Source organism: Pristiophorus japonicus, chromosome 10 (genome assembly GCF_044704955.1).
Source record: "Pristiophorus japonicus isolate sPriJap1 chromosome 10, sPriJap1.hap1, whole genome shotgun sequence".
NCBI classification, from domain to species: Eukaryota; Metazoa; Chordata; class Chondrichthyes; family Pristiophoridae; genus Pristiophorus; species Pristiophorus japonicus.
In genome coordinates, this window is record NC_091986.1 from 143,594,992 (window position 1) to 143,883,349 (window position 288,358).

The 288,358-nt window shown below is 44.2% G+C and overlaps 1 protein-coding gene across 3 annotated transcripts; it reads right to left on the reverse strand.

Moving 5' to 3' along the window:
- Positions 1-8,806: 8,806 nt before the first annotated feature.
- pdgfd (platelet derived growth factor d) lies at positions 8,807-237,303 on the reverse strand. 3 transcript variants are annotated; one of them, XM_070892156.1, is made up of 7 exons: positions 236,647-237,303; positions 126,402-126,588; positions 113,615-113,801; positions 94,921-94,980; positions 83,029-83,230; positions 59,755-59,969; positions 8,807-11,093 (listed from the first exon to the last, which is right to left on the reverse strand). In XM_070892156.1, the coding sequence occupies exons 1-7, from the start codon at positions 236,756-236,758 to the stop codon at positions 10,962-10,964; spliced, it is 1,095 nt and encodes a 364-aa protein (XP_070748257.1). In that variant the 5' UTR covers positions 236,759-237,303; the 3' UTR covers positions 8,807-10,961. The 3 variants fall into 3 exon arrangements, with proteins under 3 accessions (XP_070748257.1, XP_070748256.1, XP_070748258.1); XM_070892155.1 differs by having other exon boundaries at positions 126,402-126,606; positions 236,647-237,301; XM_070892157.1 differs by lacking the exon at positions 94,921-94,980 and having other exon boundaries at positions 126,402-126,606; positions 236,647-237,301.
- Positions 237,304-288,358: the final 51,055 nt, after the last annotated feature.

The window sequence follows — 288,358 nt, forward strand, 5'->3', positions numbered from 1 at the left end:
GGTGTAAAAGGGACTTTTGAAAAATGTTAAAAACAGCAAGTTTTAGTAACGACTTTGAAACTGGAGCATTTTGAGATAACGAAAAGCAGCCCTCAAACCCTCAAAGCTGGACTCCATTCCAGTTATGGAGAAAAGAAAAAGATAAAGACGCCACTTTGAAAGTAAACAAATGATTTTAAATTAACAACTTTATGGAGTTATGAGCCTCCGTGTAAAATACAAAACTTAATTTGAAGAAAGAAAAAAAAATGTGTGGTCTCGTTTTAATCAATTTAAAAAAAAAGAGATTTCTTTGGCAAGTACTTGTATTAGAAGTTAAGAAAACATTGGTGTTTACTCTAAAGTGCTGTCTTCCCTGATGAGAAGATTTTTATTATTTATGCTGTTTAACGGATTCCTAATTTCTAAGCAAGTTTTGAAGGCACAAAGACTTTTTTTTTCAGCTGATTACGTGAAGTCACGTAATGACATCAGGTCTTCTTACAAACCTGGAAAGGAGTTAACCCTTTCCATTGACAGCCGTTTTATACTGAATATTATTAATTTTGATTTCTTAATAGAAAAAAAACACTCACCTAACAGAGGAAACAAAAATAAAAACAGAACTAGCTTATGTAATAATACTTGCCTGATACAATAAAGAAATAGATACTCAAATAAAACAAATTGAAGAGTTAAAAGCTAAGATAAACAGGCTAGAAGAGATGTTTAAAAAAAAACGGGACTAGATGGATAGTGCAGTGCGCAGCCATAGCACCATCACCTATGGCAATAGAGCTAATGTACCCCACGGTGGGTAGGTGTAGTCCACAAACCCAATCTAACGGTAAAGCAGACAACGATGTTTGGAGGAATAATGGTGGCATTGGTGTTGATTGGAGTTTGGATAATATTTAGATGGGTCATCGTGCAGGCTCGAGGACAGCAGGCTCAAACGCAAAACCGACGGCAGCCCAGACAGGGACATGAAGTGATAGAGATGGTACGACTATAAAGAATATGGTTAACCTAATCCTTACCTCCGATTCCACAGAGTGACAGCGACACAAGTAGACCAGAACCTAACACCTGGTGACGACCAGGCTATCTGTTTAAAATTTTCAGATAAAACACTCACCAAGATGGGACCGCAGTGGTGACTTCGACTCTGGGGACTCATGATACTGGGAACCTCAAGACCCACGCAAACACTGGATGATACCAACGGATTGCAGCGCACTCAGGAAATAAACAACTACATGAACTATGGAGTCTTGTTTAATTTAACGGATGGAATGTGCATCCCAGCAGCCAAGGACTGGAGCAAGGACAGAACTTATTTTAATGCATGGTTACAAGTGAATCCTAATAAGAGCCGGGTATGTGTACAGTGCTCCATGGGTATAAGGAGCAGCTGCATTAAACGGAGGGATGTCAAAGGGCCCGATGAATGTACTTTTGGCATAATTTGCGCACCTCCGGGACAGTCCCAGCAATCAGTCATCTGCAAAAAGGGAGTGGGGCTGTGTGGGTACTACGAGGAGGTGGGGGCGGCTGCAATATCATTGTATGTATGCTTCTCACCCCCTCCGACACCGCACCCCATAAGAACCACTACATTGCCCGAGGAACTGCCTTGTCCCATAACTACTAAGGGACCAAAAAAATGGGATTGTAATGTACAACGAAGGGGAATTATTGTATGATAATGTTAAACATGAAATTGTGTCTGTCCTGATCAATATTTCAGGCATCCAGATGCCGGAATACTGTACAGAACAGTCAAGGAAAATGTACAATGTATTAAGTAAAGTTGTAATGCAGCAGGCTGCTGATGCAATGGGTGCCAGTAGATTCCGAGGACAGGGGTCAGCCCCCAGGATAGAGAGGGTAATATTTAATGATGTTGCTACCGATTTCAATACAGGGACCTCCGTAGTAAACTCGATAGACATACAAGGGTTAAATGAGAGGGTGGAACAGCTTAGAGGGGTGATGAAGGGATTATTAGAGAGGGTGGAGCAAAACCAGGAAGACCAAGCCAACCTAGGAAAGGAGGGTTCCGAAATCCAGTTGGATGGCATTTCAGTCCTGGAAGCTCACGCCAAAACCATCAATCACCTCATTGATAGAGAAAAAGAAGATACAGGAAAGCAAAGGCAGGGGCAACTCTGTCACGCTTATGGTCTGTGGATGGTGGGACAGATTCGCCACAATCTCGACCAGATCCAACGCGGGGAAGTACCCGATTGGATAGACAGTTCACAGTATGCCCTCACCCGGTAGGCCGAGGTGAGCTAGACGAGTGCGGGTTTAACCGAAACGACGGGTGTGTACTAGAAATAGTGCCCGCACACAGGCACTTCGCGAGGTCAGGCTACGGAGGGAAGGGAAGATACTGCGTCTCTACCACAGAGCGTTCATACCAGTATAATGACCTGCAGTGCCCTACACCACAGCCAAACTTTTGCTTTACGCCACTACGACCTGTCACGATCGGGCAAGCACATATCACCCAGGTTAGGCGCCAGAAGCCCGAAGCTATTGATGTAACCGATCAGCTCCATGATCATTTGCAGGATTATGACGAGCCAGATCAGGTCCCTATCCCACATCTAACCAAAGTATTAGAGAATTGAGGCTCAGGGTGGGTCAATCCGTAAAGCTCTACCACCAACTGCAAACTAAAATCAAAGTACTGGAAGAAGATATCGAAATAGAATTACAAAGTCAGAGTTGGTGGAGAAAGGTCTGGGACTGGGGAATAAATGTGAACATCCATCCTTGGATTCGAATAATTTCACACATACTGGTCGGGATACAATTGATCTTAGCAATAACATGGGGCCCATGACCGGTCCCCAAATACTAAACAAGCCTATCTAATAAAGGGGAAGGAGGATTTGACCTTTGTCAATTTGATCTAAGCAACCGGGACTCCTGAAACCGCGTGACTGGCCAGCACGTTGAGGCAGGGAGTACCGGGCCGTGCACAAAAAGTAGGGCGGTCGGTTAAAGGGGGACTAGGACTAGTCCCCTTACCGAAAGGAGGGAATTGTTGTAGGCATTAGGCACCCTAGGGCAACGGCACCTGTAGGATAAGGTTAGAACTACACCTGTAGTATAAGGTTAGAATTAAATATGTAACTTGTACCATAAAATGGCTACCAGTGAAGCCTCAAGGGATTTCTGTTAGCTGAAATAGACCGCATTCCTGGAGACTGATACTTGTTTCCCACACACACAGGACTAACAAGCAAACTCTGCAGGTGTCTCTAATCAGCCAGGCCTCAGGACTAAATATTCTGTTGAAAGTAAGGACAATACGGCTCTGTAGCAAGATTGAGATAAGGAGGCTACCCAAAGACAGCACCCAAGGACAGTAAGATAAGGGGGGCCTGGACCATGTTACAAGATACATGCGTCATTCCTAGCAACACACCCCTTAGCAACACACCCCTTAGCAACACATCTCTTAGCAACACATCTCTTAGCAACACATCTCTTGGCAACACATGAGCCACTTTACGTTTAGAGACTAACTCTATCTATTGGTCTAATGTAACTGTAGTAAACTGTTGTATGTAACTGTAGTAAACTGTTGTAAAACATATAAAAATCCATGAAACCCTTTGTTCGGCGGAGAGAAGTGCCTGGATCCAGTCCTGTGGCTTCCTCCCCGCTAGTGTAAATAAAGGCCGCATTGGCGTTGGAACCGACTCTGAGTGTTGAGTGATTCTTCTGATAAAACACTAACAGTGACTATGGAGCATTATCCCTCCTTGTACATGCTGCAACTTTTGACAGAGGACCAGACCATCCTCCATTAATACCTTTCTTCTATTATCCAGCTCGGGGAGAACTATCATCACTTGGGTCCACACTTTGCTATCCAATTGTAGCCAGAGCATCTGCACCAATGGTTCCTCTTCTGGCTACCATACCATTACCTCCGGAGTTTCCCCAAGGATATATCCTTGGCCTCATCTACATACTACCCCTTTGTGGCGTCATCTGCAAACATGGGGCAGCTGCTACCTGTACGCTGACACCTAGGTCTACTTCTCCACCACTTCCGTCAACCCCTCCATTGTGTATGTATTGTCACACTGCTTGTGCAACATTCAGTCTTGGATGAGCCACAATTTCCTCCATTTAAAGATTAGGAAGCTCAAAGCCATTTTCTGTGGTTCCAGCCACAAATTCTGTACTTTTTTTCCCGATTACTTTCACCCTCACCGGCCACTATCTGTGTTTGAACCAGACCCTTCACTGTGTCCTTTTTGAATCTGAGCTGAGTTTCCAACACCACATCCTCACCAACACGAAGACCACCTATTTCCATCAATGTAACATTGCCCAACTCGGTTCTTGCCTTGGCTCATTTTCTGCTGAAACCCTCATCCAAGCCTTTGTCACGTCCAGACTTAACAATTCTAATGCTCTCCTGGCTGGCCTCCCATCCTCCATAAATTTCAACTCATCCAAAATTCCACTGCTCATGTCCTATCCTGCACCAAGGCCCACTTATCTATCATCGCTGACCTTGCTGACTTACATTGACTTCCGGTCTCTGAACACCTCATTTTTTAAATTCCCATCTTTGTAGCTAAATCCTTCCATGCCTCACCCCTCATTACCCCTGTAACCTCCTCTAGCCCTACATCCCCACTCCATTTCCCCACATTGACTGCAGTGTCTTTAGTTGCCTAGGACCTACAATCTGGAATTAGGTGTCTAAACTCTGTTAGTGCTCTGCTTGTTTTTTCTCTTAAGAACCTCCTTAAAAGCCAACTCTTTAACCAAGCTTTCCTCACATCTCCTAAAATCTTCATTTATTTCTGATTACCCTCTGAAGTACCAGGGAACATGGTGTATATGGTTAATAGTGCAAAGCTGAAATACTGAGCACTTTCATGAAATGTAAGCACTTTGCAACTATGATCCTTGGAGACATCTGTTGCTCTGACCCAAACTCCTTCTTCTGCCTAACCTCTTGCAGTTGTAGTTCAATAGCTTCATCACTGAATCACGGGCTCTCTGCCATTCTTGAAATCTTGCAAATCACACAGACAACTGCACAAGTTTTTAATCTATTACGTGAACAATTGTGGATATTGGGTTAAAAATTGGTATACGTTACACCCGTTTTTCAGGTGTAAAATAAGTGTAAAGCATGCTGACTCAGCAGTGGGATGGCCTGTGCCTACTCCGCACAGGCAATGGTTCCGCTGCTGCATTTGAGGTGTCCTTTTTCTTTCGGCGGTGTTGAATGAAGCTGGTGTCGGGCATCCCCTGCTCAGTTGGCCAACAAAAGGTAACTTACATTTCCTTTGTTAAAAAACCCATTGTGGGGAGTTGCAGTAACCCCCCTAGCCGAATCCCGCTCCAATTGTCCCACCCAGGAATTACCTGCATGCCGATGCTGGTGAGGCAGGTCGACTCACACTGATGTCTTCACTTGGGCAAGCCGCCTATGGAAGCACGATCCGCACTGGGAGCTCATGCTACCAGCTGATGAGGTCCAAGAAGCAATTTTCATCGATCCTTGGGCTACTGGTTGCACAGTGCTGAGACTAGGCCCAAAAATGGGACCATATGAATTTCTAAGTTGTGATGTCCCCTTGAAGCTGCTGCAAGCCTTTAAATCCTGCTGCAGCACATTGCCCCCTCCTCAAATGGTAAACCCCCAATTGAGGCCAACCTGATTACAAGCTGCCTGAATAAAATACACACCTGCATTTGGTCTTTGAAGAATGGTCTGTTCTTGTTCTGGTGTGAAATGTAGAGTTCAACATGATTGATCATTCTAATACTTATAGATAAAAAGCTGTGCTATCCAGACTAATTAGAAAAGTTTAAAGCCTCACCTTTGAGCTGTTCTAAGATGAACACAGCATTTATATCAAAAATTTATGTCTTCATAACTGATTAATCTGATTATGGAGTGAACGTCATCAAGGCAATGTGACTTAAAGCATGTTTTGACTGATGAGAATTCGGATAAAATATGGGAAAGTATAATGGGCAGCACACTCACCTCTGAGTCAGAAAGTTGTGGGTTTAAGTCCCATTCCAGGAACTTGAGGACATAAATCTAGGCTGACATTCCAGTGCAGTGCTGAGGGAGTGCCATCTTTCGGATGAGACGTTAAACTGGTGGATGTAAAAGATCCCATGGCAATATTTCGAAGAAGAGCAGGGGAGTTATCCCCGGTATCCTGGCCAATATTTATTCCTCAATCAACATAGCAAAAACAGATTATCTGGTCGTTATCACATTGCTGTTGGTGGGAATTTGCTGTGCACATTGGTTGTAAAGCGCTTTGAGATGTTTGGTCGTCGTGACAGGTGCTATAAATGCAAGTCTTTCTTCTTTACATATTCTTCATCTACTGCTGCCATAAAGGAAACTTTACCAAATGGGGTTTGACTGGTTCAAATACGATTATACTTACACTTGCTGGAAATTAAATGGACAATGGCTGTCCCTTTTCTTGAATGTTTTGGGACTTTGCAAAGAAAATATTATTATCGATTGTCCATTTGTAGGAATTTGTGCATTAATGATTTTGCCTATTCTTGTTAATACTTCAGTTACTGCTAGAGTATAACCTGAGAACTCAGTAACGTTGGACTGAAATGCTGATGGTCAAGCAGAAAGACACAGAGGCCCTGAATTTCAGTGGGTGGGGAAGGGTGTTCTCCTCATTTCCCTCCCTAACTTTGGCTGAACTCTCATAGAAATGGTGTAAATGGTCACTTACAGCTGAGTATGTCTTTTCTGCGGGGCTTCTGCCAATCTCCCACCACAATTACAGAAGATCAGGATTAACCCCGCAGAGTTTCCAGGCTAGAGTGTGGAGCTCCTTGGCAGGGATGATGTGTGAAATAAAAATCTGATATATTCAGTTACGGTAGTACAGGAAACTTTAATAAAGTACATTACCCTATAAATAGATCTAGATATAAAATAATCCCTCCTGAGTGAAAGGAAGCAACAGTCAGCTACAACTACTGCTTCTCAGGACTATATATTGAATTATGTTATCGATGTTGTAAGACTGTTTCTCAAAATCAGTTGTTTATGGTAACATAACTAGTTGTTTTGTATGGACTTTTTCCAAATCAGTACTAAAGTATGTACTTTAACCTTTCAGCTTCTTCTAGTCTCCTAAGATCCACCATAGCAAATGCCAACTCAACCAAAATTCTGTCACCCACATACTGGCCAACACATCCATCATCCCTTCATTGAATTTTATTGGCTCCCTGTCCCCATCAAAGTCAAAATCTTTATTCTCATTTATAAATCCCTCCACGGTCTCACCTAGTTTTAAATGAGCAATTTTGGGCACAAGGTGGGCACTGTAGAACTCAATATGGGGTGTGGCATGTATCTGCTCAGTCTGCGCCAGAAGTGCACTGCACGCCATATTGGTTAGGATGTCCTATAGTTGTCGAAGAGCCTAATGCCTGTTTCAGGCCCCAATGTAAAATTTGTTGCCGATTGATCAAAATGTGCACTGTGTATGCTGTGGTTAGTTTTCTGAGTCAAACTAGCAGTCCTGCAGGCTGCTAGCCAAAAGGTAAGTATGGGGCTGAAATTGGTGAAGGCTCTTGCCCGTCCAAGTGCCGCCCAAAGGACCGCCGATGACCGCCGAGGTACCTGACGGTACTTTGGGCAGGGTTTTCGTCAAAAAGGTCTTTAAAAGGGCGGCGGGCGGCAAATGATGGACTTACGCCGCCAATCTGGGTGGCAGCCGGCGGAAGCTCCCAATCTCGGCAGCAAAGACGTTTGCCGCCCAAGTGCCGCCGAGGATGGAGTTGGGCCTATGGAGGGTCAAAGACCTGAAAAGGAAAATCATCAAAAAAAACCCATTGGAGCACCTTCAGGGGCTACATCCAGGTAAGTCGCTGTGAAGAAAAAAAAATTTAAAATGTTTACTAACCTTTTTTTTCAGCTCTTTATACTCACCGTCGGGGTAGAACAGCTTCCAAACCAGCAGTCCTTCCCCGTTTTGGTGCCGACTCCCACCTGCACCAATATGGCATCTCGGCAAACAAGAGGTCAGTTGCGCCATTTGACCGTCCGCTGACGTCAGCGGGCGGTTCCTGCCAGTTCTCACTTCCCGTCCGCTCCACACCAAATGGAAAGTGGCACTGGGCGCAATTTCAAGAGGAATGTCGGCGGCAGTGGGTGATAAGGCCATCAATTTCAAGCCCAAAGTCTTTTACTTGCCTGAATGTACAGCCAGGAAGAGCAGGAGGGCTCCTACCAGCTCCACATTATAAACGCAGGCACTGACAGCCACCACTAACCTCCCCTTCCCCTGCCCCGGACTCACCTGGGGATCTTAGCCATCGTCTCAGATGGCCGATTTCGGTTCCTGGTGCCCGCAGCTTGCTGGTACTAACCTAATGAGGCTGACGGACCAATTTTCTGTGGCCCTGCTGTCAGCCTCATTCGGCATTTGTGGCACCAGTATTTTACCCCGATTGGGCCGAGATCCAACTTCCAGGCCAATGTGTTTTGTCACAGGAAGGTTAGATACCTTCCAGTATCAGTTTCACAGAAAGCAAATTCTTTGTGCTGATTACAAAGCAATTCACAGCCTAATATATCCTGCACTGTTAATTGTGGGAAGCAGTACAGTGGCGGGAAACCAAAATGAAGACTTAATGAGGACAAAGCAGACAGAAAAAGTAAGCTCCTTCTAAAAATGCATGTCATATGCAAACCTTTTATTTATCTGGATTAACAGTCCTGCATGTCCTCTGATAATTATGGGCATTTTGTGAATTGGCCAGGAAGCAACATAGCGAATAAAGTTGAGAATTTTAGTTTATTTTATAACAAAAAATAATCCTCTACAATACCCTTTCTCAAGCAATCTTTACATTCCATCAAAACAGAGAGCACATAATAATTCTAATCATAATAATACATACAAAAAACAAAAGAAGCTGTTTGAAATGCTATATATATATTTAAAAATAAGTTGTGTTAAAATACAAGAATTGCACTTTTGGAAATTGTGTTCTTATTACACAAGAACAAAAACGGTATCCCCAGGACCCTGCAGAATTGTTCTAAAGGCCATTAACCCTTGCAGTACTGAAAGTGTACTAATATTATAGCACAGCGTATTACTATACAACATATAGGAAACTGAAAAATATATATTCTTAAAATAAAACGAAACACTTTCTGAAGAAAATCACCCTTTTGTGGATGTTGCTTATTTAGTAACTTGTAAATGTGATGGATGACACTGGAAAAAAACAAAGAAAGGTGCCTTGGGATATGAATTTTAAAGATAATATTGCATTAATTTATAAGGTTCAGAGAGCTTTATACCTACATGATCCTAAGCTGGCAGCACTATTTTAAGATGCATGTGAACCTCCTCATGTGAAATCCATTCCATTAACCAATTGATTTGTATTTACATCATTCAAAATTCAACAGAATTCTTTACCATTAATTCTAAAAGATTATGAAATTGCCTTATGTGATTCTAAAAGGGTCAGTAAAAATTCCATAGGCTTTAAAGTTTGTCATATTGGTGTTGTTCCAAAATCTTAGAATCCTATAGGATTTTCAAATATGATAGTCTATTTAATAAAGTCATTACTAAAATATATTACCTTTTTCTACTTTGCTTAGCTTCTCTAGAAAGTATGATTCAAAGGTAATTGTCATTGACAATGGTAAGTGACCTTTGTTGAGAGCACACAATGGCATAATTGCTCTCTATTGTACACTGTATCCATTAAAATGAATGCAAGTACTGGCCATATACTTAGAAAGTGGCTGAAGTAATCGTTCTTGTGCTCAGATTAAGATCTGAATTGAACAGATGAGGTATAACAGGCCTGGTGCCTTTATGGACAATCATATTTATTTGGATGTGAATTAGTTGAGGACCTGGAGTAATTATCAGGGTAGAAAATGTTAGGTCATTTGTATGTTCACTTACAATAGAATGAAGCTGAATGACTTCAATTTAAAACTCTGCTTTGAGGATTATTTCATCAGTTATTAGTTAAATTAGAGTCTATTTCATTGATCCTAGAGGCATTCACCTTTTCTACTGATTGACATTTTTCATATTAAAAATCTGGAAGATCAGATCAAAACAAGTTTTACGATCAAGCCTGATTGAAACAAGGTACATTGCCAGTCCTTTAGTTCAATCATACTCATTTAAAAAAAACAGATTTTGCCTTTTAAGAGGAGGATAGTTGAGGTTAATCATCATGCGTTGCACAAGATATTATAAAATAAAATATGTAACAGACAGAAACAAAGAGTCAACGTCCTTGGTCAACAATATTTAAAAACTTGCATTATATTTCAGTAGACTTGCAATTGACTTGAAGAAAAGCATTTAAATATCATTTACATGTTCAGTGATAAAAGTAGTTGAAAGAAATCCAAGCATTAACAAAACATTGCCTGAGAAACACTTTAACCCCAAATAGTCTCACAAAAGCGCTTTGCATAAAGCAGTTTCACATTTTATCTGACTTAAACGTCGTTACAATGTGAAACTTTCAAGGTGCATCTGGTAATAGGAAAGCCAGTATCTGTGGATTAACTTCCTGCTTCAACATTCAATAATTACTCTCTCCTTAAACCTTGCCTCACAATTGACAAGGTCTCAGACTTAAACCCAGTAAACTGATTGAGATGATATTCTGAACATTAAGAAAAAAAGCTGAAGATTGTCCTGCATTAAAGCTGGTCGCATTAATAAAACTCAGTCTTATAATGTTCTGACTACAATAAGCAAGGCATTATTATGAAAGTTTGGCTGCCACAATGCTAGTTAAAGAATATAGTCAAGCATAGCAGTTAATTACTTTCGGTAATGTTGGAAAACATTAGCTCTGCTGACAGCAATCATCTGTACACAAATGCAATCCTGTTAAGAATAAGGTCCTTAAAAGCCTCTATCAGCAATCCAATTCTGAATTTATCGGGGTGGCTTGGAACTGCAGATGCAGTCACATCGTTCATGATGCTCCAACTGGATGTCGACGAGGCCCATGTTCTTGTTTCTGTTCCTCCTGCCTGGCTGACCTGGCTCAGGAGTAAATCTCAACACCTGAAATGAAACCAATTGTACCTTCAGAAAATAGGATGTTTCATTGCCTTAACATACTCATTTTAAATTGTGATCCTTGCACTCATAAAGATCACAAAATTAAGTACAAGTGATGAAAGCCTTTCAGCTAATACATAGAAATTACAACGTGGAAACCAGCCATTTGGCCCAACAAGTCGACGTTGGTGTTCACTCTTTAAGTGAGCAAATAGTCCAAAGCACATTTACCCACCTTTTAATGTATCTCATCTTTCCATGGAATCCCCTATCGCACTATTTAACTATCGATTAAATGACTTGAGAACTTTTGCCTCCATTACTCTACTTGCAAAATCTTTCTAAGTATTAATTAGTCTTTATGTGGAGAAGAGTTTCCTATTATCAGTCTTGAAGTTGCCCTTTACCAGTTTGTGCATACGTCCCCTTGTCAAGAAGTCATGGTTTAACTTGAAATAATGTTCAGGATTAACATTTCTATTCTATGTAGTATTTTATATACTTCTATAAGATGCACTTTCAAACAAAAATGAGGGCGGAGAAATTCTGCTGCTTTGCATCTCCCATTAGTGCCTGCGGGGGTGGTAACAGGGCGCTGAGGGATTACCGACTGGGCTCGGCAAATTCACCGAGGCCCGCGAACTTCCCTGGCAATTTTGTGCCAGTGCTAAGACACACCACCTTGCTCTCTTGCACCCTGTAGATCATGGTATCATCAGGTGCATAGCCCCCGTCTCTGCCCCAGATGTGAAATTCGGTCCCACCCCCTGCTACATCGACAAACATCAACAACGGCAGCAACTGGAGGCTTTGTCACCTCAGCTGGCCACTTGGGGAGTGATATTTAAAGATGGGGTGGTCAGATAGGGCAACCTTTATTCCTTGCACCAGTCTGGTGCCTTCTGATTGCTTTTGAGCCCTGATTTCTGCGCGATTCCTCAGCCCTCCACTCTCTTAGAATACTTGAAGCTGTAATGCACGTCGTGCAGGTCCCGTGGCCCCATAGAGATAGCATTAAGAATGATTCAACCCACCACTGGCCTTTCCCTTTAAGCGAGGGATGGTTCCCTCTAAAGACAACAGCACTGCACTGAACATTGTGCAACGCTCTGCCGCTACCTCCCCTCTCACACACTTTAGTGCTCTAAGGGAAGTGGTAGCGCTTGATTTAGTGCTCTACTTCCCTCTTGGAGCGCAAAAGCTGAAGATCCTGGGAGTAGCAAATCATTTTCGTTTGGCGATACTTTTGCGATTATTCAAAAGTTATTGCCCCAAATGGGACGCTGTGCAATTTCCAGCTTAAGTTTTTCTAAGCTTTCTTCATAACTCAATCCTTGAATATTAGCCATCAGTGCTGTGACCCTTCTCTGCATCACTTTGAGGGATTGAATATTTCCTTTCGCCTTTGTGACTAGAATTGAATACGGTATTCAAGGTGCACCCAGACTAGAACACTGAACAGCTTTAACATGATAGCCTCAGACATAAACTCTACTTCAGTATTCTGTTTGCTTTGTTAATTGCTGTTTTGCAATGACCATTTGGTCAGAGTTGAGTCTGCTATATCACCTTGAGCTCTAGCTAGTGTGGCACTACTCAGTTACAAATATTGTCTAGATCCTTTCTCATTTTTCCATTTGCTTTGCTAGATTCTACTGAATCCCTAGTTTAGTATAATTTGCAAATTTGACCAACTTTGCATTTCAGAAACCAAGTCAATGTAGAGTGAAAATAGTAAAGGCCACCGCATCAATTATTTGGGTACTCCATTCAATATATCTCCACAGCCTGACATCACTTCTCTAACTAGTACTGGCTTCGTCCTCTCTCTCAGCCAATTCCTTAAGCATCTCCAGCTTTTAACTAAAATATCCATTGCCTTAAGATTGTGCAGCAGCCTTTCATATAGAACTTGATCAAAGGATTTCTGGAGCAATTCTGTGTTCCCAGTGGGGAGAATTGCTTTAAGGAATATGAGTCTGAGAATTGGGGCTACAAGTAGCCTGTCTACAAACCACATTCACCATTGATAGTGTGGGATAATTGGAACCGTCCATGTTATCCTAGGGATTCCAATGTCCACTTGGAATATCACTTCCTCACAATTAATTGGATCTGCTTATTCTATTGCCATATTGGCTACACTTACAGAACTACTTTAATAAATGATTAATTCCATTATTTTCCCAATATCACAAGATATTAAAGAGGACAAAGGCCATTCTGCACATCTTAATTAATTCATCCAGATGCCCTCAACAGTCCATCCATTGCAGCATCAAATTATTTCTTAAATGTTCCAATAATTTATCTGAGAGTTCCGTGTGAAGAAAAATCTGCTAATATCAGTCATAAATTTGTTTTTAGTAGTTTGAACCTGTGTCCCTTGACCTAATCACACAAATATTTCAGATTTATCTATCTCATATTCTTAACTATCTTGTATACCTCTGTAAGATCAGTAGACCAGAAGCAGACTTAAATCCCCAGTTGCAAGATTATTGAATCTTCCCAAATGGTTATATGATAATTGAGCTTCAGCTACAAAATCTGCAAAAAGGGTCAATTTGGGAAACAGATACAAATTTATTGAGATGATTTAGAATCGAGCCAATGTGGTTAGGATCAACAATTATAGTACTTCTTTATTGTTCATGTGTTCTCTCACAATGAAATATAGTTCATGTCACTGAAATTTTGTGACTGAGCTTCGTCCTAGATCTCTCTAACATAGAAACATAGAAACATAGAAACATAGAAACATAGAAACATAGAAAATATGTGCAGGAGTAGGCCATTCGCCCCTTCGAGCCTGCACCACTATTCAATATGATCATGGCTGATCATGCAACTTTAGTACCCCATTCCTGCTTTCTCTCCATACCCCTTGATCCCTTTAGCCGTAAGGGTCACATCTAACTCCCTTTTGAATATATCTAACGAACTGGCCTCAACAGCTTTCTGTGATAGAGAATTTCACAGGTTCACCACTCTCTGGGTGAAGAAGTTTCTCCTCATCTCGGTCCTAAATGGCTTACCCCTTATCCTTAGACTGTGACCCCTGGTTCTGGACTTCCCCAACATTGGGAACATTCTTCCTGCATCTAACCTGTCTAAACCGTTAGAATTTTAAACGTTTTTAGGAGATCCCCTCTCATTCTTCTGAACTCCAGTGAATATAAGCCCAGTTGATCCACTCTTTCTTGATATGTCAGTCCCGCCATCCCGGGAATCAGTCTAGTGAACCTTCGCTGCTCTCCCTCAATAGCAAGAATGTCCTTCCTCAAGTTAGGAGACCAAAACTGTACACAATACTCCAGGTGTGGCCTCACGAAGGCCCTGTACAACTGTATTAATACCTCCCTGTTCCTGTACTCAAATCCCCTCGCTATGAAGGCCAACATGCCATTTGCTTTCTTAACCGCCTGCTGTACTTGCATGCCAACCTTCAATGACTGATGTACCATGACACTCAGGTCTCGTTACACCTCCCCTTTTCCTAATCTGTCACCATTCAGATAATAGTCTGTCTCTCTGTTTTTACCACCAAAGTGGATAACCTCACATTTATCCACATTATACTGCATCTGCCATGCATTTGCCCACTCACCTAACCTATCCAAGTCAATCTGCAGCCTCATAGCATCCTCCTCGCAGCTCACACTGCCACCCAACTTAGTGTCATCTGCAAATTTGGAGATACTACATTTAATCCCCTCGTCTAAATCATTAATGTACAGTGTAAACAGCTGGGGCCCCAGCACAGAACCTTGCGGTACCGCACTAGTCACTGCCTGTCATTCTGAAAAGTACTCATTTATTTCTACTCTTTGCTTCCTGTCTGCCAACCAGTTCTCAATCCATGTCAGCACACTACCCCCAATCCCATGTGCTTTAACTTTGCACATTAATCTCTTGTGTGGGACCTTGTCGAAAGCCTTCTGAAGGTCCAAATACACATCAACTGGTTCTCCCTTGTCCACTCTACTGGAAACATCCTTAAAAAATTCCAGAAGATTTGTCAAGCATGATTTCCCTTTCACAAATCCATGCTGACTTGGACCTATCATGTCACCTCTTTCCAAATGTGCTGCTATGACATCCTTAATAATTGATTCCATCATTTTACCCACTACCGATGTCAGGCTGACAGGTCTATAATTCCCTGTTTTTTCTTTCCCTCCTTTTTTAAAAAGTGGGGTTACATTGGCTACCCTCCACTCCATATGAACTGATCCAGAGTCTATGGAATGTTGGAAAATCACTGTCAATGCATCCGCTATTTCCAAGGCCACCTCCTTAAGTACTCTGGGATGCAGACCATCAGGCCCTGGGGATTTATCGGCCTTCAATCCCATCAATTTCCCCAACACAATTTCCCGACTAATAAGGATTTCCCTCAGTTCCTCCTTCTTACTAGACCCTCTGACCCCTTTTATATCCGGAAGGTTGTTTGTGTCCTCCTTAGTGAATACTGAACCAAAGTACTTGTTCAATTGGTCTGCCATTTCTTTGTTCCCCGTTGTGACTTCCGCTGATTCTGACTGGGTCCTAAATGGCTTACCCCTTATGCTTAGACTGTGACCCCTGGTTCTGGACTTCCTTAACATCGGGAACATTCTTTCTGCATCTAACCTGTCCAATCCCGTAAGAATTTTATATGTTTCTATGAGATCCCCTCTCATTCTTCTCAATTCCAGTGAATATAAGCCTAGTCGATCCAGTCTTTCTTCATATGTCAGTCCGGCCATCCCAGGAATCAGTCTGGTGAACCTTCGCTGCATTCCCTCAATAGCAAGAATGTCCTTCCTCAGATTAGGAGATCAAAACTGTACACAATATTCAAGGTGTGGCCTCACCAAAGCCCTGCACAACTGCAGTAAGACCTCTCTGCTCCTGTACTCAAATCCTCGTGCTACGAAGGCCAACATGCCATTTGTCTTCTTCACCGCCTGCATGCCAACTTTCAATGACTGATGTACCATGACACCCAGGACTTGGTGCACCTCTCCTTTTCCTAATTTGTCACCATTCAGATAATATACTGTCTCCGTGTTTTTGCCACCAAAGTGGACAACCTCACATTTATCTACATTATACTGTATCTACCATGCATTTGCCCACTCACCTAACCTGTCCAAGTCACCCTGCAGCCTCTTAGCATCCTCCTCACAGCTCACACTGCCACCCAGCTTAGTGTCATCTGCAAACTTGGAGATATTACATTCAATTCCTTCGTCTAAATCATTAATGTATATTGTAAATAGCTGGGGTCCCAGCACTGAACCTTGCGGTACCCCACTAGTCACTGCCTCCCATTCTGAAAAGGACCCATTTATTCCTTCTGTTTGCTTCCTGTCTGCCAACCATTTCTCTATCCACGTCAATACATTACCCCCAATACCATGTGCTTTAATTTTGTACACTAACCTCTTGTGTGGGACTTTGTCAAAAGCCTTTTCAAAGTCCAAATACACCACATCCACTGGTTCTCCCTTGTCCACTCTACTAGTTACAGCCTCAAAAAATTCTAGAAGATTTGTCAAGCATGATTTCCCTTTCATAAATCCATGCTGACTTGGATTGATCCTGTCACTGCTTTCCAAATGCGCTGCTATTACATCTTTAATAACTGGTTTCAACCTTTTCCCCACTCCCGATGTCAGGCTCACCGGTCTCAAATTCCCTGTTTTCTCTCTCCCTCCTTTTTTAAAAATTGGGGTTACATTAGCTACCCTCGAATCCATAGGAACTGATCCAGAGTTTATAGAATGTTGGAAAATGACCACCAATGCATCCACTATTTCTAGGGCCACTTTCTTAAGTACTCTGGGATTTATCAGCCTTCAATCCCATCAATTTCCCTAACACAATTTGCTAACTAATAAGGATTTCCTTTACTTCCTCCTTCTCGCTAGACCCTCGGTCCCCTATTATTTTCGGGAGGTTATTTGTGTCTTCCTTAGTGAAGACAGAACCAAATTATTTGTTCAACTGGTCTGCCATATCTTTGTTCCCCATTATGAATTCACCTGATTCTGACTACAAGGGACCTACATTAGTCTTCACCAATCTTTTTCTCTTCACATATCTATAGAAGCTTTCGCCGTCAGTTTTTATGTTCCCTGCAAGCTTACTCTCGTAATCTATTTTCCTCCTCCTAATTAAACCCTTTGTCCTCCTCTACTGGATTCTAAATTTCACCCAGTCCTCAGGTTTGCTGCTTTTTCTGGCCAATTTATATGCCTCTTCCTTGGATTTAACACTATCCCTAATTTCCCTTGTTAGCCACGGTTGAGTCACCTTCCCCTTTTTATTTTTACGCCAGACAGGGATGTACAATTGTTGCAGTTCATCCATGTGATCTTTGAATGTCTGCCATTGCCTATCCACCGTCAGCCCTTTAAGTATCATTTGCCAGTCTATCCTAGCCAATTCATGTCTCATACCATCAAAGTTACCTTTCTTTAAGTTCAGGACCCAAGTCTCTGAATTAACTTTGTCACTTTCCATCTTAATGAAGAATTCTACAATATTATGGTCACTCTTCCCCAAGGAGCCTCGCACAACCAGATTGCTAATTAATCCTCTCTCATTACACAAGACCCAGTCTAGGATGGCCTGCTCTCTAGTTGGTTCCTCGACATATTGGTCTAGAAAACCATCCCTTATAAACTCCAGGAAATCATCCTTCACAGTACTGCTACCAGTTTGGTTAGCCCAATCTATATGTAGATTAAAGTTACCCATGATAACTGCTGTATCCTTATTGCAGCATCCCTAATTTCCTGTTTGATGCCATCCCCAACCTCCTTGCTACTGTTTGGTGGTCTGTTCACAACTCCCACTAACATTTTCTGCCCTTTGGTATTTTGCAGCTCTACCCATATCGATTCTACATCATCTAAGCTGATGTCCTTCCTTACTATTGCGTTACTCTCCTCTTTAACCAGTAACGCTACCCCACCTCCTTTTCTTTCCTGTCTATCCTTCCTGAATATTGAATACCCCTGGATTTTGAGTTCCCAGCCTTGGTTAAACTGGAGCCATGTCTCTGTAATCCCAATTACAGCATATCTGTTAACAGCTATCTGCGCAGTTAATTCATCCACCTTATTACGAATGCTCCTCGCATTGAGACTCAGAACCTTCAGGCTTGTTTTTTTAACACTCTTTGTCCTTTTAGAATTATGTTGTAATGTGGCACTTTTTGATTTTTGCCCTTGATTTCTCTGCCCTCCGCTCTTGTTTTTCTCCTTCCTACCTTTTGCTTCTGCTCCCTTTTTACTTCCCTCTGTCTCCCTGCATAGATTCCCATCCCCCTGCCATATTAGTTTAAACCCTCCCCAACAGCACTAGCAAACACTCCGCCTAGGACATCGGTTTTGGTCCTGCCTAGGTGCAGACTGTCCGGTTTGTACTGGTCCCACCTCCCTCAGAACCGGTTCCAATGTCCCAGGAATTTGAATCCCTCCCCCTTGCACCATTCCTCAAGCCATGTATTCATCTGAACTATCCTGCTATTCCTACTCTGACTAGCACGTGGCACTAGTAGCAATCATGAGATTACTACCTTTGAGATGCTACTTTTTAATTTAACTCCTGGCTCCCTAAGTTCAGTTTGTAGGACCTCATCCCGCTTTTTACTTATATCATTGATACCTATATGCACCATGACAGCTGGCTGTTCACCCTCCCCCTCCAGAATGCCCTGCAGAAGCTCTGAGTCATCCTTGACCCTTGCACCAGGGAGGCAACATACCATCCTTGAGTCTTGTTTGCAGCTGCAGAAACGTCCATCTATTCCCCTTACAATAGAATCCCCTATCACTAAGACATGAATACAAGTTTATTCACATGCAGCTTGTTGCCCTTGTACTGACATTGTGCTCTAAGGCCTTGGATGCTTTACACCATCTACTAACCCAGAGGTAGAATCTCCACATAGGTTTCCCAATCTCCTCCTGTAATTTTGGCAGAAGATCTGTGGAAACCCTGGAGATATGGTGTAAACTCCATTTCTCTGGAGTTTTTGCCACCTTCACCAAATTTACGGCAGGAGATCCAGAGAGCCCTATGGAAATTAATGGCACAAGGGGCCTAATTAGATGCTGCTTTGTGTTGTTGTAATGTAGTACATATATCCTGCTCACAAGAAGATGATAAGCAGTCACATCTGAACATTTTATTTCAGAAGGACCTGCATTTATATAGCGTTTTTCACAACCAGTGGATGCCCCAAAGCGCTTTACAGCCAATGCAGTACTTTTTGAAGTGAAGTCACTGTTGTAATGTTGTATTCGCATCCTAATGAAACCTCGAGGGAAGCTCAGTCACAAAATCTCAGACAAGCTTCAACTGCTCAAGCTCCGCGTTTTGGAACTGGAGCAGTGGGTGGAATCAATACGGTGCATCCGCGAGGCTGAGAGCTGTGTGGATAGCACGTTTCAGGTGGTGGTCACCCTGCAGCTTTAAGGTGTGCAGGTAGAGGAGAAGTGGGTGATTACCAGACGTAGTAAGTGTACTAGGCAGGTAACGCAGGAGTTCCCGGGTTAGTCAATCCTGCTTTCAAACTGATATTCACTTCTGAGTATCGGTAAGGACGATGGTGCCTCTGGGGAGTGCAGCCAGAGCCAATTCCAAGGCACCACGGGTGGCTCAGCTGCACAGGGGGGAGGGACAAAGAACAAAAGAGCCCTAAGGTTAGGGAATTCCATAGTTAGGGGAACAGACAGGCATTTCTACGGCCGCAGTTATGACTCCCGAATGGTTTTGTGCCTCGCTGATGCCAGGTTCAAGGATGTCACAGAGTGGACGCAGGGCATCCTGGGGGGGGGGGAGGGTAAACAGCTAGAGGTCGTGGTCCATATCGGGACCAATGACATAGGTAAAATGAGGGATGAGGATCTACAGGAAGAATTCGGGGAGCTCGGAAGAAAATTAAACGGTAGGACCTCAAAGGTAGTAATCTCTGTGTTACTACCGGTGCCATGTGCTCATGAGTATAAGAATAGAAGGGTGGAGAGGATGAACACATGGCTGGAAAGTTGGTGTAGGAGGGAGGGCTTTAAATTCTTGAGGCATTGGGACCGCTTCTGGGGGAGATGGGATCTGTACAAACTGGACGGGTTGCACCTCAACAGCGCCAGGTCCAATATCCTTGTGGGGAGTTTTGCTAATGCTGTTGGGGAGAGTTTAAACTGGCTTGGAAGGGGGATGGGAACCTGAGAACGAATTCAAAAGAGAAGGAAGTAAAGCAGAAATTGTTTAGCAAGAATCTAGAAAGCGAATCTGTAAGACAGAGGAAACAGGGCTTAGTAAGTAGTAAGCAAGGAAGTCTTCCTGTGCCGAATGGTATATACTTTAATGCAAGGAGTATAGCGAATAAGGCGGATGAGCTAAGAGTACAGGTAGACACTTGGGATTATGACATTATAGCTATTACAGAAACATGGCTGAAAGAGGGGCAGGTTTGGCAGATCAATATTCCTGGCTACAAGATTTTTAGACAAGATAGAGAGGGGAGTAAAAAGAGGCGGGGGGGGGAGGTTGCGGTACTGATTAAAGAAACTATTACAGCGGTGAGGAGGGATGATATGTTAGAGGGATCATCAAATGAGGCCATATGGGTCGAATTGAAAAATAAAAAAGGGGCGATCACACTGCTGGGCATGTATTATAGACTCCCAAATAGTAGGAGGGAAATAGAGGAGCAAATATGTAGGCACATTGCTGTGAAGTCCAAATACCATAGGGTAGTAATAGTAGGGGATTTTAACTATCCAAATATTGATTGTTACAAATTTAGTGTGAAGGATATAGAGGGTGCGGAATTCTTGAAATGCATTCAAGAAAACTTTTTTACTCAATATGTAGCCAGCCCAACACAAGAGGGGGCGGTCTTGGATTTAGTTTTGGGGAATGAAGCTGGGCAGGTTGAAGGGGTATTAGTGGGAGAACACTTGGGTGCCAGTGACCATAATTCAGTCAGATTCAAGTTGGTTATGGATAAGGACAAGAGTAGGCCTGGAATAAAAGTTCCGAATTGGGGAAAAGCTAATTTTGCTAAGTTAAGGAGTGATTTGGTCATAGTGGACTAAAAACAACTAATTGTGGGTAAATCAGTGTCGGAACAGTGGGAGGCGTTCAAGGAGAAGATCCGGAAGGCTCAGGCCAAACATGTGCCCTTAAAGAAAAAGGCTGGGAAAAATAATTCTGGAGCCCCCTGGATGTCTAGGTACTTACAGGGGAGGATTAAGAAAAAAAGGGAAGCTTATGTCATATACCAACGGCTAAATGCTTTAGAATCTTTAGAGGAATATAGAAAGTTAAGTGGCAAAATTAAAAAGGATATTAGGAATGCTAAGAGAGAGCATGAGAAATTCTTGGACTGCAAAATTAAGAAAAACCCTAAGATGTTCTATAAATATATTAAGAGTAAGAGGGTAACTAAAGAAAGGGTAGAGCCTATTAGAGACCATGAGGGTAATCTTTGTGTGGATACGGAAGCTGTTGGTAGGGTTCTTAACAAATACTTTGCATCTGTTTTCACAAAGGGAAGGGGTAATTCAGATACTGCTATCGAGGAGGAGTGTAATATTCTGGATGAAATAAATATCGTGAGGGAGGAAGTATTAAGGAGTTTAGCAGCTTTGAATGTAGATAAGTCCCCAGGCCCGGATGAAATGCATCCCAGGCTGTTGAGCGAAGTAAAAGAGGAAATAACAGAGGCCTTGGCCATCATTTTCCAGTCCTCTTTGGATCTGGGCATGGTGCCGGAGGATTGGAGGACTGCTCATGTAATACTCTTGTTTAAGAAGGGAAAAAGGGATAGGCAGAGTAATTACATGCCTCTCAGCCTAACCTCAGTGGTGGGAAAATTATTGGAAAAAATCCTGAAAGACAGGATAAATCTGCATTTGGAAAGGCAAGGATTAATTAGGGACAGTCAGCACAGATTTGTTAAGGGACGATTGTGTTTGACTAACCTGATTGAATTTTTTGAGGAGGTAACCAAGAGGGTCGATGAGGGTAGTGCGTACGATGTAGTATATATAGACTTTAGCGAGGCTTTTGATAAGGTCCCACATGGCAAACTGGTCATGAAGGTTAAAGCCCATGGGATATCGGGCAAAGTGGCAAGTTGGATTCAAAATTGGCTTAGAGGTATGAAGCAAAGGGTAATGATTGATGGATGTTTTTGTGACTGGAAGGATGTTTCCAGTGGGGGTTCCGCAGGGCTCAGTACTGGATCCCTTGCTTTTTGTGGTATATTTCAATTATTTAGATTTGAATATAGGGAGTATGATTAAGAAGTTTGCAGGTGACAGTAAAATTGGCTGTGTGGTTGATAATGAAGACGAAAGTCATGGGCTTCAGGAGGATATCAATCTACAGGTTAGGTGGGCAGAGCAGTACAAATGGAATTTAATTCAAAAAAGTGTGAGGTGATGCACTTGGGGAGGGCTAATAAGGAAAGGGTATACACATTAAGCGGTAGGCCACTTAATAGTGTAGATGAACAAAGGGACCTTGGAGTGCTTGTCCACAGATCCCTGAAATTAGCAGGCCAGGTGGATAAGGTAGTTAAGAAGGCATATGGAATGCTTGCCTTTATTGGCTGAGGCATAGAATATAAGAGCAGGGAGGTTATGCTTAAATTGTATAGTACTTTGGTTAGGTCACAGCTGGAGTATTGTGTGCAATTCTGGTCGCCGTATTATAGGAAGGATATGATTGCACTAGAGAGGGTGCAGAGGAGATTTACTAGGATGCTGCCTGGAATGGAGAAACTTAGTTATGAGGATAGATTGGATCGGCTGGGTTTGTTCTCATTGGAACAGAGGAGGTTGAGAGGAGACCTCATTGAGGTGTACAAAATATTGAGGGGCCTGGACATAGTGGATAGTAAGGGTCTATTTCCATTGGTAGAGGGATCTATTACAAGGGGACATCGTGTTAAGGTGGTTGGTGGAAGGTTTAGAGGGGATTTGAAGGGGGGCTTCTTTACGCAGAGGGTGTGGGGATCTGGAACTCACTGCCTGGAACAGTGATGGATGCAGAAACCCTCACCACTTTTGTGGTTGGATGGGCACTTGAAGTGCAGTAACCTGCAGGGTTACAGACCTAGAGCTGGTAATTGGGATTAGACTGGATGACCTTTTGTTGGACGGAGCAGATATAATAGTAAGTACTGAGGGAATAAAATATGGCCAGGGTGATCTCCTGGACTCGTTTCAATTGCCTGGATGGGTCGAAGAGGAATTTTCCCAGATTTATCCTTCCTAAATTGGCTGGGTTTTTATCTGGTTTTTGCCTCTCCCAGGAGATCACATGTCTCCGGTTGGGGAGGAGTGTAGCATGTTTCAGTATAAGGGGTGTCACAGTTGTGTGAGGTGGACTGGTTGGGTTGGGTGCTCTTTGCCTTTCCGTCATTGTTCATAGATTTACATGTAACTTTTAGGGCAGCTGACCGAGGGCTGTGTGGCTCTTTGTTAGCTGGCGCGGACACGATGGGTCGGAATGGCCTCCTTCTGCGCTGTAAATTACTATGTTTCTATGAACTATATTTCATTGTTAAGAGAACACATGAATAATAACGAAGTACTATGACCATGTATTGATCCCAACCACATAGTTGGTTCAATTCTAAATCATCTCAGTAAAGTTGTATCTGTTTCCCAGCTACTAAATTGCCCCTGTTTGCAGATTATGATATTGTAACAGCTACCATGTCAATAAAATGATCATATAACTATCTGGGAACATTCAATAATCTTGTAAATTAAGTCTCCATTAAGAAAAGGTCACTTAAAGACACTGCTCCCCAGAAACCATGGGGGAGAAATTGCATAACGGCCCGTTTGGGGCAATAACTTTTGCGGGAGCGCATAAGTATCGCCGGGAGCTACCCAATTCCAGCAAATGCAAACTTCCGGTTTAGCGCTCAAGGAGGGAAGTGGAGTGCTAAAACAAGCACTACTACTTTGCTTGGAGCGCTAACCCACACTGGAGGGCCGTTAGTGTGGCAGCGCTGCACCGCCAACTGGCCGGCCTCTCTAACAACACCTCCTGCAGCTGCCGGTGTTGATCCAGGGCGCTACTGGGGTGCTGCGCAGCCAGATGACATAGGATATTCGGGAAATAGAAGATCGTGGTGCTAGGGTGTACCGCTGGCGCAAACCTCCATGGCAAGTTTGCGGGTATCGGTTCTCCCACCGCGCCCGGTTGCAAAGCCAATAGCCCCCCTGGAAGTGCTAACGGGGACACAAAGGAGGCTAACCTCTAGCCCCATGTCACTGCAGCGCTGATGTATGAGGTTTCAGCAGTTTGACATATTATAAAGGATGAATACAGTGGACCATTCATAGCTCAGGATTATCACTGTCCTACATGACACCTCTGAGTCTGTCATTTTGTGTTTCTAGATTCTATGAATTGTGCATTTTTTAAAACAATACTGCTTTATTTACTTAATATAAAATGTTAACATATATATTTATAAAGGGCTTAATTAGGGAAAGACATTGAGGATATAACGAGCATGGTGGATAGAGGTGTACCGATGGATGTGGTGTATTTAGATTTCCAAAAGGCATTCGATAAGGTGCCACACAAAAGGTTACTGCAGAAGATAAAGGTACACGGAGTCAGAGGAAATCTATTAGCATGGATCGAGAATTGGCTGGCTAACAGAAAGCAGAGAGTCGGGATAAATGGGTCCTTTTCGGGTTGGAAATCGGTGGTTAGTGGTGTGCCACAGGGATCGGTGCTGGGACCACAACTGTTTACAATATACATAGATGACCTGGAAGAGGGGACAGAGTGTAGTGTAACAAAATTTGCAGATGACACAAAGATTAGTGGGAAAGCGGGTTGTGTAGAGGACACGGAGAGGCTGCAAAGAGATTTAGATAGGTTAAGCGAATGGGCTAAGGTTTGGCAGATGGAATACAATATCGGAAAATGTGAGGTCATCCACCTTGGAAAAAAAAAACAGTAAAAGGGAATATTATTTGAATGGGGAGAAATTACAACATGCTGTGGTGCAGAGGGTCTTGGGGGTCCTTGTGCATGAATCCCAAAAAGTTAGTTTGCAGGTGCAGCAGATAATCACGAAGGCGAATGGAATGTTGGCTTTCATTGCGAGAGGGATGTAGTACAAAAGCAGGGAGGTCCTGCTGCAACTGTACAGGGTATTGGTGAGGCCGCACCTGGAGTACTGCGTGCAGTTTTGGTCACCTTACTTAAGGAAGGATATATTAGCCTTGGAGTGGGTACAGAGACGATTCACTAGGCTGATTCCGGAGATGAGGGGGTTACCTTATGTTGATAGATTGAGTAGACTGGGTCTTTACTCGTTGGAGTTCAGAAGGATGAGGGGTGATCTTATAGAAACATTTAAAATCATGAAAGGGATAGACAAGATAGAGGCGGAGAGGTTGTTTCCACTGGTAGGGGAGACTAGAACTAGGGGGCACAGCCTCAAAATACGGGGGAGCCAATTTAAAACCGAGTTGAGAAGGAATTTCTTCTCCCAGAGGGTTGTGAATCTGTGGAATTCTCTGCCCAAGGAAGCAGTTAAGGCTAGCTCATTGAATGTATTCAAATCACAGATAGATAGATTTTTAACCAATAAGGGAATTAAGGGTTATGGGGAGCGGGCGGGTAAGTGGAGCTGAGTCCACGGCCAGATCAGCCATGATCTTGTTGAATGGCGGAGCAGGCTCGAGGGGCTAGATGGCCTACTCCTGTTCCTAATTCTTATGTTCTTATATTCTTATGTTCTTAAAACATTCCTGGTGAAATAAACTTAATCAACAAAACAATATCATTCATGCAGTTTAGGAAATGTTCAAATCAGAACATGAAGTGCTTATAAATACACTTCTTCTGCCAGGAGTCTCCCCCCTGCACAGCTGATCCTTTCTCCCATTTTCAGAATTTTTGCTCTACCTGGATCCCTCCCTCTAGCCTCTTGCCCGTTCTAGACCTCTTCATTGCAAACTGCAGACGGGACATCGACCGTCTCAATTTCTCTGCTCCCCTCACTCTCTCCAACTTACCTCCCTCTGAACTTGCAGCACTCCGCTCACTCAGATCCAACCCTAACCTTGTCATCAAACCTGCTGACAAGGGCAGCGCTGTTGTTGTTTGGTGAACCGATCTCTACCTTGCAGAGGCTGATCGGCAACTCTCTAACGCCTCCTCCTACCTACCCCTGGATGATGACCCCACTACTGAACATCAAGCCATAATTTCCCAGACCTTCACTGATCTCATCTCCTCTGGAGATCTTCCCTCCACAGCCACCAAACTCACAGTTCCCCCCTTAACTCCGCACAGCCCGCTTCTACCTCCTTCCTAAGATTCACAAACAGGACTGTCCCGGTAGACCCATCATTTCAGCCTGTTCTTGCCCCACAGAACTTATTTCTTCCTATCTCGACTCTATTTTTTCTCCCCTTGTCCACTCTCTTCCCACCTACATCGGTGACTCCTCCGATGCCCTCCGTCACTTTAACAGTTTCCAGTTTCCCGGCAGCAACTGTCTACTTTTCACCATGGACGTCCAATCGCTCTACACTTCCATCCCCCACCAGGATGGCCTGAGGACGCTCCGCTTCTTCCTCGAGCAGAGGCCCAACCGGTCCCCATCCCCCACCACCCTCCCCCGCCTGGCTGAACTTGTTCTCACATTGAACAACTTCTCCTTTAACTCCACTCACTTCCTCCAAATTAAAGGTGTTGCTATGGGAACCCACATGGGTCCTAGCTATGCCTGCCCTTTCATGGGATATGTGGAACATTCTTTATTCCAGTCCTACTTGGGTCCCCTCCCTCATCTCTTTTTCCGGTACATTGATGACTGTATCGGTGCCGTTTCCTGCTCTTGCCCTGAACTTGAAAATTTCATTCACTTTGCATCCAATTTCCACCCTTCCCTCACCTTCACATGGTCCATCTCCGACTCTTCCCTTCCCTTTCTCGACTTCTCCATCTCCATCTCTGGGGATAGGCTTTCGACCAGTATCCACTATAAGCCCACTGACTCCCACAGCTACCTGGACTACACTTCCTCCCACTCCGCATCCTGTAAGGACTCCATTCCATTCTCCCAGTTTCTCTGTCTCTATCGCATCTGCTCTAACGAGGCCACCTTTCACACTAGTGTCTCTGACATGTCTTCCTTTTTGCTCAACAGAGGATTCCCCTCCGCCGTGGTTAACAAGGCCCTTGACCGTGTTCATTCTATTTCCTGCATCTCTGCTCTCACCCCTTCCCCTTCCTCTCAGAACCACGACAGCTTTCATGTTCAATGGATCATCCTCCGCCATTTCCGCCACCACCAGCGTGATCCCACCACCAATCACATCTCCCCCCCTCCCCCTCAGCATTCTGAAGGGAGCGCTCCCTCCGCAACACCCTGGTCCATTCCGCAGTCACCCCCAGCAGCCCCCTCCCCTTCCCACGGCACCTTCAAGTGCATGCGCAGGAGATGCAACACCTACCCTTTTTTCTCTTCGCTTCCCACTATCCAGGGCCCCACATACTCCTTCCAGGTGAAACAGCGATTTACTTGAACTTCTTTCAATTTAGTATACTGTATTCGCTGCTCATGATGTGGTCTCCTCTACATTGGGGAGACCAAGCGTAGATTGGGTGACCTCCGTTCAGTCCGTAAGTATGACCTTGAGCTTCCAGTTGCCTGTCACTTTAATTCTCCACTCCATTCCCACTCTGACCTCTTTGTCCTCAAGTCTCCTACACTGTTCCAACGAAGCTCAATGCAAGCTTGAGGAACAGCACCTCATCTTTCGTTTAGGCACTTTACAGCGTTCTGGACGCAACATCGAATTCAAAAATTTCAGAGCGTAGCTGCTGCCAATCTTTGGCTCCCTTCCCACCCCGCCCCCACCACCACCACCACTACCCCCCTCAGAGCCTTATTTTTTGTTTCTTTTTTTCTCCTTGTCTCTAATGGCAGTTGTTCATTATCCCACCAGTCACACCCGATCTTGACTAATGTTTTTCTAACTCCTGGCAGTACCATTTCAATTTGGGCCATCATCCCTTTGTCTTTCTAATCTCTCCTGTCTTCCAACCTATCTTCCAACCTGTCTTCCAAAAGGGAAAGACCTTCCCTTTTGTTCTTTCTTCCCCTCCCTATTTCAGTGCTTGTTAAGAATCTATTCTTTTCGAACACTCTCCAGTTCTGACGAAGGGTCATCGACCCGAAACGTTAACTCTGCTTCCCCTCCACAGATGCTGCCTGACCTGCTGAGATTTCCAGCATTTTCTGTTTTTATATCTTATAAATACAGTGTTCATTTATCCAGCTGGACAATTTGGAAAACATTTCACATTAAATATGTTACAGAAACATTTTAGGAACTTCAAACACATGTGAGCAGATGACTTTGTGGATACAAGTTGAGTTATAGCCAATATAAGTCAACAAACATGTTTACCAAATTTTATTGATGCTTCAAGTGTTATGATAGCTTAGGGACTTTCCCAAAGTGTTAGTTCCCAGACTTCTTTGTGGGTTGCTGACAGCCACAAAAATTAACATTGGCTGAGACAGTGTCAGACAAAATCGTCACTGCTGGAACAAATATGCTATGGTAATCAGATGGCATGTCGTGACTGAGTTCTGTCTTCACGAAGGAAGACACAAATAACCTTCTGGAAATATTAGGAGATCGAGGGTCTAGTGAGAAGGAGGAACTGAAGGAAATCCTTATTAGGTGGGAAATTGTGTCAGGGAAATTGATGGGATTGAAGGCCAATAAATCCCCGGGGCCTGATAGTCTGCATCTCAGAGTACTTAAGGAAGTGGCCCGAGAAATAGTGAATGGATTGGTGATCATTTTCCAACAGTCTATCGACTCTGGATCAGTTCCTATGGACTGGAGGGTAGCTAATGTAACACGACTTGTTAAGAAAGGAGGGAGAGAGAAAACGGGTAATTATAGACCGGTTAGCATGACATCAGTAGTGGGGAAAATGTTGGAATCAATTATTAAAGATGGAATAGCAGTGCATTTGGAAAGCAGTGACAGGATCGGTCCAAGTCAGCATGGATTTATGAAAGGGAAATTATGCTTGACAAATCTTCTAGAATTTTTTGAGGATGTAACTAGTAGAGTGGACAAGGAAGAACCAGTGGATGTAGTGTATTTGGACTTTGAAAAGGCTTTTGACAAGGTCCCACACAAGAGATTGGTGTGCAAAATTAAAGCACATGGTATTGGGGGTAATGTACTGACGTGGATAGAGAACTGGTTGGCAGACAGGAAGCAGAGTCGGGATAAACGAGTCCTTTTCAGAATAGCAGGCAGTGACTAGTGGGGTGCCGCAGGGCTCAGTGCTGGGACCCCAGCTCTTTACAATATACATTAATGATTTAGATGAAGGAATTGAGTGTAATATCTCCAAGTTTGCAGATGACACTAAGCTGGGGGGGGGGGGGGGTGCGGTGTGAGCTGTGAGGAGGATGCTAAGAGGCTGCAGGGTGACTTGAACAGGTTAGGTGAGTGGGCAAATGCATGGCAGATGCAGTATAATGTGGATAAGTATGAAGTTATCCACTTTGGTGGCAAAAACACAAAGGCAGAATATTATCTGAATGGCGGCAGATTAGGAAAAGGGGAGGTGCAACGAGGCTAACCACTTCTCTAAGGGCGCTAACTTGTATGAGGGGGTGATAGCGGCAGAGCGCTGATAAATGTGCAGTTCAGTGCTGCTGGCATGAGAGACTCTTTCCCTCGTGTCATGTATTTAACTGTCATTGTAACCCATGTATAAGCTGACCTAAGTTGTACACCTTGAGAACACTGACCACAGGGGGCGAACTTGTGGGAGGCACCTGGACTTTCCGGTATAAAAGGGGAAGCTCCACCCACCGTCTGCCTCTTGAGGTCTTGGTAATAAAGATAACAGGTCACAGAGTGATCTTCTCTCAAGTATGGGCCTCGTGTGCATTTATACTGTAAAGTAAGGACATATTATTGGTGACGAGAAACTGGGATTTAAACCATGTGAGCATGGCCACTAGCAGCACAGAAGAGAGGTACTATGTTGGTGATGATTGGGTCGACTTTATTGAGAGACTACAGCAAAGTTTTGTCACTAAGGAAAGGTTGGGACAGGATTCAGCCGACAAACGCAGGGCTCATCTCCTGAGTGTTTGTGGATCCAGAACGTACTCTCTGATGAAGGATCTTCTAGCGCCAGAGAAGCCGGCGGACAAGACTTTTGAAGAGCTCAGTAAGTTGATCGGGGAACACTTTAAACCGGCGAGCAGCATGCACATGGCGAGACACCGGTTTTACATGCACCGGCGGCGAAAGGTCAAAGCGTTCCAGACTTCGTGGCAGACTTCCGGCGACTGGCAAGCCTATGTAAGTTCCCAGATGCATGCAGAGCGGAGATGCTGCGAGACTTTTTTATTGAGGGCATTGGGCACGCTGGGGTTTTCAGGAAACTGATTGAGACCAAAGACTTGACGTTGGAAGTGGCGGCTCTGATAGCCCAGACAATTATCTCAGGGGAGGAAGAGGCCAGAATGATTTATGGCAAAAATCTTGGCTCAAATGTGGTAGAAGACAGGGGGTGTCAACATTGTTAACATGGCACACAGTGCTCTAGGCAGACAAGGGCAATCGGACATGCCCGAGCATGCAGTCAAACCCAAAGGGAGAATTTAACAGAGACAATGGCTAGCTGAACGGCGATTCATGCCATCGCAATGGACAATGCGGCCAGTAATGGGGCCATCAACACCTGTTAATGGTGCGCTTAAGGACAGTTACAGAGACAGTCAGAGACGATCGACTGGTAATGGACCTTTTGTTTCCAACAATGGGGCTTCTAGCTCATGCTGGAGGTGTGGAGGCAAACACCCAGCCAGAGCTTGCAGGTATCAGCAATATACCTGCAGAAACTGCAACGTCAGTGGTCACTTGGCGCGTATGTGCAGGAAGCCTGCAGCCAGGTTGATGTACGAGGAGGATGGGACCGATGTGAGCCCTATGAGGCCAAATGAATACTGGGGGAAATCGCTGGAGGCTGAAGTTTAGCGAGTTCATGTGGAGCACATATACAGTTCATATACCAGGACGCCACCGATAATGATGAAAGTGCTCCTCAATAGCATCCCAGTATTAATGGAGCTGGACACGGGGGTCAGCCAGTCCATGATGAATATAAAACAGTTCGAAAGGTTGTGGGTGTCCAAGACCAGGAGGCCAAAATTAATGCCGATTGACGCACTGTTACGGACATATACAAAGGAGATCATTCCGGTGCTAGACAGCGCCACGGTAGTCGTGACCCACAAAGATTCAGATAACAGGTTCCACTCTGGATTGTCCCAGGGGACGGTCCCGCACTGCTGGGGAGGAGTTGGCTTGCTGTCATGAACTGGAAATGGGGCGATGTCAAAGCAATTTCTTCTGTGGAGCGAGTATCATGCTCACAGGTCCTGGACAAATTTGACACATTATTTCAACCCGGCATCGGCACTTTCATGGGGACCAAGGTAGTGATTCACATAAACCCGGACGCCAGGCCAGTACACCACAAGGTCAGAGCGGTGCCGTACGTGATGCGGGAAAAGATAGAATGCGAATTGGACCGCCTGCTGAGGGAAGGCATCATCTTGCCAGTCGAATTCAGTGACTGGGTGAGCCCGATCGTGTCGTTGTTCAAGGCGGATAGGTCGGTCAGGATATTTGGCGATTACAAGGCCACTATCAATCGGGTGTCACTCCAAGACCAGCACCCGCTACCGAGAGCGGAGGACCTCTTTGCGACGCTATCCGGTGGCAAACTTTTTTCAAAATTGGACCTGACCTCAGCTTACATGACCCAGGCGAGTGAGTCGAAGAAGCTGACCTCATGACACAAAAGGGGTTGTTTGAGTATAACAGATGTCCGTTCGTGATTCGTTCGGTCGCCGCGATCTTTCAGCGAAATATGGAAAGCCTCGTCAAGTCGATTCCAAGGACGGTAGATGTTCAAGACGACATTCTCATCACAGGTCGTGATACTGAAGAACACCTCCACAACCTGGAGGAGGTGCTGCGCAGACTGGACTGGGTAGAGCTGCGACTGAAAAAGGCGAAGTGCGTCTTCTTAGCTCCAGAGGTAAAATTCCTGGGGAAGAGGATAGCAGCAGACGGGATCAGACCTACTGCGTCCAAAACGGAAGCGATCCAGAGAGCACCCAGACCCTGTAACACGATGGAGCTGCGTTCATTCCTGGGGCTCCTGAACTATTTTGGCAACTTTCTTCCCAAATTGAGACGCTGTTAGAGCCACTACACATGCTCCTAGGCAAAGGTCGCGATTGTTCTGGGGAGCCAGCCAGGAAAGGGCTTTTGATAGAGCGCGCAATTTGTTATGTTCCAACAAACTGTTAACATTATATGACCCGTGTAATAAACTAGTTTTAACGTGTGATGCATCATCCTATGAGGTCGGGTGTGTGTTGCAGCATGTGAATGCCAATGGTCAGTTACAGCCGGTAGCTTATGCCTCCAGAAGTCTGTGCTGGTCAGAAAGGGGCTACGGGATGGTAGAAAAGGAAGCGCTAGCATGTGTATATGCAGTAAAAAAAATGCACCAGTACCTGTTTGGCAGGAAATTTGAGCTGGAGACAGATCATAAACCCCTAACATCCCTTTTGGCCGACAACAAGGCCATAAACGCGAATGCATCGGCCCGCATACAGAGGTGGGCACTTACGTTAGCCGCCTATGACTACACAATTCCGCACAGACCGGGCACTGAAAACTGTGCCAATGCACTCAGTAGGCTCTCACTAGCCACCACTGAGGGGGCAGCTGAGCATGCTGCTGAAATGGTCATGGCTGTTGAAGCTTTTGAAAGCGAAGGCTCACCTGTGACAGCCCGTCAGATTAAAGTCTGGACAAATAAAGACCCGCTACTGTCTTTAGTTAAGAAATGTGTCCTGAATGGGGACTGGGCAGCCACATATGGGGCATGCCCTGCAGAGTTTAAACCGTTTCATAGGCGCAAGGATGAACTCTCGATTCAGGCCTACTGTGGGGAAACTGAGTAGTCATGCCCCAGAAGAGCAGAGAGGTGTTTATCAGAAAACTTCACAATGAGCACCCGAGCATTGTCATGATGAAGGCAATTGCCAGGTCATATGTTTGGTGGCTAGGGATAGATGCAGACCTGGAACTTTGTGTTCGCAGGTGCAACACGTGTGCTCAGCTGGGCAACGCACCCAGGGAAGCCCCCCTTAGCCCCTGGTCCTGGCCCGCCAAGCCATGGTCACGCATCCATGTGGACTACGCAGGTGCTTTCATGGGAAAAACGCCTACTCCAAATGGATTAAGTGTGCCATTTTAAATTCAAGCACATCCTCTGCCACGGTAGAAAGTCTACGGGCAATGTTTACCACCTATGGTCTACTGGACATCTTGGTCAGCGACAATGGCCCGTGCTTCACAAGCACTGAATTCCAGGACTTCATGGCAGGCAATGGAATCAACCATGTCAGAACGGCACCGTTCAAGCTGGCCTCAAACGGCCAGGCGGAACGAGCAGTGCAGATAATCAAACAGGGGATGTTCAGAATTTAAGGGGGTTCCCTACAAAGCCGCTTATCACGCCTATGTTGGCCAATAGATCCCGACCACACTCGCTCACAGGGGTTCCACCTGCAGAGCTGCTAATGAAAAGGACGCTCAAAACCAGGTTATCCCTTATACACCCTACTATGAAAGAAATTGTTGAGAGCAGGCGTCAGTCATAATGTGACTACCATGACAGGAATGCGAGGGCGTGATATATTGATGTCAATGACCCTGTTTTTGTCCTTAATTACGCTGCAGGGCCCAAATGGCTCGCAGGCACTGTGATTGCCAAAGAGGGGAATAGGGTTTTGGTAGTTAAACTTACCAATGGACAAATCTGCCGCAAACACGTGGATCAAACTAAAAGGAGATTCAGCAACCCCATAGAAGAAGCAGAGAAAGAACACGACATAGAGTTTACTCCACCACAGGTGACCGAACACCGGAACCGAGTGGAGGAGAGCCCAGTCACTGTGGGCAGTCCGGACAGGCCTGAGGCACCGCAAACAGCAGACACTCAGGCCAGCGCCCAAAAACTGGAGCCCCAACTCAGGTGCTCTACAAGGGAGCGTAAACCACCAGAGAGACTTAAACTGTGATCCCAATAAGACTTTGGGAGAGGGAGGTGATGTCATGTATTCAACTGTCATTGTAACCCATGTATAAGCTGACCTAAGTTGTACACCTTGAGAACACTTGCGGGAGACACTCCTAAGCTGGACTTTCCGGTATAAAAGGGGAAGCTCCACCCATCGTCTGCCTCTTGAGGTCTTGGTAATAAAGGTAACAGGTCACAGAGTGATCTTCTCTCAAGTATGGCCTCGTGTGCAGTTATACTGTATAGTAAGGACGTATTACCTCGCTTAAAGCGAAGGGCCAATGATGGTTTACAATATTCTTGTAGCCAGTTCTGTGTGACCAGAGGACCTGTGCGACTGCCATTACAGCCCCAATCACTCTCAGAGAGTGGAGGGCTTGAACATCGCGCAGCAGTGAGGCTTCAAAAACTTTCAGCAGGCACCAGACTGGTGGGAGGAATAAAGTTTGGTCTACCTGAACACCATTGCCTTTAATTATCGCTGCCCAAGCAACCAGTCGAGGTGACAATGCCTCCTCTTGCTGCTGTTGTTGACGCCCAGCGATGCAGCAGGGGACGGGATCGAATTCCATATCCGGGGCGGTAACGGGTTTCTGCGCACTTGACGACGTCATGATCCAAGGGGCGCTAGGGACCGAGACGTTAAGTATTAGCGCTAGCGCAAACCCGGAAGTGAAGTTCGCGGGCATCCTGTTACCGCCCCCTGCAGGCGCTAACGGGTGGCACAAAACAGCTGAATTTCTCCCCCATCACCACACCCCCCCCCCCGGTTTTTAATTCATTTCAGCTTGTCAGCATTTTATATGAAAATTGTCAAGAAAAGGTTTATCGTCTTGTAGTCAAAATAAAAAACCATTACAGGGTGCAATAATTTTTAAAAAATGTGAAAGGGCATGATTTGCTGTAAAGGACTGAATTTGGAGCTCATGATTGATTCCCTCTAAGCTGGGGTTTGCCATCTATTATGCTCTTGTTGATTCTTAGAGCTGAATTTTCCTGTTGTAAAATCTTACATATGGAGATCTTAGTGTCAATCTTTTACATTAAGTAAAATGTATCATCATTTCATCTTCCATTTCCAAATCCTGGTAATTCTGCAAGTACAGTGGCATAAATGACCAAATAAACTGAGATGGAACACCCTCCTCGGGGCTGAAATTCACCATCGCCGAAGGGACGGTTACCGCAGAGTTTGGGCGGGCCACCGATAAAATCGATCGACTGCCGCGGGCGGTTGATTTTCCCTCCCGGAGCCATATTCAGCTCGGGGGGGATTTGAGCGGTGTGCACTTCTGCCGGAAACGGCGTGATGAAGGCAGAGTAAAGGAGAAGTTTTGTGCGGTGAGGGAAGCAGTGGCCGGGCCGCTGGAAAACGAACACCACCTGTATTTTTGGCTGTAAAAAGGTGGGAGTTCTTCAGGCAGCGCCCCCGCCAGGTATTCGAGTCGGTGCTCGAACGCAACACCGCTGGAGTGTTGCTGGGATCGGGGCCCTTCGGCAGGAAAATATTTTAAGTTTTGAGTTGAATTTAAAGTGTAATACATTGTAGTGATTGTTTTTGCTTCATTAAACCTGCTGACTATTTAGTGGAGGCTGGTAGGCCTCATTGTGGGCAGCAGAGACCTGCTTGGCAGGACTCACCCTGAGGATGAGCTCAGTGTTGGGAGGACGACACCTTGTATACCTGGCCAGACACAGGGTAGCATGCAGGACCGTGCAGGGAGACAATGCACAAGGGAGGTAGAAGCCATGGCTGCACAACAGAGAGAAGGGCATGCAGACGTGCGCTGATCTGCAGCTGGAGAGAGTGGCAAGGAGGGAGATGGCATCAGGAGGAAGGTGAGGGATGCTGACCCCCTCTCTCCAAATACTGGGAGAGTTGCCTTTCCAGCAAGAGCCTCCACAGGAGTAGGAGAGTGAGGAGGACCAGGGAGATGGCCAGCAGGCAGCTGCCAGAGAAGGTGGCCAACGCAGACATGGGGGAAAGAGGCTATACCCTCAAAGGGTCTACAGTCCTCAGTTCTCCTTGCTCCAGCTCACTGAAGAGCAATGCCTGCGAAGGCTACGATTTCGGACGGAAGTACTGAGGGAGCTCTGCACTGTCCTGCAGCCTCAAACACGCCTCAGGACTGCCCTCACCGTGGAGACCAAGGTCACCATCACCTTGAATTTTTATGGGACGGGGTCTTTCTAGTCTGCCATTGCAGACATTGGCAACATCTCCCAATTCTGGGCACACGTGCATCCGGCAGGTCACAGATGCACTGTACAGGAGCAGGGTCCAGTACACCTCCTTCCCGATAAACAAGGAACAAACAGGTGGAGCGGCAGACCGGATTTGCCAGAATGGCAGGCTTCCCGAGGGTGCGGGGTGCCATTGACAGCACACACATTGGGCTAATGGCGCCACATCATCACCTCGAGATCTTTGTGAACTCACTGAATGTGTAGCTCGTGTGTGACCACCAGCGTCAGATCCTGGGAGTTAATGCAAGGTACCCAGGCAGCAGCCATGATTCATTCATTCTGCGACAGACCAGTGTGCCCGCTGTCTTCACCAGCCCGAATCAGGATTGCAGTTGGCTGCTTGGGGACAAGGGATATCCTCTGTCCACTTGGCTGCTTACTCCACTGCGGAAGCCCAGGACAGCGTCAGAGCATGCATACAATGGCGCTCATTGTGCCACCCAGGTGCATCATCGAGCAGTGCATAGACATCCTCAAGCAGAGGTTCCGGTGCCTGGACCACTCTGGTGGCACCTTGCAGTACTCTCAAAGGGTCTCCATAATCGTCGTGGTCTGCTGCATGCTGCACAACTAGGCCATCATGGGGAGATAGCCGCTGGAGGTCGAGCCAGCAGTACCACCTGAGGAGGAGGAGGCGCAGCAGGAGGAGGAAGAGGAGGAGGAGGAGAATCCCCGTAGCCTCAGAGCTAGGAGGCGGCGTCCCGATCGCAACCCTAGAAGGGAGATGCAGCTGCGTCTCATAGCTGCTCGCTTCAGAAAATCCTATCCACACATGACCCTTCAGCTCCCACTTTCAATGGCCATTGCAATAAGTGCCACAACACAGAATTGCCCACTCCCAGATGAAACACCTGGCCAGATATATATGCCAAAAATAAAGATTTATCCAATTATCCAAATCACTGCAAAAACAGACCATAAAGAACAATGTAATAATACTGTTATCATTTTTTAGCCCTGTGCATCTCACTATAACACCTGTTATGCATGAACACCCTAATACCACGCCTAACTGTCCTCCCTGTGGCAGCATCATGTGTCCGGGAAGGCTGCTGTAGTTGTTGTCTGGGACCTACAGCTGTCCTTCTAGGACGCCCACAGAACACCTCTGAGCCTGGAAGGGCCGGGTGCAGACTGGCCAGCACCCTCCTGGGAGGGTGCATCCTCACACATATGTAGTGCCTAACACCTCCCCCTGCAATCTCCCTCCATGCATTATGTACTGTCGGTCTGCCAGATCTCCCCACGTCAGGAAACAGTATTCTTCTTCTATCCTCCACACCGTCCATCAGAGTCTCCAACTCCATATCATTGAACCTGTTGGCTCTCCTTGCACCTCATACACCAGCCATCCTTCCAAATCCCTTCCCCCCTCAGGGCCCTGCTACAAACCCTGGCCATTAAAAAGGCCAGGGAGCATCTGCATCATTAGAAACCTTTACCTTCATGCTGAATTTCTCAGTGGTGATAACGCTCAAATTAAGACAGCCACACTGCTGAAAATTCCACTTTGGAAGGGTTCATTAGTGCTGCAACCCATTTGTTGACTTTAGGAGCTGAATATGGGGTGGCTCAGCCACGAAAAGATTTTGGCGCTAATGGCCACAAAAAGGTGGGGGGAGCACCAACTTTCCAGCGGTACTGAATTTTGGGGCCCTCATCTCAAAAGGGGTGAAATTGTCCCTTTCTCAGAGGCCTGTTAGCGCCTGCAGGGGTCGCAAACAGGGCACAAGACACTTTTCACCCGTGGGGGGGCGTTGGTGGGTGGGTAGTGCTACTGGCTCCTGGGAAATTGCCCGAGAGTTTGCGGAGGCACTGCCATGGCAGCACCGCGCTACCCGGGCAACCAGCGATGACATGATCGGCATGCGCAGGGGAAATTGTCCTGTGGCCCTCGAGGCTGGCACGAGCCCAGTCAATGCCAGCTTCGCGGGTCGGGTTGGCTCACTAACCTGTTTTGTCTCGTGGTCCAGGTCACCATCGTGCAGCTGAACAACTCGCCCCAGCATCGCCCCCGGGACCCACCCCTAAAGGAAGTGGAGCTCGCGAGATTGTGCTCCACGTCCTTTGTGGGCCAGTAAGCCCAATTCAGTGGCCGGGGCGCAGAAAGATTCGGCCCCAGCAGGTTACCGCCCTAATCGGGACGCAGGGCGATTTCGCTCCCACTAACCGGTTTTGAAGAAAATAAACTTTCACATGAGAAAACTAAAGGCCATGGTCCAAGTAAGTTTTTTTTTTGAAGCTGTATTTTATCAGCTTTCTTGTTAATATAATTTCTTCAGTTGAAGCTGAAGCCCATGGAATTAAGGGACAGTGGCTGCATGGATACAAAATTGGTTAAACGGCAGGAAACTTGGCTAGAAATTCAGTAACACCCCAAAAATAGAACAAAATAGCATCAGGCACTAATCATTCTGTCCTGCAGCGATATTCAATGTTAGCACTCCAAGAGGGAAGTGGAGCGCTAAATCACTTCTCTTATAACGCTAAGTCCAAGAGCGGGACGGTAGCGGCAGATGGCTAAACAATTTCGAGCGCATTGGTAAGGGCATGAGAGGCTGCTTCCCTCACTTAAAGGAACGAGCCAACGATGCTGTACAAGCTAGTTGTCGGCAGTTCTGTTTTGCAAGCCCACCTGCGTCACTGCCATTACAGCCCCAAATATTCTCACATCTTGCACCAGTGAAACATGAAAAACTTTGTGCAGGCACTAGATTGGTGCAAATTATAAAGGTTGCTCTAGCTGAAAACCATTTCCCTTTAATTACCGCTCCCCGAGCGGCGTGCCGAGTTCACAATGCCTCCTCTTGCTGCCATTACCGGCGCGCGGTGATAGAGCAGGGGCCGAGAGCCAATTTTACATCCGGGGTGATAACGGGGGCTTGTGCACTTTATGACATCACAACTTGCGAGGAGCTAGAAACCCAGGTGCTAACAGTTAATGGCAACACTAAACCAGCACTGAAATTCATGAGCATCACTGCATTCGCCGTGCCTGGTCGCTTACCCCTTAGCACCCTGTTAGTGCGCCCCCCCAGGTGTTAACGGGAGGCACTAACCTTCTAAATTTCTCCCCCAGAGAGTAGTGGTAAACGGTTGTTTATCGGACTGGAGGAAGGTGCACAGTGGTGTTCCCCAGGAATCGGTACTAGGACCACTGCTTTTCTTGATATATATTAATGACTTGGACTTGGGTGTGCAGGACACAATTTCAAAACTTGTAGATAGCACAAACCTTTGAAGTATAGTGAACAGTAAGGAGGATAGTAATAGATTTCAAGAAGACATAGACCGGCTGGTGGAATGGGTGGACACGTGGCAGATGAAATTTAACACAGAATAGTCCGAAGTGATATATATTGGTAGGAAGAATGAGGAGAGGCAATATAAACTAAAGGGTACAATTCTCAAGGGGGTGCATGAACAGAGAGACCTGGGGGTATATGTGCACAAATCGTGGAAGTTGACAGGACAGGTTGAGAAGGCGGTTAAAAAGCATACGGGATCCAGGGCTTTGTAAATAGAGGCAAAGAGTACAAAAGCAAGGAACTTATGATGAATATTTATAAAACACTGGTTCGGCCTCAACTGGAGTATTGTGTCCAATTCTGGGCACCGCACTTTAGGAAGGATGTGAAGGCAATAGAGAGGATGCAGAAAAGATTTACAAGCATAGCTCCAGGGATGAGGGACTTAAGTTAAGTGGCTAGACTGGAGAGGCTGGGGTTGTTCTCCTTAGAGCAGAGAAGGTTGCGAGGAGATTTGATCGAGGTGTTCAAAATCATGAGGGGCCTGTAGTCTGTACAGAGTAGATAGAGAGAAACTGTTCCCATTGCCGGAAGGGTTGAGAATCAGAGGACATAGATTTAAGGAGTTTGGCAGAAGAACCAAAGGCGAGATGAGGAAAAACTTTTTTATGCAGTGAGTGATTAGAATCTGGAATGCACTGCCTGAAAGGGTGGAGGAGGCAGGCTTAATCAAGGTTTTCAAAAGAGAGTTAGAAAACTGGAGGGCCATGGGCAAAGGGCGGGCAAGTGGGCCTAGCTGGCATGGGCTCCAAGGGCCGAATGGCCTCCTTCTGTGCTGTAACCATTCTATGATTCTATGATTCTTCAGGGATAAACTGTCAGAAACCAACAGCTTATCTGAAAAGATTTCTGCCTCATGTTCATGAGCAACTAACTGTGGGAGAAAATAACATCTTCTAACGATTTTCAGTGCCATCATTCAACCAATCTGATTGGTTGGTACAACTTCCAATCGTAGTGTAAAAAGCTGATTTTTCATTTAAAATGCTCATGCCAGCTAAAAAAGCTGATGGCTGGTATGTCTGGTTTTCCTATTCATAGAAACATAGAAACATAGAAAATAGGTGCAGGAGTAGGCCATTCGGCCCTTCTAGCCTGCACCGCCATTCAATGAGTTCATGGCTGAACATGCAACTTCAGTACCCCATTCCTGCTTTCTCGCCATACCCCTTGATCCCCCGAGTAGTAAAGACTTCATCTAACTCCTTTTTGAATATATTTAGTGAATTGGCCTCAACAACTTTCTGTGGTAGAGAATTCCACAGGTTCACCACTCTCTGGGTGAAGAAGTTTCTCCTCATCTCGGTCCTAAATGGCTTACCCCTTATCCTTAGACTGTGTCCCCTGGTTCTGGACTTCCCCAACATTGGGAACATTCTTCCTGCATCTAACCTGTCTAAACCCATCAGAATTTTAAATGTTTCTATGAGGTCCCCTCTCATTCTTCTGAACTCCAGTGAATACAAGCCCAGTTGATCCAGTCTTTCTTGATAGGTCAGTCCCGCCATCCTGGGAATCAGTCTGGTGAACCTTCTCTGCACTCCCTCAATAGCAAAAATGTCCTTCCTCAGGTTAGGAGACCAAAACTGTACACAATACTCCAGGTGTGGCCTCACCAAGGCCCTGTACAACTGTAGCAACACCTCCCTGCCCCTGTACTCAAATCCCCTCGCTATGAAGGCCAACATGCCATTTGCTTTCTTAACCGCCTGCTGTACCTGCATGCCAACCTTCAATGACTGATGTACCATGACACCCAGGTCTCGTTGCACCTCCCCTTTTCCTAATCTGTCACCATTCAGATAATAGTCTGTCTCTCTGTTTTTACCACCAAAGTGGATAACCTCACATTTATCCACATTATACTTCATCTGCCATGCATTTGCCCACTCACCTAACCTACCCAAGTTGCTCTGCAGCCTCATAGCATCCTCCTCGCAGCTCACACTGCCACCCAACTTAGTGTCATCCGCAAATTTGGAGATATTACATTTAATCCCCTCGTCTAAATCATTAATGTACAGTGTAAACAGCTGGGGCCCCAGCACAGAACCTTGCGGTACCCCACTAGTCACTGCCTGCCATTCTGAAAAGTCCCCATTTACTCCGACTCTTTGCTTCCTGTCTGACAACCAGTTCTCAATCCATGTCAGCACACTACCCCCAATCCCATGTGCTTTAACTTTGCACATTAATCTCTTGTGTGGGACCTTGTCGAAAGCCTTCTGAAAGTCCAAATATACCACATCAAGTGGTTCTCCCTTGTCCACTCTACTGGAAACATCTTCAAAAAATTCCAGAAGATTTGTCAAGCATGATTTCCCTTTCACAAATCCATGCTGACTTGGACCTATCATGTCACCTCTTTCCAAATGCACTGCTATGACATCCTTAATAATTGATTCCATCATTTTACCCACTACTGATGTCAGGCTGACCGGTCTATAATTCCCTGTTTTCTCTCTCCTTCCTTTTTTAAAACGTGGGGCTACATTGGCTACCCTCCACTCCATAGGAACTGATCCAGAGTCAATGGAATGTTGGAAAATGACTGTCAATTCATACTGACATAGAATGGGAACAGGGTGCTCTATAACTAAACTGTTGGTTACCATAGGAATAATGTAAATATGTGTCTTCCACTACCTGGAAATGCGTACTACAGTTCAAAGAAGACTAGAATATTTTCAATTTAATGACCTCAGAACGTCCCAAAGTGTTTTACAGCCAATTAAGTCACTGTTGTAATATAGCAAACAGCAATGATATAACGACCAGATGATCTGTATTGGTGATGTTGGTTGAAAAATAAATATTGGCCAGGATAGCGAGGAGAACACCATGTGCAGCAAACCGTTTTTGCTCCTGAGTAAAGGTTCGGTATCACCCCCTAAAGCTGCGCTGGGAGATGCCAGCAACAGCTTCAGGAAGCGCGTGTGTGGCGGCCGGCCACTCGCGGGGCGCTAGTTAAAAGGGAGGTCGCACGTGCGTCAATAAAAAATCGGCCAACTTACCTGTCGTGGCCCGTTGCCTCCTTGAATGCGGGGATCCGTGCTGCGATCTGGAAGCCTGGCACTCTGCTTGAATGCTGTATGATGGCATGGCACCCGCAGAGTCAGCAGCTTGGCCCTCCCCTTTAATGAAGGAGAGAACACATTCTATGTGGCAGCACATGCTACGCGGCCCAGTGTGTAGGGCTGTGCCCCGCTCCCTCTGCTTTTGCCCCTTAGTGCCCCAGGGAGGAAGTGGAGTGCATTTTTTTTGCACTCCACTTCCTCTTGGGGGTGATAACCCCGATTTCGAGAGCAGGGAGGGACTTCTGCGTCTGGTGCAGGAACTCACGCCTCGTGAATTTTACAGCCCCCAAGCGGGACACTACACAATTTCCCGGCCTAGAGTTTCGGAAGGAATTATTGCGCTATCGCTGCTGGGTAAGCTAGGATAATGGAGGGAGGTAGCTTTCTTCAGTCGTATTGTCCTCATCCAACCTACTCTTCTTTGGATTTCTGTTTCGGTGAAACTGGAGTTCAGCAGCATAACTAAAAGTGCCCATCTCCGCCCTTGCCTCAGCTCATCTGCTGCTGAAGCCCTCATGTCTTTGATACCTCTAGACTTGACTAATCCAACACACTCCTGCCGGCCTCTCACATTCTACCCTGCATAAACTAGAGGTAATCCAAAACTCGGCTGCCCATGTCCTAACTCGCACCAAGTCCCGCTCACCCATCACCCCTGTGCTCGCTGACCTACGCTGGCTTCCGGTTAAGCAATGCCTCGATTTCAAAATTCTCATCCTTATTTTCAAATCCCTCCATGGCCTCGCCCCTTCTATTTCTGTAATCTCCTGCAGCCCCCCCCACCCCCCCCCCCCCCCCCCGAGATATCTGCACTCCTCTAATTCTGCCCTCTTGAGCATCCCTGATTATAATCGCTCAACCATCGGTGGCCGAGCCTTCTGTTGCCTCAGGCCCAAGCTCTGGAACTTCCTGCCTAAACCTCTCCACCTCTCTACCTCACTTTCCTCCTTCGATACACTCCTTAAAACATACCCTGCGCTAATTTCTACTTATGCAGCTTGATGTCAAACTTTTATCGCATAATCCTCTTGTGATGAGCCTTGGGATGTTTCACTACATTAAAGGCGCTATATAAATACAAGTTGTTGTTGTTTCAGTGTGTTGTATTTAGGCTCTTGCTATTCGGGTCTGTAATCACTATCTGTGTTTTGGTCATCTGATAGATTTTTCTACACAGCTAATTCACATTCTACTTCATGATTCAGCAGTCCTTGAGAGCTATTTAGTGGGCATGAGATTCATTATTGCAATATTATCAACAAATTAAATCCACCAAGTACTATCTGATTTAGGGTATTCGTGTTAAATGAGATATTTGTTTTCATCTTCCAAATGACCCATAACTGATTGTTGGAAAACAAAGCTGGATGAGTCTCACTCCTAAGCATATCTTTGATGAGCAATTAAGTGAGTCAAAGGTTTCTGTTGCTAAACAGGCCATTAAGCCGAACCGATCGACAATAACAGCACATGGAGGCTAGATGTCATTGAGCAGCCGATAACTTCGAGTAACATGTCAACTTATAATGGGTTCAGTATTGACTACAAATTTGGAAAGTGATGATACTTTAGTCTTCACGCTAATAATAACTAATCCAAAAACTGTATTTTTTCACAATGCAAAATACAAAAGGTCACTGCTAACGTTGCTGTCAGTGTTATTCAGGTCAACTAATCTTTGATTACCTAAGATAATCTTCAGCAATGTTTGAATCATCACCCAACAATTACTTTTGTAGAAAAGGCTTGAGAAAGTAGAGGGTACATATTGCCCCCTGCTCGTTTCGGTGGTTTTTACGGCAGCTGTAGTTCGACTCTTTCACGAAATTGCGCTCTTTTTTAAATTGTTTTGACCCAGAAGTCGGTCATAATGGGGGTGGTGACTACACCTGAGGGCCAAAACCACGGTGGTGACAGCAACTGAGGGGCATAAGTTGGGGGCAGTGCAGAATCACCGCCGTGATGACGTCATCACAGCACCGTATCACCACGGCTCTCCCCTTCACTTAAAGGGGAGAGCTCCGTGCTTTTAAAACTTCGGTCGACTGGGCCATCAGGGAGGGTTTCAGTCGGGCCAGTGGCCTGGCACCCAAGTGGGGGCTGCCAGGCTGTATGTTGGCGGCCCGGCTGAACCCGGAGCATATTTGTTGGGCCGACCTGGCAGTTGGCCGACAAAAAAAAAAGGCAGCAGCGGCAGTAGGCCCTCCCCTTTAAGGGAAGCCACACTGCCGCTGTAAAAGGCCACAGCCTCACTGCACCACCAGGTGAAAGCTTGTTTTGGCACCGCCGGGCGGGCCGAAGATTTTCGTAGGGGAATGTCGGGGGGTTAGATTGGCCGTACACAAGGTGATGACGCGCATACCGCGGATCGGTAGCAGCGGAGCGGTAAGGGGGGGATCGGGGCACCGCCGGGAAAACTCGGGAGGGCAATTGGGCTAGCAGCAGCCATTTCACCAAAAGTCGGCGCCCACTCCACTCCGCAATATGGCGGCCGATTTGCGGTGGTAACAGGCCTTAAGGAAAGGGGCAATTTCAGCCCCTTGATATCCTCATGACACATCTTTCAAGAAGGTGAAGCAGTTGATGTGAACCGTATTGTGAAGGAAATCTTAGATCTAGTTCTTGAGCCTTTCTGTATCCTCAGAACACAAAGTAATATCCTCACTGCATATCAGGAATATCAAAAAGAGCGTTCAACTGAATCCTTTCCAAATTCATTATGCATAAAAAGCTTTCAGCTTAACGGTACAGAAAGAGCTTTGATTGATTTGGATTGCGGCTGAGGCAGTGAGTGCTGCCTGTCTAGATTTTAAAACTAATTGATCCTGTCTGAGCTGTTCCACAATTCAAGAATAATTGGCCTCATGAGTGACCTTATATCCTCAGATGTTAAAAGTCAGGCTTGAAAAGCTATAACTTCCATGTGAAGTGAAGCACAAAAGATAAGCAGCCTTTAGTTTGAATTTTTACTCTTCAACTTCACATTAGTTCATGAATATAAATCAGTTTCGAGGATTGCTGTGGTCATGACATGATTAAATCTGTGAGAACTATTTATGTCCAATTTTTGAAGGTCTCAGCATAATTATTCAAAGGATTTTTCCAGTTACTGGGATTGCAAGATACAGCACAGCCATTTAAGAACTGGAATTATCATTTCAAAACTTGTATCTAGCAAATGTTGTAATGCAGTGTCTTCATAATTTTTGATATCTGCCTGCAAGTCAAGTGATGCAAAGAACAACACCACCCATTTGTATATGTCTATATGAGTTTCAGTATCAAAGATTGATCTGTACGGAAGCATTCAAAGTTATGGCCTTAATGCCCCAGTCTTGGATGTTCCTTCTAGTAAACTCTCGGGATGTCAATAGCAGGAAATTGCCAAAGGAAAAGCAACTTTGGGATTTTTATAAAAGATGACAACACTGCAATTAATTGTGGTTGTGAGATCATATCCAACATATGTATCTCTCACATGTGCTTTGTTTTCTCCGTCTCAGCTCAGGTTGCACCATGCTCAGAGCATGTGAGTTACATAGAAACATAGAAAATAGGTGCAGGAGAAGGACATTCGGCCCGTTGAGCCTGCACCGCCATTCAATGTGATCATACCCCACCCCAGCCTTCTCTCCATACCCCCGATCCCTTTAGCCATAAGGGCCACATCTAAGTCCCTTTTGAATATGTCCAACGAACTGGACTCAACAACTTTCTGTGGCAGAGAATTCCACAGCTTCACAACTTTCTCCTCATCTCGGTCCTATATGGCTTACCCCTTATTCTTAGACGGTGTCCCCTGGTTCTGGACTTTCCCAACATCAGAAACATTCTTCCTGCATCTAACCTGTCCAGTACTGTCTAAATTTTATATGGTTCTGAGATCCCCTCTCAATCTTCTAAATTCCAATGAGTATAAGCCTTGCCGATCCAGTCTTTCCTCATATGTCATTCCTGCCATCCTGGGAATCAGTCTGGTGAACCTTCGCTGCACTCCCTCAATAACAGGAATGTCTTTCCTCAGATTAGGAGGCCAAAACTGCACACAATACTCAAGGTGTGATCTCACCAAGGCCCTGTACAACTGCAGTAAGACCTCCCTGCTCCTATACTCAAATCCCCTCGCTATGAATACCAGCACACCATTTGCTTTCTTTATTGCCCGCTGTACCTGCATGCCTACCTTCAATGACTGATGTACCATGACACCCAGGTCTCATTGCACCTCCCCTTTTACTAATCTGTCACTATTCAGATAATATGCTGCATTCCTGTTTTTGCCACCGAAGTGGATAACCTCACATATATCCACATTATACTGCATCTGCCATGCAGTTGCCCACTCACCTAACCTGTCCAAGTCACCCTGCAGCCTCTTAGCATCCTCCTCGCAGCTCGCACTGCCACCTAGCTTAGTGCCATCTGCAAACTTGGAGATATTACATTCAATTCCTTCATCCAAATCATTAATGTATATTGTAAATAGTTGGGGTCCCAGCACTGAACCTTGCGGTACCCCACTAGTCACTGCCTGCCATTCTGAAAAGGACCCGTTTATTCCCACTCTTTGTTTTCTGTCTGCCAACCATTTCTCTATCCACGTCAATACATTACCCCCAATACCATGTGCCTTAATTTTGCACACTAATCTCTTGTGTGGGACCTTGTTAAAAGCCTTTTGAAAGTCCAAATACACCACATCTACTGGTTCTCCCTTGTCCACTCTACTAGCTACATCCTCAAAAAACTCTAGATTTGTCAAGCATGATTTCCCTTTCATAAATCCATGCTGACATGGACCGATCCTGTCACTGCTTTCCAAATGTGCTGCTATTACATCTTTAATAATTGACTCCAGCATTTTCCCGACCACCGATGTCAGGCTAACCGGTCTATAATTCCCTGTATTCTCTCTCCCTCCTTTTTTAAAAAGTGGGGTTACATTAGCTACCCTCCAATCCATAGGAACTGATCCAGAGTGTATAGAATGTTGGAAAATGACCACCAATGAATCTATTATTTCTAGGGCCACTTCCTTAAGTACTCTGGGATGCAGACTATCAGGCCCTGGGGATTTATTGGCCTTCAGTCCCTTCAATTTCCCTAACACCATTTCCTGACTAATAAGGATTTCCCTCAGTTCCCCCTTCTTGCTAGACCCTCGGTCCCCTAGTATTTTCGAGAGGTTATTCAAGACAGAACCAAAGTATTTGTTCAATTGATCTGCCATTTCCTTGTTCCCCATTATGAATTCACCTGATTCTGACTGCAAGGGACCTACATTAGTCTTCATTAATCTTTTTCTCTTCACATATCTATAGAAGTTTTTGCAGTCAGTTTTTATGTTCCCTGCAAGCTTACGCTCATACTCTATTTTCCCCCTCCTAATTAAACCCTTAGTCCTCCTCTGCTGAATTCTAAATTCCTCCCAGTGCTCAGGTTTGCTGCTTTTACTGGACAATTTATATGCCTCTCCTTGGATTTAACACTTTCCCTAATTTCCCTTGTAAGCCACGGTTGAGCCACCTTCCCTTTTTTATTTTTACGCCACACAGGGATGTACAATTTTTGTAGTTCATCCATGTGATCTTTAAATGTCTGCCATTGCCTATCCACCGTCAATCCTTTAAGTATCATTCTCCAGTCTATTCTAGCCAATTCACGTCTCATACCGTCGAAGTTTCCTTTCTTTAAGTTCAGGATCCTAGTCTCTGAATTAACTGTGTCACTCTCCATCCTAATGAAGAATTCTACCATATTATGGTCACTCTTCCTCAAGGGGCCTCGCACGACCAGATTGCTAATTAATCCTCTCTCGTTACACAAGACCCAGTCTATGATGACCTGCTCTCTCGTTGGTTCCTCGACATATTGGTCTAGAAAACCATCCCTTATACACTCCAGGAACAACTCCTTCACAGTATTGCTGCCAGTTTGGTTAGCCCAATCAATATGTAGATTAAAGTCACCCATCATAACTCCTGTACCCTTATTGCACGCGTCCCTAATTTCCTGGATAAAGTGTTGATGTTGAGTGTATTGTGCTTGTATAGTTTCACTGCTGAATGAGAACATGAATTAGGTTAGTGCTGGATTATTATATCAAACGAATGTGCTTGTAAGACTCCTTAGTCTATGTTTCCACTTACAAATAAGGGGTGCTATTTTCAATTTCAGGTAAGCTCTTATTCTTGATCTTTAACACGACTGCATTTAACAGGCAAATGTATTTTACATTCAGCACATGAAATTTTGTACAATAAAAAATCTGCGTGCAAAAACAATCTTGATCTGTTTAAAAATAATAACAATTACAGCACAGTATTTTGCATTTAGGTCAAGGTCTTAAACTTGTGTTATAGCCTCGGCTCTAAAATATTGTGCACTGCAGTAATCTATTAATACATGGAGTTTCTGACCTCTTATGATAAGCATTTGATATTATAACGTAAAGATTGCTGCTGGTGTAAAGTGATGGTGGCCAGTGTTATTGGGAGTGCTGTACAATACTTAGTCACTGATGCTAAAAACAATCACCCTGAATTTGCAGTCAATACGACACTGTATTCTCAGAGTACGCCATCATACCGTCTTGGTAACTGACCGCATCTTCGGGATTTGATGCATGCATGTGTGGAAATCCTGAAGCTTCGGTCTGTCAATGACAGCTCAAAAACTGGTTGCGCTGAACCCTCCCTCTCCCTCTTCCCTCAAAATAGAGCCGGCAATCAGTGAAATCTCGTAAATTATTGAAACTGACAAACTTCAGCTCTTCCGCAGTAATTACGCTGTTAAATTCACCGCTAAGAGTTAGACCCAAAGGGATTAGGTGTAACTGGGGAATTGACAACGTATTGACTGCAAAACAAATGTTAAAGGGCTTGAAAACTAGTTTTAATTTTGTGCAGTATGAAATTGGTCCATTTTAATCAAAATAAAAATTAAGAAACTTTTCAAAAAATTAAAAAAACTTTTTTTTAAGTTTGTGCCTCTTTATTTCAGGTTTGTCTTTTCCCCAATGTGAGAACCCCAATCTTTGTTTTGCTCTCCCTAACTATTTAAAAAAGTTAGGGGGCGAAATTGCTCTTTTTTTATAGCCCCATTAGTGTCTCTGGAGGGCGCTAATGGGGCGCACCGATGTTGCCGTCTGGGGGAAGGGGTCGATAGCACCCCCGGGGAAATTACCCCGGAGGTTTTGGGGGGGGCGGTGTGCCATTAGCGCTGCACCCAGTGATTTGTGCCCCGGGCTGGCGTATGCACGGTGATGACGTCATCGATGTGCGCACTGACCCCTCACCGCCCTGCACCGATTATTTTGTGCCCCATGGGGGGAATTGTCCCGCAGGCGGAGAGCATGGCTCCTCTGGAAGTTCTCACATTTGCCTTCATTTTAAGGCAAACACCTATATCAACCTTATATGAAATAAATGGTGGCAGGATAGCTTCAGAGAAAATAAGGCCACCTATGCAGCCATAGCAAATGACATGCCTCTGCTAACCATATACAGAAGTGTAGTGCAAGTGCAGTGATGCTTGTACCACAACTAGCATTATTGGCAAATGTATTATTGGTATCTTAATTGGAGGAAGCCTTTTGGCACATCCTCATTCTCCCAGGGTTTCAGAATAATTATTGTCTGCTGCGTGCTTCATAACTTAACCCTAAGTTTAAAATGTGTGATACATGAAGGAGGTTTATTGGCTGGCTGCAGGGTTCCACTGACATTGTGGTGGCTCTAGACTGTCTTCCGTTGTACCTTGCGAGGGCCATGCATGCAAATCAGCAATGTGCAGGACTGTGGTAGCTGACACATGCTGCTTTCAACAGTCTCCTGCTCTGTCAATTTCTGGGGATTACATCCATAAAGAGGTACCAAGCACTTTTTCATGGATATAATTGTGTGTCTCCTCTCTTTGGGTCATTGCAGTTGGTCTTGCACTGTCTGGCCTGTAAAACTGGCTTTGCTTACTATGTAATGCCCAATTCAGCAGTAATTTTGCTGAGTAAATATCTAACTTTGCTTTCCAGTGCTTAACTGCCTCCGACTTGCAGTTTACAGTTGAGCAAGGTGATCGGTACTTGTCCCTTTCCATTAACTGGCCTGCTGTATGGAAACTGTAATGTATGTATGCCTGGGTTTACCTGCCACCGGGGGTGGTGACCGTCGGAGGTCATTGGGCCACAGACACACACGTGCAGCCCTTGTATATTAAGAAAGCCTCCATGTTTAATCCTTACTTTGAGAGCTAATAAAGTAGAGTCAAGTCGCACCTGATTGAGTTCATGGTACTAAACCTATTGGGTTATTTCATATGCAACATTTGCCGACAAGGCACAATACGAATTTTCATGCACAAAAATAAAATGAGCAAAGTTGGAATCCTGGAACGATTTGTGGAGGGAGAAGACTGGGAGGATTTTACAGATCACCTCGACCAGTACTTTGTGGCCAACAAGATGGATGAAGATGCTGATGCAGTTAGGCGCAGGGCGGTTTTCCTCACGGTTTGTGGTCCAAAAATGTATGGCCTCATAAAGAATCTGCTCTCACCTGCACGTCCAACGGCAAAGACCAATGAGGAATTGTGTGCTCTGACTCAGGACCATCTCAAACCTAAAGAAGGCATCATTATCTCGAGATATAGCTTTTACAAGCATGTTTGTTCTGAGGGCCAGGATGTGGCGGAATTTGTTGCCAACCTGAGATGTCTCGCTGGGCCTTGTAAGTTTGGAACTGAGCTGGGAGACATGCTGCATGATGTCTTTGTAATAGGCATAAACCACGAGGTGATTCGGCGGAAGCTGCTGGCTGCGAAGACACTGGATCTGAGCAAGGCCATCACGATCGCCTCGGCTTGCCTGACCACGGTCGATAGTACAAAGCAGATATCCTCGCAGAGTCAGAACTACTGTGCACCAGATTGTGTCGTCGGTTGGCAGAGCTGCACCTGGCAGGGTCTACCCGACTGTGTTTGCGAAACCTGTAGCTGCTCAAAGTCTGCCATTGGGCACGAATCCGATTTCACCCTGTTGGCGTTGTGGGGGCAATCATCAGCCTCATCAGTGCTGTTTCAGGCAGTATATTTGTAGAGGCTGTGCGAAAATGGGGTACCTTCAGCGGATGTGTCCGCAGCTCAGCAAGTGTGCTGCGACACACCACGTGGATGATGATGACCGATCCGGAGCGGATCCGGCAATGTAACCCGAGATACCCGAGGAGGAAGTGTATAGTGTATATTCTTTCCTGACAAAGAGCCAACCGATAATGATTGAAGGAAAATTGATTGGCGTGCCTGTATCTATGGAATTAGACACGGTGCGAGTCAGGCAATTATGAGCCAGAGGACTTTCGAAAAGCTGTGGGACACCAAGGCCGTGAAACCCAAGCTGAGTCCAATAAATGCAAAATTGCGTACCTACACCAAAGAGCTCATACCAGTGATTGGCAGTGCAGCAGTCAAGGTGTCGTACGATGGGGTAGTTCATGATCTATCATTGTGGATCGTTCCAGGCAATGGTCCAACGCTGTTCGGCAGGAGTTGGCTCGAAAAAATAAAGTGGAACTGGAACGATATTAAAGCTTTGTCGTCCGTGGATGATGCTTCATGTGCTCAAGTGCTGAGCAAATTTCCCTCACTGTTTGAACCGGGCATCGGCAACTTCACGGGAGCCAAGGTACAGATCCACCTGGACTCGGATGTAAGACCCGTCCATCACAAAGCCCGGGTGGTCCCGTACATTATGAGGGGGAAGGTCGAAATCAAACTGGACAGACTCCAACATGAAGGAGTCATTTCACCGATTGAATTTAATGAATGGGCTAGTCCCATTGTTCCTGTGCTGAAGAGTGATGGCACTGTCAGGATTTGTGGAGACTACAAGGTTACGATCAACCGAGTTTTGAAACAGGATCAGTACCCGTTACCAAAGGCTGATGATGTCATGTATCTTACATTATTATATATAACTGTATCCCAATATGCGATACATGACTGTAATAAGATATGACCTGTAAACACCAGCATACCTTACCACCAGGGGTGCACTTGCAAGAGACAGGTATATAAGGACAGGTCTCAGGCAAGTGCAGCATTCCAGAGCTGTGAAATAAAGGTGCAGGTCCAGAGTGACCTTGACTTCACTACATGCCTCGTGTGAATCTGTACTGAGGGGACAGGACTTTACAGTGGCGACGAGTTACGGGATTACAGAATCCACAGAATGGCGAACAACGGATCAGATGAAAAGTACAATGCGGGAGACAATTGGGAGGACTTTATAGAAAGGCTCCAACAAAGCTTTGTAACCAAAGACTGGTTAGGCGACGATACGGCAGACAAGAGAAGAGCCCATCTCTTGACCAGCTGTGGCTCGAAAACATACGCTTTAATGAAGGATCTGTTGGCATCTGAGAAACCAGCAAGCAAGTCGTTTGAAGAATTGAGCACGCTGGTAAGAGACCACCTGAAGCCAGCGAGCAGCCTACACATGGCCAGACATAGATTCGACAACTACAGACGCTGCGTAGGCCAGAGCATACCCGACTTCGTGGCGGAACTTCGGAGGTTGGCGAGTTTATGTTAGTTCTCCGATGAACTGAGGAGAGAAATGCTGAGAGACTTTTTCATTGAAGGAATAGGCCACGTAGGCATATTCCGAAAGCTCATAGAGACCAAGAACCTGACCTTAGAGGCAGCAGCACTGGTTGCACAGACATTCTTGGTAGTGGAAGAAGAAACGAGGTTGATTTACAATACAGGTAAGACAACTAACGAAATATAGGAACAAGAAGTTCACAGTACTAAACAAGCTGCTACCCCCACACACAGACAAAACCGGGAGAACAGGCTCTCGACAGCAGGCAGAAGCCATCAAGAGCCACAGGAATGGCCGTTCACAGCTCATCAACCCACAATGCAAGCAATCAACTACAAACTGAGAGAAACTCAAAAGAGATCAGCCAGACGCAGCTCATTATTTGGGAACTCTTTGAACAATGGAACAGGTCTCTGCTGGAAGTGTGGGGGTGGGCACTCGTCAAGGGGATGTCGATTTCAGCAGGCTGTTTGCAGAAATTGTGAATATACAGGGCATTTGGCCCGCATGTGCAAAAAAACGGCAGCTCGGCTGGTATACGAATCGGATGGGTCGGAAAGCGAATCAGAAGATGGTGGGGACAGTACCCGGGACACCGGTGTACAGCGGGTCAACACGATCAATGGCCACTGCTCCTACAACAGGACACCTCCTATAATGATGAGGGTCCTACTCAACGGGATATCTGTCAACATGAAGCTGGATACAGGAGCGAGTCAATCTCTCATGGGCGCTCAACAATTTGAACAACTGTGGCCGCATAAAAGAGACAGACCAAAACTCACAAGGGTCGACACCAAACTAAGGACCTATATCAAAGAAATCGTACCAGTCCTCGGCAGTGCCATGCTCTCTGTCACACACAAAGGGACAGTGAATCGACTTCCCCTGTGGATTGTCCCCGGAGACCCCCCCAGCACTGCTGGGAGAAGCTGGCTGGCAAAACTAAACTGGAAATGGGATGATGTCCATGCCATGTCATTAGAGAAACGGACCTTCTGCTCAACTGTTATAAAGCGATTTGAACATCTCTTTCAGCCAGATGTGGGCACTTTCAAAGGGGCCAAAGTCAAAATCTACATCACACAGGATGCTAGACCAGTCCATCACAAGGCCAGAGCTGTACCCTATGTGATGAGGGAAAAGATTGAACACGAACTAGACAGGCTTCTGCGGGAAGACATTATATCACCTGTGGAATTTAGCGACTGGCCAAGTCCCATCGTCCCAGTCATGAAGCCTGATGGATCCGTACGAATCTGTGGGGACTACAAATCTACCATAAACAGAGTCTCCCTACAGGACCAGTACCCGCTGCCCAGAGCGGAGGACTTCTTTGCCACATTGGTTGGAGGTAAACTTTTATCAAAACTGGACCTCACATCTGCGTATATGACGCAAGAATTGACCAAGAAATCCAAGCTACTCATCACCATCAACACACATCGAGGCCTTTTCATGTACAATCGATGCTCATTTGGCATCAGGTCGGCAGCTGCCATATTCCAGCGCAACATGGAGAGTCTGCTCAAGTCCATCCCGGGGACGGTTGTATTTCAAGACGACATACTTATCGCGGGCAGGGACACCGACTCCCATCTCCGTAATTTGGAGGAAGTACTAAAGTGGTTGGATCGGGTCGGCCTGCGAGTCAAGAAATCCAAGTGCCTGTTTCTCGTACCCGAGGTTGAATTTTTGGGCAGAAGGATTGCCGCTGATGGAATCCGCCCAACAGAGTCCAAAACAGAAGCAATTCGTCTGGCATCCAGGCTCCAGAATGTCTCAGAATTGCGCGCCTTTCTCGGGCTACTCAATTACTTTGGGAACTTTATGCAGAACTTAAGCACGCTGCTAGAGCCTCTCCACGTGCTACTCAGGAAGGGGGTTTTGGGGGGACGCCCAGGAACGCGCCTTCAATAAGGCACGCAACCTTCTGTGTTCCAACAGTGTTTTGACTTTCTTTGACCCAGGTAAAAAGCTAGTTCTCACATGCGATGCGTCAGCGTATGGGGTCGGGTGCGTTTTGCAACATGTCAATAGCGCGGGCAAATTACAACCCATAGTTTATGCCTCCAGGTCACTTTTGCAGGCGGAGCGCAGGTATGGAATGGAAGAGAAGGAGGCGCTCGGGTGCGTGTACAGTGTCAAAAAGATGCACCAATACCTTTTCGGGGCCAAGTTCGCGTTAGAAACCAACCACAAGCCCCTCACGTCCCTCCTATCCGAGAGCAAGGCAATAAACGCCAACGCCTCAGTGCGAATTCAACGGTGGGCACTCATGCTGGCGTCCTACGACTATATCATAAGGCACAGACCAGGCACAGACAACTGTGCCGACGCGCTCAGCAGGCTACCCCTGGCGACCACGGAAGAGTCTGACGAACAGGACTATGAGATAGTCATGGCAATCAATGCCTTTGAGTCCACAGGTTCACCCATGACGGCTCGCCAAATCAGAGCCTGGACGGCCAGCGACCCCACGTTATCCTTAGTAAAAAGATGTGTCCTAACCGGTGATTGGGCAGAGGCTCGCGATGCCTGCCCCGAGGAATTAAAACCCTTTCACAGGCGCATGCATGAGCTATCACTACAAGCAAACTGCCTGATGTGGGGCAGCCGAGTAATCATGCCTCTGCGAGGCAGAGAGGCATTTGTCCGGGAGCTCCACCGTGAGCACCCGGGGGTCGTTCTTATGAAGGCCATAGCCAGATCCCACATCTGGTGGCCTGGTATTGACGCGGACTTGGAGCTCTGCGTCCGAAGGTGCACCATTTGTGCCCAACTCAGCAATGCCCCCAGGGAGGCTCCACTGATCCCCTGGCCCTGTCCTACCAAACCGTGGTCGCGGGTGCACGTAGACTATGCTGGCCCATTCATGGGCAATATGTTCCTCGAAGTTGTAGATGCATTTTCAAAGTGGATCGAATGCACCATTTTAAACTCGAGCACAACCTCCACCACTGTGGAGAGCCTCGCAACCATGTTTGCAACGCACGGAATCCCTGACATATTGGTCAGTGACAATGGTCCGTGCTTCACCAGCGCAGAATTCCAAGACTTTATAATTGACCACGGCATAAATCACGTCAAGACGGCACCGTTCAAGCCGGCCTCCAACGGCCAGGCGGAGAGAGCAGTGCAAATCATTAAACATGGCATGCTTAAAATCCAAGGTCCCACGCTGCTGGGTCGCCTGTCGCGACTGCTGTTGGCATACAGATCTCGTCCGCACTCACTGACTGGGATCCCCCCCCCCCCCGCGCAACTGTTGATGAAAAGGACTTTAAAAACAAGGCTCTCATTAATCCTCCCAGACATGCACGAAATCGTTGAGGCAAAGCGCCGTAAGCTGACTGAGTACCATGACAGAGATTCGAGGGGGAGATGGAATGAGATAGGGGACAAAGTGTTTGTATTAAACTATGGCAGGGTCCCAAATGGCTTGCAGGGACAGTAACGGGCAAGGAAGGAAACGGGCTACTGGTAGTACAAATGGACAAAGGCAAAACTTGCCGGAGGCATGTAGACCAAGTCAAAAACAGATTTACCAACAACACTGCGGAACCAGAGGCAGACTACAATGTGGAACTCGCACCACACCTGGTGGAAGACAGAGGGAACAACCTGAGGAAAGGGCAATCCCAACAGACAGCCCAGGCGAGTCAACAACAACCACGCCCAAAGAAAAACAAACACCAAGGCGAACAACTGAACCACAACTCAGACACTCCACGCGAGAGCGTAGACCACCTGAGAGACTGAACCTATAAAGACAATAAGACCTTGGGGGAGGATGATGTCATGTATCTTACATTATTATATGTAAGTGTATTCTAACATGCTCTTCATGACTGTAATAAGATATGACCTGTAACCACCAGCATACCTTATCAGCAGGGGTGCACTGGCAAGAGACAGGTATATAAGGACAGGTCTCAGGCAAGTGCAGCATTCCAGAGCTTGAAATAAAAGGTACAGGTCCAGAATGACCTTGACTTCACTACATGCCTCATGTGAATCTGTACTGAGGGGACAGGACTTTACAGATGACCTGTTTGCAACACTAGCCGGGGGCAAGTCATTCACCAAATTGGATCTGATGTCGGCCTATATGAAACAGGAGCATGTCGAATCGTCGAAGAAACTTACGTGCATCAATACGCATAAAGGGCTGTTCATTTACAACAGGTGTCCTTTCGGAATTCGCTCGGCTGCAGCCATATTTCAGAGAAATATGGAGAGTTTACTGAAGTCGTTCCCTAGAACCGTGGTGTTCCAAGACGACATTCTGGTCACAGGTTGTGACACTACCGAACACCTGCACAACCTGGAAGAGGTTCTACGTCGTCTGGACAAAGTGAGGTTCAGGCTGAAACATTCAAAGTACATCTTTATGGCACTGGAAGTCGAATTCCTGGGAAGGAAGATTGCTGCAGACGGCATCAGGCCTACCGACTCGAAAACAGAGGCCATCAAAAATGCATCCAGACCCCAGAATGTGACAGAGCTGCGTTCGTTCCTTGGTCTTCTCAACTACCTCGGTAATTGCTTTCCTAAATTTAGCACATACACAGGATCGTTAACAGAGATGTCGCGGGACATGGCAGTGCGATCATGATACCACTGCTGATGTTGACGTCTGTTTTCGACGTGATCGTTAAGATCAGGGTGGATAAGCGAGTGCCTGATGGAGCGGGCTGTCCAAACCATCAAGCAAAGCCTGAAACGCGTAACTCACGGTTCTTTGCAGACTCGCTTGTCATGCATACTGCTTAGTTACAGGACAAGACACCACATGCTTACCAGGGTCCCCCCTGCTGAACCGTTGATGAAGAGAGGTCTCAAGACCAGGCTCTCGCTTGTCCACCCTGATCTTAACGATCACATCGAAAACAGATGTCAACATCAGCAGTGGTATCATGTTCGCATTGCCGTGTCACGCGACATCTCTATTAATGATCCTATGTATGTGCTAAATTATGGTCAAGGCCCCAAGTGGGTCACTGGCACTGTTACGGCCAAGGAGGGTAACAGGGTGCTTATTGTCAGGCTCACTAATGGGCAAACATGCAGGAGCCACATTGATCAGACGAAATTGCGGCACACAGATGAACCGGAACAGCTTGAAGAAGACACCATCAATGACCAACCGATTCATTTTCAGCCATCAGAAGACCCTGCTGTTGCCAATGAATCTGGACCTTCAATCCCCAACATGGACACTACCACTCCCATTAGGTCGGCTACCCAGCCTCAAGTCATGAATGACTCGGAGAGCTCACCTAGATCTGGAATTGAACTGAGACGATTAACTCGGGAGTGGAAGCCCCGGATCGTCTCAATTTGTAAATAGGACTGATACCAAGATCTTGCGGCGGGGGGGAGGGGGGTGCGGGGGCAGTGGGGGTGGGGATGATATAATGTATATATGCCTGGGTTTACTTGCAGGAGGAGCAACCGTCGGAGGTCATTGGGCCACAGACACATACGTGCAGCCCTTGTATATAAAGAAAGCCTCCATGTTTAATCCCACTTTGAGAGCTAATAAAGTCAGATCGCACCTGATTGAGTTCACGGTTCTAAGCCTATTGAGTTATTGCAGACGCAACAGAAACTTTAGTCCCATTTTAGCCATGCATTGAAAACAGCAAAATCCTGAATAAACCAACTGCAGTAAATTCTCCCCAAAACTTGTACTGATCCTCAGTTAACTTGTGAATACACACAAACAGTATTGTTTATGTTTGTGCTCTGATGCCAGAATTTGCATGAGTATTTTCCTTTAATTTTGCAGTTTTCCTACACCCATTGTTCTGCTCTAGAAATAACTTGTTCATCTGGGTATTCTCAACTTCATGACATGATTATTTTATTAAGAAGGAATCGCCGGACCAAGTCATTGTAAACAGAAAGATTCATAGTCAATTAGTAATGCATTATGTTCTTCATTGGCTTTAATATTGCAAATGTATGAAACGTGCCCCAAACTAACACATACAGAAATGTTTTGAAGGCTTCCACAGTCAGCCATTACTCTATGTTTATGAACCAGGGTACGGACCGATATAATACTTCCAATTGGGGAAGTGGACGGGTTGCTAAAACGTATGCAAGGGATGCTGCACACTATTATTGCTGATGTGTGTCTGAAGAGATGAAATAAGAGTCTCCTGGAACCATCAGATTATATCAGTCTCAGATAAGTAAAATTTAACTACAAATACCTCGTGATATTTCAGAATGGTTTTGGCTGGCATGCAGTTGCAGGATCGCCAGTGTTCAGTTCCGCAGGCACAGTTTCCCCCACAACGTTGAACAAGGAGGCAGCGAGGGAAGAAGACTGCATTTGTCTGCTTCAGCTCTTCTCGAAGGTTAACCGAGTAGTTTCGTGGAGTGCAGCTGTAGCGTTTAACATCGTTATTCATTCTGTTCAAGTCAGCTATAAAAGAAGATTTCATGAAAATAAGCTCATCCTTGCTACTAAAAGTATCAATACTTGCTTTCTGTAATTGTTTCAGAAAGTGCTCATTGGTAACATTTGCAGGCATTTCAGATTTGTAAAAGAAAATAATTTCTTCTGACAAACTCATCACAATTTAACTTCATTACCTAAAGCTATTAGGCTAAGCTGTTGATTATATTACTTTATTTCTGATACTTTCTTTCATATGAAGCTGTGCTCTAATCATTTAAACATTATGGAACATATACTGTATACTATATTCAAAAGCTATTATCAGACCCAGTGAACATCCTATTAGTTTCACTGTTCTGCTGTAGGTAGTTATTCAGCTAATGACACAAGTTGCCTCGTACCTGGAACAAACTACCACAAGCCACATATTAATGTAATTCACTTAGCAGTTTCATTATATGTATAATGCAAGTTTAGATGTGTGCAATGTTTATACGGTATGTACAGTTGGGCAGATAATCCTGCTCTGAGGACTTTGTACATAGTGAAGTGGATTTCACAAAAAAACAATGATTTCAACTACTATATATGCAGCGTTGCACACAGATATAATATGGACTGGATTTTTGGTTCAGCTCATTTTGGGGCGGTAATGGTGGCAGGGCAGTAAAGTTTTGAGCTCAGGAACAGTTTGCGCCTCAGTCAGCAAAATGTGTGGGGTTGAGTGCTAAGGGAGGTGTTACCTCTCTTAAGGCGCTAGACCGGCTGAGCAAGTGAAAATTCCGAGCTAAACAGCCGGCCTCGGAGTGCTGTACGAGAGGCCTGGAGGGCAAAAAGAAACCTGAAAAAAAAACACCAAAAGCATCCCAATAAATAACGCACGCCACCTCAACATAAATCGCAAAAAAAAATAACAAACCCACTTACCCGAGGTCGACATTACTCACCTCACTGCAGCCGCTACAGCTCAGACCACCCACTTTCACAGGCGGTCCCAGCAAGGCACTCTACGGAGCGCTAAGGGTCGACGGCAGCAAAAAATCAAGCTGGTGTTGCAACCAGAGGCTCGCCTCTTCGGGATGGTAATGCCACGCGCCCCGCCGAAACCGGCACCGAAAGTCCCGGTGGGGCACTGGAAGCTGGCCACCCGCCCGGAAGTACTTACCGCTGCCATTGCCGCCCCTCCGGGGTGCTAACAAGGGCGGCAGAAGCCTGAAAATCCAGCTCCATAAGGTCCAATGTTAGCATTTCACTACAGTTGTGAAAAATATGTTATTTTATTACTGTGTTTGGCAGTAAACCATGGTTGAACTAGTAAGAATATGAGAATGCATGGAATGAGTAATGGCTATTCATGCAGTGGTATAGGAAATACATCCCATAGAAGGACTTGGCCCATTTTGTGAGATATCTTCAACGTTATGAAATGCTGCAAATAGTCTGACTTACCTATGCTATGGTCACAATTTACCTCGCCGCTGTGTCGAAAATAATAAAGTGGAGCCGGAAGCAAAATGATTAAAATGTGTATGATTCCACAGAGCAAAACAGCTCAAATACAACATACACAAACTGTGCCATAACATAAAAGCCACTATCGGGATTGTGCTAGTTCACTATAATTTCAGATTAACAGACCTCAGAGTTAGGGACACTCCAGTATAACAGTATAACATTTGTGTCATGTGTAAATTTCTAAAGTAATGTACACCACTGTATTTAATTGATGGCTGCAATGCACTGTATCTTGTTTAATTGATAAAGCTGTATATTTATATATCTAAAGCATTTTTAGATAAATAAATAAAATTGTTTCAAATTGTGCATATAAATACTGAATCAATGAAAAACAAACACATCAGACTTTTGGCCATTTCAGCATTGTACCTATTGGTGTCCATAACGCTTAGATTTGACTGAGCCATCATTAAATATAAAATTAGGTCCACAATATGTCGACCACTTTTTCCCTATGGAAAATGGTCCACGTTGTCCAAGACCGCGCTGTGGATTTTGATGACCCGGGGGCAGTGCTGTGTGGTAGGGTCAGGTTGGTGGAGGACCTTTGTCTTATGGATGTTTAATGTAAGGCCCATGCTTTCATACGCCTCAGTGAAGATGTTGACGATGGTTTGGAGTTCGACCTCTGAATGTGCGCAGACGCAAGCGTCATCCACGTACTGTCGCTCGATGACAGAGGGTGGGACGACCTTGGAACTAGCCTGGAGGTGACGAAGGTTGAACAGGTTCCCATTGGTTCTATAGTTTAGTTCCACTCCAGTGGGGAGCTTGTTGAAAGTGAGATGGAGCATTGCGGCAAGGAAGATCGAGAAGAGTATTGGCGCGATGACGCAGCCCTGCTTGACCCTGGTCCAGGCGTGGATTGGGTCTGTGGTGGATCACGGCTTGCATGTCGTCATGGAGCAGGTGAAGGATGGTGAAAAACTTCTGGGGACAGCCGAAATGGAGGAGGACACTCCATAGTCCCTCACGGTTGACAGTGTCAAAGAAGGTCAAAGAAGGCCATGTCAAAGAAGGTAAAGCAGGTTTGTGCTGTTCACTGCATTTCTCTTGCAGTTGTACCCCTTAGTGGACAGAATCCGCATTGTGACTCTGGGAAGAGCTCTTCGGCCACAGGGAGAAGATGATTGAGGAGGATTCTTGCGATTACTTTCCCAGTGGCTGACGGCACTGGTATTTCCATATCTCGGGAGCATACTTTCAGCAAGGGCAGACATCGATGACATGGTCCAACGCGATCTCCAGTGTGCCAGCACAGTCTTTGGTCGCCTGAGGAAGAGAGTGTTTGAAGACCAGGCACCAAGCTTATGGTCTACAGGGCAGTAGTGATACCCACTCTCCTATATGGCTCAGAGACGTGGACCATATACAGTAGACACCTCAAAGCGCTGGAGAAGTATTATCCGCGCTGCCTCCGCAAGATCCTGAAAATCCACTGGGAGGATAGAAGCATCACCATCAGTGTTCTCGCTCAGGACAACAGCCCCAGCATTTAAGCACTGACCACACTCGACCAGCTCTGTTGGGCAGGCCACATCGTCCGCATGCCCAACATGAGAATTCCAAAGAAAGCACTCTACTTGGAACTCCTACATGGCAAGTGTGACCCAGATGGCAGAGGAAATGTTTCAAGGACACCCTCAAAGCCTCCTTGATAAAGTGCAACATCCCCACCGGTACCTGGGAATACCTGGCCCAAGACCGCCCTAAGTGGAGGAAGAGCATCCGGGAGGGCGTTGAGCACCTCCAGTCTCATCGCCGAGAGACGCAGAAATCAAGCGCAGAAAGCGGAAGGAGCGTGCGGCAAACCAGACTCCCCACCCACCCTTTCCTTCAACCACTGTCTGTCCCACCTGTGACAGAGACTGTAATTCCCGTATTGGACTGTACAGTCACCAGAGAACTCAATTTTAGAGTAAAGAATGGGACGGTTGATGAGCAATGGCAGACAGTTAAGGAGATATTTCATATCTCGCAACAAAACTATATCCCAATGAGAAGGAAAGACTGGAAGAGAAGGGATAACCATCCGTGGCTAACTAAGGAAATAAGGGGGGTATCAAATTGAAAACAAGGGCATACAATGTGGCCAAGACTAGTAGGAGGCCAGAGGATTGGGAAACTTTTAAAAGCCAGCAGAGAACGACTAAAAGAATGATTAGGAGAGGGAAGATAGATTATGAAAGTAAACTAGCATGAAATATAAAAACAGATATTAAGAGTTTCTACAGGTACATAAAAAGGAAAAGAGTGGCTAAAGTAAATGTTGGTCCCCTGGAATTAATAATGGGGAACAGGGAAATGGCAGAGATGTTGAACAAATATTTTGTATCGGTTTTCACAGTAGAAGACACTAAGAACATCCCAATAATGGATAATCAAGGGGCTATAGGTAGGGAGGAAAATAATACAATCACTATCACCAATGAAGTTGTACTCGGTAAAATAATGGGACTAAAGGTGGACAAGTTCTTTGGACCTGATGGCTTACATAAAAACATAGAAACATAGAAAATAGGTGCAGGAGTAGGCCATTCGGCTCTTCGAGCCTGCACCACCATTCAATAAGATCATGGCAGATCAGTCACCTCAGTACCCTTTCCTGCTTTCTTTCCATGCCCCTTGATCCCTTTAGCGGTAAGGGCATATCTAACTCCCTCTTGAATATATCCAATGAACTGGCATCAACAACTCTCTGCAGTAGAGAAATCCACAGGTTAACAACTCTCTGAGTGAAGAAGTTTCTCCTCATCTCTGTCCTAAATGGCTTACCCCTTATCCTTAGACTGTGTCCCCTGGTTCTGGATTTCCCCAACATCGGGAACATTCTTTCTGCATTTAACCTGTCCAGTCCCATCAGAATTTTATATGTTTCTATGAGATCCCCTTCATCCTTCTAAACTCCAGTGAATACAGGCCAAGTCGATTCAGTCTATCCTCATATGTCAGTCCTGCCATCCCGAGAATCAGTCTGGTGAATCTTCGCTGCACTCCCTCAATAGCAAGAACATCCTTCCTCAGATTAGGAGACCAAAACTGAACACAATATTCCAGGTGAGGCCTCACCAAGACCCTATACAACTGCAGTAAGACCTCCCTGCTCCTATACTCAAATCCCCTAGCAATGAAGGCCAACATACCATTTGCCTTCTTCACCGCCTGCTGTACCTGCATGCCAACTTTCAATGACTGATGTACCATGACACTCAGGTCTCGTTGCACCTCCCCTTTTACTAATCTGCCGCCATTCAGATAATATACTGCCATCGTGTTTTTGCCAACAAAGTGGATAACCTCACATTTATCCACATTATACTGCATCTGCCATGCATTTGCCCACTCACCTTACCTGTCCAAGTCACCCTGCAGCCTCTTAGCATCCTCCTCACAGCTCACACTGCCCCCACAGCTTAGTGGTATCTGAAAACTTGGAGATATTACACTCAATTCCTTCATCTAAATCATTGATGTATATTGTAAATAGCTGAGGTCCCAGCACTGAACACTGAGCCCTGCGGCACCCCACTAGTCACTGCCTGCCATTTTGAAAAGAACCCGTTTATCCTGACTTTCTGCTTCCTGTCTGCCAGCCAGTTCTCTATCCACATCAGTACATTAGCCCCAATACCATGTGCTTTAATTTTGCACATCAATTTCTTGTGTGGGATCTTGTCAAAAGCCTTTTGAAAGTCCAAATACACCACATCCACTGGTTCTCCCTTGTCCACTCTACTAGTTACAGCCTCAAAAAATTCTAGAAGATTTGTCAAGCATGATTTCCCTTTCATAAATCCATGCTGACTTGAACCAATCCTGTCACTGCTTTCCGAATGCGCTGCTATTTCATCCTTAATAATTGATTCCAACATTTTCCCCACTACTGATGTCAGGCTAACCGGTCTATAAATACCCGTTTTCTCTCTCCCTCCTTTTTTAAAAAGTGGTGTTACATTAGCTACCCTCCAGTCCATTGGAATTGATCCTGAGTCGATAGACTGTTGGCAAATGATCACCAATGCATCTACTATTTCTAGGGCCACTTCCTTAAGTACGCTGGGATGCAGACTATCAGGCCCCAACGATTTATCGGCCTTCAATCCCATCAATTTCCCTAACACAATTTCCTGCCTAATAAGGATTTTCTTCAGTTCCTCCTTCTCTCTAGACCCTCGGTCCCCTAGTATTTCCGAAAGGTTATTTGTGTCTTCCTTCATGAAGACAGAACCAAACTATTTGTTGTATTGGTCTGCCATTTCTTTGTTCCCCATTATAAGTTCACCTGAATCTGACTGCAAGGGACCTACGTTTGTCTTCACTAATCTTTTTCTCTTCCCATATCTATAGAAGCTTTTGCAGTCAGTTTTTATGTTCCCAGCAAGCTTCCTCTCATACTCTATTTTCCCCCTCCTAATTAAACCCTTTGTCCTCCTCTGCTGAATTCTAAATTTCTCCCAGTCCTCAGGTTTGCTGCTTTTTCTGGACGATTTATATGCCTCTTCCTTGGATTTAACACTATTCTTAATTTCCCTTGTTAGCCACGGTTGAGCCACCTTCCCTGTTTTATTTTTACGCCAGACAGGGATGTACAATTGTTGAAGTTCATCTATGTGATCTTTAAATGTTTGCCGTTGCCTCTCCACTGTCAACCTTTTAAGTATCATTCGCCAGTCTATTCTAGCCAATTCACTTCTCATACCATCGAAGTTACCTTTCCTTACGTTCAGAACCCTAGTCTCTCAATTAAATGTGTCACTCTCCATCTTAATAAAGAATTCTACCATATTATGGTCACTCTTCCCCAAGGGGCCTCGCACAACAAGATTGCTAATTAGTCCTTTCTCATTACACATCACCCAGTCTAGGATGGCCAGCCCTCTTGTTGGTTCCTCGACATATTGGTTTAGAAAACCATCCTTAATACAATCCAGGAAATCCTCCTCCACCGTATTGCAACCAGTTTGGTTAGCCCAATCTATATGTAGATTAAAGTAGCCCATGATAACTGCTGTACCTTTATTGCACGCATCCTTAATTTCTTGTTTGCTGCTGTCCCCAACCTCATTACTACTGTTTGGTACACAACTCCCACTAGCGTTTTCTGCCCTTTGGTATTCTGCAGTTCTACCCATACAGATTCCACATCATCCAAGCTAATGTCCTTCCTTACTATTGTGTTAATTTCCTCTTTAACCAGCGACGCTACCCCACCTCCTTTTCCTTTCTGCCTATCCTTCTTGAATGTTGAATACCCCTTGATGTTGAGTTCCCAGCCTTGATCACCCTGGAGCCATGTCTCCGTGATGCCAATTATATCATATTCGTTAATTGCTACCCGCGCAGTTAATTCGTCCACCTTATTACGAGAGTACTCCTCGCATTGAGGCACAGAACCTTCAGGCTTGTGTTTTTAACACACTTTGCCCCTTTAGAATTTTGATGTAATGTGGCCCTTTTTGATTTTTGCCTTGGGTTTCTCTGCCCTCCACTTTTACTTTTCTTTTTTCTATCTTTTGCTTCTGCCCCCCCTTCTACTTCCCTCTGTCTCCCTGCGAAGGTTCCCATCCCTCTGCCATATTAGTTTACATCATGGGTTCTTAAGAGAAGTGGCTGCAGAGATAGTGGATGCATTGGTTTTAATCTACCAAAATTCCCTGGATTCTGGGACGGTTCCAGCGGATTGTAAAACGCAAGTGTAACACCTCTATTTAAAAAAGGAGGCAGACAAAAATCAGGAAACTATAGACCAGTTAGCCGAGCATCTTTAGGTGGGAAAATGCTGGAGTCCATTATTAAGGAAGCAGTAGCGGGACATTTGGAAAAGCACGCTTCAATCAAGCAGAGTCAGCATAGTTTTATGAAAGGGAAATCATGTTTGACAAATTTGCTGGAGTTCTTTGAGGATGTAATGTGCAGGGTGGATAAGGGGGAACCAGTGGATGTAGTGTATTTGGATTTCCAGAAGGCATTCGATCAGGTGCCACATAAGAGGTTACTGCACAAGATAAAAGCTCACGAGGTAGGGGGTTATATATTAGCATGGATAGAAGATTGGTTAATTAACAGAAAACAGAGAGTCAAGAAAAATGGATCATTTTCCGGTTGGCAAACAGTAACTAGTGGGGTGCCGCAAGATTCAGTGCTGGGTCCGCAACTATTTACAATCTATATTAATGACTTGGATGAAGGGACTGAGTGTAATGTAACTAAGTTTGTTGATGATACAAAGATGGGTGGGAAAGCAAATTCTGAGGGAGGACACCAAAAATCTGCAAAGGAATATAGTCAAGTTAAGTGAGTGGGCAGAAATTTGGCAGAGGGAGTATAATGTGGGAAAATGTGAGGTTATCCACTTTGGCTGAAATAATAGAAAAGCAAATTATAATTTAAATGGAGAAAAATTGCAAAGTGCTGCAGTACAGAGACACCTGGGGTCCTTGTGCATGAAACACAAAATCTTAGTATGCAAGTACAGCAAGTAATCAGGAAGGCAAATGGAATGTTGGCCTTTATTGCAAGGGGGATAGAGTATAAAAGCAGAGAAGTCCTGCTACAACTGTACAGGGTATTGGTGAGGCCACACCTGGAGTACTGCGTGCAGTTTTGGTCTCCGTATTTAAGGAAGGATATTCTTGCATTGAAGGCTGTTCAGAGAAGGTGCACTGGGTTGATTCTGGAGGTGAGTGGGTTGACTTATGAAGTTAGGTTGAATAGGTTGTGCTTATACTCATTGGAGTTCAGAAGAATGAGAGGTGATCTTATCGAAACATATAAGATAATGAGGGGGCTCGACAAGGTGGATGCAGAGAGGATATTTCCACTCATAGGGGAAACTAAAACTAGGGGATATAGTCTTAGAATAAAGGGCCGCCCATTTAAAACAGAGATGAGCAAGAATTTCTTCTCTCAGAGGGTTGTAAATCTATGGAATTCTCTGCCCCAGAGAGCTGTGGAGGCTGGGTCTTTGAATATATTTAAGACAGAGATAGACAGATTTTTGAGTGATAAGGAAGTAAAGCGTTATGGGGAGCAGGCAGGAAAGTGGAGCCGAGTCCATGATCAGATCAACCATGATCTTATTGACTGGCATAGCAGGCTCGAGGGGCCAAATGGCCTACTCCTGCTCCTATTTCTTATGTTCTTATGTAGAGTGGAAGCAAGTCTTCCTCGATTTCGAAGGACTGCCTATGATGATGATGATGACGTTTTCCTTATAATTACTACTATTGAATACTAGATATTTTTCACTTAATCTTTTTGAACATTGGAATAAGGTTGTACTTGCCTGAGGTATTAGTTGATTTTCAGATTTTTAACTTTAGATAAAATGTAGACAATTCAGAATTAATTCTGTCACTATAAAAGTGAGAATATTAGCCCATGCCTAGTGTTCCCTTTGGAAGATCTCAAGCAACGGTAAATTATTTGATTGTTTTGTTCTGGTTTTGTATGCACAGCAAAAAGCTCCATGTTAATGTTTGGATATTAAGGGAATGAAGGGATATGGGAATAGTGCAGGAAAGTGGAGTTGATGTCGATGATCAGCCATGAGCTTATTGAATGCTGGATCAGGCTCGAGGGGCCGAATGGCCTATTCCTGCTTCTATTTCTTATGTTCTTATGTAACTTATGAGAGTTAATTTTGCAAAATCACACTTCCGGATGGAATTTCATTTGCTGGAAGTACATAGAACAGAAGCGAATGGACGGGTGCACACAAATTCTCATCGTCGGGCAGGAGCAGGATTTTGCAAAATGAGCCCTGCACTGTTTGTCTTCAACTGCAGCTACTTCCTGCCACTGACGCAGGCTATTTACACATCACTGAAGCTACCAAGCGACTTACATAAATTACCATCTACCTAACAGACTACAAATCTGTTCCTTTACTTATAAGGTGCTTTTATTTTGTGTGGAATCAATGCTAGTGTCTCTGGGTTCTTGAACTGTGGGCCTCCTGCAGCCACCAAAACCACAAGGAACGCTGCTGGGACTCACTAAGACAGACTGCCAGGATAACCTATTTTTAGCAGCTGGGTACAAGTTATCACTGTCACTGAAAACTGGAACTACTGTCGAACCTGTGTTTGGATAAAACCTATCTGCATGTTAGATATTCATTTACTCACACAACAACTGGAATATATTGTGGCTACAGGGTACTTGGTTCACACTCTCTCTTGGGGTAATATTAACCTAACTCACTGGGAGGGAAACCCACAGGATTGAGTGAAATGTCCGTTTTGCACCCCGCTCAATATTACTCTCCATCGACTTTTATGAAGAGTAAAATTGGGCGGGGTGTAAAACCAATGTTGCACCCGGTCCTGACAGTTTCCTGATGGGTGGTTTAGGTTCAAATTGCCCTCTGTATAAACTCTTCAAACTTTCAACATATCTACATTTCTACTTTGCTTACAAGACATGCTGGCATATAAGAGGTGGTAAGAGGGCCCCAAAAGTTGGAAGCCATAAGTCCTTTGAAGAGGCCATGCAGGGGTTGGAGAACACTGAGTGGGTCAAGTTGAAGCCAGAACCCTCCCTGAAACGGAGGAATAGTATCATGCTTTCTCGGTAGATTTTTTTCACTCATTTGTTCCATCACACACAGGAACTCTACCGTTACACACACTGGTTATGTCAACACTATTGGAAGGGGACGTCTGTAGCCAGCAATCTGACATCTATTCCTCTTTTGCTTCTATAGCTGCCAGCAAGAGCCAGCCTAATCTTCCCTAAATATCCAGCATTACAGCACTTCAGAGCATCCTACATTAGACACTTAGCCTGTAGCATGCACCAGCACAGATACACCACCCTGGGGATTTCAATTGTCACTTTCAGGAGGGTGTACCAGGTGAATCAGAAAGAATTAATGAAGCAGGAACATGTGGTGGTAGCAGATGTGGAGCAGAAACCTACTGGCTGGAGAGCCATCTCATGTTCTTCCTCAGCTGCAGAGCCTGAAGAGTCAGACATCAGATAACCTGCATTTAAAAGAAGTATGCTATCCCAGGATCAATATTTTTAGATATTGTTAAAGAGTGTGCAAGGCAGAATGCAAGGATGCGCTGGCAACTTTGGAAGAGCCCATTGCCCAAAATTGTTCGGCTGTGCATGAATTGCAGTCCAGCATGGAGCATGTGACAACTTCAGGGACATCTTCAGTTAGAACCAGTCAAAGTGCGCAATGGGTGGAGATATGGTGAGAGCCATTTCCGAAAGATTTCCTACCCCTGCAGTGCTCATTCCATTCTTAGCAACTGGAAAATTTACATTATATATAGACACTATATATTAGAGATGTGCTAAACAGAAATGTTTCCTTACATACTGTGAGAGTTATAGAGCAGCAGTAGCAATGTCTTAGGAGCAGGATTGTCTGCCCATCTTCTTGGTCAAGGAATAATGCAAGATAGAGGGACACCCCAAAACCGGGAAAAGTAACTTTTAAAAGGGGCGTTTGCAATAAATAAATGTTATAAAGAGGTCTTGCATTAGTTTATATTTTATATGTTTTTACTTTTCCGATCCATTCTTCTTACTGTGCCTGACTGTTGACTCGGAGAACTGTGTCTCATCCTTCACAGCGAGGAAAGGATCATCTGATTGTAACTATCAATAACTCTTCATGATTGTTTAACCTGATCAAGATATGATTTTCCAGACCTATTTTATAATTTTGATAAGTCTGTAAAGATCCATTTTTACTTCAAGAAGTTCACATGCCCAGGAATAATAATGAAATTATTTATGTATAAAGATTACAAATGATTATTGTGCCACCTCAAAGCCATGTTAAAAATGCCAGCTCAGTCACAGTGCATTTCATTATCACAGAACAGTGCTCCTTCCTGTGTTATTACAGTTTGTGGGAGTGCTAAGCACATTTGAGCGGTTGCAATTGTGACTTTGTACTTGTGAAAAAACGCTGAAACATTAATACTATGAATAGTACTGTGGTATGAATGTGATGGTGTGTTGGCGAAAGCCAGGTTGCTGGAGTAAGGGATTAGCAGATCAAGGGATTGGCATCTATGCCAGTTGAATCATTCAGCCCAAAATATTATTAGGTGCCACAAAATGTTTTCTTTTTCCCTGACACGGTTTGATTGGCGTACCCTTAACACTGATTTACAAATAACTTACTAAAAATTTCAAGGGCTTGGTCTAATATCAACACATCACAAATCAAATGAGACAGGAAGGTGCTAATGATAATGGTAGGGATGAGGAAGTATGATCTCTATTCTTCAGATGCTCATTGCAGCCATTCCTCTCCCATCTCCCCAGTGTGCAATCAAAAATGGCAAACCAAATAGCGCAGGGCATGATACCAGCAACAGCAATAAAATTACAAGTTAATGCTAATGTTTAATTTGTTCAGGTTATGTTTTTCAACTCCTCTGATTATTTGAAGGACAGAATCATCATCCCAAATTTGAGGAGGACACCATTAGAACGATAGCTAAGGGCATGTATACAGCATGCGTCACACAAATGCAGAGACTGATGTAAAAATTGCTACAGGTATTGGTAAGCTACACCTGAGAAACTATCAGTTCTAACTTCAGCATGTTTTGGTGGACAGTACAAATGTTGAGCTACTGGATGGGTAAAAAAATAATCATTCCATCGGCTGCGCTGCAATGCAAATTACAACATTTACAAATGTTTCATAATCAAAGTTTATTGCAAATGAATAACTCTTGTTACATAATGTCACTAAACACTAAATGATGCATTTTAATTTACTAATTAGTTAGTTCTATACTGGTAATTTATAACTAACTAGTTGTCAGTGGTACGCCGCATGTTAATTGTTTACTCCAATATTAAGGGAGTGCTGTGAATTAACTGCTCATTTTTTCTTTTGGAATATTACTACTTAGCTGAACATTCTGAACCTGGAATTGCTTTTTTATTGAAAAATAGGTGAATGCTTGTTTTCCCCATAACTAATAACTATCTAATGAAATTACAAGAATGCAGCTTTGAAATGTGCATTGTGAAACTGCGATTGGGTTAGCAACTCATTCATTTTGGAGAAACACAGGCATTTTTCATTAAAGAGGGATTTTACCTCCTAATTAGGTCTAGTTTCTAGTGAACATATGAATTAAAATATGACCATTAAGTCATGTAAGAACAAAGAAAATTGGAAACTAAGATTAATTTTGAAATTAACATTAAAAAGCACGGATAGATTTTAACTTGAGTCACCCTACCTAAGCGAGGGGGTAACAGTGTTAAAGTAGCTGCAGCAATTACTGACCCATTTACAATGGCACTCTGGCCACCACCATCCTGAAAGGTTCTACTGTTGGGCTATTTCAGATGGTAGGCCCTTTTAATATGCAAATCTGGGTCAGAACGTAGGACTTCAATAGCTATTTTGGGAGATAGCTGGGTGTTGTGCACACTTTGCCCAATGTTACTTTGGCAGTGCAGCCAATGAGGGCCAAAATGGTAAGATTAAAATTATTATTGTGGAGCCGGAAGGAACAGGCGTGATCCTGTGGACTCCATAAGGTTAACATAGGCAGCTGCTGTCCCGGGCTCCCCCATCTCCAGTGATCAGAAACACTCTCCCCCAGGACTTGCCTTAGTACCAGCCAAGCAGCGTCTGAGCCACCTGATAGCGATAGCCTGAATCCAGTGAGCTACATCAGGATGCATGTTTGTGGCGGACAGCTCACCGGTCCTATTTAAATGAGGCTCGGGCCTCAAAATAGTTGCAGCCTCTTTGCTCCCAGCATAGTTGCATGGCCAGCACGCTCTGCTGGTGTCCTGCCCAAAAGTTAAAATTGACCTCACAGAATTATAGCCTAGAAATTACTCGAATATTATATGAAAGCATCAAATTCTTCTAATCACTACTTAAACTGCGACATTAATCTGCTTAAAAATAAATGCCTCTTCAAACAGCAGAGTAATTTGATATAAACCTGTGTGTACAGTAATAATGTGCAGTCATTTCTTGGCATATGTGTTTAAAACTTTGGTGCTGAATAACTGTGATAAATGTTGTTCCAAAGAGCTGTTTCTATCTGTATTTATTACTGAACTTTATGATCATTAATTTCCAGTGTTCAGGAATGGAATATATTTTTCATTATTTGCACCTATTACCAGCACTACATGCTCCCAGGTCAATGAACATTTGGACCAAATGTAAACTGAAGCTCTCACTGTGCCTATTATATCTTCAATATGTCTTCACCTCAACCTCAGAAGAACATCCTTTTCATACCAGTGTTATATTTCAATTTCTCTCTATAGCCAGTCATAGGCAATCTGGATAATGTTTTCGCTTTCGCACCATTTAGTGCCAAATTATAGGCCCAACTAGAAACGGATTGACACTGTCCAATCTTATTTCACTGAGGACTATCGCAGGGGTCAGAGAGAAGACGCTTGTCGCATAGATCTGGGCTAGTTTCATGTTCAAATCTCAGAATGATTCTAATCATTGCATCACTCATTGTCCTGAAGAACACACTTAATTTAGAATTAATTTTTCTGTAAATACTTATTATATTACAACCTCAATAAATCAACCACCTTTCCCATCTCATTGGCTTCACTTTGAAAATAATTAGAAAAATATCAAAAAGGTTAGGCTTATTTCTCAGGCAATTACATGAAAATGCTAATTGTCAAGGTTACCCAAGGGTCTTGCAGCTTCATCAGATTGTTAAATGCTCCGTAACAGAGACCAAGGAATACGTAAAAGTACCTCATCATTTTTGTTACTTAAAACTATTCCTTCTTTTCCTGAAAGTATTGACTCTTGTTGACATATAATTCCATGTGCACTGGCTCTCCTCTGGCACCCCAACTTGCCATTATTCAGCCTGTGAAGTTAAGTCTGGATGTTCCACTCAGGTGAAATCGCAAGAGTCAAATAGTAGAGTTTGCTCTCTCCACCCGATGAAGAGGAAGCATTAGAACTCCTGAGGATAGTGAAGTTGGGAAAGCTCCCCGCTGCAGGTTCATCAGGACATTCTGGTTCTCTTCTTTCACATTCCATTGTATTCCACATTATCTGTCAGCAAACACGATCAGATTCTTTCTACTGCAAGTAAGGTGAACTTCACTCCTCAGCAGCCCATTCTAATCTCTTCTTCTTTCCCTCCAAAGATTTGCTCAAGGGAGATGAAAAACCAGGCCCCTGTGCATCCAGACTGTCAGCAGCATTTGCTGGCTTTCATTCTTTCCCTCTCAAGAACCAACCCAGAAACATCCACTCTCAGGGATTAGAAAGTTCGGCATAGGGAACCGAACTGGGTAAAACACAGAACACGAGCAAGTAGGAGCAGCTGGGGGGGTGGAGCATGAGGAGGAAAACTTTGCTGACTAGAGAGTTGCCTCTTAGCTGAAGAGCCTAAGGTTCCAGATTTCACATATCCTGCTTTTAAAAGAAAGATGCTTGCAGACTATCTGATGAATTTGCAAGCATTAGGGACGGTCTTCAACACTGCACAATAGGTGGAGCTCACTACCCCAATATCAGTATTACTCAAATTGATAGTGTTGTGTATGGAGAAAGAGTCAGATTGAACACTTTGAGCTCAAAGTAAAGTGTGACCTTAGTCTTTTATTGCAGGTCTCCAGAGTGCCTCTCCAACCTGTGAAGACTCTTTAAATACATGTGCTCCCAAGGTATTATGGGATCCCTTGGGACTCCAGGGTATGAGCCCTCTAATGGCTGTACAGAGTAAATACAAGTCCAGATATATAACAACACTCCCCCCCAAAGTCAATAGTGTAACTATTTACAATGTGAGTCAATCTGGGGCCCTTGTTGCCCTGGTTGATCATCTCAGTGTGAAAGCTGGTGTTGTTGAATCATTTGTTGGGCCTCGCTGGGCTGCTGTGCAGCTGGCCTTGCTGGGTTGCCTGGTGTGTTGGACCCTGCAGGGCTGCTGTGGATGATGGGTTCTGCTTCGTGGTCAACTGTGGTGCTGGTTGCCACTGGTGTGTATGTTGGGGGATCAAAAAAGGTAGGGTCCAAAGTGGGTTGCTCAGGAGAGTCCGTGAATCTGAGTTTGATTTGGTCCAAGTGTTTCCGGTGAATGAGTCCATTTGAAAGTTTGACTCAAAACACTCTGCTCCCCTCTTTGGCCACGACAGTGCCGGGAAGCCACTTGAGACCATGTCCATAATTTAATACAAATTCAGGATCATTGATTTCAATCTTGCGTGACACATTTGCGTTATCATGTTGTGCACTTTGTTCAAGCCGTCTGCTCTCTACCTGTTCATGTAGATCTGGGTGAACTAATGAGAGCCTTGTCTGAAGTGCTCTTTTCATGAGCAGGTCAGCAGGTGGGATCCCAGTGAGTGAGTGCGGTCTCGTGCGGTAGCTAAGCAGGACTCGGGAAAGGTGAGTCTGCAATGAGCCTTCAGTTACCCTCTTCAAGCCTTGCTTGATGGTTTGCACTGCTCTCTCTGCCTGACCATTGGACACTGGTTCAAACGAGGCAGATGTGACATGTTTGATCCCGTTACGGGTCATGCATTCTTTGAACTCAGCACTGGTAAAACGTGGCCCGTTGTCGCTCACGAGGACATCGGGTAAGCCGTATGTAGAAAACATGGCTTGCAGGCTTTCAGTAGTGGAAGCGGACATGCAAGCTGACATTATCTCACATTCAATTCACATGGAGTACGCGTCTACAACCACAAGGAACATTTTACCAAAGAACGGGCCTGCATAGTCGTCGTGTACCCTAGACCATGGTTTGGAGGGCCAAGACTATAAACTTAGCGGCGCCTCCCTGGGTACATTGCTTAGCTGCGAGCATGTATTTCATCTGTGAACGCAGGACTCTAAGTCCGCATCGATACTGGGCCACCAGACGTGGGATCTGGCTATCGCTTTCATCATTACGATGCCTGGGTGGGTACTGTGGAGGTCATTGATGAAGGTGTCTCTGCCCTTTTTGGGGACCACTACTCAATTGCCCCACAGAAGGCAGTCTGCCTGGATAGACATTTCATCTTTGCACCGCTGGAACGGCTTTATCTCGTCCTGCATTTCCACTGGGACACTGGACCAGCTCCCGTGAAGCACACAACTTTTGACGAGAGATAATAAGGGGTCCTGGCTTGTCAAGGTTTTGATCTGCCGGGCAGTGACGGGTGATTGCTCACTCTCAAATGCTTCCATAACCATGGCTAGATCTGCGGGCTGCGGCATTTCCACCCCCGTGGTGGGCAATGGCAGCCTACTGAGAGCATCGGCGCAGTTTTCTGTGCTTGGCCTGTGGCGGATGGCGTAGTTGTATGCGGACAATGTGAGCACCATCTCTGGATGCGGGCCGATGCATTGGTATTTATCCCTTTACTCTCAGAAAACAGGGATATAAGTGGCTTATGGTCAGTTTCCAATTTGAATTTTAGCCCAAACAGGTATTGATGAATTCTCTTTACCCCAGAGACACATGCCAACGCTTCTTTTTCAATCATGCTGTAGGCTCTCTCAGCCTGAGACAGACTCCTGGATGCATAAGCAACAGGTTGCAGTTTCCCAAAATCATTAGCTTGTTGCAATAACCACCCGCGCCATATGACGACTCATCACATGCTAGTACCAAACACTTACATGGATCATACAACACAATCAATTTGTTTGAGCATAATAATTATCTCGCTTTTACAAAGGCATTTTCTTGGCTTTTGCCCCAAACCCATTCACCCCCTTTTCATAGTAAGTCATGTAGTGACTCTAGTAGTGTGCTGAGACCCGGTAAGAAGTTACCAAAGTAGTTCAAGAGTCCCAGAAACGACCGCAGCTCCGTTACGTTCTGTGGCCTCGGTGCGTTCTCGATTGCCTTCGTCTTCAAGTTGGTGGACCTGATGCTGTCCGCTGCAATTCTCCTTCCCAAGAACTCCACTTCAGGCACCAGGAATACGCACTTCGAGCATTTTAACCTGAGCACCACGCGGTTGAGTCGATTAAGAACCTCCTCCAGGTTCTGCAGGTGCTCGACTGTGTTCCGACCTGTGACCAAGATGTCATCCTGGAAGACCACGGTGTGCGGGACCGACTTCAATAAACTTTCCATGTTTCTCTGGAATATCGCTGCCGCTGATCGGATTCCAAATGGCCATCTGTTATAAACAAAGAGACCTTTGTGCATGTTGATGCAGGTGAGGGCCTTCGATGATTTCTCCAGTTCCTGCATCATGTAGGCTGAAGTCAGATTCAGCTTCATGAACGTCTTTCCTCCCGCCAGCGTTGCAAAGAGGTCGTCGGCTTTTGGTAGTGGGTATTGGTCCTGCAGGGAGAAACGATTGATAATTACTTTGTAATTGCCACAGATTCTGATGGTGCCATCTTCCTTGAGGACTTGGACAATAGGACTGGCCCATTGCTGTACTCGATCAGTGAAATGATGCCCTCTCGTTGCAGCCGGTCTAACTCGATCTCTACCATTTCTCTCATCATGTACGGTACGGCTCTCGCCTTGAGATGGACGGGTCGTGCCCCCGGAATTAGGTGGATCTGCACTTTTGCTCCTTGGAATTTCCCAATGCCTGGTTCAAACAGTGAAGGAAATTTATTTAAGACCTGGGCACACGAAGTGTCGTCAGCGGGTGATAGCGCTCGGACGTCGTCCCAGTTCCAGCATATCTTTCCCAGCCAGCTCCTGCCGAGCAGCATGGGACCATCGCCCGGTACCACCCAGAGTAGCTTGTGCACCGCTCCATCGTAGGAGACCTTTACGGTAGCACAGCCGATGACAGGAATCAGTTTTTTTGTGTAAGTTCTTAGTTTCGTGCGAACTGGAGTTAAGACTGGCGTTGAGGCCTTGTTGCACCACAATCTTTCGAAAGTCTTTTTGCCCATGCTGGACTGGCTCGCCCCTGTGTCCAGCTCCATTGACACCGGGAGTCCATTTAGTTCAACATTCAGCATTATCAGGGGACAATTTGGTGTGAATGTGTGCAACCCATGTACCTCTGCCTCCTTGGTCTGAGGCTCTGGTTCATCGTGATCCTCCATGGATCTGTCCTCCTCTGCAACATAGTGGTTTGCAGGTTTAACAGGCTTTGCAGCATGCCTGCACACTCGTTGGGCGTGTCCCATTGTTCCACAGCCCTTGCAAACGTATCCTTTGAATCAGCATGAATGGAAATGATGATCACCCCTGCAGCACCAACAAGGTATTAATGGCCTTGCATTCATCATCCTTGATGGTGGACTCTGAGTCATCTGCGGACGTGCAGCTGCAGATATGTGTGACCTGCCCTGTACGTTATGATTCGAAAACAACATCACTTTGTTCACAGTACTTGTAGCAGCACTTGTGTGCTGAGAAATTTCCTTCGTATTGTCACTGGTGGCAATGAACGCCTGGGCTATCGCTATGGCCTTACTCAAGGTTGGGGTCTCTACAGTCAACAGTTTGCAAAGTATGGTTTCGTGGCCAATGCCAAGTATGAAAAAGTCTCTGAGCATGTGCTCCAAATGTCCTTCAAATTCACAATGTCCTGCAAGGCGTCTTAGCTCGGCGACATAACTCACCACTTCCTGGCCTTCAGACCTTTTGTAGGTGTCGAACCAGTACCTCGCTTTCCTTCGGGTTCAAATGCTCTCAGACCAGTGTGCACAAATCGTCGTACGATTTCTCCATGGGTTTTGCTGGAGAGAGTAGATTCTTTATGAGGCCATATGTTGGTGCCCCACAGACGGTGAGGAGGATCGCCCTTCATTTAGCAGCACTCTCTTCCCCATCTAGCTCATTGGCCACGAAGTATTGGTCGAGTCGCTCCACAAAAGTTTCCCAATCATCTCCCTCCAAGAATTTATCCAGGATGCCCACTGTTCTCTGCATCTTTGGGTTCGCTATCTGTATCTCGTCGCCAGTTGTTGCGTATGGAGAAAGAGTCAGACTAAACACTGAGAGCTTAAAGTAAAGTGTGACCTTAGTCTTTTATTGTAGGTCTCCAGAGTGCCTCTCCAACCTGTGAAGCCTCCTTAAATACCTGTGCTCCCAAGGGATTATGGGATCCCTTGGGATTCCAGGGGATGAGCCCTCTGGTGGCTGTACAGAGTAAATACAAGTCCACATATATAACAGTTAGCTTCTCAGCACTGCAGTCCATCCTGGAGCATGTGGCAACTCCTTATAGAAATATAGGGCCTAATGCCTGTTTTGGACCCCGTTACAGAAATTGGATTGCGATGAGTAGAGCAGAAGTATCCCCACCTCCACGGTACGCGATTGGCTCCTCCTCCATTGCCACTCCACCCCTCCTGAGCTCGACATTTATCGATTAAAATAGGCACCGCCCTCTGTGGAGGCATGATAGGCATGAGCAGGTTGCTGGTTTGATCACACACCGATGGTTATACGGTCAAAAATGGATCATAACTGATTATTATTCCATTACGTGTGCAGACACTGTTCTTGCTAAGGTTTGAGATAGCTCTCATCAGTGTTATGAATGTGGGTGTTGATGTCTACAATGATGGCATTTTAGTGGTGCAGTGGCCAGATGTGGAAATCAAAGGAAAGTCTCCTATATCAGGGTGGCATGAATGTGCTTTGCAACCGGGAAAAAGTTGTCCTTCATAATCCCCTCAGGCTGCTGCTGCTGTTCTTGCTCCTGGGGCAATGTGGGTAAGAGTGCCTCGGCCCAATTTCTCATGTGGGAGGTTTCAGTGTGTGGGTTGTGATCCATCTCTAGTCCAGCCTTACCACCCTTCCAGCTGTTCCTTCTCCTTTTCTTCCGGGGAGCAAAGGACAAAGGGAATCTCCAATTCAAAACCCATTTTATGCCCGTGTCTGAACGTTTTTCTTAGCAGATTGGCAAATTTGACATATTTTACTTCATACTTCGCTGATAAATAACTCAAAAGATAAAAAATATTTTCAATTGTAGTTTATTGCTGAAAACACTTTTGAGTTAAAAAATAAACTTATTCCTGCCTCTTAACTGTACTGTTGCTCACTAGCACCATTGGTACTTCCTTTTTCTCTATATCATCACAGTCATCTTTCTCAAAGCAAACAAACAATAAAATATCATCCATACCCCTACTGCTTAGGCAGTTACTCAAAGATCTTTATCTCATCACTTTCTAAATCAGGCATTTCCTCTTTTTAACCATTATTTACTGTTTGTCTGCCTCAGCACATAGTCCTGATGTCCTGTGACATGTTACCATTATTGCTGTTACCAGTGGGGTTAAAAACAATTAAATTATATCCGACAGTGATTAAGAAGAGGTCACAATTGAATGCGTTACATTCATACACAGACTCTTTTAAAAGTTAAAGCACAAGCTTTAAACAGGCTGACAGTGCAGTGAGAATTATGGGATTTCAGTATAGATGCACTTTAGCAGAAGATGAATAAATGTGAAACCCCATTATTCTGTCACTTTTTCTTGTCCTTATGAAGAGAGCCACATTACTCTATCCTGATAGTTTATGATGCAGTTTTGCAATACGTTAGCAGATAATAGCTGGCAGACCTCCAGCATCTTCTCAAGTGGTCATTCTTCATGTGTGTTCAAACGGGGCGGGGTGCGGGGGTGGTTACAATAATTCCAGCTACATCTGATCCTGTCATTTTCTGACATTGGCACTTCTAGTAGAAATCTCACGATTGTGATTAGGAGTGGGAAGCAACATTCCTGCCAGGTCGCGCAGCGGTCTGGAGGTTCCACGCAGGCCGTTCACCAGCTTTTATACGTAAGAAATCACACATGCGTGAAAATTTTAATGTGTCGCATGGTCAGTTTAAGGGGCCGTGCACAAAAAAAAAGAGGGAACACTGAAGGGAAGCTTTGGCTGATTTTCCCTTTTCTAGCCAGAGCTCACTTGTCCTGCCCTACTGCTGCCCTGAGGCGATTAACTACTTCAGATCAGGGATTGAATTTGGATCTCGTATGATTCACTACCACATGAGTCACAAGGTTAACTCCCCAATCGATACTTTTTTGATTTCGTACAACATTGCACATGGGGAGTCATGTTTTTAGTTGGGATCATTGGAGCAAGGTGAGAGAGGGAGAAGGAGGCAATGGGAATAGGTAGATGGGAAGGGGAAAGGAAGGAGTAGGGGAGAAGTGTAAAAGGAGAGTTGAGAGGGGAGGAGAGGGGAGAGCAGAAGGATGGCAAAAAGTTGAAAGGAAGAGGGAGTAGGGAAAAGTGAGAGGGGGAACAGGAGGAAAGGAGAGAGAAGGATGGCAAATGGTTGATAGGAAAGGGGGAGTGGGGAAAAGGTGAGAGGGAAAAGGTGGGAAGAGGAAAGGAAAGATAAAAGAGACAGAGGAGGTGGATGGAGAAGAGACGGGAATGCAGGACTAGCGTGAGAGATAGAGGGGATGGTAGAGATGGGGAGGGGGATGTGGAGGGAGGCAGTGTTAAAAAACTATCTTGGGGGTGGGGTTTCTAGTAAACTCTCTCATATGTGGGGGCTGACAAAGCCAGCAAGCTCTCTCAACAGGCAGTGGGGGGGGAGGGGCCATCAGTCACAAGTTCTCCCACCATGGGCGGAGTGGGGGCTAGGGTTTGCAAATCCCCACAAACTCTAACAGGGGAGAGGGAGGGACATCAAAGACCCTGAGTGTTCCTCAGTGGGGGAGATATTGGTCGAGGGTGCTAAAGTGTTTCAGTTGGGTGGGGGGGTGCATGGATTGTGAAAAGTTATTTGACAAGCCTCTCAGTGTCTTTCGGTGGTGGTTGCGGGAGGGGGGGGGAGGTGAATTGTGCTCAGGTCCAAAAACTCTCTGGCAAAGTGATTTTACTATAGGAAGAGTGCTGAAGGCGGACATGCAATGGCCGAAGGTTGACAAGTAAAAGGAGAGTGCGGGAGAAGGTGCTATCCAGTGAGCAGTGGAAGGGACATGCTCAAAGTGGGAAAGAAGGTACAACAAAAGCTGGGAGAGTGGAGGGAGGGGTGGAGGGGGGAACGGGGGCAGAGGGCGCGGGAGCAAAGGTTCTGGGTGAGAGGGTGAGAAGTGGCAATGATCCAATGTCCCACTGGGCTCTGACAAGCCAGGATTAGGGATGTGGCATGTTAGGCCAAGATTTTTATCAGCAAGTTTTCTTTCCGATTCATGATTCTGAAAGAATGTGCATTCACTGAGGTTCATGGCTAGAATGATAATGTCACATGGATTACCTAGCTGTAAGTTAGGTTGGCAGGAATAGCATTTGAAAAACTTATTTTCCTTTTATTATCTTGCACAGATTTTCAACTAGTGATGCATTCAGTGAGAATGTAGAGACTGCTGCAGAGCCATCGGGTGGCCAGGACTGCACAAAGACTCATGACACCCAGAACACAGTATCTGCTGCTGCTTTTACTTCGAATGATTCATGACGTATTTAACACCGAAACTGCCTATCACAGCACCACCTACTGACGTAACAGAAACTGCAGGTAAATGTTGACATTTTTTTAATGGATTTTGTGATTGACAGATCCTGACATAGGAAATTTCAATGCAGTTTAAAATAGTTTCTTGCAGTCTACTCATTGATTTTAATATATAATAGATGTTTAATGATCATCACTTAATCATGAATTAACGTCTTACCTTTGGTCTTTCGTTCATGATGAAATGCTCTGCCACGAAACAGGGGAGTTGCTTGAAAAATATTACTCAGGTCTTCTTCCCAGAACTCTGGATCTAAATGCCTCAGTATCTCTTCTATTGTATCAAATCCAGCAATAGCCTCATCCAAAGTCTCCGCAGTCAGTGGTGAAGGAGTAGCTGCTGAGGAATGCCATAACGGCCCCTGCAGAGGACAGCATAACCAAATTATATTAAAGTATCCCAACATTATTATATTGTTACAAAACCAATATCAGTATTTGTATCTATAAAGTGCTCGATTGTGTCAAAATGTCTGTGTTTCACACAATGAATTACTCAGTGATTATAATGTAAGCAAACTGCAGCTCCATCACTCGATTTTTTAAGCCTATAAGCCAGTTACACAGGGCAGCAACAACATGTCTGTGTTCTGCTAATTAGTACCAATATGTTTATTGGTAAATTGAGCAATTGGTCAATTAATGGCATCATCAGTGTATGGGCTAATCCTCAGTAATGAACCAGCACTGTTATTAAAATTCGTATGAAAAGCACAGTGCACTCAAGTAATGTATGTTCAAAAATAAGATGCCAAGAAAATTGTTCCAATATTTTGAGAATAGATTGATTGTGCTTATAGTGCCATTGATTTAATATGGTGACTCTGACTTGGTCAGTGAATTTAGTAGCAGATGGAAAGTGTACATAATTAATTTGCAGAGTTTTTGGGAGGTGGTTGGATTTTTTGTCCCAGTAGAATGGTGTAGAAAAAATCTGTATGAATATACAGTATCAGTGACTGCAGCAATTTAACTGTCGATTGTTTCTTTCCCTTTAAAAAACAATCATCAGTGTAGCCTTATAACTTAGCCAGGACTTGCTGGCTGCATGATGGTATCACTCATGTCATTTTTTGGGAGGGATAGGGGAGGGCGTTCCAACCAAAGCAGCAGTTTGAATCCTGTAATGATCTGTATGAAACATTGAGCGAGTATATGTACATTACTTCAAAGTAGGATTATTAATGCACAACAGCCACCTGGTATGAGAGATTCCCAGACATTTTGGTCAGCTTCCACACTTGACCTCACTCAATACTGGAAAGATTTCAGAATGATAGATGTTCAAAATAGTCTGCAATCTATTTCTATTTTGCACATGCGTTGAACTGATAATGCTTCAGTGAATCATGTAGTAAAACTGTCTTGTAAAAATCTACTTTACAAAGTGGATGAGATGAACAGCACTGACTTTGTCACACATGTCACAACAATTCAGTGCACGAATGGTGAAATACAGAGTTAAGATCAATAGCGCTTCTGCAGCTACATATAGATTATAGTCTAAAGGAGCTATGCAGTCTTGGATTTATATCTTAACCTTTTGTAAAGACATATGCATTGATAGTATAGCAGAATTAGAGGCCAGCTAAATTGAAATTAAATCATTGGCTGAGCTGAAGAAAAGTATTCATTCAAATCAATGCAAGTTCTCTACCTTCTTATGCATAACCAGAATAGCTTAAACTTTAATTATTTTTCTAAGCATCAGTTAAAGATTTTTTTTTAATTAACTGAAAAATGCACAGGTTATTCAACGTGTTCTGAAGTGCAATGTTTCGTAGAATAATCCTGCCTAGCTTTTTTACTACATTTGGTGCAACGTCATTCCTCTGGTGCATTCTATATTGGATTGTGCCCTATAAACACCAAGGGCTGAAATTCTGCCAAGGTGCCAGGATGCATGCATCTGCCAACTCCATCACAGACCAAACCAAAGATCACAGAGTCAGAGGGTGGACGCTTGCTTTTCATGGAAACGACATGCGCTCTTACCACTATGGTCGCATCTTGGGTGCCACCTGCCCCATGAGGCTAGGAATTAAACTACAGCTGAGCCTCTTTAGGGGGTATGCAGCCACCCACTTCCCCCCAAACAAAAATTATGACTTTCATCAGCCTTTTTATAAGGGGGACAAAAGCAATACAAAAATGGTCGGACATATTTTGGGTCTGTGCTCTCCTCCAGGTGAAGTTACCCGAGCAACATTTGGCAGCTAATCCTGTGCTGTGTCCCTCTGAGGGACGGGCATGTGGGAACAGTTCTGGATGTAAAGTCCTTACACAATACCACAAATCCACACGAGGCACATTCTATGGACAAGGTCACTCTGTGACCTGCACCTTTATTCACAGGACCAAGAAGTGATGACCCTGCGTGGGACCTCCCTTTATATACCTGGATGACCAGGTGAGGAGTGTCTCCCACAAGTTCACCCCTGTGGTCAATGTGTGCATTTCTCAAGTTATAATATACAATATTGAATGTTGTTACATGAAGGTTACATACATGACATCACCTCCCCCCACATCTTATTGGGATCACAGGTTAAGTCTTTCGGGTGGTCTGCGCTCCCTCGTGGAGCGCTGCAGTTGGGGCTCTGGCTGTTGAGCCTTGGCCTGCGTGTCTGTCCTCTGTGGTGATTCCGGCCTGTCCGGGCTGACCGCAGGGACTGTGCATGCTGCTGATTGTTCTTGTTGCTCGTTCACTGGCGGTGGTGTGAATGCTATCTCATGATCTTCCTCAGGTTCCTCAGTGTCCATGCTGAACCTTTTTTTTACTTGGTCCTGATGCTTACGGCATATCTGCCCATTGTTAAGTTTAACCACGATGACCCTATTCCCCTCTTTATCTATTACAGTACCTTCAAGCCATTTGGGCCCCAAAGCGTGATTGAGAACAAATACGGGGTCACCAATTTCTATACCTCTCCCCCTTGAATTACGGTCATGATACTCATGTTGGAACTGGCGCTTGCCTTCAACAATGTCGGACAAGACAGGATGAATGATGGACAGCCGAGTTTTGAGTGTACATTTTCATAAGGAGCTCCGCAGGCGGGACCCCCGTGAGCGAGTGCGGTCGGGACCTATAGGCCAGCAGGAGGCACGATAGGCGGCAATGAAGGGAGGGACCTTGAATCCTGAGCATGCCTTGTTTTATGATTTGGACCGCACGTTCCGCCTGGCCATTGGAGGCCGGCTTGAATGGTGCTGTCCTGACATGGTTGATGCCATTACCTGACATGAACTCCCGGAATTCGTAGCTAGTGAAACATGGGCCATTATCGCTAACAAGGATGTCTGGCAAATCGTGGGTCGCAAAGACCGTACGTAGACTCTCCACAGTGGTGGATGTCGTGCATGAATTCAAAATGATGCACTCGATCCATTTCTAGTACGCATCAACTACGATAGGAAACATTTTCCCCATGAACGGGCCCGCGTAGTCCACGTGAATGCGTGACCATGACCAGGGCCACGGGCTGAGTGGGGCCTCCCTGGGGACATTACCCAGCTGGACACACGTCCAGGTCTGAATCAATTCCCGGCCACCAAACTTGTGACCAGGCAATGGCCTTCATCAGTACAATGCCTGGGTGCTCGCTGTGGAGTTCCCTGATGAATGCTTCCCTGCCCCTCTGGGGCATGACTACCCGGCTGCCCCATAGTAGGCAGTTGGCTTGGATGGAGAGCTCATCCAACTGCCTGTGAAATGGTCTGACCTCCTCAGGGCATGCTCCGTGTGCTGGCACCCAATCCCCAGTCAGGACACATTTCTTAATCAAAGATAGGAGGGGATCTCTGTTGGTCCAGATTTTGATCTGGCGGGCTGTGATGGAGGAGCCTGCGCTATCAAAGGCATCAACAGCCATGACTATCTCGGCGCTTTGCTCCGCTGCCCCCTCAGTGGTGGCCAGTGGAAGCCTGCTGAGCGTGTCAGCGCAATTTTCAGTGCCCAGCCGGTGCCGGATGGTGTAGTCATACGCAGCCAGCGTGAGAGCCCATCACTGTATGCGAGCTGACGCATTGGCATTGACAGCCTTGCTGTCTGACAACAGGGATGTTAACGGCCTGTGGTCCATTTCTAATTCGAACCTCCTGCCAAAAAGGTACTGGTGCATCTTTTTCAGCCCATAGACACATGCGAGTGTTTCCTTCTCAACCATCCCATATCCATGTTCTGCTTGAGAGAGCGACCTGGAGGCATAAGCCACAGGTTGGAGTTGCCCCTCAGCATTGTACTGCTGCAACACGCACCCAACCCCATAGGACGATGCATCACATGTCAAAACCAATTTCTTACAGGGGTTGTACAGGGTCAACAAATTATTTGAACAGAGGAGGTTACGCGCCCGATTGAAAGCTCGTTCTTGACAGTCCCACCAAAACCAATCGCAACCCTTATGCAGGAGCACATGAAGCAGCTCCAACAATGTGCTTAAGTTCGGCAGAAAGTTCCCGAAATAGTTCAAGAGTCCCAGAAATGAACGCAACTCCGATGTGTTGCAGGGTCTGGGCGCTCGTCGAATCACCTCTGTTTTGGATTCGGTAGGCCAAATCCTGTCTGCAGCAACCCTCCTGCCCAGAAACTTGACTTCAGGAGCCAAAAACACACATTTCGGCTTCTTGAGTCGCAGGCCTACCCGGTCCAGTCGGCGTAGCACCTCTTCCAGGTTGTGGAGGTGTTCCTCGGTGTCCCGACCCATGATGAGGATATCGTCCTGGAATACGATTGTTCCAGGAATGGATTTGAGCTGGCTTTCCATGTTTCTTTGAAAGATCGCGGCCGCTGATCAAATGCCAAACGGGCACCTGTTGTAAACAAACAGTCCCTTGTGCGTGGTGATTGTGGTCAGTAGTTTGGATTCGTCGGCCAGTTCTTGGGTCATGTAGGCTGAAGTGAGGTCCAACTTGGTGAACAGCTTGCCGCCTGCCAGCGTGGCAAAAAGATCCTCCGCTCGCGGAAGCAGGTATTGGTCTTGTAGGGACACCCGGTTGATAGTGGCCTTGTAGTTGTCACAGATCCTGACCGAGCCATCCGCTTTTAGGACAGGAACAATGGGGCTCGATCAGTCGCTGAATTCAACGGGTGAGATGATGCTCTCTCTCAGCAAACGGTCCAATTCGCATTCAATTTTCTCCCGCATCACATACGGCACAGTTCTGGCTTTGTGGTGCACTGGTCTGGCGTCCGGGGTGATGCGAATCACTACTTTGGTACCTTTGAACATCCCGACGCCAGGTTGGAATAGCGACTCAAATTGCTGTAGGACCTGTGAGCATGAACTTCGCTCCACAGATGACACTGCATGCACATCCCCCCATTTCCAGTTCATCTCAGCTAACCAGCTCCTCCCCAACAGTGCGGGACCATTACCCGGGACAATCCAGAGCGGCAGCCGGTTCACTGATCCATTGTGTGTGACAGCCAACATTGCACTGCCTAGCACTGGAATGATTTATTTGGTGTATGTCTGTAATTGAGTCTCAATGCGTTCTAGTTTGGGTCTGCTGGCTTTGAGTGACCATAGCTTTTCGAATTGTTAAACGCTCATGAGTGACTGGCTGGCCCCCGTGTCCAGCTCCATGCGTACTGGGATGCCATTTAATAGGACCTTCATCATCATAGGTGGCGTTTTGGTATATGAGCTGTGAATGTTTGCTACATAAACCCGCTGAACTTCAGCGTCCATTGATTTGCCCCACGCGTCATCCTGCCTCGCAGACCCTTCTTCTGGTCCATCCGCCTTGTAAATTAGACTGGTCGCAGGCTTCCTGCACATTCTAGCTAAATGGCTAGTGAGGTTGCAATTTCTGCAGGCGAACTGTTGAAACTGCAAGTCCTAGCAGCATGTCTGCCCCCACATCTCCAGCATGAACTGAGATTCCCATTGTTGTGAACAAAAGAGCTGTTACCAGGCATTCCTTGCTGATTGTCTCTTTGACTGCTCTTGAGCACCCTGTTAGTGGGTGTCAATGGCCCCATCCCAGAATGCATTGTCCACTGGGATGGCGTAAATGTCCGTTCAGCCTGCCATTGTCTGTGTTGAAAACCTGTTCTGGGGTCTATTGTTGCTTGGGGTGTGTCGAACTGCCCTTGCCTGTCTGCGGGACTCTGAGTCGCGTTTATGATATTGACCCCCTGATCCCTCGCCACATTGGAGTCAGAGTTGCGCGCGTATATTATCTTGGTTTCCTCCTCCCCCGCCATAAAAGTCTGAGCCAGCAACGCCGCCGCTTCCAAGGTCAAGTCCTTGGTCTCGATTAACTTTCTGAAAATCCCGGTATAACTGATGCCCTCAATAAAGAAATCCCTTAACATCTCCCCGCTGCAGGCGTCTGTGAACTTAGAAGCTGGCCAAGCGCCAGAGGTCCATAACGAAGTCCGGTATGCTCTGTCCTTCCCGACGTCAGTGGGTATAAAATCTGTGTCGGGCCATGTGTATGCTGCTTGTCGGTTTGAGGTGCTCACTGATTAGCTTGTTGAGCTCTTCAAAGGTTTTGTCTGCCGGCTTCTCGGCTGCTAGCAGGTCTTTCATGAGCTTGTGGGAGACACTCCTCACCTGGTCATCCAGGTATATAAAGGGAGGTCCCACGCAGGGTCATCACTTCTTGGTCCTGTGAATAAAGGTGCGGGACACAGAATGACCTTGTCCATACAATGTGCCTCGTTTGAATTTGTGGTATTGTGTAAGGACTTTATTTGTGGTATTGGGAATCAACGACCCCATCTTAGATTCACAGCTGGTCAGTAGATGAGTCCTTCGCTTGTTGGACGCTGCATCTCCCAGCCAATCCTTCGTGACAAAACTCTGCTGAAGCCTCTCAATGAAATCGTCCCAGTTCTCACCAACACAGCACTCTGTGCTACCGGTGGCCATTCTCGTGGGTCGTTGATTCCCGTTTCTCGTCGTCACTGTAAAGTCCTTACACATTACCACAAATTCACACGAGGCACATTCTATGGACAAGGTCACTCTGTGTCCCGCACCTTTATTCACAGGACCAAGAAGTGATGACCCTGTGTGGGACCTCCCTTTATATACCTGGATGACCAGGTGAGGAGTGTCTCCCACAAGTTCACCCCCTATGGTCAAGATGTGCATTTCTCAAATATATACAGTATGCAGTGTTGTTACATGAAGGTTACATACATGACAGTGGAGGTTCTCCACTCCACTTTCTCTTAATGTTCTATCTTGCAGGAGTTGAATAGATGCTCTGCACCTTACAAAGCCTGTGTATAAAAATCTCCACTGAAGTGCTGGGACTCGGGTCCCAGCTTAATATCTGGCATGGTCCCGCTGAAATTGTAATGATGGTGTGCTGAAAGGAATGCAGATATTTTCTCCTAACATATTTATCTTATATATAACATGGCAAAACTGCTGTAGATAGCTATGAGCCTGCTTACAAAAAAAGACAAGGGTGCAAAAACTTGCTTTTATGTAACATTTTTCACATTAAAAAAAGCCCAAGAGAATATAAATTCCTCTTGGGCAGGAGTGTCAAATGGATGATAGCAAATTGGCAGCTTGATTTACACTTCATCCGATTTTCTTTTCCGTTGACTTCAAAAATGTTGCGTTAGAAATTGCGATCAGAGGCTTCCCGTGAGTGGATGCTTCCGAGCTGCAAAAATTCTGCAAACTTACTTGGTAGTCCTGGAGGCTTGGAGATTTGTGGGTCCAAGACCTCTCCGGGTACCTGTGGGTAGAGGCCCACATATCCCAGAGGCACATGCGGTTCACAAGCGCCCCTGGGATCATATGGGCCGGCCCAACCAATGAAAGAAGGGGAATTGCCATTCATAATTATGGTGATTCTGTGTGTACAGAATCACCATAAGTATGAATGGGAATACACCCAAAAACACACATTCATTTAAAATCAATTTTTTTAAAAATTCATATATTTAAAATTAATCTAAATGGCATTTAATTAAATATTTAAAACAAAAATTAGATTTTTTCACAAATAAATTTACACATTTAAAAGGGTCTAAGCTTAAATAAAGGAGACTACGAAGGTATGAGGGCAGAGTTGGCTAAAGTGGACTGGGAAAATAGATTATAGGATGGTTGATGAACAGTGGCAGACATTTAAGGAGCTGTTGCATAACTCGCAACAAAAATATATCCCAATGAGAAGGAAAGACTGGAAGAGAAGGGATAACCATCTGTGGCTAACAAAGGAACTAAGGGATGGTATCAAATTGAAAACAAGGGCATACAATGTGGCCAAGACTAGTGGGAGGCCAGAGGATTGGGAAACTTTTAAAAGCAGCAGAGAACGACTAAAAAAATAATAGAGATGGAAGATAGATTATGAAAATATACTAGCACAAAATATAAAAACAGACAGTAAGAGTTTCAATAGGTACATAAAAAGGAAAACAGTGGCTAAAGTAAATGTTGGTCCCCTAGAGGATGAGACTGGGGAATTAATAATGGAGAACAGGGAAATGGCAGAGACATTGAACAAATATTTTGTATCGGTCTTCATAGTAGAAGACACTAAAAACATCCCAATAGTGGATAATCAAGGGACTAAAGGGAGGGAGGAATTTAATACAATCACTATCACTAATGAAGTAGTACTCGGTAAAATAATGGGACTAAAGGCGGAAAGGACCCCTGGACCTGATGATTTACATCGTAGGGTCTTAAAAGAAGTGGCTGTAGAGATAGTGGATGCATTGGTTGCAATGTACCAAAATTCACTGGATTTTGGGGAGGTCCCAGTGAATTGGAAAACTGCAAAGTTAACGTCCCTATTTAAAAAAGGAGGCAGACAAAAAGCAGGAAACCTAACATCTGTCATTGGGAAAATGCTGGAGTCCATTATTAAGGAAGCAGTAGCTTCATCATCATAGGAAGTCCCTCGAAACGAGGATGACTTGCTTCCACACCAAAAAAAAGATGAGTTCACAGATGTTTTGATGAAGTCCATTATTAAGGAAGCAATAGCGGGACATTTGGAAATGCATACTTCAATCAAGCAGAGTCAGCATGGTTTTATGAAAGGAAAATCATGTTTAACAAATTTGCTGGAGTTCTTTGAGGATGTAACGAGAAGGGTGGATAAGGGGAACCAGTGGATGTGGTGTATTTGGATTTCCAGAAGGCATTCAATAAAGTGCCACATAAAAGGTTACTACACAAGATTAAAGTTCATGGGGTTGGGGGTAATATATTAGCATGGACAGAGGATTGGCTAACTAACAGAAAACAGACAGTAGGGATAAATGGGTCATTTTACGGCTGGGATCAGTGCTGGGTCCTCAACTATTTGCAATCTATATTAATGACTTGGATGAAGGGACCGAGTGTAATGTCGCCACGTTCGCTGATGATACAAAGATGGATGGGAAAGCAAATTGTGAGGAGGACACAAACAATCTGCAAAGACATTTAGATAGGCTTCGTGAGTGGGCAAAAATTTGGCAGATGGAGTATAATGTGAGAAAATGTGAGGTTATCCACTTGGCAGAAATAATAGAAAAGCAAATTACAATTTAAATGGAGAAAAATCGCGCAGTGTTGCAGTACAGAGGGACCTGGAGATCCTTGTCCATGAAACACAAAAATTTAGTGTGCAGGTACAGCAAGTAATCAGGAAGGCAAATGGAATGTTGGCCTTTATTGCAAGGGGAATGCAGTATAAAAGCAGAGAAGTCCCGCTACAACTGTACAGGGTATTGGTAAGGCCAATACTGTGGAGTACTGTGTTCAGCTTTGGTCTCTGTATTTAAGGAAGGATATACTTGTATTGGAGGCTGTTCAGAGAAGGTTCACTGGGTTGATTCCAGAGGTGAGGAGGTTGACTTATGAAGTTAGGTTGAGTAGGTTGTGCCTATACTCATTGGAGTTCAGAAGAATGAGAGGTGATCTTATCGAAACATATAAGATAATGAGGGGGCTCGACAAGGTGGATGCAGAGAGGATATTTCCACTCATAGGGGAAACTGAAACTAGGGGACATAGTCTTAGAATAAGGGGCCGCCCACTTAAAACAGAGATGAGCAAGAATTTCTTCTCTCAGAGGGTTGTAAATCTATGGAATTCTCTGCCCCAGAGAGCTGTGGAGGCTGGGTCATTGAATATATTTAAGGCGGAGATAGACAGATTTTTGTGTGATGAGGGAGTAAAGGGTTATGGGGAGTGGGCAGGGAAGTGAAGCTGAGTCCATGATCAGATCAGCTATGATCTTATTGACTGGCGGAGCAGGCTCGATGGGCCAAATGACCTACCCCTGTTCCTATTTCTTATGTTCTAAGAATAAACTTACCTTATTTCACAGGTTTTTAAATGTATAAATTATAGAAAAAAAATCTGTTTTTCTGTCCTTTAAAACCCGGAATTTGTGTGGCCCCTATGGGTGCGTGCGCACCTTGTATGCACCCGTATGGCCGCAAATTACAGCCCGTTATTTTTTGTGGATTTCTATTGATTTTGACCAAACTTTGCCAATTTCTACCAGCAGTCACTTGTTCACAGTTTTTACATGGATGTTGTTTATTATCAGCTCCCTGTCATGATTTACATGCAAATGATCCAAACCTGTGCTGTGCCTGCTGGAAGTAACATTATTGCAGAGGAACCAAGGATCTCGCATGCAGTCAGAGTTACTGCAAAAAAGCACCTGGTATTACAAATAATTTTTATTGCAGGTTTATTAATCTTGGTGTTTCTTCAGGATAATGGAGAGAATGCATCAGCTTTCCCTCATCACAATCACTATCTCTGCCACTAAACTGCTATATGATATAAAGCTGAATGCATTTATTTGATACTTTTTCACAAAGTTATATTGTATATTGGAACCTAAACCAAAAATTAAAATAAACAGATTAGCATGTTTAAGAATTCTGCAATATGTTAAAGAGAGGAGATTTACATTTCATTAGCAGCATTTAAGGTGCTCTTATCAGGCTTATTTGTCATTGTTATTGTGTTAGCCCAACTGCTGACTCGAATAGCCGCAGCATTATTAGATATGTCACTGTCACTATTACACAAGGCATATTTAATTTCCGTTATTTCTAAAGCAAATGAATCTAACTGGCTAATCTGGTAGTGTATTGACATGCCCCACCACAGAATGGCAACATTCTTCTTGATGCTGATTCTTAGCATGGTGAGTTGCAATCACAAGACTGCAGTCTGTAGGTGGTAAACACAAAGGCACTTCTGTAAAGGGGATGGAGGACAATTAAAGGATAAATTAACCTAGGCCTCTCTTGTACTCCATACCAAAAGATAGAGCAGGTTATCTGCCTATATTTTCAGACTGGGAATAATGCCTGGTAATAGGGAAGAACTAAAGAGGGAAAACAATCCTTTTATGAGGAGAGAGCATGAAGCAAAAATGTAAAATAAGATTAAAGACCTCTTGTTTACCTTTTGTAAATAATGTGTACATATATATATATATGTATATGCGTGTGTATATATATATATATATATATATATGTAGATACAGGCACAACTTTCAAAATCCAGAATCTTCGGGACTAAGTCCGTGTCAGTTTTGAGGTTTTTCCACATTTCAGACAAGAATATCAATAGTCTGAAATTCGGAATCCTCGACCGAATCTGTGCCGGGTTTTGAGCAGCGAGGTCCGAAATCCGTCAAAACCCAAAATCCGGCACGGATTCAGTTGAGGATTCTGGATTTCAGACAAGAATATCAATGGTCTGAAATCCAGAATCCTCGACTGAATCTGTGCCTCCTTATTCCTCCTACTAAACTGAACCACCCCACTGTTGGCTGCCTCAAAAATGTCCGGTTTTCGGACAATAATGCCGGATTCCGGGCGACTCCATCAGCTATGCGCAAAATGTCCGGTTTTTGGACAATTCCGGTTTTCGGAGTTACGGATTCGGGTCGTTGCACCTGTATGTATCTATATATATGTATGTATGTATATGTATGTATATGTACGTATATTTCTAACTGATTGATGGCCCTTCAAGAAATGTTATGTAATTTCTAGATTGTTAATTTGTTAAATGCTTTGTCATGGAACAGAGCTAAAATTACTTACCGAGACAGAACTTGTGACTGCCTCCCAGTTTGGTTTTGAGGGTTGTGGCTGTAAATCGTCCTGAAACAGAATGAAATAAATGTCTAGACTATTGATCACCTTCCTTGTTCATGTTATTAATATATCCTTGGAATGTGAAGTGTTCAATGCCACTGATTGGGAGGCTAACTAATAATACTGAATGCTAGTATGAAATTAATTTTTTGATATAGTATCCCTCTAATGCAATGATTTGCTATAATAGTTGTGGCTTTCTGTAGCATAAAAGAAAATTGCATGATATTACTCAAGCATGCAATGAAATCAATTTGTAAAGAAAGGACATCTTTCTTCAACACTTTGAAACCTTTTTGAAATGTGATGCTTTCAATTTTCTGGTTGACAGTTGATTTTCTGCTTTTGCTGTGGGGCTCAATATATACATCATGTCAAAACTCTCCATATTAGCAGTCTAGAATGTTGTAAAATGAATGTTTTAAAGGCTTTTTATGAAGTGGGCTTTGAAAGGACTCATTGCCAATAAATGTCACAGTCTGTACACGTGTGGATCATTATGCCTAATTGAGACTGATAATAAATACAAAGTCTCAGCTTCATGGAAGGATTTCACAGTATTCACAGTATTCATTTGTATTGACAGTGATGTTGGTTAACTTTCAGGGGAAGAAACAGAATCGTATTTGGGCCTAGAATCTAGATTGAGTGAATATTGCAATTTCAAAACACACCTCCGAACGATTGGCGTCTCTCACACAACTTCTCCCCCACAGCTGGTCCTTTAATATCCAAACATTTCATGTTTTTTTTTCCTTTTAAATGCCTCGCTCCACACCGTAGCTTAAGTTAATATTCAGTGTATATAGCTTTGCAATGTCCAGACCCTTATTCAAAAGTGCAATTCCTGTACAACAAGATTTTCTCAGAACATGTCCAGGACTACACCAAGAAATGGCACACTATGCTGGAAGAAGCCACAGCAAATGGGTTTGTATTACTGATCGTCCATGTGCTCAACTATTCTACTCAGCTGCACCCAGTCACTCTGGGATGCTGTTGCACATCACCGAGTGGCTGGTTTTGAGTACCAATGATGAAAGACTAGGAGCAAGTTGCTGGGAGTAGTGTATGATGTTGAAGACCCAATGGGTGAAACGTGGAGATAATAACTTAAAATCAGTATTACCACTACAGAAGTGGAAAAGTGTCAGCAAACAGGATTTAATAGGACGTCGATCCGAAACGTTAACTCTGTTTTTCTCTCCACAAACGCTGCCTGACCCACTGAGATTTCCAGCATTCTCTGTTTTTATTTCAGATTCTAGCAGCCGCAGTATTTTGCTTTCGGATTTAATAGGATGTCTACTTATGAATGGGTGAGAGGAGCTTGATGGAAACCTTTTCTTCCCTAACTACAGTCAGTGTGGGAGGCTGCCCATTATTGCTTCTTTGAGGTACAGTCTGCCTTAGTAGTGAACAATCATAGGGCTAAAAATTGAATAGGTTAGCGCTACCCACGAGGGGCGTTAAAGGATTAGCGACGACGAGCAGCAATATTAGGGCCACTTGCCAACTTGATTGGGGTTTAGTGACGGTGCTAATGATTAGCGCCAGACAATGTTGAGCCAGTTTGTAATGCCCCGGTAGATCCACGGAAGCCAACTTCAATTTTTTCGCCAGCCTTAGCGCCCATTGCTAATCTCGCCAGTAAAAGCTGGCGTGCAGAGCTGTCCTGGGGCACTAATGGAAGGGATTAGTGAATCAGGTAAGTTTTAGTGATTTTACTTAATTTTATTTTGTATGATCTAACTTTATTTGGGGTGCTTGATGTTTGAAATATGTGATTTGTAATTTATTTCAATTTTTTTTCTTTTCCAGCGATGCTACTCTTAGAGTGCTATGTCGCTGGCTTTTTAGCACCAAAATTGAGTAGTACTACTGGCTTAGCACCCTAAGAGAAGTGTAGAATGCTTCCTTTAGTGCTCCACTCCATTCTTAGGGTACTCACAATCAATTTTTCTACCGCTGGTGCTAAAAAACCTCTGCTCTAAAATTAGCGTCCCACCGATATTAGCGCCTTAAGAGCTCATTTATTTAATTTTTTCCTCCAAGGTGTTTAAAATGATAAAGGGATTTGATAGGGCAGATACAGAGAAACTATTTCCTCTGGAAGGGAAATCCAGAACAAGAGGGTATAATCTTTAAAATTAGAGCTGGCCATTTAGGAGTGAAACCAGGGAGTCGGTTTTGCATACAACTTGTTGTGGAAATCTGGAGTTTGCTCCCCCAAAAGGCTGTGGATTCTGGGTCAATTGAGATTATCAAGATCTGAGATAAATAGCTTTTTGTTGGGTAAAGATATCAAGGGATATGGAACAAAAGCAGGTAAATGGAGTTGAGGTACAGTTCAGCCATGATCTACTTGAATGGTGGAATGGATTGAAGAGGCTGAATGGCTTACTCTAGTTGCTGTGTTCCTATGACTACACTCTCCAATCCTCCCAGAAGCTCAGATCTCCCTCCCTAGTACTCTCACATCCTGGCCCACCATTGTCTTATCATGGTTCCAGACCTCAACATCACAGTAGTCTCACACCTTACAATCTTCCTTCTATTTCTCCCAAATACTGAGTCACCACTCCCAGACATTGACACTCACTCTTATATCCCATGACCCCTGTCCAATATTTCCTAACCCCAAACTCCCCAATACTGCCAGACCTTGTGATGCCCATCTCAGTGGTCCTAGGCCCATCCAGCACTGCCACACCCCAGGAATCCCTCCTAGTATTCACCACTGTGACACTCCAACGACGTGCTTCAACTACTGCCACACCCCCACAATACCACGCCCAGTGCTCCAACAGCCATATTTGCTTCCACTAGTCCCGCACCCAGAAATGATCCTCCCCACTATGTCCCCTATCCAAATACTCCTCCACCCCAAGGCCACCCCTTCATTCCTTTTCAACTTCCCACACACCAATCCCAGCATTCAGGGAGCCAAGTATCTTCCTCCCAGTGCTCCCAAACATAAGGACCACTCCATTCTAACACTCCCAGAACCCAACACTCCTCCCACACCCCACTACTCTCCTCCTAGTACTCCCACATCCCAGATTGCACTCTCAATGCTACCAAACTATACAGACCCAGTGGAGTCAGGAGACAAGTAGCAGAATGGATGGAAAGCTGGCTATAATACAAAAAACAGAGTAGGGGTTAAGGGCAGTTAGTCAGACTGGCAAAAAATGGGAAGTGGTGTTCCACAAGGATCGGTGCTGGGACCGCTGTTGTTCATCATTTGCATAAACGATTTGTACTCAGGAATCGGAAGTACAATTTCAAAATTTGCAGACAACTCCAAATTTGGGGGTATAATTAATACTGTGGAGAACTGTGATAAAATATAATAAGGCATTATTAAACTTGTGTGTAGTTGGCAAACTAATTTCAATATAGATAAGTATGAGTGGTACATTTTGGTAGGAAGAGAAATGAGTCCACAAGATTAAATAGGGTAAAGGAGCTATGCAATCTAGGAGTACAGATATACAAATCACTAAAAATAGCGATACAGGTTAATAAGGCCATTAAAAAAGCAAATGTAAAGCACTGGAGTTTATTTCTAGAGAGATAGAATTGAAAAGCAGAGAAGTTATGTTAAATTTGTATAGAACCTTTGTTAGACCACACTTGGCATACTGTGCACAGTTCTGATCTCCATATTATCAAAAGGATATAGAGGAACTGAAGAAGGCACAAAGAAGATTTACAAGCATGATACCAGAACTGAGAGGTTGTACCTAACAGGAAAGATTGAACAAATTTGGGCTCTTTTCACTAGAAAAGAGAAGGCTGAAGGGTGACCTGATAGAAGTCTTTAAGGTTATGAAAGGGTTTGATAGGTTAGATTTAGAGAAAATATTTCCACTTCTTGACCTCGCCATGGTCACTAAATTGTCAGACTGCTTGTCCGAATCTAGTACTGGATAAGCAGAAATTTTCTCTAATTAAATATTGGGAAGATGTCTTTGGTCCCCGGCACAAACTGCATTCCCTGGCCACCGCCTCCATCCCTCTCCCTGGCATTTGTTTGAGGCTGAACTAGATTGTTTTCAACCCAGGTGTCATATTTGACCCTGAAGTGAGCTTTCAGCCACATATCCGCAGCATAACTAAAACTGCCTATTTCCACTTCCGTAATATTGTCCATCGCCACACCAGCCTCAGCTCATCTGCTGCTGAAACCCTCATCCATGCCTTTGTCATCCTCTAGACTCGACTACTCCAATGCACACCTGGCCGGCCTCCCACATTCTACTCTACGTAAACTTGGTCATCCAAAACTCGGCAGCCTGTGACCTAACTCACAGCAAGTCCTACTCACCCATCACCCCTGTGCTCACTGACCTACATTGGCTTCCAATTAAGCAACGCCTCGATTTCAAAATTTTCATCCTTGTTTACAAATCCCTCCATGGCCACACCCCTCCCTATCTCTGTAATCTCCTTCAGCCTCACAACCACCGCCGCTCCCCCCCCCGCCCCCGAGATATCTGCGCTCCTCAAATTCTGCCCACGTGAGCATCCCTGATTATAACTGTTCAACCATCAGTGGCCATGCCTTTAGCTGCCTGGGCCCTAAGCTCTAGAGCTCCCTCCATAAACCTCTCCGCCTCGCTACTGCTCTTTCCTCCTTTAAGACGCTTCTTATAACCTACCTCTTTGACCAAGCTTTTGGTCATCTGCTGTAATTTCTTCTTATGTGGCTTGGTGTCAGATTTATTTGTTTTGTCCTATAACACTCCTGTGAAGTGCCTTGGGACATTTTACTATGTTAATCATGATCATCATCATCATAGGCAGTCCTTTGGAATCGAGGAAGACTTGCTTCCACTCCTGAAGTGAGTTCTTAGATGGCTGAACAGTCCAATACGAGAGCCACAGACTCTGTCACAGGTGAGACAGATAGTCGTTGAGGGAAGAGATGGGTGGGACTGGTTTACCGCATGCTCTTTCCGCTGCCTGTGCTTGATTTCTGCATGCTCTCAGCATTGAGACTCAAAGTGCTCAACGCCCTCCCGGATGCACTTTCTCCACTTAGGGTGATCTTTGGCCAGAGACTCCCAGGTGTCAGTGGTGATGTCACACTTTATCAGGGAGGCTTTGAGGGTGTCCTTGTAACATTTCTGCTGCCCAAGGAGCTCCGCATAGAGTCTCTTTGGGAGTCTCATGTCTGGCATGCGAACTATGTGGCCTGCCCAGTGAAGCTGATCGAGTGTGGTCAGTGCTTCAATGCTGGGGGATGTTGGCCTGGACGAGGACACTGATGTTGGTGCGCATGTCCTCCCAGGGGATTTGCAGGATCTTGTGGAGACATCGTTGGTGATATATCTCCAGTGACTTGAGGTGTCTTCTGTATATTGTCCATGCCTCTGAGCCATATAGGAGGTCGGTTATTACTACAGCCCTGTAGACCATGAGCTTGGTGGTAGATTTGAGGGCTTGGTCTTCGAACACTCTTTTTCTCAGGCAGCCGAAGGCTGCACTGGCGCACTGGAGGCGATGTTGAATCTCCGCATCAATGTCTGCCTTTGTTGATAAGAGGCTCCCGAGGTATGGGAAATGGTTCACGTTGTCGAGGACCGCGCCGTGGATCGTTACAACTGAGGGCAGTGCTGTGCGGCGAAGACAGGTGGAGGAACTTTGTCTTACGGACGATTAGCGTAAAGCTTTCGTATGCCTCAATAAATACGCTGGAGTTCAGCCTCACAAGATGCGCAGAAGCACACGTCGTCCGCGTACTGTAGCTCGACGACAGAGGTTGGGGTGACCTGGCCTGGAGGCAGCATAGGTTAAACAGCTTTTGTAGTTTAGCTCCACTTCAGCAGGTAGCTTGTTGACTGCGAGGTGGAGCATGGCAGTGAGGAAGATTGAGAAGAGGGTTGGAGCGATGACGCAGCCCTGTTTGACCCAGGTCCGGATGTGGATTGGGTCTGTAATTGATTCGTTGGTAAGGATCACGGCTTGCAAGTCGTCGTGGAGCAGGCAAAGGATGTTGACAAACTTTTGGGGGCATCCGAAACGGAGGAGGATGCTCCATAGACCCTCGCGGTTGACAGTGTCAAAGGCCTTTGTAAGGTCAAAAAAGGCCATGTATAAGGGCTGGTGCTGCTCCCTGCATTTTTCCTGCAGCTGTCGTGCTGCAAAGATCATGTCCATTGTGCCCCATAGGGGACAAAATCCGAACTGTGACTCCGGGAGGAGCTTCTCGGCCACAGAGAGAAGAAGGTTGAGGAGAACTCTAGCGAAAACTTTCCCAGTGGTTGATAGCAGGGAGATTCCCTTGTAATTGCTGCAGTTGGACTTGTCCTCTTTTTTAAAGATGGTTGTAATATCTTCAAGAGAGCACACAGCACACAACCTGTAAGATGGCTGCAGGTTCCGGAATCTTCTGACCTGCTGGTCAGGTGACCTGCTCTTTATTAAACAGCACTAGCTGCAGTAACACAGGCATTCACAGTGTGGAGTTACAGACATTACACTTCTCCCTCCTTAATGAAGAGTTATTATAACAATCATCATGCATTACTTGTATGGTTATATATAACAAAGGATATGAACTTATTTTGCCATATTTATAACTCAAGCTTAACCACTTGTTTTCTATTTCGAAGAAGATACCTTCGCTCTCAATCAGAACATTCCAAACGTGGTGTTGAATTTAAACTCATTCGCGGCTCATCCTGAGGGAAGTTTTTCTCCAAGGGATGCCCTTGAATTCCATTGGAACTTTCACTAACTTCAGACTGTTTGTTTTTCTGACTCGGATTCAGACTTAAATTCTGACTTTCTCTTGGATTTGTTTCCAGTACACTGGATGTAGGATATGCTACTGGTGTATCAAAACTATCTGATGAGTCAGAAATAATTGAATCACTCCCACCTTCAACTACATCCATGTCTGTGGGTAAAATATGATCAATGTCAACAAACCTAACCTGTCCATTATCAAACATCTCGATCAAATATGTGCGAGGACCACATATCTTCACCACTCTTCCTAGTAACCACTTTAACCATTTATGGTGATGGTTCTTCACTCTCACCTTCTAATTTAATTTCACATTTCTCTCTTTTACTCTACCTCTATCATGATTCTCTTTCTGTCTTAATTGTGTCTCTTCTATGGACTGTGCCAAGTTTGGTTTTAACGAGTATCTGGTTCGTGGTTGTCGTTTGAGAAACAATTTTGCTGGTGTTCTACCAGTGGTTGTGTGAGGAGTATTACGATACGTTATTAGAAAATTAGCCAATTGGTGGTCCAAAGACTACTGTCATTTCTCTGGATTTGAATCCAACATTTGTTTGATGAGGGCATGTTTTACAAATTGTACAGTGCGCTCTGCTGCACCATTCGAAGCAGGGTGGTACAGTGGAACCTTGACATATTTCACACCATTTTTGCTCGTGAACTGTGCAAATTCTTCTGAACTAAATTGTGGTCCATTATCTGAAACAATTTCTTCTGGGAGGCCAAATGAAGAAAATAATCTTTTCAAAATGTCTAATGTTTTACTTCTTGTTATTTTCCACATTGGAAACATCTCGATCCACTTCAAATGGCTATCAATCACATTGAACAATTGATGTCCTTCTATCTCAGCAAAATCGATATGTAGCCTTTGCCACACCCTGGGAGGCTATTTCCATGGCTGTAATGGTACTGATGGTGGTTGCTTGCTTACCGATTGACATGTCATACACTAACTGACGATGTACTCTATATCTTTATCAAGACCTGGCCACCATAAGTATGCGTACAAAACTCTTGGTCAAGCACATTCCCAGGTGCTGGTCATGGAGGTCTCCTAATAATTTAGACCTGAATTTATTTGTTATACCCACTCTTGCACCCCACATGATACAATCTTTATCTACTGATAATTCATTCCTACGAATGAAGAATGGATGAATATCTTTGTCTGTTACCTGGTTTGGCCATCCATTTGTAATATAATCATACACCTTTGACATAACTGGGTCATGCTTGGTTGCCCTCCCAATCTCTTCAGCTGTGACTGGCAGTTCATCGATGTATGAAAAAGAGAACACCTCTTCCCTATCGGGTGTAACTTATGATGGGGAAGGCAATCTAGACATAGCATCAGCATTACTGTGATCAGTTGATCATCTGTATTCAATATCATATGTATATGCTGACAAAATCAAAGCTCATCTCTGCATTCGGGCTGCAGCTAATGTTGGAATTGGGAACTTTGGATGAAGGATTGCTATCAGGGACTTATGGTCCGTAATGAGAGTAAACTTCCGACTATACAAATATGGAACTTCTTGACCCCAAAAATTAATGCCAAAGCTTCCCTTTCGATTTGCGCATAATTACATTCACTGGCACTGGGATTGAGTGAAGCAAAAGCAATTGGTCTCTCCTCCTCGCTACGTAATACATGAGAGATTACTGCACCAACTCCATATGGAGAGGCATCACATGCTAGCTTGATTTCGTGAGATACATCATAGTGAACTAACATGGTGCTCTCTACCAAGTTGCTTTTACACTCCTTGAATGCTCTATTGTATTCTTTTGACCACTTCCAATGGACCTGTTTTTTCAATAGGTCATTCAGCAGATGTAATACTGCAGCCAAATTTGGTAGGAACTGCCCATAATAGTTCAAAAGACCCAAAAATTATTGAAGTTCAGTGACATTCTTGGGAGTGGGTGCATTTCTGATTGCATCCAGTTTTTCTTTGGTTGGATGTAAACCATCTTTGTCTACTCTGTACCCTAAATACTCCACTGAGTTTTTAAGTAACTCATACTTGTGAGCAGACCCTCATACTCTGTGCTTCTCTAGCCATTTGAGGACTTCATTCAATATGTTATTATGAATTTGCCTATTTGGTGCTGAAATTAGTATGTCATCTAAATAACATACTACCCCTTCAATACCTTGCAAAATCTGGTTCATTACCCCATGGAATATGGCAGGGATGGAAGACACTCCAAATGGTAGCCTATTAAATTGATATAGGCCTAGGTGGGTATTTATAGTCAAGCATGATTTGGACTCCTCATATAGCTCAAGCTGTAAGTAGGCATTCCTCAGATCCAACTTTGAGAAAATCTGACCACCTGTCAGTGTTGTGAATAAATCTTCTATATTTGGCCATGTATTGGGGACATTACCCTCTGGAACCTGGTTTACGGTTAGTTTATAATCACCACACAATCTTACCTTACCATCGGACTTAGGTACAACAACAATGGGTGTAGCCCAATTACATCGATCTATCTTACAAATAATGTTCTCAGTCTCTAGTCTTCTGAGTTCTTGCTCAACTTTCTCCTTGAGTGCATATGGTACGGGATGTGGCTTGCAGTAACCCGATCTAAAGTCCTCTGTACCCTGACACTCGCCTTGAAGCCTTGGATCGGACTGCCCATTTCGCAGAAAACCTTCAGATAATTCTTGATGACATCATCCTTTGACACAAATCTCGTTTCAACACGAAAAAAGTCACTCCAATCCAGCTTCAGTGATCCCAACCCATTTCTTCTTAGTAAGGCAGACTTGTCTCCTGCCACTACTATTAGAGGCAAGCTCTGAACTTGATCTTTGTATTTCACCGGTACAGTGATACGACCTACTACAGGAATGTTCTCTCCCAAGTAGCCTAGCAGCTCTATCTTGGCTTTGTCCAATGGGAAATCCCGCAATTTGTCGAGGTATAGCGACCTCGGTACTACACTCACAGATGCACCAGTGTCGATTTCCATGGGTATCTTGAATCCTGCAACATCTATGTGGATTATGATACTTTTTGAATCGCCGTACATTAACCTCGTGCTCCTGATGATGTTTAACTCTAACATCTCCTCGTCTTGTTGTTGTTAAATGGTGTAATGGTGAGCACTCTGGACTTTGAATCCAGCGATCCGAGTTCAAATCTGGGGTTTGATGAGGGCAGGGAAAATGGAGTACGAGAAGAAGCTTGCAAGGAACATTAAGACGGATTGCAAAAGTTTCTATAGATATGTAAAGAGGAAAAAGGTTAGTAAAGACAAACGTAGGTCCCCTGCAGTCAGAATCAGGGGAAGTCATAATGGGGAACAAAGAAATGGCAGACCAATTGAACAAGTACTTTGGTTCGGTATTCACTAAGGAGGACACAAACAACCTTCCGGATATAAAACGGGTCAGAGGGTCTAGTAAGGAGGAGGAACTGAGGGAAATCCTTATTAGTCGTGAAATTGTGTTGGGGAAATTGATGGGATTGAAGGCCGATAAATCCCCAGGGCCTGATGGACTGCATCCCAGAGTACTTAAGGAGGTGGCCTTGGAAATAGCGGATGCATTGACAGTCATTTTCCAACATTCCATTGACTCTGGATCAGTTCCTATCGAGTGGAGGGTAGCCAATGTAACCCCACTTTTTAAAAAAGGAGGGAGAGAGAAAACAGGGAATTATAGACCGGCCAGCCTGACCTCAGTAGTGGGTAAAATGATGGAATCAATTATTAAGGATGTCATAGCAGCACATTTGGAAAGAGATGACATGATAGGTCCAAGTCAGCATGGATTTGTGAAAGGGAAATCATGCTTGACAAATCTTCTGGAATTTTTTGAGGGTGTTTCCAGTAGAGTGGACAAGGGACAACCAGTTGATGTGGTATATTTGGACTTTCAGAAGGCTTTCGACAAAGTCCCACACAAGAGATTAATGTGCAAAGTTAAAGCACATGGGATTGGGGGGTACTGTGCTGACATGGATTGAGAACTGGTTGTCAGACAGGAAGCATAGAGTAGGAGTAAATGGGTACTTTTCAGAATGGCAGGCAGTGACTAGTGGGGTACCGCAAGGTTCTGTGCTGGGGCCCCAGCTGTTTACACTGTATATTAATGATTTAGACGAGGGGATTAAATGTAGTATCTCCAAATTTGCGGATGACACTAAGTTGGGTGGCAGTGTGAGCTGCGAGGAGGATGCTATGAGGCTGCAGAGTGACTTGGATAGGTTAGGTGAGTGGGCAAATGCATGGCAGATGAAGTATAATGTGGATAAATGTGAGGTTATCCACTTTGGTGGTAAAAACAGAGAGACAGACTATTATCTGAACGTTGACAGATTAGGAAAAGGGGAGGTGCAAAGAGACCTGGGTGTCATGGTACATCAGTCATTGAAGGTTGGCATGCAGGTACAGCAGGCGGTTAAGAAAGCAAATGGCATGTTGGCCTTCATAGCGAGGGGATTTGAGTACAGGGGCAGGGAGGTGTTGCTACAGTTGTACAGGGCCTTGGTGAGGCCACACCTGGAGTATTGTGTACAGTTTTGGTCTCCTAACTTGAGGAAGGACATTCTTGCTATTGAGGGAGTGCAGCGAAGGTTCACCAGACTGATTCCCGGGATGGCGGGACTGACATATCAAGAAAGACTGGATCAACTGGGCTTGTATTCACTGGAGTTCAGAAGAATGAGAGGGGACCTCATAGAAACGTTTAAAATTCTGATGGATTCAGACAGGTTAGATGCAGGAAGAATGTTCCCAATGTTGGGGAAGTCCAGAACCAGGGGTCACAGTCTAAGGATAAGGGGTAAGCCATTTAGGATTGAGATGAGGAGAAACTTCTTCACCCAGAGAGTGGTGAACCTGTGGAATTCTCTACCACAGAAAGTTGTTGAGGCCAATTCACTAAATATATTCAAAAAGGAGTTAGATGTAATCCTTACTACTAGGGGGATCAAGGAGTATGGCGAGAAAGCAGGAATGGGGTACTGAAGTTGCATGTTCAGCCATGAACTCATTGAATGGCGGTGCAGGCTCGAAGGGCCGAATGGCCTACTCCTGCACCTATTTTCTATGTTTCTATGTTTCTATGTTTCAATGTTCTTCCATGCTATGTAGTCTCTGGGGATTTCTACTCATAGCTTTGAAAACTGATTTACCCTTCAGTCGACATGCCTTCACAAGATGCCCAGTTTTCCTGCAGACAAAACACTCTGCCTTCACATATGGACAACTTGGAGCACCGATAGCAGGACGTCAATGCTCTGTTCCCATTTCCAGTTTCTGAGACTTTGGGACCCCACCGCCTTTTACTTTGAACCTGCAGGTGATTCACCTCGGTTGTCCGATGACTGAAATTCATATGACAATCTTGCGAATATTGGTCGGCCATGCTCATCGACCTAGTTGTCTGACAAGCTAAATCAAAAGTCAAGGTAGGCGACGTCAATAACTTTCTTCCGATCGCATCATTTTTCATCCCACAAACAAAGTGGTCTCGCAATGCTCGGTTCTGAAAGTCTCCAAAATTAGTGAATAGATAGCTTTTTTAATGTTACAATGTGCTCACTGATATATTCTTTAGCCTTCTGATTTCGTATTCCGAAATGATAACTTTCAGCAATTTCTAACGGAACGGGGCTGTAATGTTGTTCTAACTTAGTTAGAATCTGTTTCAGCATTACATCCTTTGGCTTGTCAGGCACAAGCAAATTTATCAGCGTTTCATACAACTCGGGCCCAGCCTCAGTTAAGAACATAGCTTGTTTTTGTTCCAACACCGCCCGGTTATTGTCTTCATTACCGGGAATTTCGATGATATTATTTGCAGTGAAAAACATTTCTAGCCGATCCACATACGCTCTGAAACTTTCACGGTTGCGTTGAAATGCCCCCAAATGCCCTGTAACTTGCATAGGGGCAGCCATTTTAACTCTGGCAGTTCAACCAAGTGTGCTTGTAAGTTACCTCGGATTTGTAGCTGTTTCCAAAAAAAGAGAAGCTCTCAAAGTCTCTATCGGCTGGCTGAATCTTTCACCAACAAAAATTTCAGCTTTGTATTATCCAATTACATCCCATTCTAGTCGCCAAATGTAATATCTTCAAGAGAGCACACAACACACAATCTGTAAGATGGTCGCGGGTTGCAGAATCTTCTGACCTGCTGATCAGGTGACCTGCTCTTTATTAAACAGCACTAGCTGAAGTAACACAGGCGTCCATAGTGTGTAGCTACAGGTATTACATTGGTCACGATCACTGCATCTCTCAGATCTCCCGGCATGCTCTCCTCCCTCCAGATGAGAGAGATGAGGTCATGTATCTGCGCCAACAGCGCCTCTCCACCATACTTTGGCGCCTCAGCAGGGATTCCATCCGCTCCCGTAGCCTTATTGTTCTTGAGCTGTTTTATGGCTTTTCCTACCTCATGCAATGTTGGGGTTTCACTGACGTAGTGGCAGGTCGCATGCTGCGGGATGGAGTTAAGAACACTCGAGTCAAAGGCAGAGTCTCGATTGAGGAGATCTTCGAAGTGCTCCTTCCAATGGGCCCTGACAGCCTCAGTGTCCTTGATGAGTGTTTCCCCATTCTTGGCCAGCAGTGGGATGGGGCCTTGGGAGTTTGGACCTTTAGGTGGCCTTGACTGCGATGAAAAATTCTCGCATATCATGGCTGTCGGCCAGTTGTATCTCCTGTGCTTTCTCCATCCACTACCTGTTCTTTAGGTCCTGGGTTTTTTGTAGGACCTCAGCCTTGAGCCATCTGTAATGTTGCTTTGCTGCTCCCGAGTTGGGTTGTTGCTTGAGGCTCAGAAATGCTCTGCGCTTATGATCTATTAGTTCTTGGATCTCCTAATCATTCTCATCAAACCAGTCCTGGTGTTTTCTGCTTGAGTGACCAAGTGTCTCTTCACAGGCACTGGTTATGGAGGCCTGAAGGCAGAACAAGCACTGTGGGCATCTGCATCTCAGGGTCATCAAGGCACGCCAGGTTAGCTGTGAGACGCTGGCTGTATAGGGCTCTCTTAGCTGGGTCTTTAAGTGCCCCGGCATTGACTTTTTTGCGGCACTGCTTCTGCTGTCCCCTCTGCTTTGGGGCTATGTTAATGTCGATGATGGATTGGATTAGGCGATGGTCCGTCCAGCAGTCGTCAGATCTTGTCATGGCGCGGCTGATGCGCACAACCTTGCGCATATAAATACAAGTTGCTATATAAATACAAGTTGTTGTTGTTGTTGCGGGGGAACACCAAAACTAGTGTCCATAAATATAAGACAGTCACCAATAAATCCAATAGGGAATTCAAGAGAAACTTCTTTACCAAAGTGTGGTTATAATGTGGAATTGCTACAAGAAGGAATAATTGGGACGAATAGATGCATTTACGGGAAAGCTGGATAAACACATGAGGGAGAAAGGAATAGAAGATTATGTTGATAGGGTTAGAGGAAGAGGGTTGGGAGGAGGCTTGTGTCAAGCATAAACACTGGCACAGAGCAGTGCTGTACATTCTATGTAATCTCAGCCCAGTACTATTACATACCTCCTATCTACCTGACACTCAGAACATCTACTTGTGTATACTGGGCTTGAAAATTGGCTAACAGATAAAATTAACTACAAAAATATAATAATCAAGAAAAATTATTTACAATTTATACACAAATATCAACATAATCATGTAATTTGAATCTGAAAATATCATTAAAACTCCCAAAATACTTTTTAGTAAGTTTAAATGCACGTAACTCAGTAGCCCTGATAGTTATGTTACATGGCATAAAACAGCACATTCTTCAAACAATGTTGAGTAATGTGAAAAGGAGATCCGCTAGTGCTTTCATTGAAATGGTATGATGTGTTTTCCCACGTCGTTTCTCATATGATGAGCTCCAGTCCAAGCTGGACCATCTGGAGCTGATACCAAGATTTCCCACAGGATGAAGGGAAAAACCAGAGCGTACGGTCAATCTTATGACTTACTCAGTGTTGTAATGACATAAGCCTGAGAACAGATCATCTGCCTACTCTCTCAGCCATGGGAATGGTGAGTCATGTGGGATGGAATGTAAACAAGGGAAGATATATATCAGTTACAAGGTGGGGTAAGGAGGGATAGAATGCATTTTCCCTGACAAACTGATTTGTATTTAACCTGAGACTAAGGGTTATCCATAAGTCTGGTTATATATGTACAGGGTGAATTTTGAAAGGCTGCTGGCATAGAGCCTCACTTGATAGCAGCACAGGCGTGGAGATCAGTGTGCCTGATTCATCGCACTCCCAATTTCCTGATGGTTAATTATTATTGTCTGAAAAATAGGGCACACTGCAAAATGACCAATTCTCTGAACCTCACTCACATTGAATAAGGCTCCATTTCGGGAGCACAGTCGTACAACATTTATCTTGTGGTCTTTCTATATGTGACAACCGGCCTTTTCCCAGATCATTTGCATAAGGTATAATTGAAAATGTTTTCTCTTCTTGCAAATAGTATATTATGACCTTCTATGTGTTTTCCATATACAGTTATGAGTAATATTTGATTAAAGCGGTCATGAAAAGATTTACACCATCCACAATAATAACATGGCACTGATGTTGAGTTTCTTTATAGGTAGGACAGCTAACCAGGGGTGAGTGCTAATAAAGGATTAATTGTCATTTAGCATGTTCCAACAAAACCAGAAAAAATGCATATGCGTCAACATGAGGCCATTGCAGTGTGCCGAATCCAGGTTTGTCTCTACAATTTCAAATAAATTGACATAATGGGGCGTTCAACATATGTACAGATAAAAACTGTAATAATTCAGTTTACTTGCAGTGAAGAATTTCTATTATTTTAGCATTAGCATTTTCTTGCTATAACAAAACATTGACTGCTTATTCCAATTGTCAGGATCAGATGAGAAAACATAAACAAGCTGACAGCAGTTAATACTAATTGTAAATACTCTCTCTGTGTAAGTCACTGCTTTTGCTCAGCAAAGGCATGCAGCATGACAAACGTTTATCTTTCTAAATAATTATTTTGCAGAAAATAGATTGTATATTTTTCATGTTTTTTTTAATCAAATGCATTCTTTACTCAAAGGGTAACATTTTGTAATTTTCTAAAAGATCTACTGATATATCTGGAATGTGGTTTGTATGGCTATCATTTATGATGCTACTCTTCCCCAATGATTAGATAAGATACCCTATTATAAACCGCAATACTTCTTCTTTGGGGAAATAATCTTTCCCTGAAGTGTTTGACATCAGCAGTCACATAGGATGCTCATTTATGAGGTTGACTACTCACTTTACTTGTCTTCTCATCGACACAAAATGGAGAACATCAATGCCGACCTGTCTGGCATCACAGTCAGACACGTCCACATGGATGTCTGTAACATTCAATACATGGTTTCTGTGCCTTCTTCTCTTGCCAATATTCTCTCTCAATTTAGTCAGCAGGAAGGAGAAGCGTAAACAGATACATTCGCCTTTCTTCATACAAGATGGAAAACATTTCTCGTCTTTATTCCAGTTCAGCTTTCTTCGGTACTGCTAATATCTGATAAATGTAAATCTATTTTGCCAATTAATATCATGACTGAATAGAACATTTTCTATAATCTGGAAATAAAATTGAAAGACAATTGACAGATCTTTGTATCATAAGGAATTTATTCTTTAAACTGCTGAATGAATCATTGAAGACGCTGTTCAGTTTTGTAAGTTTACAGTTCATGCACTTTGACACTAATAAAACATCAGGCATAGTTTTGTTACCGTAAATGCTAAATACACAGGGAGTGAAATTGCTCCTTTTTATAGCCCTGTTAGTGGCTCCAGGCGGTACAAGGCAGTTTTCGCCCGGAGGAGGGGGGCACTACCGCCTTCCGGGAAATGGCCCAATGTCTTGGCAGCGTCGTGCCCCATGGTTAGCGCCCCAGGTCGCCGCATAATCGGTGATAACATCATCGCCATGCACGTGCCCCCTCGCTGACCCTTTAATGCCCCACGAGGAAAATTGCCCCGCAAGGCTAGCGTGGGCAGATGTCAACGGCAGCTTCGCAGGTTGCAAAGCTGGTGGACATCCACTCTCGGGGCGCTGTTTAAAGGGGAGGGTGCCATCGCCCCGGGCCGCCATCTTTGTCTGTCGGCCGACTTTCAGGTCGGCTCGATGATAGCAGCCCTAGCGTGGTCCGGGCTGCCATCGTGCAGCCCGGAATTCCGCCTTGGGTACTGGGCTGCTGGCCTGGTCTAACACTGCCCTGCTGGCCCAGAGGCAGCCATCAAAGGGCCTGCAGAGTGCGCAGCAGCCCTCCCCTTTAATCGAAGGGGAGGGGCACTGTAGAGCTGTGCGGAGAATCTGCGTAGCGCTTGACTCAGCGCTGCAGTATCATCCCAGGACCCTGCCCTACACAGCACCAGCGACAGCGCTCCGCTTCCTTTGAGGAACGGTGGGCAAAATTCAGTGTCGGGGGCGGGACGTCCGCGCCGGTAGCTAAAAGTCCCAGACTCGAAAGGTTACTAATCGGAGTGCGGGGCAATTTCGCCCCCACAATTTTATATAAAACAAAAAAAATCTATGCTTTATTTTTCTCCTAGTCTTTCTTATTTGCTAATTTCTTTATCTCTATCTTTTTCAGTCTTAAAGAACTTGCACATATAGCACATTCCATATCCTTATGTTCACTGCCATTTTTTGAGTTGCTTTTATATAATGTGGTAACCAATTTGCATATAGCATTGATTGGTGATGTTGCTTGAGGGATAAATGTGAGCCAGGACACCACTAGTGCCCTCTTTTGAATATTGCAATAGGATCCTTGTAGCCTTGGTTTAATGGTTCATTCAAAAAAGAGCAGCTCCAAATAATGCAATGCTCTCTCAATGCTGCACTTGTTAAAGTGAAGACTGATGGGGATATGATCCAAAGTAATATGGTTCAGAAATATAAAGGACCAGTCTGAGTTATTTGATTTCATACCGGATAGCAGAATAAAGGAACATGAGTATAAGCTGAAAAGGGTTTGGTTCAGGCATGATGTAAGAAAGCAACATTTCACTGAGAGCACAGTTGGTTTTGGGAATAGCTTACCAAAGAAGGTTGTGAGGCTTAAATGTCTTCAAGATCAAATTGGACAAGTATCTTGAAGAGAAACACATCATCAGTTACAACTGCTAGGACAGCAGGAAGGTAGACAATGGTCTTTTCCAGCATTGCAATTTTCTATATTTCTATATTCATCTCCCTCAGACAGAATACTTCCTCTCTTCTCAGACAGAACACTTCTACCTCACCCTCTCAGATTTCCAACCCTCCTCAAACAGAATCCTTTCACCATCGTTAGATAGAATACTTCTATTCCCCCTCTGACTGATTCTTTCCACCCTCCCAAACAATAGTTCCAGCCTCTGAAGACAGAATACCTCCATCCCCTCAAATAAAATTATTTTACCCTCTTAAATGGAACACTTCCACATTTTGTATTTCAGACAAAATACTTCCATCCCCCACCCCCAGACAAAATGCTTCTCTACAATTGATAGTAGATACTGTGATTTGAGCATATTGCCAGACAGCTTTTAGAATGAATTAGGGGAGAATGAATAAAGACTCTGTAGTATTGGAGAACAGCTGTTCAAACATGTCATTTTCTGTTTTTTCTCTGGAGGCTATGAGATATTTTTGGACATGATATTATCACACATGACATATTTTGCATCACACTGGAGTGTAATAACCTAACTGACCGTGTCTCCACAGTATCTATATAAACTGCATCATGCAACCAAAGTGCGAATTGAAAAGCCCACTGATGGAAATATGAATCATAATTGTGATTCCTCGTTACAAATTTACAAATAGATATTACTTACCACTTCTACTGGAGAGTAATAAATGCGAAATCCAGGCTTGGCCACAAAATATTCATCCGATTTAAAGGTTATCCTTAGCCTATTGCTTTTTGATATTAGTCTTGGGGGAACTTCTTTATTTCCACACCACCTTCCACGAATAATTCGGTTTGTGTCAGAGATGTCTTCCACCTCTACAAAGTCATACCTAAAAGGTAGAGAGTGCAAAGACTTATGGTTACTTCTCTAATTAATGGACTTTCTTTCAAAACAAAAGGTGTATTCTCCTGGGGATTTGGTGGGTAAATAAAGCATCTGATGCAGTAGTGAGTAATACAGCCCAAGAAGGTCCCAACTTTGATCTTTGGTCTGTATTCAGTTACCCGATCTTAGCTGGGATAGCAGTGCTACATTTGGCCTCAGCGGTCATGAAGAGGGAAAAAAAAAGCAGCTAGGGTTCCCTCTCCTGATCACTATCCAGTGACACCTGCTGGTAAATATGTGTGTCAATGTCGGGTGAGGATAGAGTTAGACTGGGCTGTAGTTTTTGAACCCCCCCCCCCCCCCAACCAACACACACACACAGTGTGAACATCCAGCTCACACAGAAGAATGGAAACCTGGATGAGGAAACAGAGTGCTGCATCAATACTCCGGCATAGGCTAGCATCTTCAGGAAAGGGGAAACAAAACTAACAAAGGAAAAAGGCAAGGAAATCTTCTGTCCCCCTACATCTCTGAAAATAATATTGTGCACTAACATTACCCTGCATATGTACATGAATGGCGACAAGTTAAAAATGTAAAGCATGTGCATTTGAAAAGCAAATCAGTTGCATTCTTAAATGGGACAGGCATGTTATTACGAGACTTCAAGCAATGACATTTCCTAGAATTATTGTGGGAGATGAAGCAATAATTCTTTTGCTTTTCTTAACCTAAATTTCACTTCAGTTGCATATATTTAAATGTTACTTTTTTGAATAGTGGAATCTCATTTCCTGACTCTCCATTTTTGAGTATGGTTAAAATTGTTGCTGTTGAAAACTGGTTCCTTCGGTTAAATGATTTTTTTTCAATATAGCCACCACTTACTACATTTATTGATTTTATTGAACATAAGGTGGAATCAGACATAGACTTAATGAAAGATTGACAGAAGCCATGCTTGAAGTAATATAACTCTCCATCTGGCTGGCTGCGGGTGGGAAACAGATGTTTCCAATGAAAATCAGGCTCTGCTGTTAAATTCGGCAGGGCCTGTGAGAAACCCGCTCTGTATGGTTTCCCGAATAGAATGGAGGAGGGTCACCAGACAGAACACTTGCAATTTGCAGTCTTCAAGCTTGTGTGGAAGATTACACTGCTGCTTTAGATGCAGCAAAAAAAGGTGCATAAGCACCTAGTGACATTTAGATGCAAATTTATTCATTCATAATATCAGTGTCCTTCAGAGCAGCCAGTGAGAATTAGTTATCCTTGAAATTAAACTACACTTCAAACAACTTTTTAAATTTTAATTTTCAGTGGAATTACATCAAAATGTTTAAGGAAAGGTACATTGAAAGGGATAGGGATCAATACATTGATGGGTAAAGTAAATCATATTTAAATGTGATCTAAAAGTCAAAGTTAATTTGGAATGAGTATGTACTTGGTTTTCCAATATCTGAAGGTGGGCAGGAATCCACAAATGGCTAATTTATATGGAGTCATTTTTTCTGTGTTGCTGTGCATGAAGACATTGTCATGGTGAGCTGACCACACAGGTCAAGAAGCCATCAGCAATGAAGAACAATGTGCTTGTAAAGTCAAATCTGTCACAGCATCATTGCTGTCTGACATCTGGTGAATAATGACAAGAAGCATGCATGCATGTTCTCAATAGAAAAACATAGACAGTTTGTTGAAAACAAGCAGAATAGATACCGAGCATGTATAATAAGGTTAGTGCCACTTTACATTGCACCAAAAATACAAAATTAGCCAGCAGAGACATAAATTAACAAAGCGGATGCACATTTTGACTGGACAGAAGCAGAACATCTCCTTATTGTCAGGTGTCAAGGATGTCCCTTTTAATTATTGTTAAAAATATTTTCTGGGAAATCAAAGAACTGAACGACTGATTCCACCATGTCTGACAAGGTCACACATAGCCATCAGTATAACATCAAAGAATTAGGTGAAGGGTAATTGAATATTTCTGTATTTTCTCCCCTATAGTCATACATTTAATTTTTTAAATATATGTGTGAGGATAAAATGCTACACTAAGGCCTTGTCGTATTCTGATATGGCAACATTGAGTGCATTTTGCTTTGCTAAAGTCATTTCCAGGCACACGATTCTTAAGATGCCAAAGTACCTGATTTTCTTCAGTTCTTTTCTTGTGTTGCTTTCTGGCAGGCATCGATAGCAGGAAGTTATATTTATTGGCAATTGTAGATAATTTAATGAACATGCTGCAAAGGGCAGCCAGGCTGATTCTCGTTCTTTTGTTAAACTGGAAAAATGAGGCCTATTGAAGTCAGCCAAATTTACATTTGAGAAGAGATAAAACATTGGTAATTATTTTTCAAACTTATCATTACACTTTCGATGATTTGGACTTCACCTTAGATAATGCTAAAAGTAAATTTTTGTGACTGTTTATAGTGCTAACTCTTAAACTAATAAAAAAAGAACAATATATGATTTTTCCAGTGTTCTTTAGATAGATAAGCTTTTGTATTATCGGTTTTAGGAAAAACGAAGGAAGATAAGAGCAGGAGTAGGCCATTCAGCCCCTCGAGCCTGTTACACCATTCAATTAGATCATAGCTAATCTGTATCTCAATGGTAGCATAGTGGTTATGTTACTGAACTACTAATCCAGAGGCCTGTACTAATGATCTGCTGGGGAATTTAAAATCAGGTAATTAAATAAATCTGAAATAAAAAGCTAATATCAGTAATGGTGACCATGAAATTACTGGATTGTCATTAAAAACCCATCTAGTTTACAGGAAATCTGTTGTCCTTACCTGGTCTGGCTCATATGTGACCGCAGACCAAAGGCAATGTGATTGACTCTTAACTTCATTCTGAAATGCCCCAGCGAGCCATGTTATATTTAAGAAAGTGGCTCACCACCTTCTTGAGGGCAATTAGGGATGGGCAATAAATATTGGCCTTGTCAGTGATGCCCACATCCCGTGAATGAAGAATTTTTTTTTACCCGCATCCACAGCCTTTGGGGGGAGGAAATTCTAAATTTCCACTATCCTTTTTGTGGAAAAAGTGCTCCCTGATTCCACTCCGAAATGGCCTGGCTCTAAATTTGACCTCTCTCCCTCCTCCCACGTATTCTGGATTCCCCCACTAGAGACAGTAGTCTCTCCATATCGACTCTATCAAATAGTTTTATCCTTTTAAAGACCTTGATTAGATCACCCCTCAACCTTCTAAACTCAATGGAATACAAACCAGTTAGTCTCAATATAGTGGTGGCATTTTGATTTTTTTTAATTTTCTGTAAAAATACTGACAGTACAGATGAAAGCATCAAAATTTGCATCTCATTACTGTAACATTAAAACAAGTGTTAGAAAATAGCAGTGGCTATGAGTCAGCATCATGAAATAATCTCCCCTTACTGAGTGCTTTTGGATTTGAAGGATCTACTTAACAAAAGCTGATGCAATAATATTTTTGCTGATAATTAGGATAATTTCACATTTACAATGGCTTAAAATTGCACTTCCTCAGCAATTTAGTCAATTATTCCCCTTTTAGGTAAAGTTAATTAGATTGACTATTGAAAGGCTGAGTAGAGCTATAGCTGTGGCATGCTGTGCACTTTTTAGTAACTTTCATTTTAAATATCCAATTGCTCAATGTATACTGAAAATATATTGATAAGTTCGCTGCATATAAATATAAGCAAAGAAAAAGACTTTGGTGGTCTGTTCAACTACAGATGGAATAATCTAAAAGTATGTTGCAGTCGATTTTGTTAAAACGTGCAGCGTATAAATAACTTATGCAGTGTTATTGTACAAACGTTTTACGCAAGAATACGCAATTCCTCTCTCTGCTATTTTAGTGGACGTAATAACTTATCAGGTTAACACATGCATTAAACTGATGGAGAGAAGAATTTGATGAGAGTATTAAGCATTCAAATAATTTAAATGAGAATTTCTACCCCACTGTTTTGAATTAGCCTCCATTCTTTACTGCACTGCTAATTAATAATTGAATCTCTGAAAGGTTACAGCCACTGTAAAATAGTTAAAATTTTCTTTAATTACCCTTTTCAAAAAGTAGAATTCACGAGGCGTGATTCTCACCTCTGTAGTTACAGACACATTCTTGGGACACAATGTGAACACATACTTGGAGAAGCTTTGAAAAACTGCCTTATGTACTTTTCAACATGTCAATGACCTGATAGTTACAACCACTAATATTAGGTATATTCAATGATGATTGGCATCTATGTTTTAAGCTGCTCAAGTTCTGATATTCCCTCCCTAAAATTCTCCATCTTCCCTTCTTCCTTTAGATCCTCTTAAAACCCATTTCTTGGATCAAGCTTTTGGTTATCTCTCCTAATATCTCCTTCTTTGCCTCAGAATCCATTTTCTTGATTATGACTCCGTGAAGAGTCTTGTGATGTTTTCTACATTAATGGTGCTATATAAATCATAGAGTCATACAGCACAGAAGGAGGCTATTCAGTCCATCAGGCCTGTGCTGCCTCATTGAAAGAGCTAATCAATTAGTTCCACTTCCTACTCTTTCCCCATAGTGTTGCAAATGTTTCATTTTCAAGTATATATTAATTTCCCTTTTGCAAGTTACTATTGAATCTGCTTCCACCACCTTTTCAGGCAGTGCATTCCTGATCATCATAACTCACTGCATTAAAAATATCTCCTCATATCCATCTGGTTCTTTTGCCAATTATCTAATAACTTTATCCTTTGGGTATTGACCAATGTTCCCTCTAAGCAGCCTGCGCAGCAAGTTCCCGCTCAGGCTGCTCACCAGCTTTTCCATTGTAAGTACTGCGCATGCGCAGAAATTTAAAAGGAACGCGCATTAAAACAAACAGGCTGCGCAGAACAAAGCGCAGCTGATAGAGAACATTGGTACCAACCCTCCTTTCAGTGGAAGTTGTTGCAGGTTCTTTGCAGGTTTACTTGCAATACTTGCATGTTGTTTTCTTCCAATTTAAGGCACCCTGTGTCAGCATTCCATGTCTGGTATAGCAGAGCCAAATGTAGAGCGAAGCTCTTTTGTGCCCCAAATCCATCTCACTCCCATCCTCCGAAGGTTTGTCCCCGTTGTACTAGTTATTGTGTTCCTAACACAGATGAGGCTGCACACAGGGAGGTTAAAGTAACAGTGACCGCAATCTTTAATAAAACACTCCAGAGTGAGGAACAGGCCTTAGGGGCCGGCTTATATACAGTGCTCCCAAGGGATGCTGGAATCCCTTGGGACTTCAGGGGATGCGCTCCCTGGTGGCGGAACATGGGAGTGCATGCTTTACAGATACACAACATCGCTCCCCGCCCAAAGTCAAAGAGAAAACTATTTACAAGGTGAGGCGGTCGGGAGCCTTTCTTTCCCTGGTGGACTGCCTCGGTACAAATGTCTGTTCTGGTGTGTTGGCTGTGCCCTCGCTGGGCTGGCGTGTTGTTGGCCCTGCAGGGCTGCTAGGTGAGCCTGGCCTTGCTGGGCTATTGGGCATGATGGGCTCAATTTCCTGGTCCGGCGTGGTGTCATTGATCCTTTGGGTGTATGTTGTGGGCTCGAAAAAGGTGATGTCTGCTGTGAGTTGTTCAGGGCAGTCTGTGAACCGCAGCCTCGTTTGGTCCAGGTGCTTTCTGCAAATGTGTCCATTGTCTAGTTTGACTACAAACACCCTATTCCTTTCTTTAGCTATCACCGTGCCTGCAATCCACTTGGGACCATGTCCATAGTTTAGCACAGGGTCATTCAGATCAATTTCCCGTGACACAGTGGCGCGACCATCGTTTACATTTTGTTGTTGCCACCTGCTCTCTACCTGATCATTCAGGTTGGGGTGAACCAGTGAGAGTCTGGTTTTAAGTGTCCTTTTCATGAGTAGCTCAGCCAGTGACAACCCTGTGAGCGAGTGGGGTCTCGAGCGGTAGCTGAACAGTACTCGGGACAGGCGGGTTTGGAGTGAGCCTTCTGTGACTCGTTTAAGGCTCTGTTTGATGGTTTGTACTGCCCGCTCTACCTGCCCATTGGAGGCTGGTTTAAACGGGGCCAAGGTGACATGTTTGATCCCATTGTGGGTCATGAATTCTTTAAATTCGACACTGGTGAAACATGGCCCGTTGTCACTGACCAGTATGTCAGGCAGGCCGTGGGTGGCAAACATTGCCCTCAGGCTTTCAATGGTGGCGGTGGCAGTGCTTCCCGACATTATTTCACATTCAATCCATTTTGAAAAAGCATCCACCACCACCAGGACAGTTGACTGAGAAACGGGCCCGCATAGTCGACATGGATCGTCGACCATGGTCTCGAGGGCCAAGACCACAAACTTAGTGGTGCCTCTCTGGGCACGTTGCTCAACTGAGTACATATGCTGCATTGCCGTACACAGGACTCTAAGTCAGAGTCGATACCGGGGCCACCACACGTGGGATCTGGCTATCGCTTTCATCATTACTATACCCGGGTGTGTGCTGTGGAGATCCGAGATGAACGTCTCCCTGCCCTTTTTGGGTAGCACTACGCGGTTACCCCACAACAGGCAGTCTGCCTGAATGGACAGCTCGTCCTTTCGCCGCTGGAACGGCTTGATTGGCTCTTGCATTTCAACGGGGATGCTGGCCCAGCTCCCATGCAGTACACAGTTTTTTATTGTGGACAGCAGAGGATCTTGGCTGGTCCAAGTCCTAATCTGGCAGGCAGTGACAGGTGATTTATCATTTTCAAACGCTTCCATGACCATCAACAAGTCTGCGGGCTGCGCCACCATCAACAAGTTTGCAGGCTGCGCCATTTCCACCTCTGTGGTGGGCAATGGTAGCTGACGGAGAGCATCCGCACAGTTCTCGGTGCCTGGCCTGTGGCGGATGGTATAGTTAAACGCTGATGGCGCGAGTGCCCACCTTTGTATGCGGGCTGAGACATTAGTATTTATCCCCTTGTTTGCAGTGAAGAGGGATGTGAGAGGCTTGTGATCGGTTTCCAGCTCAAATTTGAAGCCAAACAGGCACTGATGCATTTTCTTTACCCCGAACACACACGCTAATGCCTCTTTCTCAATCATACTGTAGGCCCTCTCGGCCTTAGACAAGCTCCTGCGATAGGTTGCAAATTCCCCGCAACATTAGCTTGTTGGAATACACACCCGACTCTGTACGACGACGCATCACATGCTAGCACAAGTCTTTTACACGGGTTAAACAATACAAGCAGCTTGTTGGAGCATAAAATGTTTCTGGCTTTCTCAAAAGCAATTACTTGTTTTTTTTCCCCATACCCAATTCTCACCTTTGCACAATAACACATGTAGGGGCTCTAAAAGGCTGCTTAACCCCGGTAGGAAGTTACCAAAATAGTTGAGGAGTCTCAGGAACGACCGCAGCTTCGTGACATTCTGTGACCTGTTCCTGATAGCCTCTGTCTTGGCGTCTGTGGGCCAAATTCCATCCGCCGCGATGTTTCTCCCCAAAAACTCCACTTCTGTTGCCATGAAGACGCATTTCGTCCTCTTCAGCCACAGCCCTATGCAATCCAGTCGCTGGAGGACCTCCTCCAGGTTTTGTAGGTGCTCGGCAGTGTCCTGACCCGTGACCAATATGTCGTCCTGAAAGACCACCGTGTGTGGTACCGACTTGAGTAGGCTCTCCATGTTTCTCTGGAAGATCGCTGCAGCCAACCGAATTCCAAACGGGCATCTGTTGTAGATGAACAATCCCTTGTGCGTGTTGATGCAGGTGAGGCCCTTCGAAGACTCTTCCAGCTCCTGCGTCATGTAGACTGAAGTCAGGTCGAGCTTGGTGAATGTCTTGCCTCCTGCCAGTGTCGCAAATAGGTCATCTGCCTTAGGTAGCGGGTATTGGTCCTGTAGCGAGAAACGATTAATAGTTACTTTATAATCGCCGCAAATCCTGACCGTGTCATCACTTTTGAGTACCTGAACAATCGGGCTGGCCCACTTGCTAAATTCCACTGGGGAGATGATGCCCTCGCATTGCAGCCTGTCCAGCTCCATTTCCACTCTCTCCCTCATCATGTGAGGTACCGCTCGCGCCTTGTGGTGAATGGGTCGTGCCTCTGGGACCAGGTGGATCCGCACCTTCGCCCTGGAAAAGTTTCCAATGCCTGGCTCAAAACAGGAAGGAAATTTGTTCAGAACCTGGGTACATCGACATGTGATAGCGCTCGGATGTCATCTCAGTTCCAAAGGATTTTGCCCAGCCAGCTCCTTCCAAGCAATGTGGGGCCATTGCCCGGGACAATCCAGAGTGTCAGTTCATGCACCGTGCCCTCGTAGGTGACCTTGACCATGGCGTTGTCCAGGGCAGTGATAAGCTCTTTGGTGTACGTTCTCAGTTTCGTGTGGATGGGGCTCAGGGCTGGTCTGAATGCCTTGTTGCACCACAGTCTCTCAAACATCTTTTTACTCATGATGGATTGGCTAGCGCCAGTGTCCAGTTCCATGGCTACGGGTAAGCCATTCAATTTTACGTTTAGCATTATAGGTGGACATTTCGTCGAAAATGTGTGTACCCCGTGTACTTCAGCATCTGCCTCCTCTCTCTGAGGCTTGAAATTGCTTTGATCCACCATGGACCGATCTTCCTCTGCCACGTGATGGTTAGCAGGTTTTGCCGAGCTTGTAGCTCGTTTGCAAGCTCTTTGGAGGTGACCCATTGTTCCACAGCTCTTGCAAACATACCCTTTGAAGCGGCATGAATAGACTGAATGGAAGCCTCCACAACACCAAGAAGGTGTGAATTGCCTTGCATTCATCCTTTGTTGGGGACTCTGAGTCATCTCGGTCACCTGAGGCTTGCTGGCAGTTACAGACTCGTGGGTTCTGCCCTGTACATTTCTGCTCGCAAACACAGTTCCAGTTAATTTATGAACATTGCTAGCACTTGTGTGCTGAGAGATTTGTTTGGTGTTATCACTGGTGGACATAAACTCCTGTGCTATCGCAATGGCCTTACTGAGGTGTCTCTGCAGTCAAAAGTTTTCGTCGGATGGTCTCGTGGCCAATGCCCAGTACAAAAAAGTCTCTGAGCATTTGCTCCAGGTAGCCATCAAACTCACATTGTCCTGCAAGTCTCCTTAGCTCGGCAATGTAGCTCGCCACTTCCTGACCTTCAGATCGCTGGCACGTGTAGAACCGATACCTCGCCATCAGCACGCTCTCCCTTGGGTTAACATGCTCCCGAACCAGTGTACACAGCTCCTCATACGACTTATCTGTGGGTTTCACCGGAGCCAGAAGATTCTTCATGAGGCTGTAGGTCGGTGCCCCGCAGACTGTGAGGAGGACCACTCTCCTTTTTTCAGCGCTTTCTTCTCCGTCCAGCTCGTTGGCTAAGAAGTACTGGTCTAGCCGTTTGACATAGGCTTCCCAGTCCTCATCCTCCAAGAATTTCTCCAGGATGCCCACAGTTTGCTGCATCTTTGCGTTGGATTCGTAATCTCGTCGCCAGTTATTGTGTTCCTAACACAGATGAGGCTGCACACAGGGAGGTTAAAGTAACAGTGACCTCAGTCTTTAATAAGACACTCCAGAGTGAGGAACAGGCCTTCGGGGCCGGCTTATATACAGTGCTCCCAAAGGATGCTGGGATCCCTTGGGACTTCAGGAGATGAGCTCCCTGGTGGCGGAACATGGGTGTGCATGCTTTACAGATGCACAACACTAGTATGGCCTTTTTTCCATTTCCTATTCCAACCATCTTGTGACATTTCTGAATGAGAATCCAATTGATGCCAAATTTGGGACAGTTTTGTACAATATGTCCTTGTTCACTTGGAGCTCCATTGAGACCGAGATTGAAACTAATTTCACATAGGTCACTTTTGCAGTCAGAGACAGGGGAGACTTTCTTCCCATCACTCTGGGCTGGATTTGAACCCAGGAAACAAAGTGAAAGGCCAATACTTAAGCTACTTCACCACCCAGTTCCCCCCTCTGAAATATTTTCAAAATATAGGAAAAGTCAGGGATCAGAACAGGCCATTCAGAACATCAACTCTACTGCATTGCCTGTCCTGTCATAGAATCAAATTTGATTTTGAATAAGCCCAATGCTTTTGTCTCTAGCTTGATAGGTTATTCCAAACTCTGAGTAAAGGTCTTTAAAATTCAAGCATTCTTGTGTGCTCCTGCTGTAACTTCAGCATGTGTCCACTAGAACTGCTGGAAGGACCCAGATACACCAGTCTTAGCCTTGTGCCCAAATAATTTGTTGGTCGTTTTTATAAAGAGCAGAACCTCCATCTACCTCTTACAAGACCTATGATACTAAGGGGATAAAACTGAGAGCTGGGAGGTCCCACTTTCCCAGCTCAGTAGCGACCCAAAGTATTACTGGGTTACGCCAAGAGAGCTAAGACATTTGTGTGCCCCACTGGAGTGAGTGGGCAGGCCGGGGAAGTGGCCTGGACATCTGACGAAATGTAGATTTTTAAAAATTGAATCGATCCCCTTTTGTAGGGTGCTAAAGGGGAACTCAGTGGCCTTGGGAGGAGGTAGGGGAAATGGGCCTGGGAACTCCTGCCCCCACACAAGCCAATGACAGGCAGATGCTTGAATTTCAGTTCTGCCTGCTGCCACCATGGTAGGTAGTCTCCAGCTGATCCTGCAAATACCAGTGGGGGGGCGGGGGGCGGGGCAGGGGGGCACAGGTGGGTGTAACCCTGGCATAACTACTGAAATTGCAGCCCATGGATATTGGGGGCCATTGATGTTCAGAATCTTATAATCCTATAATTTTACAGCAGAGAAGGTTGCCACTCAGCCCAGCGTGCCTGTTCCCAGCTCTCTGAAGGAATAATCCACCTAGTCCCATTCCCCTTTCCACATAAACATTATAATTTTTTTATTTTATATTTATCCATTTCCCTTTTAAAAGATATTATGGATTCTGCTTCCAACATTATTTCTGGTTAGATATTTCATAACTAGTGTGTCCTTCCTGTAGGCTGAGCGAGTACAAATAGTGATTTTGAAAGAATTAGTAATGAATTCACTTACACCTTACCTAATGGGGGATATATAGAGGTGATTATGATGGAGAAGTTATTTGAAAAGGACTAAACAAACTACAACCATATCCATTCTATAGCTTCAATTCCATCGTATGTGCTGGTAAACAAAATTGTTCTCCACATATACCCCTTGAGCTGAGGAACATTCAGGATGGAGATGATTGAGACTGTCAGCCAATAGGATTTTACTTTGGCCAGTAAAGATTAACATGTCACAGGTAGCAACATTGAAAGCAAAAAAGAAAAACCTAATGCACAGATCAATTTTGAGACAATGGGGCCAATTTTCAGTCAGGCCTCCACCCACCAAAGTGCCGCCCAAAGTGCCGCCGATGGCCGCCGAGGTACCGGACGGTACTTTGGGTGGGATATTCATGAAGAAGGTCCCTCGAAGGTCGGCGGGCGACAAATGGAAGATGTACGCCGCCAATCTGGACGGCAGCGGGCGGGAGGCCGTATTCTCAGTGGCAGAGGCGCTTGCCGCCCAAGTGCCGCCAAGGATAGAGTCGGGCCCACGGAGGGTCGAAGACCTGAAAAAAAAACAACAGCAAAAATTTTTTAAAGTCGCTGTTGAAAAAAAGTATTAAAATGTCCACTTACCTTTTTTTCAGGTTCTTCATACTCACCGTCAGGGACAGACCAGTCTCCAGCACCCCCGTTCTGCCGCCAACTCCTGGCCCACAGGAATCTGGGGGATTAGCGAGCGGGAGCTCAGTTGCGCCACTCGGCTGTCCGCTGATGTCAGCGGGCGGTTCTCGGCGGCTCTCCCCTCCCGCCCGCTCCAGACCATCCCGAAAGTGGCACCAGGTGGATCTTCAGGAGGAATATCGGCGGGAGTGGGCGGCAGTTGGCGGTGAGGTGCTGAAAATCGGCCCCTATGTCATTGTATTTTGTTCTGATATCCAAATATGACTATTGTTACTCTATATTTTTTTTACTTTTGATAGCACATGTCCATTGTTTTTCCTTGACAAATCCCTGCACATTTGTGTCGGCAACTCACTCTGATGTGATGCTAGCCATGATTTATGGAAGAAATCAAATAAACATAAAATAAATCAGTTTAAAAACAATGAATAACTGGGATGCATATGCGGAGGGGGCTCTTGCTGGGAGTGAAATGTAATGCTAATCCAGGAAACAATGTTGCTGGGAATGGAGTATTGTGCCTCTTGGCACTCTGCCTTAGATGTAACATGGAAAGGATACAATTCAGAGCTTCTTGTTCCTATCAACAGCTGCAAAAAGTGCATCAATGCCGAATATCCTGTGCCATGCCAGTTTGCAATTTCTGCTTCTTATTCTCAAGCCCTTCACCATCTGCTGCTTTTTGACACTGTAAATACATCTGCAGCTGCACCATTCATGTGCATACTGCCCTCAAGTCAATTTGACCCATAGACATCAGCATTTTCACTTGATAATCAAAGATCATTCAAGGTTATAATAATGCTAAACACAGCACAAACATTGGAATAGCCAGTTTAAGCTTTAATAGGAATAGAGTTTCTCATAACTTACCCATTCTTCTGCTTACCTGCAAATATCATTTTCTGGTTCCTCCAGTCCAAAGCGAGTATCGAACACCAACTGTATCCTTGTGTTTTCAGGAGACAGCAACCTCCACGTCAATAAAATGCTCCTCGGATAGTTGAGAGGAAATCGTGGACTCTGTACAAATCCATTATTCAAGATATTGATTGTATCTTCTTGTCGATAAATTGCTGTGAGGTGATTGCTCTCTGTTAGTAGTCACAACTTGTACAAATTAGTTGGCTGTTTAATTATTGAAGAACAATGCAAAAAAAGCACTAAGCATAACAGTGAATGATAAATTTTCAAACTTTTAACACTTTCTGCAGTTAGTGATGTTGAATTCAAAAAAAGCTTTAGCAGTCAAGACTGTTAACTTTAACGGTGCCTTTTAAGTACAGATACATCATGTACAATGTCCTCAGCTGCTACTCTCAGATGTCTGGCTTAGGTTACAAACATACAGACATTGTGGGCCTTTGGAGACTAGAAAGGGTTAAGTACTGGTTATATTTAAACTAAAAGGAATCATGAATAAACAGTAATTATTCCATACCCAACAGGCCAGGAGTAGGCTGCTATATAAATATAGCTGAAATTCTGCCATGTTTGATACCTGAAACAATTTGTGGCAGAGCAAATACTTTACCTACTACAGCAATAACCTATGCAATGTATCTTTCAGTTATATTGATTTTTTAGGAAACTGAAATTGTGCAATGGCACAGACTGTAATACAATTTAAAAGGGAATTGCATAAGTATTTGAAAAGCAAGAATATAAAAAGAAATGGTGCAAGGGCAGGGAAGTGACATTAGAGTAAACAACTGGAGTTAAATAGCCAGTATTGGCACAGGCATGATGAGACAAATGGCTCCCTTCTCTGCTGCAGTTTCTAATAATTCTATATATAATTGGTGAGGCAATTACCTTGCCATCACATTTACAAAGCTGATGAAATGCAATTGCAAAACATTTTACCAGGTTCAATCTGGTTTGAACATCGACATTTATTATGCTCAGCTGAGGTATAAATATGAGCAGACCAATGCAGAAATAATTGACATAATCTCAGCAAATGGAAACAATTTACAATTTATATATCAGATCACTGTAACTGTATATTGGCAGAATTCTGCTTCAAATAGAACCTATCCAGACGGAGCCTGAACTACATTTGTTTTCATCAGCAGACACTGTCCGTTTGTTTCTGTTTCTGGCATCAGCAAAGGTTTGTTTCCATTAGTAAAAGGGAATCCAAACTAAGCCAGAATAAAAAGTGCAGATTGAATATCTAGGCTTTATGTGATTGGGGTTTTATGTGAGCCTTGCTAGAAAATGTCAGTGGTTTGAAAATGAGCTAGCAACAGTGCAAATTCCACCAATACTTTGCTTCTCTGATGACATTGAGTTCAAGCCCAGAGCTCAGGAATGTGCATAATCAACCTTGTGGGGACTGTGATCATGTTTTTGTGTGCTGTAATATGAGGACAAAGTTATTATTTTTCAAAGAGGCAGCAGAAGAGGTCATTTTGTAAAAACCTCTTGTTTTCCAAAATGTTTTGTTAATTTTTCTTTTTTTTAACAGATCAAAGTGATTGATGTTAGTGCTGGAATATAGCCACTTTTCATTTCAAGCACCCAGTGTTAACATCAAGCAACCTCAAATCAGATACAACAACAAATGTAATTTATCTGGTGTCTCTCATGTTGGAAAGGTGTTTCAGAATGCTTTATAATATGGAAAAGAAAAAAAGGACACTGAACAGGAAGGAAAAACAAGTAGACAATTCTAATTCTAGTCAATGGGGCCAAAAGAATAGTTGAAAAAAAGGTTAAGGGGACTTTTGAAAGGTAATGGGGTGGAATTTTAAAAAGAGTTCCAGTGGGCATGGCATGGCACCTGAAATAGCAACTATTACATTTATGTTATTTTCAGTCTAGATTTTTTGGGGGGTTCAGTACATCAGATTACTCCCTTAGTTAAACCTTTGCTCCTCATGATCCAAAGAGTGCTTTTACTGGTGAAAAAATGTAATTTGGGATTGAACAGAGAACCCGTTCCACTTTATTGTCACTTACTACAAGTAACACATAGGCCAGGAATCTGCAGTCAGTGGTGATGCGATGGTGATCGCCATTAACCTCAAGAAAGCAGCTCACAAAGATGTCGGGCTCTCTGTGGCGAAAATGTAGTTTTCTCGGCCTTAATTTATTGTAGTGCTGTCAAAAGGGCATCTCCAGCATACAGCAATAGTGATTTCATCACATTGAAGAATTCTCATAGACAGCAAACCAGGAAATAAAAGGCAGCTTTATCATTTACTTCTTAAAAATGTTACAGAGAGTGAAATAAAGATTGGGAAATATATATGGGGTTAAGGTAGAAGTTGAAATATCATAAACAAACTTAAAAATATATATATATATTTATTATTTTAAAAATCTAGTAATTTATCACAATGGAGAAATTTGACATTCAGGATTTCCATGTTTATGTGCGAATGTGCTAAATCCTGAAGTTACGGTCAGTTTCAGAGGGGTTATGATGGTGAACACTGACAGTTTCACTGTCATTACCACTTCAAAATCCAGGTCATAGGGCTGGAAATTCATCAGCCTTCCACCGGATTTTTCGGCGGTATTTCGTCATTTTGGGCGGGAAATTCAGTGAAGTCATCCGCCAGCGGTTTTGAAATACCACTGGGGAGTGGACTGCTGGCGTGCATGACTGGAAAAAGCACTTCCGCCTGAGTTTGGTCACAGCGGTGACCCATAGATAAGTTGAAAAAGAAGCACTGAGGAAAAGTAGCCCTTAGAACGACAGTAGGTGTGAAAAACTTCAAAACAGGTAATTTAAAGTTTATTTTTCATTTTTTTTTTTGCAGTGATTCGCTACAAAAGGGTCTTGTGAATGTTCTTTGACTTTTTATTTTTTGTTTTTGTGGAAAATATTTTTTGTAGCTTTCACCCCTCCCTCGGCCCAACTTGCAGCTTCGGTCTATATTTGACAAGGCCCGCGTTTTCTGCCAAGAATCCACGTGCAACGCCCATTTTTCCCACCGGGCTGGTTTTTTTCTATTTTTTTGACCAAAGTTCCGGCCAAGTACCATCAGGATCTTAGTGGTCTTTCTGACGGTAAATAGGTGGAACTTGCCTTTGACCAATTTCGACCCCATAATCTTTGGAAAGTGGCAAAATAAAAAATTGTCTTGACTGTGACTTAAATCTTTAACTGCAAAACAAGTTTGTTAAGCAGAAAAAAAATAAAGTAACAGTAGTAGGGCACACTGTAGATTTTACAGTAGTTTAAAGCTTAACCATCTTTTCAAATAAATAGAAATAACAAATAGTTGTGGCTGCTGCACTTAACTATAATGTACATAATATTCTTACATGATGACTCTTCATTTTTCTTACTATCCACAGAAACACTCTTCCCTGACCATCTTTACAAACATAGAAGTTTACAGCACAGAAGAAGGCCATTAAGCCCATCATACTTGTGCTAGATCTCCCCATTGCTGTATATTTTTCTCTGCTTCAAATATTTATCCACTTTTCCCTTAAGAATACAATGGTCATTGCCGAAAAGACTCTCTGTGGCAAAGCATTCCATGCCCTCTCCAACAACCCTCTGTGCAAGGACATTTCTCTCTGCTTACTCTTCTAGTGATAATTTTCAATTGATGACCCCTCATCACTGACTCCCTAAATAGTGAATAGGAAATTATTATTTCCTCTATCAAAACTCTGCCCTTATCCAGTCCATACCATTATTTTGGATTATCTTTATTGATACTTTTTAATTTTTACATTAAACCTAATTATATTGTGATCACTATTTCCCAACTGTTCTCCAACTTGAACATTAGTTATTTAACTTGATTTCTAGAATAGTGATAACCTGAACTCCCAATAGCACAAAAAGTCTCAATAGAACTAAACTCCTCTTATAACAATGTAGAAAAGCGTCCCTTACTGCTTCAGGGAGGCATAAGGGGGTGGGGGGGGGGGGGGGGATGGATGCTGAACCAAAGAAGGAATTATTAGGAGAGGTTGTCAAAAGTTGGGTTTTAAGGAGGCTTAAAGGAGGAGAGAGAGCTGTTTGGGAAAGGAATGCCGTTGTGTGGGTCCTAGGCTATTGAAGACACCGTCACAATATTAGGGTGATGGGAATGAACAAGAGTAGGTCATTGAGGAAAAGCATATGGGTGAGTGAGACATGGTATGAGATAAGATATGGGCAACAGAGTTTTGGACGATCTGAAGTTTATGGAAATAGGAAAATGGGAAGCCAGCCCGGAGAACATTGGAATGATAAACGTCTGGTGGTGACAAAGGCATGGATAAGAGTTTACAGTGTCAGATTAGCCCACGCTTTTTTAAGCCGCTGCTAATTTCATCCTGTATTTCCTACACTGTAACAGTGAATACACTCCAAAAGTATTTCATTGGCTGTAAAGTGCTTTGAGACATCTAGTGGTTGTGAAAGGTGCTATATAAATCCAAATCTTTTCTGCAGTATGGGGTCTAGGGGTGGATTTTAACCATCAGCCAACCGACCAACAGAGCGCACTGATGGGCCGCCCAGTAGTGCCAGTGGCAAACCCAGTCCAGTTTGAGGGCTAGGCCTCATTAACATACATGTGGTGCGCTGCATGCACCAAATGGGCAAACGCAATGTCAGGAGGCACGGAAGGCCGATCAACAAGAAACAAATGGAGGAGGTTGCGCGCGTGTGGAGGGGAGCCTGGGATGACAACAGCCCGCCATATTCTTGTGGAGCCCGGAGGAGCCTCCACAGCCAGCTTACCCCATGGCACCTGTCCTGTTCATTGATAACTAATTTTATAAAGGGCTCCACAAATTTAGCTATGGGACCGATGTCTGCGAGGATTGGGCTGAAGGCCATCCTACTGCTAAATTGACATGCTTTCCACCTGTTTTTCACCTGAAAAATAGGGACAGTTCATACCAATTTCTACACCTTAATTTCCTTTCAAAAGTTCTGAATGAGTTGATGTTCATAGAGGGTGAATAGCAGGGAAAACAGCTGGGAAAACATTGGAGAAGTAAAGGCTAAAGGTGATAAAAACATCGAGGGGGGGAATTTTCCGGAGGTCAATGGGTGCATTTGGTGCTGGTTTTGCTGGGAAAAAAATCTGTCAACACTGAACAACAACTTTTATTTATATAGCGCATTTAAAGTAGTAAAACAACCCAAGGCACTTCATGGCAGTGTTATAAGACAAAACAGATACATTTGACACCGAGCCACATGAGAAGAAATTACGGCAAATGACCAAAAGCTTGTTTAAAGAGGTAGATTTTAAGGAGCGTCTTAAAGGAGGAAAGAGAGGTGGAGAGGTTTGGCGGTGGGGGGGGGGGGGGGTGTTCCTGAGCTTAGGGCCCAAGTAGCTGAAGGCACGGCCACTGATGGTTGAGCAGTTATAATCAGGGATGCTCATGAGGGCAGAATTTGAGGAGTGCTGACATCTCGTGGGATTGTGAAGCTAAAATGGATTACAGAGATAGGGAGGGGCAAGGCCATGGAGGGATTTGTAAACAAGGATGAGAATTTTGAAATTGAGATGTTGTTTAACCGGGAGCCAATGTAGGTCAGCAAGTATAGGGGTGATGGGTGATCATGACTTGGTGCGAGTTAGGACACGGGCTGCTGAGTTTTGGATGACCTCAAGTATACGTAGTGTAAAATGTGGAGGCCAGTCAGGTGTGAGTTGGAGTAGTCACAGTTGACAGTGTCAAAGGCCTTGGTGAGGTCAAAGAAGGCCATGTACAAGAGTTGGTGCTGTTCCCTACATTTCTCTTATAGATGTCGAGCAATGAAGATCATGTCCATTGTATCCCTTAGTGGACGGAATCCATATGTTCTCGCTCAGGCCAATATCCCCAGCATCGAAGCACTGACCACACTCGACCAGCTCCATTGGGCAGGCCACATCATCCGCATGCCTGACACGAGACTCCCAAAGCAAGCGCTCTACTCAGAATTCCTACACCGCAAGTGAGCCCCAGGTGGGCAGAGGAAACGTTTCAAGGACATCCTCAAAGCCTCCTTGATAAAGTGCAACATCCCCACTGGCACCTGGGAATCCCTGGCCCAAGTCCGCCCTAAGTGGAGGAAGAGCATCCGAGAGGGCGTTGAGCACCTCGAGTTTCATTGCCGATAGCCTGCAGAAATCAAGCGCAGACAGCAGAAGGAGCGTGCGGCAAACCAGACTCCCCACCTCCCCTTCCTTCAACCACTGTCTGTCCCACCTGTGACAGAGACTGTAATTCCTGTATTGGACTGTACAGTCACCTGAGGACTTACTTTACTCTGCCAATGATAATTATGATCGAGTAGTCAAGTCTAGAGATAACAAAGACATGATGAAGGTTTCAGCAGGGGCTGAGGCAGGGGCGGAGGCGGGTAATGTTACGGAGGTGGAAAAAGGCGGTTTTAGTTATGCTGCGGATATGTGGCTGGAAACTCATTTCAGGGTCAAGTATGACGGCTAGGTTGTGAACAGTTTGGTTTAGCCTCAGATAGATGCTAGGGAGAGAGATGGAATCAGTGGTTAGGGAACACAGTTTGTGGCGGGGACCAAAGACAATGGGTTTGGTCTTCCTAATATTAATTGGAGAAAATTTCTGCTCATCCAGTACTGATGTCGGATAAACAGTCTGACAAGTTAGAGCCCACGGAGGGGTCAAGAGAAGTGGTGGAGAGGTAGAGCTGGGTGTCGTCAGCGTACATGTGGAAATTGACTCCGTGTTTTCGGATGATATCGCCAAGGGAAAGCATACAGATGAGAAATAACAGACCCGATACACAGCGGCGGGGGAGGCAAATTCAGGTAATTATGACCTTGTTAACAGCCCATTAAGATGCATTTTGAGCTCACCTTTACATTTTACGACGTCGCCCACGGGGTGCACACTGCTTAGGGATCATGCCAGGTAAGCAGGTCAGGGGTTGTATGACCATGGAATCATCTCTTTACTTGATGGCTGCAAATGTGCTATAAAAGCTCCCATCTCACAGCTGTTCACTTTCCAAGCACAGAAGCTGCTGCTTACTGCATTTGGAAGACAGTTTGAACTTTATGCAGGTTGCAAGTGTTTGGAGTAAACTTTTTATCCAAAGTCACCTCATTGGAACAACCTCTCTCACCATTGACAGATTGCTTCTGTTATCTCAAGTTCACCTGCCATCTATTACATTAGCATCGATGCCCTTGCAACTATCTCACTTTGGTCCCCAGAATCCAACCACGATCAGCCCCAACACCAGCAGCACCAACAACAAGACCAACCTTCTCTGCAATCAACTGATGCTGTACACGACAGTGCATCAGCACCTGACCACATTGCTACCCAAGACGCCAGGGTGGCCTCACCATGGCCAGATTTACTACACTTGACGATATACACCCTGGCTGCCACATGGTGCAGCACTCCACACCAACACCATAAAGCATCCCTACAATGCCCAAGCCATTCCTTTCACACTCATCACCAATGCGGTGGGTACTCTTATGTCGTACCATTCAACGCAACTCACTAAACCACTTCCAAAGGTGCACACAGATCTGTACAAGAATGCAAAGTGTTGAAAATAAAGGTTTTAACGATTGACACCACATTAACAGAAACTTTACATGACCATTGCAGAAAACACCCAATTACATATCCATGTGTATTGTTAGTTGGTATAATTGGACTAGAATGAGGGTGTGTGAGAGGGGTGGCTCGTGAGATGGGAAATTGATAATGCAGAGAGAAAAGTATGGGTGGAGGTGCAAGGTAAGTTGGTGTGAGTAACGATGTGCAGGAGTGGGGTAGGGAAAGCAGAGTGATGGGGATGTGATGAGTGACACAGCAGGATGAGTTTGAGTTGGCTTTGTGGTAATGTTTCGTGGTCTACTGAGATCATTGAAAGGTTTGCACCACTACAGCCTGGTCCTCCTGATGCTATCCCTGCTTGTATCCTGTGTAATGTGCAACATGGCTGCATTGATCTCCGGGGGAGATCTCTTGCGCCCATTGGAAGGGAAGAGAACCTCTTTGCATGCTGTGATTCCCTCCATAAGCATATGGAGGGAGTCATGGGAGAGTCTGGGTGCAGCTGTGCACCTCTGTGCAGTGCTTGTCAATGTTTGCAACCCCTCAATGCTGTAGAACACTAACAGCACAAATGTCAAAATTAATTTGCGCATGGTCCCTTTAAGGAAACCCGTTCATGATGCGTCATCAAATGTCATCATCAGACCCACTTCCTTCAATGGGCCGGCAAATGCGCTGGCGGGCTTAACAAGCCCCATCAACGTAAAATATTCTACACAACGGGCTGGAGCAAGCAGCGGGGTTAGGACCCATCACCGACATCACCCGATACAGACCGCCGAGGTAGGGGAAATCGCGATCAGAATCTCAGCAGCAGTGGGGGGACAGGTTGGCAATATTTTTAAAACAGAATAAGGGTGATGTAGTAATTAAATGGATGTGGCAAAGAATGCTAAGCTCCAAATTAAACAAATGCCCAGGTTCTGTACCAGCGAGGTAAAACTGGGCAGTTTGATGAAGTTAAGAGGAGAGGCACATTGGAGTAGACAGAAAACAAAAATAATTATTTCTATTTTGCCTGCATGAAGTTAGAGGGAATTGATTTTGGACAGGCGGTTGGAGATTAAGTAACAACCTTTGAATCAAAAAAGGAGGCAGAAAGGTAAAGTTGAGAATAATCAACATATATATCGACAGTAAATCGGGGCTAAAGCTCTGCTATAAATTGGTGACCATACAGGGAAGGGAGGAGAAGAGACAAGTACAACTTAAACTGGGAGATGGCAATGCTGCAAAGATGGTCTGCAGAGAGACTTTGGAGGTGGCTAGAATGATTCATAGTATCAAAGGCAGCAGAGAGATAGAGAAGGATAAGGAGGGATACTGAGTCGCAGTCATAATCGTAGTTTCTTTGACTAGAGCTGTCTCTGTGCTAGGAGCCAGGCACCAAAGGGCAAGTTTTATGAATGAGCTACGAAAGGAGAGCCTCATCTGCTGCTATGCATTTCAGGAAATAGAAACATAGAAATTTACAGCGCCCGGCCAACAAAGAGCCACACGGCCCTCGGTCAGCAGCCCTGAAGGTTACATATAAATATATGAACAATGAACAATGGTGGAAAGGTAAAGAGCATCCGACCCAACCAGTCCGCCCCATGCAAGGGCGATACCTCCTGCACTGCAACATTCCACCCTCCACCCTAACCAGAGCCATGTGATCTCCTGTGGAAGGCAAAAATCAAATAAAAACCCAGGCCAATTGTGGAAAAAAAATCTGGGAAATTCTTCTTCGACCCATCCAGGCGATCAAAACTAGTCCAGGAGATCACTCTGGTCATATTCGATTCCCTGCAATACTTACCATCATATCTGCGCCAGCCAACAAGAGATTATCCAGTCTAATCCCACTTACCAGCTCTAGGTCCATAACTCTGCAGGTGGCTCAACCATGGCTAACAAGGGAAATCCAAGGAAGAAGCATATAAATTGGGAGAAAAAGCAGTAAACCTGAGGACTGGGAGAAATTTAGAATTCAGCAGAGGAGGACAAAGGGTTTAATTGGGAGGGGGAAAATAGAGTATGAGAGTAAGCTTGCAGGGAACATAAAAACTGACTGCAAAAGCTTCTATAGATATGTGATGAGAAAAAGATTAGTGAAGACAAATGTAGGTCTCTTGCAGTCAGAATCAGGTGAATTTCTAATGGGGAACAAAGAAATGACAGACCAATTGAACAAATACTTTGGTACTGCCCATTCACCTAACCTATCCAAGTCACTCTGCAGCCTCTTAGCGTCCTCCTCACAGCTCACACCGCCCCCCAGTTTAGTGTCATCTGCAAACTTGGAGATATTACACTCAATTCCTTCATCCAAATCATTAATGTATATTGTAAATAGCTGGGGTTCCAGCACTGAGCCCTGCGGCACCCCACTGGTCACTGCCTGCCATTCTGAAAAGGACCCGTTTATCCCGACTCTCTGCTTCCTGTCTGCCAACCAGTTCTCTAGCCACGTCAGTACATTACCCCCAATACCAAGTGCTTTATTTTTGCACACCAATCTCGTGTGTGGAACCTTGTCAAAAGCCTTTTGAAAGTTCAAATACACCACATCCACTGGTTCTCCCTTGTCCACTCTACTAGTTACATCCTCAAAAAATTCCAGAAGATTTGTCAAGCATGATTTCCCTTTCATAAATCCATGCTGACTTGGACCGATCCTGTCACTGCTTTCCAAATGTGCTGTTATTTCATCTTTAATAATTAATTCCAACATTTTTCTCACTACTGATATCAGGCTAACCAGTCTATAATTACCTGTTTTCTCTCTCCCTCCTTTTTTAAAAAGTGGTGTTATATTAGCTACCCTCCAGTCCCGAGGAAATGATCCAAATTCGATAGACTGTTGGAAAATGATCACCAATGCATCCACTATTTCTAGGGCCACTTCCTTAAGTAATCAGGGATGCAGACTATCAGGTCCCGGGATTTATCGGCCTTCAATCCCATCAATTTCCCTAACACAATTTCCTGCCTAATAAGGAGATCCTTCAGTTCCTCCTTCTCACTAGACCCTCGGTCCCCTAGTACTTCTGATAGGTTATTTTTGTCTTCCTTCGTGAAGACAGAACCAAAGTATTTGTTCAACTGGTCGCACATTTCTTTGTTCCCCATTATAAATTCAGCTGAATCTAACTGCAAGGACCTATGTTTGTCTTCACTAATCTTTTTCTCTTCACATATCTATAGAAGCTTTGGCAGTCAGTTTTTATGTTCCCGAAAAGCTTCCTCTCATACTCTATTTTCCACCTCCTAATTAAACCCTTTGTCCTCCTCTGCTGAATTCTAAATTTCTCCCAGTCCTCAGGTTTGCTGCTTTTTCTGGCTAATTTATATGCTTCTTCCTTGGATTTAACACTATCCTTAATTTCCCTTGTTAGTCATGGTTGAGCCACCTTCCCCGTTTTATTTTTACTCCAGACAGGGATGTACAATTATTGAAGTTCATCCATGTGATCTTTAAATGTTTGCCATTGCCTATCTACCGTCAACCCTTTAAGTATCATTTACCAGTTTATTCTAGCCAATTCACGTCTCATACCATCGAAGTTACCTTTCCTTAAATTCAGGACCCTAGTCTCTGAATTAATTGTGTCACTCTCCATCTTAATGAAGATTTCTACCATATTATGGTCACTCTTCCCCAAGGCGCCTCGCATCACCCAGTCTAGGATGGCCAGCCCTCTAGTTGGTTCCTCGACATATTGGTCCATAAAACCATCCCTAATATACTCCAGGAAATCGTCCTCCACCGTTTTGGTACCAATTTGGTTAGCCCAATCTATATGTAGATTAAAATCGCCCATGATAACTACTGTACCTTTATTGCACACATCCCTAATTTCTTGTTTGATGCTGTCCCCAACCTCACTACTGCTGTTTGATTGTCTGTACACAACTCCCACTAGCATTCTCTGTCCTTTGGTATTCCGCAGCTCAACCCATACTGATTCCACATCATCCAATCTAATGTCCTTCCTTTCTATTGCATTAATTTTCTCTTTAACCAGCAACACTACTCCACCTCCTTTTCCTTTCTGTCTATCCTTCCTGAATGTTGAATACCCCTGGATGTTGAGTTCCTAGCCTTGGTCACCCTGGAGCCATGTCTCCGTGATGCCAATGATATCATATTCATTAATTGCTGCCTGTGTAGTTAATTCATCCACCTTATTTTGAATGCTCCTCGCATTGAGGCACAGAGCCTTCAGGCTTGTCTTTTTAACATACTTTGCCCTTTCAGAATTTTGCTGCAATGTGGCCCTTTTTGATTTTTGCCTTGGGTTTTTCTGCCCTCCGCTTTTACTTTTCTTCTTTCTATCTTTTGCTTCTGCCCCCTTTCTACTTCCCTCTGTCTCCCTGCATAGGTTCCCACCCCACTTCCATATTAGTTTAACCCCTCCCCAACAGCACTAGCAAACACTCCCCAGAGGACATTGGTTCCGGTCCTGTCCAGGTGCAGACCGTCCGGTTTGTACTGGTCGCACCTCCCCCAGAACCGGTTCCAATGTCCCAGGAACCTGAACCTGTCCCTTCTGCACCACTCCTCAAGCCACGTATTCATCTGAGCTATCCAGTGATTCCTACTCTGACTAACACATGACACTGGTCGCAATCCTGAGATTACTACCTTTGAGGTCCTACGTTTTTATTTAACTCCGAGCTCCCTAAATTCAGCTTGTAGGACCTCATCCCATTTTTTACTTACATCGTTGGTACCTATATGCTCCATGACAACTGGCTGTTCAACCTTCCCCTTCAAAATGTCCTGCAACCGCTCTGAGACATCCTTGACCCTTGCACCAGGGAGGCAACATACCATCCTGGAGTTTCGATTGCAGCTGCAGAAACATCTATCTATTCCCCTTACAATAGAATTCCTTACCACTATAGCTCTCCCATTCTTTTTCCTGCCCTCCTGTGCAGCAGAGCCACCCACGGTGCCATGGGCTTGGCTGCTGCTGCCCTGCCTTGATGAGACATCCCCCCCCAACAGTACCCAAAGCGGTGTATCTGTTTTGGAGGGGGATGACCACAGAGGACCTCTGCACTACCTTCTTTCCACTGCTCTTCCTGTTGATCATCCATTCCCTATGTGTCTCTGTAACCTTTACCTGGGGTATGATCAACTCACTAAACGTGCTATTCACGGCATCCTCAGCATCGTGCAAGCTCCAGAGTGAATCAACCCGCAGCTCCAGTGCCGCAATGTGGTCTGTCAGGATCTGCAGCAGGGTACACTTCCCGCACATATAGTCATTAGGAAGCGTCTCTGACTTCCCACATAGTGCAGGAGGAGCATGACACGTGTCCGAGCTCTCCTGCCATGACTTTAACTTTAGATTAACTTAATTTGGCAACAACAATGATAAAGGTTATCTACTGATCGGGAAAAGAAAAAGAAAAACTACTCACCAATCACCAGCCAATCACTTACCCCCTTGGCTGTGACGTCATCTTTCGATTTCTTTCTACTTCTTTGTTTATCTTCTACCCCTGCTGCAGCTGCACCGGCTCGCCTCTGCCGACACTCGGGCCTTTACAGGTCACTCGCCTGCCGAACTCCTGCTTCTCTGGCCGCCTCCGCCAACACTCGGCCCTGTATAGACCGCTCGACTCCCCAAACTCCCGCTCCTGTGGCTGCCTCCGCCGACACTCGGGCCTTTATAGGCCACTCGCCTCCCAAACTCCGGCTCCTGTGGCCGCCTCCGCCAACATAGAAACATACATAGAATCATTGAAAATAGATGCAGGAGTAGGCCATTCGGCCCTTCGAGCCTGCACCGCCATTCAAAAAGTTCATGGCTGATCATTCCCTCAGTACCCCTTTCCTGCTTTCTCTCCATGCCCCTTGATCCCCTTAGCCGTAAGGGCCATATCTAACTCCCTCTTGAATATATCCAATGAACTGGCATCAACAACTCTCTGCGGCAGGGAATTCCATAGGTTAACAACTCTGAGTGAAGAAGTTTCTCCTCATCTCAGTCCTAAATGGCTTACCCCTTACCCTTAGACTATGTCCCCTGGTTCTGGACTTCCCCAACATCGGGAATATTCTGTCCAGTCCCGTCAGAATCTATACGTTTCTATGAGATCGCCTCTCATCCTTCTAAACTCCAGTGAATAAAGGTCCAGTTGATCCAGTCTCTCCTCATATGACAGTCCAGCCATACCAGGAATCAGTCTGGTGAACCTTCGCTGCACTCCCTCAATAGCAAGAACGTCTTTCCTCAGATTAGGAGACCAAAACTGAACACAATATTCCAGCTGAGGCCTCACTAATACCCTGTATAACTACAGTAAGACCTCCCTGCTCCTATACTCAAATCCCCAAGCTATGAAGGCCAACATACCATTTGCCTTCTTTACCGCCTACTGTACCTGCATGCCAACTTTCAATGACTGATGAACCATGACACCCAGGTCTCGTTGCACCTCCCCTTTCCCTGATCTGCCGCCATTCAGATAATATTTTGCCTTCGTGTTTTTGCCCCCAAAATGGATAACCTCACATTTATCCACATTATACTGCATCTGCCATGCATTTGCCCACTCACCTAACCTGTCCAAGTCACCCTGCACCCTCTTAGCATCCTCCTCACAGCTCACACTGCCACCCAGTTTAGTGTCATCTGCAAACATGGAGATATTACACTCAATTCCTTCATCTAAATCGTTAATTTATATTGTAAAGAGCTGGGGTCCCAGCACTGAGTCCTGCGGCACTCCACTAGTCACTGCCTGCCATTTAACCTGAATCTCTGCTTCCTGTCTATCAACCAGTTCGCTATCCACGTCAGTACATTACCCCCAATACTACGCGTTTTTATTTTGCACACCAATCTCTTGTGCGGGACCTTGTCAAAAGCCTTTTGAAAGTCCAAATACACCACACCCACTGGTTCTCCCTTGTCGACTCTGCTAGTTACATCCTGAAAAAAATCCAGAAGATTCATCTAGCGTGAATTTCCCTTTCATAAATCCATGCTGACTTGGACCGATCCTGTCACTGCTTTCCAAATGCGCTGCTGTTTCATCCTTAATGATTGATTCCAACATTTTCCCCACTACTGATGTCAGGCTAACCGGTCTATAATTATCTGTTTTCTCTCTCCCTCCCTTTTTAATAAGTGGTGTTACATTAGCTACCCTCCAGTCCATAGGAACTAATCCAGAGTCGATGGACTGTTGGAAAATGATCAGCAATGCATCGACTATTTCTACGGCCACTTCCTTAAGTACTCTGGGATGCAGACTATCAGGCCCCAACGATTTATCGGCCTTCAATCCCATCAATTTCCCTAACACAATTTCCCGCCTAATAAGGATATCCTTCAGTTCCTCCTTCTCACTAGACCCACTGTCCCCTTGTACATTCGGAAGGTTATTTGTGTCTTCCTTCGTGAAGACAGAAGCGAAGTATTTGTTCAATTGGTCTGCCATTTCTTTGTTCCCCATTATAAATTCACCTGAATCCTGAATCGGGCCTTTATAGGCCGCTCGCCTCCCAAACTCCCGCTCCTGTGGCCACTTCCGCCGACTCTCTGAGAGGGGATCTCAGAGAAACATATAAAATTCTGACGGGATTGGACAGGTTAGATGCAGGAAGAATGTTCCCGATGTTGGGGAAGTCCAGAACCAGGGGTTACAGTCTAAGGATAAGGGATAAGACATTTAAGACTAAGATGAGGTGAAACTTATTCACTCAGATAATTATGAACCTGTGGAATTCTCTACCACAGAAAGTTGTTGAGGCCAGTTCATTAGATATATTCAAAAGGGAGTTAGGTGTGGCCCTTACGGCTACAGGGATCAAGGGCTATGGTAGGAAAGCAGGAATGGGGTACTGAAGTTGCAAAAATGATCAGCCATGATCATATTGAATGGTGGTGCAGGCTCGACGGGCCGAATAGCCTACTCCTGCACCTAGTTTCTATGTTTCTATGGCCCTTCAAGTGCCCATCATAGCACCTTTTATATGTGGTGAGGGTTTCTGCATCCACTACTCCACCAGTGAGTTCCGGACCCTTACAACCCTCTGCATGAAGAAGCCTCCGCTCAAATTCCCGTTGAACCTTCCACCAACCACCTTAAAAGTATGCCCCCACCAAGTGAAATAGGCCCTTGCTATCCACTATATCCACTATATCCAGGCCCCTCAAAATTGTATACACCTCAGTGAGGTCTCCTCTCAGCCTCCTTTTTTCCAATGAAAACAAACCCAGCCTATTCAATTTGTCCTCATAGCTAAGATTCTCCATTCCAGGCAGTAAATCTCCTCTGCATCCTCTCTAGTGCAATCACGTTCTTCCTAGAATACGTCAACCAGAACTGCACACAATACTCCAGCTGTGACCTAACCAGGGTATTATACAATTTAAGCTATTGTATTCTATGCCTCAGCCAATTTGGCAAGCATTCCGTATGTCTTCTTAACCACCTTATCCACCTGGCCTGCTACTTTCAGGGATCTGTGGACAAGCACTCCAAGGTCCCTGTGTTCATCCACACTTTTAAGTGGCCTATCGTTTAATGTGTATACCCTTTCCTTATTAGCCCTCCCAAAGTGCATCACCTCACACTTCTCTGAATTAAATTCCATTTGCCACTGCTCTGCCCATCTGACCAGTAGATTGATATCCTCCTGCAGTCCATGATTTTCCTCTTCATTATCAACCACACAGCCAATTTTAGTGTCATCTGCAAACTTCTTAATCATATTCCCTATATTCAAATCTAGATCATTGATGGAAACCACAAAAAGCAAGGGTCCCAGTACTGAGCCCTGCGGAACCCCACTAGAAACATCCTTCCAGTCATAAAAGCATCCGTCAACCATTACCCTTTGCTTCCTACCTTTAAGCCAATTTTGGATCCAACTTGCCACTTTGCCCTGTATCCCATGGGCTTTAACCTTCGTATACACTACATCATATGCACTACCCTCATTGACCCTCCTGGTTACCTCCTCATAAAATTCAATCAGGTTAATCAAACACGATCTTCCCTTAACAAATCCGTGCTGATTGTCCCTAATTAATCCTTGCCTTTCTAAATGTAGATTTATCCTGTCTTTCATGAATTTTTCCAATAATTTTCCCACCACTGAGGTTAGGCTGACAGACCTGTAATTACTTGGCCTATCCCTTTCTCCCTTCTTAAACACAGGTACCACATTAGCAGTCCTCCAATCCTCCGGCATCATGCCCAGCTCCAAAGAGGACTGGAAAATGATGGTCAAGGCCCTCTGCTATTTCCTCTTTTACTTCACTCAACAGCCTGGGATGCATTTCATCCAGGCCTAGGGACTTATCATAGATGCAATCTCGCGATTTATTATCTATTAAAATTAATGGGCAAAAAATCATGGGGAATGCCCCTAGGTAAATCTCTCCACTGGTCGCACACATTCACAAAATTGTCAGCCTGCATGATCTGAAACAGACAGTAGTGGGAAATGTAGTTGAATGGCATTAACACATTTGAGGACTTTGGGGAAGAAGGGAAGCTTTGAGATAGGATGATAACTGGTCAGGGTGGAAAGGTTTAGACTTTTTAGGGAGGGGATGATGATGATTATTTTGAAGGATGTAGGGATGATGCTAAAGGTTAACGATAAGTTGATGAAGGCTGAAGGAAGACAGTTGGTTGGTAAGTATCTTGGAGAAGAGAAAGTCAAGCGGGCTGATGGTTGACCTCATGGACAAATTGTTTAATAAATGTACAAAGTATGGTTAGATACAGAGTAAAGTTCCCTTCACTTAGTCCCAACACTGTGTCTCACTCCTATCGCAAAATACCACTCAATACTGCACTTATGTGAAATTTCCATTTTCCATATTACCCACTGTGGCTTTTCTGATTGCTTTTTTTCTGCCAATCACTGCTACATTGAACTGTTGTTTGTGTTTATCTGATTACAGTAAAACAATTCAAAATGGATGAATATCAAATTGTAAAGCCTCCAACTATTTTTGCTGTTGTATAATTTTCAATTGTTTTGAAAATATATCTTAATTGAAATGGCCATAATTTGGTTAGTTTTTTTCTTTAAAAAGGTAATCATTATCTTGGTACAAGAACAGGATATGGGGAAAATACTGCGCTACCCCTAACCGCGAAGATCCAGAAAGAGCATCATCATTTGAGCAAGAAATGTCCTGTTGAGAAGGGAGTTGTCTTAAACGTTGATAGTGATGAGATCGTGCAGTTGCAAATGTAAGTGCATAGATATCTTCCAAATAAATTAATTGAAATCATTCCTAAAGTACGACCGACCTATTACAAAAAAAATTATGTCTGGTTCCCACAGGAGAAACTCTGTTTCATTCTGCCACTTAACACTTAGCTCAGCAAAATAATCATAAAACACACAAGTACATCAACTATAACTTATTCAGAATCTCATAACAGTGACTATAAAATTAGACTGTAATCAACAATTTGCAACTTGTAAAATGTAACATAACTAAAAACCATCTACATAATTGTACTCATAACCTACAAAAAATTAATTAATTTGGTAACATTTTAAAAGCAGTAATTTTGTAACTAAATCACAGTAATACCTTTATTAAGAATGATTTTAGTTGTTCTATAACTAAATCTATTACAGTGACAACTAACTGATTATCCCGTACACAAAAATATAGCAATAGTTTGGTACCAATTGTTGCATTGTAGTTCCATGATTAACAATGTAATTACAAATTTATATGTTTTCAATTACATTCAACTCTTCACCCATCCCTCCTTTTAAAATGTGTCTATTTATATCACATTCTAAGAGATAGGCAGGTGACCAGTTTCTAACCATCTTGATTGCCTGCACGAGGAGATCCATTAACTTGCCACACCCTATGATTTTAACCCTCTCTTTTGGAGGTAGAAATCTCTGCTCAACATCTCCAATAGATGGTTTTGGCGAAGAGAAGAAACTCATTGCGTTTATCTTGAATATGTGTACCAGTGTAAAATGGATGATAGCGAGTCAGCAGCTCGTTTAACATCTCTCCCGATTTTTACTTGAAAGAAATAGGAGCAGGAGTAGGCCATTTGGCCCCTCGAGCCTGCTCTGCCATTTAATAAGGTCATGGCTGATCTGATCATGGGCTCCGCTCCATTTCCCTGCCCGCTCCCCATAACTCTTTATTCCCTTATCGCTCAAAAATCTGTCTATTTCTGCTTTAAATATATTCAATGACCCAGCCACCACAGCTCTCTGGGGCAGAGAATTCCATAGATTTACAACCCTCTGAGAGAAGAAATTCCTCCTCATCTCAGTTTTAAATGGGCGACCCCTTATTCTGAAACTATGCCCCCTAGTTCGAGATTCCCCCATGAGTGGAAACATCCTCTCTGCATCTACCTTGTCGAGCCCCCTCATTATCTTATATGTTTCAATAAGATCACCTCTCATTCTTCTGAACTGCAATGAGTACAAACCCAACCTGATCAACCTTTCTTCATAAGGCAACCCCCTCATCTCAGGAATCAACCAAGTGAACCTTCTCTGAACTGCCTCCAATATAAGTATATCTCTCCTTAAATAAGGAGACTAAAACTGTACGCAGTACTCTAGGTATGGCCTCACCAATACCCTGTACATTGTAACGGGACTGCTCTGCTTTTATACTCTATCCCCCTTGCAATAAAGGCCAACATTCAATTTGCCTTCCTGATTACTTGTTGTACCTACATACTAACTTTTTGTGTTTCATGCACAAGGACCCCTGGGTCCCTCTGTACTGCAGCATTTTGCAATGTTTCTCCATTTAAATAACAATTTGCTTTTTTATTTTTTCTGCCAAACCTCACATTTTCCCACATTGTACTCGATCTGTCAAATTTTTACCCACTCACTTAGCCTGTCTATATTACTTTGCAGATTTTTTGTGTCCTCCTCACAACTTGCTTTCCCACCCATTTTAGTATCAGCAGCAAACTTGGCTACTTTACACTCGGTCCCTTCACCCAAGGCATTAATATAGACTGTAAATAGTTGAGGACCCAGCACCGATCCCTGTGACACCCCACTGGTTGCAGTTTGTCAACCGGAAAGTTAACCATTTATCCCGACTCTCTGTTTTCTGTTAGTTAGCCAATCTTCTATCCATGCTAAAATATTAACCCCAACCTAGTGAACTTTTATCTTGTGCAGTAACCTTTTATGTGGCACCTTATCGGATGCCTTCTGGAAATCCAAATACACCACATCCACTGGTTCCCCTTTATCCACCCTGCTGATTGCATCCTCAAAGAACTCCAGCAAATTTGTCAAACATGATTTCCCTTTCATAAAACCATGCGGACTCTGCTTGACTAAATTTTGTTTTTCCAAATGTCCTGTTACTGGTTCCTTAATAATGGACTCCAGCATTTTCCCAACAACAGATGTTAGGCTAACTGGTCTATAGTTTCCTGCTTTCTGTCTGCCTCCTTTTTTAAATAGTGGCATTACATTTGCGCTTTTCCAATCTGCTGGATCCTCCCCAGAATCCAAGGAATTTTTGTAGATTATAACCAATCTATCTCTGCAGCCACTTCTTTTAAGACCCTAGGATGCAAGCCATCAAGTCCAGGAGATTGTCCACCTTTAGTCCCATTGTTTTATCGAGTACTACTTCTTTAGTGATAGTGAATGTAATAAGTTCCTCACTCACTATAGCCCCTTGGTTATCCATTATTGGGATGTTTTGAGTGTCTTCTATCATGAAGACCGATGCAAAATATTTGTTCAAAGTCTCTGCCATTTCCCCATTATTAATTCCCCTGTCTCATCCTCCAAGGGACCAACATCTACTTTAGCCACTCTTTCTTTTTATATACCTGTAGAAATTCTTACTTTCTGTTTTTATATTTCTTGCTAGTTTATTTTCATAATCAATCTTCCCCCTCTATTATTTTTTAGGTCGTTCTTTGCTGGTTTTTGAAAGTTTCCCAATCCTCTGGCTTCCCACTAATCTTGGCCACTTTGTATGCTATTCCTTTCAATTTGATAACATCATTTATTTCCTTGTCATAACATACAGAAGGCTATGAAAAAGACAAATTAGTCCTGCAGAAGTGCATACAAATGGGAAATTTATGAAAATAAATGTTTTTTATCTTTAGTTCATTCATATGTTTCAAACTTAGCCATGATATTGTGGATTGGGTTGCAAATCTAAAATTCATAGATAACTATTTCATATTAACATGTAACTTTTTTTCCACTTTTGTAACATTAGAATTTGCAAGTGATGCAGAGCGACATAACACTACATGAATAAAAACATCACATTTATGTCCACATTTCAATTATGAATGGAATTTATCAGCGGAATTATTTAAAAGGCAAATTGATCTTTTTCTATCAGTTTCCTCTTCTTCTCTACACTCTGATATCATGTAAAATGACCTCTAATCACATTGTCAAGACAATCACCAAACACTATTCTAATCATATTTGGAAAGGGTCCAGCAGATTCCATTTACATACAATAATAATGACTTTACAGAGAAGAAGAAAAAAGTTTGGATTTTGTTCCAATGGATCCCTAAAGGTGAATAATTCTTTAGTGCCAAAACCCTTCCAGCTTTAAACTTTTATGCTGCATTATAATGTTTCAGGCTCCTATATCCATAAACAAGACTTTTATTAACACTATGCAGACACTGTGGTTTAAGCTTTTGGTTTCCATTGAAAACACAGTTGTCGCTCTCCTGCTGGATAAGAAGTTTATCTAGTGAACAGTTAAGCCATACAGGCCCCAGGTTCTGTCCGTGTTGAGTTGCTGCCCTCAGTGATGTTAGAGGCACTATATTTGGCCTCAGTGCCCTTGAGTTACAAAGGGGAAAATCAGCCATGTTTCTCCCTCCTGCAAGTGTACAATGGTGTATGCCACATAACCCATGTGCACTGGCCATGATCTAGCAAGCAGTCCATGTGTTGAAGAAAGGAGAGGAAAATTGGCAAAAAGAATTGCATTTACGTTTAGTATCATGATAACCATTATTAGGAATGTCTATGCTCTGATTTTACTCCTCGCCACCAAGATCTGAACCTCCTGCCTCAGAACATCTGGGCCGATTTCATGGAAAATATTTTGCACTGGCCTGCATTGTCTTTGGATGTCCGGGGACAGACCAATGCTCCAGGTTTCACTGTGTATACTGCAACAAGGTGCTTAGCAAGCGGATCCTGTGGAGAGTAAGTTCGGAAGCCAGGAACAAATCCTCCTATCCAGCTGTCAGCCTTGGCTCAGTATAGAACCCTTGCCTTTGAGGCAGAAGGTTGTGGATTCAAGTCACACTCCAGAGACTGACACTGCAGTGCAATCCTGAGGGAGTGCTACACTTTCAGATGCAACATTAAACTGAGGACCTATCTTCCCTCTCAGTTGGGTGTAAAAGATCCCATGGCACTCCCTGGCCAATATCTATCCCTGCACCAACTTCACAAAAATAGATTATTTGGCCATTATCTCCTTGCTGTTTGTGGGACTTTGCTGTGCATTTACTACATCATAACAGAGACTGCACTTCAAAAGTTCTAACGAAAGGTCGTCGACCCGTAATGTTAACCCTGCTTTCTTTCCACAGAAGCTGTCTGACCTGCTGAGATTTCCAGCATTTTCTGTTTTTATTCCAGATTCCAACATCTTCAGTATTTTGCTTTTGCTTCAAAAGTACTTCATTGACGGTAAAGCACTTTGGGATGACCAGAGTTCATAAAAGGCCTCTTTCTGGGGCATGAATGAATTCTTTCTTTTTAACAGAATGGTTATGCTGTGCCTAACTGAGGTGCAGGATCAGTTGCATCCAGTAAGGGAACCCCAGGAAATACCATGGGATACAATGGGACATTATGTGTCCCTGCCTTTTGCTCTGCTCTGCACCCAGAGAATGACAAGACTCTAGGTGCATGGCAGTGAAAATCTACCCTAGTACTTTTCTTGGGTTCTCTGCAGCCCTGTGGCCTGAACACTGAATTAACTAATTTCATCCTGAATTTTCCTTAAAGCACGGTGTGTTGGTGATGTGGTTGGGTCTATTGCTGCCTGGGGGATAGAAGGCAGCTTACTGTTGGATGTGGACACCCCTCATCAGAATGCAGTACTGTCCGGATGATCTGTGCCCTTGGCATTGGCCTGTTTTTTTCTTTTTTGGGGATTGCAGACCCACTGGGTGTAATATTTGTGCATTTACCTCCCAGTTTTCACGCTGAAAAACAGGGCGGCAAGTAAAATAAAAATTGAAATAAAAGACCTACTGCTCACTGACTGCCCAAAACCTGTCGGACTTGATTTTTGAGCAGGACTCAAAATAGCCAGCCAGCTCTCACGCCCAAAACAGTCGGAAGCCTTATTAAAATATTTATCTCGATGTCCCACACGATTTGTAGGACCACAATGCAAAGTATCTCCTGGATTTCTGATTGGTCCATGCTAAATACAATTGGGGCTGAAAATCCTTGACCTTGCTCCGCCGGGGTGAGTGCTGGTGACCTTCATTCATGACCCTTCTAGTGTATCCAGGGTCAGGGAGGGGTCATTTAATTTGGATACTGCCAGTGGGCAGCTATGGCATTATGTGCGCATCTTGGGCATCTGCAACAGGAAGGCTGGCTGGAAAAGAGTTGGGAAGCTGCTTTTAGCCGTCCTCTGAAAAGCTTTTACGCCAGCATTTTCATTAAGGGCCCCAATTCTGCCGCTGGAGCAAACTATATTCCAGGTTCATCCGGCAGTCCAGGTCGCTGGGACCAAATAAATTCTAGTGTAAGAATTGCTTGCCCTCAACCCCACCTCCCTTTGATGTCAGAGCCATGTTAGGGGAGGAGAGATGTTCTGCCTGCTCCAAACACTGAAAGGCTGCAGTCCTTGGAGAAGAGGCCAGCTTTTTCCAGGTTCTGCCCGAATTTTGGCCTTCACCAAGCCTCCTGCACCCCACTTCTGCTGGGCTTCAAACATTGGGGCTAAGAAATATAGCCCTGTTGTATGAGCTTAGTCCATTTGTACCTCAAAATTGCAACCGGGGTCCTGATTTGAATAAGTGCCCTACTGTTTGGAACAGGTGGGTATTCCGGCTGCCCATATCAGGACATACCCAAGATGCCAGCATAAACGGTGCGGTAATTGACCAACACTGCTTTTAAAGTTGTCACTGTCCTGTTTATGCCAGGAGGGGGCACTTAAAATTGGTCTCACAGACTATTGTCTGTCAGGGCTGTTCCTGTGAAAACTGTGGTATAAATAGGTAGGATAAACTCTCACCATTCATCTCAGTTCCGAAGCATAACATCTGCATTATGTAACTGTCAGTCGAACTGGGTGACTATTATCTTTAAGAAAAGAAACAGTGACGCAAGAACATCACAGAGGCTGTGTTCAGATAAGAATGTGGCCATGCCTTGACCTTGGGCACCAGCCATTGTAACAATGGATGAAACATGAATTCCCACTCCTAGGCAACAGGCTCATTATCGCCTGAAAGTGAATAGAATAATCTAGGATTCAAAATCCATGATGTACACATCTGAGTTCATTACTGCCACAGAATGATTACAGGACTTAATCATGACTTTTAAAGACATAGGGGATATTTTGGGGATAGGGTGAAAACAGGTGCTAAGTGGGCACTGTGCTAATAAGACATGCCTGTTTAAAAGTCTGGTTTTAGCCCGCAATTTGGGGGCTAATTTGTGATGACCATGATTTAAACATGCCTGGAGGCGCTAAAATGGAGGCCTGCAGGTTTAGCACTCAAGCACCGATTCGGAACAATATTCATGGAACGGTATATGTAGCCGCCACCATGCACTTATATTGAAGGTGTGGCGTCTGCTGGCTAACAAACAATGGCATGTATCAGGATGGCTCAGGTACTGAGGGAGAGGGCTCACAGGTTCTCAGAGGCGGCACTGAAGGTTCTGGTGGAGGAGTACAGAGGAAGATGGATGTCTTGTACCCGCAGGTGGGGAAGGAAGCCACAAAGGCAAATATTGTGGCAGATGTGGGAGGAGATTGCCAAGGAGGTCACAGCCAGGAGTCTGCTCCCAGGATATGGCTCCAGTGCTGCAAAAAAATGAATGCTTTGACACACATGGTCAAAGTAAGATCACATCTCACAAACACACTTAACAACTGCACCACCACCAGCATCACAACCTCAACATGCTTCATCCACCATCTAACTGTACACTGACATTCACACAATCTACACAACTGCAGCCTTCACATGGACATCTCACACCTCAGACACATCTCATAGCTCTTCAACCATGTATCATACACACACAAACACACCTGCCAATACACTCATTCACAATCACCACTCTTTCTCTTCCAGGACAAGATAGCACATAACAGACGCCAGCAGGATCTGACCTGGGGAGGGGGCGCATGGCTCCATGAGATCGTTCTCCTTGAGGAGATAGTGCAGGCGGTGATCGGGAGGAGAGTTGCAGATGCCGTGGCCACAGGCAGAGCAGGGGACATCTCGTCCAGAGGTATGTGGTCACTCCAGCTTCCTTAAAAAAACAAACCTGAATACTCTGTGTCTCAATGCGAGGAGCATTCGTAATAAGATGGATGAATTAACTGTGCAAATAGCTGTTAATGAATATGATGTAATTGGGATTATGGCGACATGGCTCCAGAGCGACCAAAGCTGAGAACTCAACATCCAGGGGTATTCAATATTCAGGAAGGATAGACAGAAAGGAAAAGGAGGTGGGGTAGTGTTGCTGGTTAAAGAGATTAACGCAATAGTAAGGAAGGACATTAGCTTGGAAGATGTGGAATCTGTATGGGTAGAGCTGTAGAACACCAAAGGGCAGAAAACGCTAGTGGGAGTTGTGTACAGACCACCAAACAGTAGTAGTGAGGTTGGGGATGACATCAAACAGAAAATTAAGGATGTGTGTAATAAAGGTACAGCAGTTATCATGGGTGACTTTAATCTGCATATAGATTGTGCTAACCAAACTGTAGCAATACAGTGGAGGAGGATTTCCTGGAGTGTATAAGGGATGGTTTTCTAGACCAAAATGTCGAGGAACCAACTAGAGGGCTGGCCATCCTAGACTGGGTGTTGTGTACTGAGAGAGGATTAATTAGCAATCTTGTTGTGCGAGGCCCCTTGGGAAAGAGTCACCATAATATGGTAGAATTCTTCATTAAGATGGAAAGTGACACAGTTAATTCAGAGACTAGGGTCTTGAACTTAAAGAAAGGTAACTTTGATGGTATGAGACGTGAATTGGCTAGGACAGATTGGCGAATGATACTTAAAGGGTTGATGGTGGACAGGCAATGGCAGACATTTAAAGATCACATGGATGAACTTCAACAATTGCACATCCCTTCTGCCGTAAAAATAAAACGGGGAAGGTGACTCAACCGTGGCTAACAAGGGCAATTAGGGATAGTGTTAAATGCAAGGAAGAGGTATATAAATTGGCCAGAAAAAGCAGTAAACCTGAGGACTGGGAGGAACTTAGAGTTCAGCAGAAGAGGTCAAAGAGTTTAATTTGGAGGGGGAAAATAGAGTATGAGAGTAAGCTTGCAGGGAACATAAAGATTGACTGCAAAAGCTTCTATAGATATGTGAAGAGAAAAAGATTAGTGAAGACAAATGTAGGTCCCTTACAGTCAAAATCAAGTGAATTTATAATGGGGAATAAAGAAATGGCAGACCAATTGAACGAATACTTTGGAGATTAGTGTTCCCGATGTTGGGGAAGTCCAGAACCAGGCATCACAGTCTAAGGTTAAGGGGGAAGCCATTTAGGACCGAGATGAGGAGAAACCTCTTCACTCAGAGAATTGTGAACATGTGGAATTCTTTACCACAGAAAGTTGTTGAGGCCAGTTCGATAGATATATTCAAAAGAGAGTTAGATGTGGCCCTTATGGCTAAAGAGATCAAGCGGTATGGAGAGAAAGTAGTAATGGGTCAGCCATGATCATATTGAATGGTGGTGCAGGCTCGAAGGGCCGAACGTCCTACTCGTGCACCTATTTTCTATGTTTCTATATTCTGTCTTCACTAAGGAAGACACAAATAACCTTCCGGAAATACTAGGGGACCGAGGGTCTAGCGAGAAGGAGGAACTGAAGGAAATCTTTATTAGTCAGGAAATTGTGTTAGGGAAATAGATGGGATTGAAGACCGATCACGGCCTGATCGTCTGCATCCCAGAGTACTTAAGGAAGTAGCCCTAAAAATAATGGATGCATTGGTGGTCATTTTCTAACACTCTATCGACTCTGGATCAGTTCCTATGGACTGGAGGGTAGCTAATGTAACCCCACTTTTTAAAAAATGAGGAAAAGAGAAAACAGAGAATTATAGACCGGTTAGCCTGACATCAATAGTGGGGAAAATGTTGGAATCAGTTATTAAAGATGTATTAGCAGCACATTTGGAAAGCAGTGACAGGATCGGTCCAAGTCAGCATGGATTTATAAAAGGGAAATCTTACTCGACAAATCTTCTGGAATTTTTTGAGGATGTAACTAGCAGAGTGGACAAGGGAGAACCAGTGGATGTGGTGTATTTGGACTTTCAAAAGGCTTTTGACAAGGTCCCAAGAGATTAGTGTGCAAAATTAAAGCACATGGTATTGGGGGTAATGTACTGAAGTGGTTAGCAGACAGGAAGCAGAGAGTCGGGATAAACATGTCCTTTTCAGAACTAGTGGGGTACCACAAGGTTCAGTGCTGGGAACCCAGCTCTTTACAATATACATTAATGATTTAGACGAAGGAATTGAATGTAATATCTCCAAGTTTGCAGATGACACTAAGCTGGGTGGTGGTGTGAGCTGTGAGGAGGATGCTAAGAGGCTGCAGGGTGACTTGGACAGGTTAGGTGAGTGGGCAAATGCATGGCAGATGCAGTATAATTCAGATAAATGTGTGGTTATCCACTTTGGTGGCAAAAACAGGAAGGCAGAATATTATCTGAATGGTGACAGATTAGGAAAAGGGGAGGTGCAACGAGACCTGGGTGTCATGGAACATCAGTCATTGAAAGTTGGCATACAGGTACAGCAGGCAGTGAAGAAGGCAAATGGCATGTTGTTCTTCATAGCGAGATGATTTGAGTACAGGAGTAGGGAGGTCTTACTGCAGTTGTACATGGCCTTGGTGAGGCCACACCTTGAATATTGTATACAGTTTTGGTTTCCTAATCTGAGGAAGGATATTCTTGCTATTGAGGGAGTGCAGCGAAGGTTCACCAGACTCATTCCTGGGATGGCAGGACTGACATATGAAGAAAAACTGGATCGACTAGGCTTATATTCACTGGAATTTAGAAGAGTGAAAGGGGATCTCATAGAAACATATAAAATTCTGAAGGGATTGGACAGGTTAGATGCAGGAAGAATGTTCCCGATGTTGGGGAAGTCCAGAACCAGGGGTCACAGTCTAAGAATAAGGGGTATGTCAGTTAGGACCGAGATGAGGAGAAACTTCTTCACTCAGAGAATTGTGAATCTGTGGAATTCTCTACCACAGAAAGTTGTTGAATCCAGTTCGTTGGATATATTCAAAAGGGAGTTAGATGTTGCCCTTACGGCTAAAGGGATCAAGGGGTATGGAGAGAAAGCAGGAATGGGGTACTAAATTTCCATGATCAGCCATGATCATATTGAATGGTGGTGCAGGCTCGAAGGGCCGAATAGCCTACTCCTGCCCCTATTTTCTATGTTTCTATGTTTCTATGTTTCTTACATGTCCACAAATATCCTTAATCCCCAAACTCACAAGCAATGGACACTAGTAGGCAGCAGCCAGGCTGGGTGGAAGGGACATCACAGATGCCACCTTACCAGGGGCCAAGATCGTGTACTAGTTCTGCTATAGAGGAGTCAGATGAGGACCTTGCTGGGCCAAGCTGCAGAAGGCTGATGTGTTTGGTAAACCAAATGCTTGGTACAATCGTCAGCCTGAAAGCTTACAGATCATGGCTAGGGTAATAGAGGAGTCTGCCTCTAACTTGGCCCATAGCTTGACACAGAGCCTGGAACCCATCCTCTCCAGCATGGATGTGGAACCCAACATCATGCAGCCTCTGATGACGGAGGTCACAATTTCCATTGCCATTATAGCGGCTTCCATGGAATGCCAAAAAGCTTCCATCGAACGACAAAGTGCTGCAAATTGAAGCTCAAACAGCTTTCATTGCACTACTAGCATCTTCCATGGAATGGCAAGTACTGCAACGGAAGCTCAACCAGCTGCCACGATGGCTCTGTGCTCCTCAGCTGAAAGAAGCTTGCAGAATGCCTCAGCTGCCCAGAGATCCTACCTCCAGCAGATCACTGGGCTGGCTGAACAGACACCCAGAGGTAGTGGCATGGGAATCATGGAGTAGGAACCTACTGGCCACTTTCCAGATGGCAGCATTCCTGCTCCAGTCCCCCATCATTGCCCTTGTAGCTGCCTATCTGCCAGGTGGCCCAGACTGTTCAAGCCTATGCTGAGATGGGGCAGTCTGTGGCAGGCCATCACGGCCCTGCTGCTGGGACTGGGGGGGGTCGTACTTCATAGAAGCGCCCAAGTAGGCAAGAGCACTTACAGGGTAGCCACTAAGGGTGAGCTCCAGGGTGAATAGTTTAATATTTGTATGTGCTACCGATTGTGCCATGTTTTTATTGTTTGTTTTTGCTTTAGATAAACACTGATTATGGTAACTTGATAGTGCTGAAATTGATGGTCTTTTTATTGTGTTCTTCATAGGGAAAGGATTATGCAGATGGTAGATTTCCTGATGGATCCTCAGTCATGGAAGGTAACGTGTCTGGCAACAGTGCTCCGAAGACTAATGGTGGAGGACGTCTCTCAAAAGCGGTCTTCCATTAGCTGTCGACGAGCATCCTTCCCATGTGTGGGCCATCAACCTGAAACCTTCTGGTGCTCCCCTTGGACCCCCTCATCTTCCTCCTCCTTTTGTGGCACAATTGCTGGTGGTAACACCTGGTCTCTCATGATCACCAGATTGTGGAGCATGCAGCAAGTCACCACAAATCTGGAGCCCTCCGAGTCATCCTCTCCCTCCTCTATCTGGCCTCATCTCCTCCCATTCCTCCTCCAGATTAACAGTGACCCCTAGCAAGATCCCCATGACCAACTACAGGTGTAGCATCCAAAATCCAGAGTTCCGGAATCCGGACCGATTGGTGGCAGGATCGTCTGGAATCCGTAAAATGTTCCGGAATCTGGACTTGCCGATCTCAGGCCTCACCTCACACACCGCTGCTGCCCTTACCTCAGGGCCCAACCGCTGCCCGACCTCGGGCCTCACCTCATCTTGCCCCACTGCCCTTACCTCGGGACCCAGCCACTGCCAGACCTCAGGCCTCAACTCATCTCGCCCCACTCACCGCTGCTGCCCTTACTTCAGGGCCCCGCCCAAACAGTTCCTGGATGGCGGGGCCCCGCATGAACAGTTCCTCGGCAGCGGCCCCCCCCTTTGATGTTCCAAAATCTGGAAATACCCGAACCTGGGTTCAGGTGTTTCCAGATTCGTGACGCCAGAAAGACAATCAAAAGTCCAGAAAAACACGGAATCCGGAATGGCATCGGTCCCGAGGGTTCTGGATTGTGGACGCTGCATCTGTACTCCCTTTCTCCTGGTGACTCCTAGAAGGTTTCCAATAAGGTACCGTAGCATAGCACTCCCTCTCTTTATGTAAAGTCCTCAGAGAATTTCCAGAATAAATGTTGATAGTGTTGATGAAGTCTTGACAAAGTGTCCCAGAAAGTCTTCCGATGAGTATCAGACGCCTTCTTCAAATACAGTGTATTCAGTCAATCCCCAGTTGCAATTGAACAGTGAAAGCTGAGCATGGCTTTAAGTAGTGCTCTCAATCCTCACTAACAACTTCTTTATTCCTGTTCAGCTGGTTGCTGTTAGGAGAGGTCATTAATTGCAGCTCTGGCCAGTAAGTTGGCATGCAGTCACCTTAATGAGCATAAGGAGCCAGCTTAATTGGTCATCAGAGCCTTAAACATCTCAAGGCGGCCGTCCCTAGCACGCACTTCAACTCTTGCGGTTAAGGCGGGCTAACCAGACATTGCAGCTCAAGACCCCAACTTGGCCATCTCGGAGACTCTTTCGTGCCTAAAATGTCTTTCTTTTTTAAAATATCTGGGGAAAATTGCCCCAAAAAACGTTCCTTTTCAGTCACTGAAGGAAATCACATATCTGATAAAACATTAACGTGTTCCTCTTTTTGAATCAGTCTGACGCTTCAGCAATATTACATACAGAGACAATCGTTGCATAGTTTAACTAATTTACAGAATCAAGCCTTGTTTTTCATTTGCACTTCTTAGGAAAGCATAGTGGTGAAATATCAACACATTGCTATAAAAATCTAAACGAGTTTAGGATTTTTATTTGGTCTAAGAAGCTATTCAAAGTAAAGAGCACTGACGCGTCCCAGAGATAACAATGTGGTTTGTATAAATCTCTATGTGTACACGTGGCTGTTGATACTTGTCTAGATTTTTCATCCCATGCATTAGCTGATCTACTGACCTACTTCTCAGTTTCGGTACTGAGCTATGACCAATTTTTGATCCAAACAAATAAGGGGTTGCACTACATACAACATTGCTTTAAATGGTAGCTAAAACATTTTCCCAATTAATATGCTTACAGGAATGCATAGTTTTACTCTCTGAACTTTCTGGACAGTCAGGTATATTGAGGTGTGTTAAAAGTTATCCATATCTGAATAGCCAATCAACACACCTGAAAGAATGTTGCTCAGCTAGCTGAAAAGCCACTCAATTGGTAAAACACTGTACTGTGGCCCAATCCAATTGTGGAGTCCATAATTTCTGGGAGAAATAGAGGCAGAGTGCAAAAGGTGTAAACCGCGATTTAGAGATCAAGATTAGCAGATCATTGTATACAGCAGGACAAAGTGCTCTCTATGGAATGAAGGGCAATGCCCAGACAATGAAACACGTCTGAGCGGCCATCAGACAGGTCAGTGAAGGACCACGTAGGAAGAGATACCAGAAAAGTATCCACATGGGTCAGAATAGTGTTAAGGTGAAAATTCAGACTGCGCATGAATAAATCTATCCTGCTCTTTATGGAGGTTAGCCATCAACAATAATCAAAGTATGTTGCAGTTGTTAGATGAACTTGTTTGACTATCTGAGTATTCTTAACTTGATTTAATCCAGTAACCTGTTGCAAATGGAAAAGAAAAGGGAAATAATGAATATCGTAGATTCATCAGGATGATTCTAGCATTCCAACATTGGGGAATTAGAGTTGTGAGAGGATACTTGAGATACTAGGGCATAGAAATTGACCAACTTAGCGCCTCCTGTTATTGCCTCTGTGGGGTGATAACAGGGCGCTAAGCACTTACTTACTGGGCGTGGAGCGAAGATCAACTCCCGCCTTATTCAGCAGGAGGTTTGCGACGGCGGTATGGCATTGCGCCCTGATCTCCTTCGCCCGGAGATCGTGACATCATCGCCGTGCGCATCGCCCCGGTACTGCCCCAGACCCGAACTTCGGTTTCGCCCCCTGCAGCATCGCTGTGCAAAAACACCGGCAGCTGCAGGGGGTGTTCAGCGGGAGGCCGGGCGCTTTGGGGGCGATGCTTAAAGGTCAGGTGGTCGATCAGCCTGTCACTCTGCTGCAGTGCCTCGGGCTGATCAGGCCGGATCACGGCTGCTGTCGGGGAGAAGGTAAATTCTTCTTTTGCAGAGTCTGCAGCGACAGCTCTTCTCTTTAAGGGAGGGAAGAAGCCTTCCAATGTGGCTGCACTGCACGGCCCATTGTGCAACGCTGCACAAGTACTGCCCCGGCTGCTGCTTCTTGCATTCCAGAAAGGAACTGGAGCGCTTGATTTAGCACGCCACTTCCTTTCTGGAGTGCAAACAACAAATTTTTTAAAAGTTGGGAAACATGAGCGTAGGCGCTAATTTTAGGGCAACCTAGAGTGCTGCAGCTGTGGGAGACTAAATATTGACTTTAATTATATAATTGATAATTACAATGGGCTCAGTCAGCTCTTGAACATTCTCACCAACATTCTGTAGTCAAAATTCTTGACATTCAGATCAGCTATCCGTAAGGCCATAAACCTTGTCTTGTCACTGACAATGCAGCACAAAATATTCATAAATGCATATTTATCTTCTAACAGAAAAGTACTGCCTACAAGAGAAGGCATAGAGCGCAGATGGGTGGAGGGTCTCAAACCTTTCAATCTTTTTGAAGATTGTATTATGGAGGTCATTGGTTGGGTTGCAGTACATGACACAGATGACTCGCAAGCTAGAAGAGAGGAATATGCTCAAAGTTGTACTGCAAAATATTCCCTGTACAGTCTATACAAGAACAACATGCATAACTACATGCATTGAGTCATCACTTTCGTTTATGGAGTATATCATGTCCTCAGGATGTCCGAAAGCATTTCACAACCAATCAGTTTCTTTTGTTTCAGATGTGCCCCACCTCCAAAAGCACAAGCTGAACCCTCTTGACAAGTTTCACTGCATTATTTAGCCTGCAGCAGCACTCAGCCATCCAGAGGGTTTTAGTAATTTAAAAGGTAGCATTCAATGAATGAATATTTTAAAAGGAAGCACAGCCTGAACCACTTCTCATGGGAAAGGGCAGAGTTGGTGACTGAAGAGGGGCTGGTAATTATTACTGCTACCGGAGTCTAGCATCACAATGAGTTGTTTTACAATTCTCATTTCACAAGACCTGCCATGAAATGTAGCATATTTCATGATGCACCAGACATTTTCCTCCCTGAAGATCATATTGCAAACTTGGTTCATTACAGTTACGGATTCTGCTAACCAATCTCTGCAAACACTTTTCATTGCCTTAACACAAGTTTTATAGTGGCTTTATTAAAAGTATATGCAAATTTGCATGTTTGTCTTTAACAAACCAAAAACATTATTGTGGGTCTGTGCGCTAACGTGCGCTAAATTGCTTCAGCCCCGAAAGGACTTTTTTGAACATGGACAAAAATATGCTAATGTGTTATGAATGCTAATGCACCAAATTACTACACATTAATGCACATGCTTAATCATGGATTTAACAGGTCCTTGGAAACCAGACAGCATGTGGACACTTGTTAATCAGCATCTATGCACTGACTTCAGAGGCTTTGGACTGATTATATACTGAGGAATTCTCCATATGCTTTACTTCTGACTGTTGAGCTGAACTCCATGGATGGATGGGAAATTTCCATCAACATCGCATCGTCAAGGTCTATGTTTCATAATCAAGTAGCATAAGCAATGCATTCTAAAATGGGCATTTAGTCCTCGTGGACTAATTCTATTTTATTATATTCTCAGCGTTAAGTTGTTGTTGTTGTGTCTTGCTATATCATTTTTTCTATGCATTGTTCAAACTGTACATTAATCTGTTACTTTTAGCTGTTCAAATTGGTCTAACCGCATGCATTTTACTTTTTTTCAAGAGTCTCCAGTGTACAGTACAATAGTTAAGGCGTAATTGTTAATCCTGGGCATATAAGACACAACATGTATAATGTTTGCTTCTTGGAAACTATCTTTTTATATAAACTTGAAAGAAATGTTGGGCGAAAGCTCCTAACAGCGAGCCTGGTGGAGCTGGCAGAAACCCCAAAGTAAACTTGCTGGATTTGCTATGGCTGACTGCCAGGAAGACCGAGTGGCTAGCCTTAGCGAAACTAGCAAGCTTTTCTTTGGGGTTGCTGTTGGCTCTGAGAGACCAGCGTATCGGGACCTCACATCCTCTCCCTCATCATGCTGAAGGTATTCGTACAGGACTCTCTATGTGGGCTATATTTCAATCAGTCATCAGATCTATCAAGGCAGACAAATTGTTGTTTGAGGACTTCAGTGGTCTGTTTCATGAGGGCTCTAGTTTTCTGTGGATCATATTGTAGCACAGTTTGACCACTGAGCAAGGGTTCCTGAGAGGAGTCATGAGCCAAGTGTACATGAGTCCTTGTCCTCAAGCAGCCAGCCTCTCACTTGCTGCGCTGGGACAAAGATTGGAGAGATGAAGGATTGTCACAATATAAATGTATCATGGCAAATGTCAGGAAAGCAGGCAAAGACCTGAATGGTGTGCTGCTGGTAATCACACACCAGTTGCACATTAATGGAGTGGAAGGAAGCTACAGCAATTCATGAAAGCAGTGGGCTCCATATGAGCGATGTGGATACAACCAATAACGCCCTGGATTTGAGGGGAGCCTAAAATTTGTGCACATCTGAGAATCCTATTCTGTGCTTCTGGATATCCAGTGGGAAAATTATGAAAGTGCTCTAGCAAACAGTCACTGCATATTGCAAGCATGAACTGCAGACTGACTGATGTAACTGATATCTCCTGTGGCAGCCTAACTGGTGAAGTCTTTATTTACAGCCGAGGTCATTTAATTGATTGCTGACAGCATTTAAATGTACCTGTATTAATAATCTCACAGTTAAAGTTGTAATATTATTTAGAATGGCAGGGATTGAAAATGTTAAGTTATCCGTCACTACTAAATTGGAAGTTGGCCATATTTATCCAGTGTTGTACTCAGCACTGGCATGCACATTCACACATTACTGAACTTCTCTGCCAGAATTATGCATTTTAGCAGCATTTTGCAATATCTCTGCCAAATGTAGTTCCATCTCTGAAACATTTCAGCAAGATTGATTACCCTGTAATATTCTCCTGGGTTCAGAGGTCTATATTGATCTATACTGAAACAAGACTAGCCCTAAAAGAACTCGGCTGAGTGTTTAACTGCTAAATGAAATACAGCAGAGATTCTCTTTAACTTTCTCTTAAGGACTAGAAATTCGGTATTGTCCCAGTTGGGGCGTTAACTTTTGAGAAGTTGGAAGTTTAGCATCAGACACTAATCAATCTCGCTGCCTTCTAAATTCAGTCTCAGCACTCAAAGAATGCAGGGGAGCGCTAAATCAGGCTAATGGCGCAGGTGAGTGGCATTAGGCTCCAAGCGATAATGAATATTAGGGGCTAAACTTTCCTATGAGCCCCTCAACGCCTTATTGCCTGCTGCTAACGTTTGGTGAGAATTTCCATTTTTATGTTTAAAGTAATTAAAACTAATCGCCCGGCGAGAAAATGGGCATTGCATCTTCATTGTCGGCGGTTTTCTCGGCGGCTAAGTGGAAATTTAGTAACATGGGCAGTCGTTACCGGAATGGATGGTAAGTATTTAAAATTTAGTCCAAGGCTGTGGTTGGGCCTAGGGAGGGGGGAAAACTTTAAAAAAAAAATTTTAATAAAGAAAATGTACAAAGCATTCCCAAGACACTTTTATACCTTATCACCGTTTTAAAATTAAAAAAAATACAGAACCTTTAACTTACCTTTCTTTGCAGAGTACCCACCTACCGCCCTGTTTAAGCAGCTTTTACAGAGCAGTTTTCTTAGCAATCTGGACGTCGGCGGTTGAGGCCAAACTTACGCCCTGGCGGTTGTTCTCGACGTTGCACGTGGGCGGTTTGGTCCCGGCGGGCGTGTTCAGATGTGGACGATACCATGAAAAAGCTTAAGGAGAAATTTTCGCCAGGTGGAAAAACAGCTGTACTGCTGAGAAAATCGCTGAGAAATGGTAGGAAAATCTAGCTCCAGGTGTTGTGTAATTGGGAGTGAGCATTGACGAAGGCACCTTCCAGTCATTAAAGGGGAGAGTCACTGGAGTCTGCACACCAACCCCCAATAATTCGGAGAGTGCAGAATGGTGATATGCTGTGGGATGAAACGCAACACTATGGGGACTAATCAGCCTTTATTTGGTTGCAGATACATCCTGCGCTCTCTGCCACTCATAACTGACTTTTGGATCAGAAATTTCTTGACAGCTGGGGCACATCCCTTTAAGTAGCGCCCTGCCAGCTTCCAGCTGGCTGGTCCATGCCTCCACTCCCTGGTGTTGTGTCGGCGTGAGGCGGTAAGATGGGGGCGCTACTGAAGTTTGCAGATTGGGCACCCAGCGAGCGTTGCACGCTCACTGACGTCATGATCTGCATGGCAAAAGGTGCCAAGGTGCGAACTTATCACCGGCGCTATGGGGTTGGTTAATTTGCCATGTGGCATGGGATTCGCCCCACCACGACACTACTGCCTGAGACTCGTTAGTGCTCCCATCATGCGCTAACTGGGGACACTAACATGCCGAATTTCTCCCCCTTAGAGTCATAAAAAGCATTATACCCATCAGAGTATTGTGCAGAGAATGCATTATATGATTGCTCTATCTATGAAGGAGCTATAAATAACTCAGACTGCATCAGAGATATTACTCTGTTATAGTGAGGGGCCTTAAATATATGGATTAGAACAACCTTATGAAAAGATCTGCTTAACCTTATTTCAGAGTTATGAGTGGCAGAGTGCTGATTGGTCCTTGGAAATAATGTGACCAGCAGATCTTTTCAATGACTTTATAGCAACCAAGCAGATAAGAGATTGAATTTCTGTTGCTCACTACTCTGTCTACTTCTACTCTGTCCTCAGCTGTCTGGCATCCACCATGTCTCAGCCCCAGCTTCAGGCTCCTTGTTGCCCCGAGCTTCTGGCCCTGGCTGTCTGGCTCCCATCCTCAGAAATCATTAACTTAGTTCTTCCCCTCCCAACACTGGCTCCATGCCCTGGCTACCTGCCTTCTTTCCTCTCAGCCAGCTCCAGACCTTGCATTCTGCTCTTTTCTTTCAGCCCTAGCCATCTAACTGCTTTGCTTCTAGCCCCATTCTCTGAATCCAGGCCCAGTCTCCTAATTAAGAGCATGGAAGACATCCTGAGTTATAGTTCCTACTCCTCTCCTTTCCTGCTCACCTTTAACCTCAGCCTGCAGTCTCTTCCTGGACTCATCAACCCCAATCACCATCCCCATTGCCCCCAAAGCCGTATTTTCATCTTCATCTTCATCTTGGTGCATCTTCATATTTAGCCCTGGTCCCAACCTGCAGCCTCCACCGTTACTTGCGGCCTCACCGGGTGCATACGATGTGCACATGCACGAAGCGCATGCATTTAAACCCAGCACCTGCGGTCTATCAAAATTTATTTTCACAGATCGCATGCATCCCCAGGAGAAGGGCCTTCACAGCTGAGATTTGAGCTATTTACCCAACTCCTGCCCGGTGTATGTCCTTAATACACTTACCCCTTGTTAAAAGCGTAAGACCTGCTTTCACCAGGGTAAGAATTTTAAAAGATAGAAAAATTAAATGTTATCAATAAATTTTATATTAAAAACCCTGTCCATTAAGGTAAGTTTATTTATAACTCTGTTAAAACATATTAAGAAAAATTCAAAAAAAAACATTTAATTTAATTCAATTTCTATTAATTTTAAATATGTATGGTGCTTTTTTAAAATTTATGTATTGTGTTTCTGTGTTTTTGGGGGTATTCTCAATGATAGTAATAGGAGCTCGATACAAAAGGAACTCACCATTACTATCTATGAGAATACTCCATTGTCATTGGTGGTCCAGGCCCACATGTCTCAGGGTGCTCGTACGCTCCTGAGATGCGTGGGCCTCTGTGCTGGACTGCATATCTAGGCCTCGGAGCGGAAGTTTTTGTTCCATCGGGACCATCAGGTACTTTCGTAAAATAAATTTTGGTCAGAGGTATCCGCCCGTGGGAAGCCTCCGACCACAATTTCTGACCGAATATAGCTGTAAAAGATCAATCATCTTATCACAGTTTAACAGATTATCTGGTCATTATGTTTGTGGGAGCTTGCTGTGTGCAAATTGACTGCCACATTTCCTACATTGCACCAGTGACTAGACTTCAAAAAGTACTTCATTGGCTGGAAAGCACTTTTGGACATCCTGAGGCTGTGAAAGGTGCTATATAACTGCCAGTCTTTCTTTCTCTCAGCTCATCAAATCTTTTAATTCGACAGAAATCAATTCTTCTTAGAAATGTTTACTCTTGTGTCATTGCATTGGTGTCCGAGTCAACATTTCTACCTCAGCCTGCAACATTAATAATAAATTAGCTAGCCATTCACATTTTAGCCATTTGTGGGATCCTGTTTCATGCAAAATGGCTACCGCATTGTCCTTCATAATAACAGACACTGCACTTCAAAAGTAATTCATTTATGAGTACTTTGAGATATTTAAAGATGTGATAAAGTGCTTTATAGACGTAAGTCCTTCTTTCTGCCACTTGTGCACCCTATAGGTAACAAGCTTAGGTGGCACAAAACAAGTATGGGTCCAGTGAACAACAATTGTCCATAATTCTGTACTAAATTGACAAATTTATTTATAAAGGTAGCTGGAGGGAGAAATGTAAAAAAGGCAAACTAGTGTGGTGGGGTACTTTGCTATGGCAGCATTTAAAATATGTTCTTGGGCCGGGGAGAAGGGGCTTCAGTTTTCATCTGCTCATACTGCATCCAATTGCTGTTTGTGGAATCTTCTTGTGTTCAAAAGTACTTCAGTGCCTCTGAAGTGGCTCGGGCTGTGCTGAGGATGTGAAAGATGCTATTTAAATGTAATTTCTTTCTTTATTTTTTTTTAGGACACACAACTAAAGAGAAGCTTTTGTCTCATCAGCTCAGCAAGCTGATCTCTACAGATTCAAAGGTGGAATGACAGTGCACTCACCTATTCTCCCACCAGTATAGTACTCCCAGCAAATTCAATCATTTCAGTGGGGACTTGACCATTTGGTTCTGGCTGGATTGTTCGGATGAAGGTTAAGTCAGCAGACAGAGGAAAAATATTCTTAATTCTAGAAAATATTAAGACCTGACCCTGGGTACAGTTGCAGGTGTCTGAATGTCCAAGGATGACTATATTGGGCACTTTGCGATTCAAAATAAATGAATGTAGATAGAAAGTCTATGAGTTACCAATTGGACATTTGTTATGGAAAGAAAACTGACCATCTATTAGTGCCTAGCAGACAAGACTGTCTCATGTAATGCAATGTACTTTCTACACACAAACACCTGCACAGGCACTGATGGATTAAACTGACAATCTAGCAGCGCAGAGATAATACATGAACATAAAAAAATAGTATTTGCACATTCTACAAAATCAAAGGGTTTTAACAAGCACTAGTCATTTATTAATGACCAAAATTCATGACAACAGTATAACTTTTCACAAAATGTTCTAGGATATAGGAATAGTTATTGTACAATTATTTAGCAATGTAGTGTAACGAAATACCACAAACAGGTGCAACGTCCCGAATCTGGAACTCCGAAAACCGTAATTGACGAAAAAACGGACATTTTGCACGTAGGTGATGGAGTCATCCAGAATCTGGAATTATTGTCCGAAAACCGGACATTTTTGAGGCAAAACCCAAAATCCGGCATGGATTCGGTCGAGGATTCCCAACTTCAGACAAGAAAATCAATAGTTTGAAATCTGGAATTCACGACCGAATCTGTGCTGCATTTTGGGTTTTGCCGGATTTCAGACCTCGCCACTCAAAACCTGGCATGGATTTGGTCAAGGATTCTGGATTTCAGACTATTGATTTCGTCTGAAATCTGGAAAAACTCAAAAACCGGAATGGATTCGGTCCTAAGGATTCCGGATTTCGGACATTGCATCTGCAATAACATGTGAAAATAATGCTATACAGTGAGATCTGCATAAACTGTTTAAGTACCAGTGTCACGTATACCTGCATATTATTTGTGTTTTACATCATGTTCTAATCATTTAATTCATCTAACAGCTGATATATGCAGAATGTCATTCAGAAGGGAGGATAGTACATATGCAGTAAAAGATGGTCAGAACAGTGGCAAATGGAATTCAATCTGGAGAAGTGTGAGGTAGTGCATTTGGGGAGGGTCAACAAGGCAAGGGAATACACAATAAATGTAGGACACTGAGAAGTGTAGAGGAAAAAAGGCACCTTGGAGTGCAGGTCCAGAGATCCCTGAAGGTAGCAGGCCAGGTAGATAACGTGGTTAGGAAGGCATACTTGCCTTTATTAGCCGAGGCCTGGAATTCGAGCAGTTTTTTAAATGTTGGGGGTGTGGCCTATTCAAATTAGCTTTTTTGACAGTCTTGTGGGCGGGACTATTTTACGAACAAAGCCACAGGCTTCCCACACGCAGCGTTCCTGGGCGGTGTGACATCATGCGCTGCCCAGGACTCTGCCGATTCCAAACGGATTTCTTCATGTGCATTCGGTGGTCGGAGGCTTGAACTATATCAAACACTAGTTTGGCCACAGCTAGAGTACTGTGTGCAGTTCTGGTCACCACATTACAAGAACGATGTGATTGCATTTGAGAGGCTACAGAGCAGATTTACGAGGATGTTGCGTGGACTGGAGAATATTAGTTATGAGGAAAGATTAGATCGGTTGCGATTGTTTTCTTTGAAACAGTGGAGGCTGAGGGGAGACCTTATTGAGGTGTATAAAATTATGAGGGGCCTAGATAGAGTGGATAGGATATACCTATTTTCCTTCGTAGTGGGCTCAACAACCAGATGGCATAGATTTAAATTAATTGGTAGGAGGTTTAGAGGGGATTTGAGGGGATTTCACCTAGAGGGTGGTGGGCTCTGGAACTCACTTCCTGCAAGGATGGTAGAGGCAGAAACCCTCACCACATTTAAAAAGTACTTGGATGTGCACTTGATGTGCCGTAACCTACATGGCTACAGGCCAAGAGCTGGAAAGCAGGATTAGGCTGGATAATGCTTTGTTGGTCGGCGCAGACACAATGGGCCAAAATGGCCTCCTTTCATGCTGTAATTTTCTATGATTCTTTGGAGAGGATGTTTTACAAAGGTGTATGTGATCCTGAGTTGGTCTTTGACAAGTGCCACTTACGGCCTACATCTGTAAAGCCGAAGAGGATCCTCACACCTTTGTAAAATATATATTTTTTTATTCGATCATGCGATGTGGGCATCGCTGACAAGGTCTGCATTTATTGCCCATCCCCAATTACCCTTGAGACAACTGAATGGCTTGCAAGGCCATTTCAGAGGGCAGTTAAGTCAACCACATTGCTGTGGGTCTTTAAATTGCTTTGAAAATCTTTAAATGTATTAACATTTTTTCAAATCAATTTGAAAGTCTTTAAAATGTTCTAAAAGATTACAATAGTCTTTAAAAACTATAAAGAAACAACTTACCTTAAAGGTTTCCCTGCGACTTTCAATGCTGCACACAGTGAACAGTTTTTTTAAAGTTGGGGGCGTGGCCTATTCAAGTGAGCTTTTTTGACAGTCTTGTGGGCGGGACTATTTTACGAACAAAGCCACAGGCTTCCCACACACAGCGTTCCTGGGCGGTGTGACATCATGCGCTGCCCAGAACTCTGCCGATTCCAAACAGAATTCTTCATGTGCATTCGGTGGTCGGCGGCTTGCGTCCGTGGGAAACCTCCGACCGCAATTTGTGGCCCAATATCTATTCCTACCAGATTCACAGCTCTTTGTCTGCATCCTGGCAGCAAAGTTGTTCCTTGCAGTCACATTGTTGTCTTGTGCCGATTGGGAACAAAATTGCTTTTGATGTGACATCATGAAGTTCTACACCAGTGGCATCATGAATAGGAGCAACAGGTTGTGGGCAAATAAAAGTAACTTTCGGAATAATTTGACTGCGTAACTGAATGAGTGTAACATCGAAAGATGAATACCAAATGAACGTGAGTGTGAAAGGGAAATCATGCTTGACAAATCTTCTGGAATTTTTTGAGGATGTTTCCAGTAGAGTGGATAAGGGAGAACCAGTGGATATGGTATATTTGGACTTTCAGAAGGCTTTCAACAAGGTCCCACACAAGAGATTAATGTGCAAAGTTAAAGCACATAGGATTGGGGCTAGTGTGCTGACATGGATTGAGAACTGGTTGTCAGACAGGAAGCAAAGAGTAGGAGTAAATGGGTACTTTTCGGAATGGCAGGCAGTGACTAGTGGGGTACCGCAAGGTTCTGTGCTGGGGCCCCAGCTGTTTACATTGTACATTAATGATTTGGACGAGGGGATTAAATGTAGTATCTCCAAATTTGCGGATGACACTAAGTTGGGTGGCAGTGTGAGCTGCGTGGCAGTGTGAGCTGCGAGGAGGCTGCTATGAGGTTGCAGAGTGACTTGGATAGGTTAGGTGAGTGGGCAAATGCATGGCAGATGAAGTATAATGTGGATAAATGTGAGGTTATCCACTTTAGTGGTAAAAACAGAGAGACAGACTATTATCTGAATGGTGACAGATTAGGAAAAGGGGAGGTGCAACGAGACCTGGGTGTCATGGTACATCAGTCATTGAAGGTTGGCATGCAGGTACAGCAGGCGGTTAAGAAAGAAAATGGCATGTTGGCCTTCATAGCGAGGGGATTTGAGTACAGGGGCAGGGAGGTGTTGCTACAGTTGTACAGGGCCTTGGTGAGGCCACACCTGGAGTATTGTGTACAGTTTTGGTCTCCTAACTTGAGGAAGGACATTCTTGCTATTGAGGGAGTGCAGCGAAGGGTTACCAGACTGATTCTCGGAATGGCGGGACTGACATATCAAGAAAGACTGGATCAACTGGGCTTGTATTCACTGGAGTTCAGAAGAATGAGAGGGGATCTCATAGAAACGTTTAAAATTCTGACGGGTTTGGACATTTTAGATGCAGGAAGAATGTTCCCAATGTTGGGGAAGTCCAGAACCAGGGGTCACAGTCTGAGGATAAGGGGTAAGCCATTTAGGACCGAGATGAGGAGAAACTTCTTCACCCAGAGAGTGGTGAACCTGTGGAATTCTCTACCACAGAAAGTTGTTGAGGCCAATTCACTAATATATTCAAAAAGGAGTTAGATGTAGTCCTTACTATTAGGGGGATCAAGGGGTATGGCGAGAAAGCAGGAATAGGGTACTGAGGTTGCATGTTCAGCCATGAACTCATTGAATGCCGGTGCAGGCTCGAAGGGCCGAATGGCCTACTCCTGCACCTATTTTCTATGTTTCTATGTTTCTATAATAAAACAATGTAAATATTCAACTAAGGTAAGGTCAGGTGAGTTATGGCAGGTGGGATATCCTATCAATCTAAACACCTTTAGTGCTAGAATGAGGAACATTTTTTGATTGGTGGAAATTACCGTTAATGGGGTGGTAACTGACTCAAAATGGACTCAATAGATTTACTGCCCAGTAACGCCGCGCTTCAGTCGCTGCCAATTTGAAAGTGGCCTTCCTTTGGGTGGCTGGAACACCTGCCTGTTTTAGACAGTAGGCCTCTTGATTATATAAATCACAATCCCATGACATAGTTATCACTCAGACTGCAATTTTAAGGGACACATGGGTGGGCTTTCAGGGGCCTATGTAGCGGTCCTTCAAAGAAAGATAGAAATGGTAGACAATTTAAATGTAAACCAATGATACTATACATGGGCAGAACATTTACATAGGATTACATAGGATATACAACACAGAACCAGGCCATTCAAATCAACCTCATCTAAATCAATCAACATAACCCTCTATTCCCTTCTCCCTCATATGCTTATCTAGCCTCCCCTTAAATGCATCTATACTATTCGCTTCAACTAAACTGGGTGGTGATGTGAGCTGTGAGGCGGACGCTAAGAGGCTGCAGGGTGACGGACAGGTTAGGTGAGTGGGCAAATGCATGGCAGATGCAGTATAATGTGGATAAATGTGAGGTTATCCATTTTGGGGACAAAAGCACGAAGGCAGAATATTATCTGGATGGCGGCAGATTAGGAAAAGGGGAGGTGCAATGAGACTTGGGTGTCATGGTTCATCAGTCACTGAAAGTGGGCATGCAGGTACAGCAGGCGGTGAAGAAGGCAAATGGTATGTTGGCCTTCATAGCTAGGGGATTTGAGTATAGGAGCAGGGAGGTCTTACTGCAGTTGTACAGGGCCTTAGTGAGGCCTCACCTGGAATATTGTGTACAGTTTTGGTCTCCTAATCTGAGGGAGGACATTCTTGCTATTGAGGGAGTGCAGCGAAGGTTCACCAAACTGATTCCAGGGCTGGCTGGACTGTCATTTGAGGAGAGACTGGATCAACTGGGCCTTTATTCACTGGGGTTTAGAAGGATGAGAGGGGATCTCATAGAAACGTATAAGATTCTGATGGGACTGGACAGGTTAGATGCAGGAAGAATGTTCCCGATGTTCGGGAAGTCCAGAACCAGGGGACATAGTCTTAGGATAAGGGATAGGCCATTTAGGACTGAGATGAGGAGAAACTTCTTCACTCAGAGAGTTGTTAACCTGTGGCATTCCCTGCCGCAGAGAGTTGTTGATGCCAGTTCATTGGATATATTCAAGAGGGAGTTAGATTTGGCCCTTACGGCTAAGGGGTCAAGGGGTATGGAGAGAAAGCAGGAAAGGGGTACTGAGGGAATGATCAGCCATGATCTTATTGAATGGCGGTGCAGGCTCGAAGGGCCAAATGGCCTACTCCTGCACCTATTTTCTATGTTTCTATGTTTAGCCATTCTCTATGGTAGCGAGTTCCACAATTTCATCACTCTTTGGGTAAAGAAGTTTCTTCTGAATTCCATATTGGATTTCTTGGTGACTATCTTATATTGATGGCTTCTAGTTATGCTCTTCCCCACGTGGAAACATTCTCTGTATCCACTCTATCAAAACCTTTCATAATTTAAAAAATCTCTATTAGGTCACCCCTCAGCCTTCTTTTTTCAAGAGAAAAGAGACCCAGCCTGTTCATCCTTTCCTGATATGTATACTCATGCATTTATGGTATTATCCTTGTAAATCTTCTCTGCATCTTCTCCAGTACCTCTATAATATTTTTATAATATGGCGACCAGAACTGTATGCAGTACTTTAAGTGTGGTCTAACCAAGGTTCGATACAGGTTTAGCATAACTTCCCGACTTTTCAATTCTATCCCTCTAGAAATAAACCCTAGTGCTGGTTTTGCTTTTTACGGCCTTGCTTACCTTTATCGCAACTTTTAGTGATTTGTATATTTGGACTCCGAGATTCCTTTGTTCCTCTACCCCACCTAAACTCTCACCCTCCAAGTAATAAGTGACCTCCCTATTCTTCCTACCAAAATGTAATACCTCACATTTATCTGTGTTGAACTTCATTTGCCAATTATATGCCCATTCTGCAAGTTTATTAATGTCCCTATGTTTCTATAGCAGGAATGGGGTACTGAAGTTGCATGTTCAGCCATGAACTCATTGAATGGCGGTGCAGGCTAGAAGGGCCGAATGGCTTACTCCTGCACCTATTTTCTATGTTTCTATGTCCCCTTGTAATTTGTTGCAGTCCTCTTCAGTATTGACTATCGCCCCCCCCCACTGCCCCCCCCAATTTGGTGACATCCACAAATTTAGAAATTGTGTTTTTGATTCCAAAGTCTAAATAGTTGATATAAATTGTGAACAATAGTTGTCCCAACACTGCTCCTTGTGGAACACCTACCTTTTGCTACTGTGAATAGTTACCTTTTATTCCCTACTCTCTGCTTTCTGTCTTGAAGCCAGCTCGCTATCCATTCTGATACTTGTCCCCCGACTCCGCATTCTCTGACTTTGTTCATCAGTCTATTATGGGGCACCTTATTGAAGGCCTTTTGAAAATCTAGATAAATTACATCTTCTGCATTACCATTGTCTCTCTGTTATCTTTTTAAAAAATTCAATGAAGTTGGTCAAGCAAGACTTTCCCTTTTGAAATCCATGTTGACTATTCATTAATATATTTTTGGTTTCTAGATGTTCTTCTATTTTCTGTTTTAGTCGGGATTCCATTATTTTTCTTACCACTGATGTTAAGCTGGCTGGTCTATAATTCTCTGGACATGTTCTATCCCTCTTCTGAAATATAGGTATTACGTTAGCTATTCGCCAGTCCTCTGTCACTACTCCGTTTTCTAACGAATTCTTAAATATGTGTCGTAATGCCTCTACTATCTCTTCCCTAGATTCATTTTAAATGGGTGGATGCAATCCATCCAGACCAAGGGTTTTATCCTTTTATGAGTTTGATTAGTTTATTTAATATAGCCCCTCTTTTTATTTTAAAGGTACTTATCTCATTATTTAACTCATCATCTAATGTCATGTCCACCTGTTCTATCTCCCTGGTAAATACTGAAGCAAAATAATTACTTAATATTTCTGCCATCTCTCAATTGTTACCTGTGGTATTATCCTGTCTATCCCTTAATGGCCCTATTCCCATCCCAACCTTCCTTTTTTATTGATGTGCCTGTAAAATATTTTACTATTTTGTTTCATGTTCCTTGATAATTTTAATTTCATAGTTCCTCTTTCCCTGCCTAATTGTTTTTTTTTTTACTTCTGTTCTAATCTTTTCATATTCTCCCTTATTATGCACACCTCTGCTGTCTATGTACTTAATTTATGTCTCTTTCCTTACCCTCCATTGTTCCCTTATGGCTTTATTCATCCATGGAGTCTCATTAGTGTTTAGCTTGTTCTTTCCTTTTAGCAGAATATATTGTTCCTACAATCTGTTGAATAATGTTTTTTATGTTTCCCATTGCTGTTCTACATTGTGTTTTGCCAATATTGTTGCCCATTTTATTTTCCCAAGTTCTATTCTCAGCTCCTCACAATCAGCTTTTCTCCAATCTATTAATCTGGTTTTCATCATACTTATGTCCTTCTCAATTATCATCTTGAAGCGTATTATATTATGGTCACTATTGCCTAGATATTCCCCTACATTTACTTCTCTTATCTACGCTGGTTCATTCCCCATAACAAATCTGATAGCGAATACTCCCAGGTTGGGCTTTTTACATATTGGGTTAGAAAGGAGTGCTGTACACATTGTAGGAACTCCATTTCCTTATCCTCTTTACCTACCTCTTCTGTCCAATTAATATCAGGGTGGTTGAAATCCCCATGATTATTATTCTATGTTTTTTACTCATTTCCATAATTTGTCTGCATATTTCTTCCTCTATCTCCCTTCCACTATTAGGTGGTATGTAGACTATACCTATTAGTGAGATTGATCCTTTATTATCTCTATCCATATGGATTCTATTATTGTCTTGCTGATAGCTGCATTACTTTTTTCTACTGCCATTATGTTATCCCTAATAGGTACGGCTGCCCCACCTCCCCCTTTTCCCTATCTTTTCTAAACATGTTATATCCTGCAATGTTTAATTCCCAGTCCTGATTTTTCTGTAGCCATGTCTCAGTAATCCCTACTATATTTGGCAACGCATGATTGCCTCCAGCTCCCCTGTTTTATTACGGACACTGTGCATTGCTGTACAGACAGTTTAACTCATTTTAATAGGATTTCCTCTCACTTTATGTTTAACCATCTTTTCAGACTCCTGCTCTATAACTTTATTTATTCCCTTGCCATTAATGACTCCCTCACTTTATTCTTTCCTTTACTCTCTTTTCCTGTTTTGTTTATATTTAGGCTGGTTACCTTTCTTGTAGATCCCTCCCCCCATCTAACTGGTTTAAAGCCTTTGCCACCTCCCTATTTGCCCTTTCCGCTAGCACGAGTCCCATCCCGGTTCAGGTGGAGCGCGTGCCATCAGTATAGCTCCTTTCTGTCCCATGAAAAGGAACCCCTATTGCCCGCACCATACCTATAGCCACATGTTAATTCTCCTGATGTCTCATTCCATGCAAATTTGCACGTGGCTCGGACAATAATCCAGAGATTATTACCCTTGAGGTCCTGCTTTTTAATTTAGAGCCTAACTCCTAATACTCTTTCAACAGGACCTCCTCCATGTTCCTATCCATGTCGTTTATTCCAACAAGGACCACGACAACTGGATTTACCCCCTCCCTTTCTAAGTTCCTTTTCAGCTGCGATAGATATCCCTTGCCTGGTAGGCAACACACCCTTCATGATTTTCGTTCTTGACTGCAGAGGATGCTATCTATCCTCCTAATTATAGAGTCCCTTATCACTACCACATTACTATTCTGCTCTCCCCCCCACCCTCCTCCGCCCTCTGGACAGCCTTCTGAGCCATGGTGCCTTGGTCTACATTGTGGCTGTCCTCCCTGCAGTCTTTCTCGTTGTCCTCACAGGTAGCGAGTACATTGTACCTGTTGGACAGGACCAGTGCCTGCGGGAAATCCTTTTCAACCTCCCCTAAATCCCCGCTACCCGGCTCCCTCACAGTCACACTCTCTCTTTCCTGAACCTGTGCTTTTTTCTGGGTGTGACTATATTCTGGATAAAACTGTCCAGAGATTCTTCCTCCTCCCTTATATGTCAGAGTGTCTCCAACTCGCATTCCAGCTCAATGATTCTGAGCCGGAGAGATTCGAGATGGAGACATCTCCTGCAGACGTGTTTGATTGGGGCAGTCTCGCTGTCCACAAACTCCCACATACTGCAGTCCAGACACACAACCTACTCTTCAGGGGCATTAAACAGGTGGTTTTGGGTCAGCTGCCTGTTACACCCCCCACATGATTTTCCTTTTCATTGACTGCAGTTGAAGTGGCATGAATTTAGTATTTGGTGTTCGGATAAAACCACCTCTAGGAGGCGGTCTCACACCACGTTGGCTTTGCATTGAATGTAACATAACAATCAATACAAAATCAATTAAATGCACAGATCTCTGCTTTCGCTCACTTGAGAGTGATGTGAGTGGGCAGTATAACTTGATGCTGACAGCTCAGATCACTTTAAAACCAGGAAATGCTGTCAAACCTGCACAACATAACTATTTTTTTAAAAGCATACACTTTTGTTTATGGGTCTGAAAAGACTTGTGTAAATAGAAAGTATCTATTTTAAAATTAGATGTGCTTGTACTCTACAGTATTTCGCAACACATAAAAGCCTGAGACACTGTAGACTAAAAAAAAAGCTTAAGTTCTCTGTGTACAGCACTAACTTGTTTTCACAATGTAAAATAAACAAATTCCAGAAATCTTTTGACTGCTCTCGTGGCAGCATGATTTTTTTTCTCAATACATTGAGTCATCTGTTAGTCATAAAATAAAAGAAAACATCAACTTTTTTTTGCTTTTGTAAAGATTTGTGTGTCTCCACTCTCCTGCGTGAATCCTGATTCAAGTCCTACCTCCAGGTGTGTAAGCAGCAGATACGTTTCACTGATCTGTCAGTAAAATCCAAGGGCAGATTGTGGCATATCTGCTCCATTTTCAGCACTGGTATCTTATCAATAATGCATGTTTTGAACATGTGTTATTACTACACTTCTGTGGCTTACATCAAGCAGAAAAGTTGTGATAAGAAACAGGAATGAGCACTCAGCTTTTTTTCTTTAATTGCCTCTCATTTACCATTTATTCCTTGTACTAAAATAAATTTCAGAGAATGTAGAGATTGTTTTTAAAATATTTGGGAAAATAATTGGCAACTGTTTGAATTCCATTTGTTAGAGCACACTGACTGCCCACATTTGTTTTTAAGCCCTCCTTACAAAAACAGCGTGTAATAGCTGCACATATTTGGCCAGAATTGGTCTTAGTTGGTCTGTTCTTCATGAAGAATGCAGCCTGTGGCACTTTAACACACCCTCCCACTGTCTAGCATGATGTATAGAACCTTGTTTTAATATTTCATCTAAGGAATTTAATTCACCTCTGTACAGTATTCTTGGCACACAGGATATTGTTCCTGCCGAGGTGGAGTTCCCACTGTACCAGACGTGGTTTCCGGGACCACAACGTAAATCCCACGGGACATCAAAACAACAGAATACTTTTTGTGAGTGTCCCAAGAGCAATTCATCAATTGTGAAGCATATTACTGGTGTGATACTGAGCTACAAACCTGAAAGATCTAGGTTTGATCCCCTGGTTAACTGATCTTAGCCTAGCTGACAGGAAGGACAGTACAACCAGTTCCTGGGCTAGGAAGAATAAAAATAAAGATTAGACCCAGCTGTGATGCCCTTGGTTAGCCTGCCAACATTCACTGTCTAGACTCGCACCTGAAGAATGGCCATTTAATAGAGGTGCCAGAGGGCAGCATGCATTTTGGAACCATTCCCCAGCATGAATCAGCATCTTCAGGAGGGATGGGAAAAACTGTACATGTGTATGTATTCAGGATGAGGGATAGCCTGATTTCCTGCTTTGTACTCGTGCTGACTTTCTTTTAGTAAATTCATCGACTGGAGAAATCTCACGGCATTAAGAATTTTCTGCTAAAATGGGATATAAAATAAACTTTAGTCATAACTAAAATAAGCTGGAAAATATTGCAAATATATACAGCATTGATTGCATCAGCTCTGTTACAGTTAGCAGGTTGGAGGGTACAGCAGTGCCTTACAGGGTTATGATTTCGCAGAACAGTAGTGGAATAAAATGGGCAGGTTCGATAAATATAGGAATATAGGAAATAGGAGCAGGAGAAGGCCATTTGGCCTCTCGAGCCTGCTCCGCCATTCTATAAGATCATGGTTGATCTGATCATGGACTCAGCTCCACTTCCCTGCCCGCTACCCATGACCCTTCACTCCCTTATCTTTCAAAAATCTGTCTATCTCCACCTTTAATATATTCAATGACCCAGCTTCCACAGCTCTCTCGGGCAGAGAATTCCACAGATTTAGGGAAGAAATTCCTCCTCATCTCAGTTCTAAATGGACAGCCCCTTATTCTTAAACTAAGCCCCTAGTTCTAGATTTCCCCATGAGTGGAAACATCCTCTCTGCATCTATCTTGTTGAGCCCCTTCTCTATCTTATATGTTTCAATAAGATACCCTTTCATTCTTCTAAACCCCAATGTGTATAGGCCCAACGTACTCAACATTTCTTAATAAGTCAACCCCCTCATCTCAGGAATCAACCTCGTGAGCTTTCTCAGAACTGCTTCCAATGCAAGTATATCCCTCCTTAAATAAGGAGACCAAAACTGTATGTAGTACTCCAAGTGTGGTCTCACCAATACCCTGTACAGTTGCAGCAGTACTTCTCTGCTTTTATATTCTATCACCCTTGCAATAAAGGCCAACATTCCATTTGCCTTCCTGATTACTTGCTGTACCTGCATACTAACGTTTTTGTTTCATGCACAAGGACCCGCAGGTTCCTCTGTACTGCAGCATTTTTTAATTTCTCTCCATTTAAATAATAATTTGCTTTTTTATTTTTTCTGCCAAAGTGGATAACCTCACACTTTCCCACATTATACTCCATCTGCCAAATGTTTGCCCACTCACTTAGCCTGTCTATATCCCTTCTCCGATTCTTTGTGTCCTCCTTGCAACTTGCTTCCCCACCCATCTTTGTATCATCAGCAAACTTGACTAGATTACACTCGGTCCCTTCATCCAAGTCATTAATATAAATTGTAAATAGTTGAGGCCCCAGCACTGATCCCTGTGGCACCCCACTAGTTACCGTTTGCCAACCGGAAAATGACCCAGTTATCCCGACTCTCTGTTTTCTGTTAGTTAGCCAGTCCACTATCCATGCTAAAATATTATCCCTAACCATGTGAGTTTTTATCTTGTGCAGTAACCTTTTATGTGGTACCTTGTCAAATGCCATCTGGAAGTCCAAATACACCACATCCACTGGTTACACTTTATCAACCCTGCTTGTTACATCCTCAAAGGACTCCAGCAAATTTGTCAAACATGATTTCCCTTTCATAAAACCATGCTGATTTTGCTTGACTGTATTATGCTTTTCCAAATGTCCTGCTACTGCTTCCTTAGTAATGGACTCCAGCATTTTCCAAATGACGGATGTTAGGCTAACTGGTCTATAGTTTCCTGCTTTCTGTCTGCCTCCTTTTAGGGGCATTAAATTTGCGGTTTTCCAATCTGCTGGGGCCTCGACAGAATCTAGGGAATTTTGGTAGATTACCACCAATGCATCCACTATCTCTGCAGCCACTTTTTTTAAGACCCTGGGATGCAAACCATCAGGTCCAGGGGACTTGCCCATCTTTAGTCCCTTTATTTTACTGAGTACTTTTTCTTTAATGATATTGATTGTTTTTAGTTCCTCCCTCTCTATAGCCCCTTGATTATCCATTTTTAAGATGTTTTTAGTGTCTTCTGCCGTGAAGACCGATACAAAATATTTGTTCAAAGTCTCTGCCATTTCCCTGTTCCCCATTATTAATTCCCTAGTCTGATCCTCTAAGGGACCAATGTTTACTTTAGCTACTCTCTTCCTTTTTATATACCTGTAGAAGCTCTTTCTATCTGTTTTTATATTTTTTGCTAGTTTACTCTCATAGTCCATTTTCCCTCTCTTTATTATATTTTTAGTCATCCTTTGCTAGTATATAAAAATGTCCCAATCCTCTCTTAGAACAATATGTATGTCATTGTTTTTAGTTTGATACCATCCTGTACTTCCTTAGTTGGCCATGGATGGTATTCCTTTCTCGTAAAGTTTTTCCTTCTCACTGGAATATATTGTTGTTGAAAGTTATGAAATATCTCCTTAAATATCTGCCACTGCTTATCAACCGTCTTATACTTTAATCTACTTTCCCAGTCAACTTTAGCCAACTCTGCCTTCATACCTTTGTAATCGCCTTTATTTAAGATTCGGACACTGGTTTGAGATCCAACTTTCTCACCCTCCAACTGAATTTGAAATTCAACCATGCTATGATCATTCTTTCCTAGAGGATCCTTTACTATGAGATCATTGATTATTCCTGTCTAATTACACAATACCAGATCCAGGAATGATTGTGCTCTCTCCAGAACCTCAAAGTTTGACACCCGGTCTTGCCAACGTATGTGGAGTATAGATCTAAGACTGCGCATATGGAAAGCTTCCAACTTTTTGATGTGATGCCTGTAGGGTGTCCAGGTCTCACATCCATAAAGGAGAGATGAGAGAATGAGAGAACGACTGCTCTATACACCAACAGCTTAGTTGACAGTCGGATGTGGTGGTGACTCAACACCTTAGTACACAAGCGGCCAAGTGCCTGGCTAGCTTTACAGATCCTTGCATCAATCTCTTTATCCAAGGACCCATCATTTGATATGGTGCTGCCAAGGTACTTGAAGCTGTTCACTTACTTTGAGGTTCTGGAGAGAGCACAATCAACTAGCATCGAGGCGATGATCATGCGAACCCAGTTCTGGTGGGCTGGACATGTCATCCGCATAGATGAGTCAAGGATCCCTCATCAGCTTCTTCACGGCGAGCTCTGTGAAGGTCAAAGACATCAGGGGCGCCCCCGCAAGCACTACAAAGATTGCATCAAGGCTAACCTCCAGTACTGTGGCATCCGACCAAAGGACCTTGACAATACAGCAGCTAATAAAATCCAGTGGCAAACCCTCACGAGGACTGCCTGCCAGACCTTCGAAGAAAGCCGATGTCAACACCTGCGGGACACTAGGGATAGACGACATCAGGTGGCAGTACTGTCAGCATCAGGCACATCAAACTTCCCTTATCCGGTGTGCAAGAGACTATGTGCATCCAGGATTGGCCTATACAGCCACGTGAAGACACATGCCATTGATGATTAGCACATCAATGTCTTTGTTGGATACGACAGACTACCAAGATCCAGGATAGCCTGCTCCCTTGTTTGTTCCGCAATGTACTGTTCAAGGAAACCATCCTGGATACACTCTATGAACCCTTCCTCAAGGCTACCTTGGCCAATTTGATTTTCCCAATCAAAATGAAAATTAAAGACACCCATAATTATTGCCATACCTTTCTCACAAGCCTCCATTATCTCTTGATTTAAACTTCGTCCAACAGTTTAGCTAATATTAGGGAGCTTATAGATTATGCCCACCAGTTAATGTTTCCCCTTATTATTTCTTATCTCCACCCAAACTGATTCTAATCTTGATCTTCTGAGCCAATATCGTTTCTCACTACTGCACAGATCTCATGCTTTATTAACAGGTCGAGCAAACCACTCTGCCAGATTACTGCTCAGGCAGTGAAGATGAAAATCTATTACCCCTGTTTACATTCTGTTTAATGATTTGCTTTACATTTTACACTCGAGTTTTATCTGAACAGAACTAGCGAGAATAATAAATGGGTATGATCTGATAGCCATTACAGAGACGTGGTTGCAAGGTGACCCCGGCTGAGAATTGAATATTCAGATGTATTTGATCATTCAGAGGGAAAGGCAGAAAGGAAAAGGAGGCAGGGTAGCTCTGTTAATAAAGGATGAGATCAGTGCAGTACTGAGAAATGATATTGGCTCAGAAAATCGAGATGTAGAATTAGGTTGGGTGGAGATAAGAAATAATATGGGAAAGATTTCACTGGTGGGAGTAGTCTACAGGCCCCCTAACAGTAGCCGCACTGTAGAACAGAGTATAAATTAAGAAATAATGGAGGTTTGTAAGAAAGGTATGGCAATAATCATGGGTGATTTTAATCTTCATATTAATTGAATAAATCAAATTGGCAAAGGTAGTCTTGAGAAAGAGTTCATAGAGTGTATGTGGGATGGTTTCTTAGAACAATATGTTGTGGAACCAACCAGGGAGCAGGCTATTTTAGATCTGGTAATGTTTAATGAGACTGGATTAATTAATGGTCTCATAGTAAAGGATCCTCTTGGGAAGAGTGATCATAGCATGGTAGAAGTTCGAATTCAGTTTGAGCGTGAGAAAGCTAGGTCTCAAACTAGTGTCTTGAACTTAAATAAAGGCAATTACAAAGATATGAAGGCAGAGTTGGCTAAAGTGAACTTGGAAAATAAATTAAGGGTAAGACGGTAGATAACCAAAGGCAAACATTTAAGGAGATATTTCATAAAGGCATACAATGTTGCGAATAATAGTAGAAACCTGCAAAGGACGACTAAAAAAATGATAGAGAAGATAGTTTATGAGAGTAAACAAGCAGGAAATATAAAAACAGACAGTAAGAACTTCTACAGGTATATAAAAAGGAAGAGTGTAGCTAAAGTAAACGTTGATCCCTTAGAGGGTGAGACTGGGGAATTAATAATGGGAAACAGGGAAATGGCAGACTTTGAACAAATATTTTGTATCGGTCTTCACAGTAGAAGACACTAAAAGCATCCCATAAATTGATAATCAATGGGCTATTGTTGCAGGGGAGGGAAACTTAAAACAATCATTATCACTAGAGAAAAAGTACTAGGCAAACTAATGCGACTAAAGGTGAACAAGTCCCCTGGACCTGATGGCCTGCATCCTAGAGTCTTGAAAGAAGTGCCTGCAGAGGTAGTGGATGTATTGGTTGTAATCTACCAAAATTCCCTGGATTCTGGAGAGGTCCCAGCAGATTGGAAAACCGCAAATGTAACTCTCTTTTTAAGAAATGAGGCAGACAGAAAGCAGGAAACTATAGACCAGTTAGCCTAACATTTGTTATTGGGAAAATGCTGGAGTCCATTATTAAGGAAGCAGTAGCAGGACATTTCGAAAATCATCATGCAGTCTAGCAGAGTCAGCATGGTTTTATGAAAGGGAAATCATGTTTGACAAAGTTGCTGGAGTTCTTTGAGGATGTAATGAGCAGGGTGGATAAAGGGGAACCGGTAGATGTCGTGTATTTGGATTTCCAGAAGGCATTCGATAAGTTGCCATAAAAAAGGTTACTGCACAAGATAAGAGCTCACAGGGTTGGGGGTAATATATTAGCATTGAATAGAGGATTTTCTAACTACCAGAAAGCAGAGAGTCAGGTTAAATAGGTAATTTTCCGGTTGGCAAATGGTAACTAGTGAGGTGCCACAGGGATCAGTGTTGGGGCCTCAACTATTTACAATTTATATAAATGACTTAGATGAAGGGATCGAGTGTAATGTAGCCAAACTTGCTGATGATACAAAGATAGGTGGGAAAGCAAGTTGTGAGGAGGATGGAAAGAATCTGCAAAAGGATATAGATAGGCTAAGTGCATGGGCAAAAATTTGGCAGATGGAGTATAACATGGGAAAGTGTGAGGTCATCCACTTTGGTAGGAAAAATAAAAAAACAAATTATTATTTAAATGGGGAGAGATTACAGAGGGATCTGGGGAGCCTTGTACATGAAACTCAAAAAGTTAGTGTGCAGATAAAGCAAATAATTAGGAAAACAAATGGAATGTTAGCTTTTATTGATGGAGTATAAAAGGAAGGCCTGCTGTAATTGTACATGGCGTTGGTGAGACCTAACCTGGAGTACTGCATACAGTATTGGTCTCCTTATTTAAGGAAGGATATACTTGCATTGGAGGCAATTCAGAGAAGGTTCATGAGATTGATTCCTGAGATGAAGGGTTTGTTAAATGAAGAAAGGTTGAGCAGGTTGGGCCTATACTCACTGGAGTTTAGAAGAATGAGCGGTGATCTTATTGAAACGTATAAGATTCTGAGGGGGCTTGACAGGTTAGATGCAGAGAGAATGTTTCCTTTCGTGGGGGAATCTAGAACAAGGGAGCATAGTCTCAGAATAAGGGTTCGCCTATTCAAAATGGAAATGAGAAAGAATTTCTTCTCTCAGAGGGTCGTGAATCTTTGGAATTCTTTACCTCAGAGAGCTGTGGAGGCTGGGTCATTGAATCATTTTAAGGTGGAGATAGATAGATTTTTGAAGGATCTGGGAGTCAAGGGTTATGGGGAGAGAGCAGGGAAGTGGAGTTGAGGCCAAGATCAGATCTGCCATGATCTTACTGAATGGTGGAGCAGGCTCAAGAGGTCAGGTGGCCTCCTGCCCCTATTTCTTATGTTCTTATGTGAATTATGTCATTACTTATGGAATTCACTGCAGATGAAATATTAACCAACTAGTTCCAAGTCTTGTCCTGCCATCTGGCACCTAATATCAACCAACAGAGGTATTAGGAATAGCAATCTGCCGCAATCAATCTTAAGTAAAAGTTCCATAATTTGATACATTAGCTACCAACTGATATTTAACCTCAATAATTCTGCTATTAGTAAATTTGCCAACCTTGAGATTAGAATTAAAGATTTCTTGATTTTAGGTTACAACTCAGGAATCCAGGACAAGACCGATAGTTCCATTTGGTTTCTAGTGTTGATCCTTGCCATGGACTGACATATAACAAAGAGACTGGTGATCCTATTTCTCAAAACAAAGGGATAATTCCTAACGAGTTGTGGGACTGAGGCTTTCAAACATGCACTTTCTGAGAACAAAATTTCATTTGCAAAAAAGTACAAGCAAATCATGACTATTTGCAATTATGATTCTTTAATATTTATTAAACAGCTAACAAGCCACTCAGCTTATCAATTTCAAGAAGTTCATTAATCCAACTCTAATGTGGAATGTCTAATTCCCAGTGAAACAGACTAAAAGATAATTGTTGTTAGCAACGTTGGAGTAAATGTGTTACCTTTTGCACTCCAAGCACTTAGTTTCTCGTGCCAGCAACTTGTATTGGGAATTCAGGCACATATCCAGAGTGTCCATCTGTTATCTTTCATTGTGCAGAAAGTTAAAGTCCTGATTTTAACACCCCACCCCTGGCCTGGCAGGAACAGTGTAGGTTAACATGGTGTAGGGGTTACACCGCGTTCCTGAAACATTCCTCCATCCACACCATCATCTTAACTCACTTTAGATCATGCACAGGAAGCCCACGCACTCCAGACATATGGGGATCTAATTTAAACGACAAAGTTGTGGTTTGAAGAAACATAGAAAATAGGTGCAGGAGTAGGCCATTCAGCCCTTCTAGCCTGCACCGCCATTCAATGAGTTCATGGCTGAACATGCAACTTCAGTACCCCCTTCCTGCTTTCTCACCATACCCCTTGATCCCCTGAGTAGTAAGGACTTCATCTAACTCCCTTTTGAATATATTTAGTGAATTGGCCTCAACTACTTTCTGTGGTAGAGAATTCCACATTCAGATGTGCCTGCCATTTTAACGGCAGGCCGTCTAAGGCCACACAGTCTCAAACCCGCCAGCATTTCAGCACTGTGGCCACAGGAGGCCCAGGTATGTTTATATTTTACTTTTTAAAAGTTCCTTGTGGGCAGTGCTCCCACTGAACCCATAAGGATACATATCCCCTCCCTGATCTCCACTTCATGCACGTTGCCAGGGACTGTTTCTGTGGGTCACCAGCAGCAATTTGAGCCCTACCCTCCATCACTTTCTACTCCCACCTGCCCCCACACCCCTGATTCCATCTTTGCATTAAAATCAACCTTAAAGTATTAGTTGTTCAAAAGCCAAACAAAATGTCTGACTTCTGAGACGTCCCCTTAGGGTGCTGAAAAGACATAGTGGCATTAAAGTTGAGACCAATTTTGAATTCACTGATAGTTATATTGCAGATAGTTGACTTTTCCCTGCAGGTCAACATGAATCAGGGTGAGCTTGAGCGTCCGAGTGCACTGTGCATCTAGCAAGCCCAGGTAGCTGACTTATTTGGAATAAACCCATGTTCTGGAGTAGTACTTTCCTGTTGCCTCCCCACTTCCCGGTCACACTCTGACAATAGATGTTCAAATACCTGCTACATTCAGGCAGAAAGCTCCTTTGTACTATTCACATCTCACACTTCTGTGTGATACTTCAAATTTTTCCCCTATGTTAGCTCACTAATATCAGGTTTAACCTGAGCAAAATTGTTTCTTTCTTTTTTTCTGCAGCTGTAAAATTACATTGATTTTTCCGCACAGAATCAGGCCATTCGGTCCAACTGGTTTATAGCGGTGTTTACCCAGATTACAAAAATGTTACACAGATTCATTGCAATGACATTACAGCCTTGCTATGTAAACATTTTTATTTTTCTCACATACCACTAGCCTTTTTTTCTCCTTTTTGTGGAGATACACTTGCTTAGAGCAGTATTAAATATGTGCATTGATGCTTTCTCCCGACATCATTTTTTTGGTCACATCTTTTTTTGCAAACGCTAGCAACTCTGGCCCCAAGTTGTTAATTTTGTCAATTTGACTGAAAGACAATAGCTGCAATATTGTGATGTTGGCCATTGTGGGATTATGCTCTCACATCACATGGGAAAAACCATGTCAGCAGCAGGGAGGGTTGGGCTCACCAAAATTTGCGAGGCTATGCCTTTCTACTAACTGTAATCGGCTGTCAGGACTTGGAAAACGGGTGCTGGCAACAAGGACCAGCATTCAACACTACTGTAGGAAGAGCTGGTAGAGACGCGAAGAAAATATGCAACCTCCACTTCAAAACAACTTAATGTGGGTGGGCAGCAATGCAATTAAGTATTTCTGCTTTCATCAAACAAAACATAACTTTTCAATATACTCTCAGAATAGCAAGGTACTTTTAAGAATCCAACGACAGCAGGCCAGGCCACATCATTGACTTACTAATTTTGCTATTTTATATGGGCATAGGGAGCACTAGGGGCAGAGCTCACCGAAACAACATGAATTTCTTTGTGGAAATTCATTAATATAACTGCTCCTTGGCAAAGACACTGATGCTGGCTGGCAGCACAGCTTCCCTCTGTTCAAATGTTTTTCCTGCTGCAAATTACAGCACACAGCAAATCAGGCAGGCGCCCAAAATCCCTATCCATGATCACTCACATTGTACACAAATATTTCCTTTATGTGCGGTATTTTTCTATATGCATAGTAGCTTTGCTTAATTTGAAGTATTTTGCTATTAATACTTTCTTATGATGCCACAGATACTCAAAGCTCCTACATCACAATCATCTTTATTACTCGTGTGCTAATGTCATGCTGCCTCTAGCATACTCATTGTAGCCAACATATAATGAATCATGAGTTTGAGAAAAAGATACAGTTTAAAAAAACATGTAAATGTGGACCATGAGGAATAACAGATGGTCAACAGTCAGTTTAACGCAGTAATTATGGACCCAAGTTCCTCAGGAGTTGCTCCTTTTTTTTTGGAGCAACTTGATTTATCTGGACTATCTTTTTAGTTGTAATTCTGGCCATTTAATTTGCGCCAGTATAAGTGAGTTAGTTAGGTTTTTTTTTAGTTCCGTTTTTTTTTCAAAAGGGGGCGTTACCCCTGTTTTGAGGCTGTAACTAGTAAAGTGGACAAGAGAGAACCAGTGGATGTGGTGTATTTGGACTTTCAAAAGGCTTTTGACAAGGTCCCACACAAGAGATTAGTGTGCAAAATTAAAGCACATGGTATTGGGGGTAATGTATTGATGTGGATAGAGAACTGGTTGGCAGACAGGAAGCAAAGAGTAGGAATAAACAGGTTCTTTTCAGAATGTCAGGCAGTGACTAGTGGGGTACCACAAGGTTCAGTGCTGGGAACCCAGCTATTTACAATATACATGAATGATTTGGACAAAGGAATTGAATGTAATATCTCCAAGTTTGCAGATGCTGAGTGGCAGTGTGAGCTGTGTGGAGGATGCTAAGAGGCTGTAGGGTGACTTGGACAGGTTAGGTGAGTGGGCAAATACATGGCAGATGCAATATAATGTAGATAAATGTGAGGTTATCCATTTTGGTGGCAAAAACAGGAAGGCAGAATATTACCTCAATGGTGACAGATTAGGAAAAGGGGAAGTGCAATGAGACCTGGGTGTCATGGTACATCAGTCATTGAAAGTTGGCATGCAGGTACGGCAGGCGGTGAAGAAGGCAAAAGGCAAAAGGGGATTTGATTATAGGAGCAGGGAGGTGTTACTGCAGTTGTACAGGGCCTTGGTGAGACCACACCTTGAATATTGTGCACAGTTTTGATCTCCTAATCTGAGGAAGGACATTCTTGCTATTGAGGGAGTGCAGCGAAGGTTCATCAGACTGATTCCCGGGATGACAGGACTGACAAATGAGGAAAGACTGAATCGATTAGGCATTTATTTACTGGAATTTAGAAGAATGAGAGGGGATCTCATGGAAACATATAAAATTCTGACGGGACTGGACAGGTTAGATGCAGGAAGAATGTTCCCGATGTTGGGGAAGTCCAGAACCAGGGGACATAGTCTAAGGATAAGAGGTAAGCCATTTAGGACCAAGATGACAAGAAACTTCTTCACTCAGAGAATTGTGAACCTGTGGAATTCTCTACCACAGAAAGTTGTTGAGGCCAGTTCGTTAGATATATTCAAAAGAGAGTTAGATGTGGCCCTTTACAGCTAAAGGGATCAAGGGGTATGGAGGGAAAGCAGGAATGGGGTACTGAAGTTGCAAAAATGATCAGCCATGATCTTATTGAATGGTGGTGCAGGCTTGAAGGGCCGAATGGCCTACTCCTGCACCTATTTTCTCTGGGCTCAAGTTTCGAACCCCCGCTAGAATAGCGCATATCGGAGAGGCGCGCCTAATTTGTAGAACAAAAATTGCGCCGAATACTTACCTCGCAATTCTCCGATATATGTAGGCCCATTTCCAGCTCGGCGCAGCGCAGTAGGAGCTGCTGGGGCGGAGCTACAGCCCTGCGCCAAAAACAGTGTCAGCAGCTGCGCACAGGCGCAGTAGTTCCTGGCCCTCCCAGCGCGTCCTTTCTCCGGGCGACGACCCTATCCCAGGCCGAAGGGACGTCGTCCCTATCCCGGGCCGAGTGGCCTGACACATCTTACCTTGTCGTCGGCGGGGCCTGTCCGCCCGGCCTCTCGCTAGGGGCGCGCCCCACCCGCAGTCCTCAGTGGCAGCCCGGCATCATCAGCGGCGGCGGTGGAGCCCGTTCAGCCCCCCTCCCCCCTCCCCCTTTCTCCTCCTCCCTCCTCCCTGCTCTCCCCCCTCTCTCTTCCCCCTCTCCCTTTTCCTTCCTCCCTCCCTCCCTCTCCTCCTCCCCCTCCCCCCTCCTCTCCCCCCTCTCCCCTCCCCTCCCCTTTCCCCTCCTCCCTCCGCCCCCTCTCTCCCCCTCCCCCCTCTCCACCCCTCTTCTCACCCCCTCCCCACCCCTCTCCTCCCCCCTCCCCTCCCCCACTCCCTCTCTCCCCCCAACCCCCTTCTCTCCTCCCTCTCTCCCCCCCACCCCTCGCTGTCAGAAATTCAGAGAGATACTGACCGAGACAGAGAGAGAGAGACACTGGGGTGACCCCATTCCAGCATGCTGTTGGAGGGCTCCCATTGCTGCAGTAGCTGAGTAGAAAGTTAATTTTTTATTTATTGATTTTTTAAAATTATTTTTTAATTTTTAATTTTTTAATTTTTTTTGATTGATTTATTGGTTGATTTATCATTTATTATTGATGATGGCTCTTTATTTGTAAAAGTAAAGTGTTTAATGTTTGTAAACCCCCCTTCCTCCCCCCCATCTCTCATTCCCTACACCTGATTTATAAGTGTAGGCAAGATTTTTCTGAGCGTACAAAAATCTACACTTACTCCATTCTAAATTAGTTTGGAGTAATTTTTCACTGCCTAAACTTGCAAAACAGGTGTAAGTGACTGGACACGCCCCCTTTTGAAAAAAAAATCTGTTCTACAATGAAACTATTCTAATTCACTAGAACTGGAGCAAACTAAATGCTGAGAATTGCAATTTCTAAGATGCTCCATTCTAAACTAGTTGCTCCAAAAAAATAGGAGCCACTCAGGCCGAAATTTGAGCCCTAGGCGTTTGGCCAGCAAATAGTTGCTCCAAACTAACTTAGGCCAGCGTATGTTGCCACTTCTGTCCACAAAGAATAACCATACCTAGAGTTAAGGAACTACATTTAAAGCACCACCAAGCACCAAACAAAGCACAAAAAGTAATCAATTAATTACCAAATAAAATAGAAGGAACCCTGCACCTAAAGCACCAAAATCAATCAGTAAATTACAAATAAATAATAAAAGTCCTACCTTAGGGAACGCAGTGGGTCGCCGATGAGGGAGTCCATTTGACCAGGGCTAGAGACGGCGTGCTTCGGGCTCCTCCCACACAACCTGCAGCGCGCACTAACAGAAATGGCCTGCCAGGAGCTACTGCACATGCGCGCAGACTCTAGCGTGCATGTGCAGAGGTCCCGGCACTGTTTTCAATGCCGGGACCTGGCTCCGCCCCCAATTCATTGGGCCATGCTGTGCCACGACCGAAGAGAGGCTGGGGAACTGCCAGAATACCAACGTCTTTTTTCGGCGTGCTTGGAGGCGGATAAAAACAGCGCACTTCGGGTGAGGGCGCCAGAAAAACAGGTTAAGGAAACTCTAGCCTAATGTACTTAACTTAAGCTTCACCCTTGCAGTTCATGTCATCCAAACTGCTTGTTTGAATTACTGCTTTGTAACTCATTGCCTGATACTGTTACCTTATAGGCATCAATTTTGTGTCATGAAATAATTTTTATTCTGATATGGAATCATGCATGACTGGAGGTTGCATGGTTCAATAATCCTAGACAGAGTAATGAAAACTTGCCCTCATGATTGGTCATCATTTATCAGACAAGTTTCGTATAAATCTCCTTGTACTCTCCAGAATTCTATAACCAGCCTTTCCACAAGCATTCCACAGATTCTTTCACACTGAGTAAACTTCATTGATTATCATTATATGGGTTTTTTGGAGATCCTTCATCTGAATTCTGACTGTTGCAGCTCTTGCAGTTTGATTTGTTGCTACATAGGGCAACGTGGCAAGTAATTATGCAACGTGTGAAGAAACTTGACATGCACTAATGTATGGTGTGAGCCTCTTGAGTCAGAAACTCACATAGGCCATTTCTTCCTGAATGGGTTTTGAGTTCAGGCATTAGAATTTTCCTGGTCATTTTCTTGTAGTAACCAGACAAAGCAGCATTAAGACCCATTGGAAAATGTTGTAAAATATTTCCACATTAATAGAAAAACAAATGAGTAATAAAAGTATGACTCTTTTTATATTAATTAATTCTACTTTATGATTTGTTTAAAAGTGAATGTCACATCAGCATGATGTCTTTCTTTTGTATAAGTCGAGAATTTTTAGTTAATTACTTTACACTTCTTTCCAATTGTTAGAGCTAAAAATTCGTGGCCGCCACGAAAGTTGCCCATGGCACGTGGCCTCGGGTTAACGGCCGCTGAAAATGGACAAAGTGCTACCAGAGAAATATTCACACTTGGGGCTAAAGATTTTTGGCCCAGCACTAATTTACCATGTGATGCCCTGCTGGTGGTGTTAGTGCAGGCATGGGAGTCGAAGATCCCATCCAGGAGCGGCATTTCAGCTTTCAACAGCCTCTGGAAGCGAAGTGATAGAGTTCGCTAGGCATTGTAGGAAATTAAAAGGGCAATAACTTCTGAACTAATAAAAATAAAAATGAAATGAAATGAAAAAAATGCAGTTTTCAGCCCTTACTGCCTTTTAAAAGAAATCCCAAATGGGAGCCTTCAGCTCTCAAAACTGAATTCCCCTCTGAACTTCACAAATGGGAAAAATGCTTCAGCACTAACTCAAATGGTTTAGCATGTCAGGGAAGGAGCACCCAGAGTTTCGCACATAGCACTCCAGCTTTGTGCAAGGGGTCAACACTGCAAGCGAGATCCTCTACCTACATGGGCCAGGTGGTCCTCCAGAAGAACAATGTGGGATCACATCACAGAGGCTGTCAATGCTAGCAGTGTCGTCCCCACAACCTGGCTCCAGTGCCCAAAGAAGCTTCATGATCTCAGACCACTGGTCAAGATCAGTGAATGAATCTTCAAAAGCCATCTCCTATCAACTGCATCACTCCTCCAAATCCCTCGGATCACCTACCAACAATCTGTACCAATCACGAAGCACATTTCTCATTCCTAGCCTTACCTCACCCCCTTGGAAGAGATGGTGCTGGCCATTCTTGGCAGAGGCATGGCTCCACCCTTGGCCAGTGGCAGGGCTGAAAAGATAAAAGATGCAGGTACCCTCATACATTATCCTCCGTCTCGCATATACTTTTTGCTTTCCCACCCTCCCGTCACCACAACTCCTGCTTTATGCCTTTCTCATTTCACACACCCAAGAAATGCAGCCTGCCCAGCCAGTGGAAGAGGAGGAGGAGGAAGAAGAAGACCCACTGGGGTCGCACTGTGTGACATCAATGGATAGGCAAAGGCACACATAAGACAGTCACTAAGAGAATGCATAAGGATGCTGAGTTGATTTCTTGATGTCATATTGGATGGATAGATTTATAAATTTGAATTGGAAAGTTTGCTTTTGGCAGGCTTTTATTTCAGCATCGTGGTCCAGAGGATGCTGTGATGGTCAGTAACAGAGGGAAGTATGGTGTGGGACAAATATTGAAAGGAGAATTGGGGTTTTGGTCACTGGTACCACTTGCGGAAGATTCCATCCTGAATATCCCGACCAGAAAGGGCTGTCTGGGTTGCAACCTTCCTTCTGCTTTCTCCTCTCAGCTTCTTCCTCTTCTGTGTCTTCCTCTTCCCTCTGCTATAAATCTACATCTCGACCTGAGACATGAACTCTATTTCTCTCTCCACCGATGTTGCCTGACCTGCTGAGTATTTGCAGCATTTTCTGTCTTCTCAGAGGCCTTCCTTTACCATATGAAGCCTTGCAAGCATCCAGCAGCACTCCCTACACACTTAAAATCTTTTAACAGCAAGCCACAACTCAATAAAATCCCAAAAAACTCAGTCCAAAAGCTTAAATCCAAACTTATTTGAATGATGTTTGTGTCCCTTTACGAGGTGCTGACATCACCACTGTCAGCTTGCTTGCACACCAGGTTTACCTAGTGTGCTTTAGGATCCAGTACTGAATTCAGTGCTAGGGTCGAAGTTTGCGCTGGTGATGCCAATCAGTGTTGCACGCTGATTGATGTCACCATGTCACTATTTTCTTTCCAGGGTGCTGCCAGTTACCAGCAGTGCAAAGGGAGGGAGGAAAATGAAGGCCGCCGCAAGACCCGCCACTAGTTGGCGAACGAGTGGCAGCGCCATTTGTTTTCCATTTCATGGTTCTACGGAGTGACGGTAAGTAGATGAATTTCCAGCCCATAGAGTTTTAATGGGTGTGATGTTGGGCTGAAGGGGTTAAGAGAGATACAGAGGGGTAAGTCAATACAGGGATTTAAATACAAGGATGAAAATTTAAATTTGACGTATTGGAGGTCCGGGAGTGAATGGGGATCAATAAAGATAGAGGTGGTGGGTGTTTGGGACTTGGTGCTCGATAGGAGACAGGCAATAGATTTTTGATGGAGCTGAAGTTTACAGAGGGTGGAGAATGGGAGGCCGTCCAAGAATGCATTGGAGAAATGGAGTCCAGAGATGGTTTTGTCAACAGATGGACTGTGGTAGGTCTGGAGGCGGATAATGTTATGGAGGTAGAAATAAGTGGTGTTTGTGATGGAGAGGAAGTTATAACATCCGTTTGATTTCAGGAGAAAGTACAAATTAATGAAATAAATGGCATGCAAGGGCATTCATTGCCTTTATCACTCAAACCGAAACATTTGAAAATGCCATTAAAGTTCTGTAAGCAGCAGCCTGCCGACATACTGATAGGAATATCATTCCCCTGGCTTGAATTTGGCCACAGCACCACAAAGTTTCTCTCTTGTTTTTCTTTTTCAAATTCCTTTCCTTTACCAAGTCCAACTTAAAAGCAATCTTGCCCTGTGATCTTGTATTGAAACATTGCCTGAGAAACATTCCAGAATATGAACCTCGGTGAACTTGGACTTAATTTCTTTTTGCAGGGGGCACGTTATCTTGTAAATATTTTTGTTTCCTGACTCTCCTTCCAATGCCACACACCACACCTTTCTGGGAAAATGACCAGTTTAAAGAGGTGGCTTTCCTTCCAATCTTATCTCCCTCCCTCTCTGTGGGGAAGGACTTGCCCTCTGCTTGACATTTTGCCATAATGGCACAGGCATGACGTGAATACTCCTTTCATCTTTATACCAGCCTGTGTGGTCAGTCCTACACAGTGGAAGGGTTTCATGGTCATCATTGTGCTGACCTCTTCATAGAGATTAACTCTAACAACATAGCACAAAGAGAAATTGCCTCTTACATTAACCCTCATCCCCAATAAATAATGCTTCATTTCATCTCAGCTTTTAAAATTAGGTCCATAGAGCAATCAAATTCCCTTTGATGTTATATTGGTGTACTGGCAATTCTGGAACTTGGCAAGACATGGCATTATTACATTGTTATATGGTCTGGATACCCAGATGGTGTTGATGGCACCGAGAATGCTTAAGGCATTTCTCTCACTGATATTTTCCTTCTTCTGCCAACTCACTGTATTGCCAAAACCCTCTCCCTGAGTACACTGAGTGCCTTCCTACCCCACCCCCATCATCATATATTATGCCTCTCTTCTATCAATTGTTCCAAATTCCCCTGATGGAAAATACTTACTTAATAATCTGCAATATCATTGTTTTCCAAAATTAGACTAACCTTCATCTTCCCCGAATGGTCCTACTTTTTCTTTAAATATTATTTTACTTTTTATATGCTTATAAAAGCCCTTACTAGTTCCTCATATTATCTAATAGCATTTTTTCACATTCCTTTTTAACCTCTTTAATCTCCCTTTTTATCTCCTTTCTACCCTTTTCATATTTCTCATGATTGTCTTCAATATTGGAATGGGTCTTTTGCTTAGTAGCAGCATTCCCGCTTTCTGCCAGAAGGTGCGAGGTTCATACCCCACTCTAGACAGTTCCGGTGAGTGGAAACCGGAATCCGGCTCTGAATTTCAGCACAAGCCCAGTATGTGTGCCCCACCCCTACTCCTCTCCTTCCTTCACCATATAGGGTGTGGGAGTGCATGAAACACTCCTGCTGTGTAGGACTAACCACAAGGGCTGTTATAAAGATGAAAGGAGTGTTCACGTCATGGCCTGTCAGACTGGATATCGGTCTGTGAATCCTTTACACTATTCTCCAAGGGGAAGAATGTGAAGAAATGAAATGGTGATGATCTTTCATATTGCTAACCCAAACTTTATCCGATGTTTGCCTTTTATGTTTCAGTTTAGTTTTAATCTCTCTATTTATCTATGAAATTCTATACATTGATGCACACTATATTCATTTTGTACTCTGTGCATCTCGTGTTTGAAGATTTCCCACTGCTGATCAGTCAACCTGTTTGTTAACATTTCTACCCAGTTAATTTGGGCCAGATTCCCTTCAATCTCTCGGAACTTTGCCTTTTTCCAGTCCAGAACCCTTACCTTTGACTCTTCATTACTGTTTTCTTTTTTATATTGAACCTAACTGTGTTATGGTCACTATTTCCCAATTCTTCTACCCTCACATCAGTTATTTGCTGCACTTCATTTCTGAAAACCAAATTAAGCAATGCTTCTTTGCTTGTTGGATTGAAAACATACTAATCTATGAAGCAGTCCTGGATATATCCCCACTTTGACCACATGCTTTTATTCCAGTTGATCTTGGGATGGTGAAAGTCACCCAATAATATTCCTATGTTTTTCTTACAGATCTCTGAATTGTCTGCAGATCTCCTCCACTTTCTCATCTGTACTATTTGGTGGCCAGCAATTGTACCCTTTCCCTTCCTAGTTCTTATCTCTATCAATATGGATTATGTCTTAATGCAATCCTTTAGTATATTCTTATGTTTCACCAACACTGCTGCCCCACACTCCTTTTACTCGACTCTATCTCTCCCGAAAATGTTACATCTAACAGACAACGCAACAAGAAAGAAAGACTTGCATTTACTTAGTGTCTTAGATGCTGAGAGGTTGTTTCCCCTGGCTGGAAGGTCTAGAACTAGGGGGGGTATAGCCTTACGATAAGGAGTTGGCCATTTAAGACCGGGATGAGGAGGAATTTCTTCACTTAGAGATTTGTAAATCTTTGGAATTCTCTGCCCCAGAGGGCTGTGGATGCTGAGTCTTTGAGTAGATTCAAGGCTGAGAGAGATTTTTGGACTCTAAAGGAATTAAGGGATATGGAGATTGGGCGGGAAAGTGGAGTTGAGGTCGATACTCAGCCATGATCCTATTGAATGGCGGACCAGGCTCAAGGGGTCGTACGGCCTACTCCTGCTCCTATTTCTTATGTTCTTATGTTCTTACTGAGTCAGAAACATTGCAAAGCACTTCACAGACAATTAATTATTTTGAAGTACAGTAACTGTTTTAGCAGAGAGAATTCAATTTAAATCTCTTTTGAGTTTATAACCCTGTGTCGGAGGGGTTGAAACGGAGGTCATCTAAAATGTAAAGTTGCGATTTTAACTTGGGAAGAGCAGTGAATGTGGGGCTGATGGGGTGAGGCCTAGGTCATTTGAATCCCAAGCCTCATTTAACTAGACCAGGACCGACTCTTGCTCTAAACGACGTCCGGCTAGCATGGTAGGAGGCCGCAGCCAAGGACACATGGGAATGGTCTCCAGCAAGATAAGTGAAGGGGGCAAGGTGGGGAGGGGGCGTGATGCAATTGTGGGAAACCTGGGGCTGGTGAGGGCGGGGGGGGGGGGGTGCTCAAAGTTTCCTTGCGAAGCACCTCTGCTCCACCTGGCCCCCCAAGGAAATCTTTAAAAAATAAAAGTAACAAACTTTTTCAAGCCCTCTTCTTCTGGGCTTGTTAATCCTCGGCACTGGATTACTCTGATGAGGTTGGCACCGGGCGTTGACCTCGCTGCGACTGGTTAAAATGTCTTTGGGTCTGAATGATGTCCTCAGATCCTGACTCTTGAATCTCAATGAGGCCCTTATCAGCCTTGGGCCTTACCTGCTTCAAACACTGCCTGAAATGTGCCTGTTAAAATGGCACAGGAACATGTGCAGCATTTCTCTGGCGAGTCCCTGCTGCCAATATTTTAACTTCCCTCCTGCCTCCCCCCCACCCCCCCCCCCCGCCCCACCATCCACACACACTGTATCGTTGGGCGCGGATGATAAAATTAGTACTTAAATCCTAATACAAGTTATAAAAGTCAAAATATACCTTCCGTTTATCCCTGACCCCGGTGTAGCTGAAATGTACCGTAATGTTTTGCTTGAGTACTAACTAGCATTCCCATCTAGATTGATAAATCAACCTCCAACATAAGGCAAAGAATTCCCCTTTTCCACTAAACTATTAGGGCATGAATAGATAAATCCCTTGATAAGACTGCATACTACTTTCCCCTCTAAATTATTAGGGATTAGGTGTGCTCCTCTGGGCCCCACGAGGATTGCATGGGTCTCAGCTGCCCCAAGCTTCCCACAATTGCATCAGATTCATAGCCTTCACTTACCGTGCTGGGGACCATTCCCTTGGGTATTTGGCTACTGCCTCCTAGAAAACTCGCTTGATCCCCACCATGAAGTACCTTCCTCCCGAGCAAACTAATAGGACTGGATAAAATGTATGCCATTTGTTCACAGATAGGTTATCGTTCCCCAAAATTTGAGTCCTAACCTCAGGAGGTTATCGTTCCCCAAAGTTTGAGTCCTAACCTCAGGAGCAAAAATAACTATCAATAGCTTACATATAAACCACACACTAAACTTAAACCAATTTTTTCCACTTAAAAGTGTTGCTATATTTAGGTAAATATGGTCAAATATTATAAAGGATTGGAATCATACTGATCCATTATGTGCAGGAAATTGGACCACCCTCTCATCAGACTAGCAGGAGCGGGAAGCCTCCCTCCTACTAGTTTGGCAAATAAGAATTTACAAAAACATTTAGAAACATTCTCTCACACAAAGTTTTGTTGTGATGCCTCTAACTATATCAGAGTGCCAGTCACTCATTAGCCACAACAACGGTAAACTTTCTTCAGGATAAAGAAAACAGAAGTGCAGTGCAAATATGTGATAGGTATTTTATTTTTCTGCTTAGGGATGTTGCTAGTTTGTTTTGTAAAAGGGAGAGGCCAAATCTGAGTTATCCAAATTAAGCCAAGTTTGGTTATTCAGTACAGTAACTTACACTGACCCCCATTCAGGTCGTTCATTTTGGACAGAGTGTGATTTGGCTCCCAAACCTGCAATATAGTTTTGTTTATTTTTTCACGAATTGCATTTATTTTGCACACATGCAAAGCCACACACACGACTCTTTCTTCATCTGGAATATAAACTCGAGGTGTTGTATGTGTATTTATAAGGTGTACCTACTGGTAGCCCATTGGCCAAAGAATGGTTGCACTAAAGCACAGTAAAAATGCATTTTGTTCCTGGAAAGCTGATTTTTAAAAGGACAGTCATGTTTACATAGTATATACAGCACAGAAACAGGCCATTCGGCCCAACCAGTTTATGTTCCACTCGAGCCTCCTCCCGCCTTTCCTCATCTAGCGCTATCAGCATGACCCTCAATTCCCTTCTTCCTCATATGCTTATCTATTCGCCCCTTAAATGCATCTATACTATTCGCTTTCACCTCACCCTGTGGTAGTGAGTTCCACATTCTCGTCACTCTCTGGTTAAAGAAGTTACTTCAAATTCCCTTTTTGATTCCTTGGTAACTATCTTATATTGATGACTTCTAGTTTTGCTCTTTCCCACAAGTATATCTCTGTATCTACTCTATCAAAACCTTTCATAATTTTAAAGACCTCTATTAGGTCACCCCTCAGCCTTCTTTTTTCAAGAGAACCCAGCCCATTTAGCCTTTCCTGATAGGTATACCCTTGCATTTCTAGTATCATCCTTGTAAAGCTTCTCTGCACCCTCTCTAGTGCCTCTATATTCTTTTTATAATATGGCGACCAGAATTGTACACAATACTCCAAGTGTGGTCTAACTAAGGTTCAATACAAATTCAGCATAACTTCTCTACTTTTCAATTCTATCCCTCTAGAAATAAACTCTTATGCTTGGTTTGCCTTTTTTATGGCCTTGTTAATCTGTGTCACCACTTTCAGTGATTTGTGTATTTCTACTCCGAGATCCCTTTGCTCTTCTACCCCATTTAGATTTGTATTTTCCAAGTAATATGTGGCCTCCCTATTTTTCTTACCAAAATGTAATACCTCACATTTATCTATGTTGAAATGTATTTGCCAATTATATGCCCATTCTGCAAGTTTGTTAATGTCCCCTTGTAATTTGTTTCAGTCCTCCTCAGTACTGACTATCCACCACCCCCCCTCCCAATTTGGTGTCATCCACAAATTTGGAAATTGTGTTTTTGATTCCAAAGTTTAAATCGTTAATGTAAATTGTGAACTACAGTGGTCCTAGCACTGATCCTTGTGGAACACCACTATGCACCTTCTGCCACTGTGAATAGTTATCTTTTACCCCTACTCTCTGCTTTCTGTCTTGATGCCTGCTAGCTATCCATTTTGCTTTTTGCTCCTTGCCTCTGCATTCTCTGACCTTATTCATCAGTCTATTATGGGGTACCTTATCGAAGGCCTTTTGAAAATCGAGATAAATTACATCGACTGCATTAACCTTGTCTACTCTCTTTTACCTCTTCAAAAAATTCAATGAAGTTGGTCAAGCAAATCTTTCCCTTTTGAAATCCATGTTGTCTATTCATTATTATATTTTTGGTTTCTAGATGTTCTATTTTCTCCTTTAGAAGGGATTCCATTATTTTTCATAACACTGATGTTAAGCTGACTGGTTTATAATTCTCTGGACATGTTCTTAAATATAGGTATTATATTAGCTATCCACCAGTCCTCTGGACTACACCTTTTTCTAATCAATTATTAAATATGTCTAGTAATGACTCTGCTATCTCTTCCCTAGATTCCTTTAAAATACACGGATATAATCCATCCGAACCAGGGGTTTATTCTCTTTTAGTTTGATTACGTTATTCAATATATCTCCTCTTTTTATTTTAAATGCTGTTAGCCCATTTCTAATGTCATCATCCAACATCATGTCCACCTTCTCCCTGGTAAATACTGAAGCAAAGTAGTAATTTAATATTTCTGCTATCTCTCTATTGCTACCTGTGGTATTATTCTGTCTATCCCTAATGACTGTATTCCCATCCCAACTTTCCTTTTTTTATTTATGTGCCTGTAAAATATTTTACTATTTTGTTTTATGTTTTTTGATCATTTTATTTCATAGTTTCTCTTTGCCTTCCTAATTGTTTTTTTGACTTCTCTCCTAATCTCTTTGTATTCCCCCTTAACATGTTTTTCCCTGCAGTACATGTACTTAATGTATGCCTCTTTCCTTACCCTCAATTTTTCCCTTATGTCTTTATGTTGTTATTGTTTGTAATAGCAAAACTGTTTCCTATGCTATTTCTCCTTATAGATAACATTTTGGTTACCTTTAAACATGAAGATAGAGGCAGAGAGGTTGTTTCCACTAGTCGGGGAGACTAGAACTAGGGGGCACAGCCTCAAAATACGGGGGAGCCAATTTAAAACCGAGTTGAGAAGGAATTTCTTCTCCCAGAGGGTTGTGAATCTGTGGAATTCTCTGCCCAGGGAAGCAGTTGAGGCTAGCTCATTGAATGTATTCAAATCACAGATAGATAAATTTTTAACCAATAAGGGAATTAAGGGTTACGGGGAGAGGATGGGTAAGTGGAGCTGAGTCCACAGCCAGATCAGCCATGATCTTTTTGAATGGCGGAGCAGGCTCGAGGGGCTAGATGGCCTACTCTTGTTCCTAATTCTTATGTTCTTATGTTCTTATGAAACGTGCTAATCTATATACAAAATGCAGCAACTAAAAGCTACAAATGAACAGGAATAAAAACCGAAAATGCTGTAAACACTCAGCAGGTCCGGCAGCATCTGTGAAGAGAGAAACCGAGTTAACGTTTTGGGTCGATGACCTTTCCTCAGAGCTGGAAGTTGTTAGAGATGAACAGCTTTTAAACAGCATCAGCAGCGGTGCCCTTGAAAAATCTCAGGTTGGTCCTCAGAATAGCACCACGATCAGCCTCAACACCACCAGGCACACCAGCATCACCAACAAAAATACCAACCTTCTCCGCAATCAGCTGGTGCTGCATAGGACACAAGGTATCAGCACCTGGCTACATTGCTGCCCGGGCGGCTAGGGATGGCCTCATCATGGCCAGATTTACTTCAGTTGATGCTGTACATCCTGGCTGCCACATGATGCGCCAGGTTGGCACCACCCCACACCAGCATCTTAAAGCATTCCTGCAATGCCCAAGCCATTCCATTCACACTCATCACCATTGCGGGGGGGGGCTACCGTTATGTCCCACCATTCACTGGAACTCACTAAGCCACTTCCAAAGGTGCACACAAATCTGTCCAAGAATGCAAAGTGTTGAAAATAAAGATATTTAGATTTGACACCACATTAACAGAAACTTTCCATAAACTTTGGCGAAAACACCCAAGTGTCTACCCTTGTGTGTTGTTAGTTGGTATGCTTGCACTTGGATGAAGGTGAGTGTGAGGGGTGGCTAGTGAGATCTGTAAGTGATAATGTAGATAGAGAAGGATGGATGGAGGTGCAAGGTAAATTGGTGTGAGTAAGGATGTGCAGGAATAGGGTAGGGAAGGCAGAGTGATGGGGATGTGATAAGTGGCACAGCAGGATGAGGTTGAGTGTGGATTTGCAGTAATGTTTCATGATCTACTGAGATCATTGAAAGATTTGCGCTACTGCAGCCTGGTCCTCCTGATGACATCCCTGCTTGTGCAATGTGAAACTAGTCTCCTGGGGAAGTCTCTTCCACTCATTAAAAGGGAAGAGGACCTCCCTAATGCTGTGACTCCTTCCATAAGCATATGGAGGGAGCCAGGGGAGAGCCTTGGTGCAGCAGTGCACCGCTTGTCAGTATTTGCAGCACCTCAATGCTTGTCTCGGTTGGCAAAATCACGGCCCAGAGGTGCAGATCTGCAAACAGGATGTGTTTTGTGACCTTGGACTATTCATTGAAGGATCTACAGTCTGAAAAACATGATGCAGCACATTGTTATTGCAAGGAAAAGAAATAACTTGCACTTATATAACACCATTCACAACATCAGGACGTTTCAAAGCATGTCACAGCCACAGAATGTACTTTTGAAATGTAATCACTGTTGTAATGTAGGAAATGCTGCAGCCAATTTGGGCACAACAAAGTCCCACAAACAGCAATTAAATAAATGACCAGATAATCTATTTTTGTAGTGGTGTTTGTTGAGGAATAAATGTTGGCCAAAACACACGGAGAACTGCCCTGCTCTTCGCAGAATAGTGCCGTGGAATCTTTTACATCCGCTTGAGAGAGAAAATGGGGATTTGGTTTATCGTCGCATCAGAAAGTCAGCGCTCCCAACAGTCCAGCACTCCTTCAGCACTGCACTGAAATATCCTCCGCTTCAGGTGGAAACCTTATTGTGCCTGGTACAAAAGCCTGTAAAAATCTATAGTGCAGAGCTTTGTCAGGTTTGGTAAAAAGAAAATCTGAACTAAAAATAGAAAATGCTGGAAATGCACAACAAGTCAATGAGATCTGAAATAGAAAGATAGGTTAGCTTCTTAGATGTACAAGTTCTGATGAAGAGTCACTTCTGAAGCACTAACCAATTTTTCTCTTTCACATGCGAAACCAGCTCTTGTTATTTCCAGCATTCTCCATTCGGGTTCTGAGTGAGACTGAATTGCATTGGATTTGACCCAAGCCATTCTTGATTATAAATGGTAAAATGCTCCATTCTGTAGTGTTATCATCTCCCACATTAGCAAGTGCCAAGTAACTACATTTATACAGAGTTGAAAGCTCCAGAACTGTCAGCATTGCGCACTTGGGTCATGGTAACTCTGCCATCTTTTGACACTATTACTTCATTGTAATGGATAACTATTCATAATTAAATATTTCAACAAGCCGACTTTTAAGAGCAAGCCTGTATTGCATTGACAACATCGGTCTGACATTTCTCATTCAAAATTTCAACATTTTTAAAATGTTAACTGTCTCTGGTAGAATTCACAATGATTTAACTTTGATTCTAAGAATTTAAGAGATTGAGGTAAGATGTGTTTTTTATTAAGTCACCTGCACAAATCAACATTCGTTTAAATAAAAGCTGCATGGTTAGCATTAAAACAATAGTAACACTGTACTACTGAGCGTGGTACTGAGCGTAAAGACCAAAAAGGTGGCATACTCAGTCCTTGGTTTTTGATGACTCAGCTAATCTCAGCCAGGACAGCAGTGGGACATCCTACTCTTGATCAACATTTGCTGATCCCTGCTGAAAAGTATGCATGCGTGGATGCTGGGCTCAGTCATTTGATTGATGATTAAATAGCCCATCAAACCTTCCTGTCCAGACTCACACATGTGCAATAGTCATTTGGGTGGGGTACTGGAAGGCTGTCTGTGCCTATGGAATTGCACCCCAGCATGATTTATCACCTCTAGGAGAAGGGGGAGCAAAGGGAAGTGAATTGGACCAGGGCAGAAAGGTGTAACAAGACTGTGGCTGTTACGATTTTGTTTCATGTTGTACCTGAGCAGAAGCTATAGATTCTGTCAGCTCTAAGTTGATGAACACAGCCACAAACATACTTGGAGTCATTTGTAAGTAAACACTGCAGAAGGTTGTGGGCAACGAAAATTCTTAAGTTCGTTGATGGCAAATCAGTGAAAAGCTTGTTTATTTAAAGTAAAAGTGAAAGCAAATGGGATTCTTCTGTTTCTAACAAGTTTCTATATGAGTTCAGGCAATAGACCAGAATTATTAAAAGTCTGCTGAAGAACCCTGAACATCACTGACTATTCTGATTCCAGGCACTCTTACTCAGTTCATCCATTTCCAGTGTTGCGATAAAATTTTCCCTGTTTGTTATAAATGTCTTGCCAGAAAACCCTGTGATGCTTTTGATTTTGTCTGAAAAAGGTAGAGTTGAGATCAACCCAAAAGGGATTGGCTTGTTGAATCAAGTGCCACTTTCCTGTTTCTAAAATTTCCTGTCTTCCTATAAAAACTCCGCTGGGGAAAACAACCAGCAAACTATACAGATGATATCATTTTTAAAAATGACATCTGTCTGAGAGTATAGGAAAAGCTTGAGTGGTCAGAAACATTCATCTCACGTCTATGTGAAAAGAGTTTGCATAATCTCAATCTAATTCCTAGTGGGCACGATCCACAAAATTGTCCCTAATTGGCACTAAATTGTTAATGAATTGGCAATCACATTCAGAGGGTTTGGGGACTGCTGGTATGGAAAATGAAAAGTATTCACACTGTTGTAGTGGGGTGCTCTTCTCATATAGGCAGACCCTCAAAATCGAGGAAGACTTGCTTCCACTCTAAAAGTGAGTTATCAGGTGACTGAACAATCCAATACGGGAATTACAGTCTCTGTCACAGGTGGGACAGACAGTCGCTGGAGGAAAGGGTGGGTGGGGAGTCTGGTTTGCTGCACGCTTCTTCCACTGCCTGAGCTTGTTTTCCGCATGCTCTTGGCGACGAGACTCGAGGTGCTCAGTACCCTCCCGGATGCTCTTCCTCCACTTAGGGTGGTCTTTGGCCAAAGACTCCCAGGTATCTGTGGAGATATTGCACTTTATCAAGGAGGCTTTGAGGGTATCCTTGAAACGTTTCCTCTGCCCACCTGGGGCTAGCTTGCCATGTAGGTGTTCTGAGTAGAGCGCTTGTTTTGGGAGTTTTGTGTTAGGCATGCAAACAATGTGGCCCGCCCAATGGAGCTGGTTAAGTGTGGCCAGTGCTTCGATGCTGGGGATGTTGGCCTGATCGAGAACACTATCGTTGGTGCATCTGTCCTCCCAGGGGACTTGCAGGATCTTGCGGAGACATCATTGGTGGTATTTCTCCAGCGATTTGAGGTGTCTACTGTATATGGTCCACGTCTCTGAGCCATACAGGAGGGCGGGTATCATTACAGCCCTGTAGACCACAAGCTTGGTGTCAGATTTGAGGGCCTGATCTTCGAACACTCTCTTCCTCAGTTGGTCGAAGGCTGTGCTGGCGCATTGGAGGTAGTGTTGAACCTCATCAGTGATGTCTGCCCTTGTTGATAATAGGCTTCTGAGGTATGAAAGTGTTCCACATTGTCCAGGCTGTGCCATGGATCTTGATGACTGGGGGGCAGTGCTGTGTGGCGGGGTCAGGTTGGTGGAGGATCTTTGTTTTACGGATGTTTAGTGTAAGGCCCATGTTTTCGTACACCTCGGTGAAGATGTTGACGATGACTTGGAGTTCAACCACTGAATGTGCGCAGACACTTCTAAGCATGTGACTAATGTCTATTACTGCAAAAGTGTTGAGAGACTTTAGACTAGTTTTATGATCGGTGTTTTTTTAACACACAGTGGAGTATAAAAATTGGAAGGCCATGGCACAGCTTAGTGATCAGCTAAGAGCAACATTGTCAAAGTCTTAGTGATAGGCTATCTGTTTACCTTATTGACGGCAACTGGCAACTGGCATGTGTCCCAACAAGATCACAGCAAAGGGAGCTAAGAAGGAAATATACTTAATAAAATATAAGAGTGCTATATCCAGATTAGAACATGATGCTTCTTTATGATATGGCTTCAAGCTGCCAAACAAAGTTGTGGGAATTGCTCTAGAACCAAATCAGATCATCTTATCTGTCATGTATTCAACTATCATTGTAACCCATGAAAAAGCTGACCTAAGTTGTACACCTTGAGAACATTGACCATAAGGGGCGAACTTGTGGGAGACATTCCTAACCTGGACTTTCAAGTATAAAAGAGAAAGCTCCACCCACCTTCATCACTTTAGGTCTTGGTAATAAAGTAACTGGTCACAGAGCGACCTTCTCTCAAGTATGGGCCTCGTGTGCATTTATACTGTATAGTAAGGACATATCATTGGCGACGAGAAACTGGGATTTAAACCACGCGAGCATGGCCACTAGCAGCATAAAAGAGAGGTACTGTGTTGGTGATGATCGGGATTACTTTATTGAGAGACTACAGAAAAGTTTTGTCACTAAGGAATGGTTGGGACAGGATTCGGCCGACAAACACAGGGCTCATCTCCTGACAATTTGTGGATCCAGAACATACTCCCTGATGAAGGGCCTTCTGGTGCCAGAGAAGCCGGCAGACAAGACGTTCGAAGAGTTCAGTAAGTTGATCGGGGAACACCTTAAACCGGCGAGCAGCATGCACACGGCGAGACTGCTTTTACACGCACCGGCGGCGAGAAGGGCAAAGCGTTCCAGACTTCGTGGCAGATCTCCGGTGACTGGCGAGCCTATGTAAGTTCCCAGATGCATGCAGGGCGGAAATGCTGCAAGACTTTTTTCTTGAGGGCATCGGGCACGCTGGGGTTTTCAGGAAATTGATTGAGACCAAAGACTTGACCTTGGAAGCGGCGGCTCTGATAGCCCAGACATTTATCTCAGGGGAGAAAAAGACCAGAATGATGTATGACAAAAATCTTGGCTCAAATTCGGCAGAAGACCAGGGAGTCAACATTGTTAACGCGGCACACAGTTCTCTAGGCAGACAAGGACAATCGGACATGCCCCAGCATGTAGTTGAACCGAAAGGGGGAATCCAACAGAGACAATCGCTAGCTGAACGGCGATTCATGCCATCGCAATGGACAATGCGGTCAGTAATGGGGCTATCAACACGTGTTAATGGTGCACTTAAGGACAGTTACAGAAACAGTCAGAGATGATCGACTGGTAATGGACCTTTTGTTTCCAACATTGGGGCCTTCAGCTCATGCTGGAGGTGTGGAGGCAAACACCCAGCCAGAGCTTGCAGGTATCAGCAATATATCTGCAGAAACTGCAACGTCAGCGGTCACTTGGCACGTATGTGCAGGAAGCCTGCAGCCAGGTTGATGTACGAGGAGGACGGGCCCGATGTAAATCCTAAGAGGCCAAATGAATACTGGGGAAAATCGCTGGAAGCTGAAGTTCAGCGAGTTCATGTGGAGCACATATACAGTTCATATACCAGGACGCCACCGATAATGATGAAAGTGCTCCTCAATGGCATCCCAGTATTAATGGAGCTAGACATGGGGGCCAGCCAGTCCCTGATGAGTATCAAACAGTTTGAAAGGTTGTGGGTGTCCAAGGTCAGGATTGTCCCGGGGGATGGTCCCGCACTACTGGGGAGGAGTTGGCTTGCTGTCATGAACTGGAAATGGGGCGATGTCAATGCAATTTCTTCTTGGAGCGAGTATCATGCTCACAGGTCCTGGACAAATTTGACTCATTATTTCAACCCGGCATCGGCATTTTTATGGGGGCCAAGGTAGTGGTCCACATAAACCCGGACGCCAGGCCAGTACACCACAAGGCTAGAGCGGTGCCGTACGTGATGCGGGAAAAGATAGAATGCGAATTGGACCACCTGCTGAGGGAAGGCATCACCTTGCCAGTCGAATTCAGTTACTGGGCGCGCCCGATCGTGCCGGTGCTCAAGGCGGATGGGTTGGTCAGAATATGTGGCGATTACAAGGCCACCATCAATCGGGTGTCACTCCAAGACCAGTACCTGCTATCGAGAGCGGAGGACCTCTTTGTGATGCTGCCCGGTGGCAAACTTTTTTCAAAATTGGACCTGACCTCAGCTTACATGACCCAGGAGCTGGCGTGTGAGTTGAAGAAGCTGACCACCATCACGACGCACAAGGCGTTGTTTGAGTATAACAGATGTCCATTCGGGATTCGTTCAGCCACCACGATCTTTCAGTGAAATATGGAAAGCCTCCGCAAGTTGATTCCAAGGACGGTGGTTTTTCAAGATGACATCCTCATCACGGGTTGTGATACTGAAGAACACCTCCACAACCTGGAGGAGGTGCTACGCAGACTGGACCGTGTAGGGCTGTAACTGAAAAAGGCGAAGTGCGTCTTCTTAGCTCCAGAGGTAGAATTCCTGGGGAGGAGGGTAGCAGCAGATGGATCAGACCTATTGCATCCAAAATGGAAGCGATCCAGAGAGCACCTAGACCCCGCAACACGACGGAGCTGCGTTCGTTCCTGGGGCTCCTGAACTATTTTGGTAACTTTCTTCCCAAATTGAGCACGCTGTTAGAACCGCTACACGTGCTCCTACACAAAGGTCACAATTGGGTCTGGGGGGACAGCCAGGAAAGGGCTTTTGGTAGAGCACGCAATTTGTTATGCTCCAACAAACTGCTGACGTTATATGACCCGTGTAAGAAACTTGTTTTAATGTGCGATGCGTCGTCTTATGGGGTCGGGTGTGTGTTGCAGCATGTGAATGCCAATGGTCAGTTACAGCCAGTAGCTTATGCCTCCAGAAGTCTGTCCCAGGCAGAAAGGGGCTACGGGATGGTAGAAAAGGAAGTGCTATCATGTGTATATGCAGTAAATAAAATGCACCAGTACCTGTTTGGCAGGAAATTTGAGCTGGAGACAGATCGCAAACTCCTAACGTCCCTTTTAGCTGACAACAAGACCATAAATGCGAATGCATTGGCCAGCATACAGAGGTGGGCACTTACGTTAGCCGCCTATAACCACACAATTCAGCACAGACCGGGCACTGAAAACTGTGCCGATGCACTCAGCAGGCTCCCACTAGCCACTACTGAGGGGACAACTGAGCATGAAGCTGAGATGGTCATGGCTGTTGAAGCTTTCGAAAGCGAAGGCTCACCTGTGACAGCCCATCAGACTAAAGTCTGGGCAAATAAAGACCCGCTACTGTCTTTAGTTAAGAAATGTGTCCTGAATGAGGACTGGGCAGCCATGTACGAGGCATGCCCTGAGGAATTTAAACTATTTCATAGGCGAAGGGTGAACTCTTGATTCAGGCCGATTGCCTACTATGGGGAAACCAAGTAGTCATGCCCCAGATGGGCAGACAGGTGTTTATCAGAGAACTTCACAATGAGCACCCGGGCATTGTCATGATGAAGGCAATTGCCAGGTCACACGTTTGGTGGCCAGGGATAGATACAGACCCGGAACTTTGTTTTCGCAGGTGCAACACGTGTGCTCAGCTGGGCAACGCACCCAGGGAAGCCCCCCTTAGCCCCTGGTCCTGGCCCACCAAGCCATGGTCACTCATCCATGTGGACTACGCAGGTCCTTTCATGGGAAAAATGTTTTTGGTTGTAGTAGATGCCTACTCCAAATGGATTGAGTGTGCCATTTTAAATTCAAGCACATCCTCTGCCACGGTAGAAAGTCTACGGGCAATGTTCGCCGCCCATGGTCTACCGGATGTCTTGGTCAGCGACAATGACCCATGCTTCACAAGCACTGAATTCCAGGACTTCATGGCAGGCAATGGAATCAACCATGTCAGAATGGCACCGTTCAAGCCGGCCTCAAACGGCCAGGCAGAACGAGCAGTGCAGATAATCAAACAGGGGATGCTCAGAATCAAAGGGGGTTCCCTACAAAGCCGCTTATCACGCCTCCTGTTGGCCAATAGATCCCGACCATTCTCGCTCACAGGGGTTCCACCCGCAGAGCTGCTAATGAAAAAGATGCTCAAAACCAGGTTATCCCTTATATATTCTGCTATGAAAGAAATTGTTGAGAGCAGGCATCAGTCACAATATGACTACCATAACAGGAATGTGAGGGCCTGATGTATTGATGTCAATGACCCTGTTTTTGTCCTTAATTATGCTGCAGGGCCCAAATGGCTTGCAGGCACTGTGATTGCCAAAGAGGGGAATAGGGTTTTGGTAGTTAAACTTACCAATGGACAAATCTGTCGCAAACACGTGGATCAAACTAAAAGGAGTTTCAGCAACCCCATAGAAGAAGCAGAGGAAGAACATGACATAGAGTTTACTCCACCACAGGTGACCGAACACCGGAACCAAGTGGAGGAGAGCTCAGTCACTGTGGGCAGTCCGGACAGGCCTGAGGCACCGCAAACAGCAGACACTCAGGCCAGCGCCCAACAACCGGAGCCCCAACTCAGGCGCTCTACAAGGGAGCGTAAACCACCAGAGAGACTTAACCTGTGATCCCAATAAGACTTTGTGGGGGGGGTGATGTCATGTATTATCATTGTAACCTGACCTAAGTTGTACACCTTGAGAACATTGACCACAAGGGGCGAACTTGTGGGAGACACTCTGAAGCTGGACTTTCCGGTATAAAAGGGGAAGCTCCACCCACCTTCATCACTTGAGGTCTTGGTAATAAAGGTAACTGGTCATAGAGTGACCTTCTCACAAGTATTGGATCTGATGCAGAGAAACAACCAGTGAATGCTGCTCGTCATAGACAGTGGAACATTTTGGGTGTAATTAACACTATTATTTAATTAGCACAAAGGAAGATGATTTTGGTTGTTGGAGGCCAATCATCTCAGCCCCAGGACATCACGGCAGGAGTTCCTCAGGGCATTGTCCTCGGCCCAACCATCTTCAGCTGCTTCATCAATGACCTTCCCTCCATCATAAGGCCAGAAGTGGGGATGTTCGCTGATGACTGCTCAGTGTTCAGTTCCATTCACAACTCCTCAGATAATGAAGCAGTCCATGCTCGCATGCAGCAAGACCTGGACAACATTCAGGCTTGAGTTGACAAGTGACAAATAATATTCGTGCCACACAAATACCAAACAATGACCATCTCCAACATGAGAGAGTCTAAGCACCTCCCCTTGATATTCAACGGCATGACCATTGTCAAATCCCCCACCATCAATATCCTGGGGATCAGCATTGACCAGAAACTTAACTGGATCCAGCCACATAAATACTGTGGCTACAAGAGTGGGTCAGAGGCTGGGTATTCTGTGGCTAATGACTCACCTCCTGACTCCCCAAAGCCTTTCCACCATCTACAAGGCACAAGTCAGGAATGTGTTGGACTAACTACTCTCCTCTTGCTTAGATAAATGCAGCTCCAACAACACTCAAGAAGCTCGACACTATCCTGGACAAAGCAGTCGGCTTGATTGGCACCCCATCCACCACCCTTCACCAGTGGTGCAACGTGACTGCATTGTGTACCATCTACAAGATGCACTGCAGCAACTTGTCAAGGCTTCGACAGCACCTCCCAAACCCGTGACATTGACATAGCTGTCTGGTAAGCTTAGTCAAAAGTCAAGTTAGGGGTTGTCAACACTTCTGATTTGTTCATTTTTCAACCCACAAACAAAGCGGTCACGTAAAGCTCGGTCCTGAAAGTTTCCAAAATGACAGTGAATGGATAGCTTTTTTAAAGCTACAATGTACTCACTGATACCCTCATCATTTAATTGATCGCGTATTCCAAAACGGTAACTTTCACCAATTTCCAGGGGCATGTCCTTCGGCTTGGTGGGAACAAGCACATTTTTCAGGGTTTCATACGCCTGCTTCAGTCAAGAAAATAGCCCGTTTCCTTTCTAAAACCACCCAGTTATGTGTTACATCATCGGGGATTTTGACGATACTATTCGTGGTGATAAACATTTCTAGACACTCCACATATGCTCCAAAAGACTCTCGGTTGTGATGGAATTCAACCTAGTGCCTTATTATTCCCATAGGTGTGGCCATCTGGACTCTGGCAACATTGACAGTTCAGCCATGTGTGCTTGAAATTTACCTTGGATTGTTAAAGCTTTTTTGCAAAACAAAGAACCTCTAACAGTCCCTCCGTCATTTGGCAGGATCATTCACCTACAAAAATTTCAGCTAGGGAATCCAAAAATCACATCCTCATTGCCAATCTGTGGTATCTTGAGACACAGCTAATACACACACTTGCACTAACATGGCTGCTGAATAACAATTGTGCAAAGCACATCGTTTTATTGTTATTACATCAGTAGTCCACTAGGTGGAGTAGTCCACTGGAGAGCTCTATTACACCAGGGGCTCAGTATTCCTGGTGGCTGCAACGAAATGGCCTCAGCTTCGGGGAGCAATCCTTGTGGGCTGGAAGGAACGGGAGTGCTACCTCCCAGTCCCCAAGCGCTCCCACCATCACCCTGCCCTTTCCTGGGGTCAGGGATCTGACTTCCGCAGGCATCGGAACCCGCCCAGACTTGGAACACCACACGCCCGGGGATCACGATTTGGCCCCAGGGTCGGGGATCGGACCTTCCCTCGGGTCTGAAACTGCACCGCCCCCCCCCCCCGCTACCCAGAGATCGCATCTCAGCCCCAGGGTTGGGGATCGGACTCTCCCCCTCTCCGGGCTTGGACCCCCACCCCGCCCCCCCTTCCCCCCGCAACCCCCCCCCCCCCCCCCACCATCCAGGGCCCAGCACTTACCTGTTTCGGTAGATTCTTCCATCGAATTCCCCGCACGGATGAAAGCCAGCCGGGTGGGGAATCTACCCCTGATGTCGCACGCACGCTGTGGAGTTAAAAACATGCCGGCAAACCTGTGCTAATGGGACCCGGGAAAATCCAGCCCAATGAAAGTGTTTGATAGGGTAACAATAGAGAAAAACATTCCATTTGTTGGCGAGTCCAAAACTAGAGATCATAAATATAAGATAGGCACTAACAAATCCAGTAGGGAATTCAGAAGAAATTTCTTTACCCAAAAAGTGGGAAGAATGTGGAACGAGCTACCATAAGGAGTAGTTGAGGCAAATAGCATAGATGCTTTTAAGGGGAATCTAGATAAGCACATGAGGGAGAAAGGAATAGAAGGATATGCTGATAGAATTAGATGGAGATGGGTGCGAGGAGGCTCATGTGGAGCATAAATGCCGGTATAGATCAGTTGGGCCGAATAGCCTATTCCTGTGCTGTAGACTCGATGTAACTCAATGTAAAACCGCCATCATAATCTCCTTCCTCAATAAACCCATCCACGACCTTTCTGTCCTTACAAAATACCGTTCTATCTCCAATCTTTTCCTCACCAAAATCCTTGAATGTGTTGTCGTCTCCCAAATCCGAGGTTACCTTGCCTGCAATTCCTGTTTCAATTTTTCCCCTATCATCGCATCAAAATGGCCTTCATCAAAGTCAGAAATTACATCATATATGACTGTGACCATGGTGCATTATCACTCCTTCTCTTCTTGACCTCTCTGCAGCCTTTGACAGTTGACCACTCCATATTCCTCCAACACCTCTCCTCTGTTGTCCAGTTTGATGGGACTATCCTCACCTGGTTCCACTCTTACCTATTCGATCGTTGCCAAAATATCTCCAGCAATGATTCTCTTCCTGCCCCTGCACTGTTACCTCCAAAGTCCCCCAGGATTCTATCTTTGACCCCCTCCTCTTCCACAACTATCTGTTGCCCCTTGACAACATTATCCCCAAACATGGGGTCAGTTTCCACATGTATTCTAACAATACCTCTCCATCATTTCTTTTGGTTCTTCCACTGTCTTTGTAATATCTAGTTGCTTGTTTGACATCCGGTTGTGGATGATTCGTAACTTCCTCCAGTTAAACAATGGCAAGACCGAAGCCATTGACTTTGGTCCCCATCACAAACTCTGTACATTTGCCACTGATTTTATTCCCCTCTCCGCCATTCAGGTTGAACTAGAAAGTTTGCAACCTAGGCATCCTATTCGATGTCAAGCAGAGCTTCCAATCCCATATCCTTGCCATCAGAAACACCACCTACTACCACCTTTGAAACATCACCTGTCTCCACCCCTATCTCAGCCCTTCTACTGCTGAAACCTTTATGTTTTTATCACCTCCAACTTCACTATTCCAATGTTCTCCTGGCTGGTGTTCCATCCTCCACTTTCCACAAACTTCAGTTTATGGTATCAGCTGTCACCTCTGAGTCAGAAGTTTCACTCTAGAGACCTGAACACATAATCTAGGCTGAAGCACAATATACTTAATTGCACTATTGAAGGAGTGTTGCCAATCGGATGTGCCATCTTTCAGATGAGACATTAAACTGAATCTCTATTTGCCCTCTCAGGTGGATGGAAAATTTTATTACAAAGGCACTATATTAATGTAAGTTATTATTGTCCTTTGCAAATGTGTCTATAATAGAGCACCTAAGGACATAGTAGCAGAATTGTCACCCCAGGTCACATTTACATTTACTTATTTTTTTAATCAGTGATAATGGAAAATGGAAGCAGATATTTACAAATGTGACTGCAGCATTCAGAAGAATAGTTTCGGTGCATAGTTTCACAGTCATACTTCTGCAATGTAACTCAGTGTGAAGAGAACCTCTTAAATTTAAATTTTAAAGTTTCAAATGTTCCCCAGTGGTCCAGGTATTGCCTTCGCATTTTTCAGTTTTCACTGACATCCAGGTGCCAGCTAATCATACATTCTACATGTATTTAATTATCCACGCACAGTAATCTGCTGCAGCTTAATTTTACAACATCATGAAACCAACTCAGTACGACTGGCTCATTCTGAAGCACGTATGAATCTCCAACTGATACTGGAGTATTACAACAGCATAATGCATCAGTTGCTGCAGTACTTCAGGCCTCAGAAAACTACTGAAGAACAGCTTGTGAGATTTGTATGTGTTGCTGAGATCGCTCATCAACTATTGGATGCAACTGATTTTCACTTTAACACTAGCACATGTATTCAGCAATCTATAATACTCTGCCCATGGTATGGTTATTTGATATGCTGCAAGCTATACTGTGGAACATGCTCACATAATTTGTGTATCTGAATTTGCTGAAGCACATCCTGCAGTGGTTTGGCAGGCGCTTCCAACACATGGCAACAATCTCTAACCTCAAAAAGACTCGAAGCTCTGCCACAATAGGCACGTGTTTGGTGTCAATGCAACGTGGTGAGGGTAAGTGATCCATTTTGCAACCGTGGGTTATGTTTGTGTTTCTAATTTCCTGCTTCATGGTGTTGTCATGTTTTTGAGCAACAGTTAGTGAAGGTGATACCGATTGTACTTATGCAGCATGTGTTCAAGGTCATGCTAATTCATACAACTCAATTGACTAATGCAGACAAAGCAAATAGTTCTTGAGGGAATTAGCATTTGTGGAAAATACTTGCCACTTATTGTCACTAATTTGATCTTAGTGAAGTGTGCATTAAAGATGCATAGTTATTTAAACAGTAAAAGTTCTCCACTCAGCTCTTGCGCTGTGCGCCTACGCCCATATGTGCGCTATTGACCTTGACCTCGTTTCTAGGGTCAACTCATTTAAATAAAAGGGATGGACTCCTGCTGAAGATCCACCAGATGTTAGACTGGAATGGTGTAAATTGTTGTGCTGCTGCAGAATTTATATTTCTGCAGCGGCTTTAACCGGAAATCTGAATAGTAGATGGAGTATGATAGTTAAAATGTCTGTCAGGCAAAAGGAGGACATCAATGTGCAAACTTTGAACATATGGAGCTGGAGTATTTGTTTCAGGAGCTTCGAAGGAGGAGGAGGGAAAGCTTTAAAAGAAATCTTATGTTTGAATAACTAGTAGGAAATTTCAATTCTGTTTAAATATTCCTTTGGAAACTTTTGAGGTCAAAAATGTTTCTGTTCTGTGCCAATGGGTTTAATGAGTCTTTCAGTTAAGATTCTCACTTGGGCTCCTGTTAGGAAAGTTGGGATTCACAAGAACCTTTGAGTAGGAGAGAGAAGTGGAAAGAGAAGCAGAAGCTGTTCAAACATACCAAAAGAATCAGGCAGAAACAGTTTAATAAACCCTTTATGATCAGCAGCATTAGGACTGAGCTTTTGCTTATAATGCACACATGTACTTGTCTACAGAACTGCAGTAATTACACTTCAAAAGTAATGAATTGCTAGTGATGTACCGCAAGACATCCTGAGGACACATGAAATGCACTAAATTAATGTAAGCCTGTTCATTCTTTATTTCTTTTTTCCCTTTTCTATGTAATTCCATTAAACAAGAGTAAAACAGAAATATGGTGCATGAATGGAGTTAAATACTAAGCCTGAATATTTCTTGAGACCACTGTTTATTTTTTCACATCTTTTCCTCTCCTATAATACAAGCAGATGAAAGAACCAAAATGTCCTTTAACTGCTTTTCCTCCAAACCATTGAAACTGCAGCCTGTCAACAGTCGAACTAATTATATGTTAAGTCAACTGATTCATCAAGCTTTGAATCAATTTGGGCACATGTTATCTTTGCCATAATAGCATTCAAGAATAACCAACACTTGAGCTAAATCTTCAGTAAAGTTTGCTTAAAATATTCAAGTGGAATTAAAATAGGTCCGATAAACCATAAATCCAAAAATGTTTACCTATTTTTCTCTTTTTAAGTGCTAAACAACCTGATGTTCATTGCCAAGATTCAGCTTTCCTTTTACCTTAATTAAAATATCTCGTGGGATGCTAACCCACAGGCTTCTAAAATTCTGTGCACTCCAGTACTGAGTCTGTGAGTCAGATTTTCCAGTTAGGCAGTTGTTCTGCAAAAGTAACAAAACGGCTTTTGCTGCAGCATACCGGAATAAATGGGTGTAATAGCAATATTTAGATTTTCTTAAACATGCCTTGACATTATGGCTAGTAAGAGAGGGGGGGGGGAGGGGTTTGCCTGTATGGAAGCTATCATGAACTGTCACACTTGTATCCCTGTAGATCAAGGGCTGGATTTTTTTTACTATCCCACTGCAATTTGGATGAGTTAGTGATGGAAACAAGGGGGAAATTCAGGTGGAGAGGCCTGCCACTGCTTCAACCTTAGGCTATCCCCCCCGCCCTCACCAGGACCAGGTTAGCCATTCCTTGTCCCCATCGCATGCAAATGCTGCTAGAGAGGTAGGACTCAATATACATTAATGATTTAGATTAAGGAATTGAGTGTAATATCTCCAAGTTTGCAGATGACACTAAGCTGGGTGGCGTTGTGACCTGTGAGGAGGACGCTAAAAGGCTGCAGGGTGACTTGGACAGGTTAGGTGAGTGGGCAAATGCGTGGCAGGTGCAGTATAATGTGGATAAATGTGAGGTTATCCACTTTGGTGGCAAAAACACAAAGGCAGAATATTATCTGAATGGCGGCAGATTAGGGGAGGTGCAACGAGACCTGGGTGTCATGGTACATCAGTCATTGAAAGTTGGCATGCAGGTACAGCAAGCGGTGAAGAAGGCAAATCTTGTACAGGGGTTTAGTGAGGCCTCACCTGGAATATTGTGTTCAGTTTTGGTCTCCTAATCTGAGGAAGGATGTTCCTGCTATTGAGGGAGTGCAGCGAAGGTTCACCAGACTGATTCCCGGGATAGCAGGACTGACATATGAGGAGAGACTGGATCGACTGGGCTTTTATTCAACTGAAGTATAGAAGGATGAGAGGGGACCTCATAGAAACATATAAAATTCTGATGGGACTGGACAGGTTAGATGCAGGAAGAATGTTCCCGATGTTGGGGAAGTCCAGGACCAGGGGACATAGTCTAAGGATAAGGGGTAAGCCGTTTAGAACTGAGATGAGGAGAAACTTCTTCACTCAGAGAGTTGTTAACCTGTGGAATTCCCTCCCGCAGAGAGTTGTTGATGCCAGTTCATTGGATATATTCAAGAGGGAGTTAGATATGGCCCTTACGGCTAAAGGGATCAAGGGGTATGGAGAGAAAGCAGGAAAGGGGTACTGAGGTGAATGATCAGCCATGATCTTATTGAATGGTGATGCAGGCTCGAAGGACCAAATAGCCTACTCCTGCATCTATTTTCTATGTTTCTATGTTTCTATGTTCTGTGGCTCTCATTGTATCGCCTCTCGGCCTTGCTGTGGTTGTCACACAGTGGGGTCATCAGCCAGGTGGCGAGGCCATATCCTTTGTCCCCAAGCATCCAGCATTAACCTTGTGGCTCATTGTTAAACAAGTCAGATACAGTGCTCTCATGCAGGATGTGAGCGTCATGGATGCTGCCCGGAAATTGAGCATTCACTGCCAGTATAATTTTCTGGTGGTCGACAACCAGTTGGACATTCAGGGAGTGGAATTCCTTGCGGTTCCTGAAAACCTCAGCATCCTGAAAAGGTGCCCGCATCGCAATATGCATACAGTCCATTGCTCCCTGCACCTTGGGGAAGTTTGCAATTCTGGAGAGTCCTAGAGCCCTCTCACTCTCTGCCTCCCTGATCATAGGGAAGCTGATCAAGTCCCTCTTGTGTGCATACAGGGCTTCAGTGACCTGTCTAATGCAGCAATGTGTGGCATGCTGAGAAAGTCCGCAAATGTCACCAGTTGTGACCTGAAAAGAACCCGAGGCATAGAATGAGAGTACCGCGGTGACTTTGACCTCGACGGGCAGTGCAGTACTGATGGTGCTGGCAGGCTGCAGATCTGCCCTTATCAGCTGGCATACCTCAGTCATAACCTCTTTGTGGAAGCGCAGTCTCCGAAAGCAGGTGGTGTCGGGCAAGTCGAGGTAAGAATGCTTCTCCTTGCACTTGCGGGGGGTGTAACATCTGATCCTCCTCATCAGTCTGTCAATTCATACATTGGGCACATAATGCAGTGGAGCGTTCCTTCGGCGATGTTGAGTCTGCTGCGTGTATTTGGTCACCAAGAGAGGGTGAGAAAGGATAGGTCCCATTGCAGTAGCTCTCTGTTTTCCACCGATTGGTCACAAATAAGGAATGTCCCGACGAACACACCTATTCAATTCCAATCGGTCACAGTATGGTCAAGATGTTTTTAGAGATGTTCATATCAACTCCAACGACCTGCAGAGTACATCCGAACTCCACCGAGGTTGAAGCACAGCAGCCTTTTAAAGGACGTGACATGTGATCTACAACATGGCGTCCATAACAGTGTGATTCGTTCCGGTTAGTTCACTTTTTGTGGGCGTTTTTTTGAACGAGCGATATTGCGGGCGATATGTGTGCAAGGTAGTGAAATTGACAATGGCCGATCTCCATGGCCGCTAGTTTGGGTAAATATGCTCTTTATGACAAAAAACAGTGGGTGGGCGTTAGTATTGAATCTCAGCATTAAATCCGTGTGGAAAGTAACGCTGTGCGATATTATGGGCGTTGAATTCGCCCATTCTGCTGATTCCACCCAAAAAAAGTGGGTGGGCAGTAATATTTTTTCTCTGCGTTAAGCACATGGGGAAAGTAACGCTCGCCGATAAGTTTCCGAAAAATGCCCGCCAGTTTCCATTTTGTGCCAAAATGTGCGATATATGGGTGTTATACCTAATTTCAGCAGTAAAATGGTCGTTAAGTGGGCGTTTAGCATGCAAAAAAATGTGGAGGTTCTTGCCCTTAATCTCTTAACCTAAGAGAAATAGCTCCATCAATTGCAAAGGAAAGTACAATCTGCCACAATTGTTTAAACCTCCATCAGGCCAGTATTACAAAGGACAACAAGGCAACTTATTAGCAACCATGCAGCTTAAAAATAGTTTTACTCTTGGAGGGTTTTTTTTATATCCCCTAAGACTGAATTGTTAACAGTCTAAAAATCATTGATCTATCCAGTATGTGACAGCAATATAGATTTTAGCAGACAGTACAGTAGCACAATATGCAATGGTAACGGACAAGAGGTTACGAGGCAAACATAAACATTTTGCACAGTGGTGCTGGAGTGATATCAGCTGCACTCTCTGCTGCTTGTTTAGGGAGAGCAGAAACTACCAGATGTCCAGTAAAATCTTCCACCAACTACCTTCAAAGCAGTACAGGAAATAATCGGCTGCTGGCTTACTCAACTTCAAGTTGCTCTGAGCCACATTGGCTCAACTCTTTTCTAGTCCAAGTAAAAGATTCTCCACCCTGGTGCAAATCAGCTGATTAGCAAGTTAGTCATTGGGTATCTCCGCGATAAGGTCAAGGCAATCTCTGAACATATATTCCAATTAAAGAAACACTTCCACCCTCCAGCTAGCATTTACCACAGATGGAATGGATAGACTCCCTAAGTGACATTTTAATCAGCAGTCCAGTCACCACACCATTGTCTGTACCCTCCTCAGTGTGAGCAGTATCCCCCTCATAGGCAGTCCCTCGGAATTGAAGAAGACATGCTTCCACTCCTGCAGTGAGTTCTTTGGTGGCTGAACAGTCCAATATGAGAGCCACAGACTGTGTCACAGTGGGACAGATAGTCGTTGAGTGTCGGTGTGGGTGGGACTGGTTTGCCGCATGCTCTTTCCGCTGCCTGCGCTTGATTTCTGCATGCTCTTGGCGTTCAGACTCGAGGTGCTCAGCGCCCTCTCGGATGCACATCCTCCACTTAGGGTGGTCTTGGGCCAGGGACTCCCAGGTGTCAGTGGGGATGTTGCACTTTATCAGGGAGGCTTTGAGGGTGCTCTTGTAGCGCATCCGCTGTCCACCTTTGGCTCATATGCCGCGAAGGAGCTCAGAGTAGAGCACTTGCTTTGGGAGTCTCGTGTCTGGCATGCGGACTATGTGGCCTGCCCAGCAGAGCTAATTAGGTGTGGTTAGTGCTTCAATGCTGGGGGTGTTAGCCTCAATGAGGACGTTGATGTTGGTGCGCCTGTCCTCCCAGGGGATTTGTTGGATCTTGCGGAGACATCGTTGGTGATATTTTTCCAGCAGCTTGAAACATAGAAAACAGGTGCAGGAGTAGGCCATTCGGCCCTTGCGAGCCTGCATCGCCATTCAATAAGATCATGGCTGATCATTCCCTCAGTACCCCTTTCCTGCTTTCTCTCCATATCCTTGATCCCTCCGCTGTAAGGGCCATATCTAACTCCCTCTTGAATATATCCAATGAACAGGCATCAACAACGCTCTGCAGTAGGGAATTCCACAGGTTAACAACTCTCTGGGTGAAGAAGTTTCTCCTCATCTCAGTCCTAAATGGCTTACCCCTTATCCTAAGCCTATGTCGCCTGGTTCTGGACTTCCCCAACATCGGGAACATTCTTCCCGCATCTAACCTGTCCAGTCCCATCAGAATGTTAAACGTTTCTATGAGATTCCTTCTCATCCTTCTAAACTCCAGTGAATAAAGGCCCAGTTGATCCAATCTCTCCTCATATGGAATCTCCCTGGAATCAGTCTGGTGAACCTTCGCTGCACTCCCTCAATAGCAAGAACGTCCTTTCTCAGATTAGGAGACCAAAACTGAACACAATATTCCAGGTGAGGCCTCACTAAAGCCCTGTACAACTGCAGTAAGACCTCCCTGCTCCTATACTCAAATCCCCTAGCTATGAAGACCAATATACCATTTGCCTTCTTCACCGCCTGCTGTACCTGCATGCCCACTTTCAGTGACTGATGAACCATGACACCCAGGTCTCATTGCACCTGCCCTTTTCCTAATCTGCCGCCATTCAGATAATATTCTGCCTTCGTGTTTTTGCCCTCAAAATAGATAATCTCACATTTATCCACATTATACTGCATCTGCCATGCATTTGCCACTCACCTAACATGTCCAAGTCACCCTGCAGCCTCTTAGCGTCCTCCTCACAGCTTACACCGCCACCCAGTTTAGTGTCATCCACAAACTTGGAGATATTACACTCAATTCCTTTATCTAAATCGTTAATGTATATTGTAAAGAGCTGGAGTCCCAGCACTGAGCCCTGCGTCACTCCACTAGTCACTGCCTGCTACTCTGAAAAGGACCCGTTTATCCCGACTCTCTGCTTCCTGTCTGCCAACCAGTTCTCTATCCACGTCAGTACATTACCCCCAATACCATGCGCTTTGATTTTGCACACCAACCTCTTGTGCGGGACCTTGTCGAAAGCCTTTTGAAAGTCCAAATACACCACATCCACTGGTTTTCCCTTGTCCACTCTACTAGTTACATCCTCAAAATATTCCAGAAGATTCGTCAAGCATGATTTCCCTTTCATAAATCCATGCTGACTTGGTCTGATCCTGTCACGGCTTTCCAAATGCGCTGCTATTTCATCTTTAATGATTGATTCCAACATTTTCCCCACTACTGATGTCAGGCTAACCGGTCTATAATTACCTGTTTTCTCTCTCCCTCCTTTTGTAAAAAGTAGTGTTACATTAGCTACCCTCCAGTCCATAGGAACTAATCCAGAGTCGATAGATTGTTGGAAAATGATCACCAATGCATCCACTATTTCTAGGGCCACTTCCTTAAACACTCTGGGATACAGACTATGAGCTCCGGGGAATTATCGGCCTTCAATCCCATCAATTTCCCGAACACAATTTCCCGCCTAATAAGGATATCCTTCAGTTCCTCCTTCTCACTAGACCCACTGTCCCCTAGTACATTCGGAAGGTTATTTGTGTCTTCCTTTGTGAAGACAGAACCGAAGTATTTGTTCAATTGGTCTGCCATTTCTTTGTTCCCCATTAGAAATTCACCTGAATCTGACTGCAAGGGACCTACGTTTGTCTTTATTAATCTTTTTCTCTTCACATATTTATGGAAACTTTTGCAGTCAGTTTTTATGTTCCCTGCAAGCTTCATCTCGTACTCTATTTTCCCCCTCTTAATTAAATCCTTAGTCCTCCTCTGTTGAATTCTAAATTTCTCCCAGTCCTCAGGTTTGTTGAATTTTCTAGCCAATTTATATGTCTAATCCTTAATTTCCCTTTTTAGCCATGGTTGAGCCACCTTCCCAGTTTTTTTTTTACTTCTGACAGGGATGTACAATTGCTGAAGTTCATCCATGTGATCTTTAAATGTTTGCCATTGCTTATCCACTGTCAGCCCCTTAAGTATCCTTTGCCAGTCAATTCTAGCCAATTCATGCCTCATACCGTCGAAGTTACCTTTCCTTAAGTTCAGGACCCTAGTTTTCGAATTAACTGTGTCACTCTCCATCTTAATAAAGAATTCTACCATATTATGGTCACTCTTCCCCAAGGGGCCTCACACAACAAGATTGCTAATTAATCCCTTCTCATTACACATCACCCAGTCTTGGATGGCCAGCTCTCCAGTTGGTTCCTCGACGTATTGGTCTAGAAAACCATCCCTAATACACTCTAGGAAATCCTCCTCCACTGCATTGCTACCAGTTTGGTTAGCCCAATCAATATGTAGATTAAAGTCGCCCATGATAACTCTGTACCTTTATTGCACACATCCCTTATTTCTTGTTTAATGCTGTCCCCAACCTCACTACTTCTGTTTGGTGGTCTGTACACAACTCCCACTAACGTTTTCTGCCCTTTGGAATTCCGCAGCTCCACCCATACCGATTCCACATCATCCAGGCTAATGTCCTTCCTTACTATTGCATTACTTTTCTCTTTAACCAGCAATGCCACCCCGCCTCCTTTTCCTCTCTGTCTATCCTTCCTAAATGCTGAATACCCCTGGATGTTGAGTTCCCAGCCTTGGTCACCCTAGAGCCATGTCTCTGTGATGCCAATTACATCATATCCGTTAACTGCTGTCTGCGCAGTTAATTCATCCACCTTATTCCGAATACTCCTCGCATTGAGGCACATAGCCTTCAGGCTTGCCTTTTTAACACACTTTGCCCCTTTAGAATTTTTCTGTAATGTGACCCTTTCTGTTTTTTGCCTTGGGTTTCTCTGCCCTCTACTTTTACTATTCTCCTTTCTATATTTTGCTTCTGCCTCCATTTTATTTCCCTCTGTCTCCCTGCATAGGTTCCCATCCCCTTGCCGTGTTAGTTTAACTCCTCCCCAACAGCACTAGCAAACACTCCCCCTCGGACATTGGTTCCAGTCCTGCCCAGATGCAGACTGTCTGGTTTGTACTGGTCCCAACTCCCCCAGAACCGGTTCCAATGTCCCAGGAATTTGAACCTCTCCCTCTTGCACCACTCCTCAAGCCACGTATTCATCTGAGATATCCTGCGATTCCTACTCTGACTAGCATGTGGCACTGATAGCAATCCTGAGATTACTACCTTTGAGGTCCTACTTTTTAATTTAGCTCCTAGCTCCCTAAATTCATCTTGTAGGACCTCATCCCGTTTTTTACCTATATTGTTGGTACCTAAATGCACCACAACAACTGGCTGTCACCCTCCCTTTTCAGAATGTCCTCCGCTCGGAGACATCCTTAACCCTTGCACCAGGGAGGCAACATACCATTCTGGAGTCTCGGTTGCGGCTGCAGAAACGCCTATCTATTCTCCTTACAATCGAATCCCCTATCACTATAGCTCTCCCACTCTTTTTCCTGCCCTCCTGTGCAGCAGAGCCAACCCCGGTGCCATGAACTTGGCTGCTGCTGCTACCCCCTGATGAGTCATCCCTCTCAACAGTACTCAAAGCGGTGTATCTGTTTTGCAGGGGGATGACCGCAGGGGACCCCTGCACTACCTTCCTTGCACTGCTCTTCCTGCTGGTCACCCATTTACTATTTGGCTCTGTACCCTTTACCTGCAGTGAGACCAACTCACTAAACGTGCTATTCATGTCATTCTCAGCATTGTGGATGCTCCAGAGTGAATCCACCTGCAGCTCCAGTGCCGCAATGCGGTCCGTCAGGAGCTGGAGGTGGATAGACTTCCCGCACACGTAGTCGTCAGGGACACCGGAAGCGTCCCTGACTTTCCACATAGTACAGGAGGAGCATAACACGTGTCCGAGCTGTCCTGCCATGACTTAACCCTTAGATTAACTTAAATTGGCAAAAACAATGCTAAATGTTACTTACTGATATAAAAAAGAAGAAAAACTACTTACCAATCAACGGGCAATCACTTACCCCCTTGGTTGTGACGTCACCTTTCTATTTCCTTCTACTTCTTTTTTGCCTTCTCTCCCTGCTGCAGCTGCACCAGCACACCTCTCGCCGAACTCATCACACTGGGCCTTTATAGGCCTCCCCACACTGCCTCACCGACGCTGCTCGATCTCCCACTGCCTGAGGTGTCTACTGTACATGGTCCATGTCTCTGAGCCATACAGGAGGGTGGGTATTACTACAGCCCTGTAGACCATGAGCTTGGTGGCAGTTTTGAGGGTCTGGTCTTCAAACACTCTTTTCCTCAGGTGGCTTTAGGCTGCACTGGCGCACTGGAGATGGTGTTGGATCTCATCGTCAATGCCTGCTTTTGTTGATAGGAGGTTCCCGAGATATGGGAAGTGGTCCGTGTTATCCAGGGCCGCGCCGTGGATCTTGATGACTGGGGGGCAGTGCTGTGCGGTGAGGACAGGCTGGTGGAGGACCTTTGTCTTACGGATGTTTAGCGTAAGGCCTATGCTTTCGTTCGCCTCAGTAAATACGTTGACTATGTCCTGGAGTTCAGCCTCTGTATGTGCACAGACGCAGACATCGTCCGCGTACTGTAGCTCGACGACAGAGGTTGGGGTGGTCTTGGATCTGGCCTGAAGACGGCGAAGGTTGAACAGCTTCCCACTGGTTCTGTAATTTAGTTCCACTCCAACGGGGAGCTTGTTGACTGTGAGGTGGAGCATGGTGGCGAGAAAGATTAAGAGGGTTGGGGCGATGACGCAGTCCTGTTTGACCCCGGTCCGGACGCAAATTGGGTCTATGATGGATCTGTTGGTAAGGATCACGGCCTGCATGTTATCGTGGAGCAGGCGGAGGATGGTGATGAACTTTTGGGGGCATCCGAAACGGAGGAGGACGCTCCATAGACCCTCACGGTTGACAGTGTCAAAGGCAAAGAAGGACGAAGAAGGCCATGTATAAGGGCTGGCGCTGTTGCCCGCATTTTTCCTGTAGCTGTCGCACTGCAAAAATCATGCTCTGAGCCACATCGGCTCAACTCTTTTCTAGTCCAAGTAAAAGATTCTCCACCCTGGTGAAAATCAGCTGTTTAGCAAGTTAGTCATTGGGTACCTCTGCGTTAAGGTCAAGGCAATCTCTGAACATATATTCCAATTAAAGGAATATTTCCACCCTCCAGCTAGCATTTACCCCAGATGGAAGGATAGATTCCCTAAGTGACATTTTAGTCAGCAGCTCCAGTCACCACACCAGTGCCTGTATCCTCCTCAGTGTGAGCAGTATATCATTGAATTGAACAATGTGCACACACACACATGTGTGTATGTAGTATATTACACATGATCAGTCATGGACATCCAAAAACAAGAAGGAACCGCTTATCATTAATGGACTTCTGTATCTAGCTTTACCTAATCATACATACACATATTTGTCATTGAGAAAATCTTTTTATGGTTTAATATTTTAGATAAGATTATCAAATGTGTGGTCCAATGTTGAAGGTGTTACAAATCAACATTGAAACTTTGTTACAATATATTATATTAATGTCACATCACAAGTTCACACAAACTTAAGTATTTATAGTAAAGCCATCCCAGCTGATTGTAGTATTCTAGGAAGTGTTTACCTGGCTTGCAAATTAAATAATTGATTTATGTTGGAACATGATAATATTTACAAGGATTCAAAGGAATGCTTAGTGCTATATGGCAATAGAGGAATCAGCAATAAAGTAATTTATGAGGCGTGTTATTAAATTTAACATTTGAGGTCTCAAGTTTCAAAGTTTCCACTGCAATGAGTGCATCAATAGAAAGATACTGGATGTTTTCCATGCTCAATATAATATTTGCTTTATTCTGTAACAAATGGTTCTCCTGCTCCAGTTAGAAACCAGCAAATGCAGTGCAGAAAGCACAGTTGCAACACCCAGGTTGTGCTGCCGACTGTGAATCAAACTCCAACTGCCATGAGAGAGCTATATGCATGGGTCCTTGTACACATGCACAGATCTCTGACCATTGGAAATTACATTTCTAATTTTTTGAGATCCTGTGTGGAAATGACGATTCTCTTCCACAATAAAACATACTCTGCTTAAGTTTATAAAGTATCCAATAGGTCTGGGCAATTTTCAAATCTAGTTTGATGCCACACTGGAAACTTTGTGGCAATGAATGTGGCCCTTGAGTATCACTTTGCCTGGTCTACCAGTAGCTCACAAATTGTATGCTGGATGGTTCTGTAGCTAGGAGTAACCTATAATAATAAAAGTAATGTTGGGCTCCGTGAAGAACTTTGGAGATCATCACTGGCTGCCATACTTTCTGAAAACTGGAAAAATGAGATTTTATGCATCAAAATATTACTAGATTTAAAAAAAAGACCTGCATCTATATGAATTACTCCAGTGTAATTCAAAAAGTGATAAACTTCTTATTAAATGATCTGAACTACAAATGAACATAGATAGCAAGAACTTACACTGATTTTTACTTTTAACTATTCAGGGTTCCTTGATGCATGATGATATGAATTCAAATCAGTAGAAATACAGGATTTCGATCCAATTTTTTTTTGCTCACTTTTTCATTCTGATAGAAAAATTCCCAGACACATTCCAGATACATTGAAGACACAATTTCTCATACAAAAGTGTATGGGTGATTGGTTGGGAGGTAAGAGAGTAGTGATAAAGGGAATGTAGATTGATGGGATGCAACAAGTGGTGTTCCCCAGGGATCTGTACTGGGCCATCAGTTTTTCATCATATATATTAATAACTGGGTTGAAGAAATAGAGAATTCCATATCCAAGTTTGCATATGACATTGACATAGGAGGTGTCATAAGTAGATGGGAGCAGGAAGTTAAAAAGGGACATAGGCAGATTAAGTGAATGGGCAAAATGGTGGAAGTTGGAGTTCAATGTGGTGAAGTGTGAGGTCACCCACTTTGGAGCCAAAAAAAGCCAAATCAGAATATATTCTTAATTCTGAGAGACCAGAAATTGTGGAGTAGCAAAGGGATTTGGGTATCCAGGAACACAATTCACTAAAAGCTAGTGCACAGGTACAAAACTAATCAAAAAGGCTATTGGAATGTTGCTCTTTACCTCAAAGGGGTTGGTGTACAAAGGAAAGGAAGTGGTGCTTCAGTTGTACAGAGCCTTGGACAGACCCCATCTGGGGTAGCGCGTTCACTTTTGAGCCTCACACCTCAGGAAGGATGCAGCTTTGCAGGGGGTACAATGCAGATTCACCAAAGCTTAAAGGGTTAAAATATGAAGACAGATTGCTTAAAAAGGCTTGTATCCCTTTAGTTTAGAAGGTTGAGGAGTGATCGCATTGACTTGATTACATTGATAAAATGATTCAATAGGAATGCAGAATAAAGGGGCACAATCTTAAAATTAGAGCTAGGCTATTCAGGAGTTAAATCAGGAAGCATTTTTCACACGAAGGATAGTGGAAATTTGGAATTCACTTCCCCAAAAGGCTGTGAATGCTGGGTCAATTGAGATTTTCAACACTGAGAGCGATAGGTTTTTATTAGGTAAGGATATCAAATATGGATCAAAGGCAGGTAAAGATCAGCCGTGATCAAACTGAATGGTGGAATAGGCTTGACGGGCTGAATGGTCTACTCCTGTTCCTGAGTATGTACCTTTAACTGGTGAGATAAAAGGTATACTTAATAATGTTGCATTTCTATAGCACTTTATCATATTAAAATGTATCAAAGCACTTCATATAATTACTTATTTTTTGGAGTGCAATGGCTGTCAATATAAGCAAATGCATTAAGATTTCACAAAAGGTAGTGATTTTGTGCAATTTTTTTTTGAAGAACAGGCCTTTTCAGAATTTAAAGCACAAGTTTCTTTTATAAATAATGGCCCTGAAATTCCGGCTCCCCGGGTCCGTACGGTTTCAAGCACGCAATGCGCATGCGCTGGAAACCGGCATTTCTGATCTGTCAAATTTCTGGCTTGACAGATTGTAGCCAGTTCATGAGCGAGGACACTTGTAAGTGGAAATTTCCGATATTTACACTTACAAATTTCCTCAAAAATCTTGCGCCTGAAAAAGCAGGTGCCTAGCCTACTTTTACAGGCGCAAGTATTTTAAAAAACACAAAAACATAAAAATAAAGTTATTAAAACATATATTATCATTAAAAACCATTCCCACAATGGTAAGTTTATTTTTAAAAACTTTTTTAAAAATTGGGAAATTATTTTTTTTAAGACATTAATAACTTTAATTCAAATGAATGTTCTATTTTTTATTAGTGTTTTGGGTGTTTGAGGCTGTGTTTTGGGTGTTTCGGGCTCTATCACAATCATAGTAATAGGAGTTTAGGACCCTGCGGAACTCCTATTACTGTGGTACCTTACCTGATTGACTGCCTAGAGCCATGCGACTCCAGCTCGAGGCCTACGCACGCGTCGACGTGCACACGCTGCGACTCGCACTCGAAGGAGGCCTCAGCATCGGAAGGTCCAACGTGGGCACCAGCCTAAGGTAGGTGCATATTTTTTCTCTAAAATGCCCGCAGGAAGGCAAACGGGAATTTCAGGGCCATTGTGTATAATGTATTGGAACTTTAACAGATGAGTTCCAAAACTGCAAAGCTCCAGTCTGGTGTGACCTACATTGCCTCCCAGTCTGGCAATGCCTCAATTTAAAAATTCTCATCCTTATTTTAAAATCCCTCCAGGTCCTTGCCCCGCCCTATCTCTTTAATCTCCTCCAGCCCTACAACCATCCGAGATCTCTGCACTCCTCCAATTTTGGCCTCTTGCACATCCCCGATTTTCTTCACTCCACCAATGGCAGCTGTGCCTTCAGCTGCCAAGACTCTAAGCTCTGAAGTTCCCTCCTTAAACTTCTGTGCCTCATTTTTCTCGCTCCTCTTTTAAGACTCTCCTTAAAACCTTCTTTTTTGACCAAGCTTTTGGTCCTAGTATCTCCGAGTAAGTTGATGTCAAATTTTGTTTGATAACGCTCCTGTGAAGTGCCTTGGGACAGTTTACTATGTTAAAAGCACCATATAAATGCAAATTGTTGTTGTGGTGTGGAGCCAAGTCATGCTCAGGCACAGGTTTTATCTTTCACACTAATGAGTTCCCAATCTCAACTGTGGGGCAGTGCCCAGCAGAGGTAATGGGAATGTGATAAGTAAAATGAAATGCGTTGTCTTTGCAGAACTTCTCTAATACTTCTACCATCAGCTGCCCAACAGCAGCATAGAAACATAGAAACTTACAGCGTAGAAGGAGGCCATTTCGGCCCATCGTGTCCGCACTGGTCTACAAAGAGCCACACGACCCTCGGTCAGCAGCCCTGAAGGCTACATATAAACCTATGAACAATGAACAATGGTGCACAGGTAAAGAGCATCCAGCCCAACCAGTCCGCCCCACACAACTGCGATACCCAATGTATCGCAACATTTTACACTCCACCCCACCCGGAGCCATGCGATCTCCTGGGAGAGGCAAAAAAAACAGATAAAAACCCAGGCCAATTGGGTAAAAAAATCTCCGACCCATCCAGGCAATCAAAACTAGTCAAGGAGACTACTCTGGACATATTAGTTTCCCTGAAGTACTTACCATCGTATCTGCGCCAGCCAACAAGAGGTTATCCAGTCTAATCCCACTTACCAGCTCTAGATCTGTAACACTGCAGGTTACGGCACTTCAAGTGCACATCCAAGTGTCTTTTAAATTAGTGTTTCTGCCTCTACCACCTTTCCAGGTCCCCACAACCTTCTGTGTGAGGAAGCCTCCCCTCCAATCCCCTCTAAACCTTCCACCAACCATCTTAAACCTATGCCCCCTCGTAATTGACCCCTCCACCAAGGGAAATAGGCCCTTGCTATCCATTATATCCAGGCCCCTCAAAATTTTATACACCTCAATGAGGTCTCCCCTTGGCGTCCTCTTTTCCAATGAGAACAAACCCAGCCTATCCAATCTGTCCTCATAGCTAAGAATCTCCATTCCAGGCAGCATCCTCATAAATCTCCTCTGCACCCTCTCTAGTGCAATAACATCCTTCCTATAATACGGCGACCAGAACTGCACACAGTATTCCAGCTGTGGCCTAACTAGTGTATTATACAATTTAAGCATATCCTCCCTACTCTTGTATTCTATGCCTCGGCCAATAAAAGCAAGCATTTTGTATGCTTTCTTAACCACCTTATCCACCTGGCCTGCTACTTTCAGGGATCTGTGGACAAGCACTCCGAGGTCCCTTTGTTCATCTACACTTCTAAGTGGCCCACCATTTAATGTATACACCCTTTCCTTATTCCTCCCCAAGTGCATTATCTCACATTTCTCCAAATTAAATTCCATTTGCCACTGTTCTGCCCACCTGACCAGTAGATTGATATCCTCCTGCAGTCCATGACTTTCCTCTTCATTATCAACCACACAGCCAATTTTAGTGCCATTTGCAAACTTTTTAATCATACTCTCTATATTCAAATCCAGATCATTGATGTATACCACAAAAAGCAAGGGACCCAGTACTGAGCCCTGCGGAACCCCACTGGAAACATCCTTCCAGTCACAAAAACATCTAGCAACCATTACCCTTTGCTTCCTACTTCTCAGCCAATTTTAGATCGAAAGTGCCACTTTGCCCTGGATCCCATGGGCTTTTACCTTCGTGACCAGTCTGCCATGTGGGACCTTATCAAAGGCTTTGCTAAAATCCATATATACTACATCATATGCACTACCGTCATCAACCCTCCTGGTTACCTCCTCGAAAAATTCAATCAGGTTAGTCAAACACGATCTTTCCTTAACAATCCATGCTGAATGTCCCTAATTAATCCTTGCCTTTCTAAATGTAGATTTATCCTGTCCTTCAGGACTTTTTCCAATAATTCTCCCACCACTGAGGTTAGGCTGACAGGCCTGTAATTACTTGGCCTATCCCTTTCTCCCTTCTTAAACAAGGGTACCACATTAGCAGTCCTCCAGTCCTCCGGTACTATGCCCAAATCCAAAGAGGACTGGAAAATGATGGTCAAGACCTCTGCTATTTTGTCTTCTGCTTCATTCAACAGCCTGGGATGCATTTCATCCGGGTCGGCACTTATCCACTTTCAAGGCTGCTAAACCCCTTAATAGCTCCTCTCTCACTATGTTTATTTCATCCAGAATTTCACTCCTCGATAGCAGTATCTGCATTGCCCCTTTCCTTTGAGAAAACAGACGCAAAGTATTCATTAAAAACCATACCCACATCTTCCGCCTCCGCACACAGATTACCCTCATGGTCTCTAATAGGCCCTACCCTTTCTTTAGTAACCCTCTTGCTCTTAATATATTTAGAGAACATCTTTGGGCTTTCCTTGATTTTACTTGCCAAGAATTTTTCATGCTCTTTCTTATTATTCCTAATATCCTTTTTAAATTCACCTCTGAACTTTCCAGATTCCTCCAGAGATTCTACAGCATTTAGTCATCGGTATATGACATAAGCTTCCCTTTTTTTCTTTATCCTCCCCTGTAAGTCCCTGGACATCCAGGGGGCTCTAGAGTTGTTATTCCCACCCTTTTTCTTTAAGGGCACATGTTTGGCCTGAGCCCTCCGGATCTCCTCCTTGAATGCTTCCCACTGTTCCGACACTGATTTACCTTAAAGTAGCTGTTTCCAGTCCACTGTGGCCAAATCACTTCTCAACTGAGCAAAATGAGCTTTTCTTCAATTTGGGACTTTTATTCCTGGTCTATCCTTGTCCTTATCCATAACTATCTTGAATCTGACTGAATTATAGTCACTGGCACCCAAGTGATCTCCCACTCATACCCTTACCACTTGCCCAGCTTCATTTCCCAAAACTAATTCCAGAACCGCCCCCTCCCGTGTTGGGCTTGTTACATACTGACTAAAAAAGTTCTCTTGAATGCATTTTAGGAATTCCGCACCCGCTATACCCTTCACACTTTATTTATCCCAATCAACATTCGGATAGTTGAAATCCCCTACTATTACTGCCCTATAGGTTTTGGACTTCACAGAAATTTGTCTACATACTTGCTCTTGTATCTCCCTTCCACTGTTTTGGGGTCTATAATACACGCCCAGCAGTGTGATCACCCCTTTTTTATTTTTCAGTTCAACCCATATGGCTTAATTTGATGATCCCTCTAACATATCATCCCCCTCACAGCTGCAATAGTTTCTTGAATCAATACCGCAACCCCACCCCCCCACCTTTTTAACCCTGTCCTGTCTAAAAATCCTGTAACCAGGAACATTGATCTGCCAAACCTGTCCCTCTTTCAGCCATGTCTCTGCAATGGGCATAATGTCATACCCCCAAGTGTCTACCTGTGGTCTCAGCTCATCCGCCTTGTTCGCTATACTCCTTGCATTGAAGTATATACCATTTAGCACAGGAAGACCTCCTTGATCACTACTTACTAACCCTTGTTTCCTCTGTCTTACAGATTCACTTTCTACATTCTTGCTGTCCAACTTCAGCTTTACTTCCTTCTCTATTGAATGTGTTCTCAGGTGCCCATCCCCCTGCCAAGCTAGTTTAAACTCTCCCCAACAGCACTAGCAAAACTCCCTGTGGGAGTATTGATCCTGGTGCTGCTGAGGTACAACCTGTCCGGTTTGTACAGGTCCCATCTCCCCCAGAAGCGGTCTCAATGCCTCAGGAATTTGAAGCCCTCCCTCCTGCACCAACTCTCCAGCATTCATCCGCTCTGTCCTTCTGTTCTTGTACTCATTAGCAAGTGACACCGGTAGTAACCCGGAGATTACTACCTTTGAGGTCCTACCCTTTAATTTTTCTCCTAGCTCCCTAAATTCTGCCTGCAGGACCTCATCCCTCTGTCTACCTATGTCATTGGTCCCAATATGGGCACAACCTCTGGCTGGTTACCCTCTTCCCCCAGGATGCCCTGCATCTGCTCTGTGACATCCTTGACCCTGGCACCCAGGAGGCACCATACCATCCTGGAGTCACGTCTATGGCTGCAGGAATGCCTCTCTATTCCCCTAACTATTGAATCCCCTGCTACTAAAGCTCTTTTATTCTTTGTCCCTCCCTTCTGTGCAGCTGAGCTACCCGTGGTGCCTTGGACTTGGCTCTGGCTGCACTCCCCAGAGGCATTATTGCCCTCATCAGTGTTCAGAAGAGAATATCGGTTGGAAAGTGAGATGGACTCAGGGTAGGACTCCTGCACTACCTGCCTAGCATTCTTCCTTCGTCTGGTGTTCACCCACTTCCCCTCTGCCTGCATGCTTTTAAGCTGCGGGGTGACCACCTCCTGAAACATGCTATCCACATAGCTCACAGAATCGCAGAATGCATCGTATTGACTCCAGCTGCTGCTCAAGCTCCAAAATGCAGAGCTCGAGTAGTCGAAGCTGGAGACACCTCCTGCCACATGGTTGTCTCGGCTGCACAAAGCGTCCAGGACTTCCCACATGCCACAGGACATGCATTCCACAGGGCTGAGCTGCCCTGCCATCTCTCTAATTAGACATTTGTTATAAAAGAGAAAGAGAGATACTTATCAATCAACCAGCCAATCACTTACCTACCTGGACAAGGGCTGTGAGCAGGCAGAGGTCGGAAACGCAGATTCGAGCCGAATGCGAAATCAGTGGGGCACAGGGGAGTAACGCACTTGGCAGTAGGAGGCCTGAAGGTCGATTTGATATAGGGTTTGGGAATAGGATTCCAGTCCAATCTTGACAAACTCAGGAGGTGTGTGGCCAAAGAAGGACATTAGTAAAGCAACATAATTAGGAGAAATAAAATCAATCCGTATAATTGCCTGGATCTTTTCCCTTTAAAACTTTCACCTACATTTAGTTACATTTTTGCACCATTTTTCATTAAAGACTTTCTCCCACTGCATTGAAAAATATTCCATCTTCTAAAATCTGTTGATACGGAGACCCATAATTCAAAAGTTGTAATAATAAAGCAACTGAATTCGCTCTCACTGAACTGCAAAATTACATTTTTAAGCCAAAGTAACTAGAGCATGATTTGTTTTTCTTGTGAGTAACTCCTAATTATCTAACTAAAATGTTCTCAATTTAAATGAAAGTAACCACTTACTTAACAGTTAAATTCATAACAAGTGAAATTTAACCAATGCTGTTCAACTGAAGTGAAAGGCACAACGTAATTTTAATTAATTTACAAATTAATAAAGAATGTTTGTAATGTTGGAATTCAATTTATATACATTTTAATAAATAAGTTGTAAATTAATTTCAAATTGGTGAATACATCTGTGAATTAACTCTAAATGGTAATTTTGAAATAAATATCCCATGCAATTTATTATCACCTTTATGACTTGATAAATTTGACTATTTTGACTTTAGAAGCAATTGACAAATTAATATCTGATTGTTGTAATAATGGCACTAAAAACATTATGTACTGTAACATAATGGCAATGAGATCAAAATGGCTATTATCAAGCGAGCTCTCATTGTAACTCTCAAGACATTGCAATAATGTGGATAACATGAAGATTGTGTGGTCTAGCCTTTCCTTCCATTTTATATTTGGCCACTGCTAATTAAAGGAATATAGCAGGATTTCGAAATAAGGCGTGACTGTTTTTGGCATTATCTCATGTCTATGTAATTTCTGCAGCAGCAAGTCCTTCCTTGTTTTGAAGCATAACTAAATTTCTCTTTCCTGATTTCCCTTCCCTTTCCATCATCCTCTTTCAGCACATCCTGTAGTCAGTAGGGTTAGGAAAGGTATTTCCTGCACCATGAATTCATATTTATATGAACATTAAAAAAAAACTAGAACTGCAAGCTGCTTTTTAATGAAGCACGTTTAGGAAAGGCCACATGGCACATGCATCAATTAAAGGCGGCATCAGGGGCAAGTGGGGATCGGCGCCACGCTGACGTCACAACACGTTGGAGTTACCTCTGACATCACAACACGATCTAGTTACCTCTGATGTCACAATGCATTTGCGTTACCTTTGATGTCATAATGCGTGTTCGAGTTACATCTGATGTCACAATGCATTTGTGTTATCTCTTACATCACAATCCGTTTGCATTGTCTCTGATGTCACAATACGAGTTACCTCTGATGTCACAATTTGTTTTTTCCCTCTGACGTCACAATCTGTTTGTTACCTCTGACGTCACAATCTGTTTGTTACCGCTGACGTCAGGCGGCAGCAACGCCCCTTGTCAGTTCAAACGGGGCAAATTGAACAGCATGACGACGCGTCTCCTTTAAATGGTTCCCACCTTTAAGGCAGATCGACGTAGTTCAACGGCCCCATTAAGTTTCCTGGTGATAAATTATCGGTCTGCGAATGAGATTCTTGGCTTTAAGGAGCCATATCCTCTCACGGCAGTTTGTACAATGGCAGTGATGAGGTCATGCTGAGCTCCTTCCAGATCTCAGTGCTAAGTAATGTCTCCTCCCTCAGGGTAATAGGTCCCGCTGCCTTCAATAAAACTGACACATTCTTCCAGCTGCTGGAATGCAGCACCCACATGCTCTGAAACCAGAGCCCCTGCACAATGGACACGCATCTGTCAGCATTAACACAACAGGCACCGCAGAAAACCGCCCTCAGCTAATGCAACCCCGGCAGCTCGTCGGCCGCCCTTATAGTGTATTTCACCACTGAAACTTCATGACCCAAACCACAATAATTCATGGCGAGGGGGAAGAAAGCAATTTTGGTGTCTCCTTTGTCCAGACAGGCTCCGACTTGGACAAAACTGTAATAAAGTTTAAAATATGTAAATTACAGAAAGTCTGGCTGGACACCCAGTTAGTTGTCCCCGATCCTCTGTTAAAGCTGATTTTTAAAAGTACACAAATGATAACATTAAAAAATCTATTTATTTTACGAATTGTTTAGATTTCATTTTATGATCATATATAGATAGCAGTTACTGATTCTCGTAAATATCGGTTTGCATGGTAAATATCGGTTAAAGTCCTCTAAAGAGTTACAAAGGTACATTTAAAAACAGGCCGTCTTTGCTCTAAACTCTAATAAACGGATAAGACCCAAGTTAAAACGACAAAAAAAATCACAAACACGAGCGCCTCACTAAAATACAAAATATTTTTAAATTGAAGAGTTGGAACGTTTCGTGGAGACAGACTAAATGTTCTGCCAAGACCTGGAAATAGTGCTGTATATACTTTGGGGAAAACAGAAAAAAAGTGTTGTCGTTTTTTGTATTTTCTTCACCAAATTTAGCCCAACAGGAGTCGCTAACAGCATCAGCCTACTTAATTATCTATGAACAATGACACTCCATCAACTTTTAATACTTAAATGACATTAAAGAACAAAACTGTAAAACTTACCATCTCTCTGTATAGTGGAGGATCGCAAAGCTTTAATAGATCCACCTTGAGCTTTGGTGCCATGAAGGCGAAAGTCTGCAAACACTATAACCAATATGAATAGCAATAACATTGGGATTTTTATTACCAGGCTCCACTGCTTAATATCAAATCCACTTAGGCGACGTGTATTCTTTAAATTTTCAAAGTGTTCTCTAAAGTTTAACGTTTGTCTTTTAACAAACTTTCTGCATCATTACTGCGGCGACTGAGAGCGATCTGTGAGTCTAAGACCTGCAGAAAATAAACCCCCACGGCTTAAAAGATGCAACAGGTTGATTCTTCGAGTCCCCGATCAGGAATAAACCGAGTCCGAATTTCACCCAAAGACTGTGTCCTGGGGAGATCTCATCTTCAAAGAGTGCGAGCGCATCATCAAAGCTTTCAAAACGCAATGAAAACAGAATCCCTGTAAGTATCTTCTGACAGCCCTAAAATATATGTGGTTTAAAAATGCAGAGGCAGTGATCGGTGCAGATCGCGCGTGTGCTCCCACAGTCCTGGTGAGGAAATACGCCGGGTAAAGCATAAGGAAATAGCACTTTGCAGTGTAAACAAAAGGAAAAGCATTACAGCTACAGCTGAAGCTTTCACGTTAAAAGGAAAAAGTCTACACGTAGCAGTTTCTGTTTGACGCTGGGAATGTCATCCATAGTGCACGGTCCTTATATGACTCAGACTTGGCAACGCGCTGGTGTTTTTTCTTTACACTTTATAGGATAATGAAACCAGTCTCAGGATGCAGCTCTTAAGTTGCACCAACAATCCATGAAGCATTTAGTATTGATTAGTTGCTGTGCACTGCCCAGCATTGCAAACCACCATATTAGTATTGCATTGAAATCAGCCTTAGTGGTCACCTGCACTCAGCATCCCTACCCAGTCAGTTGTCTCTTTCTCAGACTGGACACCTGGCTGGATTAAGCAGGAATTCTCTGCATCAACACCTCTTTTAACTATTCAACACCTGGAAATAATATTAGCTAATGTTTTTTCTATCTGCAATGGTTTCTGCTGCCTTAGTAGTAGTGCTTTTTGAGCCCTGTTAGATACCATGCAATCCACTCACAAGTTTGGGGGTCGGAGGGGGACTTCATAAGAACATATGAAATAGGAGCAGGAGTCGGCCATTCAGTCCTTCAAGCCTGCTCCGCCATTCAATAAGATCATCTGATCTTCCACCTCAACTCCACCTTCCTGCACTATACCCATATCCCTAGATTCCCTTAATATTCAAAGATCTATGGATCTCTGTCTTGAATATACTCAACGGCTGAGCAGCCACAGCCCTCAGGAATAGAAAATTCCAAAGATTCACAACCCTTTGAGTGAAGAAATCTCTCCTCATCCCGTCCTAACTGGCCGACCCTTTGTATAGCGAACAGCGAGGAGGATAGTAATAGACCTCAAGAGGATATAGACAGGCTGGTGGAATGGGCAGACACGTGGCAGATGAAATTTAACACAGAAAAGTGCGAAGTGATACATTTTAGTAGGAAGAATAAGGGGAGGCAAAATAAACTAAAGGGTACAATCCTAAAGGGGGTGCATGAACAGAAAGACTTAGGGGTATATGTGCACAAATCATAAGAACATAAGAAATAAGAAATAGGAGCAGGAGTAGGCCATTTGGCCCCTCGAGCCTGCTCCGCCATTCAATAAGATCATGGCTGATGTGATCTTGGCCTCAACTCCACTTCCCTGTCCGCTCCCCATAACCCTTGACTGCCTTACCATTTAAAAGTCAGTATTGAAGATGGCAGGGCAGGTTGAGAAAGGGGTTAAAAAAACATATGGAATCCTGAGCTTTATAAATTGAGGTGCAGAGTACAAAAGCAAGGAAGTTATGATGAATCTTTATAAAACACTGGTCCATCCTTAACTGGAGTATTGTGTCCAATTCTGAGCACCGCACCTTAGGAAAGATGTGAAGGTCTTAGAGAGGTGCAGAAAAGATTTACAAGATTGGTTCCAGGCATGAGGGGCTTCAGTTACGTGGATAGACTGGAAAAGCTGGGCTTGTTCTCCTTAGAGCAGAAAAGGATGAGAGGAGATTCGATAGAGGTGTTCAAGATAATGAGGGGTCTAGACAGAGTAGATAGAGAGAAACTGATCCCATTGGTGGAAGGATCGAGAGCCAATGGACACAGATTTACGGTGCTTGGCAGAAGAACTAAAGACGACATGAGATCAAACTTTTTTACGCAACACGTGGTTAGGATCTGGAATGCACTGCCTGAGAGGGTGGTGGAGGCAGATTCAATCGTGGCTTTCAAAAGGGAGTTGGGTAAGAACCCGAAGGAAGAAAATTTGCAGGGCTATGAGTAAAGGGCGGGGGTGTGGGACTAGCTGAGGTGCTCTTGCAGAGAAATGGCACAAGCTCGATGCACTGAATGGCCTTCTTCTGCTGTAACCATTCTATGATTCTGTGGTTCTATGACCCCTTATTCTAAAACTGTGATCACTAATTCTAGACTCCCCAACCAGGGGAAATATCCTCCCTGTTGATTATCTCTTATTCATCTAGGTTAGAATCATAGCATCATAGAAACTTACAGAACAGAAAGAGACCACTCGGCCCACCGTGCCCATGCTGGCTCTTTGAAAGAGTAATCGTGCTTAGTTTCACATCCCCACTTTGTGTCTGTAAGCCTGTAAGTTCCTCATCCTCTTGTACCTATCCAACTCCCTTTTAATATTTGTTATGGAATCAGCTTCCACCACCTTTTCAGGTAGAGTGGTCCAGATCCCGAAAACTCTCTGCGTGAAAAATTGTCTCCTCGTCTCTCCTCTAGATATTTTTCCAATGATTTTAAATCTGTGACCTCTGTTATTTGACACACTCACCAGAGGGAATAGTTTTTCTCTATCTATTCTATCAAAACCACTCATCATCTTGATCTTGTTTTAGTTGATTTCTTCTGGATATGTCTACAGCTGGAGTTATACTGGCACATCTGTATCCTTAAAATGTAGTTTTCACTTCACAATGATGCAATAAAAAGTTGCAATATAACTCCAGAGTTGGGCCAGGATGTGAGACCCCCAGAGCAGGGTTTGACTTTGTACAGAGAATAACACCAGTGCAATGTCAAGCATAGTTGAAGAAGTGGTCCGCCAGTCCTACGCACTTTATAAACTTACTCAGAGTCTATTTAAATATATTGAAAATTTACTGTTTGGGAGAGAAGTTTTTGCGTGTTTGCAAGCGCAGATATGCAGAGCTCTGTCCTGGCCAGGAGAGTGAGATTCACAGCCAGGCAGTATAAACAAGGTGCTGCCAGCTGTGAGTGAATACTGTGATTGGTCATTACAGTATGAATGCAACCTAAGTGTACACATCACACTGCTGGGTTAACACTGCTGATGTCAGGCCACACTTCAGCAGCAGTGTTGTAAAGTAAATGAGGTTGTGATGTTAACATTTGAGGCACTGAGAGCCATAATACCCCAGGATGCAACAGTGCTGATGGTGGCAAATATAAACTTGCTGCTGATAGCACTTGCTGCCAATTTTTATGACTGTGGGCAGGATTGGTGCTCAACTTATTTGCAAAGGGATAGGGTGAACCAGAGAGTCATGAGATGTTCGCTTAACCGGCAGGGGGAATCTCTGAGGCGGCTGACCAGCTCGTTCTTGATGGTGAAGCCAACTGCATGGAGACGGCATTCTTCTTCTGGTTTATCTTTCCACAAGAAGGTGTAAACACCAGCTTGTTCTTTGAGCTGGCCTTCCCCTGCCCACTGGATCTCGCTTAGGGCGGCGAGGTCGACATCAAAGCATCTGAGTTCCCGGGCAACGATGGCGGTGCGGCGTACCGGTCTGTTGCTATTGGGGTTGTCCATGAGGGTCCTGAGTTCCAGGTCCTGAACTTCATTATGAGGTGGTGGAAGATGCCTGTGCGTGAGTCCGCATGCCCGACACGAGACTCCCAAAGCAAGCGCTCTACTCGGAACTCCTACACGGCCAGCGAGCCCCAGGTGGGAAGAGGAAACATTTCAAGGAGACCCCCAAAGCCTCCTTGATGAAGTGCAACATTCCCACCAGCACCTGGGAATCCCTGGCCCAAGACCATCCAAAGTGGAGGAAGTGCATCCGGGAGGGCCCTGAGCACCTCGAGTCTCGTCGCCAAGAGCATGCAGAAACTAAGCGCAGACAGTGGAAGGAGCGCAGACAGTACGGCAAACCAGACTCCCCACCCACCCCTTCCTTCAACGACAGTCTGTCCCACCTGTGACAGAGACTGTAATTCCTGTATTGGACTGTACAGTCACCTGAGAACTCACTTTTAGAGTGGAAGCAAGTCTTCCTCGATTTCGAGGGACAGCCTATGATGATGATGATGATGATTCACAAAGGCCAGAATGCAGATTATGCCCAACCAGCGAGAAAGCTGTAGGAGCCAGAAATTAGATTGGAAATTGTGACCTTAAAACAATAGTGCAGTGCAGTTTTACTTGTTGGTTGCCAGTGGCACTGTGAAATCCATTCAATAATATGAATGGGATAGATTTAGCAACACCTGAAGCTCCAGCATATTATAGTTACTTCTACTTGATTTATTCCTGCATGTAAAACGGGCATGCAAAACACTTAGGCCCCGAAATTGGTCGATGCATAAGGTCCGCCCATTGCTCAGCAGTATGCGTCGTTTCAAACTGCCGGCATACCACTGAGACCGAAGAGGACAAAATTGATCAAAAGATTTTCGGTGTTATGTCGGCGGTATGTCACTTAGTGGTCGATCCAGATCCAGATCGACTTGCTCTTCAATGGACAGAGCGGCACTGAACTGCGCATGCATAATTTCTTTTCCGTTTTTTTTACAGAAGTGTTTTACCCGCGAATTTGGGGGTCAAGGGTCACCAGCGCATGCGCAGTGACTTGAAGGGGAGGGAGAGAGAGCGAGAAGGAGCAGCAAGCTAGTCGAAGGGCAGTTTCTTGTAAAACACATTGCAGAGTTAAAAAATATTCCTAACAACTAATAATTCTACAATTTGAAGAATAAGAAGCCATATTTTACAAAGCAAAACTCATAACAGAATTATAAGGTCAATGTTAAAAAAGCATCAAAGCGCAGGAACATCGAAAAGGACGGGAGGTTGAGGGCGCCCGCCTTCGACAAGACGGAGTTACCTGCCCTTCTCGAGCATATAACAGAGAGGTACTCCGAGCTAACGAAGGGTGGTCGTGGAAAGCCCCGCCCCCCCCCTAAAGGAGTACAACAGGATATGGGACGAGATCGGGGAGGCTGTGTCCTCCAAAAGTACCATGGTATGCATCGGGGAAAGGTGCCATAAAAGGTGTAACAACCTGGTGAGGGTAGCAAGAGTAAGTAATGATTTTATTTATGCACCCTCCATGTGCCATGTTCCATGTAAATGTAGGTTCCGTGTCACACGGATGATGTTATTTATCTTAAGGTTACGGCGATGTATTCGTGCTTTCAGGTCATGACAAGAGGATCAAGCCAGAGTTTTTTTTAACGTGTGTGTGTGTGTGTGTGTGTGTGTGACCCTGTGTGTCTACGATGTTAAATGGATTGAAGATTTTTACTTTACTTTCTGCAGAAGAAGACATCTGCAATAGCAGCTGATCAGCGCCATATGGGGGGAGAACCCACAACCCAGGAGCCTCTGACTGACATTGAGATCCGTGCCCTGTCCCTGGTTAGGGATAGCAATCGTGCCACCACCGGCATTGGAGTTGACCCACAAGATGATAAGTTGAATAAAATACAGTCTGTGTTGCAGTCCTCTCAGGTCATGTAATGTAACTGTAATGTTGGCCTGATGTAATGTAATGTACGTTTATTGTACTGTAATATTGGCCTGATGTAATGTAAGTTTATTGTACTGCAATGTTGGCCTCATGTGATGTACTGCAATGTTGGGGGCATGTAATGCAATGCATATATGTATTGTCTGTCTGCGATATGTAATGCAGTACTGCAGCAGTGGTGGACATTTAAGTAAGACTGCGATAAGTTACTGCACTATGTACTTATGTAACCCTGACCCCTCCCCTGGTGCCAAGCTTTTTTAAATGTTGTTTTTTATTTCCAGACTCGGATGATTCAGACCACACCGACACAGGCGACAGACCCACTGCCTCCACCTCTGGTGTCACCCAGCCCTCTCCTGACTTCACCACTGGCAGAGGTGAGGAAGACGAAGAGGAACAGGAAGAGGAAGAGCTGCTGATCCTGCATCCGGTGGAGGTGGGAGTGGAGACGGAGGAGGATACACCAGCTCCATATGGAACAGCTGGCAGTTCCTCCACCACCGAGTCTGTATTCAAGGGATTCCCCCATGGCCCCTCTGATTTTGCAGGACCAAGCCATGCACAGCAAGGCACCCCCAGTGTTGCAGCACCTTTGCTGCAGCAACAGAGGTTGGTGCAGGAAAGGTAGGTTGCTGTAGGCATGTACCAGGACATGGTGCGTCTGTCACAGGCCAGCGTCAACATAGATCGAGAGCTGCTCAAGGCCACGACTACGATAGCCGCAAACATCGCGGCTCTATCAGAGCGGCAGTCGGAGGATATGTCGTGTATGATCACCGCGATGGAGCGGATCGCCAATGCCGCTGAAGCCAATCGACGGTATCGGGACATGGCGCGGAACCCCCCCACCCCCGTGCCATAGTAGTCAGGTTGACAGCACCTGAGGGTGGGGAGGTGACAGCATCTTCCAGCCCTGAAGCCATACCTTCCACATCATGAGCTTCTCCTGAAGCCCCATTTATTGCGCCTGCAGTGTCTGACCCCCAATAACAGCAACAGCACTCAGGGTGCGGTGCTGCATGCCGGCTTTGTACCAGCACAGGGAGATCCAGGCTCAGGGACACTGGGAAAGGGAAGGGCGGGAGTAAGAAAGGGGGGAATAGTCCCAAGGATGGTGTAGCACATGGTCGAGGCTGGGGGCGAGGTCCTGACCGAGGCCGGTAAAGGGTCTTTTTGTTGTACTTGTACATTGAATAATTGAAGTTTGACTTGTAAAAGTTTATTAAAGTTGAAAAGTTTTGTTAAAGTTGTTATTAAAGATGTTAAAGTTGTTGTAGTTGTTTTACAGTTCTCAGTTTTACAAAGTTTTAAAATTGTTGTACATTGTTGAGATTTTTACATAAACATTTGAATTTAATTTAAGCACTCTTGTATAGTGTCAAACTTTTGGGTTAACAGTCATCAGGGTAAGGCCTCCTCCTCCTCATCAATCTGCAACCTCCTCCATTACTCTTATAACTCTACTTAATAAACCTTCTCACATCTGGTTCCTCCATTAGACAGGTTGTCAGCAATACAGGCTGAGATAGTACAGACCCCATTCTTTTTAAATCTCCATAATATTTTTCAATGAAAAAAAATAACTAAAATGCCTTCTTTCTTAATAAGTTACTCAGTAACAATAAAAATACTTTTCCCACCCTAAACTGCATTGTAAAATCAATGTTCACCTCAAAAATACAGAGGTGTTGCTTTAGCTGACAGCTCCCGATTTCCAAAATGGCGGATCCATGCACTCTGCCCATTCCTGCCCACTTAAGATCGTGTAAAACCGCCTTTTCCAGGATGGTGTGCAGCTCCAGTGGTATGTCAGTAGTATGCGATGAAAATCAGACTTTTTGGGCAGTATGTGGGCGGTCCTGCATGGCAGACGGTGTGCATACCGCTCGGAAGTATGTCAATGATGACTGTCGGCGGTATGGAGGTGTTTTTTGACCAAACTTGCATTTTTGGGTGGTACGTGGGTGGTAGGGGATGGTATGTCATTCAACTTAGGGCCCTTAATATAGATCTAACTATCTCAGCTTAGTTTCACGGTGCTCTGAACTGGGATTTCTGTGCGTGCCGGTTTAATGTATCAGCCACAGCATGATACTGCCATCTATACATATGCACAGTTAACGGCCCAGATTTTGCTGTCGGAGGGCATTTAATGGCATCTGCCGTTAGTTAGACTTGTTCGTGCACATTTAAGTTTTAACATTTTTTGTGTTGCAATTTGCTGGAAGTGCGACCTGATAATGGCACAGTGAGAGAAATCGCATCTGGGACCTGAGTGAACTGGACAACCAACAGGGTATCCTTAACCAATCAGATTGAAGGATTGAGAAATAAACAGCGGGAGGACTGAGAAGGAAGTGTAAATTAGACTGAGTGAATTTTATGTCAAATTAGGTACAGAGAGGGAATGTAGGATTGGATTAAAAGAGAGAAAAATGAAAATTTCTTTTTAAATTTGAATTGTTTTAAATCTCCAACAACAATGAATATCTAAAGGAATGGTACTCCACACTTGCAATAGTTAATTTTCAGGACCAGAGAGGTTGATTGGCAGCAATTAACAATTATCACTTCGTTAAAAAGGTACTTATGTTTGTAATAACATAACTTACTGTGGCGAGTTTAATTCGTATCTACTGAGCAAATACAGCAACTTCATCACATTTAATGCATGTTAATGGTGAGGCAGACAGCAACATGCTGTTTTAGCAACACTAAGGGCAGAGCAGTTCTGACAGCAACTTTTTGATAATGATTAACCGCAAATCTGCTCCTCGCGTGATGTTGCTGTACCATTTACGCATAAATAACAGTAAGTGCCATTAGCCTCACAGTTACTTTGACAATAAAATATGGCCCTATATAAATATGCGTGTGTTGCCATAACCATGTGCTGCATGGTGTATTGGGGAGAAAATTCTTCCATGCTATATCAGCTGCAGTTAATTTTCAGTCAAAGTGTAGTTTCATATTTTGATTGGTGACACTCCTGTGAAGCACCTTGGGGTGTTTTACTACACTGAAGGCGCTATATAAATGCAACTTATTGTTGTTGGTACAAAGACACCTCTCCAATGTCTCGCTGCCAGTCCTATTTTGCACTTCAAGAGGAAATCAGCAATATCATACTGCATGATGATTGGTGCTGACCGGCATCAAATGTGCAGTACCATTGCAGTATTAATTGGGGATGATGCATTCCTGGCGCTGAAGAGATATTGATCCCCACAATATGAGTGAAGGTGATTTAACTTCAGCATAGATACAGTCAATTAACCTAGCTGTTTCAGCAATCTTCTCATAATTGTGCAAATTAATTAATCTCGTCACACAACTGGGCTGTGTAACTCCTAATTACTGATTTCTTCATCATCTGTGTTTAAGCAAATGTATTTCAAAATGTCAGTTTTAAATTCAAAACTAATCATTTGTAACTATTATTTGAAAAACACATTGACGGTGACTCTTCCACTTTAAGCAATCAGCTGGTGATATTATTGCACTTTGTTGGGGTGGGGAGGAGATTGCTCCTCTTTCTCCAGCAACATTGCATAATAATAGTTAATAGCTGTAACCAATTCTACAAAGGATATTCTTTTGCTGCTTCCTCAACAATGGTGAAGCATATTCTGCCGGAGGCTCATCTGTATGCTGTAAGTTTGCTAAATCATCCGATAGGAAAGGAATCAATTTTTAAAGCTGCAGGACACAAGTACATAAAGAATTAAATCAAGAGAATAAGTACTTACAAATGAAAAGATTTGTGATAACTTCCATAAAACTTTTCTCAACCACAAATAAGGTGACTTCCCTTTGAGCAGGTAATGTGCAAAGATACAGGCATGGTTGGTGACTTCAGCATTTCTCTGTGTGAGGAACAATTACTTCCTGGAAATACTTACCTTATCAATTCTTGAAAGTTGTACTAAAATTAGACAAAGCTATGCCATTAAGCTATTATTATCTTTGGAAAGTCAGTGCAGTGCCATTCGGTAATTTCACAAGCAATTTTTAGGAAAGGGGAGTTAATTTTTTTCACAATGGATTTTAGGAACACAAAATATCATGCATCATTATATCTCTTTTACACACCTTTGAAATTATATTTGATAGAGATCTGCTTTGCCACTAGAGTCTGGTACTGTGCTTTCTCCAAGTAACTTCCAATTACACTTTAAAAAACTGCCAGCGGGCTAGCCACCATTCGCCACAATACTTCACTGTTGATCTGCTCAACTACTCCCTCTCCTCCAACTTTGATGCCTTTGTCCCCAGTAGAGCCTTTACTTTCTCCCATCCTTCTTGTTCCATTGGAATGGTCACCAAGTCCAAGGGGTACAGCCTTGAGCATATTTAGCACACAAATTATATCACCATCCATCATCAGATCTGTCTGGACCACTTCAAGCACTATCACCACTATCAAGCCTCACTCTCCTCTGTCAACACAGGTGGTAGAGAGGTAGAGTTGAGTGTTCTTCAGCAAGTGGAAGCTGACCGCATAGTCTTTGAATAATGTCGCCAAGGTAGACGAGGTAAAGGAGGGGGATGGGGGGAGTAATGGTGCAGGGACAGGAAGAGATACCTTTGTTGGAGATGCTTTGGCTATGATTGAATAGGTATAGTTGGACAAAACAAGGGGAGTCTTACTGAGCTGAAAACAGAGGATGTTGGGGATGGGGTGGTAGTTTGTAAGGATAGAGGAATCAAAGGTGCTTTCGTTAAAGAGGGGTAATGATGACAGTTTTGAATAGAAGGGAACAGTACCTGTGAACAGGGAATCATTTAAGAACATAAGAAATAAGAGCAGGAATAGGCCACCTGGCCCCTCGAGCCTGCTCCACCATTTAATAAGATCATGGCTGATCTGATCATGGACTCAGCTCCACTTCCCTGCCTGCTCCCCATAACCCTTCATTCCCTTAGCGCTCACAAATCTGTCTATCTCCGCCTTAAATATATTCAATGACCCAGCCTACACAGCTCTCTTGGGCAGAGAATTCCATAGATTTACAACCCTCTGAAGAGAAGAAATTCCTCCTCATCTCAGTTTTAAATGGGTGGCCCCTTATTCTTAGACTATATCCCCTAGTTTTAGTTCCCCTATGAGTGGAAATATCCTCTATGCATCCACTTTGTCGAGCCCCTTTATTATCTTACATGTTTCGATAAGATCACCTCTGATTCTTCTGAACTCCAATGAGTATAGGCCCAACGTACTCAACCTATCTGCATAAGTCAACCCCCTCATCTCCGGAATCAACCTAGTAAACCTTCTCTGAACCGCCTCCAATGCAATTAAATCCTTCCTTAAATACGGAGACCAAAACTGTACGCAGTATTCCAGATGTGGCCTCACTAATACCCTGTACAGTTGTAGCAGGTCTTTGCTGCTTTTATACTCTATCCCCCTTGCAATAAAGACTAACATTCCATTTGCCTTCCTGATTACTTGCTGTACCTGCATACTCAATTTTTGTGTTTCATGCACAAGGATCCCCAGGTCCCTCTGTACTGCAACACTTTGCATTTTTTCTCCGTTTAAATTATAATTTGCTTTTCTATATTTTCTGCCAAAATGGATAATCTCACATTTTCCCACATTATACTCCATCTGGCAAATTTTTGCCCATTCACTTAGCCTGTCTATATCCCTTTGCAGATTTTTTGTGTCCTCCTCACAATTTGCTTTCCCATCCATCTTTGTGTCATCAGTAAACTTGGCTACATTACACTCGGTCCCTTCATCCAAGTCATTAATATAGATTGTGAATAGTTAAGGATCCAGCACTGATCCCTGTGGCACCCCATTAGTCACTGTTTGCCAACTGGAAAATGACCCATTTATCCTGACTCTCTGTTTTTTGTTAGTTAGCCAATCCTCTATCCATGCTAATATATTATCCCCAACCCCGCAAACTTTTATCTTGTGCAGTAACCTTTTATGTGGTACCTTATCAAATGCCTTCTGGAAATCCAAATACACCACGTCCACTGGTTCCCCCTTATCCACCCTGCTCATTACATCCTCAAAGAACTCCAGCAAATTGTCTTTCATAAAAACCATGCTGACTCTGCTTGAATGAATTATGCTTTTCCAAATATCCCGCTACTGCTTCTTTAATAATGGACTCCAGCATTTTCCCAACAATAGATGTTAGGCTAACTGGTCTATAGTTTCCTGAGTTTTGTTTGCCTCCTTTTTTAAATAGGGGCGTCACATTTGCAGTTTTCCAATCTGCTGGGACCACCCCAGAATCCAGGGAATTTTGGTAGATTACAACCAATGTATCCATTATCTCTGCTGCCACTTCTCTTAAGACCCTAGGATGTAAACCATCAGGTCCAGGGGACTTGCCTGCCTTTAGTTCCATTATTTTACCGAGTACTATTTCATTAGTGATATGATTGTATTAAGTTCCTCCCTTCCTATAGCCCCTTGATTATCCTCTATTGGGATGTTTTTAGTATCTTCTACCGTGAAGACCGACACAAAATATTTGTTCTCCATTATTAATTCCCCAGTCTCATCCTCTAGGGGACCAACATTTACTTTAGCCACTCTTTTCCTTTTTATGTACCTGTAGAAACTCTTACTATCTGTTTTGATATTTTGTGCTAGTTTACTTTCATAATCTATCTTTCCTCTCTTTATAATTTTTTTAGTCGGTCTGTGCTGGCTTTTAAAAGTTTCCCAATCCTCTGGCCTCCCACTAGTCTTGGCCACATTGTATGCCCTTGTTTTCAATTTGATACCATCCCTTATTTCCTTAGTTAGCCACGGATGGTTATCCCTTCTCATACAGTCTTTCCTTCTCACTTGGATATATTTTTGTCACAAGTTATGAAATATCTCCTTAAATGTCTGCCACTGCTCATCAACCGTCCGATACTAAATCTATTTTCCCAGTCCACTTTTGCCAACTTTGCCCTCATACCTTTGTAGTCTCCTTTGTTTAAGCTTAGGACACTGGTTTGAGAACCGACTTTCTCACCCCCCAACTGAATTTGAAATTCAAACACGTTATGGTCACATTCCTAGAGGATCCTTTACTGACATGGTAGCTAGGAAGGGAAGTTGGTTGATCAGCAGCTTAGTGGGAATGGATCATGGAGCAGGAGATTGGTTTTATGGACAAGATGAACTTAGCGGTAGGAGAGAAATTAGAGAAAGATGTGGGTTTAGAATTAAGGTAGGTAGGCCCTGGGGAGAGATTTGGGTTGGTAGGCAAGGGAAAGGGAAGAAAAAGTGGAAGTAGCTGAACAGATGGTCTTAAACTTAGTTACAAAAATGTCCATGAACTCCTCGCACTTGTTAGAAGTAAAGGTGGAATGAGCAGAGGAAAGGGGCTTAAGGAGACATTTGATACTGAAGAAAAAATGCCAGAGGTTATTTTTGCCCCCCAAGATAATTCTGGAATAGTGAGCAGTTTTACCAGAGGGGATTGAGGCCCGATAGTGCTTGAAGTGATCCAGACAGATCTGATGATGGATGACTAAACTAGTTGTTCCAGATATGCTCTGCACCCCTTAGACATGAAGTTAGCGAAGATGGGAGCGATATCATGAGCAACAATCAGGATGGTAGTGAGCAATCAAAGGGAATCAAAGGTGGAGGTGATAGAGTGTTTCAGCAGATTGACAGGTGCAGAAGTATTGTGTTGAATGCAGAGCCAAAGGGTAGGCAGTTGGCAGTTTGAATGAGCAATTGTTAATAAGTTGTGGGTGAGATTTTTCTAGATGCAGATGCAGCAGGAAGTGGGGTTGGAAGAAGGGAGGGGGAGGCAGCTGCATGAGAGATGTAAGAAAGTGGTCATAAATGGCCTTTTCTGTGATCAAGACCATGGCATTAGTGGAAAGGACAATGGCATGGTTGTGAATATGGATACGAGAATTTATATGGAAGTGGAGGTTAAGGGAGCACCATACATCAGTGCAATCAGAAGAAAGAGTGCATGGGAACTGAGCTGGAGTTTGAAATCACAAAGGATGAGTAGTCGCTCAGTGCAACCGAGGGAGAATATTGGCAAGAAAGTCAGGGTGAGTGGGGCTTGAGGAGTGGTCAACAATGTAAATTATTAAGGGTTGGAACTAGATAAGGTGCTCATAGGAGGAGAAGGTACCAGAAAAATAGGGGAGAGACCAGAGCATGATTTTACAAGGGCCACGCCACCACCATGGTAGTTTGGCCAGGGCAGATGGTGGAAAGTATAGTCATGCGCGGAGGCTTCAGTAAGGGGTAATGTGTTGCCACCTGCAAGCCAAGTTTCAGTAAAGCCAGGAGATCAATGCAATGATTCATAATAAAGTTGGGGATGGCATGGATCATCAAGAATACTTCAGGATTTGATAGTTATTTTAAATTCTGAAACACAGATTCTCATACCTGTACATTTAAAAAAAACAAACACAACAATCATTACATTTTTAGGGGTAGAGTTTCCCCTTGTTTCTGTGAGTAATCAGCCGAATCAGCACAATAGATCGAAGGTTTTTAAATGTGAGTTACACCCAAAACCACTTATGTTGGTTTAAGATTTAGTTCGCCCAGATCAGGCCCTGCACACAACACTGGCCATGCACCCAGGTCAAAAATTGCAAGATTCTGACAATTGTGCTGCACTCATTTCCTTAGGCGCACAGGCACTAGAAGGCACATTTTTAAAGTTTTTCATATCAAAAAATATTTAATTATATGCAAGTGCTACAGCAACTTCAGAAGAGGGCAGATGCATGATTAAACTGAAAAATCCCAACAGTTGCTGCCCGAGATGTGCTGTTCTGCCGTTAGCTTTGTGAAAACAGCATCTCACTGTCTGGCTCACCATTGAAATGCATTGAACAATGTGAAGTTGCCGTACATGTGCGGCGGATATGAACTAAACTCGCCGCAGGAAGTTAAGTTTTGTCCATTCCAGTCTAAGTACTCTTTTAACAATGCAGTAAGTGTTAATCACTGCCAATAAAGCTGTCTGACACTGAAAATTAACTACTACAAGTATAGACTCTAATTCCTTCAGGCTTTAATTGTTATTGAACATTTTAAAAATGTAAAATTTTTAATTAACTTTTTTTTTAACTTTTCCTTTCTGTCTGTTGTTTTCTCTCTCCCTTAATTCAATCTCTCTTTCAATCTCTATTTCTCCTTTTGTTCCTGATTTGACACTGAATTCACTCACTCTATCTTACACTTCTTTGTCAGTCCTTGCTATGAATTGTACAATCCTATAATCTGATTGGTTAAAGAGACAGTTGCTTGCCCTGATCACTCATGTCCCAAATGTCCAATTTCCCTCGCTCTGATGCGATCAGCTCACACTTCCAGCAACTTTGCACGCAAAAATTTTAAAAAGCTAAATGTGCAAGGGCAAGTTTAATTAATGGCAGATGCCGTTAATTGCACTGCCTCAGCAAATTAAGGCCCATTTAATGTTTCAACACAAACAATATTATGTAGATATTTGTTTATCTAAATGGTGATTTATTGGAGTTATTAGCTGGGAAGACTATTGAACTCAGTAATAACTTGATTTCTGAACAACCAGGAAGAAGTTAGCAGCAATTTCTCAATCTTCCGTAGTTGTGCAACTTGAACTGGGGGCCTGGAAATGGGGTAATATAACACCTCTATTCAAAAAAGAAGAGAAGGATAAACACCTTAGGCTAACATCAGCTGTGGACAAACTGTTAGAATCCACAATTCAAGATCAAATTAGTTTGGAGGTAAAATTCACCTTTGGCGGGAGTTCAAATCGAGTGGTAGCAGATTGGCTACCCATTATACACCCCATCCAATTTTTCTTTTGAGTTCCATGGTAGAAGTTGAATTTTTTTCCCAAAGTGTTTAGAAATCCATAGGTTAATCAAGGACAGCCAGCATGGATTTGTTAAAGGCAAGTTGTGTTTGACAAATTTAATTTCGTTTTTTTATTGGATAAACAGTGTATTTAGTGTATGTGGATTTTCAGAAGGTTTCAGGTATCTCACAGTAAGAGAGGTAAAAATCCAGGTGTATGGTATTAGAGAAAATGTAGTAGTATGGACAGAAAGTTGGATGAAGTGAAGGACAATAGGTTTGCAGGTTTTCATGTCCACAATGCACATTTTTGTGAAATCTACCATTATATCTGATTCAAGTAATGTTATTTGAGGTCTCTAACACTGTTGGAAATGGTTCTGGGGGAGGTGGGATCAGTACAAACCAGACGGTCTGCACCTGGGCAGGATCGGAACCAATGTCCGAGGGGGAGTGTTTGCTAGTGCTGTTGGGGAGGAGTTAAACTAATATGGTAGGGGGATGGGAACCTATGCAGGGAGACAGAGGGAAATAGAAGGAGGGCAGAAACAAAAGATAGAAAGGAGAATAGTAAAATTGGAGTGCAGAGAAACCCAAGGCAAAAAGCAAAAAGGGCCACATTACAGCAAGATTCAAAAGGGGCAAAGTGTGTTAAAAAGACAAGCCTGAAGACTCTGTGCCTCAATGCGAGCAGTATTCGGAATAAAGTGGATGAATTAACTGCGCAGATAGCAGTTAACGGATATGATGTGATTGGCATCACGGAGACATGGCTCCAGGGTGATCAAGACTGTGAACTCAACATCCAAGGGTATTTAGCATTTAGGAAGGATAGACAGAAAGGAAAAGGAGGCGGAGTGGCTATGCTGGTTAAAGAACAAATCAATGCAATTGTAAGGAAGGACATTAGCCTGGATGATGTGGAATCGGTATGGGTGGAGCTGCGGAATTCCAAAAGGCAGAAAACGCTAGTGGGAGTTGTGTATAGACCACCAAATAGTAGTAGTGAGGTTGGGGACAGCATCAAACAAGAAATAAGGGATGTGTGCAATAAAGTTACAGCAGTAATCATGGGTGACTTTAATCTACATATAGATTGGGCTAGCCTAACTGGTAGCAATGCGGTGGAGGAGGATTTCCTGGAGTGTATTAGGGATGGTTTTCTAGACCAATATGTCGAGGAACCAACCAGGGAGCTGGCCATCCTAGACTGGGTGATGTGTAATGAGAAGGAACTAATTAACAATCTTGTTGTGCGAGGCCCTTTGGGGAAAAGTGAACATAATATGGTAGAATTCCTTATTAAGATGGAGAGTGACAAAGTTAATTCGGAAACTAGGGTCCTGAACTTAAGGAAAGGTAACTTCGACGGTATGAGGTGTGAATTGGCTAGAATAGACTGGCAGAGGATACTTAAAGGGTTGACGGTGGATAAGCAATGGCAAATATTTAAAGATCCCATGGATGAACTGCAGCAATTGTACATCCCTGTCTGGAGTAAAAATAAAACTGGGAAGGTGGCTCAACCATAGCTAACAAGGGAAATTAAGGATAGTGTTAAACCCAAGGAAGATGCATGTAAATTGTCTAGAAAAAGCAACAAACCTGAGGATTGGGAGAAATTTAGAATTCAACAGAGGAGAACTAAGGTTTTAATTAAGAAGGGGAAAATAGAGTACGAGAGGAAGCTTGCAGGGAACATAAAAACTGACTGCAAAAGCTTCGATAAATATGTGAAGAGAAAAAGATTAGTAAAGACAAACGTAGGTCCCTTGCAGTCGGATTCAGGTGAATTTATAATGGGGAACAAAGAAATGGTAGACTAATTGAACCAATACTTCGGTTCTGTCTTCACAAAGGAAGATACAAATAACCTTCCGAATGTACTAGGGGACAGTGGGTCTAGTGAGAATGAGGAACTGAAGGATATCCTTATTTGGCGGGAAATTGTGTTAAGGAAATTGATGGGGTTAAAGGCCGATAAATCCCCGGGTCCTGATAGTCTGCATCCCAAAGTGTTTAAGGAAGTCGCCCTAGAAATAGTGGATGCATTGGTGATCATTTTCCAACAATCTATCGACTCTGGATTAGTTCCTATGGACTGGAGGGTAGCTAATGTAACACCACTTTTTAAAAAAGGAGGGAGAGAGAAAGCGGGTAATTATAGACTGATTAGCCTGACATCAGTAGGGGGAAAATGTTGGAATCAATCATTAAAGATGAAATAGCAGCGCATTTGGAAAGCCGTGACAGGATCGGACCGAGTCAGCATGGATTTATGAAAGGGAAATCATGCTTGACGGATCTTCTGGAATTTTTTGAGGATGTAACTAGTAAAGTTGTCAAGGGAGAACCAGTGGATGTGGTGTATTTGGACTTTCAAAAGGCTTTTGACAAGGTCCCGCACAAGAGATTGGTGTACAAAATCAAAGCGCATGGTATTGGGGGTAACGTACTGACATGGATAGAGAACTGGTTGGCAGACAGGAAGCAGAGAGTCGGGATAAACGGGTCCTTTTCAGAATGGAGGCAGTTACTAGTGAGGTGCCGCAGGGCTCAGTGCTGGGACCTCAGCTCTTTACAATATACATTAACAATTTAGATGAAGGAATAGAGTGTAATATCTCCAAGTTTGCGGATGACACTAAACTGGGTGGCAGTGTGAGCTGTGAGGAGGATGCTAAGAGGCTGCAGGGTGACTTGGACAGATTAGGTGAGTTGAGTGGGCAAATGCATGGCAGATGCAGTATAATGTGGATAAATGTGAGGTTATCCATTTTGGGGGCAAAAACACGAAGGCAGAATATTATCTGAATGGCGGCAGACTAGAAAAAGGGGAGGTGCAACGAGACCTGCATGTCATGGTTCATCAGTCACTGAAAGTGGGCATGCAGGTACAGCAGATGGTAAAGAAGGCAAATGGTATGTTGGCCTTCATAGCTAGGGGATTTGAATATAGGAGCAGGGAGGTCTTACTGCAGTTGTACAGGGCCTTAGTGAGGCCTCACCTGAAATATTGTGTTCGGTTTAGGTCTCCTAGTCTGAGGAAGGACGTTCTTGCTCTTGAGGGAGTGCAGCGAAGGTTCACCAGACTGATTCCAGATATGGCTGGGCTGTCATACGAGGAGACTGGATCAACTGGGCCTTTATTCACTGGCGTTTAGAAGGACGAGAGGGGATCTCATGGAAACATATAAGGTTCTGACGGGACTGGACAGGTTAGTTGCGGGAAGAATGTTCTCGGTGTTGGGGAAGTCCAGAACCAGGGGACATAGTCTTAGGATAAGGGGTAGGCCATTTAGGATTAAGATGAGGAGAAACTTCTTCACTCAGAGAGTTGTTGACCTGTGGAATTCCCTGCCGCAGAGAGTTGTTGATGCCAGTGCATTGGCTATATTCAAGAGGGAGTTAGATATGGCCCTTACGGTTAAGGAGATCAAGCGGTATGGAGAGAAAGCAGGAAAGGGGTACTGAAGGAATGATCAGCCATGATCTTATTGAATGGCGATGCAGGCTCGAAGGGCCGAATGGCCTACTCCTGCACCTATTTTCTATGTTTCTATGTTTCTATGTTAGGCTCGGTAGCTTTCCCTGCCATTTTCTACAGTTAAGGCACAAACACTGATTAAACTATTATACTGAGAGTGGCCTTCATGTATGTACACCCCACCTCAGTATCTGAGCCCACAATTGGCAGAGGTCTATCAAAGGAAACGTGATTCTATAAAAAAAATGCGTTGTCTGAAAGAATAAGTGATTTTGCCTGAAGGGTTTATCCAAACAATAACTCAAGACCAATTGGCGAGCAAAATATTTCCAGTTCAATGGTTGATATGTCCTAAAAGCCAAGCACTTACCACATGTCAACTGAAGTACATGTCTCACGAAGAGAATTTGTAGTAAGGTAAAGGATGTGGACAACAGTGTCCCCATTTATTTTAATCTGAGTAATTTTATGTATTGTGGGCACTACTGTCCTTGAAAAGTTGTCAAGGGATAGCACAACCAGATGTTGATGTAAAAAGCCTTTACTGCAGTCCCAAATGACAGTTTAGGAATATGTCTGCAGCATTTTTGAGCAAAATATTACTGTAATCACGTTTGACAATTTTCTAACAAATATAAACTATATTTTTAAAGTCGAACAAGGGGCAAACACTTTCAATTTGGGACATTCCATCCATAAGCATAGTCAAAATATTGTTTTCAAAGAAAGATTTTCAGTGTCAGCAGCCAACTGGGGAATGGCCAAGTTCAAGCTCCCAGTTTGATAAGAACTACTTGGGTGACATACATATAATGAAGCCTTGGCAAGTACTGAACGTTAATACTGCACTGGAGGAGCAGAACTGGGATCAAAGACCAGGAAGATTATCGACCCTTGCTCAACATTAAAAAGAATCACTCGATAATGAACACACCATGCACTCCACTCGGTTGGCTGTTTTTGAGCTGTGGGTCCCTATCTGGCAGATGGCCAGCAGGCTGCTTTATGCCTGTGAAAATGTGGAATTTCTCTTTCCAAGTTAGAGAAATTACAAACAGGCTTTCAGAATGGGATGAACTTATTTTGTTACACAAAGGTCTGGAGTTTCCTCTGCATTTGCGCCCAGAAAGATGTGTAATCTGGGTGCAAACCAATTACATGATTTAAAATATTGTGGAATTTTGGGCATAAGTGAGCTATGCGCATGACTACAATGTGTCCAAATCTCTGATTTTTTACACTTGCTCATCAAATCCAAACGAATCTCCACCCACAAATCTGGCCACGCCCCCACCTCTCAAATGCGAGTACCCTCCAATTGCGCTTGTTTGGGGAGTGTCAACACTATGACCGGATTTTCAGGTGCACCGGCACCGTGGTTAGGTGAAGCAAGCGTATGTCAGCTGACTAGGAGGGAATTGAAGCCTCCATCAAGATACTCCCACAGTGCTGTTTGGGAGGGAGTTTCAGAATCTTGACCCAGCAACGATGAAGGAATGCAGGTATATTTCAAAGTCAGGATGGTATGTGACTTGGAGGGGAACTTGGAGATAATGGTGTTCCAATGCGCCTGCTGTCCTTGTTCTTTTAGGTGTACAGGTTGTGGGTTTGGGAGGTGCTGTTGAAGAAGGCTTGGTGAGTTGCTGTAGTGCATCTTGTAGATGGGACACACTGCAGCCACGACACGCCGGTGGTGGAGGGAGTGAATGTTGAAGGTGGTGGATGGGGTGTCAATCAAGCAGGCTGCTTTATCCTGGATGGTGTCAAACTTCTTGAGTGTTGTAGGAGCTGCACTCATCCAGGCAAGTGGAGAGTATTCCATCATACTCCTGACTTGTGGCTTGAATATAGTATCTGTGCCAGTTGACTCTGTCTCTACTTGGGGATGGCGATGGGTGGTGGCTGCACTCCCAGGAAGGAGCAGAGGTGCGGCCCCTTCTCTGGCAGCTCAATGAGCCCGAGTTGCAACACAACACCAGTGTCCTCTCCCTCCATCTCCTCTGGAAGCTGCTCCATCTCCCTTTCTCATACCCTCACACCCTCCTCCACCTCCTTCTCCTCCAAGTCATTCCCCCTCCTCCATAGCAGCTGCCTGCCTACATCTATTCTAACCATCAGAAAGAAAAAAAGTCTTAGAATGGTTGTCCTTGCCAGTGCTGAGATGCTCCATGGGGTGGGGTGGGGGGGGGTGCGGCTAGTGCGGTAGGGTGGTGGGGGCAGGGGGCTAGAGAATGTGGATGGCGAGCCTATGCCACTGTCCTGGCCTGGAGCATTGAGAAATAGCAAGTGGCCAGCCACTCACCTAGTTGTGAACTCTCCCCCTCCCCACAGCAGCCCAACAGTTCTACTGTCTTCTGCTCGTGTGAGGTCAGGGAGCAAAGATTTGGAACCACCCCGTTCCCACACCCGCACCGCACTCTTCACCCTCTCTTGCGAATTGTGTGCATTTTTGCCTTGCAAAGATAGAAATGAAAAATATTAGGTTTTAAGTGCATGGAGCAATTGAAGGAGCTATTGGTCTGTATTATTCCAGCGGGGAGTTTGCTGACAGATCACTAATTAGCTTGTTCCGCCTGCGTGTGGTGACCACAGTGGGTGGGGAATAAAATTATATCATTGTGCGTTTCTTCCCTTCCCTGCTCTGGCCATGTCATTGTATTTTTTGTGGTACTGCTCCGGCATTCTGAGTCTATTGATGTGTGTCTGCCACCTCGGTCCACTCCTGCCTCCTGACTTTACTACCACATGGAGTGGATGAGGTGAATAGCATAATGCATTTAAGGGGAAAATAGGCAAATGCATGAGGGAGGAAAGAATAGAAGGATAAGTTGATAGAGTGAGATGAAGTTAGGTGGGAGGAGGCTCGTGTGAAGCATAAACTCTGGCATAGACCGATTGGGCTGAATGGTCTGTTCCTGTGCTGTAAAATTCGATGTAATTCTATATACGTGAGGGCTGGGATGAGGGGGAGCCGATGAGCTGCATGTGCTTTACCTCTATCTCATCCAAGAGGGCCTGCAGATCCTTAGCTGCAAAGTTAAATGTCCTCTTTCTAGTCTTGTCTTGTGAATCAGTCATCTGTGAGAGGGGACAAATTTGAGACAATTTAGATTCTCAATTGAGCAATTTCAGTGAATTAATTAAAAAATCTACAAGCGAGCTGTGTGCTGCTTAGGTCAGCTTCAGTCTGAAGGAAGAACTTTTTTTTCTTCGACTTGTATAGTCCTCCACCCTAGCACCTTGATACACCATTGGCTCTCTTCCAATTCATTTTCAACCACGTTGGAATTTTGCGTGGATTCACACCTGTTATTAGGTTCCAGCATATTCAAATTAGATTGTGAGGATAATTGGTGTAACTTGACATTGGCAAAATGGGCGCAGGGTTGGGCACAGTTTCGGGTCTAACTTCCAGGTTGAACTCACGGAGGAAATGCCAGAGCATAGAAAACAGAACAGATCGCCTGCATGTGTTCAAAATATTAACCTTCGTAGTGTAGCAGAATCACGATAGAATTACTGCTACACTATAAACAAGATATTTTAGAACTAGTTGGAATGTTTTAAAATATCTTGAAATTGACAGATTTTTTGGTGTCTGATGACATTTTAACAATCCATCCGCTATCAAGTACTAATGGAGGAATACCGTTCCTTTAAATCTAAAACGAATGTTGGGCTGATGTTAAACATGTCTAGAATGTTGCAGACAATATTCCAATAGCCAGGTCACCATGGGGTGAGCTATTAAGAAGTGTTCAACAAAGGCATGCTTAATAATCCTTAAATCAGTGCACTATGTAAAAAAAAATGTTTTGACAGCTCTAATACTTTTCTCTTTTCAATTGGTTATGGACCCGCAGTGTATTTCCAGCATTTTCTGTTTTTATTTTAGTGTTTTGACAGGTCCCTTAAGACAGCAAGTTAAAGAAAAATATGCTGACTACTAACCTTATAAATACTGAACTGTGTAAAAAGTTGGGTAAGTAATTTGATTGGCAAAGACGCTATTTGTTTAAGTGCACAATACAAAGAAACCCAGCCCCAAGAACATTCAATAAAAATATACTGTTAATCAACTTTTAAGGCCTGACTTTCAACTCAGTCTAGCGATGGATTTTCAAGACCATAGTGTACATTTTAATCTTTTGGTAAGTAATAGTTTTTAATATTATTATAAAAATAATTATTGGACGCCAATCAAAATTGTGCTGGTTGCAATTTGCCTATAGTTAGTTTTGCGAAACAGGAATTTGATCGTGGTAACAGAAAACCAACCAATTACGATGCACCAAAAATAATGGTCTTCTCACACTTCTGAATTATTTAAATTGGCACTCAACAGGTGTAAATACTGAACATTCGCTCTGAACATTCGCTATGGAATACGCAACAGTGAGCAAATGTTTGTAGTAAGGGCTGGCTGTCCAATATGTAAAGCCAAATTTATTGGCTGGAACAGGGAAGTAATAAATGGTGTGCTTGAAAAAAGAAATGATTTTCTGGCACTGCAGATTAGTCAACTATGATGCATTAAAGACAATGGCCAGACAATACCAAACAGAATAGTGAACTTGGGGTCCAATACAGTGAGAAGAGGTTTCACAACAAGAACATAATTACCATGGTAAGGCTACAATATTATTGTTTAATAGGATACATTCGTAAATAATGGACATAAATCTATCTATAAGATAGAAAAAATCGAGTGGGTGAAATTGGCACGGGCAGTAGCGCAAAACAGGCCATTGGAAATCGCCGTCTCATTTTACACCCCGCATGATTTTCATTTCCATTGAAATTAAACAGTAAAGCAAATTGGTGGTGTGCAATTGGGCCTCTGATTCACAATCACTATTGCACTATTATTCAAGACCAGTTTCACCCACTTTCTGTCTATGCACAGTTGTAACATTTTATCACTATTTTGCATACCTTTTCCCATTATAAATTCATTTCCACGTTTATAATGAGTTTTGTCTCTGTAAACTCAACACCCTGTGATTGCACAGTCTGGCTACTAAGTTCCCACAAATTACTCAATGATTTCTGAAAATATTTTTCAGCAGTCATTTTTCACAGGAGCTGAAATTTCTATGTCTAAAGTAAGAGCTTAAACAAAACAAAAATACATATTTCATAAAAACATATCAGTTGAATTGTCTTTTGTGTCTTTAAACACCTCATTAAAGTTAATATTTGACAGCATTAGCACCTCCCAAAATCCTAGACATGGATTTGATATTTTTGCCCAGAGCTGTGACTTTAAGAACATAAGAACATAAAAAATAGGAGTAGTAGGCCATTCGGTCCTTTGAGCCTGCTCTGCCATTCAATGAGATCATGGCTGATCTTCTACCATAATTCCACCTTCCCGCACTGTCCCTATATCCCTTGATTCCCTGAGTATCCAAAAATCTATCAATCGCTAGCTTGATTATCATCATCATCATCATAAGCAGTCCCTCGGAATCGAGGAAGACTTGCTTCCACTCTTGGCATGAGTTCTTAGGTGGCTGTACAGTCCAATACGAGAACCACAGTCTCTGTCACAGGTGGGACAGATAGCGGTTGAAGGAGAGGGTAGCCGGGGAACCTGGTTTGCCGTACGCTGCTTCCGCTGCCTGCGCTTGATTTCTGCATGCTCTCGGCGACGATACTCGAGGAGCTCAGCGCCCTCCCGAATGCACTTCCTCCACTTAGGGCGGTCTTTGGCCAGGGACTCCCAGGTGCCAGTGGAGATGTCGCACTTTATCAAGGAAGCTTTGAGAGTGAAACATAGAAACATAGAAAAATAGGTGCAGGAGTAGGCCATTCGGCCCTTCGAGCCTGCACCACCATTCAATAAGATCATGGCTGATCATTCCTTCAGTACCCCTTTCCTGCTTTCTCTCCATACCCCTTGATCCCCTTAACTGTAAGAGCCATATCTAACTCCCTCTTAAATATATCCAGTGAACTGGCATCAACAACTCTCTGCGGCAGGGAATTCCACAGGTTAACAACTCTCTGAGTGAAGACATTTCTCCTCATCTCAGTCCTAAATGGCCTACCCCTTATCCTAAGACTATGCCCCTGGTTCTGGACTTCCCCAACATCGGGAACATTCTTCCCGCATCTAACCTGTCCAGTCCCGTCAGAATCTTATATGTTTCTATGAGATCCCCTCTCATCCTTCTAAACTCCAGTGAATAAATGCCCAGTTGATCCAGTCTCTCCTCATATGACAGCCCAGCCATCCCTGGAATCAGTCTGGTGAACCTTCGCTGCACTCCCTCAATAGCAAGAACGTCCTTCCTCAGATTAGGAGACCAAAACTGAACACAATATTCTAGCTGAGGCCTCACCAAGGCCCTGTACAACTGCAGTAAGACCTCCCTGCTTCTATATTCAAATCCCCTAGCTATGAAGGCCAACATACCATTTGCCTTCTTCACTGCCTGCTGTACCTGCATGCCAACTTTCAGTGACTGATGAACCATGACACCCAGGTCTCGTTGCACCTCCCCTTTTCCTAGTCTGCCGCCATTCAGATAATATTCTGCCTTCGTGTTTTTGCCCCCAAAATGGATAACCTCACATTTATCCACATTATACTGCATCTGCCATGCATTTAACCACTCACCTAACCTGTCCAAGTCACCCTGCAGCCTCTTAGCATCCTCCTCATAGCTCACAATGCCACCCAGTTTAGTGTCATCTGCAAACATGGAGATATTACACTCTATTCCTTCATCCAAATCGTTAATGTATATTTAAAGAGCTGGGGTTCCAGCACTGAGCCCTGCGGCACTCCACTAGTCACTGCCTGCCATTCTGAAAAGGACCCGTTTATCCCGACTCTCTGCTTCCTGTCTGCCAACCAATTCCCTATCCACATCAGTATATTACCCCCAATACCATGTGGTTTGACTTTGCACAACAATCTCTTGTGCGGTACCTTGTCAAAAGCCTTCTGAAAGTCCAAATACACCACATCCACTGGTTCTCCCTTGACAACTCTGCTAGTTACATCCTCAAAAAATTCCAGAAGATTTGTCAAGCATGATTTCCCTTTCATAAACGTTTCTTCTGCCCACCTTTGGCTCATTTGCCATGGACGAGTTCCGAGTAGAGCGCTTGCTTTGGGAGTCTCGTTTCTGGCATGCGAACTATGTGGCCTGCTCAGCGGAGCTGATCAAGTGTGGTCAGTGCTTCAATGCTGCGGATGTTGGCCTAGATGAGGACGTTAACGTTGGTGCGTCTGTCCTCCCAGGAGATTTGTAGAATCTTGCAGAGACATCGCTGGTGGTATTTCTCCAGCGACTTGAGGTGTCTACTGTACATGGTCCACGTCTCTGAGCCATACAGGAGGGCGGGTATTACTACGGCCCTGTAGACCATGAGCTTGGTGACAGTTTTGAAGGCCTGGCCTTCAAACACTCTTTTCCTCAGGTGGCCGAAGGCTGCACTGGTGCACTGGAGGCGGTGTTGGATCTTGCCGTTAATACCTGCTCTTGTTGATAGGAGATTCCAGAGATAAGGGAAATGGTCCACGTTGTCCACGGCCACGCTGTGGATCTTGATGTCTGGGGGGCAGTGCTGTGCGGCGAGGAGAGGCTGGTGAAGTTTCTCCTCATCTCAGTCCTGAATGGCCGACCCATTATTCTGAGACTGTGACCCTCATCCAGGGAAACATCCTCCCAGTATCTACCATGGCAAGAGGTGAGCTGAATTTGGATTGTGCAGTCTGTACATATGTTGTGTACCTAATTTCCGAGGGTGCTTCAGTGTGTCAGCTGTATTGATGGAATACTTTTCATTAGCTTCTACCACTTTCTGCTCCATTGTTTCCTTACATAAGGAAGAGTATACTTGTCATTGAGGGAGTGCAGCAAAGGTTCAGCAGACTAATTCCTGAGATGAGGGGATTGTCCTATGAGGAGAGATTGAGTAGACCAGGCCTATATTCTCTAGAGTTTAGAAGAATGAAAGGTGATCTCATTGAAATGTATAAAATTCTTACAGGGCTTGACAGTGTAGATGCAGGGAGGATGTTTCCTCTGGCTGAGGAATCTGGAACCAGAGGTCACAGTCTCAGAATAAGGGGTCGGTCATTTCGGACTGAGATGAGGGGAAACTTCTTCACTCAGAGGGTGGCGAATCTCTGGAATTCTCTACCCCAGAAGGCTGTGGAGGCTCAGTCTTTGAGTATATTCAAGACAGAGATCAATAGACTTTTGGATATTAAGGAAATCAAGGGATATGGGGAAAGTGCAAGATAGTGGAGTTGAGGTAGAAGGTCAGCCATTATCTCATTGAATGGCGGAGCAGGCTGAAGGGACCGAATGGCCTACTCCTGCTCCGAATTCTTATGTTCTTATTGCTGCCAACCATCTGCATTCGCAGTGGGTAAGTCTCTTCCCTGTCTGCTCCGATCATTTGGTGACCTCTAAAACAGTGTTTCTTTGCTTTGGCTGACTCTTTCTAAAAAGAAGAGTAATTTGCCACTGCTGCACATGCACAACCCTCAGCAGCCACTCTTCCATGGCGATACCTGGGCTTCCCTGCCAACCTGCTCTGAGTCTGCACAACCCACCAGCATCTTGAACAACTTTATTGTACCAAGGATCTAATATGGTATAGAATATATCAATAATCTTGCATCTGTCTCCATAACCTTATTTCCTGTTGTCACGTTTGTGTCATACATTTATGCCAACTCTTTCCATTTCAAATTCCTATGTTCACATTTAAAATGGAAATTGTCTATGCAAACCTGTCATATTGCAATTACACTATCCTACCAGTGGTGGTTTGGTACCTCAGTTTTGTATCTCACAATCCCTGAGCCTGTATTGCAGTGTAAATCTATGTTCTATATTAATTGATACTAGAAATGTATTAATTGTGTCAAATTATCTTCCAATATGGATATTATTGTGTTCCTAACACAGATGAGACTGCACACAGGGAGGTTAAAGAAACAGTGACCTCAGTCTTTAATAAGACACTCCAGAGTGAGGAACAGGCCTCAGGGGCAGGCTTATATACAGTGCTCCCAAGGGATGCTGGGATCCCTTGGGACTTCAGGGGATGAGCACCTGGTGGCGGAACATGGGAGTGCATGCTTTACAGATACACATCACTCCCTGCCCAAAGTCAAAGTGAAAACTATTTACAAGGTGAGGTGGTCGGGAGCCTTTCTTTCCCTGGTGGACCGCCTCGGTACAAATGTCTGTTCTGGTGTGTTGGCTGTGCCCTCGCTGGGCTGGCGTGTTGTTGGCCTTGCAGTGCTGCTAGGTGAGCCTGGCCTTGCTGGGCTGTTGGGCATGATGGGTTCGATTTCCTAGTCCGGCGTGGTGTCGTTGATCCTTTGGGTGTGTGTTGTGGGCTCGAAAAAGGTGGTGTTTGCTGTGGGTTGTTCAGGGCAGTCTGTGAACCGCAGCCTCGTTTGGTCCAGGTGCTTACTGCAAATTTGTCCATTGTCTAGTTTGACTACAAACATCTTATTCCTTTCTTTAGCTATCACCGTGCCCGCGATCCACTTGGGACCATGTCCATAGTTTAGCACATACACAGAGTCATTCAGATCAATTTCCCGTGACACAGTGGCACGACCATCGTTTACATTTTGTTGCTGCCGCCTGTTCTCTACCTGACCATGCAGGTTGGGGTGAACCAGCGAGAGTCTGGTTTTAAGTGTCCTTTTCATGAGTAGCTCAGTCAGTGGCACCCCTGTGAGCGAGTGGGGTCTTGTGCGGTAGCTGAGCAGTACTCGGGACAGGTGGGTTTGGAGTGAGCCTTCTGTGACTCGTTTAAGGCTCTGTTTGATGGTTTGTCGGGCCCGCTTTGCCTGCCCATTGGAGGCTGGTTTAAACGGGGCCAAGGTGACATGTTTGATCCCATTGCGGGTCATGAATTCTTTAAATTGGGCACTGGTGAAACATGGCCCGTTGTCAGTGACCAGTATGTCAGGCAGGCCGTGGGTGGCAAACATAGCCCTCAGGCTTTCAATGGTGGTGGTGGTGGTGCTTCCCGACATTATTTCACATTCAATCCATTTTGAAAAAGCACCCACCACCACCAGGAACATTTTACCGAGAAACGGGCCCGCATAGTAGACATGGATCTTCGACCATGGTCTGGAGGGCCAGGACCACAAACTTAGTGGTGCCTCTCTGGGCACATTGTTCAACTGAGCACACTAAGGACTCTAAGTCAGAGTCGATACTGAGCCACCACACGTGGGATCTGTCTATCGCTTTCATCATTACTATACCTGGGTGTGTGCTGTGGAGATCTGAGATGAACGTCTCCCTGCCCGTTTTGGGTAGCACTACGCGGTTACCCCACAACAGGCAGTCTGTCTGAATGGACAGCTCGTCCTTTCGCCGCTGGAACGGCTTGATTGGCTCTTGCATTTCAACGGGGATGCTGGCCCAGCTCCCATGCAGTACACAGTTTTTTATTAGGGACAGCAGAGGATCTTGGCTGGTCCAAATCCTAATCTGGCGGGCCGTGACAGGTGATTTATCATTTTCAAACGCTTCCATGACCATCAACAAGTCTGTGGACTGCGCCACCATCAACAAGTTTGCAGGCTGCACCATTTCCACCCCCATGGTGGGCAATGGTACCCGACTGAGAGCATCCGCACAGTTCTCGGTGCCTGGCCTGTGGTGGATGGTATAGTTATATGCTGATAGCACGAGTGCCCACCTTTGTATGCGGGCTGAGGCATTAGTATTTATCCCCTTGTTTTCAGTGAACAGGGATGTGAGGGGCTTGTGATTGGTTTCCAGCTCAAATTTGAGGCCAAACAGGTACTGATGCATTTTCTTTACCCTGAACACACACGCTAATGCCTCTTTCTCAATCATTCTTTAGCCCTCTCGGCCTTAGACAAGCTCCTAGAAGCATAGGTGACAGGTTGCAATTTCCCTGCAACGTTAGCTTGTTGTAATACACACCCGACTCCGTACGACGACGCATCACATGCTAACATGAGTCTTTTACACGGGTTATACAATACAAGCAGCTTGTTGGAGCATAAAATGTTTCTGGCTTTCTCAAAAGCAATTACTTGGTTTTTTCCCCATACTCAGTTCTCACCTTTGCGCAATACCACATGTAGGGGCTCTAAAAGGGTGCTTAACCCCAGTAGGAAGTTACCAAAATAGTTGAGGAGTCCCAGGAACGACCGCAGCTCCGTGACATTCTGTGGCCTGGGCGCGTTCCTGATAGCCTCTGTCTTGGCATCTGTGGGCTGAATGCCGTCTGCCACGATCTTTCTACCTAAAAACTCCACTTCTGTTGTCATGAAAACGCATTTCGACCTCTTCAGCCGCAGCCCTACGCGGTCCAGTCGCTGGAGGACCTCCTCCAGGTTTTGTAGGTGCTCGGCGGTGTCCCGACCCATGACCAATATATCCGTATGTGGTACTGACTTGAGTAGGCTCTCCATGTTTCTCTGGAAGATCGCTGCAGCCGATCGAATTCCAAACGGGCATCTGTTGTAGATGAACAGTCCCTTGTGCATGTTGATGCAGGTGAGGCCCTTCGAAGACTCCTCCAGCTTCTGTGTCATGTAGGCCGAAGTCAGGTCGAGCTTGGTGAACGTCTTGCCTCCTGCCAGCGTCGCAAATAGGTCGTCTGCCTTCGGTAGCGGGTATTGGTCCTGTAGCGAGAAACGATTAATAATTACTGTATAATCGCCGCAAATCCTGACCATGCCATCACTTTTGAGTACTGGAACAATTGGGCTGGCCCACTCGCTGAATTCCACTGGGGAGATGATGCCCTCGCGTTGCAACCTGTCCAGCTCGATTTGCACTCTCTCCCTCCTCATGTGAGCTACCGCTCGCGCCTTGTGGTGAATGGGTCGTGCGCTCTGGGACCAAGTGGATCCGCACCTTCGCCCCGGAAAAGTTTCCAATGCCTGGCTCAAAAAGGGAAGGAAATTTATTAAGAACCTGGGTACATGAGGCCTCATCGACATGTGATAGTGCTCGGATGTCATCCCAGTTCCAACGGATTTTGCCCAGCCAGCTCCTTCCAAGCAGTGTGGGGCCATCGCCTGGGACAATCCAGAGTGGCAGTTCGTGCACCGTGCCCTCGTAGGTGACCTTGACCATGGCGTTGCCCAGGGCAGTGATAAGCTCTTTGGTGTACTTTCTCAGTTTCGTGTGGATGGGGCTCATGGCTGGTCTGAATGCCTTGTTGCACCACAGTCTCTCAAACATCTTTTTACTCATGATGGATTGGCTAGTGCCAGTGTCCAGTTCCATGGCTATGGGTAAGCCATTCAATTTTACGATTAGCATTATAGGTGAACATTTCGTCGAAAATGTGTGCACCCCATGTACTTCAGCATCTGCCTCCTCTCTCTGAGGCTCGAAATTGCTTTGATCCACCATGGATCGATCTTCCTCTGCCACGTGATGGTTAGCAGGTTTTGCAGAGCTTGCAGCTCGTTTGCAAGCTCATTGGAGATGCCCCATTGTTCCACAGCTCTTGCAAACATACCCTTTGAAGCAGCATGAATAGACCGAATGGAAGCCTCCACAGCGCCAACAAGGTGTGAATTGCCTTGCATTCATCCTTTGTTGCGGGCTCTGAGTCATCTGGGTCACCTGAGACCTGCTGACAGTTGCAGACTCATGGGTTCTGCCCTGTACATTTCTGCTTGCAAACACAGTTCCAGTTAATTTATGAACATTGCTAGCACTTGTGTGCTGAGAGATTTGTTTGGTATTATCACTGGTGGACATAAACGCCTGTGCTATCGCAATGGTCTTACTGAGTGTCGGTGTCTCTACAGTCAAAAGTTTTCGTCGGATGGTCTCCTGGCCAATGCCCAGTACAAAAAAGTCTCTGAGCATTTGCTTCAGGTAGCCATCAAACTCACATTGTCTTGCAAGTCACCTTAGCTCGGCGACATAGCTCGCCACTTCCTGACCTTCAGATCGCTGGCACGTGTGGAACCGATACCTTGCCATCAGCACACCTTCCCTCGGGTTAAGATGCTCCCGAACCAGTGTACACAGCTCCTCATATGACTTATCTGTGGGTTTCACCAGAGCCAGAAGATTCTTCATGAGGCTGTAGGTCGGTGCCCCGCAGACCGTGAGGAGGACCGCTCTCCTTTTTGCAGCGCTTCTTTCTCCATCCAGCTCATTGGCTACAAAGTACTGGTCTAGCCGTTCGACATAGGCTTCCCAGTCCTCACCCTCCGAGAACTTCTCCAGAATGCCCACAGTTTGCTGCATCTTTGCCTTAGATTCGTATTCTCGTCGCCAGTTATTGTGTTCCTAACACAGATGAGGCTGCACACAGGGAGGTTAAAGTAACAGTGACCTCAGTCTTTAAAAAGACACTCCAGAGTGAGGAACACACCTTAGGGGCCAGTTTATATACAGTGCTCCCAAGGGATGCTGGGATCCCTTGGGACTTCAGGGGATGAGCTCTCTGGTAGCGGAACACGGGAGTGCATGCTTTACAGATATACAACAGATATAATGAGCATATGTATGGATCATACATTTAAAGGGCTTATCCTTATTTGCACTCTGGTTTTTAAGTTGTAAATAACTGCTATCAAACTTAGTTTTATAACATTTTGCTTTTAAGTGGATTAGCTGAGAGCTGGCATTGGCTGGATGGGCTGAATGGCCTTCTTCTGTGCTGTAAAATCTATGATTCTATGATTCTATAAGTCTATATATATTATTCCATCAAGAGTAAGTACTATAATTAAAAGAATAGACCATTGTTGTTTTGTTTTTTCCCTTTTCACAGGATTATCTTCAGGCAAGTGGCAGAACCCATTATTAAGCAGTTTAATTTCAGAGCTGAAGCCAACAATTACTGCTGAATTACTTAAATCACACAGCATAATCTTGCTTGGAATATACATCACGTAAAACGGACTTTCTGAAGATACACTGAAATAATGGGTAACTTTCTGTAAGCCCAAAAAGAGGTGATAACTTTGTCCTTTCTGCATTCTCACCAAATATTGGACAGGTGCCTTAATATTGAATATATTTTATTAAACATTTACTGCTGGCTTGCTCTCAGGTGTGCTTTGAGTGATGCTGGTGCAGACATGACACTAATTATACTTGGCTGTAACTATCTCGCAAATTTTCTCAGATCAGAAGGACAGATTGGGGCTTACTGTGGCAGATTTCTCTTTGTTGACAAATCTGTAACAATGCAGCCACTAAAAATCCAATGCCAAACTACAGTCACTCACATAACAAATAATGTTTATTTGTATCTGTGCTTAAAAAATGCTAAGAATATTAAACCTATTACCTGTGCTATCGCTCATTATTAGTTAGTTTTAATAAGGCAACTTTTTCAGGTTGGCAGGCTATAACTAGCAAGGATACCGCAAGGATCAGTGTTTGGGCCTTAGCTATTTACAATCTATATTAATGACTTAATGAAGGGACAGAAAGTAATATATCCAAATTTGCTGATGATACAAAGTTAGGTAGTAAAGTAAGCTGTGAGGAGGATGCAAAGTGGTTGCAGAGTGATATAGACAGGTTGACTGAGTGGGCAAGAACATGGCAAATGGAATACAATGTGGGGAAGTGTGAAGTTATCCACTTTGGTAGGAAAAACAAAACAGCAGGATATTTTTGAATGGTGAGACTGGGAAATGTTTGCAGTCAGAGGGACCGAGGTGTTCTTGTACATGAATCATAGAAAGTTAACATTCAGGTACAGCAAGTAATTCGGAAAGCAAATGGTATGTTAGCTTTTGCTACAAAGGGATTAGAATATAAGAATAAAGAATTACGACAATTATGCAGGGTATTGGTGAGGCCACATCTGGAGTACCATGTACAGTTCTGGTCTCCTTACCTAAGGAAAGGCATACTTGCCTTAAAGGGAGTGCAACAAAGGTTTACTGGACTGGTTCCTGGGATGCGGGGATTGCCCTATGAGGAGAGATTGAGTAGACTAGGCCTATATTCGCTAGAGTTTAGAAAAATGAGAGGTGATTCCCAAGTCCTGGATCAGCGAGAGGCCTATAAAGGCTGCGAGATCAGCAGTCGGGAGGTGCGTCGCTGAGGCGTGAGTCCGTGGTCGGCGAGAGGCCTATAAAGGCTGCGAGATCAGCAGTCGGGAGGTGCGTCGCTGAGGCGTGAGTCCGGGGTCGGCGAGAGGCCTATAAAGGCTGCGAGATCAGCAGTCGGGAGGTGCGTCGCTGAGGCGTGAGTCCGGGGTCGGCGAGAGGCCTATAAAGGCCGTGAGTTCAAGAGTCAGGAGGTGCGTCGCTGAGGCGTGGGGTCGGCGCGAGGCCTATAAAGGCCGCGAGATCTGCAGTCGGGAGGTGCCTTGCTGAGGCATGAGTCCAGGATTGGCGAGAGGCCTATAAAGGCGACGAGATCAGCAGCCGGGAGGTGCGTCACTGAGGCGTGAGTCCGGGGTCAGCGAGAGGCCTATAAAGGCGGCCTGTGCAGCTACAGGGAGAAGGCAAAAAAGAAGTAGAAAGAAACAGAAAGGTGACGTCACAGCCAAGGGGGTAAGTGATTGGCTGGTGATTGGTGAGTAGTTTTTCTTTTTTCTCTTCTATATCAGTGAGTAAACTTTAGCATTGTTGTTGCCAATTTAAGTGTATCTAAGGGATAAGTCATGGCAGGAGAGCTCGATCACGTGATATGCTCCTCCTGTACTATGTGGGAACTCAGGGACACTTCCAGTGTCCCTGACGACTACGTGTGTGGGAAGTGTATCCGCGTCCAGCTCCTGACGGTCCGTGTTGCGGAATTGGAGCTGAGGGTGGATTTACTCTGGAGCATCCACAATGCTGAGAATGACGTGAGTAGCACGTGTAGCGAGTTGGTCTTACTGCAGCTGAAGGGTCCACAACCAGATAGGGAATGGAAGACCAGCAGGAAGAGCAGTGCAAGGAAGGTAGTGCAGGGGTCCCCTGCGGTCATCCCCCTGCAAAACAGATACACCTCTTTGAGTACTGTTGAGGTGGATGACTCATCAGGGGAGGGCAGCAGCAGCCAAGTTCATGGCACCATGGCTGGCTCTGCTGCACATGAGGGCAGGAAAAAGAGTGGGAGAGCGATAGTGATAGGGGATTCAATGGTAAGGGGAATAGATAGGCGTTTCTGCGGCCGCAACCGAGACTCCAGGATGATATGTTGCTTCCTTGGTGCAAGGGTCAAGGATGCCTCGGAGCGGGTGCAGGACATTCTGAAAAGGGAGGGTGAACAGCTAGTTGTCGTGGTGCACATTGGTACCAACGACATAGGTAAAAAAAGGGATGCGGTCCTTCCGAGACGAATTTAAGGAGCTAGGAGCTAAATTAAAACGTAGGACCTCAAAAGTAGTAATCTCGGGATTGCTACCAGTGCCACGAGCTAGTCAGAATAGGAATCGCAGGTTAGCTCAGATGAATACGTGGCTTGAGCAGTGGTGCAGCAGGGAGGGATTCAAATTCCTGGGGCATTGGAACTGGTTCTGGGGGAGGTGGGACCAGTATAAACCGGACGGTCTGCACCTGGGCAGGACCGGAACCAATGTCCTAGGGGGAGTGTTTGCTATTGCTGTTGGGGAGGAGTTAAACTAATATGGCAGGGGGATGGGAACCAATGCAGGGAGACAGAGGGAAACAAAATGGAGACAAAAGCAAAAGACAGAAAGGAGATGAGTAAAAGTGGTGGGCAGAGAAACCCAAGGCAAAAAACAAAAAGGGCCACTGTACAGCAAAATTCTAAAGAGTCAAAGTGTAATAAAAAGGCAAGCATGAAAGCTCGGTGCCTCAATGCAAGGAGTATTCGGAACCCAGGAGAGGGCTCTGAGCTAGTTAGAGTGGGTGAGAACTCAGATGAACAGGACCCCAAGAAAGAATGCAAAAGGCAGGAGGAAACAGAGCAGAGTAGCATTGGGGTAAGTGTAAACCACAAGGTGAAAGGAAGGGACAATATGTATGAATATAAAGGGGCTGCTGGAGGGGTCAAAACTAAAAATCATGGTCTAAAAACTAGTATTAAAACACTCTACCTAAACGCACGCAGCATTCGAAATAAAGTAAATGAGTTGACGGCACAAATCATTACAAATGGGTATGATTTGGTGGCCATTACAGAAATGTGGTTGCAGGGGGGCCAAGACTGGGAATTAAACATACAGATAGACAAGAAGGGAAAGGAGGTGGGGGTAGCTCTGTTAATAAAGGATGATATCAAGGTAGTTGTGAGAGACGATATTGGCTCTAATGAACAAAATGTTGAATCATTGTGGGTGGAGATTAGAGATAGTAAGGGGAAAAAGTAATTGGTGGGCGTAGTTTATTGGCCCCCAAATTATAACTTCACGGTGGGGCGGGCAATAATCAAGGGAATAATGGAGGCATGTGAAAAAGGAACGGCAGTAATCATGGGGGATTTTAACCTACATATCGATTAGTCAAATCAAATCGCACGGGGTAGCCTTGAGGAGGAATTCATAGAATGCATACGGGATTGTTTCTTAGAATAGTATGTTACAGAACCTACAAGGGAGCAAGCTATCTTAGATCTGGTCCTGTGTAATGAGACAGGAATAATAAACGATCTCCTAGTAAAAGATCCTCTTGGAATGAGTGATCACAGTATGGTTGAATTTGTAATACAGATTGAGGGTGAGGAAGTAGTGTCTCAAACGAGCGTACTATGCTTAAACAAAGGGGACTACAGTGGGATGAGGGCAGAGTTGGCTAAAGTAGACTGGAAACACAGACTAAACGGTGGCACAATTGAGGAACAGTGGAGGACTTTTAAGGAGCTCTTTCATAGTGCTCAACAAAAATATATTCCAGTGAAAAAGAAGGGCGGTAAGAGAAGGGATAACCAGCTGTGGATAACCAAGGAAATAAAGGAGAGTATCAAATTAAAAACCAATGCGTATAAGGTGGCCAAGGTTAGTGGGAAACTAGAAGATTGGGAAAATGTTAAACGACAGCAAAGAATGACTAAGAAAGCAATAAAGAAAGGAAAGATAGATTACGAAAGTAAACTTGCGCAAAACATAAAAACAGATAGTAAAAGCTTTTACAGATATATAAAACGGAAAAGAGTGACTAAAGTAAATGTTGGTCCCTTAGAAGATGAGAAGGGGGATTTAATAATGGAAAATGTGGAAATGGCTGAGATCTTAAACAATTATTTTGCTTTGGTCTTCACAGGGGAAGACACAAAAACCGTGCCAAAAATTGCTGGTAATGGGAATATGGGAAGGGAGGACCTTGAGATAATCACGATCACTAGGAGGGTCGTGCTGGATAGGCTAATGGGACTCAAGGTAGACAAGTCCCCTGGTCCTGATGAATTGCATCTCAGGGTATTAAAAGAGATGGCGGAAATTATAGCAGATGCATTCGTTATAATCTACCAAAATTCTCTGGACTCTGGGGAGGTACCAGCGGATTGGAAAGCAGCTAATGTAACGCCTCTGTTTAAAAAAGGGGGCAGGCAAAAGGCAGGTAACTATAGGTCGGTTAGTTTAACATCTGTCGTGGGGAAAATGCTTGAAGCTATCATTAAGGAAGAAATAGCGGGACATCTAGATAGGAATAGTGCAATCAAGCAGATGTAACATGGATTCATGAAGGGGAAATCATGTTTAACTAATTTACTGGAATTCTTTGAGGATATAACGAGCATGGTGGATAGAGGTGTACCGATGGATGTGGTGTATTTAGATTTCCAAAAGGCATTCAATAAGGTGCCACACAAAAGGTTACTGCAGAAGATAAAGGTACGCGGAGTCAGAGGAAATGTATTAGCATAGATAGAGAATTGGCTGGCTAACAGAAAGCAGAGAGTTGGGATAAATGGGTCCTTTTCGGGTTGGAAATCGGTGGTTAGTGGTGTGCCACAGGGATCGGTGCTGGGACCACAACTGTTTACAATATACATAGATGACCTGGAAGAGGGGACAGAGTGTAGTGTAACAAAATTTGCAGATGACACAAAGATTAGTGGGAACACGGGTTGTGTAGAGGACACAGAGAGGCTGCAAAGAGATTTAGATAGGTTAAGCGAATGGGCTAAGGTTTGGCAGATGGAATACAATGTCGGAAAATGTGAGGTCATCCACCTTGGACAAAAAAACAGTAAAAGGGAATATTATTTGAATGGGGAGAAATTACAACATGCTGCGGTGCAGAGGGACCTGGGGGTCCTTGTGCATGAATCCCAAAAAGTTAGTTTGCAGGTGCAGCAGATAATCAGGAAGGCGAATGGAATGTTGGCCTTCATTGCGAGAGGGATGGAGTACAAAAGCAGGGAGGTCCTGCTGCAACTGTATAGGGTATTGGTGAGGCCGCACCTGGAGTGCTGCGTGCAGTTTTGGTCACTTTACTTGAGGAAGGATATACTAGCTTTGGAGGGGGTACAGAGACAATTCACTAGGCTGATTCCTGAGATGAGAGGCTTACCTTATGATGATAGATTGAGTAGACTGGGTCTTTACTCGTTGGAGTTCAGAAGGATGAGGGGTGATCTTACAGAAACATTTAAAATAATGAAAGGGATAGACAAGATAGAGGCAGAGAGGTTGTTTCCACTGGTCGGGGAGACTAGAACTAGGGGGCACAGCCTCAAAATACGGGGGAGCCAATTTAAAACCGAGTTGAGAAGGAATTTCTTCTCCCAGAAGGTTGTGAATCTGTGGAATTCTCTGCCCAAGGAAGCAGTTGAGGCTAGCTCATTGAACGTATTCAAATCACAGATAGATAGATTTTTAACCAATAAGGGAATTAAGGGTTATGGGGAGCGGGCGGGTATGTGGAGCTGAGTCCACGGCCAGATCAGCCATGATCTTGTTGAATGGCGGAGCAGACTCGAGGGGCTAGATGGCCTACTCCTGTTCCTAATTCTTAGTTCTTATGTTCTTATGTTCTTATTAATTGACACATATAAAATTCTCAAGGGGCTTGACAGGGTTAATGCTGAGAAAATGGTTCCGCTGGCTGGGGAATCTAGATCACGGGGTCACATTCTCAGAATAAGTGGCGGCCATTTAGGACTGAGATGAGGAGAAATTTCTTTACTCAATGGGTTGTGAGTCTTCGGAATTCTCTATCCGAGAGAGCTATGGATGTTCAGTCATTGAGTATATTCAAGACAGAGGTCGATACAGTTATGTCTTGAATAAAGAATCTGACCAGATACTGTAAGCTTAAAGTAATGTGTGATGGTAGTCCTTTATTACAGGTCTCCAGAGTGCCTCTCCAGCCTGTGAAGCCTCCTTATGTATAGGTGTTCCCAAGGGATTGTGGGATCCCTTGGGACTCCAGGGGATTAGCCCTCTAGTGGTTAAACAAGGCTATTTCCAGGTTTACATATATAACAACACACCCCCGCCAAAGTCAATAGTGTAACTATTTACAATGTGAGTCGATCTGGGGCCTTCCTTTCCATCGTCTCGGTGCAAATGTTGATTTTGGTGAGTCGTTTGTTGGGCCCTTGCTGGGCTGCTGCACAGCTGGCCTTGCTGGGCTGCTGGGCATGGTGAGTCCTGCTGGGCTGCTGTGGGTGATGGGTTCTGCTTCGTGGTCAACCGCTGGGTCGGTTACCACTTGTGTGTGTGTGTGTTGGAGTGTCGAAAAAGGTGGAATCTATTGTGGGTTATTCTGGATAGCCCGTGAATCTGAGTTTGGTTTGGTCCAAATATTTCCTGCAGGTGAGTCCATTTGAAAGTTTGACCTGAAACACCCTATTCCCCTCTTTGGCCACGACAGTGCCGGGAAGCCACTTGGGACTTTGTCCATAGTTTAACACAAATACAGGATCATTAATCTCGATTTCGCGTGACACATTTGCACGATCATGATATGTGTTCTGTTGCAGCTGCCTGCTCTCTACCTGTTCGTGTAGATCAGGGTGGACTAACGAGAACCTTGTCTTAAGTGCCTTTTTCATGAGCAGTTCAGCGGGGGGAACCCCAGTGAGCAAGTGGAGTCTGGTGCGGTAACTAAGCAGGACTTGGGATTGGCGAGTCTGCAGTGAGCCTTCAGTTACACTCTTCAAGCTCTGCTTGATAGTTTGCACTGCTCACTCTGCCTGACCATTGGACGCTGGTTTAAACGGGGCAGAAGTGACATGTTTGATCCCATTGCGGGTCACAAACTCTTTGAACTCGGCACTGGTGAAGCACGGCCTATTGTCACTCACAAGGATATCAGGCAAACCATGCGTGGTAAACATGGCCCGTAGGTTTTCAATGGTGGCAGCGGATTTGCTTGCCGACATTATCTCACGTTCAATCCATTTGGAGTACGCATCTACAACCACAAGGAACATTTTTCCAAAAAGAACGGGCCTGCATAGTCGACATGGACCCTGGACCACGGTTTGGAGGGCTAAGACCATAAACTTAGTGGTGCATTGCTTAACTGTGAACATGTGTTACATTTGTGCACACAGGACTCTAAGTCCACCACACGTGGGATCTGGCTATCGCTTTCATCATTACAAAGCCTGGGTGGGGACTGTGGAGGTCACTAATGAAAGTGTCCCTGCCCTTTTTTGGTACCATTATCCGATTACCCCATAGGAAGCAGTCTGCCTGTATGGACATTTCATCTCTGCACCGCTGATACGACTTTATTTCTTCCTGCATCCCTAACGGGACACCAGACCAACTCCTGTGGAGCACACAGTTTTTTTTACTAAGGACAGTAAGGGGTCCTGGCTCGTCCAGGTTCTAATCTATCGGGCGGTAATGGGTGATTGCTCACTCTCGAATGCTTCCATTACCATAACTAAATCTGTGGGCTGTGCCATCTCCATCCCTGTAGTGGGAAATGACAACCTACTGGGAGCAAAGGCACAGTTTTCTGTGCCTGGCCTGTGGCGGATGGCGCAGTTGTATGAGGACAACGTGAGCGCCCATCTCTGGATGCAGGCCCTTGCATTCGTATTTATCTCCTTACTTTCAGAAAAGAGGGACATAAGTGGCTTATGGTCGGTTTCCAATTCAAATTTAAGTCTAAACAGATATTGATGCATTTTCTATACCCCATAAACACACGCTAACGCTTCTTTTTTGATCATACTGTAGGCCCACTCAGCCTTAAACAGACTTCTGGATGCATAAGCAACTGGTTGCAATTTCCCAGATTCATTAGCTTGTTGCAATACACACCCAACACCGTACGACGACGCATCACATGCTAGTACCAAACGTTTACATGGATCATACAACACAAGCAATTTGTTTGAACATAACAGTTTCCTAGCTTTCTCAAAGGCATTTTCTTGGCTTTTACCCCATACCCATTCAGCTCCTTTATGCAGTAAAGAGTGCAGTGGTTCTAACAGTGTGCTAAGACCGGCAAGAAAGTTACCAAAATAGTTCAGGAGTCCTAGAAACGACCGCAGCTCCATCACGTTCTGTGGTCTCGGTGCGTTCTCGATTGCCTCCGTCTTGGAGTCGGTGGGCCTGATGCCGTCCGCCGCGATTCTTCTCCCCAGGAACTCCACTTCAGGCACCAGGAAAACGCACTTCGAGCATTTTAACCTGAGCCCCACATGATTAAGCCGACTAAGAACCTCCTCCAGGTTCTGCAGGTACTCGACGGTGTCCCGACCTGTAACCAAGAGGTCGTCCTGGAAGACTACGGTGCGCAAGACCGACTTCAGAAAGCTTTCCCTGTTCCTCTGGAATATCGCCGTGGCTGATCGAATCCCAAACGGGCATCTGTTGTTAATGAAGAGACCTTTGTGCGTGTTGATGCAGGTGAGGCCCTTCGATGATCTCTCCAGCTTCTGCGTCAAGTAGGTCGAGGTCAAGTCCAGCTTCGTGAATGTTTTTTCTCCTGCCAGTGTTGCAAATAGGTCATCTTCCTTTGGCAGCGGGTATTGATCATGCAGGGAGAAATGATTGATAGTTACTTTGTAATCACCACAGATTCTGACGGTGCCGTTTTCCTTGAGGACTGGAACAATTGGACTGGCCCACTCATTAAATTCGATCGGCAAAATTATGCTCTCTCGTTGCAGCCGGTCCAGCTCGATCTCCACCCTCTCTCTCATCATGTACGGTACCGGTCTCACCTTGTGATGGATGGGTCGCGCCCCCGGAATCAGGTGGATCTGCACTTTTGCTCCTTGGAACTTCCCGATGCCTGGTTCAAACAGCGAGGGAAATTTGTTTTGGACCTGGGCACATTATGTGTCGTCGACGGACGAGAGTGCTCGGACATCGTCCCAGTTCCAGAGTATCTTGCCTAGCCAGCTCCTGCCGAACAGCATTGGACCACCCAGAGTGATAAATTGTGCACCGCTCCATCGTAGGAGATCTTTACGATAGCACTGCCGATTACGGGAATCAGTTCCTCTGTGTACGTTCTCAGTTTAGTGTGACTGGGAGTCAGGACTGGCCTTGAGGCCTTGCCGCTCCACAATTTATCGAAAGTCTTTTTGCTCATTGTGGACTGGCACGCGCCTGTGTCCAGCTCCATTGACACCAGGAGTCCATTTAATTCAACTTTCAGCATTATCGGGGGACACTTTGTGGTAAATGTGTGCACCCCATATACCTCTGCCTCCTCAGTCCGAGGCTCTGGTTCTTTGTGATCCACTGTGGATCTATCCTCCTCTGCAACATGGTGGTTTGCAGGATTAGCAGGGTTTGCAGCTCGCCTGCACATACGTTGGAGGTGTCCCATTGTTCCACAGCCCTTGCAAACGTATCCTTTGAAGCGGCATGAATGGACCCGATGATCACCTCTGCAGCGCCAACAAGGTGTTAATGGCCTTGCATTCACCACCCTTGATGGTGGACTCTGAGACATCTGCGGACGTGCAGCTGCAGGCATGTGTGTCCTGCCCTGTATGTTATGATTCGAAAACAACATTACTTTGTTCACAATACTTGCAGCAGCACTTGTATGCTGAGAGATTTGCTTGGTATGTCACTGGTGGCAATGAACGCCGGCTATCACAATGCTTTACTCAAGGTTGGGGTCTCTACAGTCAAAAGTGTGCGAAGTATTACTTCATGGCCAATGCCAAGTACAAAGCAGTCCCTGAGCATGTGCTCCAAGTGTTCTTCAAATTCGCAATGTCCTGCAACGTACCTTAGCTCGGCGACGTGACTCGCCACTTCTTGGCCTTCAGACCTCTTGTACGTGTAGAACCGGTACCTCGCCATCAGAATGCTTTCCTTCAGGTTTAGATGCTCCTGGACCAGTGTGCACAAATCATCATACGACTTCTCTGTGGGTTTCACTGGAGCGAGCAGATTTTTCATGAGGCCATACGTTGGTGCCCCGCAAATGGTAAGGAGGATCGCCCTTCATTTGGCAGCGTTCGCTTCTCCTTCCAGCTCGTTGGCCACGAAGTATTGGTTGAGTTGCTCCACTAAGGTTTCCCAATCATCTCCCTCTGAAAATGTCTCCAGGATGCCCACAGATCTCTGCATTGTTGCGGTGTGGATCGTCATCTATATCTCGTCGCCAGTTGTTATGTCTTGAATAAAGAATCTGACCAGATATTGTAAGCTTAAAGTAACGTGTGACCATTGTCCTTTATTACAGGTCTCCAGAGTGCCTCTCCAGCCTGTGAGGCCTCCTCGTGTACAGGTGCTCCCAAGGGATTGTGGGGTCCCTTGGGACTCCAGAGGATGAGCCCTCTGATGGTTAAACATGGTATTTACAAGTTTACATACACAACAACACTCCCCCGCCAAAGGGATATGGGGATAATGCGGGAAGGTGGAGTTGAGGTAGAAGTTCAACCATGATCTTTTTGAATGGCGGAGCAGGCTCGAAGGGCCAAATGGCCGATTCTTGCTCCTATTTCTTATGTTCTTATGTTCTTATGTACTTAAGCATGAAACGAGCATTCTCTCTACCTGGGAATATACATTACATAGGAAGGATTTTGTGAAGATATGCTACAGCTCGAAGTAAAACTGGATAACTTTCGGTCTTTACTTTAATAATTTACTGCTGGGTTAATCTCAGGTATTTTAAATATTATCTGAAACTTGTTGACATCATTTGAAAAATGTGAAAACAAGTTGTGACATTCCACCTTCAGTCCCTGCAGAGATAGATATGTGTACATAGAGGTTCCTCCCAAATGGTGTGCACTGGCAACATTTTTCTTCTGCCAGACGTACAGTCTAAACTATGACAAAAAATGTGTGCGTATAAGGAGATGAGAAGGTAACCACAGCCAAGGACATACTGGATGATGGCTTAGCAGGCTGGATGTCACCCGAGGCATTGCCTGCTCAGATGTCCTGGTGTTTCATCTGGCCTGCAACAAAAGCCATCCAACCGCTGAAAGTGGCACTCGGTCCTGAAGATCAAGCACGTGGAGTGATTCCGTCCGATCTCACTCCCGTTCGGATGGAATTTTTCATCAGTCCGAGATCCCAAAATCTCCCTCAAGAAACTCCACCTCGCAACTTGAGCCTTCTCTTGAAAACGTCTCCCATGCCATTCAATTTTGCATGGTGGGGTTTCCTTTATAGGTTGCTGCTGTACACTCTCCACTTTTTTGCTCTTGTCTTCCACCTGGTCATGCCTTGACATACCATTTTGGCTCCTGTTTGAGGCAGGGTCCCCAATGGAAGGCTCTGTATTTGGGGATCTTCCCCTGTACCACTAGGCACTTGGGCAGGAGAGTGCTACATTGAGCAGTGGAGTCAAATGCTTTGAGCCATTTCATGGATACTCAGACTTTATATCATTTCTGAAATCTGGAGGAAACTGTTTACTATATATATCTGAAGAAGTTGCAGTCCTTATTCTTTTTGGCTTCACTTCAGCCCTACAGTTCTGATCTTTGGCCATCCGGTGTTTGTGGGGATGGGCAAGTTGGGCAAGATGTATTTGTGGGTCTGCTACTGAGCCTAATCAGAACATCTATCCGCAGGTCCAGGAGGCACAATGTTTGCACCAGGGTGGCCCTGGAGAGGGATCGCACGGTGTTGTTAATATGTCAGTTTGAATAGACCATGTGAGAATATTGCTTTAAGAAGTGATACTTGCGATGGTGATTTTGATTGACTGAGTTTAGAGCCAGTATTTGATCTATATCAAAAAATAATAATGTCCATTTACCTCCTTGCACACCATTGTCTGATGCCTATATGAGATAGTGTACTGTACTGTATTTGTTGTTCATGATCTGTCAGTTTTTACTAGGTAGACCAAATGCAGATTGGGTAACTGCATTGTCAAATATCTCCATTCTGTCTGCAAGCATTTTCCTGACCTCCCTCTGCCTCATTATTTCAAATGCCCTTCCCAACCTTTTCACATTTGGATTTTTCCATTGGTGAAGCCGAGCTTAACATAAACTTCTGAAATATTATCTTGTTTCCTTCTGAGGCATTGTCCAATCCACTGACCTGAACGTTGACTTAGCAACTTCAGGCCTTAGTTATCGCTCCCATTTTTCACATTCTACTTTGTTTCCTGGCTGACTGAGATGACTTTTGTAAATTTTCCAGCAATTTTTACCTTTCCAGATTTCTAAGAGAATCTGTTCACAGGCTATTAAACCTGCCTTTTAGCACATATGACTTGATCTTGACCTCTTGTTCCCCCCTTCGGTCTTTCTTTTGGTCATTTCCGTAAAGCGGTGCTTCTGCATTCCTTTTCTTATTTTCATCAAAGGCCTAGACATTCGATTGCGCTGCACCGGTTTTTCAGCTGCTAACTCGGTGCCGAAGCCTCCAATATAGCAGGCAGGAAGCCCATGCTCATTTTAATCCAGAAGTGTGCTGCCTGCCTTATTGAATCGAGCTGCTCCATAGGCATCAAGAGTACACGCTACAACACGCTAAAGTAATGAATAAGATATTCAAGTTAGAGCTCTGCATTTCTTGGAAGACACTTTTTCAATTTTGGTATGCTGTAGCACATGACTCACCACGTTCTAAACTTGCCCAGCAGCACATGATGCTATCAGGCAGAACAGCCCTTCACTAACACTGTTTAAAGGTATCATGCAGTTCTTACAGGTTAGTCATGTGAGGTTTTTAGAGAATGCGACTATCATGGTAGAATAGCTGGTATGCAATGTGTAAGATGTGAGGTGGGGAGGTGTAAAGGTTGCAGTACTGGTGATTGTGGTGTAGTGAAGTGCAGTACAGTGGTTGTAGGAGTATGAAAGGAAGTAGTAGAGTGGAGTATTATTGTTGTGAGTATTGAGGCAGGAGGTAGTGGAGGTGTGAGCAAAGAGTAAGAAAGTGCTATTCTTACCTTGACAACTCTGGTGGGGTCCTTGAACTTCTTTCGACATTTCAGCCAATCTGCTTGGAGCTAAGCTCTTGTCATTAATCTCCTAATTGGCATCTTCCCATTAGCGTTGGAGTTGTTGCCTGGAGGGCTTTCTGACCCCGGGGGGGAAAGAAGATCTCCCTCTTCCTGTCCACAGCCCTCCCAGTGCTTACTAGAATCATTTCTGTTTTAAGATTTTTTCCCCCTGGTGTCTGCAGCCAGAGTGCACCTTCCCTTTAAGAGCTGCTCGCTGCCATTAAATGGCATTTGAAGACGCCTGATAACTGACCCTCCAAACAGGCATGCAGCCAAAGAATAGTGTGGGAAGCACTGGCTGCACACCTGACTCGTGATAATTAGAAGGCAGCGCAAATATTGCGTGCTCCTTGGGACAACACTAGGGAGTGTGTGAAAGTGTGCGCCTCACCTTCTGCACGCCCCTTTTTGGGTATGATCCTTTAGCCCTCCATTCACATGACATCTCTGCAGCTATCGATCTGATCAATCACAACCTCACCATCACCTTTGATGCCCTAGTCCCTGTTAAAACAATTACTCTCTCTCATCCTGGCCGTTCCCTTTGGTACAGCCCTGATATTCGTTCCCTTATGTCCAAGGGACGTAGACTTGAACAGATATGGCGGACATTGGTGTAGCTATTCACCACCAGATCTAGCTGGAAACACGTAAAGCACTGTCGGGTCCTGCTCTCATCTGCCAAAATCGCTCACTATTCCAGAATCACTCTGGAATGTAAAGATAAACCCCGGCTTCTAATCTCCACTGCTTACCGTCTTTTTAAACCCCTCTCCCCAGTCTCCACCCTCACTTCCGACAATAAGTGTGAGGAACTTATGGACTTCTTTATCTCAAAGATTGAGACCATCTGTTCGGCTGTCTCTAAGCCCCTGGTCCCTGCCCTAGCCCTGACCTTACATCTTTCTCCAGTTTCTCTCCAATCTCCCCTCATGACCTTTCTGAGCTCATCCCGTCCATGAGACCCACTTCCTGCTGGCCACCCAACTTCCTTTTCTGGCTCCCGTGTTAGCTGACATTGTTAACGGTTCGTTCTCCTCGGATACTGTCCCCTTCTCCTTCAAATCTGCCATTGTCACCCCTCTCCTCAAAAAACCAATCCTCGATCCTTCCGTCCTTGCAAACTACCACCCCATCTCCAACCTCCCTTTCCTCTCCAAAATCCTTGAACGTGTTGTCTCCTCCCAAATCCGTACCCATCTTTCCTGCAATTCCATGTATGAATCCCTCAAATCCGGTTTCTGCGTCTGCCACAGTACCAAAACAGCTCTCATCAAAGTCACAAATGACATCCTTTATGACTATGACAAAGGTAAACTATCCCTCCTCATCCTTTTTGACTTGTCTGCAGCCTTTGACATGATTGACCACTCTATCATTCGCCAACGCCTCTCCACCGTCGTCCAACTGGGTGGGACTGCACTCGCCTAGTTCCATTTGTATTTATCTAATTGTAGCTAGATAATGACCTGCAATGGCTTCTCTTTCCGCACCCGCATCGTTACCTTTGGTGTCCCCCAAGGATTCCATTTCTCATCTACATGTTGCCCTTTGACGACATCATCCAGAAACACAGCGTCAGTTTTCACATGTACGCTGATGTCACCCAGCTCTACCTTACTACCACTTCTCTCCATCCTGCCACAGTATCTAAACTGTCAGACTGTTTGTTTGACATCCAGTTGAATATTGGGAAGACCGAGGCCATTGTTTTTGATCCCTGTCACAAACTCCGTTCCCTAGCCACTGACTCCATCCCTCTCCCCAACTGCTGTCTGAGGTTGAACCACACTGTTTGCAAACTTGACCCTGTCATATTTGACCCTGAAATGAGCTTTCAACCACATATCTGCAGCTTAACTAAGACCGCCTATTTCCACCTCCATAACATTGCCCGTTTTTGCCCTTGCCTCAGCTCATCCGCTGCTGAAGCCTTCATCGATGCCTTGTTTACCTCTAGACTTGACTATTGCAATGCACACCTAGATGGCCTCCCACATTCTACCCTACCTAAACTAGAGGTGATCCAAAACTCGGCTGCCCATGTCCTAACTCGCACCAAGTCCCGTCCACCCATTACCCCTGTGTTTGCTGACCTATATTGGCTTCCAGTTAAGCAATGCCTCGATTTCAAAATTCTCATCCTATTTTCAAATCCCTCCATGGCTTCGCCCCTCCCTATCTTGTAATCTCCTCCAGAGAGGACCGGCGGTAAGAAGGGAGGAGGACAGTAGGAGTATGTTAGTGTGTGTGTGCTAGGCCGATGTAGCAGAGCCTGGTCTCCAATCATCTTTGGACCAAGACCTTGCTCTGTCAAACCTGTGTGGTAGCTGGTGTGCAATGGCCACTCCACAATGAAAAAATTCATGCATGGGCATCTTCCACACTTTAAAATGAAGTTTAGGGACCTGGAATGTCGGGACCCTCATGGACAACCCCAACAGCGACAGACCAGAACGCCGTACTGCTATAGTTGCCCGGGAACTCAGGCATTTTGACATTGACATCACCGCCTTAAGTGAGACTCGGTGGGCAGGGGAAGGCCAGCTCTAGAAGCAAGGAGGTGGTTACACCTTCTTCTGGAAAAGTAAACCAGAAGAATAACACTGCCTCCATGGACTGGGTTTCCCATAAAAAATGAGCTAGTTGGACGTCTCAGAGACTCCCTTTGTGGAATAAATGAATGCCTCATGACTCTTCGGCTCACTCTTGCCTGGAACCAGTGCGCTAAGGTCTTCAGTGCGTACGCCTCAACACGAGAAGCCACAGACCAAAAAGGAATTCTACTCCAGCCTTGAACAATCCCTGTGCCGAGTCCAATGGGCAACAAGCTGATCCCCCTTGGCGACTTTAACGTCAGAGTTGGAAAGGACACAGACCTCTGGGGAGGTGTGATCGGCAGAGAGAGGTTAGGGAAAATCAACTCCAATGGTACGCTCCTCCCGATGAAATGCTTAGAACATGGTCTTGTCATAACCAACACCTTGTTTCATCAGAGAGACAAGTACAAGGCTTCATGGCAACACCATCGCTCCAAGCACTGGCATCTGCTAGACTACGTCAACGTCCGAGCGAGGGACTGCAAGGATGTGCGCATCACCTGTTCTGTGACAGGAGCTGACGACTGCTGGATAAACCACCACCTAATCCGCTCTGTCATCTCCATCAATGTAGCCCCAAAACAGTGGCAGCAACAGAAACAATGCTGCAGGAAATACCCGCTGGGGCACTCAAAGACCCTGGTAAGAAAGCCCTTTTCAGCCTGCGCCTCACAACCAACCTGATGACTCCCAGTGATCCAGAGGCACAGAGTGTCCACAGTGCCTGGTCTGCCCTCAAGGCCTCCATAATCAGCACCTGTGAAGAGTTGCTCAGTCACTCGACCAGGAAACACCAAGACTGGTTCGACGAGAACGACCAGGAGATCCAGGAGCTAATAAGCTGCAAGTGCAAGGCATTCTTGAACTGGAAACAGCAAGACAACTCGAGAGCAATAAAGCAGCTTTACAGACATCTGAACGCTAAGGTCCAACAAAAAACTTGTGACCTGAAGAATAGATGGTGGGTGGAGAACGCGCAGGAGATCCAGCAACTAGCTGACAACCACGAAGTGGATTCTTTTACTGCAATCAAGACCACCAACAGCCCAAGCTCCCAACGTCCTACCCCACTGTAGGCCAAGAACAGGGAAGGACTCATCAAGGACAGAGAGGTAGTCAGTGCCCGCTGGAAGGAGCACTTCGAAGATCTCCTTAACCGAGACTCTGTCTTCGACACGAGTGTCCTCGACTCCATCTCACAGCATGCTACCTACCACCATCTCAACACAACCCCAGCCTGGCATAAGGTTGAAAAGGCCATTCGACAACTGAAGAACAACAAGGCCTCAGGAGTAGATGGAATCCCCATCGAGCACTGAAGCACGATGGAGAAGCACTATTGGCGTTAATACCTGAACTCAATTTTCTTATTTGGAAGGAGGAGAGCATGGCAGGGAATCTCAGAGATGCCGTAATCGTGACCATTTTCAAGAAAGGTGACAAGTCCGATTCCGTTAATTACCAAGGTGTTTCCCTACTGTCTGCCATAGGGAAAGTCATCGCAAGAATCCTCCTCAATCACCTTCTCCCAGTGGCTGAAGAGCTCCTTCTAAAGTCGCAATGCAGATTCTGCCCACTAAGGGGCACAATGGACATGATCTGCACCGCATGTCAAATACAAGAGAAATGCAGGGAACAGCACCAACCACTGTACATGGCCTTCTTTGACCTCACAAAGGCCTTCGACACTGTCAAGCATGAGGGATTATGGTGTGTTCTCCTCAAATTCGGCTGACCTCAAATGTTTTCACCATCCTCTGCTTGCTTCACGACGACATGCAAGCCGTAATCCTGACCAACAGATCCACCACAGACCCAATTCACATATGGACCGGGATCAAGCAAAGCTCTGTCATCGCACAAATGTTCTTCTCGATCTTCGTTGCTGTACCACCGTCGCCTCCAGGCCAGATCCAAGGTCATCCCATTCTCCGTCATTGAATTACAGTATGTAGACGACGCGTGTGCCTGCACACACTCAGAGATCGAACACCAAACCATCATCAACACCTTTACCGAAGCAAACGAGAGCATGGGCCTTACCCTAAACATCCGTCAGACAAAGGTCGTCTACCAACCTGCCCCCCGCCACACAGTACTGCCCCCCGATTATCAAAATCCACAACAAGGCCTTGGACAATGTGGATCATTTCCCATAATTCGTGAGTCTACTATCAACATGGGCAGATGTTGATGATGAAGTCCAACACCGCTTTCAGTGTGCCAGTGCAGCCTTCGGTTGCCTGAGGAATGGAGTGTTTGAAGACAGGATCTCAAACCCGGCACCAAGCTCATGGTCTACAGAGCAGTAGTAATACCCGCCGTCCTGTATGCTTTAGAGTAATGGCTCATGTGCAGCAGGCACCTCAAAGAACTGGAGAGGTACCACCAACGCTGCCTCCACACGATCCTGCAAATCCATTGGCAGGATAGATGCACCAACATCAGTGTTCTCGTTCAGGCCAACATCCTCAGCATCAAAGCATTGACGTCGCTCAGTCAGCTCCGTTGGATGTGCCACATCGTCCACATGCCCGATACGAGACTCCCAAAACAAGCGCTCTACTCGGAGCTCCAACACAGCAAGAGAGCCCCAGGTGGGCAGAGGAAGCACTTCGAGGACACCCTCAAAGTGCAATATCCCCACCGACACCTGGGAATCCCTGGCCCAAGACCGCACAAAGTGGAGGAGAAGCATCCGGGAAGGCGTCGAACACTGAGTCTCTTCGCC

What these genes read in the sequence shown, in the direction of transcription:
- pdgfd (XM_070892155.1), bottom strand. Translation starts at nt 236,758, where the DNA reads ATGTTATTGCTATTCATATTGGTTATAGTGTTTGCAGACTTTCGCCTT. An exon ending in CTCCACTATACAGAGAGATG is followed by an intron (nt 126,607 to 236,646) that starts GTAAGTTTTACA and finishes GACTACTAACAG; the next exon opens with AGAGCAATCACCTCACAGCA. An exon ending in ATTACTCTCCAGTAGAAGTG is followed by an intron (nt 94,981 to 113,614) that starts GTAAGTAATATC and finishes ATTCTGTTTCAG; the next exon opens with GACGATTTACAGCCACAACC.